We start from the raw sequence: 288358 nt of genomic DNA on the forward strand, positions 1-288358 counted from the left end.
TGCCAGATTTCAAATCCTTGCTTCCAAATAGAGGGGTACCACCAGAGGCCACTGAAACATCTTCAGAGTGGGGAGGGACCAGTCAGAGGCAAAGAATACTTTTTCTGAGCTTTGTCTTTATTTTAAATGAAAACTTTTACACTCCCTTGAGACTGATAACTAGTGGGGAGTGGGGATCAGTGAGAACCCTGAGTTAAGTCTAAGGACTACAAGAAATCCTTAATAGAACATGAAATTAGTACTAGGAAAAAAGGAGGCTGTGAAGATTCTCTGTCTCAGCTAGCAACAGTTTACAGCTGGCCTGAACCATCTTGTGCTCGTGAGGTTATTTTTCACCTAAGCCTTATTAAAATTCTGACTGTGGGGTGCACACAGGCCAGTGAAAGATGTCCCAGGCAGCTCTGCAGCCTAGTACTTCAGGCATGGGAAATTCCATCCCCCAGATGTTAGAATCTGGCACAAGGTTAGGGAAGGGCTGAGGTCTTACAATGAAGAATGAGCACAATAATAACAGATCATGCTAAAATCATGCCCTTTCCTGTGGTCACAAGGGAGTCTTTGTGGGTGTGAGCCAAACCCACTGGCAGGGTCAGTGTGTGAACACCTCCCTAATGACCACCCCAGAGAGTGGAGCCACAGGAATGGCTGCACCCAAGCAAACACTTAACAAGCTCCCCTCCATCCCTATCCCTGACCCTTTCATCAGGGGACCCATGACACAAAGCAAAATACCTGGATTTCAGGGTCATCTCTGTGCCCTGGTGTCCTTGTGGTGCTGGTGTGAGAGTGAATCAAAGGGACAGTTCTGCCCTGTGTCACCAAGCACTGGGCATGAAAGGTGTGGGAGAGTTTCCTTTGTTGACTCCCTACCCAGAGCTCTGCATTGAATTCTTTTTTTCTCCTAATGCCAAAAAAGAGATTTTGTTAATCTAAGAGAAATTGCTCAACGATGTTGTGGCAACATGTTCTGTTAGAAAAAACAGAAATAGGTGTCATGCAGTGCCCACAGCAAAGGGTTTAGTCTAATGAGACAGCAAGACCCCAACACATCTGGAAAGAGATCTTTCATCACTGGCTAGTGAACAAAACCACACTTTAATGATTTTTCTGGTTATCTGCACAGAAAAATCCAAACACATTTAGCTTAGAGGTAAAGATAGAGGTAAAATAATAATTACTGTTACTTGAAAATTTTGGGGAGTTTGAATGTATCTCCATTGGTTACTCTGGTTTAATCACTTTCAGTTAAAAGATTATATTGCTTCTGCATTTCTGAGGCAAATAGTTTTATTTGTCTTAAAACTCTGGATGCTTGGATTTATGCATTAATTTGAATTATAGAACTAAACTGGCAGTTTTATCTTTTCTGTGGTGGTGTAAGCTAGTAGTAAAAGCAAGCAGTTAAAAAAAAAAACAAAAACAAAACAGTACCTCCCCACTGTACTGCTTTACATATTGTGTCAGTAAAACATCTGTAGTTACATGCAACTGCGTTTATGGATGTGAGTTCTCCAAATCAGATTCTGGAGGCACAGTTCACTGGGTTCAATGGCATCTCACCAGGACTGTGCTCAGTGTACTCACAAGGGTGATGAAGAAGGTCCTTTTATTTATCCCTTGTTTTATGCAGTCTGTAAATTATTTATGTGAAGGCATTAAAAAATCTGGCACTTTGACCATTTTTTATTATAAAAAATTGATGTTGAGAGAAGAGAATCACGGAAGAGGATCCAAGAAAAACAGTTGGATCTTTTCTTTAGCTTCAGGGGCAAAATATTGAAACAATTTTCTTTTGCCCTTGTGACTAAGTCCCAGTTTCTCTAATGTGTGCATATTTAATTTGAGTGAGTTTTTGCAGATTAAGTAATGCACTTGGAAAAAAGATCCTAATTTTGGTATATGGGCTGCCTAGTACTATTGGTGCATAAATAATTACAAAGAAAACTTCCCCTAAAGCCAGTTTTTCAGTCCTCAAAAATACTGCAGCCCCAAGATAAAATATTCTGTAGAGACAAAAAAATGGAGGGTTGGATATAAGATTAGTTAAACCTGGTAAAATCCAGTTTTCCTGTGTCTTTGGAAGAAGTTAAAAGCCATTTATAAAATAAGCCCACCTATCCATATGTTCTATTTACTTCCCACTATATTACTTTGGAGTATTCTATGAGGTGGATGCTTTCAAAGGCATCCTGCAGAACTGCAGAAGACTGGTGACTGACTGCAAGTGCAAGTGAAGTTAGAGTTGGGGGTTTCTTAAACACTGGTGGATGGTAAATCTTGTCTAGTAACTAATTAAATTTGATTCTCTGTCTGGATGTCATACTGTGAAATGGGATTTAATCCTTCACTGTCTCTTTAGTGAAACTGGAATTGAATTTGTCTTTCTTACAGATGCTGCATCCACAGTGAATGTTTTTTACAGGTACTGCAATAGTTTCTGTTGAGAATGATCTTCATCGGATACAATGGTACTTCACTTCCATCTAATACTTTCCTAGCTGAGCAATTGCAGGGTTTTAGTGGTCCATAACACATCTCCCAACAGGAGACTGACAATCCAAGCCCTGGATCTTCTATCCTTAGCACATAGCTGTCGACCCTGTGAGGCAAGTTTGGGCACAAGGGGCAGGATTCACACATTTTTTGGGCATGAGGAGGATCCAAATGAGTAGATGTCATGGGTTGACACTGGCCAGCTGCCAGGCACCCACCAAAGCAACTCACTCTGCTCTGCAGCTGGACAGAGGAGGGAAAATATAATGAAGGGTTCATGAGTTGAGGTAAGGGCTGGGAGAGATCACTCATCAAATACTACCAAGGGCAAAACAGGCTCAACTTAGAGATATGAAGAGAATTTATTGTTAACAAAATCAGAGTGGGAGAATGAGAAGTAAAGTAAAAACACCTTCTCCCCACCCCTCCTTCCTTTCAGCTCCACCTCCTACTCCAGCAGTGTAGGGAGACAGGGAATGGGGGCTGTGATCTGTTCATCTCCTGTGGCTTCTCCCTCTGCTCAGGGAGAGGAGTCATTCCCCTGCTGCGCCCTGGGGTCCCTCCCATGGCAGACAGCTCTCCATGAACTTCTCCAGCATGAATCCATCTCATGGACACCAATCCGCCTCAAACTGCTGTGGTGTGGGTCACTCTTCCACGGGGTGCAGCCCTCCAAGGACAGGCTCCTCCAGCATGGGAGCAGGGTCCTTTTCTCCACAGGTCTCCCACAGGGTCACAGCCTCCTCTCAGGCATCCTCCTGCTCTGGTGTGGGGCTCCCCCACGGGCTGCAGGTGGATCTCTGCATCCCCTTGGATCCCCATGGGCTGCAGGGGCACAGCTGCTTCACCATGGGCTGCAGGGGAATCTCTGCTCAGCACTCAGAGCCCCTCCTGCCCCTCCTTCTTCACTGACCTTGGTGTCTGCAGAGTTGCTACTCTCACATGTTCTCACCCTGCTCTTCTCTGGCCAAAAATTGCAACTGTTCCACAGCTTTTGTTTTGATTTCTTAAATACGTTATCACAGAGATGTTACCACCATCTCTAATTGGCCCAGCCTTGGCCAGCAGCCCATCCATCTTTGGACTCACCAGGGATTGGCTCTGCCAGACAGAGTGGAAGCTTCCAGCAGCTTCTCACAGCCATTTCTGTGGCCTTCCTGCTACCAGGAAAGACAGGCTAATGCAAACCCAATACAGATTACTCACCGAGTGCAGGAGGATAGTGCAAGAGGCATGAACCCATAGAAAATGAGAAAATGAGATGGGGAAGGTGGGGCTGAGAGGCATAAGACAGCCTAGGTTAGGTTTCTGCTTTGGAAACAAGGCAGGGAGAAGATTTACTTCAGGTAAGGCAGATTAAATATCCTTTTAAGGCAGATGAAATATTCTTATAAACATCTGGGAGAAGTCTCATGATCACTGGCCTTTTTTCTCATGGGGGCCTTCAGCTTTCCAGTTGTCAGCTAGAAATACACTCCAGCAGAGAGGAAAGAGTCCAGGAGGTTCCTGGAGTGTGTGGAAGTTTGCCTGACACAGCTGGTGAGTGAGCTGCCCTGGGGAGGTGCCCTGGTGGATCTGTTGTTTGTGCACAGAGGACTCGTGGGGGATGTGATGGTCGGAGGGTGTCTCAGGCAAAGCCATCATGAAACAATACAAGTTTTTGACTCTTGGAGACATAAGGAGGTGGGTCAGCAGAACTGCCACCTTCGACTTTGAGAGGACAGCTGGTCACAACTGGTATTCCCTAGGGCTCAGCTATGGAGCCAGTCCTGTTCAGCAGAATTTGCTGATGACATCAAGCTGGGTGGGAGTGTTGATTTGCTGGAGGGCAGAAAGGCTCTGCAGAGAGATGTGGACTGGCTGGATTGATGGGCTGAGGCCAGTTGTATGAGGTTCAGTAAGGGGAACTGCCAGGTTCTTCACCTGGGTCACAACAACCCAAAGCAACACTCCAGACTTGGAGAAAAATGGATGGAAAGCTGTGTGGTGTAACAGGGTCAGTCTGGGGGTGTTGGTCAACAGCGGCTGAAAATGAACCAGCATGCATCCAGGGGGCCAAGAAGGCCAAAGGCACCTGGCCTGTGTCAGCAATAGTGTGGCAGCAGGACCAGGGCAGGGATTGTCCCCCTGTGCTCGGCACTGGTGAGGCCACACCTCAAATCCTGTGTCCAGTTTTGGGCCCCTCACTACAGGAAGGGCATTGAGGGGTTGGAGTGAGTCCAGAGGAGGGCAGTGGACACTGTTTAGTGGTGAACTTAGCAGTACTGGGTTAAAGATTGCACTTAGTGATCCTGTCTTTTCCAAATTAAACAATTCTATGACTCTGATTCTGAAATCCCTGCTGCCATACCACTTCTTTCTTCCCAAATTTTTGAACAGATAGTGTGGCAGGCTCACCCGAGCAGGTCCATCAGGTTGGTGAAAGATATGTACTGGACTGAACCATGAGAGAAAAATGCTTAGAGGAGGCCAAACACTTGAGGACAACTCTTAAGGCCCTTTGGATCATTATTGTTACTGAACTTAGGAAAAGCATCTTTCTCCTTGCTTCCCCCCAACAGGGCTTGTGTGTGCTGAGGTGCTGAGGTGGAGACAATGGAGGAAACATCAAGGTTTGAATGAATAGGGCTCTGTTCTCAGTGCTGCTGGTTGCTGACAAGCCTGGCCCTGACCTGATGAATTACAATGACCTCTAGAATTACAAGGGTCGGGGGAGTATCCAGACTTGTGCTTTCCTACAGAAACTACGTAACAAGCACAAATTCTTAAAGGTGTTATTGCACAGACAAGTAGCAATGCACACAAACACAAAATCAAATAAAACAAATAAACTCCTCTGCCCTGTGAAGCACAGAGTGCCCTCCTCCTCCCTCTTTCCATGACAGACACGTGTCCCTGGAGCTGGGGTATGGTTTACCAGCCCTCTGGCCTTCACAGCGTTCTCGGCACTTGTTGTACGCTCCCTGCATGCACATCCATATGCTCATCCTCTGTTTTTATTGCTGAAGGTTATCGAGGGCAAATGAAGGCCTCCAATGCCACTTTCTATGGCCAATTTAGAGCTCACAGATAATCTCCTGTGAGGTCACCCACCTCTTCTAAATGTCATGCACGCATGTGATCTGAAGGCCTTCACAGTCTGTCCTCATGCCTGAATGACATCCCAGTGACTCAGCCACTAACACCTCTGAATGAGGCCAACCCCTTAATTCCCTGCTATGGCTGTTTCTCCAATAAAATGTTACTGAGCATCCTCACACTAAGAGCAAACAGGTGGGGCAGTGTGAGGGGTAAGAGCTCTGCAGAGACTAGGAAAATGACACTGGACGGCACCACATACTTGAGAAAATTCATTTGACTTCAAATTCATATAGTCATGACTCAAATGGGGCATGTGGGCTCTTCCCTTGCCTTTGAGAGGAGAGGAACGTGCTCTGCCTATGCCACACATCCATCCAGGCAGCTGAAATCAGTTGTCCTGACCTAAACCCAAAGGCCAGGTCAGCTGCAGGGGTAGGTGAAGCTCTGCTGCTGTGCACCATGGATTTTCACCACCCTCCACCTGGAAAAGAGCCCCAGCAGATCAGGAGTTCTGGAGGAGCCTGATTCAGAAGGACATGAGGTGGGACCACAGCCTCCAAAACCCCTCCCTGCTGGGGTGGAGGCAGGCCAGGAAGGCTCCTCTCCTTCCCTCCTGTTCCCTTCAGCAAGACCCAGGCTCTGCTGGCTCTGCTAGCCTCTCCTGGGATTGCACCCATCTAACCTGCTTGGCTGAGGCTCCCTGCCCTGCTGTCCTTCAGGGAGCTCCTCACACCTGTGGGGGAAAAGCCCAGTGCCCAGGATTTCTAGTCCTTTCCCACAAAGCTGGGGCTATCTCATCCTTCTGTGAGCTTCTTTAGTGTGGCTGTGATTCCCTCTGTGAGGTCATTCTGTCCTGCTGGAGCAGAGGTGAACCAGCACATGGGGAAGTGATTTTGCATTGCAGGATTTCAGGAAACACAATGTATGTCAATGTGGAGACACAATTCCTCCAGAATTTGTCTCATTGTATCCCAGCAGTCCCACTGGTGTTGCACTGTCTGGCAAACCTTTACCAAGAGCAGCTGCCAGTTCTTCAAGGGGGTCTCTGTGCTGCACCTCTTTCAACTTGGAATGGTACAGCACGAATCAGAAGCACATGGATGTTGTAAGTCTTGCTTGTTAGTTTTTTTGGCTTAGTTATATTTTGCACACCTTGTTCCTTCTCAAGAAAAGAGAGAAGAAAGTGACATCCAGAAATGCAAATTACTAATATCCAGAACAAGAAATATTTCTTCTCGACCAATCTAAAAAGGAAAATTACCTGTTTTATTCATCTTTATGACATGTAGGAGAAATAACAAGAAAAAACTAGCTCTCAAACATCAGTGATGGTGGAGTTCATTTCCACACTACTGCATTCAGTTGTCAAAAATACATTTTTATGGATCTATCTCAGCAGAAGTTCTCAAGTCATGGCATGTCTGGGAAGCAGCTTTATAAGGAGCAGGGATGTTGGGCACTGGCCTTCCAATGGCTCTCCCTGTGAAGAGAGGCAGTGCTTTCAGGCAGACACTTTGCATGCCCTTTGTCCTGAACATTTTCAGCTTACTGACTTGCTTAGTAAATTTTGCAAACAGCACTTATGATGTCTCCCAAGCATCACACACCAGCATGCATCCCAGGCTTTCTCCTATTTAAAGCTTTTGTTTTTCAGTAAAGCACCTCTATTTAGAAAATCACTTGTGTGAATCACCAAAGCCTGAGGACTTTGTGACTGAACACTTATTAGAAGCAGAAGATCCTTAAGTGCAGCCCTCAGAGGGGTTCAAAATGCCATCTAATCCATCTCCTTGCCTTCAGGCAGATTTGTAAGGAATATGTTTTTTACAGCACACGTTAGAGATGATGCCATGCACGATGGCAACCTCACAGCCTCCCTAGGCAACTTGTCCTAGCCCTTTGTTATCTTTACTTTTAGAAATTCTTACCTGATTTAAAGCTGTTATTCTTGGCCTGCATATATATATATATATATATATATTATATATATATATCAGTGATATTGCATGTTATGCCTCTGCAGGAAACATACAACACTCAGTAGATCAATCAAATTGGAAAATGATGACAACCATATCAATTTCCCTCTCTCCCTCTCAGAGGTGAGAAAGCAAACCCTGTATTTCCCAAGACATGACTGAACTACATGCAAGGGGGGACCTTGGTCTCTTGTGATTTTTCTAGGTCAGGTGACAAAAATAATGAGTCTTAAAGGAAAGGGAGCTGGTTCTTGCTGAACCCAAGCAAGAAGGCTCTCACTCAGAAGAGCTAGTGCTTGCCAGTCCTGGGAAGCTCCCCCTTCTCTAATGCCACTAGAGAACAGACCAAAACCAAAACAAAGAAAAAAAGAAAGAGGATAGATGACTAAAATTTAAAAGTCAAACCCCAAACCACTTCACCATGCAGAAGGAGTAGCTCAGAACACATTTTTTTATCTTCACAAGCAAGGAGCCCAAATGAGTGTGCAGTGATTGGTGTAATTAGAAATTTTGCTGAAAAGAGTCAAGGCACAAAGTTGGATCATACCTTCCCCAGTGATTCTCCTGGTTGGAATTTTTGGTCATGATGAAATGAAAGGTAGGTATAAGAAATACTGATAGAGATAATTTCATGTCTGAATAGTCTTAGGAAGTTGAGACCAGTAGCTGAGTTGAAGCTTTGCTGGAGCTACAGCTTCCCCTTACAGCTATAGTTGTGTAGGGGATGTAGAAGGACTAAAGTTGTTTTAGAAAACTGGAACCCCTTTTTATTCCTAATACAAATTTTCAACACTAATAACAATCACAAGAAAATCCTTTTCTCTTCCCTCCATCCACATTTTTTAAATGAGGAAGTAATTCTAATTTCCTGGCATACCATTAGCACCCAACACATCAAACCCACCCAAAAGGATAAACAGAATGAAAATGTCTATTTTCATCACTGAACACATAAGCTTTTAAAAATAACATGCTGAGGTGGGCCAAGGGGAGAAGAACTTTACCCCCCATCCCTGCACATTCATCCCATAGTGATACCTGCTTTTATGGCAGTGCAGGCTGCCACAGGAAGCCAAGGTTAAATAGTTGAAGGTTGAATAGCCTGGCTCCCCTTGGAGATAGCATTTGTGACCTTTGGAAGACTGTCCAAACCAGAAGCTGGTAAATATTTGTTTCTAAGAGAAACCCAAACAATTAAGAGCAAAAGGATTTATTGACTGCAGTGCCTTACAGTAGTGGCCTCATGGGAGGGCAGCTTCCAGCACCTTCTGATTGTTTCAGTGCCCCTTGCACTGTCCTGAGCAAACCCAACAGTTTGGTGTCACCTTGATAACAGAATCACAGCATTCTAGTAAGTAGAAAGGACACTGTCATGAGGAGCAGTGCCCATTAGGATTGTTTAGCTGCCTGATGGGACCTTGGCTTCTAACTGCTCTTTGTGCCTTTGAAAGTGACCTGAATACTTTTGTTTCTGATACTTAGCTATGCCTATTTATCCTCTTGTTTGTCTTTTCAGTTGAGAATATCAGTACATGGGAAACCACAAATAGCCTATAGGAACTGAGGTTCTCTGCAATGCTTTTTTTTTTGTGGACTTATGGCAATGTGTTGCAATTCCAGAAGCTGTAGAAATGCAGTATTTTCTCCAATAACTCTTTTCTGAAAACAAGAGGAAGAACAGGAGAATGCCTGATCTGACTAGCATGGGGAAAAAAAGCGACCTTTTTTATTAATTATTTTTATTAATCATTTAATTAAACATTCCCAGAAGTTGAAGCAGTAGGAAACAATACTGCTTCTGGAGTAACCCAGGTGAGATCAGTGGGGACACCCACATAACACTGGTGCCTGAGGACTCTGCTCCCTAAAGCATCAGTGAAGGCTGCAGAAAGGGAACAGCCTAGCAGAGATTATTGCTGCCCTTCCCCACCCTTGCTCACTCCATACAAGCCACTGACAATCTCTACACTGTGAGAGTTAACCCATAAAAATAAAGTGCTTTGGTAGAAACTCACCAGACTCTCTTCTCTAGGAGATAAGGGGCTCAGTTGTAAAGGGTCTGATCTTTAAAATGATCTTTATTCTAACAGGACCATTGGGAGTTGATTATACCCTGCATATCAGGTGAGGAAGACAGCATATAAGGTTGAAAAATTAAGCTGAGACAGCCTGCCAAGCTTCTGTGTGCTAAGAAAGTTATGTTTCTGCTTGTTCCAGAGTTGATGGCAAAATTTCTATTGGCTTTGAAGGAACCAAAACCAATCTCTATTTCCATATAACTCTGGAAACTTTGGACTGAAAAACACTTATTCAACCACAAGGTTCATTTGAAGAAAATTGCAAAATATAGCTCCCTGCAGAAGATCTGTTAGACTCTAAGAGCAATTTTATATCATCAAAGGCAAATAACCTGCTTGGGGAAAAAGAGACATATGACTTGTATGGTGACTGCTTCCATATTCTGTTTATTCTTTCAACTTACAGCCTCTAAACCACGGGCAGGAGTAGCAGAAATATCAGGGTGTGCAATTTGTTTGCACAGACTGTTTATTTTACATGTACAGCTGGTGTGTGTCAAAAGTGAGTGGATATGGCTATTTCAAGGTATGTCCTGAATTTGAGTGTTTTCTTCTCAGAAAGTGCAATCTTCAAACCCTGGAAATTATGTTGTGGTGCTGCTGTTGGGAAGTATGGGAGAATTTATAATCCATTTTTTTAGAAGTTTTGACTTTGCTGCTGTAATGAAGTGCTATACCAGCAGTGCACAGTATCTGCCTGTATAATGATGGGCTGAAAGTCTGCATCCAGTCTAATTTGTGAAGATAATATTTTGACTTTTCTTTTGGTGCTTTTTGTTTTTGTTTCATTTTGTTTTCGTTTTGTTTTTCTGTCAGGGCTGTAGGCATATTCATATGTTACTATGAGCTAAATGAAGGTGCAGGCAGAGAGATTATCTACTGCTCTACATATATAAACCTAATCACCTTTTGAAATCAGTTTTCTTCTGACCACATTTGTCATTTTCATGGTGCAAATTTGGGAAATTTTCTTTGTGGTAACCTGCTTGTTGGACCATGGTTCAGCAAAGAGGAAGACTGGCAGAGGATGAAGGTAGGGAAGCCAGAGTTACAGCCTTTCAATATGGTCAAGCTGGCCTAAATCACTGCATTGCTGTCCTTGAATGACCTCCAGAAAATACTAATTATGTCAGTACTTGTAATTTAAAAACAATTGAGGCATATACATTTATTTTTATTCTCTTCCTCCTTTCAATGCTATGATATGGAATGGACACGATTGTGTGGTAGTTCCATTTAACCACATTTCTCACTGAACCTCAGCTCTCATTAGCATCCTCCCCTTGGACGTGGCTCTGTTGGGATCAGAGGAGGTTCCTTGACACCACTGCTGCTTTCTTAAATGAAGGAGGAAGGTGCAACTGTACTGGATTTTTGTGTGTGAGGACTAAGAATTTTCTGGCATCCCACTGAACTGTGTTCCCACCCTCACCCCCAAGGCCACTCTCTCTTTACTACAGGAGGGGTTTTGCCAGCCCACCCAGCCCACACCTCTGGCTGACCCGCATTCCTGGGGCGGGTGTGTGCCTGCCCGGGGCACTGCTGCAGTCCTGATTTACAGTGCCGGGCATTCTGCTGAGATTCTGCCCAGAGATACCCCCGTGGTTCTGCTGAGAGATGCCCCCTGCCCTGAAGAGATGGGCCACCTGGATGTCCAGTGGGCAGGGGAGTCTTTGCAGTATTGGGAAGGTGTGTTGCTCTCAGACATTTCAAAGCTTCTGTTTCCCCCCACAGAGTTTCAGGTCCATCTGTCCTCTTCACCTGCTTTTTCTTCACTTGTCTATGGTTTCCTTTCTTGGGTGTAACAGAGGAACTAACTAACACAGAGCAATGATTTTCCCACTTCAGGCAAAATGCAAAGGTCCCCTGGAAACTCTGCTGTTGTACCAGGGAGATGCTGCTGCACTGGTGCACGCTGCTGGGGCTCAGGGCAGGAGTGGTCATTCCTTTCAAGAGTCACTTATGTCAATCCTTATCCTAGACAGATGAGACCAAAATAAACTTGCTGAATATAGAACAGCCTTTCAAGCTGTTTTGGGCATACTGTGTGTTTATTCTGTGCAGGCAAGACATACTATGTGGGGGGTTTTTTTGCACTTCCATGGTGGAGTCAGTATTTGCATTGTTCCTGTTGTAAGAACTCCAAATTAAAATTAATAAAAGTGAGCTCATAGTACATTAGTTCTTGGAGAGGGCCTTGGAGATGGGGGTTTTGGCTCACTGCTGTCCACAGTTGATGTGCATGCCCAGCTGGCATCCTGATCATACCAGGGAAAGAGGGGAGATGACTGAAATCCTGCATGGTCTGCAGGGACTCTGGCCTGGGGAAGAAAATTTGGCATACACAATTTCTGTAAGTACCCTTGGAATTTCTTTCAGGACTGGAATTTAGAGATGATGTCTGGTGTGGAGGGAGTTGTCTCTCTCCCTTTTTGGTGAGCAGGGCCACCAGTACCTTATGGCACTATGGATTGGCTCTGAGATCAGCCTGACAGGTGAGCAGAGAGGCTTGCTAGTCACACATCAGTCAGTAACTCATGAAGATCAGGGGGTAAATGACACACATTCCATCAATGCCTTTGTCACACTCCAGTATGGCTTTATTCAGTCAGGAGTCATTGAGAAAAAAAAGTTCCCCAGACACCTGGGGGTTTATCATCCATCCTTCATCCTTTGGCATGTGCAATTAATTCTAGCTGCACTTCACCCATGGGTGCTCTCCCACTCTCAAACCTGAGAGCTCGTGAATAAATGAAAAAGGATCAGCAAGTGCAGGTGCAATCCTTTCAGTCCCAAGGAGAAGCCTTACATTCCAGGAGGTATGTATAAGACTGACAGGACATGGAGGGACCAAGTCCAGCTCTCTGAGTGATGTGGTGGTGCTGCTGACAGTGATCACAGCAGTGCTGACAATACTGTACAGACTCTAGGAACACTTTCAGTGATCAGCTGACATCAGGATCTCATTGTGCCATGCAGTAAGAGCAGCTGATTGCACTGTAACTTTTACTTAGCTCACCAACAGTCCATGTCTTGGAGAACATTTGCATGAATGTGAATTAGGAAATCAAAGAGGATGGTAGAGCTGAATCCTAACAGCTTATGTGAAAAGCACCTTGGTTTCAGACACATGCAGCTTTTCTTCAACACTGCAGCTTTACTTCATCTCTGTGGTGTCCCAATAGAGGGAAATGTCAGTTTTCTCCTCTGTGATCTCAGAGCACTGGTTGTGTGCTCTTAGATGTGCCTTACATCTCTATCCCTATAAAAATTCATCCTCCTTCTAATTACAAATAAATGCATTCAAAGATGATTGAACTGTGGGAGGCCAGTCCCCATGTCCTTATGCTTTCCTCAGACCTGAGGTGTGTTTCCCAGTTGTAGGGGTTTGTGCTGGATGCATCTATCACCATGGAATCAGGCCAGGGTGGGCTGGGCAGTGTGCAGGGAGCTGCTGGCTCTGTCCAGCCAGGGCAAAGGGAGAGCCCAGCTCTCCTGCCAGGAGTGCTCACACAGCCCGAGCTGCAGCTGTTGTCATTGCATGTACCCAAGCAGATAGGGGTTGGGAACACAGTTCAACCAGCCCCAAGGTCTTTGGGGGGCAGAAATGCCACATGGGGGTCAGAAATGTTCCTTTTATAGCAGGGGGGCTTCCATACGTGCAGAAGGGACCCACAGGCAGAGCAGCTTCAGCTAGGGCTGTGCATACCCATGCTGTGCAAGGTCAGCAGCCAGAGGTGTCTGTGAGCACCCTTGAGCTGGATGCAGAGGGAAGATGCCCCTGGGCAGGGGTTGCAGATCCCTCTCTGCCCCAACAACAGCCCAGGCAGCACTGCTTGCCCAGGGGTGAAAGCCAGGGCTCAATGCAGAGCATCTCTGGTGCCACCTGGCCATGACAGGAGCAGATGAACCCCAAGCAGCCCTCCACCCTCAGCTGTGAGATGCTGTGAGAGCTATTAGTGCATCTGCTCCGAAATGGGCTCATTAAAATACACATTCTCCTTCATTATCCTGTGTCTGCAGTGCCTGACTCATCCCACTGCAGTTGCTCTGGAATGGGAACCCAAGTTTAAAATTTTCCAACTTTTTTTTTATTCACCAGGGAAGCTCATGTCTAACCCACTGAGATGGCAGTGGAAACTGGAACAGCTTCTGTCTTCATGGGAGGCAAACAAAACCTGAAAAAATAGGGAGAGAAAATAAATGAGGCACTGTCTGATTGAAAGTCTGGTATTTTATGATGCCTTTCACAATTTGACACAGGATGCTTTCTTGCACAGGTGTAGCTATGCTGGAGTGACCCAGCTGGGACATGGCCACTCCCAGCCCAGGTGTGCCAGTGGTATTTCCTCCTTTCCTCCTCTTGTTCCAGAGCACAGAGCAGTGCCACACAGCCATGGCTCAGCAGCCATGGTCCTGCAGCAAGCTCTGCTGGGATCCCTGATTCCTGACCCTACCAAACCTCTCTTCTCCCCACGTGCAGGCAGAGCCTTGCACTCAAAGCTCTTGCTGTCCCCAGACACAGACCCCTCTGGGGTGGCACAGGCATGGATACAGGGTGCTGAGGGCTTGCAGAACTTCCCTGCCAGGCTGGGGGAGGCACTGCCCTGTGCTGCTCCCCAGCTCACAGGGACAGTGTCCTGTGGGCACCTCTGGGACAGTGCTCAAAGCCACAGCAGCCCCAGCCTCCCCCTGCCCCAGTGCAAACCTCACAGCTAAGCCCACCTCATGCAAGCTGGGAACCTTCTCTTTTGCTTTTATACCAGACATGATCTCACCAGACATTGCTTTTAGCTGCAAGAAAATTCCTCCCTCTTACTGTTTTGCTCTTAAGAACTGCTTTCCTGGGCTAAACATCCTTTGCTTTAAATAGATGTGCTGACCCAAATACTACTGTGAATGATTATTCAAGGATGAAGAACAGACTGTAGTCCAAAGATTTTTACAAGACAACTTAAATCAATATGATCTTTCTGATTAGCACTTCTAGGAAACCTGTATGGCTATACTCATTACTTGGCTCATTTTGCTGTTATTTATCAAGCATCTGAGATATTTACTCTGTTGTCCTCTGGACTGCATTGATTTCTTTTGGAACAAAATGTAGCCTGGTAATCCTCTCCTGTGGAATTTTATAACAAATATTTTACAGCAAGCCACTTGTTAGTAATGAGCCTCGTATCACTTGTACAACTCCTTTTATAATCTTTACCCTTAAAAAATAATTGGCAACATTTAGAATAATAATTCAATAGTTTATTAACCAATGGCCTACTTGCAATATTAAACTGAACATGGCATTGCAACTTGGGCCATTTTTCAATTTTGTATAGCAAAAAACCTCTGCATGTGTGGAAGCCAGCATTTTTCACAGCACACATCTGAATATTTTTTTATTTCAGGCTGCCTACTGTAATAGAGCAATCACTTCAACAGAAAATATGCTGAAAGCCTGAAATCTAAATCTAATTTAGTGTCTAAATGATGCACATGATTAAAAATGTATTATCTATTCCCAACAAATCAGCATCATTGAAACACTAATATTTCCCTAATTTTAAGCACCATCTAGTGAGTCAAACATTAAATCTGATCTTCCAAATTATGCCCAAGGAAAATAAGATCCTGGTTTCACTGCATCCCACTTAGTGCTAGGTCTGGTGCTGAGATTTGTAAGTCAGCTGTTTAGTCACCATCTGTTCTCTCACTAATGGACATTAAATATTCTTCCAAAGGTGCTGCAGACTTGAGCTTCTGCATGAAGATAATTTGTTTGTTGACAAAGGAGGGTCTTGGCTGAGCAGGCTCCCTAGTTAGACAAGGCTAACTGCCTGGAAGTGAAGCAGGGAAAAACCTCATTTTGATAATGATATTTTTTTTTTTTATCACTCCAGAGCAAGGGACTGGAAAGGATGTGGTTTTATTTCAATTATAAGCCAAAGAAAAAAAAATCTCCAGGCAAATAAACAGCTTTATAAGGATCATGATTGTTACTACTTCCATTAGCTGGCTTGCCATGAAGATGAAGTAGGTCTGAGAGAGAATAGCACAGCAAGTCTGCATACAATTATGGGACCTGCTTACCTGGCACTGGTGCTAAATCAGCTCCAGCTGCTGACCTGTATAAACAGCCACCCATGGATGGAATTCATTTGGAAAGGAAGTGATGCACACCTGGTTGGGTTAACATGGAGTCACTCTGGGCACAGGCAGGGATGTTCAGACTGAGCCTTGTTTGGCCTCTGCAATTACAGAGCTTGTGGCTGGAGCTGTGCTGGTACTTTACACATTCCAGCCAAAGTGCTGCAAGACCAGGCAGTGCCCTGCTGGGGGTGAGGAAAAGGCACTTGCCTTGGACTGGAGTGCATCACCTGGGAGGCAGGAGTGTCATATGGGGCTCAGAAATATTCCTTGGCTGCTGCTGGCAGTACCCTCAGTTGGCCAAGCCATACATTTAACCTATTTCTGGTCAAATCTGGATCCAGGGGAGGTGGATTGATTTATGTGTCCTCAGTCCCCAGGCACTCCATGGTACCAGCACATGTGGCACTTCAGCAGTGCCCTGGGGCTGGTGGCCCTGGCCCCACAGCAGAGCAGCCCTGCTCTGTGCCCAGGATCCCTCTGGTGCTGCATGCCAGGCACCCAGCCAGCCATGCTCACCCCTGCTGGGCTACATCTGCCCGGGAGGGAGGCTGACAGCCTGGCCTGGGCCACAGAGGCCTCTCTGCTGTTCTGTTTCTGGGTTCTCCCCATTTCGGCCTGTGCATCACTTCTGGCTGTGTCAGAGCAGTTATGGCAGCACAGGCTAAGGGCTGGTGGAGGACAAGGACTGCTGCCTCTCACCTCAGGCTCCCAGGGAAATTGTGATGTGCAGTGCCCACCTGCTATTTCAAAACAGGGGAGGTTTATCTGCACCTCATGTTAGAGAAATCTGATACCTGCTGGGGTTTAACTGGGGAAAGCAGCATCTCTAGGAGTGGGAGCATTTAAGGCCTGGTCCCTCATCACCGACTCATGACTGCTGAGGGGTGACAGAGGTACCTGGCCTTTGTTCTCTACTTCTAAAACAGGAGGAGTATCAAAACTGAAGCTTAGAATCACCTGCACAGCCTCACTAACACCTGAAATACCTTAGAGTTGTCCCAACTTGGACATTGGCAAAACTGCTGGGAAAAAGAAGCAAACATCCCTTTTCTCCCTCATCCCTACTGCCCATACATGTTGTGTTGCTAGCAAAGGGCAAGGTCTTTTAGCAAGATCCTGATTTGTGGCCTATAATGTCATGATGGGAAGTGGATTCAAGTAGGAAATCAATTTTCAGAGCTATACAGCAACAACAAAAAAAAAAAGATTTTGGAGTTCTTCCCCACAAACAGAGCAGAGCATGTATATGTATCAGTCTGTTTAGCAAGACAGTTTAAGCTCACTGGAACAGTCACACAGCATGCACAGTCCATATCAGGATCCAGTCAGCTCCAAACACTGCCCAGCTACAGGGGTAAGCCAGAATTTAATGACATCACAAAATAAACATTAAAAAAATACAGTAAAAAGGTTTTACCTTGGGCTTAAGCAAAAAGTGAAATTTTCCAGTCCTGTGGGATCCTTCACTGCTTCCAAGTCTGCTGGCTCACAGTGCAGCAAAATGATCAGGCATTTATCAACCCTGGCAAGGTCTGCAAGTCCTGAGGGTGTTTGATTTGGAAAGAAAGGTGTCTGGAGGAAATTCCTTAACATCTTCACCCAGAGTTACGCAGGGAAAAAAAAGAAGAAATAAAAGCAAGCTTTAAGAGGTCAGAATGTGTAGCCTGCCCAGAGCTGCTATTCCTGGTAGAAATTAGACCCTGAAGTGCCCAGGTGAAAATCAGGGATAATCCCTGTATAAGTGCTTCTAATTGGGACAAACTGAGAGTGAGAAAGTTGAGCAAGACAGCACTGGCCCACCCCTGGGGGCTCCGGGTCTGTTCCCAGCTGGTAACTGAGAGCACAATTATGCAAATCCTCCTCCATAAACAGAATTGGGTTTATTATGGCCGAACTGGGGGAATCTATTTTTGTAACCACTCTGTGTGAATGTGTTACCCTTGTGATTTTCAGCCAGGTCATTCCAAGTCAGCTGCTTTGGCCGTGGCTGTCGCTGGAAGCTCCTTTGGCCCCATTTCTCACCCGCCCGGGGTGGCTCCCAGGCGAGGGGGACGAGGGGATGAGCCTGTGGCTATTCTGGTAGCTGTGAGCCACGGAGGTGTCACGTGAAGCAAAGAGCCAGAAATGCATGTCAAATCCAACCAGTGACTAATCACGGTATTTTGGTTGTCTTAGTGGCTGCCGGGGAAAGATTTATGGGCTCAGAAAATGTTCCCGTAATAATCCCTGGGTGCTGATTTGATCTTCAGCCGAGGCTTCCCAGGGCCGTGCGGAAAGGGGAGGAAAGGGGACGGAAAGGGGACGGAAAGGGGACGGAAAGGGGGCTGCTGTCCCGGGCTGGTGACGTCTAAACCGATCGGAGTTCAAAATACAAACAAGAGGAGCAAAGTCGGCGCTCTCTTCTCATCTGTGTGTGCTCAGAGCCACGCGCTGGCAGCCAGAGAGGATCCCTGGGATCTGCCCGTGGAGCAGGAAGGGTTGGGGGTGACAGCTGAGCAGACATGGAGGGCCATTGATTGGGACCGTCATCGAGCTCCCTCATCTGTCACCTGATGGCCAGCCAAGCAAGTGCTGGGCACAACTGCGGACCCTTCATCCTTGTGCAGCTTGTGGAGGCAAGAAAAGTAAGCATCCTACAGCTGATACACATTCAGCTATTTTCTCTATAAAGGAATGGATTGAATTCACTACAAATCTACTAACTGTCCCCCTATTCCAGGCAAGAGACTGACTTGGTTTTTCTTGGGTTGGATTGGGCTTTTCTCTAACAGCTGGAGGTCTGCTGGCATTCAAGCAATGGCTGTTGAGTGAGGCAGCTGTCTCAATATCTAATTGCATTTTAGCTCTAATAGCTCAAGGGAAAAGCATTGCATTGTCTGCCATGAGCTACTTCCTGTCCTACTGCAAAGCACACTGCACCGCTGTGCTCGCCCAATACCAGAGCCTGAGATCAGAGGGCTTTCTCTGTGACATTTTGCTGAAAGTGAAAGAAAATGAGTTTCCTGCACACAAGTCCTTGTTGGCATGCTCTAGCGACTACTTCCGAGCCATGTTCAAAAGTTATACCCAAGAGTCTAAAGCCAGTGTCATTCACCTACAAGTTGTCTCACCCACTGGGCTCCAGCACATCCTGGATTTCATTTACACATCCTTGCTGCCCCTTTCCTTTGAAAGCCTGGAGGATACCTTGGAAGCTGCAAGCTACTTGCAAGTGACTGATGCTATCGGCCTGTGCAATCAGTACTTAGTTAAAAATCTTGCCTTGGAAAACTGCTGCTACTCTGCCAACGTGGCCAGGAAGTTCTACCTGCCAGATGCCCTAGCAGCTGCAGAAAAATACATTATCCAAAATGTCTGGAAGCTGCTGGACTTGGATTTGTCAGGACTTCTCGAGCTGAACTTCAGGTCTTTGCTAGCAGTGATTCAATCACCAGATCTCCCCATGGTGGAAGAATGCCGCCTGTTGAATCTTGTCCTGCTGTGGTTGAAGCAGAATAAATCCAGGCTGGATCATGCAAGCAGCCTTTTAGAGCACATAAGATATGGTCTCATCCCAGTGGAAGAGCTGAGAAAAACCTACACGCAGTCAGAAGTGTTGCTCTCAGCAGGTATTAAGTGCATGATCATAAAAGCAATAAATTATCACACATCTGTATACAAACAGCCTGTCCTGCAGGATAAGTCCACCACACTGAGGAACCAGAAAACTCGGATCATTCTACTGGGGGGAAGCACAGCAAGTGAGGGGCTCGTCAGCGATGTGGTGGCCTTTGATGTTTACAACCACAAATGGAGAACCCTCACACAGCTGCAGGACAGGGTGCAGAACCACAGCGTGTGCGTGGTGGGGAACTTCCTCTATGTCCTGGGTGGGGAAATACAAACTGGTACCCTGGGTGATGCTAAAATTGGAAAGACCTTATTGGTTACAAACAAGGTCCATCGGTACGATCCAAGATTTAACACATGGACCCAAATCACGGGCATGCTGGAAAAGAGATGCCAGTTTTCCTGCTGTGTCCTAGGCAAGAATATCTTTGCCATTGGTGGAAGGGGTGAGGACGGATCGCTGCATTCATCTGTGGAAGTCTATGACATCAGCAGGGATAGATGGACCAAGGCCAGGGAATTGCCATGCAGGATACATGGTCATGCCAGTGCTGTTTGCAAGGACACCATATACATCTCTGGGGGCAAGTACTCGGCCCCAGCCAGCACCAGCAATGACGTTTATTCTCTGAGCTCACTTGAAGGGCAGTGGGTGAAATGTGCCCCAATGAGCATTGCTCGGTTTGGGCATCAGATGGCAACAATCAGGGGATCCATATTCACCTTTCTGGGATTATATGAACCTTTCTCTGAAATAGAAAGGTATGACCCGGATCAAAACCAATGGACTCGGTTGAAACCCCTGGTCTACGATCGATTCTCCTACGGCCTGGCTGTGGTAGAGGAAACAGCTCTTCTCATTGGGGGAAAGAAGTGGCAAAACTCCCTGGAGGTCTCCACACAAGACGTGGTTGGCTATGACATCGACAACGATGGCTGGGAAGAGATCTGCAAGGCCCCTCTGCCCTGGTGTGGGCTGCAGTGTGCCGTGCTCCAGCTCTCCGAGGTGGCCGAGGAGCAGGACAGTGACAGCCACCAGAAGAAGCTGCCCAGCTGCTGAGCTCCCATGCTGAGGAATGGCCATCCCAGGAGATGAGCGAGCAGGGCGGTCCAGGAGAAGAAAACTGCAGTGGCTCTGAATGTGAGAGTGGAAGTTTTGCTTGGATAAGCCAAATGCTTGGTGGAAACAGGCAAGAAAATCTGGCGCCAGCACAGGAAACACATCTAGGATTTATAAAGAAGCTGGAAGCTGATCTCACTGAGCAAGGATGTAGCAAGTAGCTTGCTTAGAGGTGATGAGTGAGAATTGTAATCCTTGACTTTTGGATAATACCTAGATAGCAATTAATAGGTGTTGCAAGTGGGATTTTTCAAACATTAAAAAAATATAATCCGTCTTTTCTGTTTTCTTAATCAAAGGTAATTTTCCCAGCTGGTAAGTGCTATTGGGTTTTTATGCTATGGCTAAGCAAAAAGAAAGAGAGCTGTATAAAGACTAGAAAATTGATGCCTACAAGGATTAGTAGCAAGTATTGCCAAGGAAAAGGTATTATTTGATATACTACTTACTAGGCAAGAATGCCTTAGCTAACCAGCATGAAATTACTGGACAGAGGCATGGACTTTTCACTGCGTAGACTCAGCTACAGCTGAAAGTTAAAAGCTGTTTGTTTGATAGAAGCCATTTCTCTCTCAGTGGCCTTTGTTGTAGAACACCTTCCAGATGTTTATTTTGTGTTATTTTAAAGATGCACACTACTGCTGATGTACATTTCTTTTGTGTCCAAGCCCTGTGTTAGCTCAGATGGCCAGAGTGGGTATCCTTATCCTTAGCCTCCAAGAAGCTTCTTACAGGAGTAACAGGATGTCACTGATGCCTTGGCATTTACCTTGGTGCCGTACACTGTTTTATCTCACCTGCTCATAAGGGTAAAATGCTTCCTTGCTGTTGAACTGCTGCATTACAGAACCCTGCAGTCAAAAAAGGTTTACTTTCATCAAAGAGTACAAAGGGGAGGGAGGTAACTGAAGGTTTTCACAAGTCTTTACTCAGTGTCTGTCTCTTAACAAATCAGCTATAGTGTCACTCCCTTTTGGCCACACTGGCAGTGTTTGAAGTCACACTGGGGCATTTTAAGATACACGGATATGTGAAATGCAGACAAAATGGTCAGATGCCACAGAATCAATCTGGTATGGAGTAAAGTGAATCTTGAGCCATAAATGTTCATTTAAAAGCTAAATTTATTGTACTTCATTTTACAGTGTTCCCTTTCTAGGCTGAGAGTTAATACAATAAAAATATATATATAGAAGAACATTTAATAGTCTTAAAAGAAGGCAGCACAATGGAGAGGACACATGTTCTTTGTCACCAGACTAGCTTAAAAAACTGTAATGTTTAATTTTCACCTTTAAAGCAATCAAGCTAACTTTACTAATGTAAAGTGCAGGCAGAATGGCTGTTGCATAGCAACAGATCTAAGTCTTCTGAACTGCCTTGGTTTTGACAAGGAATCAACTACACAATGTGCATATACATCCATCAGATATAAAGAGTTTTTCATATGAATATATTTACTTTTGGTCCAGTAAAACAATAGCAAGAGAATCTAAATGCTTGGAACAATAGCACAATCCATTTCAAGTCAAGCATTTTTTAAGAGAAATTTACAAAAACCTCACAAATTTAATATACAAGTCAGTACCCATGCAGTAAATAAATGTCCAGTTTATACAAACAATATTCTTCTAATAGTACAAATCTTACACTGGATCCAGAATTCTATACAAATGTTAATACATGATTTGTCATCCAGACAACTTGAATATAGGATTACTGAAAATGGGCTACAGAAAGGCCACTCTTCTGTACAGTTGTGCAAAATCTGCAGAACATTTGCAATCCAAACGCAATAACAAGGTAGAAAATGAGGGGTAGAAAGAGGAAAAGAAAGAAAAAGGGGAGCAAGAGAGAAAAAGGGGAGAGAGAGAAAAGGAGAGAAAGAGAGAAGGAGAGAAAGAAAAAGAAAGAAAGAAAAGAAAAGAAAGAAAGAAAGAAAGAAAGAAAGAAAGAAAGAAAGAAAGAAAGAAAGAAAGAAAGAAAGAAAGAAAGAAAGAAAGAAAGAAAGAAAGAAAGAAAATCTGTCCATTCTTTCCTTCATCCCTTCATGGATATAACTGCCAGGAGATATCAGAGTTCATAAAGTTTAAAGTACATTCACTGAGCTGTACAGGCAATAGTCTCAAGTTGGTTAAGAGTACAACTCATTAAAGTATAAAGGAGGCTTTTCCTTTCCACTTGAGCATTATTAAATCATGAGTCCTAACTTACGCAGCAAAATACCGAAGAGCAGCAGAAATATTTTGTCATGCTCTTAACATTTTTCAAAACCAAGTTCATAAAAAGTAAACATATGATTTAAGAGTTCCCTCCCACTTTTATTTCAGGCATGTGCCTAACTCTGAGGAGCTATTTCCCCTCAAATTCACTGGGTTGTCTTCAGCAGATAACAAATCTCATGGAAGTTTAAAACATTTTAATTGGCTTGTGAACTCAGCAGAACCCAGAGACATCCCTTCCCCTTCAAAGCAAACCAGAGGCTTTTTTACTCCTTGGTTATTTTTCAGGTTCCATGCTCACTCAATTCTGCTCTCATCACATATTATCCCTGCATACAATACAGCCAAATTTCACAGCTCAGAAAACACATAGGAAACTACTTGAAAAATAAAAATCCTATTCACTCCTTTTCTATTGTGGGAATCTTCAAAGCATCTCAGATTTGAAGCATTTCATTGGAAACCTTTTCCACTGCTGCTGTTCTGGGCTAAAGAAATGCTGCTACCAATGATGTTGAAAGTCTGTATTTTCTCTTTTGCAAAATCTGCACATTATACTGATACTTTCAGTGCAAAAGCTTCACCAATCACAGTACCATGACTTTTTTTTTTTTTGTAAATTAACCTAATGTGATTAAGAGACAACACACAATTTGGTCTTAATTATAATACAAACCAGCATCCCTTTGCACTGGTGGTAAACCTAAGCAATAGGCTTTAATAAAAGCACAAGGAAATGAGACCTAACCTTTTGACACTTAAACTCACATTAGTAATTTTTTTGTCCGCTGATTTTCACCCTTTTATGTGTTTGACAAAACTGAAACACAACAGCTGCATTACACCTTTTCCCTGTTATTTAAGAAAACTCCTAGAGTTTCTCATGAAATATAAAAATTGGTTTTCTCCCACCACCAAAACAGTACCTGCACTCCAAAAATGCAATGCAATACTGGAATTATATAATATAAAATATCATTGTAAAACTGACCTTTGATAACAAAAGCTTTATAGCATGTGGAACTTCCTGCATGAAGGCCACAGTCTTCCAAAAATGCTTTTAAATCCTTTTCTTCAATAGCTAAAGATCATGTTTTTTTAATTCACAGAAGATAAACACAAGCAGAGCATTGGTAGCATATAAAATATACAAATCCTCATTAAAGAAGTGGTATTGTTGACCATTGAAGGTTTCACACAGCTGAGTAACATTAAAATATAATTTACTAGAGCTCTCACATATTGATATAAAAACTACTTTATGCACTTGAGTAAAGGGCTGGGGTGTAGCAAATGGACAAAAAGAGAGCCTTTCATACATGTGTTTCTATGTAAGAGTGAGTGTGTGCTAAGGAGCCTATAAGTGCTTCAACCTCAGATGAGCTATTAACAGAGTCCCTCCGGGGGCTGCTTTCATAGATGTTCATGAAGAGATCAAGGTACATTTGTTTCCATTCTTGAAAGTCTCTAGACGTCAAGGCTGGATTATCCAGAACTTTATCTATAATGGCTACTTCTCCTTCCCTGGCCTGTGAGAGAAAAGGAACAAGCAAAGAGTTAATGCAAGTGACTGACAAAATCAATCATGTGGGTGCAAGCAGAGGATGGAGGGTACAACTCGAGCCTCAGTGCCCCTGAAAGCACAGGGACTATCTGATCTCTGAGCACTCACACACAGGAGCCTTTCTACAGGGTGTCCCACATTCCCCCGTGGGACTTGGGCTTCCCTTGCCTTGTCCAGAACCCTCAGTACAAGTTCCTCTTCCCCCACCTGCCCCCGTGTTCAGCCCCAGACAAAGCAGCCCCCCCTGTTTGCTGTTAGCTGCTTGCATTTCTCAGGACGGGTTTCACACAGCAAAGTGCCATCTGTTTGCTCTTGATCAGATCAGAAATTCTGTGTGGGTGTGTGGGATGCAGACACAGGCACAGCACAGCTACATCTCCTTACAGGCTTGTCTTGGGGCACCTGAGCTCTGCACTGCAAAGGTTTGTGCAAGGAGTCCCAGGGAATGAGAGCTCATCTTCACTACAGATCTACTGCATGCCACGGGCTGCTGGCTGCAACCTCTTCTACCACTGATGTGGCAGAGACAAGGCAGAAAAGGGGAAAATAAAACATTGTTGCTGGTGCCTCATGATGCCCCATGGAGGCAGGGGAAGTGACTGTACCTTAAACCCTCTCTGGTGACTGTTCATGGAGCTGAGTGTCACAGTAAGCCTCAGATGTACCCACAGCCACTCACAGTTGTTGCAAGTGGAGGAAGCTGGATACCACAGCCAGAATCCTTGGAAACACAGCTAACACACACCTGTGGTTCCCAGCACTGCTCCTCAGCACAGGAATGGCAGGGCCACCAGCAATCCTCCCTCCAACCTCCCTGCAAGATGGGTTTCACACTCCTCATGGCTAACTCACATCTTCCACATCCATACTATGAGTATGATAAATCCTTCTGGGCAGCATGGCAAGGGGAAATATCAAGCTGTGTATGATGGGACAGGTCAGAAGGGTCAGAGACAACTTCCATAAGCAGTGCTTTCATTGCTGTGCAAACAACAGCAAATTAACACTACCTGCTAGAATACTCATTTCCAGAAAGAGAGGGCAAGCTGAGAGCAAGCTGTGGAAAAGAAACCATGGGAACTCCTGATCACCAGCTTGAGCTGCCATAACTTATTTCTCACAGATTGTGGCTGGTCCCATACCTCTGCACTACCAGCCAGGCAGCCCATACTCAATGACAGGAGAATGATTTTGTGTTATCACAGGACAGAGAGCACAGGAGTCTTTCATTAATGACTTAGGACATCAGGAGCCAGAAGCAGTTTGGAGGACTGTCTCTGGATATTATTATGTAGGATAAAATTCAAGGACATCAGTGCCAACAGGCCAGTGCAATTGGCTGCATTCAGGAAGGAAAAATCAAAGTTACTGATAGAAAGAAAGAATAACTGATTGGGTAATAGCAGCAGCTACTGCTTGATACAATTGCCAAGAGTATGGCAGAGTTGGAGCTCTGGGATGTAATGCAGCCAGTCACAAGTTACCATGATGTCACTGCAAACCAAGCATGTGTCACTACACTGCTGCTCTGTGCAGAAAACAACAATTACCTGTCTTTGCTCCTTGCTGCCATTGCATTTCCCATTATTGGTCTCATGTACGTAAGAATGATTTACACCAATCACAGTCCAAACAAGAGTGCTGACAGGCTTAGAAAATATGGCTCATGGACAGAGAATGAAAACATTGGGTTTGCTTGGTCCAAAGGAAAGAACTTCCAGAGAAGCACAAACACAGGCACCGCTGGACCAAGAGGCTGTGCTGTGTTTCGGACTTCCCTGAAGGGAAGCAGTTTCATTTGCAGGAAGCCACTGGTATAAAGTATCTCAGGTATCAAAAACCACTAACAAAGAGACAATTCAGCACGGCAGCAGGCTGCTGATGCTGAACCACAGCTGTGGTGTGGGACCCCACCGTGGGACAAACCCACAGCCACGGCATGAACCTCCTGCCACCCCGACGTGTGTGAGAGCACTGAGATTTTGTTTCAGTTTCTCATGCTTGTAGAAGTCATGGACAGCTGTGAATGTTGCCCTGTTTTGCCAGCCTTCAATTCTGCAAAGACTTGCATACCAAGATAATAATGCAAGTTGCCTTCAAGGAGATGATACAGTACAGAAAGTTAAGCACATGTAGGATTTCTTTTCAGGATGGGAGCCCCACAGCATGAAAATAATATTGTCTAAATGCTTCTCTAGGTGATAGAAAACTAAATTAATTAATGTTTATAAAGCCCTCTTTGATGAAAGCTGTTACAAAATGCACTGTACAATTATCTGGTGGCTTAAAATGTGGTAATTTAATATAGTTAACAGGGTCCCTGAGGAAATCCAGCATATTGTTTGCTGAAATTTCTATCAGGGCATAACTGAAACTGCTGTAACAAACAAAGGAAGCTGACAAGGAGGCTAAAAGAGCTGTAGTACATTTAAAATTACCAGATAAATTTTCAAATCTATCATTATCACTACTTATTTAATCAATCTTACTGATTAAATACAATGATCCTATCAGTTTACACAGAAAGCAAGCACACAATTTCCTCCTGGACAAGCCCATCAATTAGAAAACAGACAAGTGTTGCAAGAGATACTGTTCCCTTCTAAAGGCTGGCTTTGTCTAACTTTAGACTTTGGCAATTACAAAGTGAATGTGTTTTGGTAAATCAAAATGTTCAGGGACAAAAAAGGGATTAAGGTTTCCTCCAATAATTTGGTGTGTCAACTTCTGTTAAACTAGCTAGAGGAGGAGCAGCTGACTGAAATTAAATGCAAGAAAATAAAGAAATTAAAACTGATCCCCTCACTTTGACTGCTCTCCCAGGCACATTTTTCCTCTTCTTTTCAAGCAGTGCTTCCCCATGTCTCCCTTGTTTGCACACTGGGCTCAGCCTGGACTCCAGCTGCACACAATAATCTCTGATTACAATGCAGCCCAATCCAACCCTGGGGCAGGATTTTTCCTCCCTGCTTTATCTCACCTTTAAAGTGCTTTTCAGAATTCGCAGCTGGTGCAGTTTTTCATTGACTACTGGATCGCTACATCTCTTTATAAAAGATTTCTTATACTCCAGCTTAGTGGAAATCCGGTGCTCTCCTAAAGGAGACAGGCTGGCCTGCTCCAAGGCTCTGTACAAATCTTGCAAGGAGTCTGCTGTTTTTTCCTCTATAGTTTCAACTGTAATGAGACAAAGGGGAAAACAAAAAAAGGAGGAAAAAATAGAGAAAGCAACAATGTATCATTAATGTGATTACATGAAGACCTATCAAAAACCTTTGCCAAATGTTTAACAGGTTTAACTAGACCATAAAGAGAATATTTTACACCTCCTAAGATCCAGAAAAGAGCACTGCCACTGCTCCTTCTTGCTATTGCCTTCACAAGAAAGGGAGAAAAACTTTCAAGAATGTAAAAACTTGATATGCAGAGAAAGAGGGAAAAAAGAGAAATATAGTGCAAGTTGCAGTAATGTTAGAGTGACTTACTACCAGAAATTAGATTTCTGGTACTGCAGTTACTTAGTTCTGGTGACTTCCTTGTTACAAGCAGAGGAAGCCCCTGCTAAGAATCCCATCAGGGATCACATCTCAGACTGGAGTGCTGATAACAGCACTCAAGAATATGTGATGGTGGCCCTGGAAAGACATGTCCTAAGAAAGCCCACTTATTTTTGTCTCTTATGTTTGATACTCAGTGGTGTTGTTCAATAGTCAGTAATGCTGCCACTTATGCTGATCTGTTACTTTACTATTACCTCGTGGTTCAGCAGCAAACTAGAGACTAAATATAAGAGCACAACCATGACCTAGCAGCAAGGCAAACCAAAACAGAACTGTTTGCATTATAGTTTGGTTTAAAAAACCCCCAATATTTATTATGTACTATAACAAAATACAGAAATATGAGAAGTATTTATTTATTACAGGTTTAAAATATTTGTTCTAATTAGTACTGAAAGCATTTAAAAAGAAAACAAAAAAGAAAAGAAAGGTTTTGTTCCTTTAAAAACAAAACCAAGCAAAAGCTGGGCATGAAGTGTTTCTCTGGTATGAGCATTTGAAATGCTTCATTTAGAAAACATCAAACCACTTCAACCTTTCACACAGTGTTTCCCCCAGAGGAAACTCTTTGGTGACTCTGTACAAGCTTTGCAAGCAGCAGTGCAGCCAGGATTAGCAGGGTGGGGATCAGGACTAGCCAGGGCAGCCCTTGGGACAGTGTTGGCTGTGTCCCTTAGCTCTGTCCCTGCTGCCCCTTGCACACTGACACAGGTTCATGCAGCACCCAGGCACTGCCTGGGGCCTCCTGGCTGCTCCCAGAGCCCCAGGATCTCCCCAGGTACCCCAGGCTCTCACAGTGGTGGGTGCCTGTGGCCTCAAGAGGCTTTCCTAGAAGCTCTTGCAGGAAGGCTCTTGGTGCCAAGCATAAGCTTCACCCTGTGACTGACCCTGCTCCAAGACAGGGATTCCCAGAGGCTGGAAGTTTACCACATCCAGAAGCACCCTTCAGTAAAGAACCCCAGTGTCCTCAGGGGATTAGAGGGTTTGTTATCAGTCACCAGAGAGAAGCAGTTTGTGTTTAGAAGTGACATTTTTAGTCCATCAAGAGCTACCTGAGACCACAACCCATTTGAGCCCATACTATGCAGGAGGGCAACAACTCTCCTCAGGCTCAGGCAAGAACTCCAGAAACCCAAATCTCCTCACCCCATCACAAGAAGTGTTTGCATTTGTACAGATCTTTATACAATCCAAGAATTTTGCAATCAGCAACTAATCTTGCTTCATCTCTCATCAGTTTGGTCTTTTAGAGGGCAAATGTTTTTAAAGCACACATTTTAATTTTTTTTTTTTTAAGAGATACAGAAGTGAAGAAGGGTTGGAGACTTTTTATCAATGGAACTATTTTGAGTGTGCACAGAGCTCCCTAAATCATCCCAGACTGTGCTACCCTGCTTGGTGAGCTGGGTTCATCACTGTCAATGGTGGCCAGAACTGAAATTAGACAGAAATGAGATGCTTTTCTCTTTCTTGTAATTTTCTTTCTTATTAAAACTAATTAAACTATATAAAACTTATTAAAACTAGATCCAATGGGCTAAAGGGCAAAACATTCAGTAGCTGAATAATTATAAAGTGGTTAAAATCTTTTGTGGTCTTGATTTTTATGCTTTCTTAAGAAGTCTATGCAGCAATGAGGTCAGAAGTTTGAGATCTTTCTCTATCAGTTCCTATTGCTGAATGCTGATGTTTACCAGTCTGACAGCTGTGGAAAGGGAGTGATTTGCTAAAGGGCAAAGGGAAAACTCCCTCCTGGTCTGACACAGGAGGATTTGACACCTGTTTCTCTCTCTCTCTCCTCATCTCTTGCTATGCAAAGCAAAAGAGATCTTTCCTCAGGTGTCTCTTCCCCAGCAGCACTGCCAAGGCTGTACCCTGAGGGGATTAGGACAGCATTTTGATTCCACACCATCTAAATTCACTTTGCTAGAGTGATCTAGAGCCTGGATTGGCAACCAGCCACCACACCAGGCTTGCCATCAAAAACCCATGGCTTCCTAAAACACAGCAACTCCCCACCACCAAGGCACAATACAGCATTTGAGTTCAGCCCTAAGGTTCAGTACTGAATGCAAGAGCCTTTAATGAACCTGGATGGTAACATAAACACCCTGTGGTTATAAACCCTGTGCCAGGGAGGCTTGTCCTGCCCTCCCTCCCCACACTGCCTGCCTGGCATCTGCATGGCTGGTGCTCCTCAGGGCTCATCCCCTGGGACAGGCTCCATGTGGGCTCAGAGGGAGCATGGACACAGGATTTCTGCCTTCCCCTGAATGGGAACAGCTCTGAGACTGCTCAGGGAGGGCACAGGACTGTGGGGGCAGGACACAGGCTGGGCTGGGCAGCAGAACTCTGGCAGGAGGTCTCTGGAAGGCATCAGAGCATCACCTCCACAGGCTGGGGCTGCCTCCCCCACACTCTGTCACTGACTTGGTGATGTCACTGCGAGCAGCACGTCAAAAAGGGGACAGGATTTCCTAAAGAGGAAAGAGGAGGGGAGAAAAACAAGTCCCTTAAATGCCTTGCTGCTGCTGAGGCTGTGAGAGCTCTAAAGAGGGCAAGATGCCTTGTTCACCCATGGTGGGGGAGAGGGCAGTGGGTGGCATGAAAACACATCCCAAGCCCTTAATATTTTCCAGAGAAATGCTGAAGGTGGTGCTGCTGCTCTCAATGGCTCTCAGTAGGCGGGAATGAGATTACACACACAGCTCCCCTCCCTCAGCCTTCTGCTAGAGCCTTTGATTGATTTCCTGTAGGTGTTGGTGAAACCCTTGGCACCACAAAGCATCTGAGGTATTCTGTTAGATATAGAGCTGAGCTTAAAACATATTTTCTTTTTTAAAATTGGTGGATTTGCATGCAAGTCATGCTTTTACAGCATGGCTGTCTTGTTAAGGAAGAATAAGACCTCTGGTAATGTTTTGTTTAAGTAGAAAATGTGGTCTAATAGGATTTGCAGGTGACCTCAGACCAGCAGCCAACACAACAGTTGTTTTTCACACTCATTCAGCTGCTGAGTAGGGGGTTGCATCTTTCCTGTTTCTCTGAGTGCACTGCCAGGTCACAGTTTCCACATACTGCTGAAAAGCAGGGTGTCTTCTCTGAAGCTGTAATTTTGTCCCTGCCCCACAGAAGCCTGAACAACTCTGTAACTCAGGAGCAGAAATAAAGAAGCAAAACTGCAGCACATGGGATCTAAATCTGGTAAGAACCCTGTCTTCCAAATGCAAGAATATACAGGTACTGAATTTTGTAACAAAGAAGCTCCTGCTGTCTTCAAGTGAATGCAAAGCTATTTGCTTCAGTTCTGGAGACAATGAATACATTTGTCTAGTAAACATCGTGTTTACCATTATTTTTCAGTATTATGCTTTCTACAGGAAAAGTTTCTGAAGTTTTTGTACTTTGCCCTCAGTCCTTAGAATGCAGTAAATATTTGTAACTACTTTTACATTTTCTCAGGAGAGAGAGATGAAGATTATAGCTGAGTAGGTAAAACTCCAGCAGGTGTTTGGCTTCTTGGCATTCAGGAAAGAACTGGTGGGATTTCTCATACTGTATTGCCACTTGCTGTTGAAAAGAGCATGCACCAAGCTCTGTGATGTACTAAAGTGTAATCACCTCCTGGCTCTGTTTGGCAATTCATCTTTCCATTATTTCCCTCTTATAAACCAAGATCATAAGGTACTTCTGTGAAAAGTGAGCAGAGAGAAAGTTACCATTGGTATTTACATGGATCAAGAGATGATTGGTCTGTGTAAACTGATGATTCAGGAAGATGGTACTGAATTAGAACCCTGCAGAAGGTCACTGCAGCCCAGCTGGCTAACACACTGCTCTCTGGACACAGAGAATCTCTAGGCACACATTTCTCATAAATCTGCTCTAAATATATGGAATTATCTCCAGCAGTTTTCAGTGGAGGTCCTTGCATTTCTGTGATTCACTTTTCTGCTAAAGCTCAAGCTGCCAAAATCTTGCATGGTTTTTGTCTTTCAGTGAGGTACCAGAGGAGCCCATGATTTCACGTGGGGCTGAGTGAACAGAAGTGCCTATGTAAGGACAGTTAATAAATTTTGTCACCTACCCTGCCAACAAGGTCATGTTTTTCAAGGATCAAAGCTCTTCATTGGGGCCCCTCTGGTCTTTGCCAGTGCCTCCAGACACCACCCAGGCACAACCCAATTGCCTTTAGACTTCTCATCCTGACTGGTGGACCCCACTGCCATCCTGATGGAATTCTCCATTTCCCACTCTCCTCTTTTCTGTTTGCTGCCTTTTCTGCTCAGTGACGCACTTTCCTTGGCTGTGCAACTCCTCTCACACACGCCCACTCCTCTCCTTGCAGTCAGCCCTGCATTTGAGCACAAGTGCCATCCTCTGCAAATCCCCAGAAAGCCAAGCTGCTGTGAAGTCTGTGACAGGGAGAGAACAAGGCACGGTCAGACTGAAATCTCCAGGCTCCACTGAAATTTAAACTCCCATTTTCACTCCTTTTGGTGAGCTCACTCCCTCTGGCAGAGGAACCAGCTAGCCTCAGCTTTCTCAGGATACTAAGGAGGCAATTTTGTTAGAATACATCACTAACTACATTATTAAACAGCTGCCATGTTACTTTCTCCCTCCAAATCCCAAAGATTTGATTCCAATTTGAGAGCTACACCTTTTTCTTTACCTTTTGTGCAGGGGAGGCATTTACCTCAAGTGTCCCAGAGACTCTCTGCGAGTGACAGTAAATGCAGCAAATACTGCCCCAAAACAGGAAGCATCCCAGGCCTCTGGGAAATGGTCTCAAGTTAGATAAAACAGCCTTGGGTGCACAAACCTCTGGGTGTTTCTTTTTTTTCCTTTTTTTTTCCTTTGGCTTCTTGACCCTGATGTGTCTGTGTTGGGAACAGACACCCTGGTCTGCCACAAGCTAACTAATAACTGATACAATCCCATCAGCAAGAAAGCACTTGTAATCCTCCTGTGCCACAGCAGCTTCTCTGCCATGTCTAACAACAGGAACCATCAAACCTGCCTGGGCCTGCAATGGTTTCCCTGACAGGCAGGCAGAGCAGCACACAGAGCCCTGCAGAGCCCTTGGGAAGGGGCAGCTCCTGCAGCAGCTCTGCAGCCCCAGCTGTGCCAACAGGCAGACAAGGGCTGTGGCCACAGCGTGCAACAGCCTGGCTGGGCTTGTAAACCCCAGGAACACTTAGCCAAGAGACTGAAGGGATCTCCCTAGGTACTAGATACAAGGTGGAAAAGAAGAAGGATGAAAGCAGAGTGGATGTGGATTTTAGCAGTGTTGCAGCAGAGGGGAGAAATGAAATCTTCCAAAGAAGCAGTTGGTTCCTCAGTGCAAAGCCTAAATCCATCCTTGCTGCTGGTCAGGTTAATCATTAAGAATCCATGAGTGAGACATACCCAAGAGTGAGACATGCCCAAGAGTGAGACATACCCAAATGCTTCTAATACAAAGATTCAGTAATTAATAATTTTTAGCACTATTCAGATGGCTGGCTGGCAGACTAAGCTATGTATTTCCTCCCCCCCACCTACAAGCTCCAAGGAACAGAGTGGTGAAATCAATGTAAGGCTTAAAGGACATGGTGTCTACACAGCTGTGGCTGTGCATGATGTCACTCCTGCACAGGTATGGGGGGAGCCACAATGACAGGCAAAGTCAGCTCCTGCTAGGAAAATGTTACAGGTCACATCCCTAATTACTGAGAAAAGGAAGAAGCAACACAGTTTTTAAGCCTGGCATGGTACAGCAGGCAGGAGGTGCAACAAAATGCAGATCTGCATGGAAACAGCAGCTAATCACCTGCTCTAGGTAAAATAGAGCAATTTCCCTGTTAAAGTACAAAGATACCTATGATCTGTCCTATGCTACTTTAAAATCAAGGCCTGACTGGATACGTGATTACACCTGTAAATACACACACACACATATATTTTTATATATATATGTCTATACACACACACACATGAGCATATTAATGTTTTCTACAACTGAAGAAAAGTTTAAGCAAGCTGAGTTAAAGCTAAATTAAAAACAAAACAGGTTCTTCTTGAGCAGTACCCAGTCTTTGCAACCCTTCTCTCTGGTATTGCTTCCCCTTCCCTGCCTTCTTCTGATTCATGTAATCCTCTGTCCTTTCTGCCCCTGTGTTTGTAAAAATGCAGGATTTTTCCAGAAGTCTTGAATCAAGGAAGGGAGGAGCATTGTTTAAAAACAAGCTTTGATCCATGTGTTTGGTGAAATTTTAGTAGCTGGAGGATCATTAAATTTTATATCTATTGTATTTATTATTTTGTATTTATTCAATACAGGTATTAAATCTGGATTTTATACCATCATTTCCTCTAAAGTGGAAGTATTTTTGGTTACAGGGATAGTTGTACACTGTTTCTATTCTCTCCTGTTACATAAACCTAGGCAGGCAATAGAAGACACTCCCTAGGGAGGGTGCTCACTGAAAGCACCAACACAACAGAGTCCTGCACTTGCTGGAGTTTTACACCCTATGGTACCAGTCTGCTTCTCCTCTCACATGCATGAGCATAAATTGGGTTTCTTGAAATACAGCGAGCTGTGCAAGCAAGTGGAAAACTCATCTCCCAAATGACAGATATCTGAAGGTATTTCAGGCATTTTCCACTACAGCCAAGTTCAATACCAGAATCAGGCAGGTACCACCTTTCAAAAGATCCAGCTCTAGCCTCTGTCAGGCCTGACAGATGCCTAGCCTCTGCTGTGGCACCAAAGGTCTAATTCTTATTGTGAACTACTAATGGCACTAGCAGTTTTCCTTTTGGGTCCGTAGATCCCTGAGAATCTCTTTTCCACTGGAGTCACCTTTCTGGGGACATCTGAAGGACAAGGCATGGCCCCCCAGGCCTCCTGTGCCCTGCTGGCTGCAGTGTGAGCTGGTTCACATGTGCAACCTCCACCTTCATAGGACACTTGGGCTGCTCTTGCTCTGAGTCCCACACCCACCACAGCCACATCTCTTCAGCCTTCCACACAACTGGAATTGCTTACTAAACACAGCTGGCATGAAACTGAGCATAAGGAAAAACCCCTGTTGTCTCTCCCTGCAGATCTGCATTGTGGAGCTGACAGTGACATTCAGCCATTTCTGACGTGCACTGAGCAGTGAAGTACAGGTGCCAGCTAAGGGGTCACTGTGTTAGTGAGAAGGGGACACAGAGAGGGAATAATAAACTTTTTCTGCTCATGCTGCCTCTTGACAGCTCCTGCACACCTCAAATGAGCATCTGTAGCTCCCTCTTTGCTCACAGTCCTGCTGTTTCATGAAGTTATATTGGTGGGCATAAGAATGAAGTCACTCCAAAGCTTCCCAAAGTAATGGAATTCTCATCAGTGGCAGAACTTTTCTGCAGTAGGGTTATAGCTGCCTCCTTTCTTGGTTTTGGATATGGTACTCATTAAGCTGCCTATGAAGTTTGGATATGGTACTTTACTCATTAAGCTGCCTATGAAGGCACCAGTTTAACCTTAATCTGCTGATTTCAGTGACTCTCTGGGAGAATTTTGCACAATGAAATAGGATATCCTGACATTTTTCTGTGCCACACACTGATATAAGTGCTGTTTAATTTTACCACAAGCTATCAATGCTGAAGTGCAATAAACGCACCAATCCCACTTCGATGGCACACTTCCCCTTGGGCCCTGCAGCTCAAAAACAATAGAAAATTTGTATTTATGAGGAAAGCCAGGAGCTGGAGCAAACTGGGCAAAATTGCTAGACATTGAGGATTCTGTAGCTTTGGAACAGGATGAGGAGTTCCCTACAAATAATAATTCACAAGGAATATATAGAAGCAATTACTCCTTGAGGAAAATACTGGTATTACAAACCTAACCTAAGGTTGCAGCACTCAAAGTTGTGAAAGGTTAAGTGACAAACGATACGGACCCAGCAACATTACTCACCAGTCAGAATCAAGCCACAGTCACGCTCGTACAACAGCAGTGCCTGGCAAGGCTTATGGCATTGATACCTGAAAGCAAGCCTGAACAGATGGGGGACACGTTCCTGGTGAGCAACACCCACCCTGAACATGAACTCTGCTTCAGGCTACACCCCAAGTTGCTTCTTTGTATGGAAATGTAGCACCGAGATGGGAGTTTTCCAAAATGCATCACTAAGGAACTGCAATTCTACCTTCAACATGGGAGAAACATTAGTGTGGGCAGGGGCCAGGCTAATTGAATGTCTGCCTCAGTTACCTCTGTAACCCACTGTGGTCTGCTGGGGAAGCACCTCCTGAGGCATTTCTGAAAGGGACCTGAAATACTCGCCAAAATGTTATCCCAGAAGATGTCATATTTATTCAAATATTCAGATTTATTAATGGATTTATAACTGCACATTATGATAGCTGCACTGATTAGATTCCAACCTAATTAAGCTGCACCCTGAGTTACATCTTAATTATGCAGGGCACAACACTGCCAAATATCAGGCACCCCCCATCAGCTGCTGAATGCCCATCACACCCCCATGGTCTGTAAGCACCACACAGAGTTCAAGGTACCTTTCAGGACAAAAGCTATTGCTGTGACGAGAGAGATGCAGTAATTCCATGTGGCTCTTCTACACACCACTCATGTCACCAGATGTCAAAATGAACTTCTGAACATGCATGAACCTCAGCATAAAGTGCTCTCAAAACTGGCATGAGAGTGGTCACAGCAGAAAGGTCCATTTCCCACCCATTGGGCAGAATGTGTTTGCCACAAAAGGAACAAGAGAAAGGAACTGAACGTTAGCCCTGACAGACGATGGTTATGCAAAAGCAAGACAGAAAATTTGCTGGCTTATTTCCTTTATTAAGCCCAAAATAACACCTTTAAAAAATCCTGACTTCATGAATAAATCAAATGCCTTCATTAAAGAAACATTTACTGCCATTTTCTATACTTTATTTTAAGGCATACAGAAAAATATTTAACAAATGTGTATGCAATTAAATGCCAGGGACTGCTAATTACAGCCCTTCTGAATGCCTCTGCAAAACAAAGATACTCAATACAATATGTTAGAAAGGGTGGGGAAAAGAAAGAGAGGAAGCTGAAGACAATCTAATAGGCATTAGTGCAGATATATGCTGGCCTTTGGCTACAAGCAGCAAATAAGCCATCAGTGTTACCCCAAATTGCAGCCAAAGGACATTTTAGAGTCACATCCTTGCTTCCGCTTCTCTAATTCATTTCCAAAACATTTCACCTCTAACTAATTATGGAATTTAATGACAGAATGTAAAGGACTGGCTGAGGTTGCAGGCCATTCCAACAAGATTTTAATCACATATCCTTCAGGTTGCAGAATCTTTATGTACTTAGCAGTGATTTATCATTCCTGGCAGAGGCAGGTACTTCAAAGGCAACCTTATATAAAAAATAAATTCTGCCTTTGCCAAGCATTGGAAAGAGCACTAAATTAAATTTTAAAATCAATTCCTACAGACAAACTTAGAGAGTTTGTCTATCTGGCCAACAGGCAAAAATTTATGACAGTACAGTTTTGTAATCAATAATAGCAATACAGTGCATGTTTCTGATTAGAAAAAATTAAAGATGCCAAAACAACATTGCTAAATATTTAGGCTGTTTTGTGACAGTCCCATTGAGCAGAAATATAAAACATGCATTTTGATGAATTTCCAACTAATTGTCATACTATACTTTTTATTTTTCAAAAAAAGAATATTAAAACTATTATAAGCTTTGTCACCTGCTGTAAGGCAGAATGATGTCATTTTATTCACTGCACATTTCCTGTTTGTGAGGCAAAAAAGCATAATTTACTTCTTTATAAAAGGGAAATATATATATAACTATATATATATATCATTTTATTGGTATTAACATAATGCAATACCATACATTGAGCAAACAGAAAGAAAACATTTCAAAATACATTTTTTAAAAGTATCTCCCCGTAAGATAGTATGAAATATCAAGTAATTAGCATTAACATTATTACAATACACCCTTAGCCAAATATATCAAGGAAAATCCACATTCTAATCACAGAGATAGAGGCAAACATCAACCCATAGGGGACTCAGAACATAATGATAAATACAATATCTGAATCTACTTTGAGTGACATCCAGACAAATACTGGCCCCAAAACAGCCCTCCGGAGTCTGGGTGTTACACAGAGAATACTTTGTGCCTGCTTGGCCAGGCAGCATCACTCACATGTTTTAGTCCTAGAAGATAAAGAGGAACCAAAGATTTAACTGCAGAGTCTAATAAATCTCAGCGTGAGGTATCTTCTCCGTCACCGTCCGAACGAGTGCCAGTGTACCCTCTGGGAATTCAGTACAAACCACTGGATAAATGGAAGTCTCTGAAAGGTCTGTACATACCTCCACTTGACAGAATACACTTAGTTTAGCATGACACAGTAAGGAAACTTCCTTCACTAATGTGAAGCACGCTTAAATGACACGACTCTGTCTGGTTGGCCTGAATGGGTTCACTGGAGTTCAGTACAAGCAATGGGAAATTACAGTTACCATGGCTGAATCCCTCTTTAATTCCTCGAGGTGTGCAGAACAAAACTGAGTGACATCAAAGCCCTTCCCCTGCCAAGACCCTCTTCCCCTTCCGTTCTCCCGTGCGGGGGGCAGTATTTTCTGCAAATGTGCTCCATGTAGACTGGATCTGACTTTGTGCCTAGTCCCACTGTGGAAAGGGTGCATTCTTCAAAAGACTGGCCATGCCCTTTGACACCTTCCTGGAGGCCTCATATTCAGGCATGTGGTTGTCTATGCTTTAACAGGTCTGTTCTCTGTTATAAACATCAAAGTTATTCAAGAAGAACTGACTTTCTGAACGGAGGCCATTAGGTTGCTTGCAAGAGGCTGAAGTTGAGTCTCCGTCGTGCCAATTCTCTAATGATAAGTTTATCAACCTTTGAGTCCAATCGGTTCAGTGCCAAGAGATGTGGTTCCCATTTGACATGGAGAGGTGCTATCAACTCTCGCAGTGTATTAGCCTAATATGATAAAGCAGTGATACAATATGTTGAAAGATCGGTGATGCGCCATTATTTCCATATCATATTAGTAAATTAGAAATACTATCATGCAAACAAGAGCAAATAGCAAATCTGGCATACAGTAGCAGCACTACAGAGCCTTTCTAATCTGCATGCAGCGATGCTCGTGAGGACAGAGACATGGCACTGTTCTGCTATTATGCCTCACTCCATTAAAATATCCATCCCTGATGCAAAAGAGGTATTTAGGGCAGAAAGTTATATATTCTCTTTTTGTAGATATGTTTTTTTAAAAAGAACAGAACAAAGACCAATTAAAAAAACCCCGAACAACCCACAAATAAAACAAGAGAACAATACACATCCTAACCAACTTAGTTGGTTTTTCTCCATGTTGAAGACACATTAGCTCATTTGGAAGCACTGGGAATGGGTCACATGAATGAGGAGAATGGAAGCAAAGAATGTGCCCCAAATCCACCAAACGTGCTACAAACACAGAAAAATATCCTGGTGGCAACTTATGCGAGAACTAGAAAAAGAGGTGGCACAACACAATCTGGCTCCTTTCGTTCTCCTAGCTGACAGTCCAGCGTTGTGCAATGTTGGGTGAAGGATAAGATACAGAGCTAGGAGATCGTGTGATTTTGCAACCACACTGACATTACACACTTCCATAAGCTAGGGCTTGAGAACTCGAGAATCTTTGTGGACCTGTGTTAGCAAAGAAAAGAGAAAGAGAGAGGTGGAATAAACAGCATACAGCTAAATTGTTTACTTAGAGTTTCTGTGTGGATATGCAGTCTCTGCACAGGCAGTTTCAAAAGCCTGGCTGCTCTCAGTGCATTCCCTGTTCTATTGCTTACTACACTAAATTCTAATAAAAAATGAAACTCCATGGATCTTAACATCCATTGTCATTTTGAATCCCAGATATGCAAAGCTGGGGGATGTTTTGTTAAAAAAAAAACACTTTGGGAAAGAGTTCAACTGTGCATAATGTAAAGATGTACAAACTCATTCCAATTAACTGGTGGGATTTGTTTAACCCCTGTTAAAGAGATTATATTTTTTCCAAAAGACAGGATGGAAAGGAAGGAAAACATCAAGCACTGCCATTTTTATTCTTGAGCATATCACAAAAGGTCTGGAAAGCAGACAAGAAGTATTTTCTCAGGGACAGAAAACACAAGGTAGAAAGAATCCCAGATGGAAACATTGGTGACATTTACTCCACACATGGCAGCAATTGGAAAATGAGTTTCAGAGAGGCAGAGGGTGAGCAATGCTACACAGAACTCAAACCCAGTTCAGCCTCTTCTCTATTACTGAGATTTCCTGGGACTCTGTGCGTCAACAAGGAGAGGAGGAAGAAGAAGTGTGAGGAAAACAGTTTATATAACTAAATTCTAAGTATAGCAGTCAAGAGAAACTTTTACATAACCTATTGTTTAAAATAAAAACCCCATTAGATTCCACAACCAAAATGAAAAAAACCCCAACCCAACCCCCAAAACCAAACCCCAACCCCCTGACAAACAAAAGGCGAAACCAGCACATTTCAGGACTCATGGGGTTGAGGAAAGGGAGACTTTGTAGAGCACAAGAGGGAATGTTTTTCAGATTTCATCCTGTTCTATTCTATGAACAGTTGTAGCATTGAAAATAAGAATCTTGGATTTATTTGGAAAAAGGCACTAAGTGAAAGAGGATACTGCTGCCTCATAGGTATCACTTCTGCAGCTTCAGGAGATGCTGTCATCTTATGGCTGTTGTTCATACAACTTAATCACTAAGAATTCAGAAAGTTTGTTTCAAAGGTCAGGCTTTGGCAAAAGAAACTGCCCTTTTTGTGAGACAAGGTGGCTGTGTAATAAAGGAGGGTTACTGAAGTTAAGGCAAGGGCATTATGTAGCAGATGTCCATACCAGCTCTTGCTCATGCCCAGCTGAGCCTGGCTGGGACACATCCTCTATCTGTGGAAGAACTGTGCTACCTTCAACACATGGTGGGACAGGACTTGTGTTATGTACATAAAATTCAACTAAATTTTGCACTAGAAAATTATTTTTGAAAAAACCCTGCTAGTAAGACACACTTTTGTAAAGACTATTCCGTAATATTGCTAAGGTTTTATTATTAATAAACTATATAAATTTTCAAACACTGGTAATTTTTCTCTATTACTGAAAAATCCCAGTTTGGATTAGTCACTGTGCATGAACAGCCTTTCATTAACCTCTTAAGGTAAGTGGTAGCACATACTTTCCTGTTTATCTTAATGTGAATATAATTCTTAGGCACTAGGGGGCTTTTCTAAATAGATTTTCAATATCACTTATGGATAGTAACTAAGCATTTAGAAAATCTGCTTTTTAGTAGTAAAAATTATTTTTCCTTATCCTTACAAACCCCACTTTTTTTTTCTGTATTGGTAACATTAGCAAAATTATTTATGTAAAAAATCTCCAGCATGTGGTTTTGTTTCTAGATAAGGGTTTTAAAATTTGTTTTAAAGGAGAACAAATACAAATAACAAAGAACGAGTAACGTGCTTTTGGACAGATACTTATTGACACTACAACTTATGAAACTCATGAGACTTGCAAACATTTTGAAAAATAAACCAATTGCCATTCACATACAAAAATGAATGTGACCCTGTGAATACAGCAAAGTGAACTTACTGCATTTATCAACCAAATTACGTCTGCATTATGAGTTTTATGGCAAATGACTTTCCCAGAGTGGTTACAGACACAAAACTGTCTGCTGTAAATCTCTGCCCATTTATTCAGCTTTAGGTCATGAAGGATGTGAGGAATTTTATATCTGAGCAAACCTGCAGCAGTAAGGAGGTACTTTATCCATCTAAAGTGGTGAGACAGAACGCACCTGGGCTGGGATCACCCCACCAAGCAGGAGCAAGGGGATGCTCTGCATGCCTTTCCAGGCCAAGTGTCAAAAGCCAATAAAAATGGCTCTCACACAAGAAGTCCTATGCAAGGAAAGGGGCACAGAAAGTGATACAACTCTTTCTCTTTGAGACTGATCTATAAATAAATGTTTAAGGAACACCAGTAGTCACTAATGAGAAAGTATAAAGTTAGGGTTTTTACTTTGATGTGTTTTTTTATAACAAAAAGCGTAAGATTTTACCACTGCCACTTGAGAGTACACTTTTTTATCAATCTTCACATTATATATTTTGCCTAAACAGACTACAAGATACCTGGTTATTAAATGGTATTTTTATGACAACTTCTCTTTTCAAAGATAGGTTAGGTTGAAGAATAGCAGGTTAATTAACTTACTTTTTAAATTCATACTGAAGTTTTAGAAAATTTCAGACTTCCCATCTATGGTGACCATCAGTAAACCTGTAGCTGCCTTTTGAAGATCTACCTTTTCCTTAGTTTTTATCCTATTTTGTGTACCTATTTCTACATCTGTCTACATATTCAGGAGAGAAGAACTTTGACTGGAAGCCATTATGCATTTTCCCCTAAAGATAAATCCTTTGCATGAGTGATCAGGCTCCCATCAAGAATGAATGTAAAGAACAGCAGGGAAGAGAAAACCTCTCCACGTGCCACAAACTGTGACCTGGTTGCCTCTGCTGGATGTGCACCAGCAGACACATCTTCCTCCTTACTAGGGAAATGGCTCAAGGCCCTTTGACAGAGTCCTGGGGAAGAACCCTGGCAGATCTGCAAACTGCCTGCTGCTCACTGGTGGGAAGCTCCCACCACCTCCAGGTGTCAGACAGATGCCATGCAGAGATGAAAAGGAGCTGCTAGAGCCTGGCAGTGAGACTGCCTGAGGAAGGAGGGATTTGGTGACACACCTGGTGCAGATCCCCAACCCTGTACTCCAAAGCAGTGCCTGCCCACATCATCCTATGGGAATCCAGTTAGGTATGGAAGCAATAGAAGGAGTCACTCAGCACTCTGCAGTAAAGAGCACTAAATCAAACAATTCTAATACAGGAATATGCTATCTGCAAAAAGCAAGTTTCAGCTTTTCCAACACCACAATATATGCTTTAGTGTGCCCCATGTCCTCACTGAGGAACACCAAGAGCACAAATGCTCCATGGGAAAGCACCACAGTGAGGGACAGGCACAGGGTGTGAGCCCACATACAACAGCCCTCCAGTGCCTGCTCCTCTGCAGGTGCTGCACTGGGTCCCATGAGAACAAGGCAGTGGAAATTACAGGGCTCTGATCAGCAGGCATTTTTCCTCCCACTTAGCAAAGTATCTCTAAATTGCAAATGTAACCCAGCTCTCCTATGCACTTCAGGTACTACAGCTACTGCTAAATAACCCTCTGTCTCTCCAGTACTAAAGAACTAAATAAACTAAAATGTAGCACATTAAATTGCCAAATCACTAACTCTTACTATATTATTATAGTGTATTATATTATATTATTTCTAATTCTGCCCCTATTTTGTCCCTCCATATTAGATATATCTCATGGTTATTCCTATGCTGTTCAGATATCTCTCTAATATCTGCAAAACTCTCTCCTTCAGCTCATTACCAGGGTCTTACTGGAGTGACAGTGCACAGCTTCAAGATTGAGCAGTCTGAGTGTCATGTCAGAAAATAAGGTTATTTTTCCAGAGCAGTTCATTTTGTAACCATTGCAAAGCAATACAAAGAGCTGCTCCCAGGAAAGGAAGCCCTCTAATTTGGGACATAACCAGTGAGACACAGCTGAATAACCATTTTCAGGAAAAAAAAAGAAAGACCAGCTGGCTGAACTTCTCAATGTTTTATATAGATTTAGAAGGTATAGGATGTAATCACAACCTTAGCATCCCACTGGGAAGTTTATGAATTCTGATAATGATATTAAAATTTCTGTATATTGGCACTCTAATTGCTGGATTACACAGAGACTTAAGTTACATAAGCTTATGGGACAAGCCTCACTTAGGAGAAGTCTATATTTCATCCCAAAGACAAGCACATAAGGCATATATCTAATGGTGAAATTCCTTTCAATACAATTCTTAGTACTATTGTAAGCTAAAATCAGCCAGGCTATGACTGCAATGGCATATAAAACTCAATTTAATCTACCAAACCTCCTGCATTGTTTATTCTGGGAACTACTTGAAAAGCCATGTCCTTGTTTCCTGATAATAAAGCAGGAACTGCAGTTCCAGTCTATCACCCCATGGAAGAGTTAATGTACAACACAAAAAATGGGAGCTCTGTTTCCCAACTAGTGCTTTGGGCATCAACCCTGAAAAAAAAAAAAAAGTGCTAATTTTTTGCATTGTTATCAATGATTTTTTTTTTTATAAGGAGTATTTAAGCAGAATTGGTCTTATTATTGTGACAAATTATTTTGTGTATTACTTTATTAACTACTTTTTCAAGAAGTGTATTTCTGGAATTTTTTTTACATTAACTTACTCAGGGCTTTGAAAACAGACAGAAACATACTGAATTAATTATAGCATAACAAATTTAAATTTATTTTTAACTTCAACCAGTAGAAGCCCCTTTGGTTCAGAGAAGACGTTAACAGATAACAATTACGTTATCAAGTTACATGATTGCTTTTTCTGGTGGTGCTTTCCATACTGATAACAAAATCCTTGGTGTGACTAAATAACTCCCAGCCAGACTGTCATGTTCCCACTGCCAGGCTACACCCAAGGCAGGGCATGGAGATGCTGCCCATGCCACAGCTGCTGACAGCTCAAGCACCTTGCCATGCTGGCTGGGACCCCTTCTCTGACTGGTCAATGAAAGAGGCACAGAGCACCTGAACACTGTAAGCTACTGACAGCATGCCGTGTGGTAAAGGTAAAACAGACTGAGAAAAAAGCCTTATCTTCTTTGTGCCACATTCAGCTGAGGTCTTGCAGCAGCTTTTGCCAAAACCTCCAATGGGAATGGTGTCAAAACCTACTCTGAGAAAGCTGGGGGAGCAGATTATCATTATTGTTATACCAACATTGATCAGGTTGAGATACTGTAATTTAATTTGGAGCTCACTGGAGGGGCACACACACAAAACATGGACTCTACTATTACTGTCCTGGCAAGGCCAACAAGTGAATTGTTGGCACCACTCCTGGCTGGTTGTGCTGTGTTTAACAAAGGTGCTCCCTTCTCCTCTCCTCATGTTCTAGCACGTGTTTCCTCTGTCAATCCAACCTGCCTTGACTGTTCCCAGGCAAGAATTATCATTCTGCTCCAACTCTATTTTTGACTCAGTCAGGTGTCTTTCAGGTTTGAGGAGGACCATATTTAGTAACAAAAATGCTATCAGACCTGAAGCCCTCCCTCCTATCAACAACCTGAAATATACTGCATAAAATTAGCATATAAAGAAACTGCTTTTAGAAGTCTTGCTTTTAATTACTTTAGTTCCCATAAAATAAGACAGGAATCACCTTTCTTTTTCTAAACCAATGACTGAGCTGCTTTCTTGGCTATCTATGGTGTCTTGAAAGCCCATCAGACCAACACAGAAATGGCCTCCTTGTTTGCCTGGGGGAAATTCCTTACCTATTTGAAAGTATAAAATGAAGAATTACTGATTAAATGTTTCACACTTGCTGGATGCTGAAGGCTTGTACTTTCATCTGGTAAATTTAAATTATTTTTTATGAGAATAATTTTCTCTATATAGAAAGCTTGCACTGAAAGGTTTTATGCAAGGTACTCTTCTGATAAGCCAAACATTGCTATGTTATTTGTTAAGAATCACTTGCATATTTTTAATGTGTAAGAGCTGTTTTCAGAGGGGATACAAATTTTTCATGAAAAGTGTATCTTAAACCTTTCATATTCCAAACAATCCTATCACTAGTGTAATAAAAGAACATCAGGGTTGCACAGGGATTTTATACACTAAGGACTCCTGTTATAGGAGTCAAGTGCTGAAAACATCAGAATCTCCTGACTGTATTTTAACTTTAAAGATAGCAATAAATAGCAAATTTTAAATTATTTGAAATCCCTGAACATGCTAGACTGGATGAGGTATAGCATGGATAGTACCTCCTGAGGCCTGCTAAGACAATATTTCAGTATGTCCTTTAGGAGGGGAAAAACCAGCAAACTGATCAAGGGAGTATTTTGTCATATCACCTAATGTGTTCAAGCTCCTGGTTAAATACTCTTTCTGAAAACCACAAGGCTGCCATTCATGAAAATGGATGGCAAAAGGGATTTGTCAGACTGGCCAGGAACCCAGACAAAGCTGAAGGATGCCACGCCAGGGTTTCATGGCCATGATGCCCAGCCATGAAGGAGTCCCTAGCCCTCCTTCCCAGCCTTTTCTGAAATACAGAAAGGCTGTATTTCACCCACCAGAGACCCTCTTGGTGAGAGGACATGGTGCACCCAGTGGTTTTCAAAGAAAGATCCTGATAAAGTTCTTGGTGAACTGGTGATAACCAGTAAGAAGGTACGTCTACACTCCCATCAATTCCTACTCTTCCACCAATTCCTCCACCAACTCAGGAGGTTTTACCCTCAATGACCTCTGACAGAGGTATAAAGACACAGGTATGAAAATTGCTTCTCTTTGGCCTCTTCCTTCCTAATTCATCCCCAAGCATCTCCAAAACTGCCCATCACACACTGCTTGGTGAGGTGTAGCTGCCATACTTCTGTATGATGGCACTGTTCCACAGAAAAGATTAATCCTGCACTGAACATATACAGCACCAATATATGACTCAGGCTCCAGTTCACCTGACTCCTTCCCAGTATGGAAGGGCAGAGCCTGGGGGAGACCTGCTGTCCCCCTGGAGGGATGGAGCAGTGCACAGGGCCCACCAGGTACCAATCTCCCCATTCCTAAGGTACATCAAGCTCCTCTACTGGCAAAAACACCAGAGCTGTGTTGGAGATGGGCACTTCTCAGAGCCTTCTGAGTTGTCAGAAGTGGTGTTCTTTTTCAGGAGAATGAAAACAGGATCTCTGCAGCTTTCAACTGAAAATGAGAGTGCCATCATCTCAGAATGTGCCCAATTACTTGCTAGCTTCTGATACCTCATCCAGGTCTTTTGATCACAACAAGGGAAAAATACTTGTAGTTTACTCAAAGTTAACAATATCCAGGGAAAGAGAAGTCTTATTAAAGTGAGGGCAGCTGTTCCCCAAAGGGCTGCCCCAGCTCTGGGAGCAGCTGGGCACAGGGGAATGGCTGGTGTGAGATGGTGGCTGATCAGGCTGAGGCAAGGAAGAGGAGTTGAAGAAAGGCAGGGGCTGGGTGGGAGGGAGCATCCACTACAGTGACACCACTGACAGCTGACCCTGGCAGTGCTGTAGCAATCATCTGGGAGGTGGGGACACATTTCAAATATAACCAGTTTTACAAGAAACCTCTTGATCTGGGTAATGATGTGTAGGGCCCAGCCTGCTCTCCTGGCAGCCTCCAGCAGTGCCAGTGCCCAGAGCTGCTGTGTGCTCAGCCCCTGGTCCTGCCAACAGCAGCAGAAAGGGCATCAAGAGACTCGAGGAGAAAATCCCTTACTGTCACCACAACTGGTGATTGCTGTATGCAAGGGAATCCAAACACACCAGAACACCCTGAGATGCTGGGGAAGGGTTACCTTTAAAAACAGCCACCTTTTGAGAATGGCAGGTAAGAGTGCCCTTCCCTCAGGGGATGGTAAGCCAAAGGATGCTTGTAAGGAGGCATTTCTGTTGTCCAGACCAGTCATATGCATGGGCAAGGGTCCCCTGGACAAGCTGTACCAAGACCCAGAGCTGTTTGCAGGGATGTATTCCCAGCAATTTGCAACACACTCTGGCTTTGGTTTGCTTAAGTGCTTTTCACCAAAATATCACAACTAAACAAAGAAAATATTATCATCTCTACAGCCTGAAAAACACTGACTATCATGTAGCTGAGCTCTGTTCTTACCCCATAACAGCAACTTCCCTCCTATGCACTTCTCAAGCTGCTCAGCTATTGTCCTCTGCTATTCTCTTCAGAAGCTACATTGTCTTTTTTACTTTCTTCTCCTCTGCAGTCTTGTACATGAATAAGCACCACACATCTTTTTTCATGCATTACCAACATCAAAACCAAACCTTTTTCTTTTTTCCCTATCAGGCAGAAACATCTTATACCAAACAGCTTCCTTTAGTTCTCTTCTTGGATTGCACTTGTTAAAAATTTCAAATCAGCTTCTACAAAACCAGAGAAGTAGGGAGGTTTGGCTTCTACCTACATATAAATACAGGAAGTAGTGTAGATAAAGCAGAAACAACAACAACAAAAAAAAGAGACTAATTTGTGACACCTCACCTCAAAAAGCAGTACTGAAAAAGGCAGAGAAGGGCTGACAGGATTATTGTTGTGCAAAAGGATTTTCCTGCAAGGAATGCATGGTCTAGGGCTAATCAAGACTCCTCTCCTATAAACAAGGGGGATGGAACAGAAGCCTGTTATCTAAGGACATAAAGGCAGAAAAAAGGCTGGTAATTACCTCTTCAAGTAACAGAAACATCTGAAAGGTTGTGTGCTAGGTTTAAAACTAACTAGAAGAGATGCTTGTCTCTCTAGCCTGGAGTTAAAATGTGCAACTCCTTATTGCCACATAACAGAGCTCAAAGTACACCTGATTTCAAAATCAATAAAACTATTGTGTGGAAGAATGATCTATCAAGGGTTACAAGAAAGATATCTTTAACTCTCCCTAGAAATATGTTTTTAGGCATGGTTCAAGGCATGGGGAGCTCACCTCTCTTTGGTACAAGCACTTGTTCTTGCAGGTGATTTTTTAAAATTCAAATAACTCAGAGTCTGATATCTGATATAGAACTAGACAAACCAATGTTTCAGACAATTTTTGCTAAGCTCACATCTGCTGTGCAGAATGGATGTGTTAGATTGCAAGAATAAACAGTAAAAATAAAAGGCTCAGTGAATTTTTAATTTTGTAGGGATTTTTTTTTCAGAATAATGTAGACATCCCTCTTAAAGAACTTATGTATCTAGTGTCAGTAAATGCAATAATTTTCCACTGTAACGTCAGGACTTGCCATCAGTGCATCGGGCAACTCCAAGGAGTTACAGAGTAACCAAAAAAGTTCAGTGTATATTGTATGACAGATCTATTCAAAACCTCCATGGAAAAATAAGAATATTTAGGTTTCCTATGAAAAAGAGAAGATAGGAGCAGGCAAGAATTGCTCTGTTCTGGTTCTGTATCTGGTAACATAACAGCTGGTGATGAAAAATGTTGGTGACCCACAATTTACACACTTCTTTGTGAACTATAAAATACAGCAAGAGCGCACTCAGCTCAAGCTGAAGATGTTTAAAACAAGCCCTTAGAAGGTGTGTGCAGAAACCTTGGGGGGATTTCAGAACTGGAAATCCACAGTTAGAAGTCTAAGTGCAGAGAACAACCTCCCCTGCTCAACCTGGAACTGACACAACCATTGGCCTTGGAAGGAGCTAGAGATGTTAGTAAAACCCAGGAGGACCAGAGATGAAGATTTGGCTGTATACTTTTGGTCAACACTGCTAAAGATAAGCAACATCAGACTAGAGAAATGCAAAACATACAAGGACAAAATAAAGAAACAGCGTCATGAATTTGTCTTTTAAAAAATTTACTCTATTTCCATACAGCACAACTGAGAAAGTCATCTGAAGAAAAAGTCTCAGCTAGAATTTTCAGAAGACAAGAGCTAAGGGGCCAAAAATAATTGTTGTCCCACCTAATTATGGACATTAATATTACAGGGTTTTCAACTTAATAATGAGGTTATGCCAGAGGTTTTTTTATTTATTCAACTAAATAATGAGGTTATGTCCCCTTGGAAGACAACTTGCACTGAGAAGTATTTCAATGCATTGGCATTATCAATGCACAGAACATGGCCCCAGCATAAAATCCATCCAGGTGGCTCACCTTGGCTCAAAATTCTAAGCTGCATAAATCTTTAAAAAAAAGGCTAAAGAAGCATAGGTGCATTTACAGTAGGTTATGCTGTAAGAAAAGTGTGACACTGTAGAAACAAAATACTTTTAAAACAGTTTTTTTTAACTAGGAAAAGATTTATAATACCATCATCCTCATTTGGGGCACAGAGAATTAGAGGCTGATGGGATTTTCATTTCAAAAACCAATCACAACTTAATTAAACTCATTACATAGCTTACCTCACCATTACAGATTTAAGCCCTGTTTCTAGTCTACTTTTTGCTTCCATCTCACCCCACTCAATTCTGCAACCTCCTCCCCAGCTACACCCTGATGTTTCCAATTCCGAAGTACTACAGATCAGACTGCACAAACTGTTTCTTTTCTTTTTCAAGAAAAGGGGTAAATTAAGCCTCCACCACCTTGGGGGTGTGTGCTTTCCTTTGTTCTTTGGGTTACTCTCAGCAACCTCCTACTCCCCATCATTTCAAGGAGCAGTGGTACTGAAAAATGCACACAGCCTTCTGACAGCCTTTGCAGCAAAGCCAAATCCATGTAGGATATAAAATCTCACTCCTCCATGTCTGTTTTCCTCCAAGTAGAAACTACAGGTGCCATGGGTACTGGCTGCTCATGGCCATCCACCATGCCCTCATCCTTCCACATTAAACCTCCACTAAATTTCAAGAATAATGAAATCCATAAAGATCCAAGTTCTAGTCTCAAAACTGAAGAATCTAATTTTTACTTCAAGAGACTTTTATACTTTCCTATAAATCCCATAGTCTTATTTAGCCACAACATACACAAACTTAGGAAAATTGTATTTTGGGATGGGATAGGCCAAGAAGAAGGTGGCTGACATAGTTCTGAGTTGCATCAACTGTAAAAGCCTTTTCCAAACTGTGAGTACTCAAGGCAATAATTTTTTAACTTTAAGAAAACACTCACACTTCCTTCCACCTTCTAACAATAGTTCAGAAATAATTGTACCAAAACTTTCAGCCAAGAGTAAACAAGTATTAAACAAATATTCCTAGGAAAGCTAACACACATCTTTTTTTTCTCTTATTTTACTAATGAAGACATTTTACAGATATTTTACAAATTGTGCAAGGCTTTCATAAAATGAATTTTCTCAACTTCTTACAGTTTGCATAGATACAAGGATAACCTGTTTATGCTTAAGATTCATGATAGCCACTATAAGATATCCTTATCTGCTGGCAGAATTTGTGAACTCAAGGTTAAAACACAAAGTGAGCAGAGAACTTGGAAACTATTGATTTATTAATCCATAATGCAGTAGTGTCTAAAGTGCATTTGTGTTTGTTGGGTCTTTTTTATTAATTTTATTTTTATTCCACAGTCTCACAATTTCATAAATCCTGTTAAATTTTCAGTGTCTTGGTATAAAAAAATTTTTGTATGGTTAAATTAGTCTAGTCCATTAATAAGTATTTCTAGCCCCTAAAATAATCACATGAAACTGTTAAGGATACATTAAGAAACAGGACATTAAATACCTACATCATACAGTGACAATGGAGAAGGTAAGCAGAACAATGTAAAAAAATTAGTAATTCAGTCTTGGATAGTTTTACTTTGAAGTATAAAATTTAAATGGAATTTTCCCCAGGCTCTTTACACAGTCAGAAGTAAATAACTAAAACGTCTCTCTTCTGTCTTCTAAAGAAACAGAAACCAGCAACTCCAGTTGTCTTTAAAGCCATTACAATAAAGTTAGAAATATAAATGTTTTGCTGTAAAATTATGTACATATACTTAGCTTAATGAAAAAAACAAGAAGAAAATGTCTTAAGAATAATTTTTCTTTTTTAACTAGAAGTTTAAAATAAATGGCAGGACATATTCTAGCAGGGAGGAAAGAACAAGAACTCTCAGAATAATCAGTTTCAAGCCTTTTATAGATTTAGTATGATTTTTAGATTGGCTTTCAAGTGTGCACATTAGTACGGCAAAAAAATCTCACTTTAATGGCAAGTGTAGAAGCTATTGAAATACTGTTATGTGAATTCTAAACCAGATTTTACTACTTTTACTACAGGAAAACACTTTCTAATTGTGTCTCATAGTCACCATCTCTCAAGTACTCCTTGAAGACCACTTTGCACATGTAGGAAGCCCCTCTAGCAGGGGATTCTGGCATTGCCAAGCCCCTGGGTACCACGGCAGGAGCTGTTCCTGGAGCCTCCCCAAGCCATCCCTCCTCACTCAAAATCTGGAACTAAAAGCACAAGGATCCCCAGCTGAGTTTCCCTACTCTCATTAGCAGTGCTGGGTAAAGAGATGAGAGTAAACTTCCTGCCCTTGCCACTGCCTGATCTCTGTCCATTCCTGAATTTAAAACCAGGAGAAATCTTCTAAGTGAGGTTCCCTTAATTTTGCTTCCTCCTTGAGGCTTGTAAATCATCTCATGATTAAACGAACGTTTCAAAAACTGGTTGAAAGATGGTTTAAACTGAAGTTTTTTGGCAGCCTCTCTCCCCTTTCTCTGATGGTGATAACAACTCAAATACTTTTAAAGAAATCAGTGGTGATATTTTATATTCCAAAAGCCTGAAGTTTATCCCTCTGGAATCCAGAAGAGAAGAGATAATGAGCTGGTATTACTTTGTGCCAGCAGTACTCAAAAAGTGAAGCCAGAAAGCAAAAAATCTTGCTTAAAATGCAGTAATTTTCTTCATGTAAATACAGTAAGATCCTGCACAGCACTTTTTTCATGTTTTGTTCATAAAATCATGGTATCTAACAGCACCACACTGGTACAAGGACGCTGGACTGTTAACTATCCAACAGATTTCAAAATTTGCAAATTTGAGGCACAAAAGGAGACAAAAAATATTTTTTGAACTTCTTGTTTTTGAACTACATGTTTTAAAAATAAAGGTAGGAACCTATTTTAATAGTAATGAATAAAAACTGCAAAATTTCCTGATTACAGGGCTTTTTTTTTTTGTTTGTTTGTTAATACTGTGTTATCACATTTGTTTCAAAAGAACTGGAAATATTGAATTAATTCTTAATTCTTAACAGAAGATCTTACAAATTGAACACACATGGCTACCATAAACTCTGAGCATTAAACACTTTTGAGGGATGGATGGAATCCCAAGTACAAGAAGGAGCCTTCTGCTCCCCACTCATCACCAGGTAATTTCTTCCTTGGATATTTAGATGCAGAAGGTCAGTGACACAGGGAACCATATTTTCCTTCTAGAAGTTCAGCTCTCAGAAGTAAACAATATTAGCCACCTAATACCTAAACCTTCCCTATCCAAGGTGTCCTCTGGTAGCAAAGTCAAGCCCAGATGGAGGAGACACCAGAGGTTCACTGTTAAAGGGAGGAGCTGCCCTATGTGGGGTTCCCCCGAGGCTGCTCTGCATCCAGAAACTGCCCCAGATGGCACCAACAGCCTGAACAGTGCAAGAGAATAAACTTATTAAAATCCACAGGCACCAAAGTGTGAGGAAACATCTCCTAGACTGCTGGAGGACAGTCTCAGAGCTGGTATGATCTGGAGGGATGAAATCCTTTGCCAAGTTTTATATAACAATATGGTAAATGCTGTGCTAACAGACACAGAGCCTGGCAAACACCAGGTTTTGTTTTTGGGTTTTTTTTTTTTTTGTTTTGCTTTGTTTTTGTTTTTTTTTTACCTAGTCAGACTATTAGTTTTACAAAATGTCATATCTATTTGTTGGTTGGTTTTAGCCCAATTAATTTGACATTTTATTCAGCTGAGGCTTTTATTAACATGAGCTAGTTAATGTGGATAGGTAAGAGGCCCAGAAAAAAATCACAACAACTACAATTAGAAAAACAAGCATTAAGCAGAAAACCATCTGGGACACTGTACAGCCCCAAGTGAAATATGAAGTACAGTATGGTTGCCAAACAGATGCTTATCACAGTACAGAGCATAAAACAGCCAGGGCAGAGCAAGCTCCCTGGTCTCAGCCAGATGTGCTGCACCCAGCTTGGACACTGCCATGGCAGAAGGGATGGGAGTCAGCCTGGAAAACCCAGGGAAGCTCAGCAAGAGCAGTCAGAGGCCTAGCAAACACTAACTATGGGAAAAGCCAAACTAACCTTCACAACAACCTTTCAGCTTGGAAGAAGAGCTGCTGTAATGGAGCAGTCTGTTTTCTGTGCCATAAGGGAATGGAAATGCTGGGCTTAAATTGCAGAGGGAACAACTCAATACCCATTAGCAGGAAAAAATAAAATTATTCCTTCCCAAAACAGCAAAGAGGAAAAGCACTGTCTGGAGGGAATGAAGAATGCCCACCACCAGGGGTGTTTAAGATTTGGAAGGTATGGCAGCTCCAGCTCTAGATGGCAGAGCTACAATGGATAATCTTCCAAATAATTTCCAGCTCCCTGGCTCTGAGACACCCACATCACACTTACAGCTTCACCAGGGTCTATGCAGGGACCAAGATTTAAACCTGTATACACTGCCCTCCTGCACTGGAAAGGTTTGGGAAACCAGTAAGGAGATTAAGAGGCCAAAAAATAAGCATCTAGTGCCATTTTAGCTGTCCAGGGGTATCCAAGAAGTTGCATAGGGCTGGCAGGTTAGAGACAAGATCTGTGACCCTCTGGACCAGCAGCTAGTGACTGCAAGGAAAGGCAGCCAGGAGGCCAAGCTAGCATGATAGGACAATTCACAAAAAATCACAATTCACAAAAAATCGTCCTACAACATTGATTGCATAGACCTCCATGAAAATATTCATCTTAAATCCAAAAATTCTGAGGACTTCTTTTTAAAAAATAGCTTAAAATCAACTGCTTCATAACAAATGTGGCTTTTCTAGAGTCCTCTGTCCAACAAAAAAAATGTTGGCAGGATGCTGACTGTTTGCACTGAAGTCTTTAATAGCCTATCCCGCTTCCCATGATGAACATTAATTAAACAACAATGCATCTTTACATGGTGACCCTCCAGATATTCAGCATGGTAGTAGTTTAATAAAACCATGTCCCTCTCATGTCCTTCCAAGCACTACTGACTCAAGTTCATCCTTGTTTCAATGATTGCCTTGAAAGAACATGAGAGGCACACACAACAGATGGTACCACCTGGAGATGCAATGAATACATTCTGGTAAGATTTTAGTACTCCTCTGTTCCCCCTAGTCCCCCTATGCCATCATCTTCTGACTTAATTGCCATTTATTATAGAAAGGGTTTCATCTTTTTTTAGCTTTGAAAATTTAAAACTATATATTTCAAAAGAACATTCTTATGTAAATGATAGGTAGCTAACTTTTTTATTGTAGATTTCTGTTTCCTTTGCATTTAGAAACCTTCAGATTAGGCCAAATCCCTCCTGTATCTCAAAGAGGAACTATGCCAGTTCTGCAAAAATCCCAGTGAGAAATGGCTTTGTCATGGAAAAATTGCAATTAAATTGCAGTAGTCAAATCTAAGAATGTCTTTATAACAATTTTCAGTAGGTTTCAGTGAGAAGTTTCATATAAATGATTTTAAAAATGCATGCTTTTCATGCTTGAAACCAAAAGGAATGTAAGTTTAAATCTTAGGACAGGAAAACCCTCTTTTCACTGGAAAATTATGGGTTAATGAAAAAATAAAGTTGGATTTTCCTTTTCATCCACAAAATAATTTCAAAAAAATCTAAGTATCTTCACTTAGAAAATTTGACTATAGCTTCAGAATTGAAAGATTGGAAGCACATTAACAATTGAGGGAGTGGAAGCAGCAAGCACAAAAAAGGCATTTTTAATATTGCTACCAAAACTTTTCAGGGCAACAAACTGATGAAACAGCAGTGGGGTAAACAGAGAGCCCTAGAGGACTTGGACTGTCCTCCCTCTGCTGCTTGTGAAGTGTTTTACCATTTATGAGTTTTACCTTTCCCAAGGAGAGCATCTCTGCAGCCAGACCCAGACAGGGCAGCAGCAGAGACAGAGATTGCTGACACCATGAAGTGGAAAAATTAAAGTAAAACAGACTGGTTACACAACATCTGGCAAGAGAATGAATGCAGAAGATAAAAAAGGCCCACCAGAAATATATTCTTTCATGTACAGATTCCTTGTTTCACCACCCAACCCAAAGGGGTCTCTGGTAGGGAGCAGCATAGCTCCATTGACAGTCTCTAACTTAGTAACTTAGAATTGAGGAAACCTAGCAAGAAAGCAATTTGGAAGAATGGCCATGTAAAAAATTCTCTTGTGAACTTCTTTTGCATATAAAAAGACAATTTAATCCATATATTCCAGGCAAAAGCAGATGACCTTTATTGACAATGACACCCAAAGCTATTAAAACCAAAAGAAAAGTAGGAATTCATCTCTCCTTTGTATTTTTAGCAGCATGGGCAGCAGAAATCAAATAAAATTTTAAATGTGGCAACAAAATATTTGTGGGCAAAATGCATCTATATGTATAAACACTAACAAGCATAACATTAAAACTATTATTATTTTTGTTGACAGCCCATATTGCTTTCTGAACTGCTACTCAGTAAATGATTCAATACTTGGCTTTCAAACACTGCAGGCAATTTTTTCCCCTTGAACTGAAATTTAAAATCAGAATATAGAGGTTTTGTATCCCATCATTTTTGTTTAGAATACAAACTCACTTCTGCAGTGGAGTTGCTTTTGCATATGAGAATTAAAAAAGCATTATTTTTTAAATTTTAAATTTTAATTAAAGAACATGCTCAGAAATTAACATATCTACTCCAAGTTGTTTATCTAGGGTAGTCATATTTTTGAACATAATTAGGCAGCACTTTAAGGTAAGCTCAATCTCAGTTAACAGCAGAAACAGTGCCTTGGAGGCAATGGGACAAGTAGACAAGGCATAAAACACTGATGGTCCTCAGCCCACAGGAGTGCAAATGCCCAGTCAGGTGCCACAGGAAGGTTCAAATGGGAATTAGGAATGAAAAATTAGATCACAAAAACAAAGCTCAGAAAAAGCAGACATTTCATTAACCTACCCCAGTGTCTGAGCATGCATGGGCTGTGTTGCCCAGGAGGATGTCAGGCAAAAAAACCCCCAACCTCCAGCTTGGCAAATGCTCTTGGTTGTACAGGACTGATAGAGGATACAGTAAGTTAGAGTAACACCCTCAGTGTCCCAGAAGGTGCTGCACTTTGTGCTATTCACCAGTTTCATATGGAATACTGCTAATATGAAACATTGCCTCAATTTCTCATAGCTCTGTTTATTTAAGACCCTCCTGGGCATTAATTCCAGAGGGGAAGATACAGTACTTTAATGCTTCCTCCCTTGCCTCTCAGTGAGGATAAAATTAGGTGGTCAGACAACAGGACACCACTAATGATGTCCTCTCTAAAATGGAAAGAGGCTGTCAGAAAAGCAAACTGCCCTATTAAATTCAGCCACACATCCTCATCAACTCCAGTGTGTGCAATCCAGGCTTCATGTGTTATTCATCTTGACTCCCACATTTCACTGTTGCCCAAAACCTGCCAAAGTGAAGACACTCTACCTAAAATGCAGAGAAGCAAAGCCTAGAAGTGTACACAGGGCACCATTTCATAACACAGTGTTTCATTAGCAAACATTGATCCTTCTGAGACATACCATTTGCACCATGCATTACAGCCTCCTCATTACAAAGAGGGAAGCCTCCCTAGACCTGTATTTTAGAATTTGAAATACCTGACCTTATTCAGAGTATATTTTTCACTGGCAATAACTCATTCTTGAAAGGAAATGCTGCCTAGGATGTCCCATGGATACACCTTCTTGGGCACAGTGCATGATACTTGCTGCCACTCATGGGAGTCCTTAGCTCCTCTGTCCTATTTTGTGAAAGCACTGCCACCTTGAATTTAATTTCTGCAACTGGGAAGTTGCAACATGGGAGAAATTGTTCTCAGTTTCCCTTATTCTCTGGCTGGTTTGTAGTTTTTTACTAGGAAAAAAAAAGAAGAAAACTCTCAGGCTTGGTACCTCAGCACAGTCATTTGGTACCTCTTTCAGTGAGCAGCCCTCCCTGACATAAAGGAGAGCTTTCCTGAAACCCTTCACAGGGACTGGACATCTCTCAGAGCTGCAAAATGGCAACATTAGCTCCTGCTCTGGCCTTTGACAGTGTTTTCAGAAGTTCAGGGTCAAAAGGCAGAGTTCAGAGACTGGAGCATGAGGCTATTGTGTTCCTCTGGGGCAGCATTCACAAGACTGTGCGGGACCAAGCATGGGATGCCAGGAGATGTTGCAAACCTGCACAAGAGCTTATGGTGATGAAGCAAAATGCCAGGGATCATCTGTGAGTTTGCCCAGCCTTCAGAAACACTGTGAAATCTTTCAAAAGTGACAGAAGTCACAGGAGGGAGATTGTAGCATCTTGTAAACACTCTGGAGGGTGAAACCAGTGCAGCAGCAAACAAGAAGCTCTCAGCCATTAATTGCCCCAGAAGGGCAGCCAGTAATTTGTCAGAATTTATGTAAGACTTTGTTACAGTTGCCCATGCTATACAGAAGGTATTATCTGAAATTACGATGATGGGGTAGCAGCAAAAAAGTCCTTAAACACATGTCAGGAAAAACAATAGCATTAAGAGTGCAGAAAAAGGACTGAAAACTTGCAGCACAAAGAGGCAAGAAACAACACAGAAGGAAATGGGGAAATTTAACACTGCAAAGACAATCTAAGTGATTTCTTCCTGCTGCAAATCCCTTTTCAGACTCAAACACAGGCATCAGTGCTTTTCTGTCCATGTTCCCTGAATAAATTTGTACGGAGCCAGCACAGTGGAAAACTCCCTTGCACACTGCTGCAGGTCCCAGGTGTGAGTTCCCTGCGAAGTGTGCCAGTATTACCCCAGCCAGTCCTGCAGCACCTGGAGGCAGCAGCAGAGCCCCTGTCCCAGCACTCTCTGGGCAGATGACAGCACCTGAGACTCCCCCAGACACGGCTGTTCTCCAAAGACTTTTTCAGGGAGTATGCAAAAAAGGTGCAGATTTTTCTGCACCTAAGTTGACTTAGTTGGCTTGCAGGATCAACAGCTAGCTACACCCTGCAGAGAGCTAGTTATGTACTTCTTTTAGATGTGAAACCCTAGCAATGCACAAACCAGAAAAGTCTTTGAATATGAAGGAACCACCACCAAAGATAATTTAAAAAAATATAGAAAAAACTGAAACAAGCTTTCCTGGGACAAAACCTGGACGTAGTCTCTCTAGAAGTGTTCTTTGCATTAAGCAGCAGAATCTGTCAAAACACAGAGTGTAGACAGAGGTGGAGCCAGAGGGGAAGAGGATGACAGTGTCATGATACACTGCTGTCTCCTTCTGTTACCTGCCACTAGCAGAAAACACACCTGAAAAGGCCCAACTTTTCCTTCACAACTGAATCACAGACATGCAAACACTGTGCCACAACCTCCAACCTGATCTCTGTGTTCAGGCTGCCTCTGAACAGCACAGCAAGGGGAATGCTTGGTGCTGCAGGTCTGAACGTGGTTTGCCACTTACATAATCAGGAACAAACACATGGAAAAGCCCAAATATCCCACAAGAGAATCCTCTTTGATTACAAAGAACATCTAAATGATTTACACAAAAGTCATTTGGGAAATAAAACAATCCATTAAGGATTAGCAGTGCAATGTTAATGTGATGTAACAGGACAAAAATAAGCACCTGAACACACAACAAAGTTAGGTCCTGACAGATAAACACAGGAAAGGACAACCCATATTTTCAATTTGCCATATATATCTACGCATTATAGAAGAGTTGATACACAGAACTATTTGCAGGGTCAGTAAAGTCTTGAAGCATCTATTTAAGACATTAAGTGGCGACTGTCTGAGAGAAGGTCTTTAATTGTTGCAAATCAGTGTAACTTTAGTACAAAATCAACAGAAATATGTTAAATTATAGCAGCTAGGGACAGCATCTGAAAAAAGTGTGGAGCTCCTAGTTTGTGGTGCAGTTATTTGAAAACAATTCTGCAAGAGAAGTTGGAAGAAACAGGACTGCATTTTACTATTTAATACAAATTCAAGTGGTTCTAAAAGTGAGAATGTAACAACAGAAAGCTGAGAAAACAAACTTTTGGCAATGACATCTGACAACAGCAAAGGAGCTGCATTCTTGTCTAGCACAAAAAGCAATAGGAATGATTAAGCTTTAAAACACACACAAGTACACACAAGAACACACATCATCATCCAAGAGCCCAGAACTCTGTCAGGATCACAAACGTGTAAGGCAAATAAATATATTTAAAAGATTCTGATACCACATGAGGGAACATTCAACGTGAGGTCAAAACATTTCTGAAAGAGAGAGGAATTCCTTTCTCCAGCCAGTTGCAATGTTTCATTTTCCCAGAGCAATGGAAGTGAAGGAGGCAGTGAGGTAGCACACACAAGGTAGTGACTTAGCAGATGTAAGCAAACCTCTCAACTCAGAAACTGGATTTTGCACTTAGGAACACCACTTGCAGGAAATCCTCCTGCCTTTTACTGCTAAGGGCACTGGAAAAAGTCAGCGTTGCAAACAGAACACTGCAGTCATAGCAACAAGCAATTCAACACTTAAACTTTTCAACAGACAAGACAGTATTTTACTTCTGGTTTTATAATTTCAAGGTCAACAGCTCATCATGAGCACTTTACCTGTCTAGCTGGTCATCAGTGTCTCAGATATAATCTCCTGTTAAAGCCTCAACCAATGAAACCTCCTCAATCAAATAAAAAATATAACCACGTGTATACAGGGAGACCACTTCAAAAATTACACCTTTGTTCTCCTTTTCTGGAAATTAGTGTAGAAGGATGGAGAAAAGCCCCAGTCCATTAAATCAAGCACTAGCCTTTTACTAGTAATTAGCATGTTATAAAATTCTACAACCAGGTACACAAAGGCATTGAAATTGAGATTTAAAACACCTAAAAAAGCCCTTAGACCTTGCAATGGTATCTGTAAGTAGTGCACAAACAGCACAGCAAAGCCAGTGGAAAGTCTCCTTGACCCTTTCCATTTTCAGTAAGGACTTTAAAAATTTTTTCTTATGTTTCTATCAGTAAAATCCCATTTGAAAACCAAATCTGAAGGCCAAAAATAGGACAAAATGTGCTGAATGGTTGATGAAATTTAACCCTGTTAATTAGACAGTTTCATTTCACAGTCAGTAAAAATCTAATACTACTCTAATAAATGTATCAGTTTTTTGCAAAGTGTCATGCATGAACACAATTGAAATAGTGCCTTTTTCAACTTTTAATGGCATCAAATTTAATATCTGCAAAAGAAACCATTGTTTTCTCAAAGCAGCAGAAGAAAGTAAAGAATTGGAGATGTTTAGAAGGTAATGCGTAAAGCATAAGGACCATGGAAAACTTTTGATCTCTCCCAAGTACACCAAATAACATCCACGTGAATTTTAATGCTCAACAAAGGTGGTAACTTTAATGAATCAACTTAGGTAGATAGTTAATCATACAAAACCTTCATTACCCTTTCCTCTCTCTTAACCATTTTTGTACTTCTTTACTGCAGTGAAAAAGTTGAATTGAAGGAACAGTTAGCAGAGACCCTTGGAGAGCTTCAAGGACTATCCTGCCTTCTTTTCCTCTTCAGATAACTTAATTGCAGTGCAACCCCACAAATCATGAGTGCAGGCTTCAACAACTGACCCTACACGCTGGGTGGGGACTCAACGTTGCTAGCAGCACATGCTGAGAAGCTCCACAAATGACAGTGAAGGACAGAGCATGAAACAGACACAAAAATGTGTTTACATGTTCAGGAGGGGCAGGGACCTGCTCTAATCCCTGGTTATTTGGATTATGTTTGATAAATAGCACTAATATCTATGGAGTTTATGTGCCAGGTGACTGACAGTTACTCAGCATTATGATTTTTTTTTAAGCCTCGCTGGTCACAGTTGTTCTCTACTTTTTTTTTGTTTGAAATGCTTTTTTAATTTCTTTCCTTATAAATTGCAATGAGAGGAACTGGGAAAAATACCTTCTCTTTTTAAACTTCTTACAGATTTTGGGATGTCTTGTGACCTGCCTGCCTGGATACTGCACAATCACAGCCTGACTCTGCACTCCCGGATTTACCAAGAGGTTTTTACAGCTCAGATGGGGTTGGCTGGAAATCTTACCAAGTATATCCCTTAAACACATGTGTGTCATTGGAGGAGGATACTGTGCAAGTGTAAACATGAAGAAAAGCATGGAAGCAAAATCCATTTAAGCTAAGGATTACTAGAAGAAGGTGACTGGTGACCAGCCTACAGGGAAATGTCTGGTGTTTGAGAGGTCATGCAGCACTCTGGTTATTAGGCCTCATACATAAGGCAGACCAAAGAGGTGTGCAACAAGAGGGACCTGGTAAAACATGGGGGATGTTGAAAGACTGTTGGGGATATTTGATAGGGAAAAGGAAATACAACCTCTACATTACACAAACAGGACACTTGAAAAGCCACAGAAATATCCCATACTTACTTTTATCTTCCTGGTTTTCTTCTGCTGCTTTGCCTTCCTCCTCCTCCTCCACCTCCTTCTGCTGTGCTTCTTCGTGCTGGTCGGCAGCACCGACCGAGAGGCTCTGGCAGCAGTGGTTGAAGCCGCTATCCCGAGGCAGGGTGAAGCTCCGGGGCTTTCCCCCGTTCCCGTTCAGTGCTTGCATCCGCTCACCCTCCACCAGGGGGAAGGGGCCGTAGTGATCTTGCAGGTGGCACTTCTGGGTGGGCAAGGTGGACTGCCGCCGGTGCTCGGGGGACACCACGGCCACCTCGGAGAACACCGAGTCCTCCAGGGGCAGCGTCTGCAGGTAGTGCAGTCCCGAGCTGGTGAGCGGCGTCTCGATGAGGTCCTGCCAGGAGCGCCGCTGGCTCGCCGTCTTGCGCACCGGGGACTCGGTGGCGCTGCCGGCCACCTCCGGGCGGAACTCCTCGTGCGACGACTGCGACTGGGACGTCTCCGTGGACGACAGGCGGCTGTGCTTGGGCTCCACGTAGGGGCTTGTGCAGCTCATCTGCAACATCAGCAAGGAGCAGCCTTCAGATCAATGCACTCCGAGAGCTGCTGCTAATAATAACCTGCTACTTCTCATTCTCAGCCATGGCACCCAGTTCATTAATAAGTCACAAATGTACCTAATTAATCTGTCCTGATCCTAATTTTAATGCATATCCGTGTCTGTATGTCACGCCTGTAGGTCAAATACTAATAGTTATTCATAGTAAGTATCTTTACTATGTCACTTAATCCATAAAATAAGCCATGAAAATTTGCAGAAAACTGCAAATTATGGCACTATGGAAGGCATAGAAGAGATGTACCTGATTAATTCAAAACCTTAAAAATGCTATCCAAATGCCTGTTATCCTATTTTGCCTTTCTTTGGAATCATGCTTGCAGTACTTCAGTACTGTCATTCAAAGGTCTATAATTTTGTAAGATAAAACTACTGCCTTCAAATTAAACATCATGAATGCTCTTTCCCCTGTATTTCCCCACTGTTCATTCCAAAAACCATATCCAAATAAGGTGCATTAGTTAACACTAAGTATGCAGAGATGAAAGTTAGAATTTTCAGTGGAGACTAAGTTAGAAGTCTATAATATAGTTTTATGTCAACAACTGCTTCAAGAAAAAAGAAATCCCCCTTTTTTTTAATTTAAATTTCTCTATAAGAGAAACCTACTTTTTCACAATAAGAGAACACCTGGTATTGCTGTTTGCAATACAAGACAGAACATTTTTATGCTGGCATTTCTCTGGAAATTCAAGTGTAATTTGTTACTGTAATGCTTCACAGCACGACTGCTGGAGCCTTAGAGAAGAGTCTGTGTTGTTTCTGAGGTAATAACATTTTCTCAGAAAGTTGATAAGAGGGTGGTGAGGGATTGCATGGATGAGTAGCTGTCCATCATGAATGAACAAGAAGAAAGACTTCTGTAACTTAATCTATTTAGTACAGCAAGTGGGATTATAAATCCCCGTTCTCTACAAACCAGTGGAAACAGCAACGATGGCCATTGAAGTCTGCAATGTGTGTTGCTTAACCAACGCCTTCAGTCAAGCATTGACTAAAAAAGCCTCATGGTCGAGCTCCATCCTGGGGGCATGACTGTGCTCCTGGGCAGCAGGGCAGGCCGAGGTGGCCCTTTGGGCACACATTCCAGGGACAGCTGCAGGTGACTCACCGAGGGTGGCCGTGGGTAGGTGTCGTACGGGGGCGGGGGGCTGTCCTGCTTCGGCGTCGATGGAGTGTCAGCCTCCTCCTTGTCACTCTCGCTCCAGTAATCTGCAAGTCACACAGGAATCAGGTCAAAAACTGCCAGCACATTTTGATGCTTTTTCACAAAAGCAACATGAAATTCCTCCTTTGGTATTGTTGGCAGTGAAATATCAGAATGCTGATGCTGTCAAGTGTTAGCTTCTGCAACTTGGAATTGTCTTAATCTAAAGAGGGAAAATTCTAAACATTATGGGGTATAATAAACCTAATGTCCCATTACAGAGCTGTTGGACAACAATGTGAAAATGAGCCACAAATTTAACTCTTGTGCACACCTTATAAATGCAACAGGCATACAGAATACTCTTAATACATGTATCAGACTTTCAAATATTTATACAGACACAAGAATAATTACAATTGGACACTTATTGGCTGAAAAATACTGAAATATTTTTTGAGCAGAAATTATTAAAAACATAGCTTTGCTAAAGTCTTGTTGACTGCAAATAACATCAACAAATGTATTTAACCAACTGGAAAATCAAACAGGTAGGAGTTATTGCACCCATGAATAATCAGTGCTATTTTTCTACCCATTTTCTCCATTATATTCTACCAGTTAGACAAGTTTTTCAATTCAATTTCTAATAACAAACAGTGGTATTTAAGGCAAGACAGAATAACTTTATGTCATATATCTGCTTCATAAAACAGCTGCTGCCCTGTTGTCCATGCAAGAACATAAAGGTGATACAGTAAGGAAAAATATGACAATGACATTTAAGAAGAGAATTCAAAAAGAAGGATGAGAAAGCATAAAGGACATAGATTTAGTGGGTTAAGTTTAAAGCTTAATTAAAATATTTCATTTTTTCAGGAAATCAAGTCTTGGACAAGCTTATTTCAAAGGGGAAGAATATACTACATGGGAATTTATTATGTTACAAATATTTTTTTGAAGTAGAACAGCATCTAACTAAAAGGACACTGAATCTTAATATTTCCTGCAAAAAAACCCTAGTTAACTGCTGACTCAGTTCAAGACAGACAACTCTTAACATTTTTGCACATTGTAAGACTTATGCAAACATTTTGGTTGTCACTTTGTTTCTGACTGTATCACCTTCCAGTATTTGGGTAAATCATTGTATGACAGGACACTATAGCTCAGACTGCTCACAGATTAACCACAGGCAATTTTCACTTCACCTCAAGTGTTCAACAAAGTGCATCATTACTACCCTCTCTTTGATAGATAAGGAGAAAAAGACTGATTGCTGCTTCACAAATGATCTAAACTAAAAATCCGAGCTGGCACCACATGTAATTTTGTCTTTAATGATTTTTTCTTATGATTACTGTATTGTATGATCAGTGATCTACCATATTTAATCTTATTCAAGACTTAAAGCATAAACTTACCTTTAAATGACATCACCTTGAACAGGAGTCTCTATAGCTTTTTATTTTTTTAGATTTCAGTATTGGTGGGGACAGCCTTATTTATCTATTCAATTTTTCCACACAATAGCAATTCTGTTTTTACTCCAAGCCTTTTCATTTGCTTCCTGCAAGCTTACAGCTGAGACATTCTCTTTAAACAGTATAATAGATAAGTTGCATAAATAAAGCTTTTATGACTACAAAATAAAAAAAAAATCCTAACAGTTATGTCTCTAGACATCTGCAAATAATTATTTTCTGGTGAATGAAAGACTAAATCAGTGAAAACTCTTTTTCTAAATAAATCCTACTTTTAAGAAAACTTGTTTCCAGCAACTTAAAACAGCTGAAAATATTGGCAGGTAGGCATGTTTGTTCCTATTGCAGCAAAGCATAATGGTGTGCTGTGTGGTGAGAGACCTGTCAGAACTGCATTGCTCTGTGACATTTCTGCAGACTTGGAGCTCAACTGTTTATTCTGAAAGCAAAATTTAGCAGTCTCAGTGCAGGTTCCAATTTTGGCTAAAAATACGAAGGTGTTCTTGCTGTCAAATCCACATACAAGAGAACAACTGCAGGATGACGCTTTTGCACACCTTATCTCAGACAGGGAATTCTGTTGGCAGCCTATAGCTTGTCTTGAAAATTTCTGCAGTAACAGGGGTCAATTTTCAGATAAAATGTACGAAAATGGCCTCCCACCAATTTTTATAAATGCTCTGCTTTTGGCAACTGACTCATTAGAGTCCATCTAAAACATGTATGATGCTATGAAACAGTTGCTGTATCTCTCTCTGTAGATTTGTCCAATTCAGTGATGGACAAGCTCTATGCATCAGGCATATCTGGAAAGTTTTCTCAATGACTAACAGACTGAATATATTATATATAAACCAACACTGATCTGCCATTTCCTGAATAAATATACTCTATTTATATAAACTAGGGATTTTTTCCCTCTGATTTATGTGACTGGAAAGCATATAACTTTTCCAACCAAGGAAGTCCCTTGATGTATTGCTAACATGCATTGTATTTCATATGAAAAGTTGAAGGCATTTTTATAAAACTGTTCTGTACAGAATGTAACATTTTATTCAGCAGTACACCCACAATTCGATGATTCGTGCATCTCTGAAGCTCTTGAAATATATTTATGAACTTTACATTCAGAACCATTCAACTCTTAATTGAGACAGATTTGACAACTCCTGTTGAATTGTTTCAGAGGTATTATAAAGCTTTGCTGCAAAGGGCTGAACGGCGCAGAAAGAAAAGAGCTTTTGTCAAATCAAATATGCAGATGACAATTGGTACAGTCACTGAATATAGAAAATTCCAGCTTCACAGTTTCTATAATTGCAAAAATGCTTGAAGTGATAGAGAGGTTTTACTTTGCTAACTTTGCTAATTAGGGGCACTATTGAGGCTGTGTAACAGCCCTTGTGCTGGGAGCCAAGGAAAATCACCAGAGGCATTAGAACAGTGTAGGGCAGCGAGGGGACAATGTGATACTGCCTCCCACACGAAACACAACTAAGCCACACAAAGAGGGTACAGTTCTACCTACCTGCCTGCAACAAATCAACATGAGTGAATAGTGTTAGAGTGGTAATAAAGAACTCTGTCAGTGCCTAGGATATAATTTGCATAGTCAGTGGGGATTCACTGATTATCTTCAATAGGGAGACATTTTAATAATAAGCTACATGAGGCCTGAATGCACATCATCTCATGTCTATCTGGATCATCTGCTATTTTATTACTCAGTGATTTCTTAGTAGCAAAAATATTTCTCCACGTCCATCTGGATTTTGAAAGGTGTATCATGTGTAATTGTGCACTTGGACAGCATTAGCATAACATACACCTTTTCACTTACTGTCCCACATGGCATTGTAATTCTAGTGCCAACCTGCTGTCAATAGAAATTGTAATTTGGCTTTGAATGCCAAAACAGAGGATTTCCTCAAAGACTCTGAGATTCAGAGTTTGTTCACAGCCTCTTCAAGCAGTGACAACAGATGGTACACAGGCTCTTTCTAACAGGTTACTGTAGTGCTGCTTAGGAAATATGGTTCCCAAACTGATTTCCAGGTCTGGTAAGGCACTGAGAACATGACTGAAGAACAGTGAGCATGGTGCTGCTACCCTGGGCTGTGGGAATACAGGGCCTGGTGGCAAAAATGACATGAGTTTTTTGGCTCAAAATCCAAAATCTTTCTGATGAAGGCTTAAGAACCACAGAATTAAAAACTGAGGTTTTGACTGAGTGGGAAGCAGGCAGACAGACATCTGGATAAACTCTGGATCATCACTACCACTGCAATTTTCTGGTGCTTGCTGCTGGGTACATATGTTAAAAAGAGCATGAATTCAAAAGCTATCTGCTTGCCAAAGCAGATACTTAGATAGGAACCCTTCTGTGGATCCATGTCACTGGCAATTCTAAGAAACAGCCTCCACAACACAATTGGACTGACTCTTTCTTTTTTCTGTCTGCAATTACAATTTCTACTGCAACAGTTCAAAGAAAGTCAACACATTATTTTATATATGCTGGTTTTTTGACCCAATAAATATTAGGCATAAAAAATAAACATGTAAAATGTTGTAAGCCAACAACTCCAAGTGAAATACCAACAGGGCTGTAGCAACACACTGCAATACAGTAAAACCAGTAGGAATCACAAAATTTAAGTGGCCTTAAAATTAAAGTGCTCAGAGTAAATCCAATTATCTCAACAGGCTTTAGAAAAATGGTTTTGTTCCCAAGACCAATTTCATGCACTCCTGCCCTCTGTGAATTCAAACACAAATGCAATGTTTCAAATACTTTTTTTAGCCTCCAGATTCTTAAGTTTCTTCTGATAAGGGAGACAGATTCCTTGGTACCATATAGTGGAGCTTACTGGCAGTATATCTGCTCTTTTAGCTATCTTTTGCAGCCTTCTCAGAAATAATCTCAGAAGTGTCTGCAGATCAGAGGCTGAAGGAATTAGTCAGAACTCCTGTCAGAGAAGGAATTCTCTAAAGCAATAACAGCAATACCCATATGTGATTTGCTTTCGGATGACGAGAATGAGGCTTGATACACAGCAGGGAAAAGAGAACAGATGAACTTGTGATAAGAGCTGACAGAAGAAAACAAAATAACAACATATTACCTTGCTCTTGTTTGATCCTCTCTCTTTCTGCATAGCCAGCAGCAAGCATGTTAATTCTGTTGAGCCATCTGAAATAATATTAAAAAAAACAGTGATACCCATCCAGCCTATTAATTTTTGCATGCATTTCTAGCAAAAACAAACCAAGAAGCATCTGAAGGAGATTAAGGACAATGTTATTTTTCATATCAGACAGCTGTTCTCTTTGATACTTTTACTCAGGGAGTCTCCAAAGATCTATGATTTTGCTGTTGAACAAACTGTTTTCACAGCAAGGATTTTATTTCAAATGGAAAACCATGTATGATGTCAAACATCTGTAAAATAAAGGATTTAGAGATAACCAAAGAGTTGTTAAGTCTGCGGCTCACAGATATGCCATCACACAAATACTCCTGCTGTTCTGATTTCTTAAGAACAAATACCACTTTTCAGAGATTTAAGCAATATTTTAAGGCCTGAATTGGCAACTTAGCAGAGGAACAGAGCAGAAAATTGCAGTAAAAAGAAAAGGGTCACTCCCAAACAGACATTGTGGTTTAATCATGCCATTATGTTTTAGAGCTTACCCACAGTGCCATGCACAAAGAGAAGGAGGCATATTAGAATTCACTTTTGTGTTTGTGTCAGAGAAATGCAGGGAGAAAGATAGTTGCTTCAATGCAATTCACATCTAAGGCTTTAATCCCAATTTAGCCTTGAAAAAGTGCTTCCATAAATTGCACAAATTAAAAAAAAACAACCCCAAACAAAACTATACAAAAAACCCCAGCACCCAAACACACAAAAAAACAACCAAAAAACCCAATCAAAAAGCAAATGAGCTATTGCTGCTCTCTTCTAGTAGGGCTGTCATTGCCAAGCATACACTGAACTGTCTGTAGCAGGGCAGTTTCAACCTGTGCTCTTCCCCCATGGGGCTCTCAGTGTATTCATCAGCCAAATGCTTACACTGAATCAGGTCCTTCATCAACGAGGCTTTAAACCACCATGGCAATCTCCTGTGTTGTCCAGTCCATGGTAAACCTGGAATTACTTGCTCCAGTCATCCCATAGTCAGAATTTGACAGGCCTGGTTTGCCAACCTACTGGCTTGCAATTTAACTGCTAGGGTATACAGAAAGACAACTCCAGTCAGGTTTGGGTTTTCTTCAGGAAAGGGAAACCCCCATGTCAGAAACCTGTGCCTGATGGGTTTTGTTTGCATACTGCATGCACAGAAACAGGATGTTTGTCTCAGCAGAGGACATACCTTTGTAATGTCTCCTGCATGCCTGCCTTCGAGACATTGCAGTGCAGAGCAAGCATCAAATCATTAAATACAATTGCTTTCCTAGAAATTAACTCCTATCATCATGGAGTCAGAGAACTAGAGAATGCTTCAGGCTGGAAGGATCTTAATCTTCTAGTTACAAACCCCCCTGGCATGGGGGAAGGGACACTTTGCAGTGACTGCCACTGTGTTTGGTCAAACAGTGACCACATTTTTGATCTGTAAACCATATTAATAATGCATAAATCATTGTACATTGGGAAGAAAGCTAGGGATTTGCTCCTAAAGTGATTGCAGAATATTTCATGTTACCACACAATCAAAATTTCTGCCAGAAGTAGAGGGCAGCTGAAGAGGACACTTAGAATTTGAGTTGTAATTGTTAGGAAGTGCCATACAGTTGTAAAAACAAGCAGCACGCAGGAAGAGAAATCCAACAAACCTCATCTCAGACAATGATGTTACACCTTCAAAGCCAAAAGAAAAGCCATATTTTAGGCTCACATTTTTGATATGTGAAGACCTCCTTTGGGGAATAAAGCTCAGCTGCCAGCTGAGCCAGCTCTGACAGCTCAAATCAGAGGCACAGAGTCAGGGACCTCACCCAAAGCACTCCAGCCCCGTGCTGCAGAGGGAACACAAAGGCTGAGACTGTGCCCTAAGGATTAAGCAGCATAAGATGACAAGCATGTGCTCTGTCAAATGGCATGGCAGACAGTGGGGATGGTGCTTTGCTTGCCTCTCACCTCTTCAGAATTTCACATTCCCAGTTCAACCCCTGGTTTATCACCCTCACCTGTACTGCCAGCAGGGAACAGCCACCTATCATCCCCACTGGGTAGGGGTGCTGACCACAAAGCATTAGACAATAGAGCTATAAAGGTTCTCCTGTCCTTCATTCAGTCTTAAACATGAGATAGCATTTCCTGGTAAGTTTGCTTATTATTGAGGTAACCAATTAAATTAATGAACACTCAACTGTCAGTCAATTGATGCTGCTTACAGAGATGACAGATGACTGTTTGCAGAAAAGCATTATTTCCTGAAAAATAAAATCTAATGAGAGCCCAGGAAATGTGTAGCATTCTCTCACTCTTGAGAGAGACACTAGACTGACTTCACCTTTAATGAATTTCTGCAGGTCATGATCTGTGTTGAGGCGTGCACTATGACCTGCAGTGGCTGTGGGGTGAACCAGAAGGTGGTTGTAACCCCTGATGTGGTTGTACACTGTGAACAACTACAGCTTTTGAGCAGTTTGCCAGTCTGGAAACTATAGGAATGGTATTGACTTCTTCTGCATAGTTTCTGATATGTGGCTGCTAAAGGTTCCTCAGATAGGGTTAGGGAATTAGTATTATTTTAATAAAGCATGGCCAGGGTTCTGGTTTGTTCAAGTCAGACTTGTATGAGAAATCCAACACACTGGACTTGTATCAAAGAGGAAACACACTGATCTCCTGTAGAATGGAAGAGGAATAATGCATGCCTGGGTTACAATGCACTGGGGACAAAAGTTCCAATCGTACAGCTACACAAATGTTTCTTTATATGCATATTAATAGGCCATGGGAGGATTTCTATCTTTCTTCCCTTCAGTGTGTGTGTCCTGGTAGGCACTGTAACCTTTGGAGGGCAAGAGGCCAAGAACATATTGCTTCTTTACAGCAAATGCAGCTTCAATTTTCTTGTGAGAATTCTAAGGTCTGTTTTCTAGGTATGACAATAAATACAGTGTCACTGGTAACTGCAGCAGTCATTCAGGTTTCCTTTTTTTTTTCTTTATAAGAACAGAACATTCATTTCTTGTCAGTATTTAATTAAAACAGTTTTATGACACATAGAACTGGATTAAAACCCCCTGACTCTCCGCAGACCTGCAATTTCTGTAAGGAAGGATGCATAGTACTCTCCCTCTCACAGACTAGTAAGAAACAATTCTCTATCTTATCTCACATTCAGGTAGATGCAATACTTTTAGTCAAAGCAGGGTGCTGTATGGGAATTTGGATACCTTAGAGTATCTATGAATACCTGAATGCAGTTTAACCAGAGTGAAGAGAATAACAATGAATTTCCAAGCAACATGTTTCCATGACTATACATTTACACTAGAAAAAAGTACTATGCATCTATAAAGGATATTCTGTCCTCTTCTCACAGAGGAAAAAGCATGCTAACAGGTAAAAAGAACATTTTGCTGGTGTGACCATATGGACTAAAGGGACTTCAGATGCCACAGCAACAAAATTCAGTGATTATAGCTCTCCAGACTCCTTACCGGCACCATGGTGTGGCACAGTCATAAAAGTAGTAAGAAAATTGGAATAGTGACAGAAATACCTGAGATTAAAATACTCATTTTATGTGAGTAGATACACACAAACAAAAACTTCATAGCTTTTAGGCAAACATTTTTTTAATATAAACAACTGAATCATTTTATACAAGAGATGAAGGAATTGAACCATTTTGAACTTTCAGTAATTCTATATATTAGCAGTTTTCTACTGTCATTTCTTCTGCTTCAAGTATAAACAAAACTGAAATGACTGCCTGATACACAACTAGAATTTATGTCAGAAATTTGACAAAAAAAGAACATAAAATGATCAAAAGAGAACTAATTTAACTTCATAATTTCATTCCGTATTTTACTTCATCTAGGCTTCAAAATACTTTTAGACAGGAAGCATTTTATTATCCCTGCATTTGAAAGACTATTTTTCAGTAAATTTTTTTCCATCTATTGAGTTAACTGAATATTTGTGAAAGTGAAATAATTTTTCTAAAACATTAAACAAAGTGAAAAAATAAAAATCTTTGGTGAGACTCTAATGGCAACTCAAACGTAAGAATTTCAAGTAATTCCACAGACCTTGACCGAGTTTGAATTTACATGTTTATAACCCAGATCGAAACTTTGTCAAGCTCATTCTAAAGGAATTAATATGCACTAGTTTCAAAATATGGTAAAAAGACTATTTGTGGTGAGAAAATAAAAATATTTTAATTCCTGGGTTTTACACTGTGCAATATATTTTTAAAATACTGCTGCACATTTGCTGCTGTTTTCTGATTACTGAAAAAATATATAAATTTCTATCCTCAAAAAGAAGGTGCCTTGTCATACTGAGTGAGGACCTGCTGACAGAAATGATTCAGCTACTGCTGTGGTTCAGCATATGTTGAATACAGACCAAGCCATTATTCTGTTTGCTGCACAACAAACTGCTTTTTGAGTGACTGGCTGGACAGAATTATCAAGGAAATGCAAGCTTAAAATTTCCCAAACCAATAAAAAGGTTTTACGTTTCCTAACTGTGAAGAGACTTTTGAAGTGAGCCTCAGTCATGCACAAACTTCTGAAAAAATGTTGACAGATATTTCTAAAGGAAAGCAGGCACAGGGTAGTATCAGCATGCCTTTCCACCCAAATATTATCAGCAATGAACTGGCAGTATCCTGAAGGTGCTCTGCCAGGTAGTTGAATCTAGTACACACAGAAGAGTGTGTACTAGATGATGATTATAGATGTGTACTAGAACCATGATTATAGAACTTGCTAAGTTTTACTGATTCAGTTTTATCTCCTTTTTCCTCTGTTTTGAAAACAGCTCTGGTCAGTGAGGATATCAACAGACAGTATCTAAGATAGAACAATTCTCAGGTTGCAATAATAGATTTTTGTTTGTGTTGTCTGTCATTTGATGAAAATGGCATATTATTTTGAACTAATTTCAGTTGATATTGTGAAAATAAATGAAATAAACCCCCTAATATTTGAATAAACATGGGATTCATGTTCTAATTTACCATTCAAATGAATTAAGACGAATTGTGTTTATTTTGTGCTGAAGTCTCAATCATTTTTCTGAAAAATTGCACAAGTGGCCAAGAACAGATACAATACAATTTAGGAGTCAAAGAACTAAAGACTTAAGTCATTGTTCTTTTTGAAATGCTGAAATTTTCCCTATCAAATCCAAAACAACCAAAGTTTCACTTCAAAATTCATCAAAGTAGAGAGAATCTGCAAAATTCATTGTAACTTCCACTCCTTTTTCAAGACTGGCATAAAAAACCAGCAACTGCTTTAAATCTTTCTCCAACTTCTTACTCCCTTCAGGACAAGAAACAGAAGGACTCCCAGAGGAAGCCTCATGTGTTTGGGAGTATGAAAGGAAGCAAAGTTGGAGATACCTCACCTTTGCAGGTGCCACACAACCAAAACCAGAAACCTGGAATTCTGAAATTGTGTTTGGATGTTGTTTCACACACTGTATTTATTTCTTTTTAGAAACATAGAAGCATGTTTCTAAAGATTTCAAACCTTTGTGTCAAAAAAGAGGTAATATTTTTGAATCAAATAATTAACATATGAAGCCAGTCAGAAACAACGTTTCCCTGCACCTATTTTCTCAGCAATTAAACTTATGTTTTTATACTAACAAGTAATTTATTATACCTGTGTTATTAGTAGCTTCAAGAAAATTCACATTTAAGGAGTGGGTCCTTGAACTTTGCTAGATTTCCTTACCTGTTCATATCATCTAGATGTTCAGCAGCAAAATAAAAACTTTTGATCTTAGGATGGCAGGCTTTGAATGCACTGTAGAGGAAAAACACAATTAAAGAAATGTAATGGCACAACTCTTTTTTTTTTTTTTTTCTGAAATGTAAGATCACATGGTCACCAAGGAATGAGATGAGTTCATATTTCTGCATGCCCCCAAACAGTATATGAACATACAACTTTTAGGATTGTGCCAGGTTTCACCAAGTGAAGTGCTCTTCAACTACCCTTCTAAATAATCCTTGATTCATATGTGCATAAATAATTGTTCAACCATCACCTGCAGTGTACTGTTAAGGATCATCAGTTAAGGACAGAATTTTATGTTTTGGGTAATTTTGCTGATATACATATAGCTGTCAATTTTTTCTGAACAGAAAACTGACTGAACAATTAATTCAATACAACAGTAAAATTCTCAGTCCTTGTGATTTCTCACATCCCAATGACTTTGACATTACCTTTAGCTCTAATGACTGCATTTCAAGCAGGAAATTGTGATGTGCTGATTGACTTCTGAAAAGCTGCCATAAATCAACAGTGTCTTCATGAGGTCATCCTAAGCAATGGGCAATTACATCTCATCTTTCCTTTCCACCAAAGTAATCAACATGACTGGGCTGAGAGAATTACTGCATTTCATACATAATATGAAATAAATTACTAGAAAGAGTCTTTTAACTATGTTGGATAAAGATTTATGGTGAAGTACATGAAGACCCAGCAAATGCATTTGAAATAATGAATAATTTATAGTAGAGAAGAATCATTTTGAGAACAATCTGAAGGTGTCTCTTAACAACAAAAAATGTAACAGTCCTAAAGAAAATAAGGAAAACTGCAAGCCTGATACATGATGAGCATCATCACCATTTTTCTGAGACATAATGGATATTATATATATACACATACACACATATATATATAATGTAATATAATAATTCTCACTCTCTAATCAATTGAGTCTCAGAAAACTGGTAATGACATTCTTTATGCTTATCATGCTTGCAATTTTCAGTATACATGTATGTGTGCACACAGATGCACACATATCTGTGTTTTAGAAATCAGGCAAATGAAATTGGTAACAGGAAAGTTACTGCTAGAGAAGGTAACATAACATTGAGACTAAACAGATTCCTCTAACACATGACAGCAAACAGTGTTATGCAAGTCAAAGCAGATGTACAGTGACATCTGCTCAGTTTAGAAAGACATCATCAAGTCACTGAGACCTAAAACTGGACTTCTTAAAACTGTTACAGCATCTGTCATCTGGATTCTTAGAGGGTTTTTCCCTTTATGTGCCACCCAAGCAAAGAATCTTAATAGCCACATTTTATGTGCTGCTATTCAACAGACATTAAATCAAGTAAAACCAAACCAAAACAATTTTAGCAGGGTGCAATTCTGAAAAATGAGTTGACTTTATGCTGCTGCACCAACAAAAAAGAAACAATGAAGGACTTTAGCCACGTGGCCCAAGGACACAGGACAACAGACTTAAGCTAATGTATCTTTTTTTTTTTCTTCACAGCTTTTATCTTCTGCCCTTTGAGACCACCTTGAAGTGTAGAGCTCATCCTAAAGAGAGATATAGATCATCTGATACGAGGTTGGCGCTTTCTGTAGAACTGCAGGTAGTACAAACCATACCATTTTGCATTTGAAAATTATGTTTTGGATGAATTTCAGCAATTCCAGTCTTGTTTAAAAATGTACAAATTATTAGAAGGCAAGGCAAAAAAATTTTGAACAATAATGACTCTAAAAATATCCCTGTGGGAGCATGCACCTGTCACATTGCTACACATGCTTGAACTTATCTAAATAATAAATGGATTTGTGCAATAGCACAAATCTGGACAGCAGCATAAACAGGTGAGAAGAAATTTTCTTTGAGACCTTTAGGTCCTATAAGAAAAATACAACAAATCACTGTCATCCTCTTTTTTTTACTCTGCCCCAGGACTGAAATAATGTCTCAGCAAACTTTGAGATGATGCTATTGGATTTGGAGTTACATTAAATATTGATGCCTGGCCATGAACTTGGGGATTTTCTTATTTGGATGGTCTCTGTATTATGCTTAAAGCTGTTTCTTGAGTATAAAGAACACAAAGACTCTCCAACCCTCAACAAATAAATAAAAAAAAAAATAGCAACCCCAAACAGAAAGGGAAAAAAGGAAAGTAGAACTAGGAAAATACAGGGACAGAAGTGGCCAAGCAGCCTTCTTGCTCATAATTAATTTTGGTCTAGTCAAGCACTGTGGTTCACAATGAAGTGAAAAAATAACCTTCTTTGGGCAAGATGGCACTCCAAACAGAAAAAAATAATTTGCTTTTTTCATATGAGTTTATTATGTGATACAACCTCCTGACAATTGCAACAAATTCCATTATCGCCCTGTTTTAAAGGAAAACCTTGTCTTTTGTTTGCACTTCATTTATTGTATAATTGCATTATTTTTAAGCATGCTTACTATTTCTTGCGGCATTCACTGGCTCTGTCAATTTTAAATTCAGGTAGACTGATGAATCCTTCTGCTTTTTCATCCTGCAAAGATAGTTCCAGATATTACTGTAGCTAAAGTAAAATGAAAAAAGAAACCCAGCCTGTTGAAAACTTGCAAATATTTTCACTTGCCTGCTTTTTCCAAAAGGAATACTAATGTCTGCTCTGCTCTGGCAAACCTCCCACAGAAGTCACTGGGAGTTCTGCTGAAGTACCAAGACAGACCCCTTCATGAAAAATACCATTTTAAATACCCAGTTTTGTGAACAATTTCACAGCTGAACCAGCATTTGAAAATATACAAAATGACCAAATGTATTCAGTCAATTAGTTACTGTAATTAGTTAATTTTTGGAGAAAATGGACTAATTAGTAAGGAGAAATGCAGCCTAGTGGAAGAAACAGAGAAAAAAACCAATTTCAATGGGTGCTGTTTATCATTTTTATGTATCACAGCTAAGAGGCATCATATCTCTTCAGCTACTTTTATCTCTCTACAACATTCAGCATATATCTGACCTTCCTCTCCTCTCCACTGAAGATTTTACAGAGTTTATTTTATCAGCTATGCAATCTCCCTTGACTTTTCACAGTTTGAAAGCATTATTTATATTAAGCTACTCTTACATCAATAATACAGACTTGGTTATTTAATTGCTCATAACTTTGCATGCAAAATTAACACAGAATCATAGAAATGAAGCTGGAAAGCACACAAATGTATGTGAAGAAATATACATCATTTCCTAAGAGTTTAAATAGTTATTTACACCACATATACAGTCCATATGATTATATGCCTTCCTAAATATAAGTAAGAGGCAGAAATCAGCATATAAAACTGGAGCTGGAGTCATTAGGTGGAAGGTACAGGATTGTAACTGGTTCTGCACTAGCAGGTATTTTAAAATCAAAAAGACACTGTTTAGAATAATCTTGCTATTTCTTTTTTGAATGATTGCCTAGAGAAACAGAGATTTGGCAAGAGCAGTGTTTGCTTGTCTGTCCACCTGTCACTGATGCAACCCCTACCAGCCTTTGACTCTACTGATGATGACAGACACTGTGCTGAGGGAGCTGAGGGCTCAAAAATAACCAAAACTCAGAAAACCTCAGGGAAACTTGGGATGGGGTGGGAGATGGAGGTGCTGAGAACACTGCACTCCACATGGGAAGGATGGCACAGCTCAGAGCTGCTCCTTGGACCCAGTGCTGACCACTCACTGCACTTGTAGCCATCAATTACTGCCCTGATGAAAACCTTGTAGTAGCCAGTGGAGAGGAGGGAGTTAGGGTTACTGATCTGAAGCTGGGATCAAGGCACAAATGGACTGAGTCTGAGAAAACAGGCTTTGGAACAGCTTGCTCTCTCTTTACTCAGAGAGAAGTTGGGGATTACCTTGAAAAAGTTATGTACAAATGCTTGCTGTGATTAAAAGAACAAGTCCAGGACAGAGTGCATACAGATGTTAACAATGGCTTTATCTCAGCATATTTACTAATGAGTCTAATAGGATTAAAAATCAAGGTATCATAACACTGGCAAAAAGCTTTGCAGCTAAAGCTGATATAATAAATGTGTACCAATGCAGAAAATGTTGCATAATCAAAGCTGTACACAATTCAGCTGGGATGCTCCTGTGCTTTTAAGTTCAGCATTTATGAGCACTGAAATCATATCAAAAGCTACAAAGAAGAAACAACAGGAGAACAGAACTGAGAAAACAGAACTATCTTCCTTAATTGCCTAGCCGAGAAACAAGGAACACCAGGCAGCACAACATTAAAGTTTACACTTCCATGACTAAGCTTGAATGACAGGATTAAGTAATTACCTTTTTGCTTTCAAGGGTTTGAGGATAAATTTATTCTAAACTCGTGTCATGAGGACACAGAAAACTGTGTTATTTCTCCATGTAGTAAGAGGTGTATTGGAAGGAACAGCTATCTCAAAACCTTCATGGTAATTTTGTTAGACAGTTAATATTAATTTCAGTATGATTATTTGGGTGAATAAAGTTATTAACATATATAAGCACTGAAAGCATTGTTTTCACACTAAATCCTGACTACAGCACTATACAAAGTATTCATTGAGACCATGAGTATAGGTGTTTACCTCTTCATTGATATACCAATATAGAGATGTGTCCTTCAGGACAAACCAGTACTTTTTCCATTTTTGGGAGAAATAACTCTTGGCATCTTTCTTTTTCCAAAGCCAGCCTTCACAGTCCCCTCGACCAAGATCTTTACATGAGATCCGTCTTTTGCTTTTACCAGGAATAGGAGCTGAAAATGACAATAAGGTGATGTGAAAGCATTTGATTTGTCCACTAAATCAACAAGACACCTATGCAGAAAGCACTATATATCTGTTTAAGAAAATGATTAAAAATTTCAACCTTGAATTGCCATGAAAAATTATTACAAGCATTCCATTTTGACCACAAAGCTTATGCACACCACCATAATTTAAAGGCCAAAGCAAACCAAAACAAACCATGTTCAGCATCTCAGAGCTCATATCCTATGGATAAGACAAAAAAAAAAAAAAAGAAAAAAAAGCAACACAGAAAGAGAAGACAGAAGACACTATAGAGAAAAGAAAGGCAAGATATTTAAAAATAGGAAAAATGCTTATTTGTAATTTTCAACATATTTCACATTAGAATAAAGCACACAACATATAAATTCATGTACTTCCCACTTGGTTACCAAATACAACTATTTAAGTACTTCACAGGTGTTCACAAACCTCTCTTTGCAGCTCTTTTTGAAACTCAACAGTTCCTAAGGCCTTTGTACTTCAAAATCAAAGGAGGAAAATTTACTATGATATAAATTACCTGAGAGCGTAGGTAATGAGCAAGTGCTGCAGTGAGGCATTACCTGAACACAGCTGGAAAAACCAACCCTGGCCCCAAAGAGGCTAGAGTCTAAGTATTCAAAAAAAAAAAAGATAAAAGCAGATACATGAAGGTAGAGGAACATTAGGTAACTATGAGACATCAGAAATGGACTAATACATTCTCAACATGATCAACTGAACTGAACATTTTATTGCAGCTAACAAGTTAGAGTTCCTCAGATACTGCAATACCATACAATTAATCTTGGCAAATCCCTTCCTACCCATATATGAAAACAAATTTATTTTTTACCTTTGTTCTTCTTTTTACTTTTCTGCTGTAGAGAAGACTGCTGAAATGTCTACAAGAAAATCAAAATGGAAGAAGTGAAAATGCAATGTTTATATTCAACCACAGACTTACAATAAAAGAAATGTTACATTAAGTCATATCAGGTAACACCAACCAAGAGACTTCTAGGCCTAAGAAAAAAGGTGATTTTAGTTCACCTGTTCATAAGGTTGTAAAGCAAAAGCACACTGTCAAACATCTCAAAGCAGATCTCCAGTTAGGTTGCCAAACCAACTGTAGTTTCTGCCCCAAATGGTTCCTCTCCTCTTGTTCTGTTAATAAAGAAGGAATATCTCTCTTTGTTTAGTACAGTAATGAAACTACACAGCCCATGTATTTCTAATGTATACACTAAATAAAGTATTCTTGACATCTATATGTAAATATACAAAATAACACACTGCCTAATGCAGGTGTGGAAGTATTCATGCAATGGTCATTAGACCATCAGACAATTTCCTCAGAACCAGGGCTAGTATTCTGAAAGACATCAGTAAATTCTGCTTAATCACAACTGGGGAAAAGCCTCCCATATAAAAAGTCTGAACTAGAACTTTATTTTTTCCACCAGGTTTTTAAGTGGAAGTATTTCCCTCCAGCTGATCCACTCGCACAAACTAACTCACTCCCTTGACAATGAGACAGGATGGAAATTGCTCCTTTATTTAAGATCTTAGCTTATTAGTAAGATCAATAGGTATTAACACATTTTATAACCATTTCTGTTTAAATACTTTGACTCAGATAAACACAATCCCCAGTGAACTAAAAAAATAATAAATCTGTAATGAATCAGCAAAACTTTAAAGATGTGATTTGACTTGTTTTGAACTTCAGTTTTCTAGAAAGGCAGACAAATGTTATCAGTGTTAAAACTAAGAAAAGGTTACCATTAGAGTGTCTGCTTATTAAAACTTTCTATTTCAGCTTGCCAGGAATCAATACAGAAATCAATACTTCTGTGCCACTTGGTAAAAATAAATCTAAGCAAAAGCACTGAGAGTTCTGCAATTCCAAATCCTGTTCCTGGTAGTAAGACAAACCCTCTCCCCTAGTTTACGAGACTAGGTTCAATTCAAAGAGCAGCTTTGGTTTTGCACCTGGCACTCAGTGCTGTGGCTTAATTGATGTGATATTGTTTGGTCAAATGTTTGTGATATTGGAGTTCTTTTCCAATCCTAATGACTCTATTCTAATAATGTCTCTCCTCCCTGCTTCCCACACCCCTGAGCTCACATGCAGCAGACTCAGCTTCAAAGGGATCTCTTGCCTCACAGCTGAGAGATTTTCATGCAGCAAAAACTAACATGCCCATGGGGAATAATTACTAGCAAGACAATAATTAAGTGTAATTAAAAAATTTAACTGACTTGCTAGATGTGCTGATCCCTCAGAGACCATATCTGACAGAACCTACTCCCCTATATTGCTACCTCTGTGGGTCAAAGTAGGCCTCCACTGGGAATTAAAAAGAGGATCCCACTTGTTCTCATTTCCTGGCTCTTGTCCTTTTTCTTCTGCTACTGGTACCAATTCAATCAGCACCAGCTCTCAACAAACCAAGACAGCAAAACCCATCCCACTTACATCACACAAAGTATTTCAACCTGCAAAGGACCAGAAGAGATCTTAATGACCCAGGAATAACAGAGTGGCTGAGCAGAAGTGTGTAAGTAACTCCCTCTGAAAATCTTACTTAATTCAAAGTGGATGAAAAAATTCACACACATCCAAATCCAAAACTTTAGCACTTCTCAGTTCACAACTCAGACAATTTCATTCTGCTGTTTGACTTTTCTGTACTATTATTTTCACAATGTCAAAACAGAAAAGGAAAATCTCTGCTCCATTTTCTCACAAGTAATTCTGAGAGCAGGTGAGAACATATGAAAAGCCTTCTCTTTAGATGTTTTGTCTGTAAATTGAACCTGCAAACCTCAGTTCACACCTCTTAACTTCTGAGTCAGTTTTTGGGAAGAAAGGGTAATGAAGGGGTATCAGTTTTTGACAGGAAGAAAGCATGTAATTTACATGTCTAACCATTTTTCCATACATTATGTTATATTGCAAAATAGAAAGGTTTTATTAAATTCAGCTATTATTCTAAATTAGCTCATTGAATTAAATCATAATTAAGGGCAAATTCTACAACTGAAAGAAGTTCCTGGGAACTATTTCAACTGCAGTGATTTTAACTAACACTATATTATTTTACATAGACTTCAGACTTCAAGTTAGTTGACCCTTTGCAAAAAACAGCACCATCTTTTTTCTTAATTCAGAAAATGTATACGTAATATAAAATATATAATTGGAGAACAACAACAACAGCAAAAAAGTGAGGCTGAAATATAAAAATGCTTCTTCTTTTGGTGCTTTTTTTGGAACTCATTGAATGCAATCTACAGCCTCTTACCAGTTGTAAGACAATGCTTAGTGCTGTTTTCCCAGTGGTGTCAGGAGGTCATGTCCTTCCTCCTGAGCAGAGCAAGGCTTGCTTTGAGGCCAACACTGGATCCTGTTCTGGGTCATCTCTAGCCTAGATAAACTATCTCCAAAGAGGTACATTCCACAGCTTCTTTAGCAACCTGTTCTAATGCTGGCCACCACAATGTTTCCCCTTTTACAGTTTAATTCTGTGATGTGGCAAATACAGAAATAATGTAACTACTACTTCTAAATTCCATGAACCCTAAACACATGGATTTACACCAAGAAATTCAGCTGTACTAATGCAAACTTGCTGTAAGACACAGTTTAATCACTCGACCACAAAGCCAGATTCAATGTATGTTGACTGCATTTTGATTCTGATACACCTTGAGCTTTGATTAACTGCTTTCATAAACATTTTGTCCCAGTTTCCAAGAATCCATCTCTTCTACTAATTCTGAGAGCAAGCATGAAATGAAATAGAAAGCAGCATTCCATATTGAAGAAAGTCATTATTAACTCAAAATAATGAGTAAAATGGAAACAAGAGGGACACTGAAAAGATTAAATAGACGAGTACCTTAAGACAAGTGGAAATTGGCACTCCTGAAGAAAATTTGAAACTCTTTAATAATATTCTGAATTATATGCTTTCAAGTCATCCAAAACACAACTAGAAAAACTTTCCATTACCCAAAAGCAAGGTGTCCCTTGATGTTTAACATTCATCAAAACCCCTTTGAATACACTGAGACTCACTGACTTTTTTAGACACCATGATTTTCTCTCCTGTCATATATGATCTTTGAGCTTGTTCTATTTAATAAAGCCCTTGGACAAGTGCATCTCTAAGGAGAATATCAAAGAAATATTTAATGTATATATAAGCCTGTCTTTCCTATTAGCAGCCTCAAAGGACATGTATTTTAAGAGGAATAAAATATCATTTATTAAAGGGTTTTTTCTTTTCTGGTGTAGTGTTTTGGTTTATGTGGGGTTTTGGGGTGAGGAGTTTTGGTTGTTTTTTTGTCTGTTTGGTTTTTCTTACCAATGTTCTAGCATGCCTCTAGCCCTACCTTTCTGAGATCTTAGCTGAAAATTCCAAGAGCCAATGGAGATTTAATTCCGCAGGGAGGATCCATAACAGTCCCACTCTTCCTGCAACTGTTCATTACCAGACTTGCTGTGTGGGTTGTATTTACTCTAACAGACTTCAAAATGATTGACAGAGTTCCAAAAGGCCAGCAGACTGCACACCTGTAAAGAGCAACCTGCCCCAGGGCAAAGCCTTTCTGGATTACAGCACAGCAATGCAGCTACACTGGAAAAAACTTGCAGGTGGAGGCTCATACCAACCAAAGAGATCACCACTGGCCTGTAACTGTAGTTGTTTTTTAGCAAGAAAATAATCCCATACAGGTGCTCTAATCAATACTCTCTGCATGCACACAATAACATATCAGCATCTTGGTACGTGTAACACATTTTCAAGAAATGAGACTATCGTGTTTCTGTCTCATTCTCAGAGTTATTCAGGTTTCTCTTCTGGGAGAAAGTATTTATTATTGGTTAGTCCTGTGACTGCTCTGTATTTGCTCAGAAGGGAAACAAGATGGAAAGCTAGTCATTAATATTCAGAAGCCTGAAAATGTAACTTATTTAGTAGTAATTTCATAGCTCTCTATTTGGAAAAATGTATTTAAATGAAAGTGTGAAATTATTTAAGTTTCAATGAATTTATTTGCTTCATGCCAAATAGAAAACTTAATAAAATGGTCTTTCAGTACTAATATTAAATTGGAATGAAACTGCTATCAGAAGAGGAGACTGTTTGATATAACTGTTATGATGAAAGTTAGAAAACTTATATTCCAGTTGATAGCTCAAATAAAAGCAGAAAACAGACTGGTTATCAAAATGATAAATTTGAGAAGATTAGTTATTTTGATAAACTTCAAGAGTCTGAGGAAGATGTCTGAAGATTTGAGGTTTAGCTGCTCCTTAGACTTCTCTAACACCTAACATAAATTACAAAGGTGTGACCAACAGAACATTACATCCCTGTCCAAAAAATAAATATGTTATAATAGTTATATGAACTTCTTCATGGTTATAGAATGTGTAGGTCTACCAAAAAAAGAGCACAACTGATGATTCTCTGAATAGAGACTGACCATAGCAACTAGTACTATATTGGACAGCACCTACAATTCTCATTCAAGGGCTTTTTTGTTTCTCCACTATTCTTCTGAGATTTTTAACTCACTCATTTAAAAAAAGCTGGAAGAGAGAACCAGGTTATGGAAAAAATAATATCCAGTCCTTCTACCCAAATCTGGGCTCAGTCTGATTGAAAGGGAAAATAGCACATATCTATAGCTTTATTTAGAGCTCGGGTCAAATCCAATTTTTCTCAAGCTGCAAGTTTAGACACCAAGTAACGGTTTACAGGCAGGCACTTCCCCTCTGTCACTGTAAGATAGTTTTCTCTAGTTTCAGCAGGATAGTTTGCAACACATCTGATTACTGGAACTTTCTGCTACAGATGGAAAAGCCAGTATCTGGGAAAAAAATGAAAGCTGGTTCTGCCAATCATATCATTGATCTCTCACTTTGAGAGATCGTTCTCAATGCTTTGAGAACATTGGCAATGTTCTATTTTCACTGTTTTGATATACCATATACACATTTCTCTGCATTTGGTGTGTTGTGATCCAAAATTTCAGAGCTAAAAGACGACTGAAAAGGGGGAAAATGCAAACTTATTTAGATACAACACCACACTTTATATCAGTATTAACACCTCATGCTTAAGGGTACTCACAACCCAGGATTTTGCCAAAATCTTTTCTGTTTACCACCTTGTTTAGTTTCCATTAAGAGCCTATAGTACACAGTACTAATTATTTTAATGGATATTTGTGGAAAATAAAGTTTTCAAGGGCTGTTACAAAGATATGATGAGGGAAGACCTCTGTCAGATTAGAAAGTTTGAAACCTCCTGCCAATCAGCAGCAGATATTCCTTCTTGCATTTTGTTAATGACCACAAAAAGAAAGAAACAGCATATATGTGCCTCAAGAGTTTTTACTGCATAAAAAACATAGGCTGATATCTTGAAGCTGCCAACTTTTTATGTGCCTCTGAGGTGAGCAATGGCTATATGAGCTGTGCAGGATGGTCTCCTTATCACATAATCTACAAGGGTTGATAACATCAAAGATGTCTATTCTTTTCATACAACTGCTCCTATGTCTGCTTATCCAAGACAAATAGGCTAGCTAAGGGCAGAGCTATGATTGCCTGAAATGTGATAGCAAGCACAGCTTTTCTTATTCATTCTCCCATTTCCAAATGTTTCCTTATCATTTTGGGGGGGGCAGGGGGTGCTCTGTGGCAAATACTACAGTAGCTGGATACAACTCAGCAGTTGCAGAAGATAGTGCAAGTATTTTGTCAGAAGTTGTTAGCATAATGAATGCAAAAATAAAAGGATTTTTTAAATCTTCAGGCTATTTGGAAAAATAATATACAGTAGTGCTGCTTTCCACCACTAGGGAAAGACTCTCCTTCTTAGCCATTAAGCCACAGGACTCTTTAACTGAAATACCAAAGCAGTAAAACTCCTGGACAACATAAACTTTAAATGAGAGTTCTCATATTCCCCCAGTCTTTCTGACTGACATAACAAGGACTGCAGCAGTGTCACAGCTGCCTGAAGCAAATGAGAATAAACAGTTAAACTGGACAAGTGCTGCTCATTAGCATAATTTATTCTGTGATCATTCTTCTGCTCTACATCTACTTTGAAACATGCAATTTTGGTACCTCCCACACTACTTTTTATTGACAGTAAGAAATCTAGGAGGGAAAGGGAGGATTCAAAAACTCTATTTATCCTTTAATGGCAAAAGTCCAAGATGCATCAGTTGCTCCATCACTGTGTGTTTCAAGTGCATCCATTTAAGAAGGAAAACAGAAACTAAAATATTACCTGTCACAGAACAGTATTTAACCCTTTATTTGGATTTCTACTCCCATCAGTTCCCTGTTTAACCTCTTACTGAAGAGAATGGACCAGTCAGAAAAACCACAAAACAACTGAGGCAAGAAATCAGCCCTGGAAATCATTTTATCCAGCCTTGTTGCTCAAAGCAGACTCCAGCAGAGAAGGCTGTTCAGGGCTGTGGCCAGTTGTGTTTTTAGTATCTCCAAGATGAAGACTCCACAAACTCCATGGGCAACCTGCTACAGTTAAACCATCTTCACAGTAAAAGTATCTTTTTCTTATGTTTATATGGAATTTCCTGTATTTTAATTTTTATCTACTGCCTTTGGTACTTTCATGGTGCATCTGAGACAAATCACCCCAAAGACCCCATGGATACTTGTGCCTTGCTGCTACGCCCCTCCAGTAGATACCAAACTTTGCAATTTCCTCCAGGAAAAATCTTGGTGTGCTTAGAAAATTTCTGTGTTATTCACAGGGAAGGCAGGTTTTCCTTGTATGCTTATCTAAACATTAAAACAGCAAGACGATCCAAACAGATTTAAGAAACTTATTCTTGATCTATTGTTGGATTTGAGACGTGGTTTGTGGCACAACTTGGACTTTTTCAGAAGAAAAAAAACTGCTGTAAAACAGAAGTCACCCCTGGGGCATTAACAACATCTTCCACCAAGCCCACGGTCTTTGCAGAGGAAAAATCATTAGCCTAGAATAAAAGTCTCATGCCCCTTACAACACCTTGGTGCTTGCTTATGGTGACAAGCACATACACCTCCTTCTGCAGGAGGAGGGAGCAACACTTCTGATTGTACCCCTCAGCATGATCTCTTTCATGCTCTGTCTGACTGTGTGACAGAAAAAGTGCAGAGGATGTAGGTGGTCTGAGAAAACAGATTTCTGCTTTAAGGAAGATACACTATTGCAAGTTATTCTCTGTTAGCACTTGGACACAATATCCTTTGGGGAAAGAAACAGAAAACTCCTTCAAAAGAGGGGAAGTTTTCAGGGGGAAAAGAAGGAAAGAATTTCTGTACATCAGGAATTACATATTCTGTTAAAATTCATACCAAACACTCCCATTGCCCTTATGTTAAGGCAGAAAAAGAACAGTTCATTGCAGGATAAAGGTCTCATTACTTGCTGGAATTCAGTAAGGTTTCCTCTAAACATAAGATGAAGCAGAACTTTGCAGAAGGTGGGGAAAGATAACATTAGGTCTTCTTAATTCTGAGCTGGCCATGGTGATTTTATGGGTACAAACCAGCTGACAAGAAGTTTTACACATCACTCTAAAGCCAGAATTCTGTTGTGTTCGAAATGCTATCTACTTGGGTTTATCTGAAAGCAAAGGGATATACTTGAGAAGTGGACAAAAAGCAGTTATTGCTTTATGAAAAATACCAGGCTGCTTTTTCCTGCACAGCACAGTAGCAGAGATGGATTGGCTGACTCAGGGATCAGGCGCTAAGCAACAAGCACTTCTCTCCAGTAAAACAGAAACACCCAATAAAACAGCTTCAGTTCAGGAGCTGCAGTGCTGCAAAGAGCCATTTTCCTCCCAAGTGGAACCATACAATCTCCCATATTGTGTGTTAGCAGCGGGCTCAAGGGGCCACCACTGTGTAAGTGGGGCAAAGGAATGGGGCAGAGACTCCTGTGGAGTCAAAACCACTACTTGGAAAAAATCCCTTCTTCAGAAACAATGGAGCTCTTTGTCAAAGCATTTTGATGCTTTGACATAAAATGGCACTTTGAAACAGGCACATGTGCTCCATTAATTCAAACAACATTTCCACCACTCAGTACAAGTTTTTTAGAATGTCAAATTTCTTGACACATGCCAGCCAGTGTCCTTGGTTAAATGCTTTCAGAGTCCTGTTATCTCCCTTTCCCTTGGGCAGAAAGGAAAACAGAGAAGAGCCAGTAGAGAAGTCAGGCCCTGGATCAAAGTTCTCCTGGATGTGACAATCCCCAGCATATTGCAGTGGTAACTCATGCTGAGTCCCCTCTGTGCAATACCTGACATAAACTTCTCTGCTACAATGTACCACACTTCATCTCTTCTTTATCAAAGGGGAATAACTGAGGGACTAAATCACTTATTCTACATTTATAAGAAATAAAACTGTGCTACTGTGATTGTTAGCTTACTCATGTTCGAACAATGCTAATACCTACAAAAGCAATGGTTCTCTATCAGGTAACAGAAGCAGGATAAAATCAGGAATGATTCTATGAAATAGGTAACAGAAAAAAATACAGAATGGGGATATGAAAGGAAATTAGGAAATGCTCTGAGATGAGAGATTTATTAATATATGGATCTACACCTCTAGATCATATAAAATTACACTTTCAGACCATTATATTCTATGCAGTAAGGAATAAATCTAGACTGGCAGAGCTGGACTGATGACCTTTACAGTAACTCTCTCATTTTTAAAGATTTCCCCAGCTTTGCCATGGAAAGAAATTATGACAGGCCATTTTTTTCCCCTCATGGTCACAATGCAAAAGAAGGTAATAGAGAAAGTTTAAACAAAAATTTCCCACAGAAGACTCCCACTGTGCTTCATGATGGCCCATAAACAAATCTTACCTCATCTCTAGAGGATTTTGCTTTGCTGCAATAAGTTACTCTGGATTTTAGTAATGATCAGAGAGTATATAGAATTAGATGTAAAATCTCCCATATTCAATACCTTCAAATTTCATTTGGGCAACCACTTCCCCAATACGAGCAAATTAATGGTATTACCCATTTCTTTCAAAGAGAAACAATGCAGATGTGAAAATATTCTCTAATCTGTGACAGGAATAATATACCTCAAGAACAATGCAGATATTATTCCATATAATTAAAAGAACTTAGCACTCCCTCCCAAGGAGACTAAGTATTACTGTTTCACAAAATATATGCTTAAACAGAACTCAAATATAAAAGCCGCATATGCACATCTACTCTCTTCAGTCTTGAGTTCAAAGGACTGAGAGTCTGGAACTGGGAAAACAGATGTGAGATTACCAAGGCACATCCCCGAGATGATTTTAGCTAAGGAGCAATGAAAGAACAGAAACTATCCCTTAAATCTGAGCAAGCTGCTATCCCTCTCAGCTATTGCCAAAACACCTGTTTTGCTGTTCATCTCCAACTTTCCTGCCATGGGGCAGACAAGCAGTGCTGCAGGTTGGCCAAGAGTTCATTCAGTCTCCATCTCAGGAGGTGTTTAACATCCAGCTGGGCAAAACCCTGAGAAGCCTCATCTGACCTCAGAGCTTGCCCTGCTTTGAGCCAAAGACCAAGCACAGAACCCCTTGAGGTTGCTCCCAGACTGAATTATCCTATTATCCTATGCAGTTTATGCTGGTTTCTGAGGCATCTGGGTTTTGTTTTTCTGTAGCAAATTCATTAGATGCCTTGCTCTTGCTGGCATCTTTCCTCCCTTCTGTCCAACATTTTACTTGGAATTATGACAACTGGCTACCCATTCACCCAGTTTATCACCTTTTACTGGTCCCATCATTAGTAACAGCAATTCATACCCTATTTCAATGTGGAATTTAGTACAGATCTGAATAGGATTAAGTGAAAGAGATTAACTGTAATAGCAGAGGACTAGACCCAGAGGCCTCTCTATTCCTCTCTGTTGATTGCACTAGACTAAAAATAATATAAGGCCAACTTCCATTAGCAAGGAATTTACATGCTGTTTCTCTCTTGCTTTTTCTCTCAGAAATGTAGATTTATTTTGAACCAAATTTTTACTAAACTCTGATGGAATAGCAAAAATTACCTTTGACCACAGCAATTTTATGCCTATGGCAGTCATTTTCCAACCGTCACAAGAAAGGCATAGTTTTCTTATTGATTAACTGTTTTACTGTATTGTTTGTTTTATATGCTATACAGGTAATTTATGACCTAGATGAAGTTTCTACACAGATTTTAACAACATGAACACTATTTTTATCACTTATTTTGTGTCTGTTACATTTGTGAAGTGCTGCATTCAAATAAAAGGATACATACAGTATTGTTTAGATGGTTTCTTTTGTGGTCTAGAAGATGGCCAAGTCCTGGAACCACTATTCCAACTTTTAGAATGTGAGTGAGACATGCTGCTCTCCTGTCTGAATCAAACATACAAACCCACAAGTATCCAACAGAAAGAAACCCCACATGTGTAGGCATTCAAAGCTGCCCATGGCCAATGTGGCTGGAGGACATTATGGTGTTTCAGACTCATAAAGGCAATAGGTAAAATTTCCTATTATGTTTCTTTTCCTTATCCTACCTTTCCCTTAACTTTTTCAGCATTGTTCTTTCTAAATGTCTCTCAGAGCAAAGGGCTGTCTATACCTGAACCATAGACTAGGCAGATGAGAAATGGATAGAAGCTCATGATGTGTTCATAGCACAACTGCATTTTCTTCTCTGCCTTGCATTATATGAAACATTTTACTAATAATTTTGCCTCTGAATAGACTTTGAGGCTTTTAAAATAACTCCAAATCAGATTATTCTATAACTTCATAAGCCTCCTCAGCTCATTTTCTACTGCAATGCAGCGAGTTCCTTCCATTTCCACATATGTGGACCTAGCTACCATCACAGCCTTATTTCCTCTTTACATGCTCACTGATGGAAAAGGGAGCAAGGAGCTGAAGTCCTAGAACAAGGCAAACAACCCCCTAAGGCTACAAAAACTCAGCTGAGATGTGACCAGTATAACCTAGAGAAGAAAGATGTAAATGTCTTAAATGCTCCAGTCACCTGCAGAGAGGGACATCCAGGTGCTTAGCTCTTACCAGCCAAGCTCTGCTGGAGCTTCATGAACATCGAGTACTTGAGGAGAAACCCAGGCACCACAGCAGCTCAGAGTCTTGGACTTTGCCACTGAGACACCCAGGAGTCTCCTCCCAGTCCAGTCTGAGACAGCTGTCTTTGAACACTCTAGACATCAGGAGAAATTACAGTTTGTTCACTTGTGACATTTTAACAGCCTATGTGCTACTTTAAGTAAAGACTTGCATTTTTCTGCCTTTAGAGTAGAAGCACAGTAGAGTGTGCACAATTATATTTCAGCTGTAAAGGGCTAATTTGCAACAAAGTAGTGAAGAAATAATTTTTAAAATAATTTCTTACTGTGGTAATTAGACACTGAAATTTTTCAAGACTATTTCTAAAACTGTTCATTATGTTTCTTTCATTTCTGGACATTACTTGAAATCCAGTGGACTTTCTTAGCTGGGAATATAAAATGCCAATGGTTTTTAACTGGAACACAACTATAATTTTTTTACATTACATAATGCTTATATTTTCAAAAGAGAGTTTAAGATTTCCTTTGCAGATAATTAAAGCACATAAGTCTGTAATCTATCTGCAAGTTTCAGTATTATTTTAATACATATATTTAAATGGAGATGAAAGACCACAGCAAAGAAGTAACACTAATTCAAATATTAACAAAATTTATGGAGATTCTATTGGAAAATATTTTTTACTATGTACTTAGGTTAAATTGAACTTTGATACCAACTGCTATATTTTTATTCTATAACAACTACATGTCTAACTATAGACTACTGTGAAAACAGGGAGGAGAAAAAGAAAAAGGGAGGCTTGTTATTTAAATACTGCCATAGTTGGACTCCAGACATTTTTAAGAAGAAAATTTTTAAGAAAAAACCAACTCCATCTGTTGTAATGGTACAATGACATTCAAAATTTCAGACACCTACTTAAAATCTGTGCAACTGATTTTTAATTTGTTCTCTACAAATTTTTAGTTTATTTACAAATATCCATAACAAAAAAATTAACTGAACAGAAATTCTTTAAATACCGTGATGTTTACAATTGTAGGAAACTGCTAGTTTTTCAGTGGGGTAGTTTTGTTAGGGCTGCTTTTTTACTAAATCATTCTGCACTACTTAATGTTTTTTAGATAGCATTTTTATAAAGAAGATTCTTTTGCAATAGGTTGATGGGTAGCTTGCACATAAGTTTATTAGGAAACTATATGCACATGTTCTGCACTTTTTAAAATGCTAGTTATTGGGTACTGTGATTAAAGGTTTTATAAACACATGCATATTTTATTCAAGAATTTTCATCAAAAACAATGTAGTTTAAGTATTTTCCCTTTTTACTTCCTTTCAGCCTTTCTGCAGAAAGGAACAGAAGTAAGGGAAAATCAACCACTTCAGTTAGATCTGAAGTTTTCAAAATCATGAGATTTTGGCAAATTCTTCTCTGTATTGATAACACCTAGACACATACATTTTGAATTCAACTTTTAGAAAGCATTTTCCTGTATTTTTTCTGGAGGTGTTTGTAGGAGGCAAGAAACACCTGGAAATACACATGATTTAAGTAGAAGTTGTTTTGGCTAAAAGTTACTGTCTCCTTTCCAATTCATATTATTAGCTAAAAATTGACTTTCGCAATAGGTCCATAAAGAAATCTTCTTCACTTGAAGTATTCTCAACAAGATCACTGTTGCAGCCAGCTGACCCAGGCTGATGCTGCCCCACAGCTCTGCTGAGAAAACCCAAGGAGCTGACCTGGCACAGCCACCTGGGGAGTTCTGGAGGGAGGAACAGCTCAAAATGAGCCCTGCTCACACCCTTGGTCCTTGCTGCCTCACTGGCAGAGTAGGAAGGAGAGAGCCTGGCTCTCCATGGGTGCTCACTGCAGCAAGAATTGCTGTTAATTATGTGATTAAGAGTTATCAGGCTGCATTTTAACCACAGGGATGGTTATATTATGCTAAAGAGGAAAAAAAAAAAAGAAGTTTACCAAAGTTGGACCAACTTAATGCAATTTGCAGCACAACTCCAGCTGATAGCTTTTATTTCACTTCTCCCTTATTAAAAGTAGAACTGGAACATTAAAGTGCATGTGTACATATCTGCACATGTAAAGTTAGCAAAATACCAAAGGTACAAAACCTTGATTTATCTGCTCAACCCATTACTGAGTGACCTGTTTCAGATACATGAACTTCCAAGTGGCCAGTTTTGCTACTAAACTTACCTTCTTTTCAAATGCAAATAAAATAACTAAGAAAACTCCACTATTAATTAAACAAATTTAAATAGTCTGGTTATTACAGCATAGTGAGAAACTATTATTTTTCTGTCAATTTTCCCACAACTAGCGAGTCACTATGTATTGGTAAGAACACATGAACAACTGAGCATACACTGGAAAATGCAGAGATAATGGGATGCAGGAAGGGAGAAGAAACAAGGTCAATAATATAAGTTTATCTGTGTAGGTTACAGCCTATTGTATACAGCAGGGAGTTATGCAAGAAAAAAGCAATCTCACTTACTATCACAAACAATAGCCTGTAAGCTTTTCTTCACATTGCAATGCTGCTTCTAGGCTAAGGGAAAGTTGTATTGATCCAGTTAGCAGCAAATTATTGTTAACCTGACACTGAACTTCTTTGACCTATGACTCTATCTCCCTCCTAAATAACAACATTATTTTCCTTCAACAAAAACAAAGCACAACACACCAAGAAAATTCCTTTACAGAAAACATAATGAACCTGAGAAACTACAATAATATATCAGAGTTTTCATCTCTTGTGCCCCAAAAGTTCAAGACAAAATGTGCTGTTCTCTACCTACAGAAATAGATCACATTGAACACCTGCTTGCACATCAGATTAGCAACAGCTCAAACAGTTTGCCTCAGCTTAATAAAAACATTAACACTCTGTGTTGGTTTCTTTTACAATACTGAGGAAGAAAAATAGAATGCAAGAACAACAACTTGTCTAGAAATCAACAAAACACCAAAAACAATTTCTAGGATGGGAAAAAAAAACAAAGCAGTGCAGAAAATATATATATGAGGATTCAGAAACACCAGAAGAGGATACAAGAGATGTTTAGTTCACAGACACAACACAAATTAGTTTTTGTTTTGCTATGGTATCAGCTATGACATTGGTTATGTTCAGTGGACACAAGCAAACCCTGTTCACTTTTCAAGGCTGCAACTGAAATGTACCCTTGACCAGGCAGTTTTGATTGCATTGACAGGTCAGTAATACAATAAAAACTTTTGAAACCAGTAATTTTATGCAAGTTTAGTATCCTGGCAGTCAGAAAAATGCTAGGCTGTCACAATCTTGTGATCACTTTAGAATACAACAATTTGAATCTGCTGGCATTTTACAGAATAGCTTTTAGCAAATAACAACCAGGCATTTCTACATTACCATGGTAATTTTTTAAACACCATCCACTTTATTTACAGCACAAAAAATAATACCATTTCTGCTGTGGTAATTTAATTCAGCAGTGTATTTTTTTGATCAAAGATTTTTCTTTTCTATAGAGCTATACATAAAAGCAGCAGAAGGAGCTGAAGTCAGCATAATTGTAAAAGCTGCTTTTCTGCAGGAAAGCTTTACAGTAAAAAGGTAATCAACCTGCTCACGTCAATGGCTGCAAAATTCAAAAGGAAAGAGGCCTGGAATTGTCAAAGAATTCATCATTAACCAGTGGGATGCATTTTGGTACAAAATTATTTAACATTTGTATCAATGGAGTCAAAAGAATGAAAACATCATTGAATAAAGGTAACACAGAATCAAAGACCAGAGAATGACACAAAATCTTACTGCTGAGTGAGCAGCATGGCTTTTGCTCCAGGGAATTCAGTAAAAGGGAAAATAGAAAAAAAAGAAGAAGAAATGAAACATGCATGCTTTCTATTTCACAGAATACACATATTAAAAATATAATTTCAGAACAAGGAGACCCCGCACCAGACCCCAGATTCCTGGAGCTTCAATACTCCTCTGTTATGGACTTGAGAATCATGGGGGCCCAGTTAGAGAGTCCAGAGTCCTTACTCTCACATATTTCATACTTAGGGCTGCTTCAGAGACATGGATTATTCAGCAAGCATATCCAGGAAGTTACATGTTTCAACATGACCAACCATATACAATTTACTGTATTTAAGAACAAAGAATGCAAGATAAAAGCTTTTAGATTGGGAATATCCATCTTGTCTATAAGTGATTTGAAATAATAACATTACAGAAAAAATAAAACTAAAACGAAGTAACAAACATACTCTCATTCCAAGGCTATGGATAAAATCAGTAATCAGTGCTGTGAGCATTTAAATAGAGAAGTACTGAACAGCAATGGTTATGTAACCTTTCCAAGCAGCTTCTGGAAATTTATGTGCTGTGCTGGCATACATACTTTAGGAAGGATGCTTAAGAAAGATAGTTTAGGATTAGAGATGAAGATTTGAAAGAATTTTGAGAATGAGGAAAGGATGTGAAAACAATTTTTGAAGAAAAACCTAAGAAGCTCATTATAACTCTTGCAAGCAAGAGGAGTCTACAAAATTATTTGATTATAACCTGTAAAATCCTATACTGAGAGATAAATTTGGTAACAAAAGATGTTTAAATACAGAGAATAATGGATAATGGTACATTTAAAACTATGGGTAAATACAGAGAATAATGGATAATGGTACATTTAAAACTATGGGTGGACATAGAAGCCAGGTAAACACAAGCTAACAGATGAATACTCTTAAAAACAAGAGCAATGAGGGATTTGAGCAACTTAATAAGCCTGGTGGAGTGTTCTTTAGCACTGGGACCTTATGCAAACAATTGAGGCACTAAAGGTTCAAATTTAACTAAAGCCACGTGGTAGAGGCTGCTCTTTACTTTAAGAAAATCTATTGGCTTGTGGTATACACAGCACAGAGTCATAGTATTCTCTCTTCCCCTGATATTCTAGCATGATGAAAACATTGACTTCTGAAAAAACCCAGACCAAACAAAAAAACCCCCTCCATCTCTTTCACTACTATCAGGGTAGCTCTTTTACACTCAATTCATGTGTATCCAGAGGCTTCCATTTACAAATAACCTGAAATCTTTGGGAAAAACTAGGTAGCTGCTGATTGTAAAAAGAAAATTGCAATAGGACAGCCACTCTTTTAGTGATCTTTAGGATGCAATTTGAACATAAAGTATGTTTTCATTGTCTGATTCGGTATCTACAGCTTAATAAAATTTTACTGCAAACAGATAGGAGTTCCTTGTGTGTTATCTGTACTTCCCCCATTCTTTGTGTGCTCACTGCACTGTTTATTTAAGATGGAAGAAAAGTTCTGCCCAATTTATTACAAAACCTTTGACTCTGCTATGTGGCAAAAGAAATATGCACCAGAATACTTGGGTGTCATTACCACTAAATAGAAACTCTGGAACTGCATGATAGCAGCCAGCTTCCAGAGGCAGCATCAACAATATTCAGCTGCAGAGCACTGTAAATGCTTTGTGAAGGGCTCCTTTCCATTTCCCATTTCTTGGACAAATCAATAGTCCAAGATTCCTTTTTTTGTTTGCTTCGAGCATTTTGCTCCATAACCAAATCAATAGTCTAAGATTCCTTTTTCTGTTTACTTCAAGCATTTTCCTCCATAACCAGTTAAAAGATCAATACTGATTTGTATTCCAAAGAATGGATAACCTTTATTTATTTTTATAAAGGAATAAGCTCCAACTAAACTTTCAAACAGATGCTGAAGATTTAATGGCATTACAGAGAGAGATGGCAATGGCAATGAGGCACAAGAAGGATTAGCTGATACTGGTGGAATTTGGGGTGGTAACATTTCAAGTATTTTGTGGATGGATATCCAAAGTAAATGAAAAATGCTTGTTGTCAATTCTATGCTTGCTGTTGCTCATTAACTTCCAAACCAGAGCTTTGAGAATCCACCAGTTCCTGTGTACATCATTTATTTTTGTACAGAATTTGGAAACTAGACTTACTATGTTATAGAGGGAACCAAAGGAAAAAAAAAAGATGGTACCTTAAAATAAAAGATTTTGTTACTGCATAGTGTCAGGAATTTAACATATACTGAGAAACAAATGTCACTGAGATATGAGTATTCTCTCGATACATGGAAAGAGCTATGGGGTGAATGTCTTATCACATCTAAAATATGTTGTGATCTTCTAACTCCATTTTTTGGACACACTTAAAAATGAGCAAGTTACTGCAATTTTCCTTTTGCATCCTACCCAGCAGAACTGCTACCTTCACATTTATACCTGCATTCCTGAGGGCTGTATGTTAAAAACAGTTACATGCATTAGAGCTCCTCTTACCTCAAAGGAAAACAAAAACCTCCCACAAGTTTTCCTGCCATTATCAGGCCTTCCAAGTACCTGTAGTAAAGGGGTTGTCTGACAACACTTAGCATATTGCAGTGATGGGGATGCTGGGAAGAAGGTATCTAGCCAGTCAGGAAACTGCTGCTGCTTCCTTTTCCATCAGCAGCAGGTCAGTCAAGGCAGAGATACCACACTGCATTTCAAAAGTGCCATTTTCTAATACAGGAAATAAAATAATGCTGTCCATCCTTCATCTTAACAGCAAAATCAAGAATTCTAAAATATTTCTTTGAGACTTAGTTATTGTCTGAAGAACATAAATCAGTGCAACAGCAGCAGTCCAGAGAAGGTTTAAAGATTAAACCAAGAAGATTAAACCAAGACTGTCTCTTACCACAAGAACAGAGCAATGACTTTTGTTAATGTTATTTTTACTCACATGGTACAGAGCAGTTTCTGGTCCAGGTGTGCCCATGACTTCTTGCCTCAATGACTCCATTTGTAAACTAGGCAACAGCGAGTAATGACTTGGACTACTACTCTTGTCTCCCTTCTTTTTGGACTTCTTCCCAGTATCCTTTTTGCTATTCCTTTGAAACATGTAATCTTCTTGACCTATTTTCTCATTGCTCATATAGCGAAGCAATGAATTTTCTGTTGAAAGGAAAGTAATGCAAAACATCATTGTGAACTTTTACATGCATGTAAATCCTGCTTCCAGAACATGCAATATTCTTGCTAAGATCTACTGCCAATTTTAACTCTTTGGGACTATTTAATTAACACAACCCATATGCTTATTTGGTTCAGATATAATAAGAAAGCAAACTTCTGGTAGGGAAAATTCACGACTCCTAAAGTTTTCCGGTATGTTTTAAATAAAGGGAACAAAATATAAAAGAAGATGCACGCCAATAAATTTTGTCTTGGAGTTTTAAAAAAATGAGCAATGACGGACCTATGATAATTTTTGGAGTTTTGCTACTTTTTAAATCAGGAGTCATAATTAATACAGAAGTCAGTGGCACCACACATTTTACAGTAATTTGCTCTGAATGTTCATTGGGGATCATTCACCATATCATACATACTTTCCCTGAATACTCTTCCAGCATGTACCAATTTGTAGCTGACCAGAAGCAATGTCTGTCAATTTAGGAAACCTCATCCAATTTCTTTTTCACAAAATTGTCCGTCTTTCCCTGCACTAATGTGAACTTCTAGTACCCACAACCTCCTATGGCAAGATGTTTTCCAGCTTGAACATGAACTGCACCAGCTCATTTTCTTTTTATCCAGCATCTGACAGAGATATTTGAGCTCTTTGCTCTTGTTTCAGATTAAACACTGACAAAGCTATTTCCTTACTTCACTCCACACAAGCTTTCATAAACCTTTATTATGTCCTGCTCCCAAACTGATAATGGCTAGCCTGTGTAACTGGCCCCAGTTCAGAAGTCAATTCAGGCATCTGATTAATTTTTGTTGTCTCCTAAACTTTCTTGAATTCAATTGTATTTGTCTTAAGAGATTAAGAGACTGGAATTGCACATACATAGCATGACAACTGACACGGCAGCATAAGAATGCTACTAAATTTGGTCTTGTATTCTTTTCCTAATAATTCCTAAGTGCTTCCTTTTTTGATCCCTAGTGAATATTTAGTTAATATTTTTACAGAAATAGCTATCATTGCTGTAACATCTTGTTCCTGGCTGATAAGAGCAATCTCACAGGTCATAATTTTGTACATGGAGTTATGTATCCAAGCCTCCCAACCCAGAAGAACTTATCCTCTTGATTTTCAGGTAAATCCCATTCTGCTCTAGAATGTTTTCCAGCCAACTTCCTCAATCCTAAAATACTCTGCAAAAAATTAAGCATATATAAAAAAGAAAATACCAAAACAGGTTCACAAACATATATAGCTAAGCAAGCAGCAAAATGATGTTGAAAATATATAGCTTAAAGCAAGATAAAACCTTGCCTTGTATAAGATGTGTGTTCAGATTACTTACCTCTCCTAGTATCTCTTTTTATTTTATTGGGGTCTTCATAATCTCCCACCCAGTTATATTCTACTGGCATAGAAATAGGCCTCAGCTTCCCTGGAAACAGAGGAAAAAATTGAGATCATGCACCATAAGGCAGCATTAAACCAACATTCTTTAGAAGAAAGAACAAATTATGTGCTAAGCTGCAATTCTACAGGGTTGCTTACGAAAGAGGATCCAGCGTTGCATCTGAACAAGAGGTTAAGACAGGAGTTCTGTTCTCTTTAACAGAAAAGAAGAGCTAAGTATTTAATGGATTTTTTTTTAAGTTTAGAAAATAAATCCAGTGCCCTACAAAGTCATCAGTGGAATGACGTCTGATACTGAAAACACATTCAAATTACTTCAGCTTTCACTAAGCAGTATCTATTTCTTATTCTGGAAGCCCCTGGCACACACATGGGAGAACTGTTTTAAAGCACATGGGAATTGTTGGTAACAGAAACTTGTGCATATCACTGAAGTACCTTCACAAATAGCATATTTGCTGGTGGGCTTACAAGATCCATCAGTGACTGAGAAAGGAAATAGAAAACCTCTACATGTCATGTCTTTTGTACCATTTCATCCACAGAAAGCAAAGTACATTATTATTGCTAAATTCACTTTGACTTCAGACAGTAATAAAAAGAATAGCTGAAGATTATTCTGTCTTTTAAATTTTGACTGGAAGCTGCTGAATTGATTTTCAAAAATGCTGTAAACTATGATTTCTGTTTAGGGATTTCACATATATAGCTGGAAATCAGTAAAGTAAGTGTGCTAAGGAACTTAGTGGGGCCACTTAGAATGATCTTAGAATGGTCTGAATTCTTTAGCAAGTTAAACGGTGTATTGAAACAAAGTGTATGTAAATAATATATTGAAACAAAACAGAGAAGCATAACACATGGCATATTATGTGACAGACTGAAAACAAAATGTTTTCAGTCAAGATCAGCCCTTGCTCTTTTAAAATCAATCTACCAGTCACAAATCCAAAAAGCAAGTAAACAGTTTGAATTTAAAAATAGCAAAGCTTAAAGTAAAAATTTCAAAAGTCCTGTAAATTATTTTAGTAGAAAATTCCTACATTAAAGTTTTAGTCCACATTTTGAGGTTAAATTCATGATACACTGAAAAAAAGATACATGTTTATAATGAAAACAAATATTCCCTGCTGAAGTACTGTGTCCATGGAAAACACACCAACACCATTCAGCCAGCATAATGATAAAAGTTTTTATCATCTTAAAAAAAAATATTGACAAAAAAAGTTGTACATTCTCTTCAGACCACAGGATCAGGTCACAAATACTTCACTACTCAGGAAAATTATCATTTTCTCTTATCATTAATTTTACTATTTAGGGACACATATTTAAGTCTGATTGAAGCTGGTGAGATTTAGTGCACAGAGTAATTTCCTGAGCGGGGATGCATTTGGCTCATGTTTACTTGATCAGAAACAGCTCTCAACAGTTTCTTTTTCTAGAAATAAAACCTTCTTTTCTTTGTGAGGCGAAACACATCGTATCTTATTAATATTAACAGAACACTTAATAAAATAGAAAAGCTACAAAGTTGATTGTTTAAATCTGACTGTTATCAAAAGTAACAACAAATTTTCTGCAAAACCTTCAACTGCTCAAAGTACCTGCTTTTGTATCTGGCATTAAAACTACAATGATCAAATTTGTTTCTTTCCTTAAACTCAAGTTTCATTTGTTTGTTTCCTCTCCTAACAACCGTGGTTTTACACCCCTATGGATTCCCGAATCTCTTTTCCATTGAAAGGACACTTAGGAAAATTTTCATCTTGCATGTGAACAGAAGCTTTCCAAGGCCAATTAGCAGCAACTATGGAAGACCTCAAAGCCAGTAAGAGCAAGAAAGAGAACTTTCTTTGTTAACATTGTCAAAAAATGTCAAAAGATTCCAGTAAAGAAATTACAAATGGCCTTATTAACCTCTCATGAAGGAGAACTGAGAAAATTTTTGTAAAAAAGTTGACACATCACAAAATTATGGTAAGTACATGTTGAAAATAATTATTTCTCTAGGCCTGGGAACTCTCTCTGACCTTCTTTAATGGGTGACCATAAACCAGAAAAGTCTTATTGTCATTTTCCAGATTTCTGTGAAACCCTAAGGCCATGCCTACCCACAAACCTCATGCTAACAAATGCATGTGGGAAACTTTAGAATTTAATGCTGAAATGGTAATATTTTTAGAAAATACACTTAAATGAAAATGGACTTGACAATTCATTAAAAATGGACTTGAATTCATTAAAAAAGTGAGATCAAAAGTGAAAGACTGTAAAACAAATGTGTTAAATAATGACTGATTTTCAGTGGAGTCTTTGATCCATGTCTTTATGACCCTTTCTGCTAACAGAAAAAAAAAGGCAGAAAAAGCTATCCTGTAACAAAATAATAGATTCAGCAGTCCTTGAAGAAGAAATGTGTTCTTCCCTCTCAACCACCAGTATTAAAATTTAATGTCTGGAACAGTGAGTACATCTCTGTTAATGAAACTGACTGCAGCCACCAATTGTAATATTTGAAATACTGGAGTAATAAAATTGATATATCCATTTTCAAAACTTAGCAGTTATTTTGCACAGAATGGTCATGGTTAGAAAACACTTGAAAACACTTTGAAATCAAAAGGATACTGAAGATTTTTCAGCAGGATGGTGTACTTGTGTAGAAAGAGTGCATTTTGTGAAAATGCAACCTTTCATGTTGTGCAAGCATATAGCTCCAGGTCCTGAGGATACTTTACACTGCTCAAGTTCAATTTATATCAAGGTTCCCAGGTGATTCTGGGGCTTGCCTGCATGATGTACTAAATCTATGCTTCCTCATAATTTACATCTATTTTCTTCACAAAGGGATATGATGACAGGATTGTTACAATAACTAACATACAGCTTGTGCTCACTTTTAAAGCTGAAGTAACACAGTGGGTAGGTTGAAAAAATGTTCAAGTGTGTGCTCAGCTAATACTATAGCAGTCAAAATAACTTTTTTAAACATGAGATATCCTATTCATTTTCTTCCACAGCCTACCAACTCTATGTCTGTACAATTTTATACTTGGCAACAGAAAACCAGAAAACCAGTCCAAAGCTAAACGAGTTACCACACTAGGTAGAGTTCCAACAGTTTCAAGGGTAAAATAAGCTGGAGTACATGGGTTTGAGCATGAGAACTCTCACCAGAAATTGTTCCTGAATTCTCATCCTAAATAAGCCAAAATACAAGATGTGGATGCAGCACAAATACACATGTGTGCTCACATGCAAAATTCCTTTTTTATCAACCTATGATCTCAAATAATGAGGAACTGCTATATGTAAAAAGCCATCACTTGCAATATAGGAAGTTACAGGAGGTTAATACAATATTACCAAAAAAAGACTACTGTCATCAGTCATACTTCAATTCTGGTACTAAAGAATTATAGTTTTGGAGAGCAGTGCAGCATGAAAGCAGCAAGTCACCTCTTGGTAAATCTGAAGGGGTTTGATTGTTGTTATACCTAAGAAAAATTTTCCAAAGCTGAATTCCAAACTTATTCAAATCTTGCCCTTCCAATGAGAGAAAATCCATTCTGAATTTTTAGTTAAAAAATATGAGCTTCTGGTATATGTTTTTTCAATAAAATCATACTGAAACATAGTCAGGAAAACTAAGCTGATAGCAAAAATATATATACAGAAATCCCATCAATTTTAAACTGGACTTACCTATCATAGTAAATATTTTTCTTTCCTAAAACAGAATAAGCTCTTTGGCTGAAATTAGACTAAAGTAGTATTTAATTCTCAGCAAAATCAATGGCCACCAGAAGTATTTTCATGGTTAAAAACAAAAGCAGATGCATGAAAATCCTAAAATCAACAAATGGTGATTATCTTTATGAGATCAATGCTGTACCATATGTTGGTGTGCTCTCTCTCCTTCCAGGACCACTTGTTCTTCCTTTCTCATACTCATAGCAGTACAAAACTGCATCTTCCTCAACCACGTTGAAGCGTTTCCGATATTCTTGGTCCAGAAATGAGTTTGGAGATTCAGATCCTGTATGAACCGGTTTGCCCACTATATGTCTGCCAACATCGTCACAGGGGAGATTTCCCTTTTCATCCCTTCAGTTAAAAAGAAAAGTTTTTAATATATTGAGATAAGACACTGATTTTTTTATACTGTGAATATTGCAATAAACATGGGCCTATGCCAATATTTTATATGCTGAAACAGATGAAATCCACCCCACATCAGGAGCACACAGCATATATGCATTTATATGCCAGCTACCTCACACTTTTCTGCTTGTTCAGTTCTTTACTGATTTATCCATCTCATGGATTTCTCTTGAAAATTATTATAGAAATAAAATTGATGCGCAATTACTCTTTTAATTTTTCTTGTTTTTTTCTGGAATCTACCTAGCACTTTGTGATTTAGGGCAGAGGAGAAATGTTGGCCTTACATTTCTGGCCTTACATTGGATACTTTTAAGACATGTCTATGTAGCAAGCATCAGTCTGGTTCCTCACACTTTATCCCAGATCAAGATGAACCAGGCACAGAGGATGTACAGACACCTGACATAGTTTTGCACAGTCATTTCAGGTCTAGAAGTTGTATAGGCACATCCATGCAGTTTCACATACAGTGTGCAGCACCTGCTTATCAGCTGCTACCCCAGGACAGCGCTCACTTTGCACTTTGTGTCAGATGCCCCCAATCTTTTTGCTTTCCTCACCCCTGCCCCACTCTTTGAAAATGGAAACTAGTCAAAGGCATCAAACAAGAGAGCAAGCAGTGCTGGGTTAGGAGTCCTTTCTTACACTAGATTAACCAGGACTTATCTAGTAAATGTGCTGCTACAACTGCCTGGAGATGGCTGCAAAAGACCTGATCAGACAGCCATTTCTGTGCAGCACAATAAAGGTGGTCAAGAGAGAAGTAAGTATTCAAGAGGTAATCAAGAGACAAGCTGGGCCATATGCTCTTGTTGGAGTCCTTCAGCCCCTGTGAACTTCAATGTGAGTTCCAAGCTGGCCAGCATGCTGACCCCTACTTCACCTGGCACCTTGAGACTCCATCTGACGACCAAGCAAAGCCTCCTGATGGCACCCAGGCATCCATGAAGTATGAGAACAGGCCATCCTGCCTCAGTGTGACAGTGCAGCATCACAAACCCCCACTGATCACTACACTCACTTTGGCCAAGCTGCTTTCCCAGAGCAGGCATGGTGTTGGCTTAGGGAAGGAGGCTGGTGCAGCCCCAACAGGGCTGTGGGCTCTCCTCCAGTCAAAAAGAGCCTTTCTGTGCTGACAGAGCTGGGCACCCCAGCAGGTAACAGGATGGACACTGACATAAACCAGCCAGATGCTAATAGATGCTGCAACCACCATCAGGGGCTGGCCCAAGGAAGGCAGTGCAGCCTGACCTAGAGGGATCTTTACTGTAAGCATGGAGTTAATACAGAGCCATCAGGCAAACACCCTTTGCCACAGCCCTCTAGAGGTGAGGGCTCCAGTTCCCATCCCCAAAGGTGCTTGATAAATATGAGCAGGCACTAACACACAACCAGCACTCCTAAGCAACCAGCACATGGCAAGTGTTGGTCCCTTTTTCTCATGCCATCCATGAGAGGATATGTCAGCAGCTGTACTGTCTGTGGGTACCATCACCAAGCCTTTGGGTTTTACAATTTACATCAAAATATCAAGTTTTTTCCTCTATTCCAGTAACAAAAGGAGGCTTGATTGTTTGCTTTTCTTCCTTTGGAATGGCAAGAACAAACTGAGAAACAGATGTTGAGCAGTTTGATAATACCCAAAATACACATGATTTAATATAGTTAATCATGGGCAAAAAACCTAATGAAATGTCCAAACAAATTATTCCAAAACACTGCACCCTATGAGACAGGTGAAATCAAGAATAGTCCATTTGGATTAAGCTGATGAAAAAATTCAAATGTACCAAGCCTAATCTCTCTACAAGATTACAGCTTGTACTAATACGTATTATAAGATTTAATCTGAATTGGTCCAAACTACTGCATTATCATCATGATTTAAGAGATGTTATTAAAAATAATCAAAATTCATTTAGAAGTTCTCAATTTCTACAGCAGAACTTTAAAACTGAAGAGTAGTGAATGTTTAGCAAAAAAAATTTAAAAATGAGGATGCACTTCTTATCAAATAAAAATATTGTGATGGTAAACATAATCAGTTTCAAGAGCACTAGGTTTTTACCATGACTACTGCATTCAAAGAGAAACACGCCTAACACTACTCTTTGGTTGAGTTTTTATTCCCCCCAGCTTTTTTATATTAATGGATTAGAATTAAATACTTGGTTCTTTTCTGAAAATTTTCTGAAAACCATGTCCTTAAAATATTTATGTGAGGATAACAAAGAATTGTTATCAGGGAGGTAAAATATGTATTCAACTACTGTGCACAATTCAAGTGTCATGACTAAGAATGTTCTCATTTAATTAAAAAAAAAAGTTATAGCAAACTAGAAAATGTGTTAGTTCATCTGGTTATACATGTCACATTTGAAATATTTTTTTTTTCTCTGTGAAACAGAAACCAAGCCAGGTACAGATGAGGCAAGGATAAGGAAGGAACATGGGACACAGCTTAAGGCTTCACAAAAGGCTTCTGACATCCTCCTGAAGTCAAAATCACACTTGTGCCCTGCAAGGTTTTCCATATATCTGATGAGTAAGAATTTATCATAGAATCTCAACTTCTCCTCCCCAGTAGGCAATTTAACTTGCCATATACCTCACTCTTGGACAAAGCCCTGGAAGTCCTGTCAGTATCAGGTCATACATCTCATTAACTGGCTAGAGGAGTTGCTGGTAAGAAAGTGTAAGAAAAACTCAGCTACAAGACACTCAGGTGCAAGAAAGAAGATGCTGCCCTTATAACCTTTCCAAGAAAGGTAACTAAAAGAAAAGCAAGAATTAATTTAAAAATACATTAACTGGACATATGATAACCTATGCCTAAGATTATGGAAGCTTTAAGAATTCTGATTCCTCTTAAATACAATCCTAAAACTCTGGGCAGCTACTTTTTGCAGTATTTGTAGGCCATAATTCTCTCAGAGTTTCAGGAATTCAGGAATCTGTGTACATTATGGATTTATGCTGAATCATTTGTGGCTGTGTAAAGGTAGGCTAATGAATCTGCAAGGAGGATCTGCTGCTCTTTTGGCTCAGCAAGTCCAGAGACCTGGGAGAGATGAAAATGCCTGTTCCAGGTGGCAGGTCAGAGTATCAGCTGTACTGACAGGGAACAGCAAGGTCACTGCACAGTCTGGCTGAGTGGCCACGCTAAAACACAAACCTGAAATTTCTCAAATATTGGAGAAAGAAAACGCTATGGCAGGACTGAACAATGCTGTTGCTGGAGTTGAAAAGTTTCTTTCATTTAACTGACTCCCTTGCTGCATTATGATTATTGGGCAAGGGGTTACAGATTCAGGGTTACAGGTAACTTTTGCTCTTCTGAATGAGAATGAGACTGTTGCAGCCAATTGATGACCCCATATATGAGAAAATAGAGTACTGGACCTTCTTTTCTGAAGGCTACTTTTTGCAGACAAGATACTGATTCAACATATTCTGTGTCTTAATAACCAGTCTACCTGCAAAATACAGTATTAATACAGTATTAGCTACAGGGAAGACTAATAAATAGGTATGAACAGAATGGTCAGTTACTTCACAAACATTTTTTTACCAAATTGTACTGTAAAATGGTCTTTTTTACCTTGGAACATAAGGTTCTGTTGGAGGAGGAGGTATGTAGAGATCCTGAAGGGCAGAGCTGTCTCTTTTTGTAGGTGTGCTGATAGTGCTGGATGGAGTAGCAACACTGCTTGTAGGGCTTCTAGGAATAAGAGGCTGGTTCAAAAGAGAGAGAGAAATAATCAGGATTATCCTTATATATTACACATTTTTATTTGTAAAAGCCAAAACCAGATATAGTTCAGAAAGCTAAAGAAATAGCAGTTCTAACATTCTGTGTGATTCTCAACTGACTAAAAACCCACTCATGCTAAGAGGACAGATCTACAATGGACATGTATTGTGCTTATAAAATTCACTCCTCTGATTGCATCTTTTTCCCTTTTGCACAGAAAGTTTATTACCAATGCCCATAAAATCATTGATCACATGAGCTACTGGTGAAGCCTTAACGAGTAAATAACAAACAGAATCCAGTTAATTCCTTAAATAAACTAACATTGTAAAGAAAAAGTCTAGTGTTTACAGCAAAAGGTGCATAAGTAGGCATTAAATTGAATGTCAAGTCCTTCCATCTGCTCTACAGCTTAAGAATTAACTGTAAAAGCTTCAGCTTATGCCTGCAGATGCTGTTAAATCAGGTGCTGCATCCTCAGAGCACACACGTTATGAGAGAATCTGGAGATTATTATTATTATTATTATTATTATTCATTCCCCTGGGTACACTCCTCACAAAATAACACTTACTCACAGGTAAATAAACTGTACCCTCCTTGCAAAATAATAATGAATTCTAGCTATCATTCCAGTCCAGATAGGATCCTTCTCTTAATCACATTTTTTCACAAGATTTTCTAAGTCTCTACACAGATGCAGAAAAATCAAATGAGACAAAAACTTTATTTTAGTCTACTTAATAACACATCTGTCTATAAACAAAAGCCTTGTGTGGCTTGGTTTTTGTAATAGCTAAACTCAGGCAGAAGAAAAAGGAAGAGCAGAACAGCAAGTACAAGAGTATCTTCATACACCCGAAAAAGAATCCAATATTAAAACATACTGAGCTCTGCTTTGAAAGAGTTTTTTCTCCTCCATCTTTTTGGAAGTTTACTCCTTGAAGAAAGAAGTGCTAGGATTGAAGAGAGTTCACTATACCTAAAATTTCTGACCTTAGTAACTACTTAAAGACACAAACATTTCACATTCTATTGATGGCAGAGAAGCTCTAAATGTGGACTGAATGAGGGCATAGAAAGATCCTTCTCCCAGCACTGTTACCAATACATTATAACAGAGCAAAAGGGTGCTCCTGTGCAGAATAATAAATTCTCATTTTCTAGATATTAATCTTGACACTGTAGTAGAAAACCCAAAAAGTTTAAAGCAGGATCATTGCCAGAATGTTGGCCTTTCATCAGCTGGTGATAAGAGATACAAATCTATGCCTATCAAGCCAAGGCCCCACCACTGTGCCACTTTTTTACAATCTGTATGCAGGAACAACAAATATCACTTAGGAAACCTCATCCTTTAGCCAGTTTACTGCCTTGTTTTGGAACAGGGCTGTGTTAGGTGCTATGTAGCCCTAACAAAATAAAATATATGCTTAAAATTTGCTTGTTAAAACTTTGCAAGTCCACCTTTAGAGCAACAGCTATAAACTGACACAAGCTTTCTGGGTTTGAATGTTCAAAATTTGTCTCCTATAAACAGTGATACTGCTTAACTCTTCTGTTGCTCATTAGAGTTAATGTGAGTATCCTACAGCCAGGCCAAAGAAAGACTGCCAGTACTTACAGGAAGAAAGGGAGAAAGACACACACAAAAACCAGACAGGTAAAAGACTTTACAACCACTAAAAACAAGACAAATCTACAAAAATAAGAATAAAATTGGTGGCAAGAACAGGTCAAAAACCCCAAAACAAGCCAAAACATCCTAAACATCCAAACATCCTCCCTCTCTCTTTCAGAGAAACAAAAATCTTATCCTTTACATTTTCATCTGTGACACTGTAGCCATTGATGTTTTTGAACCACTAATACAACAGTGTTTGCTACCTTTCTGATACCCTGCACTTCTGTAACAAGAACGCTTCGTGGCTTGCTGAGTGGCCTGCTGAATTATTTTTCATTGTAAGCCAAGAGGATTTTGTGACCTAGATCCTGTTTACACTTGTTAAGCCCAAGCTGTTTGCTCATGGCTCATACCAGCAGAAGCACTGAGAGGAAGACAAACTGTGCAGATGGGTTTGCTCTTCTCCATTTAGAGGAAGAAGTCAAAGCCTTTACTTTACCTGTGTGAAAAGGGAGGTAAGAGGAGAGGGGGACTTGGAGACCAGAATTGTGGCAGTCAACATGAGCTTATGGTTTATCTTACATAGGGAAAATAATGGTCAAGCATGAAAGCGTTCTGGACTTACAGGAGTGATGTGCCTCTGGTGATCCTGACAAGCTGCTGTAGGGCTGGAGGACACAGGGAAAGAATTTCCCTTGTGTTACAGCCTAGAAAACCTGTCTGCAACTACATAAATTCTAAATATATTGCCCTAACTTCTGGAAAAATAAAAAAAAAAAGCGCACAAGTCTGAGGAATCTGTTTGGTATAACACACAGCCCTGACATACAAGTCAGTTTGTCCTCCAGGCAAATTGCTGGTTGATCCTGGAAATCAGCTTGGGTTTAGACATCTTTAACAAATGTGTATTTTGGTTTATCTTTTAGCACAGGAAGGTGGTTGAAACAGTGAGTGCAATAGGAAGAAATGGTATTCAGTCTAACCCAGAAAGCCACGAGCTATCCAACTTACTGAAGGCCAGTGGTTCCCTGTCAGAAGTGAAGACACAGTATAACTGTGGACACTGAATGACTGTGGTACCTCACAGGACAGCAAAGGAAATTCACTGTTCAGGGCACCTAGAGCTTCCAAGGGGACAGAAATCATAATCCAATCCAATCCACGTGGAGGTAAAATCCTGTAGGATTGTCCCAAAACATACTAGGAAGTCTCACTTATTTTCCATATTGCTTTTGCATTGCCAAACTCAACTCTCTGCTGATTTCCAAAGAAACAAAACTTGTCCAACTAGAAAAAAAGGGAAATCCTAATTTAAAAATAGGTGACCTCTTTAAAAAAAAAATCCCAGTATTTATCATGACTACATCAGCAAATCAGTAGGTTAGTAAGAATTTTTACATGGTAAAAACATTTAAATGGTCTCTCCTGGTAGTAGCTCAACACACTGAGAGCCTTGCTGTAACTATCACCTTGTGCTGTAGAAGTTCAGCTTTCATTTTTATGTACAGAATGAAAAAGTCTTCAGACCCCTCTGGTTGAAAAGAAAGCCTTCAGAACATGGCCTAGATGTATGGTACATCTACATTTTGCATAGAAATTTAGAGACCTCAACTGTTCAAATCAATCTGGTCACATGCAAGCAACCAGCTCGTGCAGCTCTCTGCTTCGAGGGCAGCCACCCAGAGGGCCACATGCAGGGACCTTGGACACAAAACCACTCCAAGGCAACTTCAGTCAAGTATTTCTCAACTGGATGCCTTGGAGATCAGTGGCATGAATGATTTAATTCTCTTCCAAGGAGCAGAGATTCTCAGGCTGCAGTTCCTTCTGGCAGGCTGGCCAGGGCAAGTGGGATTGCTGAAACAGCAATAAAACTAAAACATTTTCAGGTCTAAAGAGTTGAATACTTTGCCCATGGGAAAAGCCTGACAGAGAAAGTTTGGAAGTTAAATATTAAAACTGGAACAACCTAGAAAACATCCCACACATGACCCTGCATCAATCTTAATCCACAATGACAGACACAAAATCTATAATTCAATATATTTTGGAGTACTATTTCTCAAACATTTTGAATGCACCACCCTCCCTCAGGTTCATTAGTCTTTACAGAGCCTTTCTTAAACTGTTGCTTGGCTGCAGAATCGGAAAGCAACCATCTTTACTCACAGCAGCAGGGAAAAAGGAAATCCCTGGCAGCACTGACTGGCAGCAAACAAGTCCCCTCCCTTCAGTAGCTGTTCTGTCCCTGCTTGGCTCTGCCCTGTGGTCCCCACCTCCCTCTTGATAACAGGAGCCATTGCTGCTTTTTGCACTCCCAGTTCTGAAGAAACTGAGAGGGTGTCCCAGTGAGTCAGCATATTCTTTGATTTTTCCATCTAAGCAATGAATGTAATCAATATTTAATATATACTATCTAAAATTATTTTAAATGTTTTTTAAAACTCTTTGAACATTTCATTAACACCCTTGGAAGCTGCAATATAAGTCTGAGAAACATTGCTCCAAAAAAAGACATACAATTTTTCAAAATATAAGCACAGCTAATACAAAATTTTAAGTATCTTTATACAGTATTTGCATCAATAAGCAGATTTTACTACCAATATGTTTTTCATATTGAATCAAAATTACAACAATATATTGAACAAAATGTTTCCAATAAAATAAACTTTTTATAATAACAATCATGACATGAAATAATGAGATACTGTAACTAATTCAGACAGAGTTCATTTTAACAGTGCTACAAAGAATGCCCAGTTCCCATGCAGTTAGAAGACAACTAAGTAATTTAAAAGCAAACAAGTGAGTGTTTTATTCAAATTTAATAATTAAAAAGGGTAGGATCATTAGTTCTAGTCAAAAATGATGAAAACAGTATAGCATTGTGTCTAGATGAATGAAGGAGGCAATATAATCAAATAAGAAAATATACTGAATAAAAATAATAAAAGCATCATTTTCTTTCAAACAAAGGACTTCTTATTGTTGCCTTTGCTTCTTAGGAAAATGAAAAGCTCAATGTGTAACAGTGGAAATATGATGCACATCTAATCCAAAACAAACTCTGTTAGAAAAACTACAGATACTGTAGTGCTGGTGCTTTTAAAACAGTACAATTTAATCAAATACAAAACAGTACAGCAAACTATAAAGATACACAAAAGGTGACATTTCAAAAGGCTGGGTGAAGGAGGGCTCGGAAGGTTTTCTTCCAAGTCAACAGCAGATGTGGCTGGCAGCTGGACCTGCCCCATCCTCAGTGCCATGAGGAAGAGCCATGTCCCTGACACCAGCAGGTGCATTCCAAATTAACCGAAGCGTGGCACAGGTTGCTCTAGCACTCCTTTTCTGTATTGAAAAAGAACTGGATGAACACTTTTCCGCACTGTAATAAAGTCCATTTTCTTCTGAGTAATTAAAAAAGCAGAAGACAAAGGAGGGCTTTGCAGCTAGGTTCTTGCTAGTGTGCTGCCAGTGACTTACACAAAATTTCATATGCTCTGAGAATCTTCTCTATTGAGCTTTCCACCTTTATTTCAACAGCACTTGAAGGAGCCTTCCTTTGAAACCTCCCCAGAACAACACAAAGTGGAAAGGAGAAATAAAATAGACAATCTAGAGTAGAGGAAATTTATTTCAGTTAGGTTTTGAACCAGACAAAAATTTAGAGAGTTCAAAGATAAAACCACCTCTATGTCAAACAAGGAAAATAAAAAAAAAAAGGGTTAAAGTTAATTGGTTTGTTCACCATATTTAGTAGCAGTCAGAAATACAAGTACTGCAAACCTGCAATATTGTTCTAGGTTCTCACACAATGGATCAGCCTATCAAAAAAAGTAACTGAAAGGCAAATTTAGTAAGGTTTGTCTTGCAGGCATAACAGCTTAATATTTATGGTACAATACCATATTAATAAATACTTTCAATTTTGCGAAAGGCAACCACTAAATTCCCCAAGGCTACAGCTGTCTAATTCAACTGTTGAAAAAGCAGTAACAAAAAACACAGGCTGAGAAATCCCTTGACTTCACAAATTTGGACATGATTCTAAAATGCATCATGGGAGAACCTTGATTATCAGTAAGAGGTTGGATACTGATGGATATTAAAACAGACAATCAACTCACTGAAAACACAAAAAAATAAACCTCAATCAACCAAACAGCACTTTCTTTAATCAGGACACAAGGGGGGGAAAAAAAGGAGTTTTTTTATTTCTCTACTGATTGACCTTAGAGCTGGAATTAGTGTGCTTGTAAATACAAACTCATTATGTAATGGTGCATGGTATAGCCAAAGGCTAATTGTATTATTTTACTGCACATCAAACTATTCAGTTTCAGGATGGCTACACCAGATGCATAATTCTTCCTCTTCTTCCTTTCTCTCCCCTAACCTTTCATATTTATTCTAAGGATAAGAATATTTATAAAAAGAATAAATATAAGTGTTTCTGCTAAAAAGAAAAAAAACAACCTCACCAAGAATTAAGAATTAATCAATAATTATGTAGCCTGAATTTAACTCCTAGTTCATGGCAAGACTGCAATGCAAAGGCAGAGCTGTTCAAAGTAAACAGCTGAAAATTCTAAGAAGCATTTATGCCAATTAAAAAACAGTTAACATCTGAATGATCTAGAGGCATTTTCCACACTTGGATTCTGTGAATGTCTGGTTGGCATATGGCTAACCCAGATCGCTAACAGGGGGCAGAAAGCTCTTAAACATTTCATTATCAGTTTATAGTTTAATTCCTAGGACACCCTGTCACCCACACACAAACCAGCTCGATGCACTGGTGGTACCTGCACACTGCCTGAGCTGGGACACTCATTGAGCACTTTCCCAGCTCACAGGGATATTTATTATCTCTCCATTAAGTCTAGTTTGTCATACAGCTGCAAATGGCAGACTTCATGTTCTTAAACACAACTGCAGACTGAACAAGCTGAATGTCACTTACCAATAATGCCTCCATATTATTCACTTTAAGCTAAAATTAAGTTCTCGGAGGTTTTCAATTTAAACATCACAATGTAAATTTTAATGTAAATGAGTCTTCTAATTTAATACACTGAAGTATTTATCTTCTACACCTATGGCATCAGCTGTTAAACATATTGATTGGTGGGATAAATACAAAAAACACAAGTCTGATTTTGTATCATCCTCCTTACATTAGGGCACACTTCCACCTTCCCACCTCATTCATCACAATATGATTAGGCTGTGACACTTTTCCTGTGTTCACTATATTTGCAGAAACAGAAAGACCACAGCAGTTTTTTTGCTGATCCTATTTCCCATTTTGTCAGAATTTCACTCTATAATCTATATCTCACTCTATAATCTTTTGAATATTTTACACTTCAACAGAATTATTACTAAGCCACAATTTCCTTAGCTTGTATCTGCTGAATAATACATACAGTTCAATTAACTTAACTCTGGGATGACAGCACATTTGTAACATTCTCAAACATTTCAAGACATCCTGATATGGGAACACAAGTTAGCATAACCTCCCCTGCTTGCAAAGTTGATGTTAAGCAATGCTTTCCCTTGTGTTTTTCTGGTATTTGGTATCACTTTCCTTCCACTCCTCTCACATTACATTCCAAGCTTTATTAAAGAAAAGCCCCTTTATGTGAATCAGGAACATACGAAATTTCAGAACAACCACAGCATCAAATTGCAATTGTTACACCTAAGAGTTTTTCTGAAGATTTTTTTTTTCAGACAATTAGTTAAATAAATATAATTTCTTCATATTTTAACAGCTATAAAATGACACTGCAGTTGGACTTCTTTTGATGCTTGTTATTGATAAAATATACAGTACTGATTTCACATTTAGGCTACACTTAAACTTCAACATCAGCTGACTTTAACATCTGTTCAACTCTGATCTGAATAAATCCACAACAGAAATTTCCACATTATGCATCTTCTGAAGTTTGCACTTCACCCTGGGGCGTTGTCCACACTCTGCCTACTTAAGGAAACTGTTGTTTCTCACACTAAAATTATAAATTAAAACAGACACACATATGCCCACTGCACACATAAGTGCTGAATGAGGTTCCTGGTGTCATGTTTGATAAAATCAGAGTAATATCATCATGATACCAGAATTATATCTGCAATGTTTAACAGTATCTCTATTTGTGCTCATATTAGCCTTGAAAATATTCATATTTTTCATGCTAACAGCAAGAACTGACCCTCCCACCCCAATACTCCCATTGCCCCCCATTCCCCAAATCTGTAAGATTACAGAAAATCACTATCTAGGGTCAATGTCATCCAGTGAAGATAATCCACATTCAAAGCAGCTATCCAGATTCCCTTTATCATCAAATGCAGAGAAAGAGGCATGTGCAGGGGCAAATTCACTGTATCCTAAAGGCAGATCAGTCAAAAACAGGCCAAGATGAATGGATCAGTAATTACTAATGCATGTCTGCTGGCCAAAGGGAGTTTAGAAGAGAAACCTGAATGACATGTAGATAGTTACATAGTCAATCTAAAGTTAGATCAGTTGAATAAGACCCAAGTACCTATCAGAAACTTTTGATGTGGAGTCTGCAGTGTAATTATTCTTGTAATAAAGTGAAGCAAAATGGAGTATTTAGGAGCCTGGCCCAATTTACCTGAAAAAATACCAAACTCACCCATGCTCAGCATTTAGACTGAAAGCATCTGACCCCATTTAAAGCAATGATGTGTATTTTAAATTTGTATTTATATTCTCACTAAAGGTATGGAAAAAGCCTTCAAGTATAGACATTCACACATTCATTTCATGCATCCAGATTTGCAATTTTATCTCCAGATGCTAATTTCTGGTTGAAAGTTTTTGTCACATGTGCATTCAGCTGTTTATATCTGAAAGGCCAAAACACCTCAATCATTTAAAATCTTAGTTTCAAAGACTCTAATGCATTTCACCATTATATAAATATTTATACACACACACACATATATATACACACACACATATGAAAGAAGTTCTTTATGGCATTAGTTTTTAATGTATCTCCTCATATTTCAAATGGCATAGGACCACAGATAATGGCAGTGGCATTTCTAGATCTCATTTTCCTTTTGTCCAAACTTTGCAGAAGTCTTTTCTCTTTCATATGTACTTAATTTTTAATTAGAACTTTTAGCGTGGTAATAAAAATGTCCCAAAGAATGCACTCTTTATGCAAACAAAATAAATTTCTAAAGAGTATTGTGTTTGAACTGAATGGAAAAATGGATTATTTGTTGGTTCCATCAGTTAGTTACATGCCTTCATCAGTCTGAACATAACTTTTATTTCCTAGAGTAATCCATCACAGTGACATTTTATCCTAGAGTTAAACATGAAAGCTTTAATGAAATTCTTCCACAGCTTTCAGCACGTTGCAGGTTTACTAAAATTATGTGCCCAGCCAGACATCCTGTGCTATGGCTCCTTATGTGCAAGCCTTCAGTCTCAAAAACAACTTTGACACAAATACAGCTTTGTTTACATGAGGAAATTTTGATTGTCAAGTGGTTTATTGAATACAATCACCTTATAAATTTTCCTGTAACTCCATCAGTGAGAATTCAAACATTTTTAATCCCTCATTTTTGAGGTTATACAGTACTGAGATCTTCACAAGAAATCAAACTAAAATTTATCATTTGTGAAGTATGTTTGTCTCTCCTTAGCTAGAAAAAATTATCTGAGGCTACTTTTCTGCCTTGTAGAACACTGGGATGGTTACTTTTTAACTTTGAAAAGTTCCAACAGGTTTAATTTCAATTAAGCCTATGAGAACAAATCACATAGAAATAATTTCAGAAACAATTTTTCAAAGTATACAAGAGTAAATCTATATGCTGCTGAGGATGAAGCACAATAAAGCATCATTGAGATAATCTGTAGTTAAAATGATGGTGTATGACTTATGATTAAGCTTCATTACCTGCAGAGCAAGGGGCTTCCATCTCATATTTTTCAGTAAAGCTGGTGCTGAGGTAAGCATGCTCTGAGGTCGCTTTTTCAAAGTTAAGATAACACCACTCGGATCCTCTCGTAGTGCATTCACCAAATTTTTCAACTGCCACCCCACCTGGTAACCAGTAAAATCATTACAATAAAATTGAGGTACATTATTCAATATGTAATGTTCCCTTTTTAAATAAGATTAGTAAATAACATAAAGGAGTGTATATATACCATAAAGGAGATTAAGTCTAGAAATGTCTAAACTTAATTACTGCATAAAAATCACATAAACTGAAATAATTACTATAATGCATTAAGATGTATATGCATCATTTCAGGTTTTAGAATTAATAACTTATTTCACTGCAAATGCACAATTAAATCTCAAGGTGTTTTCAAACTCAAATGTGAGCTCTGGTACACAGACTTTAGAGACTAGAAAGTTAAAAAGCCCTGGCTTTTGCATTGACAGTTCATTTCAAAACTGAACATTTTGTACTTTGTGGTTACTATTCAAAGGTCACTAACCACATATAGTCATACACTACTACTCCTAGCAGCTTATGCAGGCACAAACCAGTTCAGGAAAACCTACTCTTCACACTGCTATAAAAATGAAGCCAGAATCACAAGGCCTTTTTTAAAACAGTGCTTCTTTCATGATGATTTCAGAAACAAATACAGTAAACCAATGACAGAAATGTAGTCCAGTCACTACGTATTAGCCCAAAATAAAATTTTCCTAATTTAATTGCAGCATTTTGAAATATTTTAAAATTAAAACGTTGATTAAAATGGAAAGCAATAAGTTTCTATTTATAAATCCAAGGAGTCTGAATAATTTATACTGCATTTTTGGAAAACGTACTTTAAATACTAAAACATTTTAATTTATGACAATGGTTTTAAGTCTGAATATGGCCTGATTACAAGGTACCCATTGCAAAATGCTTTAGGATAGTAAAAGCACGCTTTTTGAATTTTGGCACCTAGACTGGCAATACATACAATCATACATCCCTTCAAAATCTTGGCCTGTAGACCCACAAAGTGATTATTTCTGTAAATTCGACAGCTTTTCTACCTCTTTTTTCTCTGTCCCCCACCCCTGCCATGCTAAACAAACAAGTACATCTCCCTAATTTGTAAATGATCACAGTTATGGCTATTTTCCTTCTTTCACAATTTGTAAAAGAACACTGTCAAGAAGAAAATTATCCAGCTGAGAAGAGGAAAAACAAAGATCTAGAACTTTGAAGTGATAAGGTTATTTTACATTTGAATAATACATTTGAAAAATCCAATTAGCAGTGTGAACAACGAGCACAGATGCTCCTTATCACTGGTATAGTGCTCCATGACACAAACATATATTACCTATGCTTAAGCAAAATAATCACATGTAGGTTGTTGCTACTTATTTTGTGCCTTATTTCATATTACACCAAGTAATACCTCACTTATTTTAAGAACTGCTTCTCCCAAACAAGCCACTTGAGCCAGCAGTGATTTTACCAACAGTCCTGAATCAGAGACATAGCTCAAATCCCATCACCCTTTCTTCAGCTCCTGTGAACCTACCTGTCCTGTTTCCACCACAGCAAAGCCCAATATATCCAGGATGCACTTCTACAGTAAGATTATTGTATGCAAAGAAAAAGGGTATTGATAACATGCATCTTCATAGATTATTTTTCAGCTTTCACAGAAAACTTGTAAGCATGCTGAAATCTTTATTTTTACTCCCATGTACTAGGCATATGGCTATTATACTTCAAACAAAATGAAACATTAAATTAACCAATTGCATCTCAATTCCCACATTCCACTGAAGTTTTGTCTTTCAACAACATTTAAACAAAATATCTTTGAGCCCAAGCTTTGTGTGTAAGGACATAGCAATCTTATAAAAAAAACCCCTTACTATTTACAATACTGTTTTCTTATTTTAGAGACTCCCACCACTGCTTAGAAGCAATATATTCCCTACAGTTACATCATGTCACTGTGGGCATATGTGAGCTTTCATTTGCTAACCAAAAGAAGGAATCATTGGCCTGCAGTTCATGTAAGCTATCTCTGTACCTAAGGTACTGCACACTGTAATTCTCTAATGCAACAACTGAAGAGGGATTAGAGGAGCAGAATCCTTCTGCTGAACAAAGCAGCACAGGGAGCCTTGAGGAGAACGTGACTTGACCTCAGTTATGGAGTCAGGATGTAAAGTTCTTCCCAACTAAATTGGTAGGACACTGCATGTGAAAACTGTACTTTAAAGCCATCTGTTTCTCATTGAAAGAGCCAGAGGAATATAAATAAAACTGGGGCTTTTTGGCCATCCTAGCATTTTAAAAATTATTTTAAATGCACTTCCATACTTTGCAGAGATAAACTACCTCGTTTGTTTGAAATATGCATTACATTGCAATAAATGGGAGATTATCTAGTCTCTTCACAGGAGTTTGGGGGATTAAAGAAAAAATAGCTTCAAAGCACTAAATCTGATGTATGTAATTTAGAAGCTCATGAATAAAAACAATTTAACTTAGTTTTTCACAGTGAAATTCTGAGTTTACTATAAATTTCAAATGAAGTTCATCCTCTGCTTTTATCTAGTTCCCTGACAAAAGTTTTCTGGCTGTTCAGACAGGCTTCTTATAATTTGAACAGAAAGAACTAAATTGGCCTAAGAGGAACAATTCACGTAAAAGGTAGTCAACAATCAATTGAAGGAAATCAATGCCCTCATAGGAGGCCTGGTTTTCAGTTCCAGCATAGTTCAGATCCTCTCAAAATTCATTCTGAGACGGACAAAACAATTTTTTTGAGGAGGTCAGGCTGCAAAGCAGAAAAAGCACGGACTACATCTGGAACTGAAAACTTTTTCAGAATGCCACTTCAGTTACACGTAAGCTAGCCTTTAACTACAATTTGGTTTTATTCTCTCTAACATCTCCTTTCTCATTACCACAGTTAAAAATTTGCAACTTCTAATCATCAAATTTTTTGGGCAGAATTTTCTAAGTTCCTATCATATCCTTGCCCACTGTACTGCAAAAAGGACAGTAACAAGAAAGTTTCAACACTGGTTTGAAAATTCAATATATATGTAAGAGGACTGTATTAGCAGACAACTGTTCTTATACTAAAATAACCTGAGCAATTTATTTTGAAAATAGTGCACTATGCTGACCAGGTGGCCCATTTTTTATGGGGCAAGGAAGATACTGTTGCTTGTTTTAACATAAAATTACATTGTTAAACTAGTGCCACCTGGCAGCAGCAGCCAGGAGAGGTGTCTGATGGCAGCCTAAGCCCAGTATTGCGTTTCGCTGCCCAGGCCTGAATCCCTGTGCAGCTCATCGCCACCAGGACAGCCACTGGTGCCCTGAGGGTCTTGGTGAGATGGTTTTGCCAACATTACAGCAGCTCTGCTGGAGGAGTCTGCCAGGGCAGGGAGGGACACAAGGGGTGACCCACACCTATGGACTGGTGGCCCAAGGCCAGATCCACAGTGTTTCTGGGGTGACACAGGCAGGTGCACCACACTCCCAAAGCAGAGGGAACCCAGCAGAAAGACACAGCCTGCACACAGGGTGCCTACAGCACCAGCATCAGGCCACCTCCACATTTCTCATTCATTCCACCATTCATGCCCAGGGACTGTGGCCAGGCTGGGAAGCCTCACCAGGGTGCTCCAGAGTCACTCAGGACACCCAGGTTCCTTCAGCAGGGCAAGAGTGGCACATGGGAGGGACAGCCCTGACACATCCTCCTCCTGTCCTTGCCAAGCACCCACTAACCCAAACCACAGGAAGCTTTAGCAAAGGGTGCTGTTAGAAGTCCCCATCCACCACCTGGAAAAAAACATGCTTGTGAGCAAGCTGAGATACATTTAAAAGATCTCTATGCTTCTTTGGCTTTCAGCAAGTCCATCTGGATGACACTATTACAATAGCCTGAAATTAAACTTTTATTTTGAATTCCCACTCTAAGTTGTCAAGAATTTTACTTTTAAATAATTAAAAGCTGTTCTTAAATAGGTTTTCCCCCCAAATTAACCTATTACCCCCTTATGACAAGCTTAGAAGATTGGCAATAATCTTGCTTTTTCTGAAAGTAACCACAACCATTCATTGAATCTTTTTGTCACTCAGCTGCACTCATGACAGTATTCCCATAGTCCTGTGCTCATTCATGAGTACTGCTGTAGGTTATGATCCAGAAAGGAGATCTGTAAAGTATTTGAGCAGGCAGCTCAAATACAATTGGATGGCCCTGCACTAACTATTTTTAGGATGCTATGAAATAACCTACAGTCTGAAAAATCTATGACTTGTATCCCCAGAGAACAGCTACATCATTTAAAAGCAGTGTGCAAACCCAATACACAGTGCAACTACAGCATTGAGAGGGTGGGATAACAGACAAATGATAAAGAGAACAGAGTTCTTATTTTTACAGGCATAATTCTATTCTAAGGGTGACCCATGAAAGTTACTGAAAGCTTCCTGCATCCATGAAAACAAAACCGTTTTTTTTTTTTCCATTACTTTAATTATTTCCTGACTTGCAGATTTTTAAAAGGTAAAAGTAGTAATATCTTTATGCTTTTGAAGGAAAAATAATACCTTGCTGCTAAATATAATCTGCTAAGCCATTTCCTATTTTCTAACTATGGGAATATGCAAAATCCACCCTGGTGTCTAATTTTAAAAAGTTGGTGGACTGGGAAGATAAACAAAATTATTTTTCTTTCAATGTTCCCTGTAATCAGTTGCATGCACCCAGAGTACTTTGACTGATCAACATTTCAGGCTTCAACTTTTCAGCTAAAAAACCTGAACAATTTCTAGGAGCAAAAATGCATTCACCTTAAAAAATAGGGGTTTTTAAGACTTCCATATCAAACACTATCTTGCATTTAATGAAAAAAAAAAATAGTGCATAAGAAAAAAATCCCCAACACTGCACTTCAAATAACAAATATCAAACATAGCACATTGTTAAGCAACTCAGAATCTGACAAGAAATTCAACAGCGTCATGCTGTTAAATTAGCAAACTGATTTCCATGAACACTGGCCAGGAACAAGCTCAGTCAGCTACTAGCCCCATGAAACAAATGTAAGTAGCAAGTATCTTCTTCCCTTTCCTTTGCTGCAGATGCCTGAAAAGGTGAAAAATTAATGGAAAGCCATAGGTCTTCTGTCTCCAGAAAATATAACTAGTGAGGAAACCACAAAAGGTTGTTTACAGCATGGACCACCACAGTGGTGAAAGCTGTGTCTGTATGCAGTAGGGGAGGCAATGTCAGGAGAGCAGGAGATGTCTTTTCAGGGATTTATCCAGGTTCTTAAGCTAGCATGATAATAGCATCCCACTTGCATAATGGTTTTCTCCTAAAGAGGAGAGGTTAATAATACTGTGATTGCATAGGCTGTAATCCTAATTAAAGAGTATCTTGGCTACATTATTTAAATCAATGCAATTCTAATTCGATGTTAAAAGTCAGTTCTGTGCATCCTTAAAATGTCACTGATCATACTGCACTGTATCATTGCCCAAAGTCACAACAATACAGTTTGTATGTAAAGTACATTGAAAAAAATCACATCTCTTACTTGAATAATTCCTGATATTTCACTAAATCTTCTGCTTACGACCACCAAACCATGAAATAAGTGATTTTTAAATTCATTTTTGGCTATGTACACTAAAGATCACAATTAAGAGACTTTCCCAAGAATAAACTAAGTTAGGATCCAAATTGAGAGTTGAGTGCAGAAATCACCACCTCTCATTAAGCTGCCCTAAACACATGTCCTTGTCAGAACACACATCTGACTCAGAGCTTAACTTCCACAAGTACAGCAAAGTACCACCATAATTCAAACAACTTGAAAATATTAGTAACATGACTACAGAGCACCTCAGTATAGGAGGCAACCATCTGTATTATCCATGAGGGAACTAAAATGTGATTTATCCAGAAACAGAGAATCAGTTTTGTACTGAAGCTTGGACACTGTTAATAGCAATGCTTACCTTTCATTTTGTACTGATACAATCAACCTTCAGCTCAGAGCTACCCCATTGCTTTTGAGTCATTGCTAGTACAACATCCTAGAACAAATAAATGAGCATATTTGTTGGAAGAGCAGACTCCAACTTTATGGGTTTGGTTATATATTTTACAGACATAAAGGTCAGTTACTAGGTACAATTTCTAAGGAAGAAGGGTCTCATTTCCCCATTTTAGGGTATGGCTCTAAAAAATGGGGTTGGTTCCAGCTCAGATTTGGTGCACCTCTGAAATTCAAAGCATTTTCCTTCACTTGGGTACCTGCAGTGACTGGCTGTCTGCAGTGTGGCAATTATAAGGCATCTGTCTCTTCGACCAGGAGCACAGATAATCAGAAAAGACAGCTACTGGCAATTTGGAAGGTTTTTACTCAAATCTCCATCTAGTTTCAGAACATGGATCTCTGCACTTTCTATCCTCAGAAGGACTAAACTCAGTCAAATACTTTCAAATACTACAAAGGTGTTTCAAGCACCAAGATGTGCATAACTTCCATGGGGGCAAAGCACTGTGCTGATGGGACAATGGAAACACAAACCCCAATCATACAACAGGCAAGAAACCATTAGCTCCTTGCACTGGCATATGGGCAATGAGGGCTCTGGTCCCAATTCCCACACACCACTTCTTTTATGTAATATAAATGCAATACAAACTAACACACACTGCAGAGAACAGGGTCTGGGAGCCCTGTTGTGATGAGCAGGCCCTACCCATTTCTTCAGCAAGGACACAGAAATTAAACTCTTATGAACAAAGGTGCTGCCACCAGAGTCCCTGCTTGGCCTCATTTCCAAGGGCTTCCAGGGAATATATGGAGAGCCCAGGTGCCTATTCATTTCAGCAGGGCTTCTGCCAAAGGACAGTATCTCCCCAGCCTACAAAGAGGCATTTCAGCATCCTTGGGTGGCCTCTGGTGAATGCTAAGAACTCTCAAGTGCTATCTAAACAGGCACAAAGAGCTGGTGGCAGGAGCTGGAGGCTGAGGCAGAATTTAGGCAGACTGGGTCACACCCTGCTTTCTCACAGATTAAGCTGCAGTATGGATGTGGATGGCTTCCCTCCTCCTCAGGGGAGAGGAAGAGCCAAGTTCTCCACATTTCATGTGGCATAAGTAATGTGCTCTTCAGAAGTGACCCTGCAGTATTAACCCCCAGCCACGTTTGCCATACAGGAACTCATTTTTGTGGCCCTGTGCTTCATCTCACCGTGGGAATTTGACTTGTGTCTGTGCATTGCACAGTCTCATCCCCAAATGCTTGTCCTGGAATTACAACAAACATATGGAAACATACATGCATACACATATGCATATTTCTTTCAGATTAGATTTACATTATCAAAACTTATTATTTTAGAATGATTCCAGTGAGTCAGTAATTCCAACAGTCTTTGACCTCCTGCAGATTTCCAGTGTATAAATTACTTGAGATCCCCAGCTAAAGTGCTGTTGCCCTTGAAGCAGATGTTTCTTGAGACTGAATTCATACAGTGAAAATAAATTAAGCCATTACATAGAAATTGTCAAAAAAACCCAGAATTAAGGACACTAATCACCAAGCAAACTGAAAAAAAAATCCAAATTGAAAATAAGCCTGTAAGCAAACTTATGCAGCATCACTTAGCTAAAGGGAGGACAGGGATATGGAGTTAAAAGAATTTGTCTTAAAAACGCAGGAATTATGTAGTCGTGATAGAGCTTTTCTTTTTTTTTTCATTTTACTTCCATTAAAATAATCGACCATAGACTATGTACTCTGTTCAAGCCACTGAGTTGTTTGAATCCAGTACTAAGTTCTTTTAAATAAAAATTTACGTGCTCACAGTACATTTACTCAAATCATAGAATTTCCCTTGCTTTATTTTTTCCTCCCATGGGAGCATGGATTTGCTTTTCTTACTGTTTTGATCTATTTTTACAACAACTATCACTGTCTTACACTTCCTCACCTCACAGTTAGCTCCTAATTTCATCAGAATAAGACAACAGATTATGCAACAGAACATCAGGCTTGCACCTGAAGATCAGCTGTGTCATGTACACAGCTGTTACCTGCACAAAGCACAGAAGTATTCAAAATTATTCCATCTTAACTCATATATGGACCAGGCTGTGCACGACTGTAATGTCAGTTGTGTTAATATGCACAACATTGAAGACATCTCTCCTTAAGCTTTCATCATCTTTTCTACAGAGTAGTTCAATTTTCAGCAAACTCAGTTAAAAGGAAATTATTAGCAGCAGAATAACACCTGCCTTCCTTTCCAAATACACACACCTGAACATACACTAACAGTAAGCCTTTTTAACCTCCTCTTATGAGACAAAAAGAGGTACATAATCTATATTCTGTTCTACAGGCATCAAAAATGTTAACAATAGAAAACTCTAATTCTACTTAATATCTGCTACCTGGCAAAAAAATACTCTAAGTATATATTCTGAAATAATCATTTCAACTGCAGAATTTACAGTATTCTTACTATAGACAACATACTGTTAAAATTTTAACTGCCTGCAAATACAAATTGTACCAAGATTTGTAGCCAGCAGCAACTACTGAGAATATGAAAATAATTTTTATCAGCAATATATGCAAAACATTTTGGCAGTATATTGTCTTTCAATATTTATGTTGAAAATATTAATACCATTTAGAACACCACATAAAGGGGTTTTTTTTTCCTATGGAAATGCTTCCATGTGGGGAAAAAAAAAAACAACAAAACAGAAAAAACTCTCTAAAATAAAACCATTAAAATACATCATCTTCCAGTGTGTTCTGTGCAGAAAGATGAATTTATCAATTAGGTCACAAAAATACTCCACAGAACACTGCAGCAGTTTTTAGCAAACACATCCTCAGGAGTATAGTCCTAAGTATAGCTTGTATAAAAATACTAGACTCCGATATGGACTCAGAAACGTGGCTATTGTCAGTGGTGACACTATGAACGCCCACCAGTGACAGTGACACTCACAGAAAAAGTCAATTGGTGTCTGCAGAGGATTTTTTACCACAATTACACTGCTTTTAAAAGATATTTTGGTGCCCAAAAGTCAGCCCAGGTGTGTATTCCTAAACAACAGCTGTACAGAGCAATTTATGTCCTCAACTACTAAAGAATTTTTCCCCCAAAGAAAAATAATTTAAGAACTCAGTTATGAATTTTGTCTGCTGAATGTTGTCCCTGTATGTTCATATAATCACACAAGTAAAGTACCAGGGCTCAATAGCAGTAGAGTTGTCCATTCTGGGGTACAGCCAGGACAGAATAAAAGAAATCTGGTTTTGACTGAGCTGTAGGACAGCAAATGGCATTTGGTGAGCAAGACCACAATCAGCTGGCAGGGAATACCTCTAGAAATACAGTGTATGGGTACTGAAGCCATGTCCCAGTCCTATGTGATGAAGAGCATCTCTTGTTGCACCAACTTCTTCTTGAGAGAACTTCCTGAAAGGACTTGAACAGCTACATCAACCTTCCAGTGCTTGACTGTTCACAGCTCCATCAGTTCCACACCAATCCCACAGATGAGGTTTACCATGCCCAGCACATATTCTAGAGCACCAAACTGCAGCAGAGGGTCAGGACCAGGTGCTCTGGAGCACACAACCAAGAGCACACTGGATGTGAGATGTCAGTGCCCAGGCTACAGGAACAATTGTGCCAAAAAGTATGGACCCCTTATCCTGGCAAACTACAAAGAGTTTAGAACAGAGCGCTACAGAACTAGGTTACTTCCATAAAGACTTCCATGAACATTTCTGGATAGCCCTATAAAGGTTATAAATGTAAATTCAACCTTTAAGACTAAATATTTTTGTTAACATTTACCAAACTTCTATAAACAGAGAAAGTCCAAGAATTCAGAAAGTATTAAAAGCATGATTTGGGAGCTGTTCCTCTATCTCCTCCTCCATAAAACCCCATGCCTGACAGCAACAGAAGGATATTCAACAAAAAGCTTATTTCCCTCAACTTTCATGAACTTGCTGCATTTTTTTTTGTTCAAGTCAAGTCTCACAAGAAAATAAAAGTACTGTTTTAAATAAAGATGTTGCGAATGGAAGTTATATAAGGTGTCAAATACCTTATGTTAAAAGCTGGAATGACCTGGCTGTCCCCTCCCTTGTACAGTTGATGCCTTAAGTTTTAGCTTTTGTATTTTCCAGATTCTGTACTGCATTAGTACATAACTCTGAACTTCATATAAAGTGTCAGCAGGTTCTCTTCACAGTTTAGTTAAGCAAAACAATCCTTTTCCAGCCTGAGAACCAAGGACACCATTGCAGCTTCAGGCCCAAAAAGTTTAAACAGCACTGAATTGAGGAGAGCAGTCTGAGAGAACAGGATTTCATAAACTGAAGCTGTAATTGGACAATTAACTCCAGTATGTAAATGGACCAAAACTTACAAAAGTATAAAAACTCCTGACCCATCATCCATCTTGGGTGGAGCCTTGGCCAGGCTCTTGTACTGCCCAAGGTGTGTACTTTGAAGGCCTTTTAATAAATACCTTCTTAAGTTATTCCTTGAACACTGTCTAGCCTCTGTTCCAGGTAGCTTCTCAGGGCATCACTGTTCCAACCCACTTCCCCACTAAGGCTCTTTAGAAATACAGACTCATTAAAAGCCAAGCTAACAAGGCCATAAATGAAATACCTGTGTTAACAAAAGCCTAGCTGGATCCGAAACAGTGAAGAAAAAACAAACAAATATTTGCAACACAATTTTTCTACTTAGAGGTGTTTTGTTTGGTTGTCCCCCCAGAATAATAAGCCATCTACTGCAAACTCCATTTTGGGTGCATACACTCTAGAGATTCACTTGGACCCCAAGTTCAGAATTTTTTATGAGCTGGAATTTACCATCTTCCAAAAAATCCTAAGACATTCCGTAGAAGTTGAACTTTCCTCACTAATTGTACAGTAAAACTTAAAAATCTGTTCTTTCATTTTCCTAAACAAAGACTTAATTTAGGATGAGTATCTTGAAAGGCATCATATCCTTAAATGCATATCCTTCCAACAAAGCAAGGTATGATCTTGTAAATGTATCTGTCATGCTTCAGAGTAATTTTAGCAAAATCTCCTCTAAGTTTTTGTACTGTAAATATCAAAAGAGTTCCTGTAAGTATATTATGTGGACTTGGTTTGGCACACTGGAGTTTCCACAGTAAGCAATCTGCTGTTTAAAAGCTAAGTGTTATCTACTACAAGTTGCCAAGATACCAATTCCAACTTATAGGTGCCAAGTACACTAAACCTACCAGCTTCTACATGCAACAGATTGATAATTGACCATAGTCACCTGATTTTTCCCCATCATCAATATTTACATAACTTCTGATGAGTTTTAGCCAACACACACAAATTTTGGGAATCCACAACTCTATCACATCATATCAAATGTGTATTCAATCCATAAGTCATATCATAATGGTATTCAAATTATATGCAATATGCCAAATATGCCTCCAAAATAAAAAAAAACTATTACACAAGAACAGACTGTTAATTAAAAATCCTATACCATCCTGAGTCTGTACATCCCCGTTCTCTGCTTGCAGTATTTTTTCTACTGCTTTATCACTGATAACAGCAACCAGAAAGAATACTGTGGAGAGTACTAATTCATTTAAGCAGTAATACAGCACTTTTAGTTGCCTAAAGAAAGGACTATCCTGAGCCAAAATAAGCTCTTGAATTATATATGGGCAGAAACATGAGTATTGCAATGAATCAATTTGCAGTGCAAATTCTGAAATATCCAAATGAGGAAGGTGTTTTTCCTTGTTTGTTTACATTGGAAGTATTTTAGACATGCAGGCTTTTAGACAAGATTAAGGATGGAATTTGCAGGGAAGTTTAGAAGACATTGTCTAAATCCTTTGAATCTTAATAGAAGAGTCACAGAATCACAGAATCTTTTGGGTTGGAACGGACCTTAAAGATTACCTAGTGTCAAACCTCCTGCCATGGGCACAGACATCCCCACAAAACCCAGTCCAATCTGGCCTTGAACATTTCCAGGGATGGGGCATCTACAGCTTCTCTGGGTAACTTTTTCCAGTCCTTTACAAGCCTCTCAGCAAAGAATTTCTTCCTAACACCTAATATTTACTTGTCCTCCTTTAGTTTAAAGCTATTCCTCTTGGCCTATTAATAAAGGCCCCTGGTAAAAAGTTCCTCTCCAGATCTCTTGCAGCCCCTTCAGTTACTGGAAGGTGCTACACAATCTCCCCAAAGCCTTTTCTCCTCTAGGCTGACAACCCCAACTCTTTCAGCCTGTTCTCATAGGAGAGGTGTCCCAGCCCTGGGATCATCTTCCTGATGTCCTCTAGACTTGATCTAACGGGTCCATGACTTTCTCATACTGGAGGGAGTTATAACCCTTAGTTACAGAGCTACTAAAGAACAGATCTGTCCTGTAAAGCAAAACTGACACAGAAGATCCACATAGCTATTTAACCTCAAGAAACCACTATTTACAGGACAATTTTCTGAACATTAACTTTTCACTGACTTTAGGCCTGATAATTTTTTTTTTAATTTAGAAGATTCCAATAGTCCAAACATCCTGCCAGCAACAAGTGGAATAATCCTGTTATGCATGTTTTATATTGAATAGCAAACAATCAAAATAATCACTTAAAATTCTTTGATTTCACTGCCAAATGAAATACTACAAAGATTAAGCATCACTACAAGCAGAGGATGTCAACAGATAACTTAAAACGATTTGACACCCAGTATTAGGACATGCATAATGATAAATCAGTATAAATCACTTAACCATTCTCCTACTTTGTCATGCTGCATACTTGAAAGCCAGTGGACTTTCTGAAAAAGCAGCCTTTTCATAGTTATTACAATATGACCCTTGTAAAAAGTATTATCTAACAAGTTGGAATTTTAAACCAATTGTATGGAACTTCTCTTCCTCATATTTGTATTTACTCTCTGAAATATAAAGTACAAAAGACAGAAATTAATTTCAATTTGACAGATAAATACACTGAAATAACTGAAGAAAATTTTTTAAAAAGGGGGTTTTAACTCTAAAAGACATTAAAGATAATTTTTTTTTTCATTTTGAGTCCTCATTTACAAGACATGAGCTTAATAACAGCTACATGTGAATAACACTCCCTTATAGCTTTAGAATTAGATATTTTAAAAAATCAGATATTTAAACAATTTAATCAGTTATTTCTATGGTCAGTACTAGTGATATAAGTATTATGAGTTACATATGATATGTACATATGATATATAAGTTACAGCGAGCAAGTTGTCCTGTATCTGCTGCTGGTGAGTAGTACATCAAGTGTGAAAAAAATCAATGAATAGGAAAAACAAAATGTAGTATCTTCAGAATTATTTATCTCCTGAGCAAGAGTCAGTGTAAGGAATAATACCTCTTCCCAGAAAAATAGATTTCTAGAACTGGACAGTAAATTCCTCATGACAGGGGCTGGAGTACAAAAGGATTTTCTTAGATTCTTATCAAATTCTGCAGAATCTAAAGAAAAAAAATACTTGGGCTTTATAAAATTGAAGAGTGAATGCAGTGTACTTTTGCAAAGGTAACATGGGAGGTACTATCAGATTTCTAAGAAAATCCTAGTTGACTTTCACTGTGGAAAATTAACATTAGAACACAAGAAAATTATTTGTATACATTGTGTACAATATCAATGATGACAACTATTTCAATTATATTGTTGATACAACAAAGAAAAGCAAAGTAAATGTGTGGTTTAGTCTATTACTATATATATTCACCATTTAAACTAAGTTTGTCTCAGCTCTCTATGGTCCCTTCTACCTAAAAATAAAATTATTTCTCTCTGTGCCTCTGAAAATACTTCACTTACGCAAAAGCCAAGACACTCAAATCCTACATTAAATATTCCATCCATGTAGGTAAGAAAGCTTATTTTAGGATAGTCAAAACATTACTGGTAGTGTTAGGGTTAAGAATCTGATCTTTCCATCAAATAAATGCAGTGTAGATGTGCTAAGAAAACTAGAATAAATACCTAGCCAACTGGAAAATTTCAAGTTAACTAGGCAACTTTACAGCACCATCAGAAATTTTTGGGAAAAATAGCTAGCTAGTACTAAATGTTTAATGATGTGCTTCTTCAGATGTGTATACATTTTAATAGCCAAAATAGTAATGCTCTAAAATGTTTTTCAAATTAAATTGATGTCATAAGCTCCCTTAGTGCAGAACACCAGAGAAATTAGTCATCAACTGTACATGAAAAGTAATCATAGGATACGATACTTAGAAAGAAGCTGTATGGCCAAAACAGTATTAGAATTCACCCTGACCTGCTTGGATTTATCAAATTACATTGCATAGCTCCAAAGATAGCTTCTCATCTCTTAAGGTCCACATATGTACAGTTTATTTGATTTCAAACTTAACTGGAAGGTATAGTGAAATATTACCCTAATCTGTGCAGAGGAGCTGACATGATGTACAATGGCCTAAAGCTGGAAGTGGAGCCCCATGTGGAATGACAAAACACAACTTTTAACAAATGGCTGCTGCACTAATACCATATATTGACTTTCACTACTCTCAAGAAACTTCATACTGTGGGAAAAGAATAGCTGCTTTCTACATTGTAACTCCATCTTTTCTCTTAGAAAGCCTCACCTCAGAAAAGGTAAATTAATTTTAACAGTTCACTAATCCTAAATAAAATCACCAGGCACTAACAAGTATCTGTTCCCACAAAGGGCAATTTGAATAGTATTAGTTTTCTTGACTATCATATCTGAAAGGTTTGTTTAATTTTAAATTCCAAGTTTAAAACTTCTCTTTACATTAGGTCAACCACCCTATGTACCCCCATGGGAATTTCACATGCTTGTCTTCTTAAAAACCACATTCTACACTTTCCAGTGTGTTTGAAAAGTAGTAAGTTTTCCAGCCTCCAGGAAGCATTCTTGATGTGAAACCCATATGGGCACAGTATTTCCAACTCCTTGCATCCCTTCAACCCAAAATTTCCATTACACTTAAAACAACTTGTGCATGGGCAAGCAGAAAACAGCCTAACAGATCTCCCAAGCCATAGATATTTAGCCTAACTTGGTATCTCCTGTAATGCTCAGATGATCAGGGTTTAGCTAAAGACTTAAGAACTATGTGGTTTCAAAAGAGAAAAGGAAAATTTAGATGTTAGAAGAAATAATGATTTATAAAAAGACATTTTTCTACACAATTCTTCTCTCCACATGCTATGTGCCCCAACACCTCTAACTCCAATTGACACAGAACATAGTTATACATACCACAGTTTGGTGGTTAACTTGAATCACTTCATCCCCAGCATGGATTTTCTTGCACCGATCTGCAGGTGACTGAATTTAAAATAAAAGAGATGATCAAGAATACAGGTCTTACCAGTCATCATCTCTCTTTCAGCAGTATGATTGCTAAGCTATGTAAATCAGGTTAGATTGATGGACATTCTACTGTGAAATAAAGAATTAAAGAAATATTTAAAAAAATCAGTTTGTTCTTGTGGGAAAAAATTGATATGCACTATTCTACACAATAAAATCACATGTTAAGAAAGGTATGAATATATACAGTAACTGAGTCCTAAGGATTTCTTCTGAATTTTATCCTTCCAAAAGGATGCTTTAATCTTCCGGACATATCTTAACCCTCAAAACTCAATCTCTGTCTGACTTTTGAACCTAACAAGACTAGCTGACAATGCTTCATAAATTTCATAAAATTGTCTTTTTATTCTACAACATTTCAATATGTTGCAGAGAGCTGTAGTAAATTACTGTTCTGCAAAGAGTGCACAAGATGAGAAGATTGGGTTAGGCACAATCAAGGAAGAGCAAGTAAGTTAATGGTAACTGTGGTTTTGGAACACTGTCAGGGTGAAAGAAATGTAACCATCATCAGAATCCTACAGTGATCACACTTTCAAAAAAGCAAAGTTGTTTTGTACTTTGCTTTTGCCTCAAAAAAATTCTCAGTGAGAACAGCAACAAAAAACCAAATAAAAATAAAAACTGCCTCTTTCATTAAAATGAAAGCCCCACAAACATTCCCTTCTCTCTTTACAGTAGACCAATTGTTTTCTGAGGGGAATAGTTTTAAGTTCAAAGGAAAATAAATTCCTTCAGTTTTTCAGAGTCACACTTTAATTTTTCTCACAATACTGTGGCTGCCAGAAGGCACTTAATCGACTCCACAGTAGAAGGTGAGACTGACAGTTTGAAAAAAGAACCCAAAGGAAATATGTTGCTCAGGAGCAGATTTCAAAAAAAACTTGCTATTAATTTTATTTTCAGGGGTGAAATTAATTTAATATTCAGGTGAGATAAGAGGTCATCTAAAGAAAATGCTCCACACCTGAAATGTGGACTTTTTGTAATAACCTATGTAATACATCCCCATTCAAAACATATGTCCCACAGCTAAACCATGACTTTCTAGTTCACTTGCACACAATTGATGGCTTATGTTAAGGACAGTGTACAAATGAAAGATATCCAAGAGACATGAAAGCCTGCAAGAAGGGCCACTCATGACTCATTCCTAGCAGACATTGCACAGAACATCCTAAATCAAACTGGGCTGGTAATATCATTTTACTTTATATAAAGAACACCAGCCTTGATATTTTGGCACTATTTAAGCAATAAAGGTATTGGCTGAGTGACCTGGGGAAAAATTTAACACTGGTGATTATGTCCTAATAATCTGTCTTCTGTCTGCCATTTCACTACTCACACTCATTCATTCATACCTCTAAAATCTTTATAATCCTCCTATGTAATACAGCTATTTTAGCTCAGATGTAGTTACACCTAAGACTTTTAAAATGCAAATACAAGTGAATTCTGTGTCATTACCCTTGACCTCTTCAGGACTTAATTATGACACATCCTTTGCTTTACAGTGTCTTCAGCATTTCAGCTTGAATCTTGAAAAAACAGGTCAAGTTTGCCAAGACATTAAAACATGGTCTGAGAATCTTCAAACTGGAAAAGTCTATGTTAAAAAATGCCTCATTGCAATTATGCCTCAAATACAAAGTGAGGTAAAAAAAAAAAACAAACTTAGAAAGATATGTCAAGGCTGTGGTCTTATGAAGGGCTTGTAACTCCTGTTCCTTATTGCTTTTTCCTCTCCAGTAAAAAAGAGACATTGCTTGTAAAACAGTATCTTTTATCATGGCTATTTAAGGAAAACAGAGGAGAATCAATAAGGTCTTTCTTTTTTAGATGTATATGTTGATCATTAAGCACAGAATTCACTCATGAAGTCCTACTAGGAGGAACAAAGTGTGCCACACCACAACTGCATCCTCATTAGCTGGTAAATCAGTTCAACAGGGAGTTGAAGAGATGGAAGCACCTGTCACTGAGGCTCACGCATCAGTAACTAAAAGCTATCCAGAATCTGCTTAGATTTATGCTTTAGAATAGATTTAGTTTTGCCCTTTAGGCTAAATGTCTTTTTCCTATTCCCCTGGTATACCCACAATGTCTGAAAGTCCAGTTTAGAGGCCCTGGAGCACAACTGCTGCATGCCCACAGTGGAGATTTTGGTAGTATTTCTTCTGAAAATCTCTCTTCCCTGTGATCTAAGGGCACAGTGCAAAGCAAACCAGACCACATAAGTACTGACACTGGGAGCTCCCGCTTCAAAGCCACATTCCTGCTGGAGATGCACTGAATGCTATTACTTTACAAAAATGCTCTTTTTTACTGGAAAACCAAAGGACAAAATGGTCTTATTTGAAGGACACATTCAGTTTGTGAATTGAAAGAATCTCTCCAATATGGTCTAGATGGGCTACTCAATAAGGAACCTAAAATCTTTCATTGGACCAAAACACCCTTTAGATTGTTATTTCCAAACAAAAGACAGAAGACAGGAGCTGGAAAGATAAGCTTGTTCTAAGGCTACAGGGCCACCAGAGAGAAGCCCTTACAGGGCAGTGACCTGTAAGGAACACTGCTCTCTCTCAGTCCAAGCTTCAGAGCTCAGTTGCTTTGATCTGCAGGGCTAATGGGTTAGAGAAGATGAGTTTTAATGCCAAACAGTAAGATCCAAACTCTAATGCACTTTGCAGCTGGACATCAAGCACCTCAAAGACCAGACAGAAAAAGCAGAACTGTCATTACAAAACTACTCTTACATTATTGTGGAGAGCACTACCATGATATTGTGTTTAATACAGACACGTGTTCTTCTCCAGGATCATTCAGACAATTGGAAGAGAAGACTTGGAAATTAAAAGGACAAATTTTTGTTGAAATGCAAGAGAATTCGGATTCAAACTGTACTGCAAGGAGTAAATGTGTTGAGGCCAGCAGGTCAGATCACATGTGCACCATTGTGATCTTATTCTGGACATGCTGCTTAGGTATTTCTCCTCCCATCTACCAAAATCAAAACTCTGTGTGCTTTTGTGTGTGTGTGTGCATGTGCGTTAAAGAAAGCAGCTAGAAACTCTGTTCTTAAAAGCAGGAGACACCATTCTTTCTCTAAAGCACTGCTCATTTTCACAACTGCTTTAACACACAGCAGCTTTTTCCCTTGATAACAGTGCAGTGTCTTGGTCTGTGAGCACCTCCAGGGTGTCACAGTGAGTGAAAGAGTCAGTAACAAGAGCAGAAGAGTCATCATGACTGAAGCTTCCTGACATAGCTTTAAATTATATTCATGAATCACAGAAGATAAGGGTTTTGAGGGAATGCATTAGGATTTTATTTTTATCTTTGCCCCTGGGAAATTAAATCCATTAGCAAGTTATGGAAAGAAATTGTTCCTTCTTTAATTTGAGAGATTCAACTGTAAAAATCGTTCTTTATTTCATATATTTTCTAGATTAAGTTCAACTGTAGTTCTGTTTGGTTTGTTTAGTTTTGCTAATTTCACTAATCATGTCTATAGCTGTAGGCCTGACTCTCTAGAATTTTTATTTTCCTTGAAATTCCTTACTTTTTTTTTTAATTCCAAGACAGATCACATTCACACAAATTCTACATCAAGTATTATCTATTGGTTATGACCCATGGATATTCTGCCCACAGCAGAAAACAGAAAGGAAAAAGGCTATCAGACTGCAGCTCCTATGAAAGGATGAAAATAATATTCCTATTTTATTGAGATGTTAACAGAACCTCACTGCAGATCAGATGCAGCAGCTGTAAATGTCATGTAGGTATTTTGCACATCCCACAGGATGACACAGTAGCATGATAAAACAAACATTTCTGACAGCTTCATTTTAAGAAAATGCCATCAAAATCTTTCAAAGGAATTGACTAAACCACGATGGAACAGTTCAGTGTTGTTTAGTGATTGTTCCAGATTAATTGAAGACCAGGGGTAGAAGCCTTTTCCTCCAAAATTATAATTTTTCTCAACTCCTAACAGACAGCCAGTTCCCTAAATATAGTGTACAAGGGAAGGAGGTTGTATTTCAAAGGCTTTTGAAAAGTAGTCTGTTATGTTTTACTTGCTCTTTAATGCCTTCACTGAGAATTAGTACATGGGTAATAAGTGCTCCTTTCCATAGGCATTACTCAGAAGTTCATGCAGAAATACATGGTTATTTGTCAATCTGAAGGGATGTCCATTTCCATGCACTCATTTCTTAAAAAAATGAAGCTTGATAGATGGAAAATATAAAAGCTGTTTGTCTAATACTGCAGCAAACTTCAGCATAACAGTCTAAATATAATATAGACATTTATCTTTTATTCACAGAGCAAACTCCAAGACAGCTGCTTCCTGTCTGGATCAACTAGAGCATTTTAGGTGTCTTGCAAGAACACATCAAGACTGGTTCTCTTGGTCCTTAACTGGGAACAACTCTTTCAATTCTGAGGTAAACAAGCACAAGCATCTCTGCTGTCCAACATGCCATTGGTTCTTAACAGCCAACCAGCACAAGTTTGCAAGCAAAATGTAGTTTATGGCAAAGGGAAAGCATTAACCACAGGAAAGGTCAGAAAGGCTTCCAGGTCTGAACATACAGTATTAACAATACTTACATTTTCTGTTGTTCCAGTAATTACATGAAGACCATCATATGTTGACTTAATGTACATACCCTAAGAAAAAGACATTATGGGAAAGAATTTTTAAAGTGTTTCACAAACCATCACCATCCAAACAAAACTTGCATATCTCTTAAAGAATCGCTCTTTTCTTTTTGTTTTCTTTAAGACATGTGGACTTTACTGCATGCCATGAGGAATTTGTCTCTGCACAAGAAAGTGCTTTTTTATACACTTCAAGAACAGCCCAAATCATTTTGGCCCTAATTAGCAATAGAAAACTAAAATGTTTATCATAGTTATGTCCATAAATACTTCCCAGTATTTTTAAACACACTTCTTCAGCTACAAATAGAACAATGGCTTCCCAAAAGCCCCAGAATTACAAATTGCCTTAGTATGATCAATATGTCTATTTTGCTTTGAAAACTACATTGAGTTTTAAAACATCTGGAATCTTCAGTAGGCAACACTGCAAACACAACTTTCAAACCAGTGCTTGGAATTGTGCCTGTAAAGTGGCTGTAAGACCTTCTCAATAGCCTCACTCATCCCAAAGAACTCTTCAGCTATAAAACTCAATGATGGAAAATTCAACATCAACTTCCTTAGCTACCCCACTTCTTTCAAAAAAATATAAAAAAGGAGGGATAGCTTGTCAACAGACAGAAGTTCCGGCATGGATAGTCCAAGACAGTGTCTCAAATATGCCTTTCCACCAAGCCTCAATTCAAGCATTTTAACAACATCTACTATGACACTGAGAGAAGGAAAAAGGACAGAAAATTGGCACATTCTGAGCATTCAATAATTTCTGAGGAATTTCCTTTCCCTCAACCACTTTACAGAAAGCAGGTAAACATCCTCTCCATAACCTACTCTTTCTCTTTTTAATCAGAGTGCCACAGAGAAGTCTGTCCCTAGCTGAGGAGCCCAGAGCACTCCCTGGTGAGCAGGGATGGTAAAGAGGCAAAGAAGACAAATCAAGTTGGACTAACCTACATTGGGACCAGAACTGGCACACATTTTGGTAGCAGATGTGAGGAAGTACACCCAAATTAACAAAGCGGATAATATCCCCAGTAAAACAAGCCAGGGACTTCCTGAGTTTCTCTGGATAGGGGCTCAAAAGTGAACTCCTATTTTGTTCTGCACAATTACATAGTGTTAGTCACATCAAACCCAGTTATCATGTTCAGCTGCCACAGCTAGAAGGTAAAATAATCCAGAACCTACTAATTAATACATGGTCAGAAACCCCCTGACATCCTTCAACTTCCAGCACCTCTATGAACCTTCAGCAATTTGTCCATTGATTGGCTCCATCACACAGCTTTGCTTAACTCAAATATAGAATGGCTTTTTCATACATTTATCCTCACAACACCCCTGTGAGGTAGGGAAACACTAATAATACACACACATCTTAACACTCATACACAGATATCTTACAGGAAGCATAATGAGCCACACAAGAGGCTGAAATATGTTGGTATCTGTTCCTTGGTACACACACCTACCCTCAAACCACCACTAATGGGGACCTCAATCCCTCTCAGGATCCCCATCCAAGTCACTGGGCCACACACCCTGCAACATGGCAAGAGCTAAAACCACAGTGACCATGGTGCCAGGAACTTTGAGTCAGGTCCCCAAACACAGCAATTTCTGAAGAAAGCCACATTTTTATTTTTATGCACAGTGAGTTACTGCTTTCAACCTTAAACATCAGGGTGAAAGCCAAAGGATAAGTCTCACACTTCATGGTTACACAGTGTTTAGTTTTGTGCAAAGCATTGTTCCAAAGGATAGTAAATTCATCCAAGTGTCCTACCATTCCAGAGAACAATTTACATCCAATCTAGTCTTTTTAATAAATTTTAAAGACTTTGAAAATGCAAAAGAGGAGAAAGAACTTTGGCAAAATGTTCTTTAAAGACTAGGATCAAGATTTTGCACACATTAAAAAATAGAGGGAAGAAGGAAGCTGAAAAATATCCACCCTAGATTGTATTTATTCCACAAGTGCAAAATTAATAAATGTTATATTTGTACCATGTCACATTAATTTTACAAGAGCCAACATAATTCTTGATATAAGGCAGCTTTTAAATGAGGAGAGGTAACCTTTTGCAACATAAAAATAAGCCCCTTTCACCCATGTTTCTTCACTCCTTGTTTTAAGTGAACAATATATGGGAAATGGTACAGAGAAGAAAAAAGAACATTTCTGGCTTACAATTGTTTGATCTGGAATGGAAATAAGAATACCACAGACATCTGCAGGTTTTCTTTTCTCTGCCGCCTTGTGGCTGCACAATATCAACAGTACTTTTAGAAATCGAGAATACAGGGGAGATCAGTGTGTGCTCTGTCCATTTGCACTGAAATAAATTGGTGGATACAGTCTTAGATAATCAAAGATAAGTCCCTAAGAATTTACAAGAATCAGTTACACCAGATAAAAGAAAAGATAACTCCTTTTATTAAAATAACCATATGATAACCAATCTAGTAATCAGGAATAAATGTATGCCTAGATTAAAAAATGAGTAACTCATGCCTAATTACATGAGAGATTGTCCTGATCAGTTATGGGTAGAACTCTAATTTCAAACCAATCATTACACTTTATCTTGGTGATTAAGGGTTAGAAAAGAGACCTTTTGTGCTTTTTTTTCTTTTTTTCCCCCCCTTTCTTTCCTTTGGTTTATATTTTTTCAATAATGAAAACAGAATGTGATATATTTATAACATATTTCTCAATAGTTACGCAATGCTGGATGGAAAAAGAAAGAAGATATTAATTTCATTTTATCACACATGTAACTGAATTTTTTACTTTGACTCCACTTTCATGGAGCCCTCCAAAGTTGCACGTGCCTCTTTAACCCCAAACAACTCTCAGAACACTGTTAATAACTCTTTCCCAGCTCTTCCAGTATTTCAAACTAAAAAATTCAGGAGAAATATCAGAAATAGTAGTGCACTGGAATCCTGGAAAGAGAGTAGGCAGTACACTTAAATCAGCTGCCACACCCTGCTGTATCAATGACTTGTATTTTATGAGCAATTTTTACATTACAGCTTTCTTTTGTGTTTGCTTCAGCAGGCAAAAAAGGAACCCCATATTCTGAACCCTGATTTGTGTTTCTGAACCCTTGAGATCACATCACAGTCACTTACCTGGGATTAAAATGATTGTATGAACAGGAAACAACTGAAAGTCAAGATTAGCCTTTGCTACAGATCTCTGATATTCTGTTCTATGTTAAAAATAAAAATAAAGTTGGAAGTGTTACAGAAAAACTGCCCAAGAAAAACCTGGTTTTCTGCTTTTTGTCTAAATAGATTCACTGTTTTCAGTCAAGCAGCAACATTTTTAAGTCTGTTTCATGGTAAAACATACTACCTAAGCTAGTCAGTTTGGTCTCTTTGTATATCAATAATGTAAAAACATACAAAACTAAATTCTGCTTACTGATAAAGATGAAACAACTTGCAAGTCCATAAAGAAAAAAATAGAAAAAAAGAAAGGATTACACATGGGAGCATGTTGGTGATTGCAAAGTTGACCACATTAATCCATTTTAAGGCTTTTTAAGTAAGTTCCTATCACGAACTCTTCACCCTTACTGCACAGCCACTGCAGGCTATATCTCTTCCCCCAGCAGCACTCACTGGAGAACATGAAATCAGCCAGTCACAAGACATAAGGCTAGAGGGGAAAAAAAAATGAAAAAAACCCCTCAAAACAACAAAACCAATACCAAACCCCACCCATAACATTGCTTTACCCAGTACACAAAAGGTTCTCTACATCACACCCTAACAGCATTTTCTGCTTGCCAGGATTAGTTGCTTGAAAGGTTATTTAGTCAGAGATGTTAGCTAGTTTTAGTATCTATGAGACATGGTAACACATTTACTTGATCCTTCTTCATTCAGGTATTAGTCTGAAAATTTACATTTACCTCTGACAAATACTTACGTTTCCACACGAAAAGACCAAACGCAGTGAAGGAACTATTTGTGCTGATTAAAATATCCTGATCATGCCAATCTTCTTTAAGTTGTAAAAGCTTCAAGCATTTTCTTAACTCCATCATATATTTACCATGAGTTTAGGGAAACAGCATTGTTTTCCAATTGTTTCAACACCAACAGCATTGTTTACAATGCTTTTAACTTCCTTCTCATGTCCTTTGCTTTTTCTCTCCCAGATTTACTTTAGCTTCTTAGCTATTGAATTTGAGATGGTAGATGTTCTGTTTATGATAGGTGACAAAAAAATCTTCCCAGTTAGCAGTCATCCTTGCCTTTTTTCGTCTGCCTGAAGTCCTTCTGTTTTTATACAACATTTTATTTGGTGATTGGTAAAGCCAGCAGAGAACTGTAATGTGGATCAAAAATCTGGAAACAAAGTTGACAATAAACCATTTTTCCAGCTCCATCACTGCACAAATCCGGGAAGAAGGTCCAAAAATGATTGAGCTTCACATTTATCCCAGCATTTCTGATGTGCAAAGAATATTCACAACTCCAAGCTCCACCACCAGTTCTTAAACTGACACCCTCAGCACTCAGTGGGGCAGGCATTAGTTTACAAAGCAAACAGAAGCCCAAGAACCCAAAAGCACATAAATCACCAGGAAGCAGATGACACAGGTGATCTGTTGGCCAGACTGGCGTGGCTCCGAAGGGAAGGGGACGATTTTCACTCTCCCGGTGCGATTCCACATCCTTGGTGCCTGCTCTGGAGAGCTTACAATCTACAGGAGAGGCACAAGGCCCAGGCAACACAATAGTGGCACACAGGCAAGGGTGAGGGGAAAAAAACATGACTCTGTCAAAATGGCATTGTATCCTTCTAAAGCTTGTATACTGCATGGTTGCTATTTTCCTTTCTTAAAAAAATACATATAATTATTTTTCTATGACAATGACATCAAGACCCTGCTAAATTGGTTCACAAATACATAAAAAGAAAAAACCCTGCCTTGAAGAACTTCCAGTTTAAACAGACAAGACAGACAAAGGGTGTAAAACAGAGGCACAGAGTGGGAAAGAGATTCTCTCATCAGCTACCCAGCAGGAACAGACCCATGAAACACACTCTTAGTTACAAAAATACCATTCAACATTTCTTGGTCCCTGGGAGTTCATACCAACCTACACGAAGACTTAAATGAAGGGGGAAAAAAGAAAAAAAAAACAGCCACAAGACAAAGGAAAAAAAATCAAGTTCAGATAAAAATGGACAGCACTCATAAAAGGGTGACCAAGAGAAAGAGGAAGATTTTCTCATTACAATAGAAGAAAGTGTTTCAAAAGGCTGACTGCAGTGGTTCAAAAGGTTGACTACAAGGGAAAGGGAGGGAAAGAGAGGGAGCAGAGAATCCATGAGAAGCTAAAATCCTGAAGGACAAGTTTAAAATGGATTGAGAGATAAAAAAGAAAGCCAGAAGTGGAAGGGAAAACAAACTGCAGACTAAAACAAAGAATGGGGCCATATTTACTCATCCAAGCTTTTGGGGTTTTTCTCATATTTTAATTGCAATTTTCCAAAAGAATGGAAAATTAATTTAGTGTACAATTGCTCAAAATAACTTGGCATACCAACTTTGCCCAGAAAAACAAATGAACCCAAAACCCAGCAACAACCAACCACCCAAAAACCAAAATATTCTCCAAAACTGCAGCAACCAGACAACTTCAAAAACCTGCTGCAAAGAGTATGGCAGTCCTCCTTCAAGACTATTCAAGAATATAGAACAAGAATAAGCTTGGGCAGAAGTTGCAAAAGCTATTTCTCTAAACAAAAAAAAAATTAACTGTATTCTGAACATCATCTTTTCTACCTCCAAAAATTATGGGAACAGATATTATTAATGATGTAAAGTCATACATCTGGAATTGTTACCAGTGTTGGTTTTTTCCATGCAGCGGGTGTTGGATACTTGAGTAAACAAGAGATCAATGGTCAGCTCTTGAACAAAAAACACAGGATGGCTGCATTAAGAGCCTTCACAAGCACCTGATTAAGAATGCAGAATTCTTGCAGTAAAATTCAATGAGTTACTTATCAGCAGTGCTATGAAGCCCTGGAATAACTTATAAAATAGCTTTGTATCCCCGAGATACTATGAAGCATTTTCCAGAATCTGACAGGTTTTGTGCATAAGCCCACGCAAACTTCTTGGTTGAGTTGATCTCAGTAATTTAAGTCCCTTCTGACTTCAAGATCCTAGAACAATCTGAACCATTTTTCAGAAGCTGGTATAAATGGCAAGAATTTCTTACTCATTTCTCCCTGCTCACTAAACTCCGCATACTTCAGTCAGCTTTACAAAATCCCTTCCTGTTGGCCCAGCTGAGAAACCAAACTAGCAAAAGGAATCAAACTGTTTTCAAACTTAAAAATAGAAAAGGCTAAAATGTCCTATTTATTTTCATATATACAACTTATTTTAAAACCATCACTTTCTCATCCTGGATGATGGGTTTGATTAACTGCGTACTTCTTACCAGCCCTTCACTTGGCTTGATGTTTGTAAGCTGGATCACCTCGAGATGGGCAGACTGGGAAACCAGTGGATCAGAAGAGAGTGAGATAATGTGATCACAGACTCCAGAGAGAGTTTTACACTAGGAAAGAAAAAAGAAAAAGTCACAATAAGCAGACCACTGCTAACTATTTGAATGTCAATATACAGTTGAAATCACCATGTTTCTCAAGTTCATACAAGGCAGAGGGGGAAAGGCCTCAGGCAGCAACACAATATGAAATACATAATCTGTGATGACCCTGAACTAACAGCACCAGACCAGGGAAGAACAGGAGGCCAATGCTTTTGTATCTGAGCAGAGACAAAGAGGGGCTCCCACACACTCTCAGGGATAGATGCCCTGCTCAGGCACACAGGGAATGTGTAGTGAGCCCCAGCTCCCACCCTACCCACATCTTTTGCAAAGACAGTAAGTGTCTCAAAGCCCACTGATTTCCATTGAATGTGCAGCTGTTCAGCACAGATGAAAATCAGGCTCTTGATGATGACAGGTAACTCCCATTAACTCCAAAGTTCTATACTAATAAAACATGCTAATTGTCCTTGGACTGTGTTTCCCATGTTCTACAGCTGCCAAACATGATTTACTGTTGCAGACATGAAGATTACAATAAAGCACCACTTCACAATGGGATAACTCTTAAATCAGTTATAGTTGGCAGCATCTGCAGCAAGAGAGAAAAAAAATTCTACAAAGGCTGAAACTGTGAAATTGGTACTGTTTTATCTCCTGATCTCTCACTCCCTGAACAACCTCTTCTAAGAAGCAGGAAAGCTGTGAGGCTTTCCTATCATTCTCTGTAAGAAAGTGATTTTTGAGAGTTTCAATGTTTTCTAGGAAGTCCCATTTCACCAACTTTAAATGATTTCCCTATTCAGATTTCCAATCCATCTTTTGTCAGCAAATTCAGGGATTAGGAGATTCTTCTGGTCCCAAAACTGTGGGCATCTCCAAAAGCAATTAAAAAACAGCTTAACTCCTCTGAAATTCCAAAGATGAAAGCTAACCAGTCTTCTCAAATGACTGAAACACAACTGCACACAACAGTTGTTCCAATCAATCTTCCAAGATCCCAAAGTACAGTTCTTACAGTAAAAACATCTGCAACAATGCTATGGAAACATGATGTAAAACCGGATATAACCTCCTGCCAAATCACCATTTTAATTTCAAATTGTAAAAAAACTACAAATAAACTACAAATACCTTATGTAAAAAGGAAAATTTTAAAAAAGTGACTAAATCAAACAAACAAAACATCAAAAAAAACCCCCAAAAAACCAACCAAACAAAACAAAAGAAAAAAAAAAAAAAAAAACAAACCAAACCCCACCAAAAAAAAAATCAAACAAAAAACACCAAAAAACCCCCAACCAATGATAGTGACATCTTAATCCTATTACAGACCAGTACATTCTCCTCTTTAAAGTATTTAAAAACAGGTGAAAGTTTAGGCTTATGTAAAAATTGCTTATTTATTGAGCGATAATGTTTCAGGATGAATAAGTGAATCAGAATCAAATGGAAAATGTAACAAAATTTATAATACCAACATGACCTTCTTCCAGAAAAAATACTACCTTCAACCACAGTCACATACACCACCCTTCTACTTTTTCATGATGGAGAATCATTACTGAACAGAAAACATCAATAAATATATAAAATGAGGTTAAGAATGGTTTGTGCCTTACCTGAACTACAAAAAAGTGAAAAAGAGAACTTTATTGAAATTTGGGCTTCTTTAATGGCTTTTGGACACATGAAAATTGCTTTGAGCAGACATTTTTAAAAGGTAAAATTATAATAAATTATATAATAAAAATGAAAGCTTAGATTTGTGTTAATTTGTGTTTTTAAATACAGTGTTGGCATGTTATTTCTACTTCCATCTTGGAACTGCACTGACAATTATTGAAAAATTGCTTAAAAAATTACAGAGCACTCAGCTATTTCTGCAAAGTAAAGAGACTCACATCATAAATTATTCTCTGCAGATGAAAATGGAGTTTTTCATATCTGTTTAGACTTGTATTCATCCACCTATTCTTCCTAATAATCTCCTCCAAACCCATTAAATGTATGGAGTTATTAGCAATTTCAGAAAAGCTTCTATTTGTAGTGAATTAATTTTTTTTCTCCAATTTTCAACTGTTGCATTGCAGAGAGATGCCAAAATACACAGAAAAGGAGTGTTCCTACCACCTAACACAAGGTAAGGCATTTCACAGATGTGGCTCCTTATTAAAGAACACGTTCCCAGCTGCTTTGACAGATGATGGGGAAAGGAGAGGAGTTGGGCGAGTCCAGGATGTGGCATGGAGCAGAAGCCTAAGCTGAGATGCATTAAATAGTCCTGTGGAACAGCTGCACCTCTGCCCCCCATGAGAGGGGTTCAGGCAGTCTACACAGCAATGCCTATGGGGATCAGCATTCCAGTACAGTTAATTGGTTGCAATCATAAAAAAAGATGGTGTGAATATTCCTCAAGAGGAGCTCTGGGAATATTAGGTGCCAAAATCACCGAGCTGCTAGGATAAAAAAATCTGCCATATGCTTCAATGCATTTCTAAAAGACTATTGCCTTTTGGGTCTCACAGCTTCCTTATATATTCCCACTGCGTTCAACATTAATTAATTATGGGGATAATGCAGCACATTATCCCTATAAACTACTATACATTTAAACATTTTCATTAAATATTCCTTGGTTAAAGAGCTGAACTATAAGCAGGATCAGGTATCTATTTGGCGTATGTTTCAGTCTCAAGCTGCTCCGAGTGAAATACAGGTTGGATATTAGGAAAAGGTTTTTTACAGAAAGAGTGATAAAGTACTGGAATGGTCTGCCTGGGGAGGTGGTGGAAGTGTTAAAGAAAAGAAAGACTGGATATGGCACTCAGTGCCATGGTTTGGTTGAGGTGTTAGGGCACGGGTTGGACTTGATGATCTTTCAGGTCTCTCCCAACCTAGTCATTCTGTGATTCTGTAAAGAAAAATTTTCGTTAACTCTGAACTTGTCCAGAGAGAGCCAGGACAGCAAGCAGCACACACCTACACTGCAGATATTCTCTGCCCACTGCAAAGGCAGGGTATGTAGGCCCTCACTGGAAACATGTCCAAAGGCTGACACAGGCAAAATTATGCATGTTTTTCCTTGCCTTTACTCTCAGGAATCTCTCATTCACAGTTTGTGTTGATAGCATGCTAATCAATCAGCGTACAAACAAAACAGTCTGTTCGCCATGAAGGTGCTTCCTCCCCATTAGGCATCCATATGGAAAAAGACCTTGGACCCATTCAGTGGATCAGGTCCTTCCAAGGCAAAGATGTTGCCACATGGCAAAGCACTCAAACGCTGCACTTCTTCCACTCATTTTGTTCCTAACGATTTTTGAGCACATTATTTCTCAGCAGAATTATTCAGGACAATCTGTATCATAGACATGTATTTTAGTTCCACTAAAATCAAATGGTAGTCACCTTTTCTCTCAAATTGTCATACCTTTGGAGGCTTTGTAAGACTACACCTCTGATTATGAAAACACTGTTAACAAGATCAGGATCCTTTATCCTTTGCAAGTGTTGACTGCCTGCTGCAATGCAGTATTAGTTACAGTAAGACACACAGGAAGCTGTGAATCCAATTGCTCCCACAAAAATCAGCAGACATTAAAAATCCCCAGCCTTTTTCAAGCTGCACTTAGCTCCCAGTGTGCAAGGTATCTGCACATAGAGAAAGGATTTGTCCAGACCAAAAAAAAAAAAAGCAGGTTACAAAAGATTAACTGAGAGAAACCAACAGATAATTACATTTTCTCCTGTTGTCACATGGTCCCTGTTCTCACTATGAGCCTTAAAGCAAGGATTTCAGTTCTCTTTTGCAGTAACTCATCAGTGCACTTCAGTAATAAATTCTCCTCTCTATTCAAGTGACACACCTATAATTGCAGATTGAAGCTACACCACAGTCTTTATGTGCAAAGCTAAATGACTCAAAAGAGAACAAAAAATATCACCACATAGCACCTCGTTGTTTGGTAGGAATTCAAAGGGAAACATTATTTTTCCCTCAGTAGGCAACTTCTTTATGCCTCAGAGCATGAAGAATGACAGATAATACTTAGTTTCTACCTGTATTTTTGGACTGTAAGGTACCAATTTCTAACAGCTTTTCCACAATTGCTCCTTCTTTCAGCCAGGGGGATGGGGAGCTAAAGGTGACTGAATTAGATTTGCATCTGCTTTGATTCTCTGTGGCTATTTCAGTTTGTGCAGGGAAAATGTCTGTGTTCTGCATCAGATGATGAACCTATGGACACAGCCTCAGTGGCCTCTCCTCAACCTGTCTATCCATTGTCTGCTCAGCTCAGGCAGCTCCAGGGTCACCAAGCATTTCTGGTCAAGCAAACAGACTCAGGTTTGTCCCTGTCCTTCCTTTTACCCAGGCTAGTGGCCAAGTTTAAATTCTATCTTGCCAAGTATTTGCAATACTGAAACATCCTGGCATAAACATGCTCCCAGGACTGAGGAGAAGAAGAGCACCAGCCTCCCTCATCAGCACCCCACCTATGGCATTAGAGTGAGGAACAGGATACCAGGAAGACATATGGACTTTCAAGACTAACAGTAAGAAAAAAATGTCTGGGTAACGTTAAGCTTAGTCTGCTAGTTTAGCTAGTAGCAGCTGTCCAAGATGAATGAAGTCTAATTAATTAACTTAAGCCAAACCAAATCATTATTAACCAATTCATTTTAGTCCAAAACAATTGCTATATTGTACAGAACACATCAGTAACTCCAGCAGTCTTAAAACCAAGTGGGCCTGAACATGCACTGATGCATACATAAAGTTTAAATAGTAAACTACATCTGCTTTTGGCTGCAAAAAGAGAAGTTTCTATTAAACTGAAGCTTGTTCAGTTCAATTTACAAGGTATAGGCTCTTGAAAGGCAGAAAGTGGTTACATTTTCTTTTTTTAAGACTATAAAATGATACCTTTGACAATGTATTTTTAGTCCATTATACTTCTATAACAAATATTCAAATATAGTGGGCAGGAGCAAATTATCATCACTGTGGTTTCAATAAGGCTCTTGGAAAAAGAGAACATTCTGATCCATTGCTTGTTTCTCTTTTTTAAATCTTTAAATTTGCATAGCTCATTTGCTTTTGAAAAAACTTCTGAGTATTAGCTTCCCTCTGCAGATCGCTTTCTACAGTTTTTCAACTCAAAAAAATCGCATTTTCTGTTTGCAGGACATGCAGCCTAATTTTTAAAAAGGGAAATTCCTTAAGAAAAGTGTCTTTTTTTCTTATGGAATTAAACTAACAAAGTTAAAAGAAAAATTATTAAAAATTTTCAGTTAAAACTTACTGTTAATCTGACTGAAGCCGGGCCTCTACTTTCTATAATTAGTTCTTCTAGCTTTGCTCTTCTTTTAATACTCTACTGCTTCACGTGGATTAATCTGAACTGGGTATTTCCACCAAATACAGCCTTGAACAGCTGGATGGAATCAATGAATTATTTTTCAAGTATTTTAAAACTCCAGTCAGAATTTTGCAAGGATCAACATATAATTCCCCAAATAAGCAGATATAAACTGATAGCCTTTTAAGTTGAGCAATTTCCTAAATACTTTATCATCTCAAGTTAAATCAATATAAAGATTCTAAATATGAACTAGCAAGAGCATAGTAATTTTCAATTTTGAAGCCAGCTCCACAACTATGGCTTATCCTTCCCTATTTAGACCCTATGTAATACTAAACCTGTTCTTCTTTAAGATACTAAAAAAATTAATATTTTTACTGCCATCTACTTCTGTTAGTATTATTTTCTAGTGCTATTTCATTTCTGTTTATATCAAGAAATTATGACTAGTATTATTTAACTATTTATTACATTGCTTACTTAGAGGAAGCTACCCTTGAAAAAACATACTGAGAAACGAGGCAGCAGAAATCCAAAGCATTTCTCCTTATTCATGAACATTTCAGAAATTTAATGAGCAGAACCCAACACATTATTTCTGTGGGTTTTATGCTTCTTATTCCACAGAAACCACGTATTTCTGAGAAGGAAGTCACAGAAAAAAACCCCAAAAGTTTAAGAAATGTAGGTGTCCTTAAATAACTTTTTCAACACTAGGACAAAGCATTACAGAAGAGACATTTTTTTCCCTAGACACACTTTGAAACTCCATTTAGAAGAAATAAACAAGTTCAAGTAGGTAATTGCATCTTACAACTTCATAATTATTCAATCAGACCTTTTTCATTCAAATACATTTTATATGTTTACTTGAATAACATAGATTCATTTCCTGCCTAACCTAATACCATAAGTGATAATCAAAATACTTTTTAAAAGCATTTGAAACTCATATTGCTTGGAGCAAACAAAAATATTTCTTCCCTGAATATAAGCTGAAGCTATAGAGTTCTGTGTCTCCAAAACACCATTTCTTAAAAAGCAAGTCCTGAAAAGCTAACATATGAATACTTTAAGTGACACTGAAACATGCTGTCTGTGGACAAGACAATTCTGCCACCTCCACATGTCACACACTGTCACCTCTGAAGGAAAGAGGGCATTCATGTGCTTTTAAAAAAAAATTAGTGCTGTTAGAATACGAGCACATTAACTGTTTTTTGGCCTCCCTAATTAAAGCAAACTAGTCAGTCATTTATTTGAGATTCTTGCCTACTTCACCATGCTTTGGAGGAAGCTGTTATCATCTTATTGCAGGGGTGCCATTGTCTCCTTATCACAGAAGTTCCACACCCTCTCGGTGTTTCTCGTGGGCAGCTCCTCAGAGCACTCAAAGCAGCCACTGACTCCAGTTCCTTCTCAGCCAGCCACCCCACTCTTTTATAGCTCTCTTCTTCTCATTGGTTACAGCTGTGGCCTGTTAAAGTCAGGCCTGTTCCTAATCTTTCACAATTGGCCCAGCTGCAACTCCTTAGGGGTGAGATTACTTTCTATACTACCTTTATGTTCTTATATTCTATCCCCCTAGAGGAAGTCATGAATACTCAGTGATGGGTTAACTTTGGAGGTTTCCTTGTGTGTAATTCAATAGCTAAGGATGCTCTCACATCTCTGCTGTGCCCATACATTCTCTTGTTCCCCAGTTTGGCACAGGCTCACTACAAGGGAAACAGGGCAGCATCCCCACAGGACATCTGTGCTTACAAAGCTCCAGCCCTTGATCCACAGCATGAGTCAAAAAAAAAAACAAAAAAACAAAAAAACCAAAAAAAACAAAAAAACCACAAAAAAAAAAAAAAACCACAAAAAAAAAAAAAAAACAAAAAAAAAAAAAAAAAACAAACCCCTTTTCATTCCATGGACAATGGAGATGTTCAACGCAGAACACAAAAATCTACTACTCTGATCAACAGTCTGCTCCTAAGGTGGTAAATATCTTGGTGTCCTAACAAGTAAGAGTACACAACTGTCTTTTAAGTCTTTTTTTTTTTTTCATTTCTGTAGCTCTAGATCAATTTTACTTATGTAAGAAGACTCTCTTAAAATTTGGCTTCAATCTTAAGTAAGAATACCAATGTTGTTGCAATAAGGATTTCCTTATGCTAATTGCATGAAATGCTAATTGATCGTTAGCAATATCCTTTCACTTTTTGAAAAAACTTGTTTCCTTGTGTCATGAAGAGAAAGTGGTACATGAAATTACATGGGATGAGCCCACAGCTTTGAATTTAACTTCTTGTCTAAGTCAGCTCAGCAAACACAGCTCTATGCTTGTATCTGATCATTCAAAGGCAGCTGGATGGGATGCTGGTCAAACATCACGTCAGATGGGAAATGGACTCTGAAAATGGACTTGGAATGGTGTGGTCTTGGAATTTAAGAAAAGAGAATTTACTTTCTCTCCTACAATATCTGTGCACATGTCCTCTCTATCTTTCCTATTTCTCCCAGTATTTCTAACTCAAGGATCCTTCAGTGCCTTTCTCACAATTTACTGCTGTTCTTTTTGTATCAGAGAAACCCATTTTCACTGTTGGATTGCTCCCTTCAGATTGTCTAATGGGCTAAACCCCTGACACCTTTTTCTATCTTCCAAGGAAAAGGCTTAGAGGGAATTGTGACTGCTTTCAATTCCAATTCTTCCATCAACCTTTTCACCTGCACATGTAAAAAACTACCTTCAAACTGAAAATATGATGAGGATCTTCTATGTGCCTACTATGATTTCAAATGCCATAATTTATTTATTTAGTCACAGATTTACCTCTTTTACCAATTGCTTTTGGTCAGCCTTTCCCCCATCAAATCCCACTGATCAGCTGATATGCACCATGGTCAGAAATGCTCCAAGTTACATGTAATCCATACAGTTGTGTTTAATCCTTACAGGGTCATTTTTAACCCACGGCTTCACTAAGGCATTCAAGGCTCTGTTTGTGCTCATATTTCCTTTCAAGCTTGAGCAGTGATCACAGAAGGTACCTTTATACCTATGTCCATCTGTGACCACAATGAAGCTACTGCAGACTAAAGAAATAAACCTACAAGAGTCTGAATGATGTAAATTAACTTTTGAAACCTGTCTCAATTTTGTGTACTCATGTATCCTGAATTAACCCCTCTCAGTTTCTTCAAAACTGTCTGTTAATGACTGTATAAAGTGATGTTTCTTCAGTCCTGAATTCTGGCACTTCCTTTACAATCCTTTCTGCCAATTTGTAAAAGGTATATAGCGTATATAGAAGATTTCAGAATTCTCAGCTCTTACAGCAGACAGCAAGCATGCTTTGAAAACCAAGCTATTTATATAAATTTCAAACTCATAGCACTTCAATTTCTGCCAAGATTATGTAATAAAAGATTTTATTACTTAAATACTTGCAGAGGTTGACCTAGTGTAGATGATGATATCAGCCTCACTAAATTTGCTAATTCTTTATGTCTCACACCTGAAAAAATGTCAGTGAAACTTAAAAATACAAGGAGACTTTTTATTCACATCATTGTGATACCAAAGCATCAAAAGCTTACAGGATTCAGCCTGCCAAGCATTTCATACAGGTACACTATGAATAAAATAAATAACAGAAAAGTAAGTATTTCAACTGGGAAGATCACTTAAAAAAATTCAGTATTTTCTGGCTTAAGCTCTGAGAATAAGAACAGTAAGATATCAAAACCTACCTGAATGAGAAATAAATTAAACTAATTCATTACTCACCCTTAAAGAGATTATCTTCACTTCTGACTTTTAGAAACAAGCTGAGGGTTAATACTCACTAAAGCTCATTCACAACTTGAAACACAATTTAATACCCAAAATTTGGGTGCAGCTCTCAGACAAGGTTTACTCAAGCTTTTCACACTCTATACACCAGCCTTTTAAACTCATCATGTTTTCTGATGCCCTGATAACTTTTATCTGCTTTATTTACCGTAAATAGCACTAAAGATTCTCGGAAGAGACTATTGTATTTATGCTCAGAATTCAAAAGGAAACATTGCATTAATTTTCCTATAATTAGGCTATCTCCTGGCTCCTATGAGGAATAAAGCTGTTTAAATTAAGCTATATCACTAACACAAACATAAATTATTTCATAGAAGCATAGCAACCATCTCTCTCTCAAAAAACTGCCTTTTTAAAACATCACTCTTCTAATCATGGCTTACAAATAACAGATGGGCCTGAGCCAGACAAAAACAAACTGTTTCAAAGCTCCTGAACTGCTCACAAGTAGTTCCATAAATTCACTCAGTCATGCTCAGTCTAGTTAGTTATCAAACTGGCACTGCATACAAAAAGTACAAAACACATAGCTCTAAAATTCTATGTGGTCTATACAAACTTGGTTATGAGAAATCCAAATGGTACTTACCACATGAAGAATTTTGTTCTCTGTTTCATATACTGTGCAATCCTGAAAAAGGAAAGCAGAAAAAGCAGGTTAAATTGGTCCAATCATTTTCCCTTCCTTTACTTACCCTTAAAGGAACTGAACCAAATTGAAAAGTCTTTAAGATTAAACAAAATATTTCAAAGACTTAGAATTCAAAGAAAGTGTGAAGTTACCACTTAAAGGAAACGAGATACTGGTAAATGCTTATATCTGTTCACTAGCTCTAGCTGTTTCCTTCCTTGAGACAGACAACACTGTCCCTACTTTACATGCTTTTGGCATGTACCAGTTAGTCACATGTCTACCACCCAAGTGCCTTGCAGCAGCCATCCCTGAGCATGGACAAGAATGACCTCCTTCAATGGTCCCACTGGAAAACAGAGATATCACCCAAGTGCATTCCACCAGCCATCCCTGAGCGTGGACAATAATGACCTGCTTCTAATGGTCCCACTGGAAAACAGAGATACCAGCAACAGTCCTAAGTGACTGAGATGAACAATTCTAGCTGAGCTGCACTGACATTTTTGCACACTGCTGAAGAAGGGAAGGAGAGCCTTGGTGGAGGGGGAAGAGGAGTTGATTGTTTATAACGCACCCTGACAAGAGGGAAGAGAAACACCTAACCCAAAGCTCACCCATTAAACCTGAGGCACACCCAGCCTGCTGGGACCGTGGGTACATTCTCATTAGCTCTTGCAGCACGTGAGGCAGCTTCCATAAGCAACACCAACAGATGGGGCTGGGACTGCAAAGGTTTTTCTGACAGGCCAGAATCTCAGTGGATATAAGGAAATAGAATTCCCAAGGCAGAGAGCACACAGAATACAATCAATATTGGTAAAAGAACCACTCTTGAGTTCATTCAGGTGCTGTGACTTTGTGGTAATTTGTGCAAGCTCTGTTTGGAACAGATGCTTTATATCCTATCTAACAAACCACATGAAAGATGTGGTTGGATATGAAGGATAGGACTTTCAAGTCACACATGAAAGATGTGACTTCATGTTTAAAGTCTCATTTTAAAATCAGTTTATCCTGCTAGAAAACCAACTTTTTTATATGCAACTGTTTCAAAAAAAAAAAATTAATTCTTTGAACACTTCCAGTGTTACTCAGGCAAGAAAAGCCAATGTGTCCTTAAGCTTCATATAAAGTCATGTATGCAGAAGTAGCAGGTTGATTGGGAAGCATTTTCCCAATAACAGCTGCTGGCATTCAGGAAACATTTGCCAGTAAGTTTAGCCGGAAAGAAAATCTAACACATTTAATTATATGCAGACATCAATGAAGTATTTGCAATCTTAGTAGCAAAACACACATTTCATTGTTTTATGTGGGAGGGCATGTAACATTTTCAATCTGGATACATCTATTTTCTGCATGGTTACTTATGAATCATTTTGTAAAAATAGCAGGAAGAGATTGCAACATTTATATTAAAGAAAAAAGTGCTTTTCAGCAGACATAATTTCATTGGTAATAAGGAGAGTTTACTATAAGTTTAAACACAGTTTAAAGAGGATACTGTTTGAGAAGTCTCACTATAAGGGAAGAAAAATTTAATTTCAAATGCCATAGGGGTTTATTACAAACAAGAAAGCAGTGAATAACAGACAAATATTGCTAAATCCTTGAACTGAAAACTCCCCCACAATCATGAAGGAAGCTAAAGAAATATGCTTTCTTCTGGCAAACCAAGACTATATATAAGAAAATTAAAATACTTCTGAATCCACAAAAGATAGTAAAACAAGTGAAAACTTCTCAGGCATCCAGTCTATGAATAGATTCACCCTAAATCTTCCCTCCTCAACACACCATTCCCTACAAGTCCAGGGTTTGAGTAAAAGAATTGCTAAATAAGTTCATCACATAGCAACAGCAGATTGTTGATACTACATCTTCGCAGGCAAGAGAAAAGTTCAAGAAACCATAAAAGACAGAAAAACTGGAGGACAGCAGATGTAATGCTTAGGTAAAAAAAAAAATCCAAAATACATTTTTTCTATACATGAATGACACCCAACTAAACATAATTCAAGCATGAGCTCTGGGAAATGTGCAGGAATGGCAAGAACCATGATGGCAATCCAGAGCAGCCCTGAAGTCTAGGATTCAAAGAAACTTAGGAAAAGGTCACCAAGCTGATCCCTGAGGCTTGTTTCCACTTCCTGCAGCCATCCCTAGAGAGAAGGGCTGAGACTGCTTCTGAACAACCCCAGCAGCAAAAGCCACATGCCACCTTCTGTCACAGGGAACATTTATTTCCCCTTTGCTGCCTTGTGCTTTGTCTTTAAGCAAGAGCTGAAGAGAACTTTGCCCACCCTCCACAAACACCCCTTGGGTTTACTGCTTTTTACTGGGGGCTTCTACCATTTACAGTTATTGCTTTTTTATACCCATTTCATCTCACCTAAAAGAGCTTAAAGCACTTGAGAACTATAAAAAGTCTCTAACTATGCAATTAGAAATAAATTTTTATTCTTAGTAGCAATACCACCCACAGCTGGAGAATGTCTTTTTCTTCCATACAAGCCCATATCTTACTCCTTAAAGGTTTTCTTTAATATATGTTTAACTAGAGTACCAAAATATTGCAATTAAGGTAAGAAACAGATCATATGCAAGTTTAACATCAACTTCTTTCCTACTTTAGAAAAGCAAGAACACACACAAAATTCTGCAACCAAGCTTTACTCCTACACAAGCTAAAAATTTGCTATTCACTTAGTTAAACCAATACTGCGATTATCCCTGAACTGAAAGGCACAGTTAAAGCAAAGAGGAGATGTATTACTTCTACTTGTTTATTCTCTGAACTTTGCATATATATTCACTGCCATACTGTAAGTATACCTAGGCTATGTGATCTTCTAGCCAACAAAACTAAACTTCAGAAAATAACCTTACAGAGTTTCAGCTAATTGTGGATTATTTTCTAAAACATTAATGACACACATTGTTAATAAAGCAAAAAAAGAAGTTGTGCTAATTTACATTTCCTTAAGATATAGTCAAATACTGGCATTAGCAGTTTAAGGGAGAAAAATGGCAGAGCATCATCCACAAGAAAAAGGGAAATATGATGGAACAACTTTATGACTAATATCAGATCTTCATGGTCACTCTTTCCAGCTCTGCCTCGTGCACAAAAACGGCAAAATGGAACTTTCTCATACAGCTGGAACTATCCTAAAAAAAGAGAAACAAGAGCTCCAATATGGAAGGGAAGAAAAAAAAGCAAGAAGGGAGGAAGATAAGAGCAGCAAGAACAAACCACACAAATCAAGGAGCAGGTTCTTCTCCATCTTCAATCCCAGTACAATTTGAAAACCTAATTTTAAGACTAGCAAGACCTACACCGCACTGTAACTGAGAGGAATTGCTTATTTCTTCCAGAAGTTCTGACCTTCACAACCTTCACATGGTCTCTACAAAAAAAAATTTTAAATTATATCTGCACAGATCCTACCATAATGTCATAAGGAATAATTGCTGAGGATGTTTATATTAAACCCACTGAATCAGACAGCACTGACTGGTGACAACACTGCAAAATGTACACATTTTACCCATCCCACCCCAGACACTGCTGGAACAAATCAGATGTGAGACAACATATATAAAATACAAATACCTGTGGACTTTTTTCTTTCAAAAGCAGTGTTTATGATGCTTTATTTTTCCTTTTTTTTCCTTCTATCCTCAGTATTAGCACCTTCTTTTTAAACATTTGTTTTAGTATCTCACTGAAGTGGGGAATAGGATCAGCTAATTACACTAATACTTTTCTTACTCTTTGTTTTCTAGTCACACACATTGATTAAGTCTTAACTCAAAATGTGAAGAACTGAGATAAAGACAACCTGCCAACTTACCCTACTGCTCCCATGTCCCAGAGATAAAAAATATTCATGCAGCTCTCCAGTACTATAACTGTGGGATAAATATTCTGCAGAAAATATTTGTATTTTTGCATCTATATGATTTGGTTTACAAGTTCAAGTTGGCAACCTGTCAAATTACCTATTGCAATTACCTGTCAAACACTTCTCTCAGGATACTTGCAGGCTATAATCTTAAAACTTTCCATCATTATTACCACTACTACAACTATTATTATTATTCATGGTTTTGCCATGTATTCCAGGCAGCTGATGCACTGCACTCTTCTTGGCAGTCTTAAGTTCCTGTCAACTCCATAACTTTACTTCAGAATAAAATTATGCTAGTTCAGAAAAAGAAATATATACACAGAAATAGTTAATGGATTTTTAAAAAGGAGAAATGCAGAAATATATGCATTAAATCTTTCACCAACATTTCAGCATTTCTAGTAAACCTTACATCAGAGTACCCAGAGATGGAGTGGGCTCCTTTCATTATATTTGCTTGTTCAGCAGAATGCCTTAGTTGCTCATGTACATGTAGTCATCCTAATTTATTTTCTCCTATAAGGCAAGGCAAATTCCTAGGCAAAACTGATATAGAACCAGACTACGTGATTTTCAGGAACAAAATGTCAAAATTTTCAGGTAACATATTAATCCAAAAATGTCCTTTTTAAATGCATATGATAGTAGCATTGCCTAAAAAGGCAGGCTGTGGGATCGATTCAACTGGAGCAACTTGTGAAGAGCAAGAGCTTGCCATGAAATCATCAATTCTCTGGGTAGCTTTTATGATGCTTGTGGTGGACCTTCTTCACTTATTTCTTCATTTCTTTTTCCCTACGGTCCAACTGAATTTACAGGAAGCTAATTATGATTAACAAAGTGATTAAGCTTTTTAATATATGTTTATGTTTATGCATGTGAATATTGCACTGTTTTTTCCAGTATGTGGCGGATGAAAACATAGGTAATTGCATTAGGAACACCATTTAAAAGTAGTAGTAAAATTACTGGGAAAATGCATGAGAAATCCCATTCATCTTCCATGTCTAGTTTCAAGAGGGCTAGATTTTACATACTGCTTAAAAACATGTGTCATGGTTTAACATGTTTTAACATGTTTAACATGGTTTAAAGTCTGAATATCCATTGGCCAAAAACACAGCATCCCAAAAAACACATTTCCTGTCAAACCACCACAACATGTCAAATAGAATTGTTGTCACCATTGTTTTTCAAGTTATGCAAAATACTCTAAGCTATGCAGCTCCAGTTTTCTATTTGTAACAAAAATAATGAATTACATGATTGCTTAAAAGGGGGTTCAGACTCTCATAAATCGCCAAACCTTTGCCACAAAACCCTCTTGAGCAATGCAGCCATTGGCTGGAATTAAATCAAAGAATCCTTTACATCCCTTGCTTCTCAAATTGATTAACACTGTAACTGAATACTTTAATAGCAGTGTAAGTCAAATGGATGATCTGTTGGTCTTGCTACTTAGCAACAATAAAAAATAATTAACTTGAGAATGCCCAGATCATAACTTCCAGCGCCTTCAGTCTCAGTAGTGCAAAATAAGTTGTTCTGGCTCCAAGGTGCCTGTTCGAGTGTCACTGGGTCTAGGGAATTCATGCCATTGGCTCTAGAATGGCTCATTTGGTTTGAATTCTGCCCAATTCAGCAAAAGCAAGAGAGCCACAAGACTGAGTTTTGCTGAAGTCATCGCTGAAGATCTTCACAAAAGTTCTCAACAATAATGATGACAAAGTCTAAAGCTTGGCCAACACATGAAGGTGGCAGAAGTTTTATAACCTTTAGTGTACTTTCATTCATTATTATCCTTATCGCTATTCTCAGACAAAGACACCGGTATATAGTTTCCAAACAGGTAAAAGGGTAAGACAGGTTGAGTTAATTTAGCCTTTTACTAATTAGAAAATACATTGGAAATATGTCTAATTCAGCTGATGGCAGGAATAAACAATGACAGTTTTGAAACAATAGACTTGAATGATATCCTGTAATGGTTTGGGCTGGAAGGGACCTAAAGATCATCTAGTTCCTATACCACTGCCATGAGCAGGGATGCCCCTCACTAGACCAGGTTGCTCAGGGCCCCATTCAGCTTGGCCTTGAACACTGCCAGGGGTGGAGCATCCACAACTCCTCTGGACAACCTGTTCCAGTGCCTCACCACCCTCACACTGAAGAATTTCTTCCCAATATCTAATCTAAAACTGGCCTCTTTCAGTTTAAAGCCATTCCCCCTTGTCCTGTCACTACACACCCCTGTGAAAAGTCCCTCTCCAGCTCTTTTGTAGCCCCCTTTAGGCACTGGAAGGCTGCTTATAAGGTGTTCCTGGAGCATTCTCTTTTCCAGGTTCAACAACTCACTTGGCCTGTATTCGTAGCAGAGGGACTCCAGCCCTCTGATCATCTTTGTGATGTCCTCTGGAGTCGTTCCAACAGATCCACATCCTTCTTACATGGGGGCCTCAGAGCTGGATGCAGCACTGCAGGTGGAATCTCACCAGAATGCAGCAGAGTGGGGGAATCACCTCCCTCAATCCTCAATCTGCTTTTGAAGAAGCCCAGACTATGGCTGCCTATGACAAAATGCTGTGTTCTGTAGAGCATGATGATTAGAAAACTGATGGATATTATGGAATCCTTCTTAGACTGTGATTTACAGGCATGTCTGGGTAATTACTGGAATAATAGAAAACAAACTGACAGATATACAGCTCTGTTCAACCCTCTCCTCCAACCCCCCTTCAAAAGTACAAGGAACAAAAAACCTTAAATGCCCCAAAAGCTACAGAAGCTAGTAAGCAGGTAACATTCTCCTCTGGCAACATGCTAAGAAATAAGAGCATGACGCAGTCAGCCATTTCCTGATGTGCTTTATCACATCTTATATTTTGAGGTCTGGCAGGCTGTTGATACAAAAGGTAGGGACTTTGGACACTGAAAATTACAAATATTTGGAACAGAGAGAGGGGGAAAGGAAATACTTTTCTTCTGTCTCTTACCTAAATAAAATGCAATAGCAAGCTCCTCCAAGCTATACAGCACTCAATGCTTGCACAGGTAACCCTTGGCTGCTGCCACATGAAATGAATTTTTAAAATTACACAGACACTGTTAAAATTTGTGCTGTATTTCTATGTAACCATCCCAAAATATGCTATTTCCATGACTTTCTTTCCACTGGGCTGCTCAAAAAGTCTCCCATTATGGCTGCTTCAACTGCAACAGTCCCAGGGAGCTCTATCCTCAACTCTCCCCTTTTCTGCAACCTCTTCCCTATTGCTCAGCAGCCTCCTAAAATCATGCTGCTTTAATTATCATCTCTGTGTGGATGAGTCACAGATCTCTCAGCCCTTCTGTTCACATTCACAGTTCAGAATCTCCTTCTGGATATTTGCCACCAGCCCTTACACAGGATGCTGATGAGCTGCAATCACGTTTCTTCCCAAACACTCCCTGTTCCCCCTTTCTTTCCCTATCTCTGTCAATAGCTCCACCACCTTATGTCCCACAAGCTCACAACCTGGGTGCCATTTTCAACTCCTCTTTGCTTCCCACACAAATCCTGTCGATTTTATTCCCACTGCCGTTCAGAAATATTTGCTTTCTTTCTCATTTATGCTACAGTTATTCAATTCCTGCAGTTTCTTGCCACTGGGTCTATAACATCCTCATTCTATTATAATGAATTCCCTTCCCCTCCACACTTGAGCCAGTAAACTCATTTGAACCTGCAGGACCCACTCTGTCCTTGCCCACTGGAAATGTGCATAAGAACTGAGAGAGGTGGGAGAAAGCAGAGTGGTGAGCAGGCATCACAGTAAGAGGAGAAGGAAAAAATCTCTATTGGTAAAATACAATGCAAGCTAATAAATAAATGCTATAAAAAAAGGACATTTCTTATGCAACCTACACACATGCTTCCTGAAGTCTAGAGCCTTTCCCTGAAAATGCAATAAACCTGCAGAACTCTAAGTTCATAACCCCTGTGTACAAACTAATAGCAATTACTCAGCTTACTGAGTACAAAGAATTGCTTTAATTTTATTTAAACAATCTGTGTGGAGTGGCACCTATCACCATAGTAACAGAATACTTCATGTAGAAATTTAATACAACTTACATAAATCACCCACAGGCCAAGCAACTATTGGGAAAAATTGCTTGCTGGATTAAGAGAGATGCAATAGGTACACTAAGCTCTTTTATTCTATCTTTCAGAAGTAATTTTCCATTTCCAATTATTTCTCCTTTCTGTAAAAGACATCATGTTGCTTTCCTTAGGGATATGGTCACATATTAATTCTTACTTTGCATGGAGGGAGTTACACCTCTTCCTTTTTTCTAAAATGAGCCAGCACACCATTCAGTCAGAAACCACAGCCAGCATTTCAGCACCAACTAAAATCACTGATACTTGCTCATATATCCTTCAGAATCCAAGTGCTTACATAGTCTAAGTCAAATTTCAGCTGTTCAGATGATTTCTCTACTTGGTGACATTCTCATAGGCAAAAAAAATCCACTGAAATTATCAACAGATGAGAGATAGGAACTGAGGAAAAAATCGTACATCCAAAGGAAAAAAACCAAACTCAAAACACTTCCCACACCTCTAAATAAGCCTCATGCATCCAAACTGTTTTATTACTGGCATGCAAAATAGAGCTTGCAGCACGATGTATTGTGCAGTTCTTAAGTTTTCAATGTCACTTCCATGACAATTTAGAGGCAAATAACTTCTTAATTTTTCAGTTCTGCTTTTCCTCTAGTAGTGTCATGGTAAATAATCCTGGTTTGAAAATACAACTGCAGCAAAATATTGCATGTTTTATATTTTTATAGGTGGTTATTTTGCCAATAGAAAAAATTAAATTGTTTGAACGGAAAAAAAGTACTGATATTCAGGTAGATGGCATTCCAGGCTTAGCTACAACTTCAATGTTTCATATTGGATCATCTCAAATGTATGTATATGTAATGGATTTAAGCAAACAAACACATACATAGTCCTGAAATAAAGAAAGACACTACACTCATTTATGCTTAAGGCTCTTACTGGTTCCTTGGCAACACATGGTTTCTGTAACTCACCGTACTGAACTGGAATTTGCTTCACTGTACCTGGTAACAGAGACTGCTCTGCCCCTGGGAAAGGAGATCAGTGTCTGAAGTAATAGAAATGCAGAGTCTCACGCTTCACATCTACTGATATGACCAACACACACATCCTCATTAATCATGGAAGTTACCATGTATAAAGAATTACACAGTAAGAGTGGCATATCCTGTGTGCCTCACACAGATGGAGACTGTGATGCCACTCAGTGTGCACAGACACAGTGCCCACATCAGCCTTGTAAAGAAAGCTTTTGTTTAAAGGAAACATGAGATACAAAACCACATTTTCTCTCCTATCTACACTTTATCTCAGTTTTCACCAACTTTCTGCATGTGGTTCCATGACTGGGTTCCATAGTCCCTGACTCCTTCACTGTCACCTTGAGTCACTCCATCTCCATTTCTTAGAAAAATTCAACAGCTACATTGGTTTACTAACATATGCCCTGTCAAAAAGTCTTCTGCTTTGTGTTTCACTTTTCCCCCATGTTCACATACTGTCTATCATTAATCTGGAAGAAAAGCAAGAAAAAAATAAAAAAAGCCTAAAAATAACAAAACAAGCCAATAACAATTTTTGCTTTCTGGTCACTAAGGTTTTTACCTACTAAGCAACCTTGAGTATTTCGGTGGTTTTTGGTTTTGTTTTTTGTTTTTCCTTCCATCCCCTAGGAAAAGAAATTACTTTCTCTGAGAATGGAAAAGAAAACAAATTCACTTTTACAGGGTGGCAGCTTCACAAGCTGCTTTGAATATGTCACATCACAGACATATACAGGAGTACACAACTTTAGGAAGAAAATCCCATACCTCTTTACAGCACCTATCTCAATGACAGCTAATGAGTCACCATATTTGTTCTAGTAGAGGTTCATCCCAATAGACTATTATTGAATTTTTATTCTTTCAGTTATTCCATGCCTAATTCCATTTCAAAAAGTACTTCAAAATTTACATCAAAAGAGAATATATATACAAGTAAGCCATTTCAAGGGAAAAAAAACCTGTATAATCAAATAGCAGAAACAAACTACCAGAATCAGAAAAAGGCATCAATGCTAAGTACCTCAGGCACTTTTTACATTACATTAAATTACATCTGAAATTTTCCATAAAAGTATGCATTAAAAGAAATAAGCTACTTTACTATGAAAAAGAGAAAAACATTGCTAAAGAGCATACATGAGCATACATTTAAACTACTTTGATATAGCTTCTTGTAAACAAACAACAGTTTCATGCTTCCCACAATCCTTTAGTTTCTATTTTTGACTATATATACATTATAAGCATTACACATTAACTTTCAAAAGTGAAGAGAATAACTGCACAGATCAGTATGTATCCTGAAACACCACTACTGAGAGCTGCTTTGAAACCTATAGAAGAGAAAATCTTGCATAAGACCAGCACTTGAAGGATACAAGGTAAGTGAATTCCTGTCAGCATTACTGACAATGAGTTCTAATACTCTCATATTTTGATTTCATATAGATAGGCAGATATTGCCTGTGAATTGTTTTCAAGGGGAGATATTTATTTAACTTTCCCCCACATCTATCTAGCTAGCTATTTGTACACTTACTCGTTACTTAAACACTTATCAAATATGGGGCCTTTTGTATAAACAGTGTGCTATGCATATAAATAAAAAACTTCAAGAATGTGGCCTCCTCATCATGCAGTATTTTTATCTAAAAAAGGTGGGAAGGAAATTATTATTACCACAGCAGGCTAACAAAGTTTTTTCTGCAAACATTTGGTAATAAAGTTGGGGTGGAATGAATAATGCTAAAAATGTAAATAAAAAACTTTAAAATTTAATATGCAAATTTAATATGTCTCCAGAAAACACATGTTGCTTTGAAAATCTCTACAATCTGGAGGCCCAAAGCAGGGCCTGAAGTTTTAATGATGATCCAATCACAGCTTCACACCACTAAACTATTAAAACCATTTTATTAGCTAAAGGTACCTGAGATAATTAGCAATTTGGTATGACCTGAAATTTTAAAATTTTAAGCTATATTTAGTGAGTCCTTAAAGTCCTTAATAATTAGGACTTAAAAACAAAAGTGAGGAATTGTGATGGAAAAGATGAGAGATAATTTTTAAGACTGGTACTCAGGACATTAATTATTCTTCTTCATTCATGATTTTGATACTGTCCTTGGCAAATGAATAGAACCACTTTATATCACTGCATTTCAATTCTGAGTCAGTGCAGGGGAGCTAGGAAGGTAAATTTCCATTTTATCCTTTTAACTGGAAAACAAGCCTCTACTGACATTTCTCAGTGAAACTTAACATTTGAAACATTTCTCTTTTGAGTTTACAGCCGTGTGATTACAAAACCCACAATGACATAAAAAATAGTGCATTTCCCAAGAAATAATTTGTGATCCTTTTCAACATCTTTTATCTGAGACACAGCCATGGCTAAAAGCCCAACAGAAATATCCCCTGGGATGGGAAGTGCATCCATTGGGCAAGGAATATATGGATACTTTCTCTTTTATATCTCAAATGCCTTTAAATGGGAAAAAAGTTCCAAACCTCTCAGCAAAGCAGTGCACAGAGCACTTCTGTGTGCTCTACAGCACAGCTTTTAGCTCAAAATCACAGGTGCCCATAAAGTCCAGACAGTGCATTTGTGTTAGATTATCTTGGTCTCTCTTTGCTATCTTCCATCCTGGCTGCCACCTCCTAAATTGCATCACTCAGGTTCTCACCCTGTGTCATCCAAAACCTGAGGTGACCTCCAGAAGTTGGAGTGACAGCTGATGTCAGAAGCGTGCTCTGTGCAGCAATGCAAGGCAGATCCATCCAGTCAGCCAAGTGACTGCTCTCCAGCTCTGCCCTGGTTACACAGCATTGCTTCCACCACAGCTCTTCAAAGAGGTCTTTAGGCAGAGAATTAAATGCACCAAAGCTTTTCTAAAGGAGTATTTACAGACCTACAGCTATGCTTCTACTGCAGCATACTCCTGAGTAAATCCCACAAGACACTAAAGCTGCAAGATAAACATCAGTGGTATGAAAACGAAATAAACACCGCAAATCATTGTGAAAGCTGATTAAGGAAAGCAAAAAAGATGTGATGAGGGCTACTAATGATCACTATAAAAGAGCAGCAAAAGAAATAGTGTGTTAAGCAGCAAAGTTTTCTTTAGCGTCTGGTAACTTACAAAGTCAATATAAAATTAGACTTTTCAGATATTCCCAAGATTTCCAGGGCTTCAATTTTAAAGAAGAAAGCTTCTTTAGTAAAACCTTAATGAATTCCTGAGGAATAAGAGCATTGAGAATAAAAATAAAAGGAGTCCACAGATTGCCTAAGAAAGCAAGAAATCTTCTGTTCCCTAAAGTTAAAAGAGTAGCTACTGCTACCTTTCTAAACTACAATGATCACACTCAAAAGGACCAACCAGTTCTTGGCACCTTCTGAAGATGAATAACCCAACTATGTAAGTCAACAGCAAGACTCCCATGAACACCATCAAGAACAGGCTCTCATGTTCTTCCTGATACACATTTGTGACTGGAGTAATTCTGTCAACACAAATCTAAATTCATGAATGAACCAAATGTAAACAAAGTGCAAGCCAAAGCAATCTCTCACACACACAAACATAGCCCTTTAACATCTATCCTGTACCATCAAGAAAGGCCTTTTTTATGAATACCAAGTACAGATAATGCTGAGCCTTCAATACCTACTGAGAGACAGATATGTGTAGGAGAGAGAAGGCAAGGAAATGGTAGCAAAAAAAAAAATAACAGTCTCATGGATTTGCTTTTTAAATTCTTTTTTTTTTCCCTCCAGTTTTTCTGCAAGGAAGGAGTTTCTTATAAAAATGAACAAGAATGCAAGCCCTGAATTAGAGAAGCCATCAGCAAGGTGGACAGTATTACAAGTCAAAATCTGCAGGAAGAAGCTGTGAAACAATATCCTAAAATCCTAAGGGGGAGGAAAAAATACCTCAGCCAAAACAAAGCAGCTGCATAGAAGCAGATGATTAGTGCAGGCTACAGTGATAACTTGCAGTGGCCTGATAGTTAAAACAAAGCATGTCTTCCCACATTTTATACCAAAATCTGTCTCTAACTCCAGCTTTTTCAATTATTTATAAGTTAAAACATAGACACTCATTAGGTTTTCTTAGACTTTATCCTTATAAGAGTGATGCAATACTGTCATTTTAATTCATTATCCACTTAGCTTTGATAATGAGGGAGACACACAATATTATTTAATTCTATGAAGAAACACAGTATTACAATTGCCTTCAAAATGTGCAAAATAATTCAAGCAAGCCACTTTAAGTTTAGTGCTTTTTATTCTTCATCTTGACTACAGAATTGGTTTATTGGTTTTGGTTAATAAATCTAAACATTGACTATAAATTAATCAACACCAAAAGTTCCTAATGGAACCTAGCTACTGAAGTTCTGTTTTGAAATTTTACAGAAGTCTTAAAAAAGTTCAAAGTTATTAAAAATGTACAGACTGTATACCTTTTATAAACCTTTAAGCATTATAAGAAACTGTTCTCTGCTGTTAAAAAGAAAAACTGCAACATTGCCTTCTGTAGATTTTTTATAAAAAAACCCCTAAGCTAGTAAGGTACTATAAAATACTTTGCATATAAAAGAAAACAAGATTCTGAGACAGAAAAACCACATGATATTGAAAGATTTAATTTACAGCCAAAAGAAAGCACAATGAAGAATCTCAGTGTGTTCAGTGAGCATATTAAAAAACAGCAGCTAGGACATTTTGAAATGCACCACTGGAATGCATTTAAGTTGAGCACAAAACACATGTTTGAGACCACTAATGGAATTTTTCATTACCGTTCTTCTGAATACAGCCCAACTGAATTTCAGTACATGCTTAAATTTAGGCACATAAATGCTTCTTTTGACTTCAGAAGGAGTCAATTCTGCTTTCTGATTGCAGAATTATGCCATTTTTGGAGAAGGTAAAAATGCTGTTCTCCAAAGGTATTAAACAGTAACATTTATTCTCATTCACACTGAAAAATATATCTAGAGAAATAACAACCTACACCATGGTGAATTAGCAGTATGATGGATAGGGATGAATTTTTCAGAAGAATTGATAATGACCTAATTCCTGGGAAATACTGCTGTGGTTGCTACATTACCCACTTTCTCGTTAATAGGGGACACATGAAAATTGATCAGATGCCTCCTTCCCTCATCTAAAAACTATCTAAAGACAGTGATGCACAGTGGAAAATGACCAGTCTGGACAGCTGAGTCAGAAGTTTAGTTTTTCTTAGTTTGGTGTGATGCTTGTAAAAACCAGAAAGTCTCCTCAGGGCTCCTATTACCTAGCCCACTCTCTCTCTCCCTTTTTCTCCACTCTAATTTCTCAAGTGCAAACCATCCCTCAGACTTCTGCCTGGCAGCAGAGACTTCACAGTTCAGCAGAACAACAGACAGCAGAACAAGAGACAGACCTAACCCACAGACAGAAGGGCAGGGAAGGTTCCCAGGTTTGCACTCCCCAGTGAAGCCCATTAACTAACTTACTTCTCAGTAACTACTTCTGGATTTCTTGAAGGTAGGATGTACAAAAATATAATCAAAACATTCTAACCATCCCATGGCAGCATGCTTCAACAGGTGTCTAAATGATACAAACTTTAGGAAAGAAAGGATTACTAAAGTTCAATATATATATAGATCATTTGAACCAGACAGGTAATTAAAATTTGAAGACAAATAAATAATATAAAAAATATAATTAAAGATGCAAATTATCAAGTAGTTACCTCATTTTATAGTGATTATATTATACTAGAGAACTCAAGATAAATATTACTGCTGAGATATGCAGAGCCATGTACACAGAACAACACAAACTAGTACTATAAAACCAGAAAATAGAATTTTTCAAAAACATTTACTAAATACTAGTATTCCCTTATTTTGGTTGGACAATGATATAGCCTGTGTTAAACAAAATTGTGGGAAAGAAGGTAATAGCCATTTACAGTTCAGAAGAAAATAAACTGCTAAGCAGACTGTCTCATACCTGTTGTACTATTGTTGTTAGTTCCAGACAGAGTTGTATGACATTATTTCTTGTTACTGAGTAATCTGTGACAGCAGCAAAAGGTGATCTAAAAATAAAAAAAAAAGAAATAAGTTGAATAGCACTAGCAGATATCCACTTGCAGTTTTAAGTTCCTCTTTCAGAAATTCCATTTAGAAAAGCATTATTTCTAACAGTTTACTTCTGGACTACCTTCACTCCCCCAGAAGAAGCCCAGCTGGCCTTCTGCATTGGTTTGGGAATACCCTTATAAAGACAGTCAGAGGCACTACTTCCTCCTGTGATAGGAATGGTGTCCAGATGTGAATGAGATCAGAGAAGCTTTTGGCTGATTCACTGGGATTCTTGGCATTTGATCTAATATCTGGGGGAAGTAGTAGAGTGACTTGGAATAGGTAGAATCTAGAGGGGGAAACAGCATTTAAAGCCAGAGATGCATCGAAGAATGCTGAGAAGTGGCTACAAAGCCTAAACTGGAAGCACAACCTGACATTCTCACACACTGTGCTACAGTCAGAACTTCTTAGTGAAATGAACAGTGTAATCCAATATTGACAGACCTTACCTACATGTGTCCCAGCCTTTAAAAACTTTATATTAGGATGTTTAAAATGCTTGCCTACCTGGAAGCTTGCTTGCCTTCTAGAGGCACTGCTAAAATGTATTTGGTTATCTAATTTGTGTTCTACAAGCCTCACAAACTGTAAGCTCATATACGTGACCTATATTCTTTATTCAAGAAGTAGCCAAACACTAGGCAGGACTGTTATTTTCTCTAAGAGGAGTCAAGAGCTTGACTTTATTAGGACTTTATGGGCATTATTAGCATCACAAAGATAGCATTTGTCTCTACCTGCTTCAAACATTTAAAACACACAAAAAAACAGGTGGTAGTGAGGTTGTCTTTATATCAGGATGGTTCACTAATCCCTTCCCCAACTGGCTTCTTTCATCACTTTGCATACAGTTGAATATACCTTGAAGAGTTTTACAGCACTGCTTGGTATTCTGCCTTCCTTATTTAAGCCTGAAGACATTTCCAGTACAAAGAACTTTGCTATAAGCAAGTCCCAGTGATAGCTGTAAATACTCTGTTTCTACTGGCACTAACAGGTTTCTAAATTACAGTAATTCTAAACACAGAATTACTGAAATTTTAGTGTGGGCAGATTTGGAATTGTCCATTAATAACCCCATGTGAACTCCACTATCTCTGATGGTTTCTTCTCATGCTCTCTTTCTTCTCTAGGGCTCTCAATCCAGCCCTGATGGTTCATAAGACAGAATTAACTCTGAGGTGCTTAATTAAGTCTACCAGCTTTAATTTTATATAATACATCACACAATGACATCCACTTTCTGCCTTTATTTTCTAGAGAGGAAACCAGTACATTCTTTTAAAATGAAAGTACAGACACTGGAAGCTAAGGTAAATTCCAAAAGGTGCCTTATGAAAGTCACTGGATATAGAACATACACTCACAATTCAGAGGCCAAGTCTTCTGCAGCATATGACAACCATACAGTAGGTACACACTAGAGCAGGCCAACCCACAGGCACACCCAGAGATTATTACTGAAGTTTAGGAGATATATGAGCATATTAAAGGATGAAAGGTAACAAGGTAACTGAACTGCTTGGTTATGAACCATAACTGAGTTCAAGAAGTATTTGGACAATGCTTTCAGGCACTTGGTGTCATTGTTGGTGTGTCCTGTGCAGAGTCAGGAGATGGACTCAATGATCATGATGGTCCATTCTAACTCCGGGGATTCTGTGATAATTGTGTTTGAAGAAGTACACTAGTCAAGATGTATAAAACCACTGATTTTTCCTTCCATAATTGTAACTATTGAGGTTCTGAAATCTACCTGAAACCTTGATTTAAAAAGGTCATGTTCATTAAGGAACTTGCTTTTATTGAAGATGAATGGAATCAAACTAGCAAATGGTATTATTTTACTTTAAGTATGGGTGTTAATACAATTTGATCCTGAAATTACACAACTGGAATCTATTTGACATTTCACAGCCTCCAGCATTTCTCTAAACAAAATCACACAGTAGGCTTTGGCTTCTAATACCACATCATACTCCCTCATACTTTTGTAATTTAGTTTGGTTTCATGGTTCATGAGAAAAGTACGAGTATTTTTTACCATCATTACTCTCAGTGAAAATCATTAAAAATGCCCCAAATAAACTTTGTTGACTTTAAAGAGCGGGCAAAGGGACTGAGACATTACTCATTTTAGTTAGATTTAAGTTATCCCAGTGAAGACTTACTGGCAACAGCATGTCAAGCAGGCAGCAAGGGTGTCAGCAGGAGGAAGAAGACTACTACAAATCAACAACTAAGATGTAAGATTTTGAGAAGTGCTTCACAACTTAAAAAGATAAGGAGGCAGGTTCATGGTTTAAATAAACTCTGCTTCTGCAGAAAACCAAAGGGATCCTCCAACTGCCTCCTCTGGAAGTCTCTGTAGCTTTTAAACCAACTCCCTTGCATCAATTTCTGCAGATGCCTCTCAGGGGTATTGCTGGAAACTGGACCAGTAAAACTGCAACTCCCTTTTCTCCCCATCTCCAGTTCAGACCCCATCCCTGGAGGCCATGTGCATGCACAATTACACAGCCACTTCTATATAAGCAGCTAGATAAATGGTAAGGGCCTCTCTAAATGTTTGCCTCCAAAGGAAATGTATTTTGGGATTCCATCCCAAGCCTCAAATTCAGTAGACAAAGTCCTGCAAGATTCAGTGTAACAACATGCCAGCAGTTTCAATCAAAATAGCAACAGAAACTTCACTGTAGGATCCCCAACTGGATTTCACATGAGACACAGTGTAAAATACCAATCTGACAAAAAAATCTCTTCATTGATAATACACCCATTGCTTATAATTTTAATACAGCTCAATATTAATGAATGTGAATAGATGAATCAACTTGTATAAATGCAAATAAAGCCTACATATACTATAACTTCAGGTGGCTGCTAAAACCCTTTCTTCCTTAAGACCTGCACCAGGTATAAGAAATTCCCTGTTTAATTAGACAACTTCTCTCTACTTTAAAAAAAAAAAAATCCTTGGCTTGGCAGAGCCATTTCTATCACCTTGCAATTTCTATGCTTTTCTTTCAAAGCCACATTTTTCACAGACCCTAGGACCTTCAGGTTTGAGGAACATCATACAACTCCAGTGAAGAAAATTCCCTGAGAAAAACTTGCAATTTTCAACACCTGTACTGTCCAATTTGGTGCTTTTAAATTTAAACAGGAACTAAAGAAGTGCCTTGGTCTGGGGTCACGTGTTGTCCCACTTCCTGCTGCAACACTGATCTCAGTGTCTCACCTCTCACAGTCATTTCCAAGATATTTCCAATACACATTGCCCTCTTTGGGGAAGACTTTTTACTGTTTCTCACGTAATTCGTTTGTTCTTCCTTCAGAATTGTGATTTCCTTGCAACACCCACATGGAAACACCTTTGTAGCCCCACAGCACATCTACCACATGCCCTTTCCACTCATTTCCTCTTCCAAACCTCTGCTGGTTTCCCATTTTCATTATTTGTCTAACCTTCTACACCTGATATCTTAAGGAAAATAAATTTACACAATCACATGAATGCTTTTGCAAACACATACAGGGTAGTTTTTGCCTTTAGTCTCGCATTTTCTCTATCCTTCTCCTTTCCACCACTTGAAGCCATTAGTCATTTTCAAACCACATTCACAAATGAGTGGGTAATAGGTTTCAAGCATAATTACATTAATAGACATTTTGTGATCATGAATACAGCTGGAAAAGTGGGAACCACGATATTTTTCCACTATGCAAACCCACATTGTGAACCTTTACCTTATGAGACACGAGGGCAAGATGAAGAGCTTTGAAACACCTCATCCACAGGGAAAAAACACTGGTGCTTATTTTTTTTTTTTTTAAATACTAAAGTCAATCAACTTCAATGCCCTCATCTATATAGGATGTAAAGTTTTCCTAAGACAAGGCATGAAAAGGCTACTGGTTCTTTTCACTTTTTTAAACCAGTGTCTGACATAAATAATCTAACACCTCTGAAATGTGACTTTGTTTATACACATGTAATGTAGGCTGCAACACACATGTATGTGTGTACACTTTTATGAATTGAGACCTAATTAGCATTTTTAACAGCATCAGCATCTTTCAGAATGAAAAAATAAGTTCTATTATTAAACATTCATTCATGAAACCACCCTGAAGGACTCTTAGAAAAACCGGTCACATTAACATAGCACAGCTAATTCCATCACAGAATTAAAAAATAATACAATTCAACAGCTATTAATAGTTACAACTATTGATTCCACATGAAAAAAATCCTTCAAAAACAATTAAAATTTTGCAAAGGAGATGCATACCCTCACTATTTCTACATTATCAACTATTTTTTCCTCATACGCTTTAGCCTCCTCATCAGTCTTCTTCATATAACATTAAGGGGAAATAATACATAGAAATAACAATTTCACTTTAAAAAGTTGCAATTTGGACAAATTCAGAATGCTGTTAGTAAAAGCATAACCCAAATCAAAAATTCATCCTATTTCACCATTAGTTGTAGTACTGAGATATTTTATAACAATAAACACTGTGAGCAGTTTAAAACCAGTATCATGCTTATTTTAGCATCCTAACAAGGGAAAACATCCTCAGAGCCTTTTGATTAAACATAATAGTCCAAAATCTTTCAAAGAGAGAGGCAACCAAAGCTGCAATATAACGCAGTCTTTAAAGGCAACATACTGAGGTCAAATAAAAATCTGAATGCACAATACTGTTGTATATACACTGCCTAAGCCATCTAAGGTTCATAGTTCTAGGCTTTCATGAAACAAACATTTTATTTGTATTTCTAATGGAACTGCTTTATGTAGATGCAGGGAAGAATGTAGTAAAATTCACACTGGACAAAGGAATTCTTTAAGTGAGTGCTCTATTAAACATCTACAGCTGTTCCAGGAGCACAATACAGTTAAGTACCATAGCATTCTGAGGCAGCACTTATTGACAGGTTTGGTATACCACTCAAACCAGCAAAAAGGGAAATGCATAAAGGAAATAAGATTCAAAGGTTTAAGGCTGAAACCCAGCTGATAAATAGTGCAATACCAGTGTGGTGAGTAAAGAAATGCTAACGTCTTTTATTTCTTTTTGCTTGGGTTTCATTTGTTTACTCCCACTACCTCGTCTATAAAGCAGATTTACCCTGTCAGGACAAGTAATAACCAAGCACAGCTAGCAGGACTGTATGAAGTCTCTAATAAAGGAGACTCCAAGCCAGTAACATTTTCTTTGTAAGAAAGAAGTTATGGGCTTTCAAACAACACGCCTCTTTACTAAAACTACAAAACGGTCATGCCATAAACATCACCAGGGCTCATTCACCAAAAACAATGAGGCAAAGAAACGCAGCTGAATACATTCTACCTACAATGGAAGGAAATGTATGCACTGAGTATGTCACCATGGTGAAAAGAAGGACATCCATTTTGGTGTGGAGAGTGTTCTCCTACTACAATGCACACTTAAAGGGTGTGCTAAACCTGAACACCCAGATTTGCTCTGTCATAAACCAAGACCATTTACATCATTGCAGGCTGCACTTCTCTGATGCATCAAAGCATCACCAAAAAATTCCATGGTGTAAGCCTTGGAGATCCTGCTGATGCTGTCAGCCACTGAAGCATTCAAATGTCCTTAACTTCAGGAACAGATTTTGTTCTTATTTAATAGGATTTCTGAATGGATACGACTGCTTCACAGAATTGCAGCAATTCATGCCCGTACCAAAATAATTTGCCCACCTGAGGTTTAGAAGTTATAGGATTACACCCCAGTATTCTGTGAACGACCCTAAAAGCAGACCTAGATTTGCCAAAAAGGCCTTTTACTGTGAAAGTTTACATATTTTTTTATTTCTATCAGCAATTTTACCATATATTTTATATAATCAACAATTTCTAGCTACCGTTAGGTTTTTTGTTCACCTTCTTTTTCCATTTTATTCATGTACCATGTGTCCAGACAGCAGTGGTAAGTTAATCAGACTGATGCATATTTGTCAGCCTGCTAGCTTTTCTCTGGCCACAGCACTGAAAGTCTTGAATACAAAAATCTATCTCCACAAAATCTCTTTGTTTCTCCTACTTAGACTGCAGTGTAATCTGCAGCAGCAGTTCAAGTTTTTTATTCCCAAAAAGGGGATAGTGCTAGTATGAAAAACAAGAGCTACAGAAGAGTTGCTGTGAAAGACATATTGAATCTCTGCCCACACAGATGGCTGAGTCAAACAGTACACTAAAAAAATCCAGTGGTGCTTGACAAATCCTAATTCACAACCATTGAAACCTGTGACACAACAACACATGCAAAATGTTGTAGTAGTTATCTCATGGGAAGTTGACTGTATTTTCTTAAATTCTTAAAAGAAAAGAAAACCTACCACATTATCTTACTGTCTCTTTAATGAGGACTCATGTAGCCCTAAAAACAACCAATCCTTCCTCACTACTATTCTCTAAGTCTGCATTTATACTTCATACAGGTATTAGTCCTATTCTTAAGATCCAAAATGTTCTCCTGATGCTGCATAAGATATATGGTATAAGGAGTCCTTGCTCCAGATAACATAGTCCAAACACTAGACTAGACAGGAAGAAGCCCAGAAGCACAACTAAGAACTCTATTCTTGCTTCGTGCAATCTGCAGGAAATACAGATTTCCAGGGATTTTGGTTGGCAAAGACAAGTGAATGTGGTGAAGGTGAATGAAGAGAACATATCAAACCAGAAACAACGTGAAGATGGCATCACCAGAAGTGTGTGCTGGCAGAGCAAGGAGAGAAATGGGAAGAGACAGAGCTCATGAAGCTGCCTCAAATGTGACCTCAGTCCAGGTTTGCTAAAGATCATTCCTCTTCCACAAAGAACAATACAGCTCTTCCCAGTCAAGACTGCAGTAATGAGGTGTACCTGTTAAATCCAGCTGTCCCATGAAAGAAAAACATTTGATGTCCAGTGGAAGAGGAACAATGAGGTGCTTAAAGGATTTGTAAAAGCATTCTGCTCCCAAGGCTGTCTTCACTTTGCAGCAGCTTCTGACTCATTAGGAGACAAATTGAAGGCTCAGAGTTGTGCCAGCTTCTGAAGAAGATACAATTTTCTGTCTGCCTGTCAGGTGGTCTTCTAAGATCTGGGAGAAAATCTATTGGACGAATCTGAGCACTCAGAAATTCAGGACTCATCGTGATTTCAGTACTGCAACTGAAAGGTATCAGCAAATCAGTAGAAAAGAAATGAGCTGGGAGTACAGTACAAGACCTGGCTGTGTCCTAACCAGAGAGAAAGCTACTTATAAGCATTGGTAAATGCTCTAAACTTGGGGCTCAGAAGAATTTTCTGAGATGCCTATGGTATCATTGCTTTCCAGTTTATGCTTGCCTCTAGACAACTGGGAAGTTTTCACTGGAGTCATTGAAGATGCAAGTAACATAGCAAAATCCTAACAGAATTTTGTTAAAGATGGAAAAAAGTAACTTCAGCTCTCAAAATCCTTGAGGCATTCATGTTGCTTTTGGATCATGAAAGCCATGGATGGATAATGTATACATAATACAGAAATTGCAGAGACAGTGAATACCAACACAGTCACATACAAAGCAACATAGCAACATTTTATAAAGTGTTTTTCAGGTGGATTGTAAATGTGTGGTCTAAGAATGAAGCCTTAACCAGGATTAACAGAAATAAATATGCCTAATTTCAATTCCAATTAAATGTGCAGATACTATTGGACATACTAGTGCATAGAAAAAAAATATTTTCATGAGGTTAGAACTAGCTTTATGCCAAAAAATTGAACACATGCATAGTGCAAATCCACAATAGTGAATTTTAATGAGAAATCCTAATTTAATTACACATTTTTAAATATTCCTCACCAGGATGGAGTGAATCAGCCCTATAGAAGGCAGAAGAATTTCCAGGAATCTGACACATCAGAGAAGAAGGAAGATAAAGAAAGGTGACATATATTACTATTCCAAAGAATACAACTTTCATGAATTACAGGAGTAAAGACTGAACAGAACTCCAGCAATTTACCTGGAAGTCTAGAAGACCTGATTGACTGTAATTCCTGAGAAGTATCACAGGAGATGTTTCAATGCCAAGTTGCTTTGATCAGGTAAGGAGTTTTTTTGCTATAGCCTGAAGTGTGGGTTTCCATCTGTCTAAATTACATTCAGAGTCACGTAGAAATGCATCACCCTTTCACAAAAGACTCATGGGTTTTCAAGGCACTGATCTTGTCAGGAAATTTGCTTGAAAGAATTTTAAGATAAGGGAGAAGGTATAAAACAAAAGGTTTTAAAGCTATGAAGTCTCCTGAAAGAGGATACATTTTGTGGGCTGAGAAAGTAACAGGAAGTTAAAATTAGATTCAAACGTATCAGTGCGATGACAGTTTCCTTACAGCATGTTACAGGAGAGTTATTCCATGCTCCTCAAAATCCTCAGACAACTTTTTTTGAAAATTTTAACATTTTAATCTCTTTTAACATTTCCAGTTCATAAATGAAACTAAACCAAAACACTTTTAAAGCCTGGCAATAAAAGCTACTCTAATTTTCAGTAAAACTCAATTTCTTACATACATCTGGAAGTAGGACAGCTCCAGGCAAAGACCTGGAACAAAGAGTGTCCTTGGATTGGCCCTGCACAGTAGCACTGCAACACTACAGTGAAAGTAACTCAGCTAATCACAACTCTTACACTCCTTTAAATAATTGTGCCGGGCCTAACAAAGTCCTTAAAGATCTTAAGTGTCCCACAGAAACATCACAAACAGAGCACTCACTACAGCAACAAGTGAAGCACAACCTGTATGGCTCTGTCACCACTCCCTATGTATAAAACCCCATCACTGCATGTCTATGCAAGTTGGAGCTGCTGCTAGCTGCTCTTCCCAGACATCACCTCAAAATCCACTGCACAGGGACAGCCTAGAAGGGCAATGGGGTGGACAACCCTAACAGCCACTTCATTCATCCTAATGGTTTGCTCTCCCCTCTCAGAACCTAAGATGGAACTGGTACTAGAAAACAACCAAAAAACTAAGATTTGGGGTCTAGATTTGATAGTGACAGGTGTGCAGAATAAAATTAAATCCATGTTCCTAACTTTTACTAATCAATTTTTAAAATCTTTCTATCTCCCCCTAGTGGCCCCAATACTTTCTTAGAAGGTAAACAAGAAGCAGAATCATATTGATCTCCAGATGTTCCCACTTCCTGAGAAAAATGTGGTTATTGGCCTACCTTCATCCTTCACCCCTTTGGGGTCTTCACAAATGAAGAAGAACAAACTTTACCAAAATACCCAGACGCTCATAAATCAGAAAGTTCTTAAAATGTTTTAGAAAACATTTCTTAGAAGCAGGTGTTTAGATCTTCAAAAGAACTTTCCTGGAAATCTGAAGCTTTCTTTGGACACTCAAGACAGCATTGCTGAAAGCATGATATCACCATAATTTCCCTCATTTTTGACTTCTTGGAATTCTTGGGTCTGATCAGCTGTCATTTCATTTCAGCTAAATGCAAAAAGTACATGCAGTGCACAGTACTACAGTGACACACCAGTCCTCAGAAATAGATGTCTTCTAGCATCAATAACTACCTTCTTCCTGAACTTCCATTATTAAATTTATATTTAGTTGCAAAAAACCCATTGCTCTTCAATGTGCTAAATGCATGTACATATATACCAAATTCACTTTTGAATAACGGACTATTAAAAAAAAACAACTCAAAACCCCATCAAACAAACAACCAAAACCCAAAACGAACTTTGAGTTCTTACTAACCAACAGTCTTTAATCATGACCACAGTTTCAATGAGAAACCAAACAAGATTATTTCTCAATAGAAATCTGTGGCAAAAACTGACTCATCTATGCAAAAGAACATGTTTTTCTACTGCTCTTTCTGTTTCAAAACCCAGTATGATATGTTGCTTTCTGCCAATAACAATTTTGCAGGGAGAAAAAGTAAAGCCTATAGATATTCCAAGCACTAACAGGTTAGAACAGAGCTAAAAATATACTCCCAAATTTTCAAGTCTCAATACTAAACTCTTTCCATGAGATTGCACTAATTCTCTACACACTGATGTTAAATACCTAAAGAAAAATTTAGGAGCCAACTTTAGGTACTCTGGGTTTCAAACTTGGGGAAGGGCTATAGAGGGAGTAGAGAAGAAGAAGCAATGGTAGCTGCAATCTCCTGAACAAAACAAAGAGCTTACAGCCCGGCTTAAGAAGTGGAAAAGATTCAGGCCTCACCTAAGCCATTTATATGGAAATCTTTTATGGGAGAGAAGTTGGTTTTCCTCAGAAAAATGAAACAAAAAACACACAGCAGTAAAACAAAATAATTCTGTTGGATTAAAAAAGTTACACAAAGATCATACTCTGAACAAAACTTCAGCTGCTAGAAACAAAATAAGATACACCTTTAAATCAAGATAAGCATTTTATTTTCTCTGATGAAAATCCACTGTGATGCATTATATAAAGACTTACACATAGACTACTTTTAAACACTTTAGGAATTTCAACTATCATTTTAAATACCTGCATATTATTCTTGTTATAATTAGAAAAAGTCACTACAAATGTAGCAAAAGCACTTCAGTCCTGGTCCCACATATGACCTAGGTAACAGAGGTTAAAGTGTAGAGCACTACCACTAGAAAATCAGAAGTATTTTAATGCTATTTAAAAAAACCTAAAACATAACATGCATGTTTGTACACACACACTCTGGAATTATATGTTGACATCCATAAAATGAAAAGTATGATCAGTTTTGTGAACTTGATAGTATCAAAGCAATTGATCTGATTTATGCAGGTTAAATTGCTGCTTTGTATTAGTAAAAAATACATATAAAACCTAATGATGTCGTCCTCTCGCTTACATACATTGAGTATATGCGTGTAGGGTGACAGTGCATATGAAGCTACTGTATTGAAAAGCTAATCTGAATTGCATGCCGACCTAAAAAAAAAAAGAATTGGTGCAAATATCCCCTCAGAACATATGAATGAATTGTAATTCTGCTTCCATTCAGTTTCTATGTTACATTTTGTAAAGAAGTTGGAGCTTGTTCATGTACGTGATCTGGTTACCTGTGAGACATTTGGGAGATTTTACCTGTCCAACCAAGCCAGAAGACTTTTTGCTGCTCCAATCAGATCCACTACTGATGTCAGAAAATCATTCGGCAATTTGCGACTGGTCCTTCCATCATAGTGACCACTCCTCCTCCTTCCAGTAATGAAGTTCTGCAAATTTTTGGCAGATGCATTCAGTTTGTGAGAAAGGGTTTTTAGATTTTCTGTTTCCAAACCATAGTTCTGCATTGGAAAAAAAAAAAAAAAGCAAAGCAAAGAAAAGAAAATTAGCTTTACAGATGAACAGAAGAACCAAGAACAGCAAAACTGATCTTCTACTTCATTCCTAGTAATTAAGGCAGAAATACACCCACTCAGTAGTTTTTAAATGTATAGAATGTTCTGTTTCTGGAGTGCATAAAAAGAGAACAAAAGAAGAGCAAAATTATGAGTGATCCTTTAACTTGTTCTAAGTGTACTGAGAAAAACATCTCAAAGAAAAAACCTAGTCTGGAAAACTGTTTTTCAAAGCAGTGCATCACTGTCAGTAGAGCACCAGAATCACAGAATGGTGTGGGTTGGAAGGGACCTTCAAGACCATCTTGTTCTAACACCCCTGCCACGTGCACAGACACCTTTCACTAGAGCAGAGCCCCATCCAACCTGGCCTTGATCAGAGAGTTCTCTCTGTAGACCTGATGATAAGAGATTGGTACCCCATGTCCATATTCAGAACTCCTCAGACACACCTGGCACCAGGCCTTGCAACTTGCAGAAGTATGCAGCATGGACATGCTGTGGCACTAAATTGGTTTTGTTGGCCTCAGAGATCTAAGTAAGTTAATTAGCATACTGAAATTATTTTTTAGCAGTTAAGGACCACCACAATCACATACCAGAGAACACAGTGCTGCCCTGCACGACCTCTATCTTCTATTACTCACTCATTTAAAGTCAAGTTTAAAACTTTGTTTCCATTTAAGAGTCACTCGCTTAAATTACATTCCTTAGCTGTGCTGATGAGATATAAATAATTATGCAGAAATATTAACAAAAAGTAGTAACAAACAATATTAACAAACAGTAGCTGGAAATCCTTCAAAAGTACAAGTGTTACCAAAACAGCCCTCAAGAATGCCCTGATTTAACGTTCAATTACAATATAATAAAGTACCATCAGCGATTTGTCATTTCTATAAAAGATTTGTTTTCCTCACATACACAAAGAGTGATAGAGTTATTACAAAAACGACTTATTTGCCTTTGCAAAGGAATTAGCAGTTGCACAGACTTGAGTTTAGTGCTCCTCTAAGAGAATTATGGAATTTTGAAGGTTCTCACTTTAGCCACATCACAGGCTGATAGCATGGGGTGTTGAGAACTCGCTCAGTTGACAATGAAATGGGCTACTCATTACAGAACATGGACCATTTTCTACCACAAACTATGAAGTAGAATGCACAAAGCCCCTCAGAAGCACACAGAAAAATCTACTTCCTAATGACACTCCATGACAGCCCCAGCTCTCCTCCCATGCCCCTGGTTTGCTTCTCATGCTGATCTGTCCACAAGGAGAGAAGGGAGAAGAGATACACTCATCAATGCTAATTTGAGATTGCTGAAGCTTATTCGCCTTAGTCTTTTTCTATTGGAATTGAGGGGGCACGATGTGAGGTGGTGATTATTTACAGCAGTTGTCTTGCTCCCAATCCAAACCATCTACTAAATGAATTTAATCCCCTTTTGCTACACAGGGACTGCAGGAACACTATATTGAAGCCATTCCCAGTGAGCCCCCAGCCCTTCCACAACATCCACTCCCATACCAAGGGGGCTCATGATGGAAAGGAGACACTACAGCACACAGCTCATCTGCCACCTCCCAGCCAGCTCTGTGTGCCTGTAAACTGAGCACACTTTGTGAGGCAGCTGCTCAACCAACAACCATCCTTCTGCAGCAGAAAATGCACTTTGGAACTCGGCTGAAGGGGCCACTGACCACATACTAAGGTTGCATTTCATAAGCTGGAACTTTTGTGAACATCCCTATCTTGGGCAAGGAAGGCTTTGCAGGCATGTTTCTCAACTACACAGATGCTGTCCCCTGCCACTACAATCAATCCCAAATTGTATATTTGGGCAGTAACTTTTCCACCATGTACATATTTAAGAGCAATTATAAAACAGATAGCATTAGGTTATAAATAAAAAATTACAAGATGAAAACAATTAATTTGGATTGAAAAGAAAAATGTACATTATTATGCAGCTAAATGGCTCATAACTAATAACTTATTAAATCAGTCCAAAATAAGAAGATAAACATCAGATAAAAATATATCTGTTTTTTCCTGCAGCTTTCTGTGGTTGGTCTGCTGAGGAAGCACAATTAAGGAGTGAGGGGGAGTAGGCTGGAAAAAGATAACAGGTTTGTTCTTACTTCATTCTGCTTCTTGAGCATCTAGCTCATCTTGGCAAAATTAATGGGGGAAGAAATAAATGAAAGATATTCTGGATGAATGATACATCACCAAAAATGTCTTAAAGACCAGCCACAAGCAAGCCCCAACAACATGGCACTCATGCCCCCACACGTGGGGGTACAACCACAGGCTGCAGGCCAGCCATGGGCCTTCTCACAGGGCTGCCTTCTTTCTGACACACTGAAACGCTGAATTTCTTAATTCAGCAGGCTGTTCCCAAGGAGCTGAGTCTGATAATCCAAAAATAAAACTAAGGAGGGTGAGGAGGGGGTGTGTGGGGAGGGTGCCAAACAAGGCCAGGCACCTTCTTGTCACCCCAGCCGTGCCCCACACAGGGCCCACAGCCAGGGGAGACCACACTGAGGCCGAGGCAGGATCCCAAAGGTCTTCAACAACCCCAGATTATTTCAGCTCCCCCTCTTTTGCCATCTCCTCTTTGTCACCTTGTCTGTCCCTCACCTGCGTGGACAGGCAGGTGCTGGTTCCCAGCCTGTGCAGGCCGCCATGCCCACCCCAGAGGGAGCCCTGGCAGGCAGCGTACAGACCTGTAGTACCAGCAGAAAGTAAAGCACCAGAATGAAAGAAAACCTGCAATATTGAACACTGCAGACCAAGCAAAACACTCAGGGTTTTTTGTACAACAAGCAAATAGGCTGCATTTATGTATACACTTCTTTAGAAAATCAGCTACAAAACCTTAGTGGCTCCCTCTTAATATTTAAGTGATGGCCACCTACAGTCACATTCTTTTTCACAGGCTGTTTTTCACCATCAGATATGACGGAAGGAAGAGGCAGCGTTAAGAGATTCAAAGCCTGTTTTAACACATATTCATCAAATGTGTGTGTGTGTGTATGTTAACATAAAACACTGTGCCTAGGCCACATGTGAATTCTGTCTTACATGAGGATTGCACTGACTTTGGTAAAGCCTCCACCTGTAATATCATACAGATAAAGCCAGAGATGGAAAATACAGAGATAAATTTCAGGGAAAATATATTTTGGGGCAGCTGTATTTATTGAAACCTTTAAGTAGAAGGATCCTAAAGCAGCAGCCAAGCTAACAAAATCCTCACTTTGTTTATCACTAATATTTCTGGCCCATGTTAAAAGCAACCAGAGCTGTGTGTTCTAATACTAGGAAAAAGCATGCTTAAATAAAAAGTGCCAAGCTGAATCATACTTTATATTCAATAGTACACTATTAACAACATGGTTTTGTTAGAAAAGCACTGTGTTTATTTTCAAGCACTGTAAGAAGATAATTGCAGGCAAAGGAGACAGTTCTTTGTTTTCCCCTAGTCTACATTTAGCCAGCACTAACACGAGTTGTGCTTTCATTAGCCAAAATATATTCACAGTCACTGAAAGAGCCACAAAGAAATCTCTGCATGCCTGTAGAGATTACGAGAAGTGACACAAGCCTAGGCATCCACTCCCCCAATGGGAGGCCACAGAGTGTCTTCAGATACCCCACCCCAACAGAAAAAGCTCTAATGGAGTCCCTTCCGGCAATCATAAAACAAGAACTTGATGAAGCTGAACTACACAGAGTAATAGCTTGTCAGCAGGTGTTTGAACTAAAGGTGGTGGGAGCTATTAATAGACATCTTACCTGCTAATTACTTTTCTGTGCCTTAACATGACAGGGTGAGTGAGGAATTGTAGCTCTTTTTTGCACATGCTGACAAGCAGCAGCTCTAATCACCATTGAGGAGTTTTGCTGGGTATTTTTGTTAGAAGAGCCAGCCTGGTCCCTCTGCAAGCCCATCCTTGCACCAGCACTCATAGGAAGAGAGTTCACAAACCAAATGTGAAAATAAAGCAATATTTTCTTTAAATAGTTTGATCAATGTTCAGTAGTTATGCTCCCTGCTTCCCTCAATCAAAAAAAAAAAAAAAAAGTTAAAATTTAGACCTCATCTCTTTCCTGTGTTAAATTCACTTGATTCTTGATGGTAGGAAATACATCTGACACTTTTAGCACAGCTGAAAAGTAAAGTGTTCCAAACTCGAACAGCGCTAACTAATCTCTGCTGGCTTAGACAGACTGTCTAGAGGATGCCAGGACTTTAGTTTTGGGTATTTTTATACTGCCCATTCCAAGTGCAAGGCTACTAAATAAGCCAAGCTCAGATCTAAACCCAGTACAATGTGCAACACAGACATAACCCCAGTCCCATTAACAAATCCAGAAATCCCTTAGAACAGCTGTCTCGATCACAACTTTTATGCAACCATGAATATCTCTACGTCTCCAAGCACAAATGCTGTATCAAGTTCAGTGACACTGTTTGACTCTTACAAACACTCCAAGACAGGGAAATGAACATATGGCCTCTCTGCCTACCTTTCTAAATCACCGTGTCTTTTCTTCAGCCCAGAAGACTGAAAACCTTGTGAAACAAAAGGCATGAAAGAATACTGCTGAAAACCATGTGAAGCAAAAGGCATGCAGAGACCAGTGTTCAGTTCTGCTGAAGAGACACAAGATGGGAACTGAAGATGCTACTGTAATACTGGTGCTTGTGGGCAAGAACAAAATAAAAGCAGTATCTTCACCAGACAATGGAGCAGATAGCAGTGCTTACATTGATTAATTTCTGCTGCTCCTCTGCAGAAGGCAACCACGACTGTATAAACTGAAGAAGGTGAAGGTTTATTCTAATTTGATAACTATTTTTTGTAACACACACAAACAATATAATTTAAAGCAGAAAGAAAATGGCAACAATTTGAAAAGACAAATTTTATAGTCTAGATAGCTGTAGTGAGCAATCAATTACATGTAAAGAAGTGCAACTTCTCAACTGCATCTGATATATCTCAGTAATAAGGATAACTATCACAAGAATGAAATAGTAAGTTTTCTCTCCAATGCAATAAAAAGTCATTTTTCACTTATTCACAGGAGTTTTAGGCAAGAATAGCATATGGCTGCTAAGAAATGGACTTAAAATCACCTCAGGTGAGTTTAATTCTTCTCCTCACTATCTTTCAATGCTTTCACCTTCCACACTTAACTCTTGAGTATCCTTTCTGTTTGTATTATTTATTTGCTTTCAAACAAACAACCTGGAAACAGTAAAGTTCATAGGGTCCTCATTTCTTGAAAAACCTGAGGAAGATTTTAAATGAATAATCAAAACAGCATCACACAGATATCACAGCACATGCAGTCATTTCACAACCACACCTGAAAATTAGTGCTGGGCAAAAATTCACCAAGAAAAGTTCCACCCTTCGCCTCTGAAGGGTGATTTTAAAAATGAACTGATTTTAAAAATGAACAAAATGGATCTGAAACTCATTCTCCAAAACATTTGGCTGAACACATCCCACAAAGTATGAGGCACATAGCTTACCAGCCTAAAGCTGCTAGCAACTGATATCACAGCTTGTCATATGGAAGGTGCCTTATGTAACTTTATACCTCATCAGATCTGCCTACAACATATATTTCTAACGGCCCTTCCTCCAGCGTCTCGAAATGTTAACACGAAGGTTATCTCTCCTTCAAATAGCACTGGCATATGGGGTAATTTAGAAGTGCACAACATATGATCCTAACACATCTGTTTCTTAAACACAGAATAAGTAGATAAGGACAGAAACCCAGATAGCTCAAATGACACTTATAATTTACTGCAATTATTAAACACACACTGATTAAAAGGCAAACTGTTTCAAAGAGTATAAATATTTGTCCTAAATGTTTATAGTCAGAAAAACACTCAGGTGCGTGATACTTCTAGCCTTGCAGAACCCAGGAAAGATGACTATGAAGTCATCATCATTATCTCCTTGAAAAATGCCCTTCTTTTTCTACACCACAATCAAGGAACATGTCAAAAAGCCAAGCCAAGGCCATGCTTTGTAGCACTAATAGAGCAATTATATAAACTATTCTTCTCTTATTCAATCAACAGCCTCTGAAAGACCAAATGCTCATTACTTCTTTGGTTTTTTTTTTACTTTCTCATGTAATTTAGTCCCTAGACTGCCAAATGCTCTTATTTCTCCATAATTTGAACTACCAGTTCCATATCCAGTTACACGTATTTCCAAAAGTCTTAAACAGCTAATCAGCAGTTCAAAACAATTGTTTGAAAAAGGAAATAAGTATTGTTATGAACACACTACCTTTTAAAAACATTTTACATTGTAACAGCTCTTTTTATCCAGTCTGCTTTTAACTGGGGGTTTACAACTTTATGAATGTCCCTCCCAACCCACTATGACTCTATGAACCAGGGTATGTATTTCATACTTGCCCAAACCTCCAGGCAGTCCAAAGGGGAAAAAAAAATAAAAACAAAAAAAGAAAAGAAAAATACCTACAACAACAAAATCCACAATTAAAAAGTATCTAGAAGGATGTTCACCGTTTGCATGCAGATGTATTTACTGCCTTTGGCACAAGATGGGGTTTACTGCAGTTCTGTGTAAAAGATTTGCTAACACATTTTCAATGTGATCTATATGAGCTATCAGAAAATCTTTAGCTCTTAGCTTTATTGATCTGGTGATGGACTTCAGGATTTCCTGCACTGCAGTTACATTAGCTCAGGCTGAGGACAGGGAGCTATATGATATACGATATATAAGCAGAACTTTAACTTGCAATGGGCAATAGTGGAAATGGTAAGTAATTTTTCTGCTATGAGTATTCAGAATACTAACACTAAATTCCACCTTCAGTACATATAAATCTCCATTCTGAAATGAAGCCTACTTCATTTAGCACCAGAATGATTAAGTCTAATATTCACTGTTACTGACAAAACAGTTTTAAGATCTGACTAGTGATAAGTGCAAAAAAAGTATTTCTGTGTGAGAAATGGCAGGAAGATGAAATTAAGATAAAAGGCATAATTCTTAAGAGGAATCAAATTATTCATGGGTAAAGTAGGTCTATTTTTTACATTCATTTGCATATCAATGTTTTGTGTTAGTGGTAAATGATAAGTAATTTCATGCTGTTAGTGCACACCAATGTTTTCTCTGCCAAATAATAATGCTATTTCATCTGCTGCAATCTTCTAGCCTTACAGATTGAAATATAGTGTGCAATAAGAGATCTTCCTGTACAGCCACAGCAGATTTAACTAACTAGCATGAAACTAGTACTGAAACTAGTATGCTCTATAAAGCAAAATCTGTTTTATTTTTTAACCAAACTTTATTCCACACAAATTAAGAATTAACTCCCTGAAGAATTATTTTGCGAATTCACAGGGACTTCATAAAGTTCTTTGTTAATGAAAAACTTCAAAGCATCCAAAAATTATTTTTGAAGCTTTTCAAATATTCTTATAACAACACATCTACTTTAGGATCTCTGTTTAAAAATATTTGAAAAATCAAATTAAACTAATTTAATCTTCATGCAAACACAATGAACATGATATTTAGGAAAGCAAAAAAAAAATCTCCATCTGGCATCTCATTCATCAAGGCATTGTGGTAAACTAGATCATTTTCTTAAAGATGGAAGAAGTCATGTTTGGCTGTGAAGTCTTCAGTTTTTGTGTTTTCCAGGCAGTGTGTAGTGTTTTTTGGGAAAAAACAGTCATACCCAGTTTCGTAAATGAAACTCCCATCTCCTGACAAACAGATGATAGAAAAAGAATTATGTAATTTCTTTGCTTTTTTCAGGCCAGTTACATATACCAGGAGCTACAAGATCCCCCAATGCATTCTAAACTTGATGACTGGTACAGTGATCTGACAGCATTATCTAAGGAATTTGTTCTTTATTATCACTTCTCTTCTCCCAATGCATCATCTCCTTTTCTTCTCAATTTATTTTCTACTGATATTGTTCATTCACATTCAGTTTTTAAAGCAACCACCAAAGAAACAAGGCTCATCACATTTTGTGATGATGAAGTCTGCTACACTGTTGATTGTTTAATGATTAAATGAAAAGCAGTGTTAGGCTAGCTTCACCCTCACACACATACTGAAAGGATCATGTTGAGGCTAAGATCTTAATGGCAACTGTTAGAAGAGTGTGAGCAACTGTGTATTTTATTACCTGTGAATAGTGGAAAAACATGGCACTCAACTCAGTAGTTTTTCCTGTATCTCTAGAGCTGGACATGTAGTTCCTCAGTCTATCATTTTCCACCAGTTTTGAGACATCAATTTTTTGGGGTGATTTTGTTAATATGAATAAAGATGCCCATCCACATCAAGTAAAAATCTACCTGCTGACACCGCCAGTCTGATTGCATGTCCCAATTTAAACAGAAAGACAAGAATAGGAGATTTGTCTTGCTAGAAATTAAGTAATGCTGCCAGCATATATCCATCATGGTGGCTTCTCAAGCTTTCTCACCTTGAACAACATGTGACAAACTCTTAGCAGCAACAAAATACCATCACAGAGATCACTACTTATTTCTTCTAAGCACAGAGAACATTTCCTTTATTGTGCCCTTTCTGACATATGGATTTTGTAAAACAGAAAGCTGCACCAAGGCATGATAATCTATTGAACATGCTCCCACCTTCCCAGTCTGAAGGAGAGAGGGAAGGCCTTTGTTAGACTGCCTGCCCAGTCCCAGAGCACGTTCAGCTCCAGCGAAGGTATGCAGGATGTACACCCCCACCATTACCAGCAAGCATGACCTATAACAGCACTAGCAGCTGGGCAAAAACTTTATTCCTCCTTCCCCGAAACACCACAGGAAAAGAAAACCTGTGAATATCACCCCCTGAATGCTTGTTCTGCTGTCAAGAGCACAGTATGGCAGGCTGGCAGCCAAGAGAGACTCTACTAAAGATGGATAGCACAGGCCACCATTTGTCCTCTGATCAGCTCACAAACACTGGAGGATCCATTTGTTGCAAGTGCTGATGACAGGAGGCAAATAATGTGAGAGACCACAGCCAGCCACCCACCCACCTTCTGTCAGAAACCCATACAGAACATCCTTTAAATAGGATGTGTTATCAATCATAACTGGCTCCCAACTCTTACTGTGGCAGTTTGTGTGTTTAGCACAGTCCAACAGCCCCCACTGGCGTGTCCCCTGCACTCTCCATACCAGCCAGATATGCTTGTTCAGGCTCTCCACCTTCCCCTGGTAAGAAAATGCAGCTCTGTGAATTATAGGCATGCAACACAAGCAGCTGGTTTGCTGTTTGCCCTATCCACAGCTGCCAGGGAACTGCAAGCAGAAGTTTACCCCCAAAAAATATTGGGAAGGGGTGGCAGGAATAAAGCACATCAGCAGTCACCATTGCAGAAACTTTCCTAAGTGACAGCAACTCTGCGTTGGAAAACTCTCTCCTGCAGAGTGGAACAAAAATGAACAATGGGAGAGGTTCTGTCCCCTCAGTTGTTCTCAATGCCAAAAACTGTTTAGGTGGTCACTCACTAACCCAGAGAGAAAGGGGGAAGAAGTAGAAGTAACAATCCTTTAATTTTTTAATATTTACTTTTAAATCAATCTGGGGTTAAGCTTGCAAGGCATAATTAACTTTACTATTGATAGCCCATCATACCATCCATATTCTCCAGCATCCAAAGAGATGTTAACTCATTTGGATCATGTATTTGCAACTCATGCTAAGTTCTACCATGAAATCTCTGTCAAACTCCTATCAAACAAACAAAGAAAAAAATCAGATAATTTAAAAAAAAATGCATAGCAACTATCTGAATTAGCAGTTATCCTCTATTGGTGAGCTGAATGTTCTTCTAAACAATACAGCTAAAATTAAAGTCAAATCAGAAGAAAAGACAAGCCCTCTCCAGGATAGACACGCACAGATGCAATAAGAAAAGAAAAGCCTGTAAGTATAGGACCAGTCCAGCCAAATGGATTGCCTCTGAATTAAATTTTCTAAGAGGTTTATCTGATTGGTAAACAATAAATTCAAATTAAGTCCACTAAAATCAATATAACAATAACATTTTGTATCCCTGAGGAGCCATCGGGAGCCAATTGTGAGACTGCAAAAACCTCATCTTAAATTAGAAGCTGTGATCTGAGCTCATGCCACTATGTCTTAGCAATTTTCTCCAAGACAAACTCAGAAAAGCAGACAATACTGTATGTGCAACAAGAACCAGGAACAGAGAGTCTTTTTGCATGCATTTAAGATGCAGTATTAGCCTTTCCTAGAAATTCCTTATTTTATATTCAACTTAGTTCCATATACTTTTGCCTAAGATAAAGGAGCTACAAAGACAAGTTGTGTTTGTTTGTCTGAAGATTATATCTGTAATTACATACCAAAGAAAAAAGAAATTTCATCTAATAAACAAGGGGTTTTTTCCCCTAACAGTAATTTATTTTTCAAAGAGCCACAATCTGTTTCCCTGTGTGACTGGGAAAAACAGTCATTGGTGCTCCCCCTAACTTAGACTTTATCTTTCTCAGTTAACTGAAGTATTTACTTTCTTGTTTTCTTTTGCACTCTCCGATAAGAAAAGTACTTTGTGAATAACTCTTTATGTCCACTTCTATATCAGTAGCATTTTTTTAAGATTGCAACTTCCTTATTTAAAAAACAAATTGATGAGTTAACTTATTGCACTGACTCACACTGCAATACTACTAGAAACTGTATTCTACAGAAGATAACCAGTGTTTAAAACCAAATGTTTTCCTGTATGAAAAAGCTTTCTCCTTTTTTTAACTTTTTTTGGGTATGTTTTATTTTTTTTCACTCTTTCCTTTTCATTACACTTCACAATACCCCAAAAATGTAACAACAGGGTATTCAGAAAAGCTGCTGCATATGGAGAACCAACAAACCCTTCTGAAGAGCCTTTCAGCCTACCGTCTTTGATTGCCTCTCCCAGGATTCAGCTTTCTTAAAAGCTCCTTCTGAGGCTTGAAGAATAGCATGTACTAAAAACCCACAAAACAGCACCTTAGGCAGTGAAGTACATCTTAACGGAGCTATTCACAATCCTTTCTACAATGGAGAATGCTGTGTGCCCAATCTACCACTAATCTTTACAGACACACACTAGAAGTTCATAAGGAGGGTGAAGTCAGCACCACACCCCTCACTGAGCAGATAATCCTAGTTATGCACGACACGACCTGACTGAAAAGACCATTACCAAAATCCTTCCCTATGCCCCATCAAAAATTTATATACTATTTATACATAAGATAATTACTTCAGTATTTAATCCTTTCAACTGTGAAATACAAGCAGCTCTGTTTCATCAGGCTCAAAAAATCATCTAAAACATAATTTGCATGAAAGGACCAGTGAAGAATGACATGGTTAAATATCAGAACATTTTGTTTGTAAAGGGCAACCAACACTCAATTACTCCGTTCACATATATAACTATTTTGCATTCCAAACCAAACAGAGTCTAGTTTCTCTGTGATTTCAGATAAACTTTTATTCTATAAAGACAGACATGCAAGCCCTAAATCTCTGATATGAGTTTATTTAACAAACATCACTCTATCAATAGGTTTTTCCCTTTATCCTGCCCCTGGTTTAAAATGCTAAACTGTTCACACATTACAAATCAGGAGTTTTTTGAGCTGCTTAGATAAGTCTTTAGGATTAACAGTTTGAGTACAGGAAGTGTGAATATGTGAACACTGTTCACCCCTCCCCATTTGCCCCAAGACGTTTACCAGTGCACAGAGCAAGTCTACTGCTTCCAAGATAAGCTCCTGATGGCCAATTCGTGTGACTCCAAGATCTTCCAGTTCCTGATGAGTAATTCGTAATAGCTGGTCACCACTAATCTTCTCTCTCTCAAAGTTCTTTATATATTGCTGCAGGCAATCATCAAGACCTGCAGCAAAAGGACAGAAGGAGAGAAGACAAAAGTTAGCAACATTTTGTACCCTAGTAGGAAATAAAACTGGCCAAAAATCGAGGCAGAAGAGGATTCTTGCCCTATCTTTAAGAGAAGTATTTTAACATTAAAAAAAACTTTATGTTACCCAAGAACCTTAAGATCTGAAGAGTACAGCAGCTATGGGTTATATACCTGTGGACAATACCAACTGCTCCTGAACCCTGAACAAAGCCCTGAAGTCTTGTAGTTTACTGTGCTATGAATGTCAATCCAGCAGCCCCTCATAACAGGTATGCTAGGCATGCCTCCATCACATCTGGAAGGGGAGAGGAGAAAAGGGAACAATGGAACACACAGTCAAACACAAAGTGGCAGTGCCACACCAAAGTGCCTCTCCCTCTCCAAGGTCCCTCATGTATTGCTGAGTCACCTGAAAGTTCACAGATCATGCCAGCCTCGAAAACAAGCTGCAAAGAGCTCTAGAGAACAAGAAAGGCAGTAGCAGTGCAAATGCAAAAACTGGGCCCCAACTCAGCAGCAGACCCAGCTCAATGTACCACAAAAAGACCTGCAAGGAATGACAGTACACAACTGAGCATGAAAAACCACTCAAATCAAGACCTAGCCGCACTTTTCAGAACAGAGTAATCAGGGAGCAGAAACAGGCCCATTGTGCCAAAAAACATGGCTGAAAGTCACGCACCACATTTGCTCAGGACATGGCAGCATTGTACAGGTCCTGCTTTGGGGGGCATCCATATTCTGCCTTTTCAGTTTGATTATGAGTCAATCGCATGCAGCTGGCCACACATTCATCTGGAGCAAAGAGCTCTGCAGATTGTGAGAGAATCCATCATGAATCTCTGGCCCATCAATCTTTCCCATTAGAGCCAGGCAGTATGGGGAAGCTCTGCAGCATGTGCACTCATGTACCAAGGGGATAAGTAAGACTCTCAGGTATTTGGTGGTCCATTTAACATTCCTGTCTGAACATTTCCAATGGATCAACATGACTGCTAAAAGCAACAGAACTTGACAAAGCTCTAAATGCATTAATTTCTTGAGAGATACAACCTTTCTGAAAAATGTCTTCAAACAATCCCTAATAGTGAAAAGACATCTGCTCATTAGACTGGAAGAAATCAAGAACGTTCTTACTTGCTAATCAAAATGTCTGAAAAATCTGAAGATACATGGAAGATAAAAGATTGATCTGACTGCTGAGCCCCAGTTATATTCTAAGAGCCCCGGTATACAACATAAAGCTTCTGTGAAACCAGTTCTGTTGCATTTTTGGTTCTCATTCGTGCCTTTCAGGGTGTAGCCACACCTCAGAAGAGACTCACATGAGGAACATGTTGGTACTGCAGGCAGGGATGCCCCAGTAGCAGGCCAGCCTCTGGTTCCTGGCTCAGCCCGTGGGCAGGAGTCACTCACACTCTCTCCATGCTACACCAACACAACATTCATAGGACTTTAACCTCTAGAATTCACACACTGAAACTAAACCACGCACTGCAAAAGAAGTGCTCCAGTCTCAAGATACAGGACAAAGTCCCCAGTTCCAGCAGACTTCAACCATGTCCTTCCAGAGCCTGCTGCCTGATTTTCTGCCTCCAAAACATAGCTACTTCAAGGTCTAGGTTAATCAAGCACTTGAAGCTATTGCCTTCATTTCACTGCCCTTTCCAATCAAAAAGTTGTTCAAGCCATTCTATAGGAAAGAAATCTTAAGAGGGCAGGAGAGGCTCCCTCCATAGGCAGCTGCTAAGATCAGCTAGCTGGTCAGAGCATGGTGCTAAAGCTGGGGAGGGGGGGGGGGTGTTGATCCTTGTACAGACCATTCTCTCAAGAGCTGGACTCAATAATCCTTGTGGGTCCCTTCCAACCCAGAATATTCTGTGATTCTGTGACAGGGTGAAAATTGAGCTGTCAGGAAAGACGACCAGCCTGGCCGAACAGAGAGCTTTGACTGGAACTCAGGGAAAAAAAGAGAGTTTATAACTTTTGCAGAAGGGGCAGGAAACTCAGGAGGACTACAGGGATATCATGAGGCTATACAGGGAGAAAATCAGAAATACCAAAGCCCAACTAGAACTTAATTGGGCCAGTGCCATAAAAGAAAAAATAAGTGTTTCTGTAAATACATTAACAACCAAAGGACAGCCACAAAGAATCTTCCACTTTACTAGACGTGGGGGAAACACAGTAGGGAAGAATGAAGAAAAGACTAAGGTACTTTTTCTTCTCTGCCTCAGCCTTGAGTAACAAGACCAGTTGTTCTCCAGGGGCCCAGCCCCCTGAGCTAGAAGACAGGGATGGGGAGCAGAATGAAGCCTCCATAACCCAAGAGAAAATGGTCAGTGACCTATTACTTAAACACAAAGAAGTCGGTGGGGTTGGATGGGATCCACCCAAAGGTACTGAAGGAGCTAGTGCAAGTGTTCACTGAGCCACTTTACACCAAATACCAGCAGTCCTGGCTAACTGGAGAGGTTCCAGCTGACGGCAGGTCAGCAAATGTGATGTCCAACTCCAGGAAGTGCTGGAAGGAGGATCTGGGCAACCATAATTCTTTCAGTCTGAACTCATGCCAGGAAAGGTCATGGAGCAGCTCTTCCTGAGTGCCATCACACAGCACATACAGGACAACTGGGAGATCAGGCCCAACCAGCATGGATTTAGAAAAGACATGTTCTGTTTGACCAATCTGAGCTCCTTCTGTGACAGGGTGACCCCCCTAGTAAATGAGGAAAAAGCTGTGGTATTTGCCTATATAGACTTCAGAAGAGTCTCTGACATCATCTCCCACAGCATTTTCCTGGAAAAACTGGCAATTCATGGCTTGGATGGGTGTACTCTTGGCTGGGTATAAAACTGGCTGGATGACTGGGCTCTGGGAGTGGTGGTGAATGGACTTAATCCAGCTGGTGGCTGGTCAAAAGTGATGCTCCTCAGGGTTCTCTGTTGAGGCCAGTCCATTTTAAAATACTGATGATCTGGATGAGGGACTCAGTGTACTTCTGCTCTTCCTGAACTTAAAACCTACATAGACTGCTGAATGAGAATAACATTAAATAATTAACGTCATCAGGTATCAAAAAATGAATTACCAGTTAAGGCACTAGCAACACAAATCCAGAATAAGACATGACAGATGCACTTAATAAACAGTTACTGACAGAAAATTCTACGTAAAGGCATTACTCTTCCTCCTCCTGCTACCTAAGTATTTTTGTCATTCAGATGTAATCTAGATGGATGCATGTAGTGCCTACAGGGTGAGAAAAAAGTTTAAGAGAACAAAAATATTACTGACAATTGTTTGACTCACCAATTTCATAAAAATTACAGCCAGGAAACAACAAAATAATTTAACCATATACTGGATGACGTTTTCAGAAAAGCTTGCGACAAATACGGCTCCTTATTCCCTAAACATCCTTTTAAAGTAATTTATTTCTGTCATTTTATTTCTAAATTAAAGAACAACTCTTCTTTTTGTAAACAAAACTGTGCACAGATGATGATGATGATGACAATGATGATGATGATAATAATAATACAAAAAGGCCAGCATTCCTCTCCCACACCTTTTGCCCCCAAAGCCACAACACATCCAGACAGCCACTGCTGCCTTCAAATCAACAGGAGGGGAGCTGCAGGGAATGAACATTCCCAGCTGATGATACCATTAACTTGGGACAGGACAAGATGTACCAAAAAACACCAGGTGCTTGGAGAGGAAGCTAAATGAAAATAATATCTAAAGAGTACTGTCTTCTCCTAATTTTCTGCAAGTCCAAACTCCACCCAACCTCAATGTAGCCAGCAATTTTTCTAGCTGTCAAGGGCTGCTCTGCTTCTTCCCCTCTGTCATATGAGAGGATGTCACCCAACCCTCATACCACAGCAATTCCAGCAAATAATTCTGTTTGATGCACTGCTCCCTGTTCCCGGCCATGGGTGAGATTAAGATTGCAGTGCATCCAGCACTCCTGGATATTTCAAGAAGTGGCCTCAGTCCAAAAGCCAGGTTCATGATTATGTTCTGGATGTGTAAGGCCCCAGAGTATATAAAAATCAGATTTTGTGGTGTCAGTACACAAGTAATAGTCTTATATTCAACAACTCTGTTCCTCACCCAAAATAACTGCAAGTTTTTTTTTGAGTATATGTAAAGGCACAGGGGTTTTAGTAGAAAGAGAGGTAAAGCACGACAGTCATCCTCTTAAACTGTATGATGATAGTCCTCTTCCTTTTAAACCTACTCTTTAAAGGAAACTATACACTATAACCTTTTCTTCCTTGAAAGATCCCTGGTCTTGAGGGGGTCTAGCAATAACACAGTCCTCCAATGATTTTAACTACCCTGCACCACAAGCTTTTCACCTGAGCTTATCAACCATGGAGTCTGAATGCTGTCCAGGACCCATAATCACTCAGTACCTGGCCCATTCGATTCATGCCTACAAGTTCAATGAAGATGTTAAAACACTGCCCATCTTTGTTAGCTGGTGTATACCTGACGTGTGGTGTGCACAGATGGACCATTCTAGGCATTGTCAGAAAAGGAACCACTCTACATTTAATCTCAAGCAAGCTCTACCTCTCTTGTGGGATTAAATACAGAAATACCAGAAACTGTACAGAAGACTCAATGTTTTAAATACAAAAAAAAAAAAAAAAAACTTATCTGGAAAAGTTTCTCTTGCAAGTGGAACATACTGGAGCTGGTTTTTTTTTCCCCAACTCTGTCATTGAGCTCTACCTTGCATGGGCTTATTCAGAGTTCATCAAACTATTAACAATTTTTAACAGTTCACAGATGCAAATCAGACAGATTTCTATGTAATTAATTCCTTTTATTACAAGAGCATTATAGAAAGTGATCAAGAAAGGTTTAATTTTATTTTCTTATTCATATGATTTTCTGGAATAAGACTGCAAGATCCAGTACAACCCTCCAGAGAAATCCTCCATGGTTACAGTCTCCTAACTAATAACTTCATGATCATTCTGAGGAATTGTCTTATTTTGATGTGTGTAACAGGTCATCTTTTGAAAAAAGCTAACCAACAAACTGCCCTGTAATTCAGTGCCACAGCACATTATGCACATCTCTGGTAACTGAAACTCAAAAGAGCCTCTCCATGAAATATATTTGAGGTTCTGATCTCAGTCTGCTCCTCCTCTGCAAGCAGTCCAGTGTTTTCTCCTGCCTCTAAGAGACTAAAAAATATTAAAATAGTCTCTTTCTATGGCTGAATAAAATCAGCTGCTCAGATATAGTTCTAAAAACAGAGGCAACTAGGTAGAATATTCTTCCCCAAACTGGCAGTAAAATAATTTTTTCTTCAAGATTGGGAAACTACAGTGAAAATAACAGACCTTCTGTCCTTATCAGCCACCTTTTCACTTTGAGTTAAGGAAAAGATCATGAACATTACAGGTTTAATTATCATACATGAAACATTGACAAGGGAGTACATTTTTCTACTCTCCTGGTATATCAGAGGGAGGACACAAACTGACAATCTCCCTGAGCAAGTCCTTGTGCTTTAAACACAGCACTTACTGAAAAGCAGTAACATACAAATAATACGTGAAATAATTTTGCATGGGAAGGAATGGCACACAGCTTTACTAAAAAAAAACCCAAACAAACCAGAAACAAAATGAAATGTCTAGGGCTTTTCTTTTTTCTTTAAATATAAGGCAAACAAATTTATCTTTCAATCTGAACAGAAGGAGTACCTGAACTCCAACAGCTTTTATACCTTAACAAATACAAATTCAAGCAATGGACTGCAACACAGAATTTACCAAGCTGTGAAAAAGAAAATTAAGCTAGAATTTAATATAAACTGGGTGTACATATATGCAGCACTATCCCAATGCCTTTTCATATTGCAAACCATTATTTGCAATGCTTTTACCTAAATTAGTATGATAGAAGTGACCTCTCAAAAGTTACAGTTGTTTTATCCCTGCTCACCATTAAATTTAAGCCAAGTATTCTTAAGGACTGTCAATCTTTGAGACTGCACATCCGTCTACATATGTTTCAAACTTCAATATTCAGCCAAGTTCCTGGTAAGTTAAAAAATTTTCTATGACATATGCATTTGCACCTAGGCTTTACTAAACCAGGGCTGAAAGGCTATTAGTCTATTCACTTTATTTGTACAAAAGTAGAAGCTTTAGTTATGCCAAAGAGCAAGGCAACCAAGCAGAAAACTACTCTGTCTTCCCCTTGCACCAAGAGAGCTGTTCCTGGGCACAGACACTGCTGGCAGGCCACAGCAAGCAATTATCCCCACTCACATTTTCTCCCCAAAACCAAAAGATGAGAGGCAAGACCAGGAAATGCCAGTTTTCCCCACAATCTGTACATGGGAGATGGGCATTTGGAAACTCTCCGTGCCCCTCAGTCCTAATGTCAGCACAGAAAGCAGGGGCAAGCCAAGCCAGCCGCCTCCCACCTGAGAGGCAAAGATAATTTTCCTCTGCCCACGGAAGGGATGCTCACTGCTTCAGGGTCTTCAGCACCTCCTGGGCTTCATATGTGACAAGCAGATGTCACAGTTATTAGTGCCAGAAGACAGTGCAAAGAACAGAACGTTTTAAGTGCCGTGGATGGCAAATGCCTACTGTGAACACGATAGCTGCAAAAAAGTAATGCCCCATCCCAGAGGAGCACTGAGGAAGGATGTTCCATGAACCACCAGAAGCAGCTTTCAGTACAGACTGAAAAACCATTATGATGCATTTGAAACTGGAAAAAAAAAAACCCAGCACATTAATTGCAGGCAGATTAAGGAATGGGTACTGAATTAATGAAAAACAGAATTGCCAAATGCCTGGATTACAGCAGTACTTGCAAAAGAGCTGGACAATCAGTTTGTGCACTGTTTATCTGTAATTTCAGGTGAAAGCCCTCTAACTGCAGAATATATCTGTTCTTCACTCTGTAAAATTATTCTGTTTCTCATCCCCTTCTCTCCCTATGACACAGCAGAGTAAAATAAAATTCCAAAAGCATTAAAGAGAAACATTAAAAATTACCAAGAAGATCCAAATAATTATTCCTTCAAGCATAACGTATATTCATAGAATATAGTATAAGATTACATGTTTTCTATGTGCAGTTTAGTTTAAATGTATTTTTACAAAGAATTTTCAAATGTTCAGTCAAAACAGTAGCTGAAAGGTACTGCTAACTAAAAACTACTATTTTAGATAATGAAAGAGAAACACAATTAAAAAACCCACTTTATATCCACTGGGTATATACTACTATGTCTAGAAAAGCATGTTAAATTTGTAAAATGAAGAATGCAAAAGAGAGATGTGAACATGAAAAGCAGCAACATAATTAAAATTCAGCCTCTCTTGACTTGTTCTTAAGGTCCTTGTCAGGAGAAAGACCTGTGGTTGGTAAATGGAAAGCTACATGCAAACAAGGAGATGGCATTACACTGGGCAAAAACCTGGGAGTCAAAGAGTGTCTGTGACAACAATGGATCAAAGCAGAAGCCTGAGATGAAAGATGTACTATCTCAAGTCACTATGAATTCTGCAATTAGAAATTAAATCCTGCTCAAGGAATCCAGCTGTGAAGGATCCGCTATTTCTATGCCTACAGGTGCGTTCTCTTTTTGGAATTGCCCTCATATAAGACCTGGATATATTAATTGTATGACCATGTTTGCAATATATGGCAATTTTGTTCATCAGAAAGTTAGAGAAATATCAAGACTTTGTGGATCGCACATGGTTCATCAAAAGCTCTACTATACAAAGAACTTCACACTGATCAATTTAAAAGTGTTCTATTGAAAAAAGAAAACAAAAAGAGACAAGAGAAACCAAAAATGTACATGTAGAACTAATTATAAGCATGACTTAAAGACACACAAGACCAAACTGGGTGATGTGTACAACAGGGCTTATTTTAATAAAATCAGTTTAGACTACTTATAATCAGAGCTTATTATGGCAAGCTGGACTCGTTAATTACAAGAATAATATCCACAGCATTCTGTTTAGCTGTCCATAAATGTAATCATTTGTATTTCTCTGGGTACATTTTGCTTCCATTATGCCTATCTGTATAGCTAAGCCAAATCTTTACACAACCACACACTAGTTTTGCAAAGTCTTTTAAACCTTAAAACATGGATAACACTGCAACAACCAGTGTCGAGCTTCATTTCTATGAAATTCAAGGATTAGTATCCCTGATTATCAATATTGTTCTCAATGTAAGGGGTTATAATTATTGTTATATTTAGGACTTTTATTAATGGATTACAATGAACACATTGTTCAACTACAGCTGTGGCCTTTACACATGAGAATTGCTGAAGTGTGCTGAAAAGTTTGTGTAGCTGATAATGGCAGCAGAAATCTCTGACAGTGGAAAGGAGAGGAGCCAAACAACCCACAGCATCATTAAATATCAGGAATCCCTCAAATGAAGCAAAATGAAAGGAACACATTCACTTACTCTTGATAATCACAACACTCAACTGCAGGGGCCGAGGAGGCAGTCCCATTGGGGCTGGGATGAGAAAGTGTGCATTCACTTTTATAGTAAAATGTATAAAATGACAGCTTTTTAAGTTCAGGGTTAGAAGTTCAGCCCAATAGGAGAAGCATTTCAGAAATATCTGATCCAAAACCAGGAGTTCTCCAAAAAGTTATCCAAGCATTAAGATTATAAGACTATAAAGACTGAATGAAATACTCTCCTAAAATTTCAAAGAGGAAATTACATTATTTTTTCTTAGTTAAGTCTATGCCCTTATGATTTTTGGAGCAGAACTGACAACAGGTATGTACCATCAAAGCTTTGCAAAATCAAGAGGCAAAAGTGACATTGGCACTTTACACGTAATAATATATTGTTATGATCCAGGCTTATGATTTTTAAGAATCCAGTCAGTCTAGCCTTATTCAGGGTCCCACAATGCTAGAGACTGAACAAAGTAACATACAAGGAGACATGGCCCTGACCCAAGAAGCTCAATATACTTCTCTTTTCCCAAGAAATTCACGCTGGCTAGCTAATAAAGGCAAATCCCTCAACAGCTACTTTCATTTCTACTCTGTTTCACACTGCAGTTTTCATATTCTCACAATCATTTTCCCCCTTTTTCACATGTACTCTAGTGTGCAGAGTACCTCAGGAAAGGGAAATCTCCTTGGATACAATCAATAACTTCTTCCTCAAAGTACCATGTTTCTGCTCCAATTATCACAAATAAACTAGAATACACTGCACCTATCTTAGCATATAGGGATTTTTCAACCACCACTATAAAATTAGGGATCTAAATACCATTAACTAACACCTATTAGATTTCTGTTTCATTAAATGTTAAAATTTCAAATGTTACTATTTTTCTTCTCTAAAATGATTCCTTGTACAACAGCTGTCTGCATCACTACCACTGTAGGGATTTGATGCTTCCTACAAATTTGCTATTACACATCCAACTATAAGGAGTACCTTTATTACTAATTGGATCCTCATACAGTACAAAGCAATATATGAATGAGCACAATAAAAAATTTCTCTCAGCAGTGTCCTTCTGACTTCAGAATTTCTGGGGGCTAGAACAAAGCAACTTCTTAAGATTAAAACACAGCTTATGCCCAAACACACAATATTCTGGTACCAGCACACAAAGAGGCTAAACCACTGGTTTACACAGGAAAAACAACTGTCCATCTAATAACAGCACGTGTTTTTGTTACTTCTCCAACACATCTTTCTGGCAAGCAATGAGCACTGATGGCATTAAAATAGGCTGAAGGGAGTACCACCAGGCTCAAGCACACCACCAACATAGCAGTGCAAGAGCAGGAAAGCACCAAAGCAAACCAGCCCTCCATCTGTCCCAGCCCTGGGCTACAACTGCACATCTCTGAGCACAACTGCACTCGTGCAGCACCTGCCCCCAAACAATTTTGCGCCAAGTAGCAAAGACAAACTATCAAATTATCCAATACTGTAAGCATTGAAATGTAACCACCATATTCCCTGAGGATGGCAGGCTTTGTCTAAATAGGTGTGGTATTGGCTTCTTCAACAGTTTAGAAGGGGCTAAGTCTGAAACACACCCTCAGGACTTAAGATATGAAAGCCTTAATTTTCCATAGCTTTTCACTGTCTCCCATGATTATTTGCAGCTGTGCCTCACACCATACAACTATAGAAAGTGCAAAGCCATTAAATGTGCAAGCGTGCACCAGGCAGGACAGGAGAGAAAGTTTCTTCAAACTCTGAGTGAACTCCCTCCCATTCCTTTTTTCTTCTCACAACGCCCATGCATTTCCCAGGCTCAAAACTCTTTAGAATGAGTTCGCACAACTCAGCACAGTGTGAGACTTGGGATGGTTTTAGAGTTGTGGGCAGAAAAAGCTGAGCATCCCCCTGCACATGACAAAGAAACATCTGTAACTTAAAACAACTGGTCAAATACTTCGATATGTGTAGGAGTGTCTTGAACAAGAAAGGGAAAGCTATAATTCTAATATTCATCACTTCATATACAATGTCTCAGTAACCATCCCACACCTCTGGAAAATAAAAATGAATCATATATTAAAGAGAATAAACAACAATAATATGTTAGACAGTCAAAAGATGTTTCTGTAAGCCAAGCACACCCCTGACATTAGCCAAGTAAGTAAATAAGTACTGGTTGTTCTTTCAAATGCTTTCCCATGTTTGCATTTTTACAGCGTGCTCTGGAGCAGCCACCTGAAACACACTGTTGTTGTACACGAAGGGGCCTCCTCTTCCTCCTCCCTCACATGGGCTAATGTATGCTATTATGCAAAATAGTCAGATAACCCCTCCACAGTCTTTATTAGAGTTTTTCACCATGAAAACCAGCTTTGCTGCCAATAATTCATTATACCAGAAGGCATCCTTTTGGCACAAGCTGGAACACTGTGTCCCCGAAGAAATAATACAACAGTTGTTAAAGCTTTCCTCTACCTCTGTACTTTACAGTCTCCCACCCACTGGAGAAATCTGCTAATGGTTTAAATAAGGCTTCAAGATTTATTTGGTCATGTCTTCACAGAGGGTCTGTGGTTTTGATACAGCCCAGCAGCATGGTTAAAAGCAAACCAATTTCTTTTGCAACGGGAGCAATTCCATAGTTTTGCTACACTTACATTGAACCTCTCTCTAGAACAACAGGGGACAAGATGCTAAGTTTGGTTGGGAGTGCTTATACAATTACTTCGTCCATGCTTCAAATTACTCTTCCTCCCCTTATATTTGATTTTCCTTCTATGATCAGCAAAATTATCCAGCGTTCATTGGCTCTATCTGCCTCCTCTCAGGAAGGATTTCAGAATTAAGAGAGAACCCTAATGACATCAACCATATCTGGACAGAATATGTTCAAATTACTTTAAAAACCAGCCCTGTAAGTACAGCTTTATTACATATGCACAGATATGTTAAGAAGTAAAAACATTTTAGTTTTAAGCTTCTAGGCTAACACAATCTGCCTCAAACTATATCCAAAGCAGAGAGCTTTACATAAGAGAATAGGCAAGGATAACTTTACATGTGTGCTCTTCCCCACTCTTCCTCTCGCTCATTAGAAGTGAAGAATACATTCCATCATGTAAAATCTACAACATGGACTGCAAGCTTGTAAAGTGGAAATGCAAACCACAAAACTGGATCATGGCAAAATATATCAGTTGGGTTTTGTTTTTATTTAGCAATATACTTTCCAAAATAATATTGTCAGTTTTGCTGAGGTTGTAAATACATAAAAATAAAAGAAGATCTGTTGAAGTGACAAGTAAACTACACTTTAGTTAGTTTCTCATTTTACATAATCACTTGCTTGTACCATTTATCCATATGAGCAAAAAGCTGTAACTAGGAATTAGACCCTTCAAAGACTGAATTAATCTACAGTGACATATTAGTCTCTTTCAAGTCCTGTCAATGTTACATTCCCAGGAAAGTGAAATGAACATTCACATGGAAAGTAACATGTGCACACACAAAAATAATAACAATTTATTTTTAACTATTAACTGCATAGCACTAAATTAATGGTATGAATCCCTAAACTTCCTTCCCAAAGACAGGATTAGGTAATTCAATAAATAATAGTGTTACACACTAAATACATTTGTGCAAAATGCTGTCATTTAGTGCTATTAACATTTTATAATGCAGATATATACACAAACATTTACTAAACCCATCCAGAGGCCTAATGCTGGGAAATCCTAACTTGAAATTCCCACACTTTCCACTCTTTCAGGCAACACTGACAACTGTCTGTGGGGAGGTGGAAGATGCACACCACACTCACCCTCCCAAGCAATTCATGCAGAAAGAGGTCAGGAACATCACAGAAAACATGCTGCCACTGAGAGCTCTACTGGTACAGAGCCCTCCAGAAGGCAGTACAAGGTACAGTGATGCTCTCCTGCATTTCCCTTGGCTGCACTGACAAACAGTCCTGCCCCAAGGCACGTGGAAGGCATGGGAAACAAACAATGTTGAGCTTCAACTGCAGCTCTAGTCTATTGTGGCCTCAGCTTATTAGATAAAAGGAGAAAAAAAAAAGAAAGTAAAACAAAACAAAAACAAAACAGGTGAAATTTTACCACTGACATAATTCTGAGGTTGCCTTTTCTTTCTGTGATCTTCATCCTTTATTCTGCAATAACCCTGGCTGGTAGAACTAAATGCTTGTATTAGTCAGCATGGGATAAAGTGCACTGATTATGGATATTCCTGCCCATTTCCACAAGTCATCAGCAGGAGGTTTATGCTAAGTGCTGTTTAGCATTTCCTGTGCTAGCTGGATTTAGCCAACTGTAGTACACTTCCTGGTGTTGCTCCATTATCTCCTACCTATTTAAGCATTATTTGTATTGAAAAGTGATAAGAGAACAGTATAAAAATCCTATGTATTTTGTTAGCACTTCATCCATACCTAATCAAAAGCCAGGAAAATAAGAAATCAAAGAAAGACAAAAACAAAAATAAGGTGAAGAAAACCCCTGAATTTTTGCTCTGCTGAATTTAATAGGACTTTTTATATGTATTGATTTTTCTACTGTATAAGACTTCCCTTATTCCATATTTAACCTTTAAAACATACCTGAAACAGAAGGTTGGACAGATATAATTTCAAGTACTTGTAAAACACGAATGAGTCAATAATTACTATTTTGATATTATTTCTGGCTGACTTTGCATGTCTTCCTACTTGTTGCTAACAACTGACAGAAGTGACTGTCCCTGTTACCTGCCACAAACTCCTCTGGGTTCACTGAAAAATAACATTCTGAGTGAGACTTAGAGTGCTTTTTTGTTTATTTTTTTAAAGAGAAAAAATGTCTAAGTATGAAACACATAATTTGTGTTTCTCTAAGGTATGAAAGACAAAATTTCACCACCATTTCCAATCCCAGCCATGTATCTAACAGCTGTATTCTGATCTTGCATTGCATCAAGTGCATGTTAGTGTTTGAGTTTTACTTCATCCCCCTTTAAGAAACAGTAATACCTTAAAAGTTTCAGTTCCTTTAGAATGTCTTTCCTAACTTGAACTATTTCAGAAATAACAGGGCTTTTAATAATAAAGCATGCATGAAGTTAAGCTCTGGTAGAGAGGAAATGACAATTCTAATGCCTAAGATAAGGTGCAATTCTCCTCATGACAGGCTCTGCTCTGATGAAGTTCCCTTCAGAGGTGGTTCTCTGCATAACAGCCAGTTTCAGAACTGTAATAGGTAGAGAAGTAGAAAATCGAAAGAATATCTGACACTTGATAATAATAGCTTACTATCAAAATTTCAACAAGTTATTGGTAGAGTTTAGAAAAGAGAAATATAGGACATGCAGATTTTTGGGACAGTACCTTTTAACAAGCAAATGAACCCCAACTGTTAGGGTGAAAATTATGGGCAGAAGGACACTCTGGAGACTTTTGACTGGAGTGGTTTTGCAACGCACTGCTCCATCACCTCAGGCAGCCCTTCCTGCAGCCAATTAATAGGATCCATCCCTGAAGACCACTGCCTTCTAACCAGTTGTCATCTTATCAGCTGAAACTGCAGCATTTTCAGCTGCAGTCCACTGCCACGAGAAAAAGTACTATGGTGTCGCCGACATCTTTCATGAAAAATCCTTTCTTTGGATTTTTCCTTGTGAGAAGCTGCAGTTTCAGCAACCAAAAGTAAACAATGGTTATCTGCTGCTGTGGAATGCAACAGGTGGACTCGTGATTGGTCTCCGGTGGATGTTTGGATTTACTGACCACTCATGGCAGAGCTGGCTCTTGCTCTCTGTCTGAGACACAGATCTTTGTTATTCATTCTTTTCTATTCTTAGCTTAGCTAGCTTCTGAAGAAACCTTTTCCTTTCTATTTCTTTTTAGTATAGTCTTAATGTAACATGTATCATAAAATAATGAATCAAGCCTTCTGATCATGGAGTCAACATTCTCATCTCTTCTTCATCCTGAAAACCCTTGTGACCATGGTGACTCTATGGTTTCTGCACAGCAATAAGAAATTCCTGCTCAGGCAACACCTGAGCACCTGTGACACAATGCTCAATAAATAAAAAACTGTAACACTCCTTTAACTATCTTGCCCCGATATTGTGCTCATAAGACTATGTGCCCAACTTGTGGTTACCATCAGATAAGAAAATCTTAACCACACACAAAATTTCTGCAAGAACCCTAAGCGCCACCTTCAGCAGAGGGGTACAGAGATCCTCTTCAGATTCCTGCTTGGAGAACCCATCTTGCCACCAAGCTAGAGATTGCATAAAGACCAGGTAAGCTCCACCTACATCAGCATCACTCTCATTTATTCCTTTCCCAGCACCATCACCAGGAAAAATTCTTCTCAGCACATCTCTTACTCTCCCAGGTCAACCCACACCCTGTCCTCTCTTCTTTAGCTCCACCCTGTAATCTTTCCATCTAAACAGGAATGGAAAAAACATTTTATCCAAGCATCCGATTTTCATCCTTCTTTCTCCCTGCACAGCTCCAAGGTCAGCATCTCCTGCAGCATGCAGCTTTCCTAAGCAGCAGGAGCTGTACAGCAGACTGACAAGAGGCTCAAGATTTAACTGCTGCATGAGAACTGCTGCTGACATTAGCAAAGCCATCCAGAAGGGCATTACTAGTTTCACCTCATTGATGTCACTTGGAAAATCCATCACTAGAAACAGAGGTATCAAAGACATCTTCTAAATTCCAAGCTGGCAATGTTCTGGTGCGCTAGAACCAGAGAGAAAATTGTGTTTGTTCTACATAAAAATTCAAACTGTGAGCAGCCTGTAGGGATCCTCCCTCCTTGACAGCAGAACTACATCTCCACCATTTGCAGACAGAATTATGTAAGTCAGTCTTTGGCAGGCAGAGCACTGCTTTGACCTCCAAGCATTCAACAGGAGATGCTGTTAATGAAATAATTTTAACCCACATCGTTGAGGTAGGGAGTGATTTGCTAACATGTGTCTCACAAAGTCTGAGCACCACATTACTGCTGGGACCATCTTCTCTGATACCACTTGACACTTCAGTCATATGTTAAGCTCTAAGCATCTGTTTCATAATAAACTGTTATATGCTTGCCAAGAACTGAAGCACTGTGTTTTTGGATGAGTACTACTAAGTTGCAAGCCATAATTTAATACTCATCTGACATTGATGGTGACCCAACATTTAATGGAGCTTAATGCTCTTCTGATGCCACTGATTAAATTATTGCTCAGTAGTCCAGTTTCATAATCTACAATTTGCAAGGAAGCAAGACAGATATACAGGCACTGTCTCCTCTCACATCAGTGAATCAGTTTACTGGCAGGGAAAGGTTCCCTAATTGAAGTTAAAGGTAAGTATACTATAGTGCATCACTCATCAGTCAGTGCAGAATTTTGTTCAGATGCTTTAAGCCAATTATATTATTATGAAAAAGCAAAGCATGAAGTCTTCCCAAGCACAAGGGGAAAATATGGGTAAAAGCCTTGACCCAGCATGTGCAATGACTTCATAACGTCCTGAGCACTGTCCAGGAAACTCATTCCTCTGGCCAACAGGCATTTCTATTCATTTTCTCCCCCCTAGGTTGTTTAACAGTTTGGTCACCGCTTAGGCACAGCTGTGCAAACAATCTTTCAGTGTTTGGCCTGATGCTATTGAATTCCATCCCAAAACGTCTCCCTTCTTTCTGTGCACAGGATGAGGAAGGCTAGTTTGGACACAGAGGATTAGAGGCTTTCACAGCCCAACTTAAATCATTAGATCCTAAAGTTCCTGAGTTTTGAAAGAATTTTACCAAGTAAATTAGCAAGCTTAAATGTGTATCTAAGACAGCTGGCAGCAATTGTACTTTCTAAATCCTCTCCAAGTCTATTCCCATCTTGAGGGAAAAAAAAAACCACTCTGTGAATGCCTAAAAACTTTAAAACAATTAAAAGCAATTAAACAAAACCAATGAGAAAGCAATGTTTTCAAAATGCCTTGGAGGAGAACAACTAGAAAACTAGAAAAAGTTTATGAGGGTACAGGCATAAAAAACCACAAATGCTTTTTTTAGTTTCCCAGAAAGTAAACCTTTCATCCGAGATAAAACAGAGGTCCTTGCCAGTACAAAAGTAGTTTTACAGGACTATTCATTACTACATTATTTTCACGGCTACTGGCAACCCAGAAACATACCACCCTCAATAAAGTAACTAAGGAACAACTACATGCAAACTGAATGGTAGATGCTAGCACAAATGCAGTATTAAAGCTGCAGAAATAAAAATGTCAAAATGAGAAAATCCCCAGAGTAAGCTTTTTAAGGTATACATACCACAGCTACACTGCAGTTCTCAAATATGGGCCTCATTTCTGAGAGCATCCATGATTTTAACTTTGAGACAGTGAATACTCCTACTGAAACTAACACAGATCACACTAACATTTCATGTAAGTGTGACCTTGCACATCTTCTTAGGTGATGAAGCTTTAGTCCTAGCAGAAAGTTGTGGAGCTACTCATGTCCTAATAATTTAATTTATATTACTGAAGGAATACATATATATCAGACTAACTATGTCCTGCACAGTCTCTCTCAGAAAATAATGTCATTACCTTAGAATATTGTGAAAATCTCAAAGGCATCAGCATTTGGAAATATTTTTAAAAAGCCCTCCAACTAAACATACTTTACTAGATAGTGTTAAATTACAGACTATATTCCAAAATTAATTCAGATACAGTTTTATACAAACATAAGGCCTATTGACATGTTCCTTCATTTTAGCTTTAATACTTTAATACATTTTAGCAAAATAATTGAATTCTAACTTTGTATGAATTTGGTCTTCAAGAATTTTCCATGTTATAGATTGGAAAAACAGAATGTGTTAGAATAGATATTAAAATAGAATACATATAAAATGTATTACCAAAAAAATCTGCAAGTGTTTTGAACATTAACATCCGATAATCAAACTTTAAGGATTTCATCTCATCTCTTCAGAGAATCTCAAATCCTACCACACTGTCTACAGGAAAAAGCTCTCCAGCCTAAAGCTACACTGAAATCTCAAGAATCAGGGTCCCAGATGTCTTCTTGTGAGGTACTTGTAATATCTTATGGTTCCTGACACCTTCAGATGCTTTGTCAAGGATAAATGCATTTTTAGGATTCTACAAGCTGTGCATTATATACAGTCCTTCTTCCCTTTTGTAAAGAAATATTTTCTGTATTGTCAAGCCCACAAAAGTATTTTTATTTCTACTAATAACTGACCTTTTCCTGTTTGCATCTTACTCTCCAATTTCACCATCCCCACTTCTTACCAAGGTTGCACTTCAGCCAGACCTGCAAAGAGGTCGTTTTTCCTATCTCTGTATGAGGGAAGCCAAGCTCCAGAGAGAAGGAGATGACTTTCTTCTGTAAACCCAGTCCTCATGATTCAGCATCCTCTAAATGCCAGCAGAAAAATATACCCCATTGGCATGCAGGAAAAACATACATAACAAGGGGTTATTTTGCATGGTTAGGTTTCACAGAAAACTTTACCATTCAGCATTTATAGGAAAAAAAAATGTCTATTTTTCCTGCATCTGAGCTCTTCCCAAGACCTTTGACTGCAGCAGTGATCACCTGCAGTCCACTCACTCTTTCTCCATGGCTGGCTGAGGCAAAGAGAAAAAGGATGTCTCAGCCCAGTTCCAACTCTTCAGTGCAAGCAGGAACATAAGACTCATGTCCCTCTCATCCCCAAATTCCCTGTACAAACGCACTGCTCTCCCTGCCCTGTCCATGCCTTGCACTGTGGATACCTTGAGCCCCTCACTGCATCCATTCCATCTGGGGAAGACTTCAGTGTGACCATGCCCTGTCTCTGCCCAAACTCCCCGATCTCTGCTCAGAGCTCCCCATGCTGAACAGCCACCCACCCCCCTCAGAACCAGGGGGAGAGCTGCAGGAAGCCACAGCCCCATCTTCTCACTTTCACTCAGCTTTGCAGCTGCCTCCTCCCAGCGCCCTTGCCATGGGATGCCACAGGATGCCATCGGATGCCACACATCACTAGGTACAGAGCTGGCTGCATGCTCCTAAAAAGCACAGCTGGCAGAAGTCACCACAGTCATCACATCCATGGTGAAGATGTCTCCTGACGTGGTTTGGGAAAGATCTGGGCTGTTTAGAAGAGTAGAGGGAAGGACAGGGGTTGATTAGCAAAGTTTCACTGGTATTTTCCACAGCATTCCCTTCAGAGTTTGCTGGAACATACCATTAAAAATGGGTGCTTGTTTTCATCTTTCACATATTCTGTACTTCTAGAGCACAAGTAGTTATATGAAAATTATTTTGATTAAGTGCTGATTCTGTGAAAAGAAACAGATCTCAATTTAAGAAATAGGTCCTATAATTACAGACCCCTGAAAGAACTAGCTGTTTTATTTTACTGAAACCTTTTAAATATCAAGCTGAAAACATTATAAAAGACTGTGCTTCAGTATTTAAAGGATTTCTGAGGCTTATAAATTTTCCTTTAATCTATAATTAAGAGAGCTCCTTCTTAAACTTTTTCAGAAGTCTATTCCAAATAGCTTTTTTAAGAGCTAACTAGTATTAGGGAAGAGAAGAGCAATTCAATGAATGTGTCACTGCTACAGAAAACTGCTGTATCATGCTTATATTTCATTAAATAGCAGACTTTGGAAGATGAGAAATCAGCAGTTTCAATCGTGACTAAAAGTTCCACCTTTGCACCATACACTAGAAATGCCCAAACATATAGAGGCAGTAAAAGGGGATCTTCTCAGCTTCAAAATTACATGTAGAATTATTATGCTACTATTTCAAGAGTTAAAAAACATTATTTAAGGGAGAAGAAAACGTAGTTTCCTTAGGGCAGAAATCTCAATGACTGAAATTGCTGCATCCCAAGTAAAATTGCTAAAGTACAATTTTTTCACTTAATTACAATTTTTTTAAAAGCATTCTGCTAGTGAGAAAAGACATGGTGATGAAACATTTCATGTCCTTTAATAGCTAATCTGAACTGCTAATGAGTGCTCAGAACATAACAGTCAATTGTTACAGAGCTTCTTACTACACAGTGGAGCAATGAATAAACCTGACTCCTTTGCTTGGCTCGAGTCAGAATCAGAACATCCCAGACCTGCTGGCTTAAGCATGGTGACACAGAGTGACTCCCTTTAGGACTGTCTCCCACCTGTCTTACCAGGTGCCTTGGCTCACACCCACCTGCTGGGAAGGCTCTCACTTCCCCCTGCTCCGCACAGCCCAAGGGCAGTCACCAATTTCAGAACCTAACTCAAATGAAATCACAATATTACCACTACCACTCTCCCCCTGCCTTCTACACATCAACCAACCCGAAAGAATTCTCTTTGTTAACTCTGAGACTTTCTTGCTCCCTTTCCTTGGATGCAGGCCCATCTCACATGCCTGGCAGCCTCCCCCTGCTGTGCACATCAATAACCCAGGAACCATGCAGGGAGGCTCAGGGCTGTGGCAAGAGATGCCCCCTGGCCAGCACCAGGGCCACATCCAGCAGTGACCCTGCCACCCTCACCTTCTCCCACATCAGCAGCTCAGTGTCCACACCAATAATGCCAAAGACAGACCTAGAAGGACTTTCTTTTAGTCCCTCTTCCAAGAGTATGAAAGCATCTCCACCTGCCCTTCCCTGTAATCCACCTGTGGTCTATGGTAAATGCCATAAGCATTTGTCATAATATTTTACCATTAGGAAACAAAACAAGAATATTGGTGTATCCTTTATACATGACATGTTGCAGAGGTAACTTTTTGTTTTCTGTAATTTCTATGTCACGATGCTTTTCCTACCAGTGTTGGTATCTTAGCATCATAATTTCTTTTATGCAAACTCAGAAACAGAAATAGTTTAGTCTCAAACTCTAAAATAATGTAATTTCAAATTTTCCTTGAGAAAGTCCATAAACACCCATTAAAATGTTCCTTTAAAAAACATCTCAAATACTGGTGCAAATAACAGCTAGAGCTTACCAGAATGTCAGCATTTACTATCATTACTAATAGTGAGTACTCTTGAGGACCTCAACTGATATTTTGAGCTTCTTTTAACACATGAACATACTGTACAGACTCACCAAATTATCTGGTACACTGACTTCTCTTCGGAGCACTTCTAAAAATCCTTGCAGTCCTCTTACAGTCACAATTGGTGACTTACTGGGCAGTGTGTACAGAAGTCCCACCTGCCCTTGGAATAAACAGGATGCAGGGTCGGCATATAGCCACTGCAACACCATGTACCAGTATTTTATCACAGCTCTGGTATTTCTCATAAAGCTTCAAGGAACTTCTGAACTAGGTTTTGGTGTATCTGCTTATTTTCCATCTACCCAAATTTGTCCTCCAGTGTCTCACTTATCAGTGTAACAGTAATACGTGCTGTGCAAGATCAAACCAAAGTTATGCCAGGCAGGAATTTTATACTGAAGGCTTTTCTTTTGCTTAAACTAATCAGATAACAAATATAACACAAAAAGTTTCAGTACCTTTTTTTCTGTCTGTTCATATATTGCCTTTCTCTTTTTACATGTGACAAACTAAGTTATACAGGGCCTACATCTTACAGAGTCCAAGACAAGAGGCACCCATTCAGTTGGTGCCTCTTGTCAGGCCTCTTCCAACATAGTAGGTTATGAATTACAAACATCTCATCTCTCTCTCATCTCTGACATTCAGTCAGAATAATGGTGAACCAGACAGCAAAATGTGATGGCTTCTACTGCTCAGGCAGAAGTATGAGCAATTACCACTGGGTGACCAAATCTCTTCCTCCAAATAGCCCACACAATTAGCCCACACATTATTTACTTCACCTTGTCTGGCACCATTCAGGCTGCAACATCCTCTTCACTGAGGGATGAAGAGAGGTGCTTACTTAAGCCCACCCCATCCCTTACTTTTGGGAAGGTGGGGATGGTTGGTCTTAATTTTTAAGAGTCCTGTACTTACAGAAAGAATCCAACCTCATGTGTGAAATTTTAAGCCACTAATAATGACTTTTTTACTTTTCAGTGTGCTAAGAATCTGCATCATCATGACCACCAAAAACCTTTTCAAGGGACTGCTTGACAGCAGGGACAAAAGTAATGAGGTTGTTAATCCTCAATCCACCCCACAGCTTTTGGCAAAAGACAGGAGGAAAAGCATGGTTTGTTTAGGAGGTGGCTCAGTCTTCCCAGGTGGGTGAAGCTCCTCAGACCTCCACTCTCAAATCAGGAGTGACAGGCAGCACAGCAGTCTCCCAGTCCCACCTGTGCAAGCTCAGATTGGTGTGGAAGAAATGAGAGCTCTGCAATGAGGATACCACAGGACAAACATACAATGCCTCAAGTAATTTGAAAGACATCAGCCACCACTGAGTGCCTAAGAGTGAACAGACAATCCTGCCTCTTCACTAAAAAAGAGCATTTTTCATTTTTAAAAGGTTAATAGAAAAGGATTATGGCATCGTAACCATTTATTTATTTAAAACACATTCCCAAGCTTCATGTATCACACTAAAGGTCACTCAGCTTAGTCTCCACATAAGGCAGAGGCACTCAAACAGGCAGAACAAACTGAAAATGTTTTCTGTGTTAATGATTAACAAAACTTTTTTATTTGCCAGTATTTAAAACACCTTATTATTTCTAAGTTATATAAGTCTGAGCCAGCAGCATCCTACAAAACTAATATCAACAAGAAATTAATCTGCCAAAGTGCAAACAATTTCTGCCTAACAAAGAGGATACATGGCAAGTAATATAACAGTGGTTTTAATTAGCTGGGCATATAAAGCTGTTACAAGACAAATTTCTTTCATTAAAAAAAGCAGACAGTCAGTTAGAAATGCTTCAGTGCACCAAAACTGAGGATGACATAAGACAATAAACTTTCTCCCTCCCTATAACACGGAGGCACCAGAGCAGTATCCCCAAGTAGCAGGTGATGAGCAGCCCCTTCTCCTGCTACTGCAATACTAGTAACTTCCCAGAAATGTCAGCAATAAAGGGGATCCAGCAGCACAGAGAAAAAAACCTCAGCAGTAAAAATGACCATTTTCTATAATTTTTCAGACACTTGGGCTAATAGTTTCATGCAAAATTAACTGTAGGATATTCTAAGTCCCTCCGGGATTGAGTACCAGTGTTTTGTGCGTTGGCAAAAATGGTAGCATGGTACCTACAGCATATTGGGTATACACTATTTTATAATTAAAAAAAAAAAAAAAGTGACTAAGAATATGTGTGTATACATAATAGACCCTTTTTTGTCCACTCCACTTAAGGGACTCTGCTTTCTACATCATGCAATTGCATTCCAACATAAGGTCCCCATCTTCCCCTCTGCTTTGGGCTGAGGTGCAACCCAAAGAAGGGCTGTGCCAGCTGCTCCTTTTCCCAAAAGCACCAGGGGCAACATCAAAAACATCAGTGGAAAGCCCACTGCACAAATTATTAGCAGAAGACTTAGTCTGCCCAGGCCCAAGGAGAGAGACTCAGGCAGTTGAAGACAGAAATTAGATGCCTGATTTTCAGATCACAGGGCATGATTGCAGGCAGTTTTGTCTGATCAAATTAGGATGCAGACAGGCACATCCTTGCCTCCAGATCCTGTTGTTGCCAATGCCACCCTGGGCACACCAGCCAGGATGCTCAAGGCATTTAAGAGCACAGGGAACCTTAAGCTCCCAGCTCTTGCACCCACGATTATTACAAGATTCTGAGTAAAATGAAGAACAAAATATAGACAGTCCTGGAAGCAAAGCTGAGAATCCAAGACACATCCTTGCAGCTAAATGGAGATTCACTGGACAGCAGTTTCTTATTTCCTAAAGTGGTTTTGTGAACAGAGATTACAAGATATTGCATGAATGCTGGATTGTTCCCCTTCAATTCAAAACAATCCATTGTTCTGGGATGGGAAACTGGTTTCTAAAAAGACAAATATCCCTTCTTGCTTGTTTCATTAAACTGGTAAAAGAAAATTTAATTCAAATTAAGAAAACTCATATTCAAACGGCTCCACTGGAGAAAAACAATTGATATTTATGTGCTGTTGCCACTTTGCACTCATTACAGGGGCTAATGTTTTGCAAGACACATCTTTTAAACCTTCCTAAGCTTATTATTTACTATCTCCTGACAAGCATGACTTCATTTCATGAGCTGGCACACATCCCATTGTGAGAATCTAATCTTTAATAACATATCCTAATTAAATATGCACATTTCATGCAGAAACCAATAGCTAAAATTCGGAACAAAACAAAAAACATTCATTTGACTAAACAAAGGAATTGGATTAGAGTGCACAGAGCAAACTCAAATATTAAGTCACATATGTCACAGCAAAAAGTCATTAAGGGAAGGGGGGGGAAAAAGGGTAAAAAAATCCCCAAAAAACCAATCAGGCAGACAATTCTTTATACCTGACCGTATCCGACCTCTCCAAATTCCCAGCTAGCTTACTCCCCATCTGTCATATGATAATAACTTTGAAAGAAGCACATTTAAGAACTTATCAAAAGTTCAAGCCAATTGTTCTTAGTCTTTGATTCCACTTAAGAAGGGTGTGCTCTTCAACAGAAACTACAAGGATTTATTCTTCTCAACAATCATGGCATAATTTCACCATTAAACTATTTATTATTTTGAGTGGTTCCACGGGGACAAAAAAAATCCTAAAATAGTGAGCATCGAACAAAAACAAGACAAAATAAGAGCAAACAAACAAAAATTTTAAAAAATATTTCTTGAGATTTAAACACCAAAATCACATCACCAAAACTCTCCTTCTATGCCCATTTTTGAATTATTGTAAACTGGAAGCCACTTTCCTTCTAGTGAGTACAGGCCTAACATTTGACATTACTGAGATACTTTGAACTCAAAAACTTTGAGTTACAAGTTTGTGATCTGCTATAACACTTTCAAAGACTCTATCAAAAGAAAATTAGATACATTTGTCATTTTATAAAAAAATTTACCATTAATTGAGACTACATCCCAACACACATCAATCTTTGCCTTCAGAGGTCTCACTGTAATTTTTGAAGTTTGATTCAGTAAGATTTATCAAAACAGTATTTTGCAGGAAACTCCTCATAGTATTTGAGAGCATGAAACAACAGGGGAAAGGCTTAGGGTTTACAATTTTAATTCTTAGGATTTACAATTTTAATTCTTAGGATAAATACAAGTCAATTACCTACACCACACTGCTGAACACAGTTAGAAAATCAAATTAAATGACAATATTACAGGTTCTAGGTCTTATTTCATTCTGCCTGACTTTGTACATGCACAAATGAAGAGTTATAAGATGTTAATTTTCCCTTTGAATCTAAAATGTCACCATTCCCACCACAGAAAAACAACCTTTTTGGGGTCAGCTGAAAAACAAATGTTTTGTAAAAAAGGTCTTATAATTTTATTTTTTTTTTTTTTTAGTAACAGAGTGGGCAGCGAGGTTTGTATTCAGCTTTATCTTCTCTTGAAAACAAACTTTAATTAATTTTTGGGTTTTTGAAGGGACCTGTCACATATTGAAGTTCTATTTTCAGTTATTCTATTAAACGGAGCACTCATTCCTCTAAAGAGGAATTTGCTCAGATCTCCAGAGGTGAAAAACATTCAGGACATGCTGTTGTGCAGACTCAAGCCTCTGTCCCCCAGTCACAGCAGCTGGATACCCAGGCAGCAAGAACAACATCACTGCACCCAACTTTGAAAGGCAACCGTGTGGGGAATACCCATGAAACTCCTGGTAACTCAGGCAGGCATTAATTGCCCAGTCTGTTCAGGTTTATTCATTCATAGCTCATTAGCATTAGTTACCTCCAGTTCGTAATTGGATAGTTCAGCACAGCTCACAGTGAGCTCAACAACAATAGATAAGATGCAAGAGAGAAACTAGATGATGCCCAAATAAGTAACAGGAAAGGGTTTTACTGTCCAAGACAGATCAACCAAAATACTGGTGTGCTCCTTGTAAACTAACTTTGTAGAACTTTAGTAACTGAAAAGAAACTGCCTTTAGACCTCTGCAGCAGATTTAATCTTTTGCTCATCCAGCAAATACTACCCCGTACATGGGATTTCCACAGAAAAGTAATTTTTGTTTTGCTGTTTCTCAAGACCTTGGACTGGTAAACGGTCAAGACCATTTTCAGATATTGACATTTCCATAAGGGAAATGGGGGCCAAGAAAATGGTGCCAGACTGCTTTCAATAGTGCCCAGCAATAGGACAAGAAGCAATGCCCATAAACTAAAATACAGGAAGTTTCATCTTAACATGAGGAAAAACTTCTTTACATTGAGGGTGGCAGAGCACTGGAACAGGCTGCCCAGGGAAGTTGTGGAGTTTCCCTCTCTGGAGGCATCCAAAACCCATCTGGACACATTCCCATGTCACCTGCTCCAGGTGACCCTTCCTTGGCAGGGGGGTTGGACAGGATTATCTCCAGAGCTCCCTGCCAACCCCAACAGTTCTGTGATTCTGTGAGATGGCTACCACCTCTTCATTGCCACTACTCTTCAGCTGTCTTCTTCAAGCCAAGGTACATCAGGAATGCCAACACCAAATTATGAAAAAAGCCCCACAAGAACAACAAAAAACACATCCAAAAAAAATCCTATCAAACCAACAAGAAAACATGGTAATCATAGGAAAGACAGAAACTTCATGATTATATATACATTATACTTTCTATACTTGCAAACAGTAGCTTCACCATAATTCATTAAACATCCAAATGCTCTCTCAGTAATGAAGTTTGCTAAAGCACTCATAATTAATACAGTACTTTGAAGGCTATGAACTATCCAGTTCTTTTAAAAAATGAGTTTACTTGCTCTCAAGGAGTCCTGTCATAGACCTGTCTTATTTTTCTAATGATAATCTGTCCTATGTCCCTCAAAAGTTCAGATTGACACTTATATGGAATTTTATGTGCAATGATTACACTTCCAGACTGAAACTCTGTCAAATCCACATGCAGAGCATGACAAATTATTCACACTACACTGTGCTCTTGGACTCAGTTATCAGAACTCCTGAAACAGGCTTTTGACCCCAGACTGCATTAAACAGATCCAGGCAGTTTAAAACATACAATGAAATAATGACTGAAGCAACAAAAACTACATCTGCTTTTGAAGTCCAGTATCCAACAGTGAACTTACAGACTGCTGGTGTTTTCAAGAGGACTCGTGGGGCACAATACTCAACACTACATCAAAAAATATTAAAAGGAATTTAAGAAACATTAAGCCTCCACATTCCAGGTTTAACTATCATATACTTTTATTTGAAAAAATTTGAAGACCACAACATTTGAAATAATTAACACCTCTAGAAAAGCAGTAAGGACCACTTTGTCATCCTGCACTTACAGAAAATTTTGGAAACAAGGAGAAGTGGACTACCAAAATAAAAACAGACTAATATATTTGGTTTGGGTTCTTTTCATATTAGCTCTAATAAAATAAAGTCTACCAAAAGCAGCCATTCTTGATCTCTGAAGAGAAACGGAGACAAAAGGCACATGGTTCTATCCATAATGATAAAGCAACAATAAACAAGACAGCCAGAGGTCAGTCAGTGCTGAACACTCAAGAAGGTACTTCTTGGATATCTCACAAAAAAGTCTCCAGTCACACTTCACTCAAACTAAGCAAGAAGAAAATTGTTACTTTTTTGGTATTTAAAAAGTGCACACCAAGGTGGACAAGTGCAGGCTCACAACTGGTCAGTGTACACAACCAAGGATGCTTTTTTCAGAGAGTAATTTCTACTTTGTGTTCAACTGATCCCTCCACCAATATTTCTTCAAACACAAAAATCTGAAGCAAAACAAGGACAAGAACACCACTGCACCTTGCGAATCAAACTATCAACTACACAAAAGTAACCAACAGAACTACAAAGCAGTTAAAGAAGTAAGGCAGGCACATGTCAGTAATGGATATCAATGAGGGGAATCCAGTTACAAAGATTTTAATTATTAATGTGGAATTTAATTAGCGTGCTGCAGCTACCTCTCCCACTATAATGAAGCAAGCCTTCAGCAACCACACCTGGTCAAGATTTCAGGTTGGCATCTCACTAAAATGACTAAGTTCTCTTGTCATTCCCATGAAGGGTTTCAGTGTTGACTCAGAGGGAAGAATGCCACCTAGCGAATTACTCAGACAACACTGGCACATCTCACCTATATTTACCTGGCCTCAATACACAGAGGAAGGACTTCTTCACCTTCTTATTGATGTGAAGATTACCAGGAGAGAAAGGAGATAAAGAGGGAGGAGAAAACAGGGGAAAAAATACATATTTAAAAATAGGTCATTTATAGCTGTAGCTACTGGCAACTGGTGTATCTGGCCAAACTAAAAATAAATTCTACATTTTAACAAAACCAGTAATGCTATCAACTTCTTTACAGCTGACAATCATTGCCTGTGGGAGGAAGAGCCCTTTAGAGGTGAGCCTGCCAGCTGCTCAGCTCTATACATGGGTATGCTCATCTTTCCAAACACAAGAGGCCAGGAGAGGTCCCAGCATTACCCACGCTCGTGGACAACCTCAGCTGCTACCCCAACACTCCTCCAGACTATTCTGGCCAGCTCACACAGGAACGTATCATTCCACCAGGGCTAGTAGACCCCATGGCACAGGCACAGCCCCATCAGCAATATCTGAAGCTCTGTGAAAATGGCTTGTGCAGCTCTGCTGGACACCCTCTGACCATCCACACCAGTAAAACCCTAGCAGAGGAGCCACCAAAACATTCACAAAGCACAACTCAACATCACCAAATATAGACCCTTAAACTGATGGATGCTTGAGACTGATGCGAGTCCTAAAGCATTTATTTTAAAAGCTACTTGAACGTTCAATTTAAAGGTTCAAATAATTCTCATCAGCATTTCTCCCTCTTCTTCACACAACAGAAAAAGGTATCAATACAAAAGAACAGCACTTTGTAACTGACTATATTAAAATAATACACTTAAGCTGAATATAGTTTAATTAAGGCTTACTCTGGTGCACTCCAATATTAATTAATAGTTTACTTGGAAATTCCCACCATATGGCACTGCAGCAGATGTTAATCATGTAAAGCCAAACACTTTGAAATTACTGTTCTAACCACTTCATCTGAGCTACCAAGTGCCCTAAATTTCTACTTAAAGGATAAGCTGGAAATGCCAAACATCCTACAAGATGACATCCAAGCTATTTTCTTCAAGATAATATTATCTGGCAGATAAGTATTACAAAACGGGGTAGATTTTTAAGCCTCCAGTACTATAAAATAACTGGCTATAGACAGTGCTGGATTCCCTTTGCATAAGAAAAATGCTTGCATTGAAAACCTCAAGGAAAAATTTATTTTGTCTCCCAGATATCTGCTAAACCCCATACACAGGGAGGGCAAAAATGTGCATACGAGAGGACATGCATTAAGCATTCCAGATCTTGGCTGCCCCAGACCCATGGATCTGTGTCTTCCAGCCCTTCATCCCTCAAGAGCAAGAAAGGAACATCATGAGGGGCAGCAGATGCTTGCTCTTGGACAGTCAGCTATTTTAAATTGAAGAGGAACTGCCCTGCCAGGCCTGTCTCATAACAGGAAATTGACAATGCTCTGAGCAGATTCATGTGGATTTCTTATAACACGAGCCTAATATTGGGCCCCCAAAATTTTTCTTCTGAAAAATTCGGCTTTTAGAGATTAATTTCATCACTCACTTCATCTTTTAGAGAAAGTAAATGCATTTGAAAAGCTGGAAGAAATCAATGAAGAAAATCTGACCTTTCAGAATTTCCCAACACAGTGTTTCCAGACAGGATTTTTTAACAAGGTATTTGGGAACTTATTCTTCAGCATTTGTCTTGGTAACTATTCAGCTTCTAAACTGAAGGTTTAAAGTATTCATTAAGAAAATAATTTAAGCAGTAAATGTGAAAGCAGTTTTGCTTTATTTGGATCTAAAAACCTAAAGTTGTTATCCTGATGAAAGTAAGCCCTTGCTACAGGTGATCCACCATGCAGTTATGATTTAATGAGGATATTGTAACTTCTTGGAAAAAAAAAGCAGTTAAACAGAATGGAAGCCTTGAAGAATTAGTTCTTTCTCCTGATTGCACACCTTTGAATACAAGCTTATACAGGGAGAAATTTGTCAGCAAACAGTTTCTCCTTATTCCTCTGGAAAATGGTAACAAATATTACTATTTGACTCTGGGAAATACAGTACAATCACAAGCTACAGCAACTTAACTGAGATTAAATGGTTATCTACACTTCTGCAGATCAGACAGAAAGGCTAGACCATTTGTCAATTTGGGGTTTAGAAGATAAAACCGCCTGGGTTATTATTGTTAAAGTGCTTAAAGACAACTACTTGCAAAGATTCTAAAAATACATCTGTAAATATATTTCAATCTCTCATCTGAAAAGTGATCTGGTTTATATTGCTGCCTTGCAAAATTCTTGACATCCATTAACCAGAAAAGGCATTTGTAAATTGCTTGGTTTAATACTGCATTGTGCAAATAAATTTGAAAAAGATCAAAATACAGAGCTGTACCGAACTGTTGCAAAAAACCACTTGAGAAAACATATTGTGAGGCCATATTTAAACTAACAGATGTTCAGAAATAGAACAATATGTTCAAACAAAATAAAGGTGTAAATGGGCAGTGCTAAAAGAGCTTCACAACTAAGCACATCAATTTTAGTAGCGACTAAAATGACCTCATCTAGGAAAGCTCCCTCCTAAAAAGATCATAAATTTAGAAATTAATTCTGATGTTATGCTTAAAATTTGGCTGCATGAATTATTTGCAGAGTGGCTGCTTATGTAACATCGCCTTTGCTATGGCAACACCCGGCTGTTAGGCTTTGACACATCCCAGTTGCAATTGCAGTTTCATTTTCTGCTGATAAACAATGGCAGGAGAGGTTTTCTAATCACAAACAAAGATGCTCTAAAACATTTCATCGGGATTGATGTGGCAGCCATTGATACTGCTAAAACTCCTCATGTCAGAAGGGCAAAGCAAAAAGTGAGAGATCCATAGGAAAAATAAACAAACTAAGAGAGAGAGAGATCTTCCAGCACTGCTTTCAATCCAGTTTTAAAGCTGGAGTCCTTTAAACTAAAGTTTGGAATAGTGCAGTTTGACTCTTGACTACCTGTCTTTGTATAAACTCCCCTCTCTAAAAAGTCCCCCCACTTTGTCCGACTAAAATTCTTGTTACTTTCTTACAGAGTAACTACCCATAAATTAAAGAGGTTGTGTGCTCATCAAAATTAAACTCCAGGTATGCCATTATTTCATATTTTTCTACAGCTTTTTTTGCTAGGCATTACAATAAAAGCCATAAATTCATTTAATAGCATCACTTCAAAGCTAATGGAGTACTACATGTACCCTCTGATACTGTAAAATTTTAGTTTGCTTCACATTGGAGAAAGAAAATAGTGTTTTAATGCTGACAAATTGTAAAATGCCTGATCTATTCCACATATGGCACTTAGCAATGACTATTAAGTTGATGACTATTCTGACGCTCATCAGTCACCTACACACACTTGACAAGGAATTGAAGTTTCAGAATCCAAGTGTTTTTCATACTCTCATCCAGCTTTTTTTTTTTTTCCCTGAGACAACTCAGCCTTCTTGTCCATATTATTTCCAATAGTCACAATTTTTAAGGGCCCTGACAAAATCAATGTGAAGGGAAGTAGCATAAGAAAGAAGCTTTAACTTCACAGACCACTAGAAGAAAAACTAGATGGACAAAATTGAAAGCCCTAAATAAGGCACATACATTTGTGGAAGCACACCTCCTCTTTACCATAAAGTAGGTGCTCCCATGCCTTTGTAACACTGTAGTCCATCCTATCGTCCAGAAAAAGCTCCCTCCATGTCAGCCTTTAGAGAAAGCCATGGCCAAGAATGAGGTTGGTCTGACAGTGACCCTGAATGCAGGATTCACCCTTACTTTTTTTAAGGCCTAAATTGATTTGTTAGATCCCAGTGCTGTGAGAGAATTTGTGACCTCACTGATGAGCTTCCCTGTTGCTAACTGATGGTTCAGGAACTGCAGCAGAACCCAGGTGCTGCCAAAATACTCCTAGGGCTCTGCATGTGCACGAACAGGAGTAGGAGGATCCCCATGGCAATACTTTTTTTAAATCATCATTAAGTATTAGAGTATTTAGTGTCAGAGTATTCCCACAAACTGTTGCATTTTCTTGATGAATAACCTATAATTCCCACGACACCAAGTGGAACACAGTTGTTGGCAGCCTGTGATGACTCTGCAAACACACGTGCCACTGAAAATGGACATGAACTTCAGCACACAAACAGCAGACAGAAACATTTCCCAAACCCATGCAATATTCAATCAAACAGATGGGGAACTTTTGCACTCTGCTTTCACTTTGCTAGCACGTTCATTTCTGCTTCTCTCCCCCTGGTCCTTCTAAATATTTGCATCCTTCTAAACCCTAAAAGAATCATTACCTCAGTGGCATTTTGCTCAGACTTCACAGAGGTTAAAAACCCCTACTCTTTAGCATTAGAAGCCTTTAAAGCAACCACATGCCTCAGATGTCAGCTTCTTGGTTATTACTACCATTACAACACTTTAAGCTGTACAAGTTTCATATAAGCCCCATGAGCTATCATTCAGAAAGCAAAAAATAAATATTAAAGCTTTGTTAGATAAAGTAATATCATTTTTTTTTCAGGTGGACTGCCTTTTGGAACAGATTCTGCCATTGAGAGATTGGTACTGAATTAAAATTCGAATACTGTTAAAAGCAGCAAGTCCTTATCAAAATATAGCAATCACCAATAACCTCAGACCAAAGAAGTTAGATTCGAAGACTCAGTTAAAAACATCCTAATGTATGGTAAGTAACAGAGTATCTTTAAGTGTTCTCAGAGCCACAGAAATCTAAAATACATCTGGCATGTTCCCCTCCTGAGTGAGTGAAAGCCATGACGTTTGATGACACTTGCCTTGTAACATGTCAATGGCCTGAGACCTGGCAGTGGAATCCACACGTGTCCTCCAGAGGGGAGGCAGAGGAGGTGGCTGACACACTTTCATCTCACTGATCCATACAGGACCTTTAAAATTAGTACTAAATATAGGAAAAGCACAATAATACATTGTTTGAATCAATTTAAATACTCATTTTATCCTCCTTGTACAATATGCCATCCTGTGGGAGAGATGAGCTAATCCATCTACGCTTTTTCCAGCTCTATGACAGCTACTCTTCTGGGTTCACTTTAAACCCTGGAAAACTCATATGCTGACTTAGGCTCTCCTCACTTTGTCCCTTTCACTTAAAATTTTAACTAGTACTTTGGTCCACAACTTCTTGTTCTACACATTTTCATAGTCAAAATCTAGGTAGTTACTTATTTGTATAACCAGTTCCAGGTACAACTCTGTAACTCAGCAGCACTGGCATTAGGCCATTACAGGGATCCACAGACAATGTGTCTGTCAAGGAATTAAAAATTGACAAGATACACGAGAAACTGCATTTATTCCATGAATACCCAGTCCTGAGTCTGTTTCCTATATAAACATCCAGCCTAGGGATTGGCACTTTCATCTAACCCCTTTGAGTTGAAATACTTTCCCCATGTTCATTTCTCACATCTTATAATTTCAGGCCCAATGCTTTATCACTACTCTGAGCAAAATGCCACTGAGGTAATGATTCTTTTGCCTAAATAAGGAATTCCAGATGAGGCCTTTTACTGCAAATGTTCAGGTCATACCAACAAGACCATCACAAAAATACTGAGAACAATAAAATCTAAAGTGTTTCATTTCCCCTTCCTTTCAGATAACTGTAAACAATGTTGAACAGTAGGATTTTCCTTTTTCAGGAAAGATTTCGCTTTGAATATCAAAATCTATTTAGAAGAATTTTCTTTACAGAGCTGCTCTGAGCAGGCATTTGACATAGCAGGGCACTTACTTCAAGGAAGAGGTTAAAACCAAGTTCAACATTTATAATTCTGTAAAATAACGCCCAGTAAGTCAGCAAAATATTCTCACATCTTGAAGTTTAATGTAATTTATGCAAGCCAGACTTGACTGCCACTAATGCAAAGACCACTACTGCACTCCTTCCAAACTTCTCATGACAGACAATTGCTGGTTTACTCATCCAACTTGTCTTGGGTACCTCTTAAAACACAAAAAAAGCTATTTTGGAGACTTTCAGAAATAGAATTTGCTGGAAACAAAGCACTTAAAGCATTAGAAGAATATTTTTTCATATGGATTTCAATACCAATGTTTGCAACACAAAAAATTATGAGTAAGGAACACAAAGTTGTTGCAGCAAAGACCGCTTGCCCTTATCCACTACCACCCTTCCTACAAACTCAGCAAGGTGTGACCCATCAGGCAGGAGCAAACCTGCCCCCAGCTACTGGTCATACTCGTTTCCAGGCTCAGCTTTTGAAACTGGAGTGGCTCCCTAGGTGCTTTTTCTCCAGGCGTGCTAATCACAGGCAGGTGCTTTCAGCTCCCTGCACCACCTAAGTGAAAGTTCCCGTGCTACACAGAATACAAAATGAAGAAATGGAAGCATGAAGCAACATATATGCATTCACTCCGTAAAAATGAAAGTCCTCCAGAGAAACAATGAAACATTCAGGCCAGAAAAAAGAGGTTAAACACTAAAGAGCAGGCTTTGTAGTCCAGAAAGACGGCACAACAGTATTAACTGCCTTTTTTTTTTTTGGTAAAGTTTACATGATTATTTCTAAAAGATCTGCATCTCAGAGTGTTAGTCACAGGCTTCTAACTACAAACCCTTATCCAGCAGCACAATTTCTAATGCTACCATTTAGCCTGTTCTTTTCAAACGACTGATTTTATAACAATGTAATTCAGAAGAATACCTGTCATTTATGAGAAGTAGTTGATGTATTACATTGTTTAGGTGTTTTAAAAATGCATTATCTGCAAATTCATTGTTTTTATACATTTCCCAAATCATGGTGAAGGTATCTCAGACGCTGATTAGAAAAAAAGTCCTACACAATCTTTTCATTTTGAAGTAAAAACGTTGGAAGCTAAATTGCTGTAAAAAACACTTTGACGTTGAAAATGGTTTGCTCTTAATACTGATCATCTGTAGCTTCTTCAAGTTTTTTATTAATATTTATTAATTTCTCAGGATACAAAGTATTACATCATTCTTTTCAATTATTATTCTATAGAGTGAGAATGCTTCCGAAAGTGCAAAACTATATATGTTACTAAATCCAATTATAACTCACCAACTATAAATGCCAGGATTGAATAACTGAAAACACATGCTATATGCCTGAAATTTTAAGGATGATGAAACTGTCACATTGGTAGCACACAGCATGTTATAAAGAACTCCCACAATGTAGCAGTTGTTCAAAACTTGTACCCATCCGGTCATTCTATCTTTATAAAAAGATATATAACACTAGATGGTGATTTATTCAAAACACAGCTGCAGCCTAACTTAAAGGTAATACGAAAAAAAAGAAAAACCCACACACAAAAACTACACAACAAAATACCTTTTCACATTACAGCATTAAAGCCATGTCAGAATGGCATACACAGAGAATAAAAGAAAAGCGTTTCCAAAAGGTCCAAATTTTATTCCCATCATAGTTTATTTGAGGGAAGGACAGGTGAGGGAGCGGGAGAAGCGGAGCAGCGGAACAAGCACACTCAGCGCAGAGCCCAGACTGTTCGCGCTCCCTTCAATCACGGATCTTGAAGTGCAGCCCCCGGGGCAGGGGACGGGGCCGCCCGACGCGCGGAGCCCCCGGCCCGGCCGGAGGAGGCCCCCGCGGGCACGGCGGCTTCCCGGCAGCGGGGGCAGCCCCGGCACCTCCGGGGGCGCGGACCGACCCCGGCCCCGCCGCCCGCGGAGCCCCCCGGCGCCTCCTCGCAGGGGAGGTCGCAGCCGAGTCTCCCCCGGCCATCTCCAGCACCGGCGGTGCCGCACGTTCGGCTGAACTTTCATTTCCGAGGCGTTTCGCGCCGCACCCGCCGCGGGCAGCCGGACACGCTCCCGCGTCCCTCGGCGGCTGGGGAGCGGCTCCATCGCCCGGGATCGCCACACCGCGGTCGCCGCCCGGGAGCACCCCGGGCACCCCCGGGCTCAGCCTCGCCCCCGGCCCCGGCCCCCTCCCCAGCTCTGTGGACAGCCGCGCACCGCCAGCCGCCGTCCCCGCTCTGAGCCCGGGGCAGGGGGGCAGCGCGGCCCCCGGCCCCAGCGACGCGGCCCCGACGGCCTCCCGCCTCCCTGCCCAACCCAGGCAAAGCGTGGGGGCAGCCGGCGCTGCCAGGAGGCGGGATCCCGGCGCGGGGGAAGCCGCGGAGCTCCCCGCACCTGCGGGGCGGGGTGGGGGGTGATGGGAGAGGGCACCGCGCGGCCCCGGCGCCGCTCCTCACCTTTCATCCAGTCGACGACCTGGCTCGGCGACCACTTACTGACGGGCTCCATGATGAGGGCCATGGGCGGCTCGGGGGCGCAGGGCTCGGGTGGCCGCCGCTCTCCGGGCGAGAGGCGAGGCTGTGCGGGGCGGAGGGACCGCGTTGCCCGGAATCCCGCCGGCGGGAGGAGAGAGCGGCTATATCCCCGCTTGCCTTCGCTCCGCTCGCTCGCTCGCCGCCTCTGTGCCTCTCTGGGGATTTCAGTTCATGTTGCCGGCTCGGCGGGGAGGGGGAGGAGGAGGAGGAAGGGGGAGAAGGGGGCGGCACGCTCCGACGCCTCCCGCCCCCGCGAACCCGCGGGCAGCGGCGGCGGCTCCCGGCCCCGCCGAGAGGTCGGTCCTTAGCGGCGGCGAGCGGGGCGCTGGCGCGGCTCTGCCCGCTCTCGTGCCCAGCGGCTCCCGCGGCTCTCCGCGGCCGCGGCTGCCGCGCCGGTGTCTTTTTCTCCTGGCGGAAATGACGAGGCGGCTCCTGCCACCCGAAAATATCTCCAAGTGAAATGGGAAGCGACACCCGACGGCCGCCCGGGGCGGGGGGAGGGGAGGGAGCCGGGATGACTCGCAAGGTGCCGCCGCCGGCGGGAGGGGGGTCTGGGGCGGCGGCAGCGCCGAGCACCTGCTCCCGACGGGCCGGGCAGCGGGGGAGCGCAGCCAGCGGCACCGAGCTGGCGCTTGGAGTGTGGGTTTGTTGGATTTTATTTTCCCTGAATTAAGCATCGCTGCGTGGGCGGGAAAAGTAATTTTTTTTTTTTTTTTTTTTTTTTTTTTTTTTTTTTTTTTTTTTTTTTTTTTTTTGAGAGAGCGAAGCCCGGCTGTAAAACGGCAGTGATGGACGGTGTCGCCGGGCGCCCCGAGGGAGCCGTGCCAGCAGCACCGGTGCGGTGGCGGCATTTGGCCGCGGTGTGCGGGCAGCGGGGGCAGCCCCGGCAGGGGAGGGAGAGGAGGGGACAGGAGCTGCACCTTGTGGTTTGCCCGCCTCACGCCGAGGGTGCGGTAATGGGGCAATAGGGAGCGAAGTCAGCCCGCAGAATGGGGCTCGGACCCCTACGACCACTGCACGGAGAGAGCGCCGCGGGTGCTCCTCTGCCCTCCCTGTCCTGCGGGTTGCACCGCGAACGTACGGAGGCTGCAGGTGTGAAAATCCATCATCCCTGCAGCGGGTCATCATTGTTGGAGCTGTTCATTTTCTCCTCATTCTATCTCCCCAGGCTGCATCATCCTGGAAGTTACCCCAAAAAAGGCAATTCCCATGGGCCCTGTGGCACAGTGTTTTGGTAGGAGCCCCTCCCTAGTGCACAACGATTCCTCCTAGGATGGCTGTGGCACCCTTTTCCAGCACCCTTCATAGGAGCCTCTGCTCTGAGTAGGTGGCATCCCCTCTGGAGCTCCAGGCAGAGGATAGTGCTAAAGGTTATTTTCCTGCTGGTAAGTTGGCCAATACACGACTTTGCCTGCATTTGCAATCACCCTGCTTCTCCTGCCAAGGCTGAAGCAATGACCACCGAGATGTTCCCTCTGACAGTGTTGGCTGCTGAGTACCAGCTGCTGATACTGACATTTATTATCTGTATGTGAGGAAAAAAGAGGATTCCCTCAGCCCTGAAATGGAATAGCAAACGAATCAATTCCTTTGTGTTGTATAGCCAGTGCCAGGAGCTTTCCCACTTCGTTATGTGAGGCTGAAGTAGTAGTGATGAGGGGCAGTAAAGCAGCCATAGGGTTGGGAACGCCTCTCCCTGGAGACCCAGGAAGGGTTTCCCCACCAGTGTTAGGTAGACTTGGCTCTCACTTTAAAGGTTGTACTTATTTATCTTTGAGAAGAATCTTTTTACTGAAAACTGGGGCTTGCACACTGTAATTTTCCTCGAATTTAGCTCTAGACTCGTGTCTCCTGTGTCACATTCCTGCCAGCACGATGACGAAGCCGTCTGCTTCTGAAGAGGTTGTGTTACTTAAAGCCACAGAAACAATAAACTCACTTGCAAACTAAGGCTGACTTTTTTCCTTGTGAAAGGTTTGAAAGGTATGCAGGATCCTTATATACTGAGTTATTGTTGTTGAAAGAGAATGTCATAATTTTAATTAGAAACCAGTAGTTTGAAAGGTTTAAAAGCCTAAATATGCAAGATCAGACTGAAGCCAGGCATGTAATTTATGACGTCATTGTGTAGTTCTCATTGGGCTGAAATGTTCTTTGTAGGAGAGGACAGGGGAAGTAGGTTCTCAGTACATACAAATGTATGTAGTCCTATAGTACATAATTATGCATGCCCTGGGTTTCCTATACTTTCCACTGTAATTTGTAGCTGCAGCAAGTTTTTCACTAAAGCATCTGTGACCCAAGACTGCCCCCATGGTCAGTGTCTATTACTTTTAAAACCTCTTTATGGAGGTTTTATCAAATTATGGGGTGGTAACAGGGAGTTCACTCTTCCACTTCAGTAAACAGATGAAGTGCTGAGCATGGATTCTAATTACCTTTGTTGTTCTTCTCACAGAGTATAACCATGTCATAAATACTGGGGTAAATCCCACTGTTTTACTTAGATCTTGTTTCAGTTTCACTGAAGATTGTTGGCTTGGCTATGGTAGGGAGGACTTGGCTCAGGAGTAATGATAAAATTATCCATCCATGTTATTTAACTTGGTGACCTATTACAGCAATGAATTCTATAGTCAGGACATGTGCTACATAAAAGTATTTTTTTTTAATTTGCTCTAAATTTATTTCTGCCTGATTTTATTATTGTTCTCTCTTTCTAGGGTAAGAAGGAGAGCTGAATGACTTTTTCTGCTGACCTTCTAAAACTAAAGTGTTTCAGCCAAAATGCCTTAACCAATGTCTTTTAGATGTTTTCATCTTTCAGTTTAGTGGCCTTCATCTTGCTATCACACTTGTATGAGTCAGGCCTTTTACGTAAAGCACATGGGATAGTCTCCTGCAGAGATACTGAACTACAGAATTATGTCTTAACTCATATTTTAGAATTACTTTGAGCCATATAGTGCATAAAAATTAATATGTTTAAAAATATGTCTAAATATACATGTTCCTGTTAAGAAAGCATTTATTAGGTAGTAAATGTTAAAGAAGGTACACAATAAAACTCAATATTGCAAAAAAAAAAAAAAAGAACAGGAATAAGTTTAAAATTGAACTGTCAGTCTGAACTCAGAAATATAAAACTACATATAGGCTTAGATATCTACTCTCTGAGCAGCCACAGATACTGATGGACAGCTTCAGCAGCTAAGTTTGAGCACACATGCCTCGTGGATCAGCACCTCAGACTGCAAGCTCACAGAAGATACTGCTTTTCTGGCATGGTACATTATCAAAAAAACAACCTCCCTAGAGCTCCGCTGGCAAACATAGCTACTACAGCAATACAGATTTGAAAATAATACCAGTAAATAGTTCAAGTCTGTCCAATAATGTACATTTTGTTCATATTTAATCAATAGGACAACTGAAGTAGAGCACTGTTCATCTTGAATAATGGTGGCAGCTAGATCCAGGTTTTAACAATAGCACAATGAATAGTCATTTGTTATATGTATATAAAGCCAGACTCTACAGTGGGTATCAGTGGTGAGTTCTCAGTGGATATCAGTAGTGATGAGTTCTGAGGTGCCTCAGAAACTTCATGGACTTTTTGCTAGAGTGTCTAGAAAACATGCAAGATGCTCAGAAATGAAATTTTGCCCTGAAGTTAGAGAAACAAATTAAGCTCTCAAAAGATGTTGTTTCTGGTGCTGGATATTAAAGCTGTTTCTTAGGTGGGTAATGAAAACAAGTGGAGACAAATTAACAGTAACTAAAGCTCAGGTCTAATAAAAGCACTTGGAGTGAAATTAAAAAAAGCAAAAGAAAGCAAAGTGGAAAAGAAGCTAATAGTTTCTCCACATTAATAAAGTTTGTGTTTTGATAGCAAATAAATTCCCGATTTTTACAAATGAGGCTTTATTTTATAAGAATCAAGCTTTTCCACTGGTACTAGCTCATGCTACAAATACCTGGTGTGGATGCCATATCTGCATTTTAGAGAATATTTTATTCCACAGCTTGCAGCAAGGTGTAAAGCAAGTTGCTCTTCTCCTTAAGGGGAGGGCTGCTGCCTATCCTCTGTTCCCCAGAGCCTTTTTCCCTTCAGAGTGGTGCCTGAACTGGTGCCTCAGCAGGGTGAGGATTGCTGCCCCTGCCAGGACTGGCATCTTCCAAGGTTTAGGGGGAGGGAAATAACAAATAGCCTTGGTTGCAGGGGCCATGGGCAAGCAAAGGAGGGAGAGAAAGGTTCATGATCAGAGGCACAGTAAGGTAGTAAGCCTCTGAGAAGGGTAGATGTTGATAAGAGAGAAAGTTTAGAGGAGCAAAGGGGCTTAGATGCACTTTAAGACCCAAGCTGAATTAGAGTGGGGTGTAAATCTGAGCAGCTGTCCCTGGCAGGGGAGCATGGGGATGGGGATGGGAAGGAGACCCATTCCAGCTGAGCAAAGCAGGTGGCTCTCTTGCCTCTGCCTCGGGGCCTGCATGACCCACTGCTCTCAGGTAGGTGGCCACTGCTTGCTCTGTGGCCATGGGCAGCCTCTACCTGTACAGCAAAGGTGACAAAAAGACAATGAGTCTCCAATGATTTGGGACCTACCTTGGGATCTCCCTCATTTCTTACCACTCATCTTCTTCAACCTGCTTGAAAGCACAAGTTTTTTAAGCTGTTTCCAATGCAAATATCCTGGCCTTGAAGTATATTCCTTACATCCCTGGTAGTTTAATTTGACATAAATGGTGGGGGGGGGGGGGGGGGATGTTGTTGGGCAATTGATACTATTTTGTATAATCAGAAATAGAAATCATAATCCCCCAAAGATGTTTAATAATTTAAAGTATTCAGAACTCAATTAAGGCTATTAAGAGATTAAAAATTAGATTAAAGGTGGCTAAAGGGTAAAAATTCAAGGACTTCAAACACCTTTTGTAATACAAAGGCTCTTAAAAAATGAAAAGGCTGAGAATTTCCCCAGGAAATTCTTATAATTTTAATTAGGTTTCTTCATTTAAAATAAAAAAAGAAACCACACAATCTGAGTCCCACTTCCTCTCTCAATCAGTGGACTCAATTAATTGCCTGCTGAGACCTCTTCCTTTCCCAGGTTTGGGGGCATCTCCAAAGTTTAATAGGTTTTGACTACCAGGAGGGACCACCCCAACCATCTGACATGTTCTCCTGTATTGATTCCTGCCAAAGAAATTCTCCCAACCTTACCTATGGTGGTGGGAATTATCTTTCCTCTGATCATGTTTTCTCTGGCCCAAACTGTATCCATTTCTCATTTCCTTCCATGTGGAGTCAAGTTGCTGATTCCTTTTGTCACTGAAAAGAAGAGGAATCTCTGGAACTGTGGAAGGCTCTTGTCTTTCTGCAGCTCATGGTTTCTCCCAGCTGGTGCTGCTTCACAACAAAGATGGGAAAGAGCGATGCTGACATGAGGAAGGTGCAAGCCAGCGGCAGAGGGGCAACAGGTAGGTCCCTGCAGATGCAGAGGGTTTTTCAGGAGCACTGAGTTGGAGCTGTGTGGGCAGCTGCCATCTCAAAGAACAGCTTTCTGTTCCTTTGTGAAAATAAATACACATAGGTTGTGCTACATGGGCCTTCTCATTTTCTGTTTTTCAGGCACGAGCTCATGGACCCTGTTTGTTCATCATCTTGGCTAAGGCTCCGCCTCTACTACTGCCACACAAATGCCCTGCCCCAAACAATGAGAAACCCAAGGGAAGTGTGCTTCTGTGCTAAAATCATACAGAAAAAGATTATAAAATAAAACAGCAACTAATTATTAACATCAGGTTCCTACTCAGGTCCCCACATTATTAGCATCACAAATGTAAAATGGCTGCCAACAAGATTCAGCTTGGAAACCTCATTAGAAGGAAATGTCAGAGTTTATTCCTGGTGATAAATGCTATTTTATTGCCGTTGGAATGGTTGGCTGGTTTGGCTAAATGCAATGGGTGGGTCCCCTTGAGGAATATATTTCTACTGATGAATTCATACTGAAGAATAATAAATATCTGATAATTTTCTAAGCAATCCTGAAAATATTTAATGTTGCCAAAGAATGCAGTCATCTAAATTGCACACTGGAGTACAGAAGAAAAAGAATAATGATATGGTAATACAAAAAGGGCAAAATCATAATGAGGAGGGACATTTGTCAGTATACTCAGAAAAGCACAATCTGTCTCCCTGGTAATTTGGTGAAGTACAGAAAGTATTACATGCCATATTACAAGTATTACATTTTATTTCTGACTTCAAGAATCGTTACCATATGTTCAAAGTCAGACATGACCTCTTAAATATAGCATGTTCTTTGTTCGTGCTGTGCGGGCTTCATCTTGCTTGGAGAGCATTTATTCTGAAAAAATTAAAGAGAATATAAATCTTCCAGTGCCAGAAGACTTCATATCAGCCAGCTTTTGTGGATGAACTGGACAGCAATAATTTGGCTCCTACTGACAAGGGAAACTTGACAGGTCTGCTTTATTTCTCATACCTTACAACTTTCTCTAAAAACTATTTCTATGGAAATTGTCCTGAATTTCAAGAAGCATTTGTTGCTTTCAAATGCATTTTACAGGAAAAGGAAAAACCCATATATTTTCAAATATTTCTGGTGTGCAGCAGCTTATTGTTACAATTAAATATGCTCTGATTTGCCTTGATAAAGCTATGATTAAAAGTTATTTGAGATTTAATGCATGCAACTTCATGTTTACAGATAAATTTATGACCTAAGATCCTCTACTATGAGTTGTCCTTCACAGACTCCAAATTCTTCCTGGAGGTCTGTTTGGACTGTACATAGACCTAAAGGTTCATCCATATGGTGTCACATTGAAATCAATGGGAATTTTGGGAGTCTAATGGCCAAATCAAGAGAATGCCTGCAGATGGATTTTCACCAGAGTACATGTTAGACCTATATACCACACAGCATTCATATATCACATCATTACTATGGTTTGGGCTTTTTTATACCATCATCTTCTTATGGTTCTTTTCTGTTTACAGCCAGACCTGGTTAAAGCATAAGAAACAATGATAAGGAAAAGGACTATTGTTATTATCAAAGGGAAGGACAAGGAATATTTCTGCAAACTTTTCTAGTATTAAATAACTGTAATAATGAAGGAAATGTATCAGTATGGAAAGGAATGAGGGGTCAAGATGAAAAGGTGGCATTATGAAAGGAGTGACAGGAAAGCAATATGATACACAGGAAGCAATACACTACAGGAAGCAATACCATAATCAGAAGAAGATATTACAAGAAACTGGGAAAACCAAGAAGCATAAGAAGAAATGAAAATATATATTAGTATGGATCAATCAGTAGGTACAGGTAGAATTAAGGCTAGGCAGGGTTAGAAAGAGTGAGAAAGAGTGAACTCAGAAGATATGGCAGAGTATTAAAAATGGGAGGAAATAAATGAGAAAATGTGAATATCGTCAATGCTAAGAACTCCAAAACATGGACAGATTTTAGAAAAAAAGCTCTTTTTAAAAGGCAGGTAGATTGGACAGGGTATATTTGAAATACCTAAAGTGACTCAATAGGAATTCAGCCAAGGATAAGTAGTTAAAACTAATTATTCAAAGAAAGCAAGCTCCTCCCAAAACAGGCCCAAGTGCTCAACAAAGACTTTTTGTTGTTATTTTTCTTGTTCCTTGTTGTACTAGAGCTAATGAATTGAGCTCTGCTGGATTAATAGTGCCTGGCTCATTCTCAAGCACGGGTCTCAGCCACCACAGAGTGGCCTATGTCCATAGCATTAAATAGCCTTTACCTGCAATACCAAGTGGCTGCATGTAATCAGCATTTTTTGAATGGTTCCTGGCCATGTCAACACCCTAACAGAGCTTGGGACTTGGCTGTGCTGGGCAACATTTGAGCATTCAAATGTTGCCTGGAAGTATTCCACGATCTAGATAGATTTTCTCCTAGGGAATTAAAGATGGAACCTTCATTCATACCACAGGCTCTGGCATTGCTTTCCATGTCTCGGTTCATGGTCTGCTCTACTATGTCTTGAAAGCAGCTTCCAGTAGGAGAAGCCTGGGCTGGACAGTCTCCATCTGGTCTCCCAATCCCTGTACTTTGGCAACCAAAGATCAAGGATCCCCTGGAGGTGTCATAAATCCCAAAGGAGAACCCTGGGGTGCTCTGGAGGTGACTGGGAAGGTAATCTAAGCTCTGTCTCAAAAGAGTTTAGAATCAACTGGAAGTATCACAACAGCTTCCTTTCCCTACCCCTCCATACCTGTGCTTGAAAAAGCAGTAGGATGAGGATAAATAGTCAACAGCACACCACAAATGAAAGCATTTAGTCTCATTTCTTAGTCCCTCTACCTTCAGAGCCTCAAAGTCCCAACAGAAAGTTGGCCATCCTCCAACCCAGACAGTCTGATGTTAATCATGGTGCTGCCCCAGTCCTGAGGTCTCCAGAAGCTTTTGTTTCTGTAATTGTCCAAGGATGAGCAGTGGGAAGTCAGGACATAGGAGTCACAGATTGAAAACTTTGGCAGAGCTCTCAACTGCAGTTTTAATAATTGCTCAGAGAAAATGCACACCATGATCTCATTTCAGATTCCTTTAACCACCCCAATTTAAAAAAAACTCCATTATATCCCAGTGACACCCAGGTATCACACCTATCTAATCTCATCTTCCAAGGCATTTCCATTGTGCTCCTCTCCGTAGTATTCTGAGCATTCCAGAGAATTAAATGAGCCTACCATATAACTTAATTAATATAAATTTTTGGTTCTCTTCTTGCTTAACCTGGGAAGGAAGAAAAGGCACACAATTCATGCAGCTTTATTACTATTATTAAAGTTATTAAAGTGGGAAAGCAATGGCAGGACTCCTGCATTTTAGCCAGAGAGCATAGATAACTGTGAGTCTTCCAGTCTCTCAAAGGAGTCAATCCCAGAGAACACTGGTAAAACATCCTCTTGTGATGTTGAACAACATGGAGAACACTGCACTAGCATATCCAGATTTGTTCAATTAGTCTTTCAGCAGCAGATACATAGCAGAGGTGCATATTAACATTTGCATTGCTGCAACATATATGGTTTCATACCCAAAATTAAGCTGCATCCAATTTAAAACCTGCCCTGCATCTGTGCACAGGGTTTGTATCCGAGTTTGCATAGTGCATTGTGCTGATGTGAATTCCTACTGTGAAAATGTGGCCATATGGCTTTTTAGAAATAAGTCATCTTGCAAATAATCTGGAATGAGTCTGTTGGGACTGATGAAGGTCAGGTCAGAGTCTGCAGACATCATAATGATTTATTTGCCCACTTTCATTCTCATTGCAGGTCAGCTGCTGTCTCTTGAACCAGCCTGAATTTTACATTTTCCACTCCAGAGCTGAGGTTGTTTCTCAGCTGACTGGATTACATCTGTCCACTCTGGAAGTCAACAATGTTCAGAACCACGTCAGCATATGGCAGCCATGGACTGGGTCTCCTACCATTACCAGATGAAAAATACTGTTTTATCAGTCTTGACTAATGGAAAACCAATAGAAATAGAAAAGCCAGAAAGGCCCATGGTGATTCCACAGCTAAAAACCCTCCCTGAAGCCCTTACGTGAAGTCAACATTTTGGTTTCAGTCTACCTCCATGGCCACCTGACCAGATCTGGTCATTTGGCATGGGTGACATGCTATGCCAACTGGTGACACGGGGAGGGACAAAAGCTTTTGCAGTCCTTGCTTGCCCACTAAACCCTCTTGGTTTATATCTGCAGGTACTTGAGACAGCCTGCAGCTGTAGTAGGGTAGCAGTCACACTCAGGTGTCAAACAGAAGAGAAAAGCTGTTTGTATAATTTCATAAGGCAAGGTCTATAGAGAAGAAGTGCAACTGCATCTCCAGCCTTCAGAGATAATTTTAGGATGGCTCAAATGGCCATTATGGCCTAAATGACCATGATGTGTCTTTGTTTTCATGAGAGACTTTTGGCAGCCAGCATCAGTTATTTGCCAAGCAAGAACGTGCACAACCAAAAGTGTGTTCTTTGTTCATAGTTCATATTAAAAGGAAAGGTATTCCCTGCTGGCAATGCTAGCAATGAATCTAACATGAACTCAGTGTGGTGTATTTGAAAAATTACCAAGTGCCCATTTTTTCCTTTCAGTCCAGGAGAGACAAAGTAACGGCCCAACAGGGGAAAATGTTGAGCAGGTTTTACATCTGACACTTCCTCCTGCACTCTACAGAAAATTGCCATCACCATCTTCAGTAATTACAGATTAAATTCTCTAGAAATGTATAAAGCAACATGAATGTATCCAAATTTACATGGCACCTGTCTTGTTGTTAGTGCATAGTCATGGAGAAAGTCAATGGGTTACACAGTGATCATTTGCTGAAGAAGGAAATGAGTCAGTATGGGAAAGATAAAACCTTGCTGGTTAATATGCATTTATTTGAAGGATATAAAAGTCTTAGGAATTAATTTTATTTGGGGCACTTTATGTGGGCTTGCAGACTGTACTGTAAATGCAATTACTATGCAAATGCACTCAGTAACCATGGAAGAAATTTAGGGTATAGCTGGTGGCACCACTCTTGGTTTGAGATCACAGAAACTATTTTGACCAACTGATCCAGTGTTACCATGAGAAGCTAGAAGTGATGTTGCCTTTTAATTTGGGAACAGATTTTCAAACAACATGCAATAAAATGTATTTTCTGGATCTATTTTTTCAGCACAGTTGCATGCATAATTTCAAGACATTAGATATGATTAACTAATTCTGATCCCTGTAAGCATTATCCCATTATCCCAGACCTGTGCTAACCACTTTGACAGTTCTCTTTTGTTCATCCTACATTATACACATACTTTTGTGGTGAAGAACCGAGGAGAAAATTGATTTGAACTGGTGGAGAGTGGTGCTGAGTGCCTCCCCACTACAGTATGTGATACAGCTGCCAATTCAAAAGAGTGGGCAAGTTTCCTCTGCATCAGCCTCCTGTCTTTCTTGTTTTCTGAGAGGTCCTTTTCTGCTGCACTGTTAATCTCTGACCAGCAATGCAGGCTGGCTTCCAAAGCCTTTTGTATTACTGCTCATTCTAGTGGGTCCAATTTTCCTCTGAGTTAAACCCAATTAACTTCAGAATAACTCCATTAACTTCAAAGCACCAAGCAAGTGAGTGTTGAGTGTATGGAAGAGAATTCAATGTATTGACTTAGGTAGGGTAGCGCTGCTTTGCCCTGAACACCCTGGCACATAAGGAGGGAGCAGGAACCTTGTTGTTCATCATTGCCTGTTAATATTGAGTATCTGGAGGTTTGTTTTAGTCTCACCTTTGTGACAAGCTTGTCAAAGAGAAGAGCAATGGGTTTTTTCATGTTTTCGAAAGTTGTATCATATTTCAATTTTGTTATTTTTTCATCATGGCATTTCTGCCCACAAAAAGATATATAGTTCTAGGATAAATTGTTCTGCTCTGTCAGTCATATTAGCTCTTTCTAAAGTAACAACTGCAACAGAAAAACATATCAAAACCTGTGGAAATACAGTCATGTAACCACAAGATTTTATATTATTCTCTTCTTTTATTTTCAGAAAAAATAAAAGAAAAAGAACACTTAGGGTGAGAAAACACTAGAGTCTTTTGAAAGTTAGTTCTCCACTTATATTAATCCAGCCTGTGCACTGCTCACACTTTGAATAAAGCTTAAAAATATCTCAAGTTATCCTTTAGATATGAAAAGTCAAGTGTGTTATAATTTGCAGTCAAGTGACTACTTAGAGGAGCTCAAAGCATCAGAGAAAACTATGTCAGATTTAAAAACAGGATTGTGTACTTTTGCAGTCAATGTAAGTCACTCATACACAAGAGTTAAAAATTGCATAAAATTAGCATTTTTCAATCATATATTCAATAGGAAATGGTACCAAAGGGAAGTTAATCTTTTAACATGCTACGTTGGGGAAGGATTGACCAGTAGATTAATATTCCTGTACTCCAGAAGCATTTTTTCACAACTACATATCCAAATTTATGCACCTAATCTTTTGATGTGACATTTGAATGCAAACAGCATGTAGTTTATGTTTCTGCCACAGAATAGAGTAGGCAGACTCATTTAATTGTTTCCAGTCTATATTGCTTCATGATATTCATACAGGAAATTCCATTTATTTACATTAACTTTCAAGAAGTGCATGGATGTCTTGAGCAAGCTGAGGTTTTCTTTTCCTGCATGCACTCATGTGTGCATACTTGGGATTGGCCTTTTAAGCTTTTCCACTCTATTTGTCCTGGTGCTTGACAAAGCCACTTGTTGCTGCTTTCATATTTATATGGCATCTCTCACTCAGGGGTCTCAAGCAGTATGAGTATTAAAACAAGGAAATGTGTAATATTTCCATCTGAAATATTTATATTCCTCTTCTTGTGGAGGTCAAAAATTTGGCACAGAAAGGCTAAGCAACCTATAGGGCTTGCACAGCTGGCAATCTAAGAGCCCTGGCTCAGCCCCATAGCCTCAAGGCTCTTTTCCTCTTTTGGACATTTCCAAAATAAAGCCCACAACTCCCAAAAGACTGTCACACAGCACCCTGAGATTTTTATCTCACAAGGTTTGGTACAGCAAGAAATCAACAAAATGCTGGTGTCCACAGGAGGATGCCCTGACAGAGTGGTGGACAGAGAGGGAGGAGGAGAGGCTGCTGCCCCTGGCATGCCCAATATATCAGTTACAATATGCAGCAAGGATACATTAATTAGCTAGTAAGTGTGCCTTTCAAATAATATTAGGTTTTTAAGTTTTTCAGATCATCAGAAGTGTAAAAAAATCTAAAAATACCAGAGTAAGATAGGCAACACTTCTGAACTCTCTTTTTTTAAATATTTAGTATCAGCTAAATATTTTTAACTTGATGCTTTGTCTCAGCTGCCTCCTCTTTTTTACATATTTTCCTTTTCTCATAGACTCTTGGTTATAGAGTGTTCTAAAAGTGTGTGCATGTTTTCTTGCATAAGTTTCCTATATACTTGCTTCTCCTTAGAAGTTGAATTTGAGGTCAACCACAAAATTTTGGCATAGTTTAAGAAGTTTCATATGGTCATATTAAATAATCTATACTTACTAGGAGATGCAAAGTTTAGTATTAAAATTTAGGGTATCATTTAGCAAAAGATAAATCACTTTGGGATTTTATTGACATAATTCTTGTATTCTATAATTCTTGATGTAAGTCTAATATTCTACATTTTTCTTGATATAGTTCTAGAATTTCCAAAAAAAACCCAGATTTTCTCATCCAAGACCTATTTTCATAGGGAACCTAGAGTCCAGTTACAGAGTTATGAAGAGGTATATAGCAACAGTATCCATGAAGCTTAGACATTTTTCATTCAAAGGAGGTAGGTTTGGACTTTTCTCATCTAGATTACACAGAAAATGTAAAACTTCCTTTAAAAACAATGAAAATAAGGATCTGTCTATTAACCAGAGTCACAGAGAGTTATTGATTTTATCATTCATTTCTAAAGTATTTTCTAAGCTGTTGCTCATAGACACACTGAAATCATTGCTGTACAACTGGGCTGCTCACATCCAAAACAGACTGACATCATTGGTGGTGACACTGAATATTGGCTCTACCCCTGCTGTTCACATCTTCTCCAACCACATACTCTGACACTGGGGCACCAGCTTCACAGCCCACCCCTCCCACTGCCTTCATCTCTCAAGCCCACTTGTCTGCAGATAGTCAGCAGTGCTGCTGCCCAGGGTCAGCCAGGGCAGGAGGCAGTGATGGTCTGAGCCGAGGCACCGGCTGGTGCTGGATGCCTGCATAAACAGCTGCTGGTTATGGCCTGTGAACAGGCTGTTTCTGGGCAATTCAAATTAGCATCCATACAGGAAGAGGGAGGTGCCTTGGCTGTGGCCTTGGAAGTGGTTTGTGTGATGCCAGGGGCACTCCTGCTACAGGTGGGGAGCCACATCTGATGTCAGTCTCTACCAAAATAGATCAAGACAGCCTTCATGCTCCAGAGAATAAGACCTGCAATGATTGAATTATTTAGTGGTGATGCGCATCTTCTGAATATTCTTGCCCTATTTAGGAGCACACTAATGAAATAGTTGTGAGAAGTCATCCTGTACATCAAACACATGCCAGACAGTTTGGGCAAAACTCTGGTACCTCAGCCATGAATTAGCTTGTATTATTGTTGATCTGGTTTTCTTTATTAGTTTTTTTCTTTTTACTACTTCTCATAATTTTAAATGGTAAAAAATACAATGAAATGCTAAACATTAAAGTTAAATCAGCAACAGTACATCGAGAAGTACTGGAATGGTGACGGACATTTTGCAGGTAAAGTGCAAAAGAACAACTTGTAGCTTGTCTACCTGAGGAATTTGGTAGAAGGTGAGGACCAGAAAGCAGCATTCTTACTAAGGCTTGACAGCAACTTTATTCTGCCATAGTCTTCTTGGATGTGCATTGCCATTCTGGCATCTTTTTCATAGAAGAGAAAGAAGTGGGTCCAGTGCCCCTGGGACAAATTCAGAAAAAGTGCATAGAAAGGGGGCAGATTTCTTCAAAGATTTCCAATTAGTTCTCTTTCTGCCTCCCTTTGAGAGTTTAACTGCTTTGAACACTTGCAAACGTGGGCAAAAGCACACACTGGAAGGGCCCCACATGACTGAAGTGCAGCTGGTGTGGAGCACGTTGCTATGCCTGCTTAAACACTTTGTATGGAAGTAGGAACAATAACTTGTTTTAACAGCAAGTTTGGGTGGGGAGACTTGGGAAAGTTATGGATAATCAAGTGGTGAAGTTAACAGGCATAAGTTCAAGCACGTTAAACTCCTGGGACATGTGTTTTCACTCAGAATAAAGAGGCTGGAGTTTGCAGCAATTTAAACAGAATTAAGCTACAAAAAATGAAAGCAATTTTATTCCTCTGTAAGAGTACCCATATGGCGTTTATCAACCTGCAGGTTAGGCAAACTTACATTCCACATTTATTTGATTAACTTTCCTGCATGCCTTCATAATAGGCTTGGTCTACAATTTTTGTTAGTTCAGGAAGCCTAAACTATGCTATTTTACAAATACCATTCCTTGTTTGTGAGCTAATATGGAACCCATTTCTAACTGAAATTGCTGTAATTGTTGCTTAATAAATACACAAGATTAAACACTTCTACCTTGAAAGTAAACAAAAAAAAGACATACTATACTAGGACTTGCTCTCCAGTAGAAATTAGCTTTTGTTTGTTGGTGAATAAGTAACTTCTTCTTTTTTCCACTGAAGAGTAATGGCTCCATTAGGTACATCTATCCTCTCAAATAACAATTCCCCACTTCATTTCCAAGTTCTGTCCTCTAATCCTCCACATTAGTCCAGTCCCAGTCTAATTTGGCATGAACCTTCTAGATTTCCCCAAAACAAGACGTGTGCACACTTCTGAGAATGCTTGGATCCAGAGCACCCTCCAGGACAGCATTGGATCCAAGGGACAGATTTGGCTGCCTCTGCCTCAGACAGCATCTGCCAGCAAGCCGTGTGAGGTGTTGGTAGGGGTAGGTCCAACACATTATACACAGTTATATTATATACGGTTTATATTTTCTTTGGACTAAATCTAACATCAGGAATGCATAAAATGTGCTCCTATATGCCTAATGCCATGCTCTCTATACCTCTCTCTCTGTGTCTTTTTAAAACTAGAGATTGATTTCTGGTTTAATTTCTTCTGATTGAAGGTATATCTGCAGTCATCTTTCTGTCACAGTTGAAGTGAGTTTATCAATTGTCCCAATTTACTGTGCTTTGCCTCATATGGAAGTTGGATCCTTGACCAAAAAAAAAAAAAAAAAAGAAAAGGATTCTTCTACATCAGATACACCAGAAGACTCCAGTGGCACAACAAATACCCTCCAGCTGCAGGTGAATTTACAGCCCAGGGACCAGACCAGAGATGCTTTGAGCTAATAAAACTCAGAAATGCCTGTGTACACTTCCAGAAACTTTGGACTTGGTACTAGATCCTGTACTTTTTGAAATCCTTGGCTCCCCACTACTGTCAAGTCATTCTGTAGTCATGACTGGATACCAAGAGAAGCTGTGTGGCCCAAGGTGCACATGGCACTTGGATTTACAGTGTCTCAGATTGGTCACACTGAAGTCCAAGGGCTACCCCTGATTACATTGGTTGGAAGGGCAGCAGCAGCAAGGAAAGAAACAAAATGCACTTCTGGGAAAGGCAAATGCAGCATTAAAAATGCAATCTATGTGTTTGTCTGTGTTTATATGGGTATGTGTGAGAGCTGTCTAGTGGAAGGCGTCTCTGCCTGTGGCAGGGGGTTGGAACGAGATGATCCTCAAGGTCTCTTCCAACCCAACCATTCCATGATTCTGTGATGTATCCATGTGCATGTGCCTGCTGGGATCACCTGCTCCACCGGGGAGCCTCAGCAGCCTGGCCCCTGTCAGTCTGCTGCCTGCCCCTGCGCACAAACACAGCCTGGAGGTTTTCCCTCCATCTCCCCCTGCATCAGCCTTTCCTCTGGAGGGAGGATGGGAGCCGTAGCCTCCTCCAAGGCCGATGCAGTTGGTGTGGAGTGGGTAGGCTGTCAAAGGGGCTGCATCCTTCCCCTCAGGAGCAAATGTGTCATCCCTGAGATTTTCCATCTGGCAGGGAAGCAGTAGTCCTGAGGTCACTCCAGAGCTCAGCTCCCCTTTCCCAAATTACTTCATAAAATGAACTTCCCAATCAGAGATTATGTTTTCCCACCATGTTAAGCTTAGTGTTGCATTTAAAGATATTTTTGTGGCATTTAGCTTAGTGATGGATATCATCCTGTGTCTGATGCAAGCGACTTCATAGTAAATTTGTCAAAAATTAATGTTTTGCTAATAAAATGTTATTAGAACAACTGTTTGCGAAGGTTTGAGTGCTTACTTTAATGCAGTTAATTGGGGGGGGGGGGTGTTAGAGTGTGAAAGCATTCATATGTTCATTTAAAAACAAAAGGGCAATTAAAATAGTAATTAAAATAATGTTTTAAAATTCTAAGTGATCATAGGGATCTGTTTTCGTGGAATGGCTGAGATGCTTGAGTGTTTTTTATATATTGTGTGAAATGGTTCTAACATAATATATTCCTTATTTAGAATTTATTTTCTTATAATTATCCCTGAAAAATGTTTTAAAAATTTGAAAAATTTCACCAAAAATTGGAAATTTGTGATGAAAAAATAATTCAGACCATAAATCCTCTGTGAAAAAAAATAATTTCTGAGATCATTATCTGACTTCAGTCTATAAAATTTAAAACTTAATAGATACAAAATACAAAATGTTCCAACTGACAACAATCATCACTCTTGAGTCACACATAGCAGTTGATATTGTTTTATGGCCCTCCAGTCAGGTACAGGCAAGAACTGATGAACATTGTGTACCTCCACTACAGTCTCTGGGAGGGATGCATCTTGCTTAACCTTAAGTAAGCAAACTTTAGACATCTCAGTCTGAGCTGGTCACCCTCAAAGCCCAATTAAGAGAAGCAGGCATTTCTAGAGGATGATTTGTCTTAAAGATCTTACAGGAAGAGGAATTGCCTTCTGGAAATAACTTTGCCTCTCAACCAACTATAAACTGATCCAATAGTGAATAATTCAGACCCAGACATTTAATTTCTTAGAAAATCTAAATTTGAGTAAATGCAGCCCATACTCTATGCGCACAAACCCAGAGGCTAATGTGATAAAGGAATAAAAGCAATGTGGGGCATGTGTGTGCTTGAGCAGGAGTCAGGAGAGCACTGCATGAAGCCATGTTCTGACATGAGGCCATCTCAAACCACTGCTTATCCCAGGGACAACAGGAGAACTTTCCTTGTGTGTGTGAAGTGTACCCAGGTTGAAGAGGTCATCCATACTCCCTTTAGTCTTGGTTTTCAGACTTGCATCTTTACATGATGTACTTTGACTGAAATAGGCCAGCAACCCTCCTGATGCATTTCATTTGGGAGCTAAAATATTATGTTTATGGTCAACATTATAAGGTGTCCTAATATACGTGTACTCAAATATACACATATTAACATGAAACCTTATTAAAAGTTACTCAACCTGAAGGAAATTAGTAAGATGTATATATATGGTACACATCAATACCTAATTGATTTTTTTCTGTTGTGGTAAATCTCTTCCAGGCATTCCAGTTAGTCATAACGCTAATAATGTTGAATTTTCTTAATAACAGGTGCATTTAATGATATGTCTCTTGTTGGCTTTTTTTTCCCTTGTTTTTTTTTTTGGTGGTTTTTGTTTTGTTTTTGTTGTTTGTTGTTTGTGGGGTTATTTTTTTTCTTGTTTTTGTGGGTTGGGGATTTTGTTTTTTTGGGATAAGTTTAATTTCGTTGGGTTTTGTTTCTTTTATATTTATATTTATAACAAGCATCAGCTGATCTGATGCACCCACTTATGTCTCTGAACCATAGCTGGATAATCCCACAGACAGCAGGTCCAGATTACTGTGTGTTACCATAATATTTTCATGGGATGTGTCCATGCTTTCACTTCAGCTGTGCACAAGGCAAGGTAGTGATGTCCTAACAGTGGGCTCAAGCTCGGCTGTGGTCTATTCTGATCTCCTTCCTCCTGGACTTCTTTGGGTGAAGAGTTTGCTTTTGGGTGAAATTCCTTGGGGTGAAACCTCAAGTACAAATGCGTGAGTGGCAAAATTCCCACTGATTCAGATGGAGCACAATTTTACCCTCAGAGTAACTCTTACTGCAGTGCCAGACCTCAGGTTTTCAAGGAAGCCATGTGCCCCAGAAACAGAGCCTGAAATGAGGACTCTGCTTTTCCCACAACCAAAGAACTAAACCAGCTTATGCCACCTGAAAATCGACCTCATGATATGCTTTCATTTTGGCAAATGCCAATGAATCTTCAGTTGATGCTGTGTTGAGTCAAAAGTTTTGAGATTGTTTAGTCTGTCATATTAAACCCCTGAGGAAGAGATTCTGTTTCAGTACAAGTAATATTCTTATGACTTGGATCTAGTGAAGCTACTTATTATGCTCAATATCTTGTTTTATGGGCAAAGCAGAAGCAGCTTACATATAAAGGAAGAAATTTATTGTTAGTATAATTGAAACCTTAGGAGTCTAATCCAAAAGTCATTACTACTCCATGTACAACTATTACAGAAAGAAAAGACTGTGTCTATGCAGAAAGGGTTACAACTGAAGTAGTAATAATAATACAGCTAGAACTGTGACTCTGTAGTTTCTACCCCTTCTCCTGGTGAAATGCTCCCTCTTCCCCAGCCCTTTCAGGCCTGTGGGTGGCTGGTTTTGCTCAGGTATTGAGTTGGCAGGATTATGGATTATTGTTGTAGTTCTTCACCAGGAGGATTTTGGTGTTCATGTTGATAGCTTCTTTTTTCTCACTCTAGGATCTATTTGGGTGCATTTTTGCATGTCAGCTAACATGCATTTACATCTTTGCTCTTTCTAAAATGGTCTTATCTTTACCTCAGATCCGAATTTGCTAAGGACAGAGCAGAGCCATATACATATGCTAGGTGCTGTTTCTTTGTTCTACTTGCTGCCCTAGAATCAGTTTTGTCCAGCCTCAGGTCTGCATTTCTTTATCTGACACTGCCGAGTCATTTGTAGCTCTGGGGTCTCCAGAGCCAAACCCGTGCCCCATCTCCTGTCACCCAGTGCTGTACTCCCCTACACCACATATGGGATCTACCATCCCAGAACCACTGCTGCCTTACCAAGGTGAAATTTCTCCTTCTGAACCACTCCTGTGCAGTCCCAAAACCTCAGCGGTACCATACAGCAATGAGCAAAACAAACCAAAATAGCCACAGGCACTTGGTCAGAAGGAAAACTGCAATTACAGCTAAAGCAAATTAAAGTGAAGCTGAGGGCAGCTCGGACAGAGCAAGTTGGACAGGCTTCAGTGCTGAGGCTTGGCAAAACCAACACAAACCTCGTGGGCAGACACTGGCCACAGCAATGCTGTGCTGCAGGTCTCTGTGGGCACACAGCTTGAGTCCTGCTGTGGAAGCAGGTTGCTAACTCCCCATACTGAATGAAGTGCATGGAAACAAAATCTATGGAGGAAATCAATTCCCAGCACATCTTGGGAAGTAAAGGTTTTAGCACTACAGAGGCAAGGAGAAAGTTCTTCAAGGTCCTCATAAGTCTCAAGAGGGTGCGATGTTTGTATCAAATTAATGGAAAGGTGTTAAGGATATTTGTTGGAAGGATTTAATTTATTTAAAAATAGGAGTTAAGACTGAAATATCTTCTCTAATATCTGTTTACTAATCTTTGAAAGTTCTCATGCAGAAAGCTTCTTCAAAGTACCTTTCTGCCTTATGCACCACAGATATATATGTTTCTATATTCTAAATACTGTAAATACAGGTGGTGTTACAAAGACAAATTCTGGTTTTGTGTGCCTTTTCTTTTCTCAGGCTTCTTTTGCTTGCATCTTCACACTTCTCCCTGAAGAATAACTTTGGTTATTTATGCTGCTCTGTTCACCAAGAATAAAGCTTTATTTTTACACTGATCTAAACCTGACTGAGCTCATAAAATACTTCACACTGACTTGTGTTTGTGGTGGAGGCAGTTCTTCATGCTTTTTAATGTATGTCTAACAGAGGCCTTTTATATTATTAAAAATATTATTTAAGGAGTGGGGGCAGAGTCCATTTCTTTCTCTGCTGAGGATGCTCACCTGGAGCACTCAGAGTTCACTGGGTTAGTGGGGGCTGGCTCTATTAATTGGTGTTTGGGTTTGAGCCTTTTGCTTCCTCTGAAGCTGAGGCAGGAGAAGAGGAAGGGCTTTCCAGCATAAATCTTCCAGCACTCACTTGGGGACGTGACCCTGCTCGAGGCCAGACTAAAACCCAACCCCAAATCACTTTGGGTTTTGGGCTTTGGGTTCTGACCAGAAGCACAGGGTGGCATGGAGGTGCCCTCAGGCAGGAGCCATGGGCTTGATGAACCTGAAGGGGTTTGAGGCTCGCAGCCCTCGCCGTGGAGCTGCTCCGCAGGGACAGACACAGGGACACCATCCCCTACAGACACAGGGACACCATCCCCTACAGACACAGGGACACCATCCCCTACAGACACAGGGACACCATCCCCTGCCTCAGCCAGGGGCTGCTCAGGGTGTTAGTGTTCAGGAACACATAACCACGGAATGATTATATTATAGGTGCTTGATTATGATTATATTATAGGTGCTTTTATTGAGAGCTCTGGGTGTCAGGGGTACAGACCCAAATCTGACTCCAACATGGGTTTGGGATGAACATTTTTAAATTCTATCCTTATATAACTTACATATTAATTATTAAACTTGCATTGTTCTATTGTATGCATTGATTTCATCCAAGCATGGGTTTCTCGTGACCCCCCCTCAAACTCTTAACATAGTTTTTCATGATTCTTTAAAAAATAATTATATCTAAACACATCTAACAATTATATCATTTATCATATACTGACTTCACAGGTACAGTTTCACATGATCTAGCAAATACAAGGTCTGACATTTCCCAGGGCCTACTAAGCCTAACTTTCTTTCTAGCTCCCCAAATTTTGTGATTTTAAAATCTTTTACTATCAAGGGAACAGCCCAGGGGTGGGAACAGCCCAGGGTGGGAACCCTCCATGGGCAGTGGCTGCCCAGGAGCTGCAGGACCACAGCACTGCTCCCAAGTGTTTAACTTGAGCCTTCATCTCATCCTGGAGCCTCCTGAGGGTGCAGCCATGAAGGGTGGCAATTCAGTGAGGGTTATGTATGTGTGAGAGCTAAAATTGTTTAAGGTGTAAGCTGAAAGGTCTGACCTCTTCAATAAGTATATTTCAAAAAGATTACATTACCAGCGTTCTGTGGGGAAGTACCACTTCTAAAAAGAATCAGGAGGATATTTTTATAATGCTTGACATGTTTATGTCGAAATAATGGCAAATCCTTATGTTCCATTATTCTCCCCACCTCACCACACCAGATGAAAATGGGAGTGAAAAGTAGGACTCCTTGAATAAATAAAAACAACATTTTAAATCTTCAAATATTTTCTTATTCTATCACTAACAATATACTGAAAACCAAAAATAGCAGCCAACTTCTCTTCTGGTGAGAAGTTAACTTTTTTTCCAGTGAGAAGTAAGGAAAAGTCTTCCTCTCCTCCACTTTTAATTTTGATCTTTTCACTTACTCCAGTGACAAAGAGGACAAGAAGTGTGAGAAAAAGAAAAAAAAAAGAAAGATATTTGTTTACTGAAACACTGACTTTTTGCATTTTTGTTAATTTTGAAATTTTGCTTAAATATTCTATATAGTATTTAAAATATTTTATTTCTTTGAACTCTCAAAAGAGTATAACTTCTTAGTATAACTTCTGCAAAACAAACTGCTTAAAGTTTTTGTATTGAAGTGTTCATGCCATAAAATTTACTTTTCTGAAAATGGCCAAATTTTAGAGTACCCACATTTCCCAATATTTCCAGATGAAACAGTGCACATTGTTGCCACTTTTTGAATACTGACCTTTTTGAAAACTATCCTAAACTAAACACCAGCAAATTTGAATGTATTTTTGAATGTCATATTGACTAAACATGAGAGGAAGCATTTCAATAAGAGAATGACTATCTGAGTCTATCTCATGAGGGCAAAGCAGATAACACATTTTTTGTAGAAAGCAGAAAAACACCCTTTTAGCAATTAAATAATGTTACTGTAGTGTGATGGCATTCACAGGGGTCTTAGGATGAGGGAAGAGACGAGGATCTGACTCCACGTCTCAGAAGGCTTGATCCATTATTTCATGATATACATTACACCAAAACTATACTAAAAGAGTAGAAGAAAGGATCTCATCAGAAGGCTAGCTAAGAATAGAAATAGCAAAGAATGATACCAAAGGTTTGTGGCTCGGCTCTCTGTCTGAGCCAGCTGGGCTGTGATTGGCCATTAATTACAAACCTTCAACATGGGCCAACTACAGATCCACCTGTTGCATTCCACAGCAGCAGATAACCATTGTTTACATTTTGTTCCTGAGGCCTCTCAGCTTCTCAGGAGGAAAAATCCTAAGGAAAGGATTTTTCATAAAAGATATCTGCGACACTGTAAGAACAGCCTTAAATTTTAAAATGTGGGAAACATTTTCTTAGGTTGACATCACAAGAGTAAACTCATGTACATACTAAGCCTCATTAAGTTTAGATGTTTGTCATATCTCCCACAGCTTTATTTTGTCTTTACCTGTCTCCCTTCCATCCCTGGCCCCTTCCCATCAGATTTCAGACTCTCACAGATACTTTCTGGGAACATTCAGTTGCTGCTGGTTGCTACAAGGCACACTGCCACCTTGCCTATCCATGGAATGGTGAGGTTTATCCACATGGACAAAACATAAACTGATCTATGCATAGCAGATCTGGGAAGTTTGTGGTTAGCAGTGTTGTTTGTGTGCTTGTGGAAGGGAAACATACTCAAAGTAATAGAGTCTGAGCTTTTTTCTTTAATGTTCTTTTGCTTCTTGCGCTGCCTAATTTTCCACATGCATTATTTACTTTACTTTGGTGTATTTTGAGAGAAATCAGCTCTCATAAAACTTTTAGATTAGCATTTTTAACCTGTTGTGTTGAGCATTATTCTTCTTGGTTTCTTAAAAATAATTGTCATTATTCATGTTAATACTGACAAACCACGTAGGCTTTGTTTGCCCTTTTCATCTTTTACAGGTTAACTGAATGATTAAGGAGGTCACTGAAGTGAGTATTGGATAAAAGGAAGGCCAAAAAGCCACATCAGAGCCACTCAGGTCACTTGGTTTAATGATTAACAAAGAATATATTCTGAAAAAATATTTTATTCAACAAAGTAATTTGATTCTCATGCAAATGTGTAATTACAGAAATGACCCAGATTGTTTATCCCAGAGAACATCTGTTCTAGTTTTCTGGAGGTGTTCAGTTTGGCATCTTGCTATCAAAAGTAATTTGTAGCTGGTATATTGGCCTGAACAGTCTGATAAATAGGCTGGGCACTCTAAGTGAAGTATTTTAATACTTTATTAAAAAGTTTCTACCACATGTGCCTTGCATATTCCACCTTAAATATTCATACAGCTAGATTTTTGAAAGAGACTAAGGAATTAATTTATATTTTTAATTAATTATCCCTTCTATTATGTATATTTCAACTCCATGCACAATATCATCATATATAAATATAATAATGGAGCTCCATTAATAAATATATATTTACCCTATGGCCAAACTGGATTGCTCCTTCTGCACTTTGAGTATTTTTCCTCTGTTTTAGACTTCCTGTCATCAAGCTCCCTCTTACTGATTATTTCGCTTTGGATTTTATTTATTCAGTCACTTGGATTAGGAAAACCTGGGAAACTGGAGAAAGATGTTAATAATATTTTGACATATTATTGGTACTTCTCCCTCAAACAAGGTAACTTTCTACTCTCTGTGGGCTATAGAAAACAATAAAAAAAAAACTGTTTACCAAAGATGCTGGCACTTGACACAGTCTTTGCCTTAAAAACACTGAAATATGATTGACTCTTGCTAAAATAAGATCACTTTTATTTATCCTACATTAAACAGCATGACCTTTTCAGTACCACTTTATATACCACAGATTTGCTAAAAAAGACTCCATGGTAATGAACCATTCCACTCATGGCAATGAAATCTCCAAAGACAGTATCTGTCCCTCCCCAGATGCCCCTGAAGAGCCAGATTTACCTTGTGGCTGGCAAATCTTGGGATAATGTAATCCAGGGTTTCCATTTCCTTAGCCTGGTGTGGTCCCTTCTGCAGAGCCCCCACATGCAGTTTGCTTTAATGCATTTCCTGGGAGAAGACAGAGGAAACAGAAATCCCAGAAGCAAACCACAGGTTGCTGCTTTGGGTGCAGCACACCCAGGAGTCCCTCAATTATGCACCTCCCAAAGGGACAAAAGACATTTAGGGCAGTCTCACCCAGGATGGGCTCTCCTAAATGGGTGATGGTGCAATCCCAATTGCCTGGGTCTTCTCCCCATCTCCTGCAGACACAGGGGCTGCTGCACACCTGTGGCTACAGTCCTACAAATGTAACATCAGATCCTAGGAGGGATTTGGGCCCAGAGGAAGGCAATGCTGAAACACCTGTTTTCACTAGAAGCTGGATTTCACCCCAAGCTTCTATCTTTCCAAAGATGGAATGCTATTCCATGAACTTGTATTAAACTGTCCTGTCATGAAGTGAGTCCAATTCTGTGATGTCCAATTTTCATCAGTTAAATGTACAAAGAACTTCAGGATTATTTGTGGTGAAAGGTTATGAATTTATGCTACAGTTCAGTACATGCCTGTCTAGATAGTTTTACCCTTTCCAAATCAATTCTCAATTCACACATCACAGAGGGGTTTCATTGCCAGGGTTTTCATGCAACACACCTGTGTTCTTCCCTCATTGCTCCTATTTAGACTTGCATTTAATTTCCAAATTGCAGCTGCACTTTCTGTCAGCTTCAAATAACAATTTTCTATAATTCCTCTCTGATTTAATTTGGACAATTTAATTTTGGTTAACCTGCCATTTTCAGAACTTGAAAGACGTGAATGTGCAACACCTGGAACAAGGCCTGTGTGGAAGCACAGGACAGGGAATGGTAGCAGCTCTCCTGCAATGGGAATGGGCAGAAGTTATGGCCCCAGTCTGGAAAAACACACATCCACTTGTTGTTCAGCATAAGAAATATTCACATATAGGACTTTGAGCACACATACCTGTACTGCTGGACTGCTGCCTCTGTTTCTTAAAATGGACTGTTTACTTTACATTCTGATACTTGTCCATCATGTAATACACTGACACTTCATCCTAGAGTATATTTTTTTATGTAACCCAAGATGCCATTCAGAACTTAAAGAATCAGAGAAAGGTTTGTGCTGGAAGGGACCTTAAAGAGCATCCAGTTCCAGCTGCCCAGCCATGGGCAGGGACACCTTCCATGAGACCATGTTGCCCAAAGCCACATCCACCTGGTGGTGAACACTTCCAGGGAGAGGGCATCCACAACTATCTTCAGAGTCAATAATTTTTTCCTCATATGTAATTTACACATCTTTCAGTAAGACATTCCCCCTTGTCTTATCCCTACATTTCCTTGTGAAAAGTCCCTCTCCAGCTTTCCTGTAAACCATTAGGTACTGGAAAGTGCTGTAGACTTTGCTGTAGACTTGTTTGGAGAGGAAAAGGCTCCAGGATGAACAACTCCAAGCCTTGCAGCCTTCCTTCACAGGAGAGGTGCTCCAGCTCTCTGATCATCTTTGTGGCTTTCTCCAGACTTGTTCCAGCAGGTCCATGTCCTTCTGATTTTGGGAGCCCTGGAGATGTACTCTACTATGGGGTGGAGTCTCAGAAGAGTAGAGGGGCAGAATCCCCCCCTTGCCGTGCTGCTCATGCTGCTTTTTGATGCAGCCCAAGACATATTTGGCTTTCTGGGCTGAAAGTGCCCTCAATCCCACTGTCCATGTCACTGACAAAGATGTTAAACAAGTTCCAATATCTGGAACTCATAACTGGTCTCCACTTGGATGTTGAACCATTGATCACAACACTCTGAGTGTGACCATCCAGCCAGTTCCTTAAGCACTGAATGGACAATCTGTCATATCCATGTCTCTCCAGATTAGAAACAAGGAAGTCATGCTGGGCAGTGTCAAGTGTTGTGCACAAATCCAGGTAAATTATGGCAGCTGCTCTTCCCTCATCCACCATCTCTGTAGCTCCATCCTGAAAGGCCATCAAATTTGTCAGGCACAGTTTGCCCTTAGTGAAGCCATGTTGGCTTTCACCAAGCACCTCCTCATTTTTTGTGTGCCTTAGCACAACTGCCAGGAGGATCAGCTTTGTGAACTTACCAGGCACAAAGGTAAGACTGACTAGCCTGTAGTTACCTAGGTCTTCCTTTCTCCTCTTTTTAAAATGGAGGTTATATTTCTCCTTTTCCAATCAGTGGGAGTTTCACTGAACTGCCATGATTTCTCCAATATGATGGAAAGTGCCTTAGCAGCTTCATACACCAGCTTTCTACCCACAGATGTGTCTCATCACATCCACTGGACTTGTGCATCTTCAGCTTCCTGTGATGGTCTCAAACTTGATCTCCTCTTATGGTGGGCAGTTTTTCATTCTCCCAGTCCCTGATTTTGCTTTCTGTGGCTTGGGTGGTGTGACTGGAGAGCTTACTGGTGAGGAATGAGGCAAAGAAGTCATTGAGCACCTCAGCCTTCTCCACATCCCAGGTAACCAGGTCTCCTGTTTCCTTCCAGAGAGGGCCCACATTCCCTAGTCTTCTTTCATCACTGATGTACCTATAGAATCTTCTCTTCTTGCCCTTGACATCCCTGGTCAGATTTAATTCTATCAGGGCTTTAGCTTTCCTAGCCTGATCCCTGGCAGCTTGGAGAATTTCTCTGTATCCCTCCCATGCTACCTGTCCTTGCTTCCACCCTCTGTAGGCTTCATTTCTGTGTTTGAGTTTGTCCAGGTGTTCCTTGTTCATCCACACAGGCCTTCTGGCATTTTTGCCTGTGTTCCCCTGTTGGGATGCATTGCTCCTGAGCTTGGAAGAGGTGATCTTTGAACATTAGCCAGCTTCCTAGGGCTCCTCTTCCCCTCAGGGCTGGTACTTCACCAAGCAGATCCCTGAAGAGGCCAAAATCTGCTCCCCTGAAGTCCAGGGCACTGAGCTGGCTGTGCACCCTCCTCACTGCCCTAAGGCTCTCCAACTCCACCATTCCCTGGTCACTGAGCCCAGGCTTCCCCTGAGCCTCACGTTCCTCACCAGCCCCTCACTGTGAGAGCAAGGTCCAGCAGAGCACAGCACCTCTCCTCAGTGACCTCTGTCACCTGGAGAAGGAATTTATCATCAGTGCATTCCAGGAACCTCCTGGATTGCCTGTGCCCTGCTGTGCTGTGCTTCCAACAGACAGGATTTGTGAATGTGAGGCTGCTTCTACCTGTCTGTTGCTGCAATTTGCTTTCCTGTCAATGAAAGCTATGAAGAAAGAATTCATTCTCTCAAATATCACACAGAGATTGTTTTCTGTTTCTCAAAAATTCATAGGTATAGTGTCTCATAAACAGAAAATAATACCAGATTTCTTTAAAGAAAAAGGAATAGTGTTTTTAAGTTTAATGTCCTAGAAGTTTTTAGATGTGACCATGTATTATTTTTGTATTATTTGTGTAGTTGTATTATTTTGTATTGTACATGTATTATTTTTACAAAGAAAAAAAGATTGAGACTAGTTAGAAACAACAGTTTGATAATCTGTATCCTTATCTCAGGAAATGTGGAAAACAAACACCTTAATAAACATTTTTATTCTTTGCTAAAGCAGCAAGGAAATCTTTGCAGCCTATGGCTTTTGCTGGTACATGCTGGTACAGAACATTCTATTCACCCACTCTTTAAAGAAAAATAAAGCTCTGTGTGAAATAGTGGAAAATAATTTTCCTGAAAAACATGCAGGCATTTCTTTGAAGTATAAAGGGAGAGCTGTGATGACCAGATGGAATTACATTTCCTTGATCAAATAGTTAACAGAAGAATCCAAAGGAGAGTATTCAAAAACAGTGGGAAGAAGATTAGTGGTGATTTGCAAAAGATTAACAGGACACATTTTTAGTAGTCCATTTTCTAATCTGGACAAAGGGAGCGTGTTTGAATTTTCAGATATGCATGTGCAAATGTGTGTGTCGCAGCCTGCTCAGGGAGTCTCTGGAGGAGGTATAATCTCTTGTTAGGATGTCCTTTTTGAAACATTAAATGTGGAAAACAGAGAAAAGCACAATTGAAGTGTTACAGTCAGTAACACGCCTCTTTAGTGTCCCAGTCATCAAAACTGCACTGTGCATGCATTTGTTATTTATTTATTCAGACAAAAATAGTATATCCTCATGATTCTCTGTAAATAAAATGAGTCTGATTTAGTTCATTGCAGAATATGGTATGCATCTAATGGGGCATGTTATCTGTGTAATGTCTTCAATGTACCAGGAAAACAAAGGACATGAACAAAACTACAAACATCACCAATTCCACACAGGTAGATTTATATCTCTCAGCAGCTCTAAGTTACAAAAAGATCCATTCATGTAATTACATGGCATATAGAAAATTAGGCTGCCAGGCTATGCCAACATTTCTACAGTACCTAACACTGTCTAATACTGTCTAATGATAACACTTTTCCAATACAAAATGTAATCTTTCAGTTCCTTTCTCTTGCAATCTTACTGTATTTCAACCAAGGATCCAAAAGCTGTGGGCTATATATAGGCTCTGGCTTCATATGTGAATTAAGTTCATAAGAGCTTGGCTGGATTTGAAGAAATTTAGTAATTTTCTTTAGCAACAGACCTTTCTATGGTTGCTTGCAGGTTTTTTTAGTACTTCTGAGGGCACAGAATGTGGATGGATGGCCTCTTAGGCTTCTCCTGTAGTCAGCGAGTAAAGAAACAGTTCTTTGGGAAATTACTCATTTTCTGCTTGAGACAGATGAAATAAATTGCCCTCTGAATGTCTCTCCTTCTTTATTGACTGCAGAGAGACAAGTTTGTGCTTGGTTCCTGGCTGAGACAGCCAGCCAGTGTTGGATGAGGTGGGTCCCATCTCCCAGGGAAGTCTTTAAGGTGCTCTGCAGCCAGAAGGTGCCAGGGCATCACCAGGTGAATTCTTTCCACAGCCTTGTGGCTGGCCCTGATGCCCTGTCCTCTGCAACCAGAGACAGAGGGGTTCCAGGTGTTTAGCCCTTGGAGCAACAGCTCATGTGTTTATGTAACAGAGGCACTGATCAAATGCTATATAACTCTGAGTAATTAAGAACTACAGTAATAATTTAGGAATTGCTAAAAATGTAGCATTGGATTTCTAGCTAGCTCTGATCAGCACGAATTTCAAGACATTTTAAGTAGTCAGGTATTTGAAATGCCATGCATTAATGGTAAGTGCAATTAGGCTGAGTTCTCTGGCCCAGTTTCAGTGTAAGTAATTGCTTTCACCTAACCAAGTTTCCCTAGCAGGGTGTCGAGTTTTCTGCCGTGTGCCTCACCTTGCTGCAATGCACAGCTGACAGCACTAAGTTGCCCCTGGACCTTTGTGCTATCCAGACCAGGCTCCCTTGCCCCCCAGGCCACAAGCACAGCCAAACCAGCCTGGCTGGGGTACCTGGAGAGATCAGAGCAAGGACAGAGTACAAAGGTCTGATGTAGTCTCAGGAAGGATTTCCCCTATTAAAGTCTCTTTGCAATAATGCATTTTTTTATGGTTCTGTTCGTTTATCCCAAGCACAAATACAAGCTGGGCAGCTTGGAAAAAGAGATGGGCTTTAGAGGAAATGTTACATGGAGTAAGCTTTACCTACATGTTCATATGCTTTCACAGAAGTGCCCTGTATACCCTTCATCCATGGGTCTCAGATGCCTGCCTGGATTGTCTTACTCAGCTCTGATATGTACAGGCATTAGAAAATGGTCCTGAGAGCATTTCTGTGTTTTAAATACCTTGAGTACCTGGGCCGCTGTGTTTATCTGAACAGCACTGTATTAAATGAAGCTATTCTGGAATCTCATCAATATTTCATATAGATTGTGGTGCACAGCATTTGCATTCCTCTATTTATGTATCCTTTTTGTGATGTTGACCTTCTTTCTTTAACTTTCTCTATTGTCTTATTAAGATCCTTCCTAGTCAATGGTAAAAATCAGTTTATAGGGTTAGGGACTCTGTGTGCTCCAAATTTGAAATTTATCTCCTTGCACAGCACATGTCATTTATAATCTGAAATAGATCTACAGTCTATTAATGAGTACATTGTGGATATGTGGATGCTTGTTTTGGTGTTCTTCAGCTTTAGAGTAGAATGACATATGGTCACTGTGAAAGCAAGGAGCCCAACATCTTGGTAAGAAACTTCTCTAAAAGTGGTCAGATGAAATAGCTTAATCCAAAATCCATGTGTGCAAAAATCCATGCTTTGTGCTCAGTTCCATCTCCATTTCCAAGCTGGAGATCAAAAGGGAGCAGTGAGACAGAAGATTTGCCCTGCAGAAGGTGGGGCAGGAGGAAGTCCCCAGTGCCTGCATGTTGCCACAGGCTGATGCAAAGCCAGTGTGTGCAGCCCTCATGACCTGACTTGTGTTCTCAAAGCAGGGAAAGGAAAAATTGCTCCTACTGAGGGGCCTCAGAAGGATAACAAGCACAGGCAGGACTGTATGGATATATGTGTTCTCTGTAGTAAATTGGTTTCTAACCAACCAAACCATAATCAGACACTTGAATAATTCAGTGTCCAACAGACATAGATATGTGAAGGAGTAAGTGGATGCCAGATGCAAAACATGGTGGAAAAATCATCCTTTGGCTTCAAAGAGGCTCGTGCAGGAGACTGCAAAAGGATCTAACTCCTACAGAGAGACTATGGTGTATAATCTTAGAATCTGGCATTTTGATTTGAAGTGTAGTCAAATAGCACTGGAGAAATGTCGACTCTGTTTTGACACAAGTACTGGTTTAGCTGCTATTTCCTTCTGAGGTGAGCTGTGGGTGTTGGGCATCTTTGAGTGTTGGTCATTGACTCTCTATTAGACTTGCTGGGTTTTTACATCTGTGACTAGAAGAAATTCTAGTCACACATACTGAAGCTTCTATTCTCAGATATTTTGCTCTTAACCCAAGATAGAAAATAACATTAGTTGAAGATAAAAATAGTTGAAAATAAAGTCAACTGAAGGCATACACTTGCTAAAACCCAAGCATATTCCTATAGCATGAGGTGGTAAAATCCAGTTGCTTTGATTTCCCAAATTTCTTGAGAAAAGCACTCAAGTTCTTGCTGAGAAGTTGGTGATAATTCCCATATACCATAAAGGACTAGAAATGGATACTTTTATAATATTTTTCATAATTTAAAATTGAAATAGAGTTGTTCAACACAGAAAAATAATAGACTGCTGCCATTTGAAAGCAAAAAATAACTGATAGCATAAATATAATTTCTATCACCAAAATTCTTGCTTACAGTTTAGTGAGGTACCACATCCCTTAGTAGAAATCCTGTAAAAGTTATTTGTCTGAATTAGTACACAATATTATTTGCAGCTGAAGACTACTGGATGCTGGACTGTTCTTACCTTCTTTTCCTCTGGCTGCATGGGCTGGATAAGGACTCTTCTTGGGGAAGCTCTGTTGTGAGAGACACAGTAGGGCAGGGAGTTTCTCATTTTTGCTATGCTTTCACAGAAGTCTGGACATTTTTCACAGAATAAATCTTCATACATCACACATTTGGGAGAAAAATGTGGTTGGGACACAACCTTTCACTACTGCTGTCTGTGATGTCTTCTTCTATGGTGGGGATGACCCTTGTCCTCACTGAAGCACTACTGCTCCCTTTTTGTTGGCTGATGACAATTGTTCCCTACTCCTAAAGAATGTTTTAAAACAAGAACCTTTCCAAGAAAATATCAGTCCATGCAAGCTCATTGATGAGTTATTGTTAAATATTAACATAAGAGAAAAAAAATGAGGAGGAAAAATCCCTGATTCAGTTTTATCCTGTGCCACACAGACTCTGTCTGATATTGCTCCTATCACCCCTGTAAGGCTCAGAGAAAAACATTTGAGCTATACCCTCTGGTACAGATCCTTTGAGGCAAAAAAGCCAGTGAAAAAATGCCATATTCAAAGTCCTAAAAATATTCATGGTATCCTGTCTCCTCATCAAAAACGACAGGAACCCCTTAGGAAATGACAACATGCAGTAGCACTTAGAGATGATGGGGAGGATATAGATGTGTGTGTGTGTGAGTATGTATAGTCTTTAAAAATCTGGTGATTATATAAATACAGAGACTTAGGGGCATAGAGATATAGGTATAGAAATATAGAGATGTAGAGAGATCATCCAATGCCACTAAATCTATGAAAATGAAACAAAAAGAGCATTTGGCTCTGAAGCTGAGCCCAGACAAGCTTCAGGTGATGCTGGTCAGAAAGAGGTGTCTTTGTAGACCAAAGGTCTTTTACAAGATTCTGCCAAGGACATCAAGCCCTCATTAGGACAGCAGGTGCAATCCCATGGGTTCCTGTCTGGTTCTGCTCAGTGAATGGGTGATGAGGTAGAGCAACTTTAAAGTAAAGTGCCTTTTTGAATCTCATGGTAGCCTTGACAAGCATGTGGCCATGGCATTTGTCTACTCCATGCTGACACCGAGTAATTCCTGAAGCCAAAGCTGCCCCAGAGGCTGCTTCAAGCTAGGGCCTGGCTGGACACTCTCCTGTGGCTGCTCCCCAGCCTGGCTCCAGTCCTGGCCAACACCCAGACAGGTGCCTTGGCTTCAGTTTTCAAATCAGTTAATGAATGTATCAATCCCCAGCTGCGCCAAAATTTGTGATGACAGCTCTGACCCTGGGGGATGGCAGAGGTGGCAGGACAAGAGTGGCCATGTGGGAAAGGCCCCAGCCTTGTGGAAGAACATTTACCAGTGGAGCAGCACCTGGGAGCTGAGCCTGTTAGGAACCTGTCATCCAAGGGAAAGACTCTGCTCCAGGTGTGGTGCTAATTAACAAAAGTCCCATTTTGTCCTCATATCATTTCACTTCTCTCAGAATGAAACAGAACAAAATCACCAGAGTAGCTCTCTCAGGCAGAGATTTGATTTTATAACACTCATGAGACTACCCAAAGTCCACCAGGGAATTTGCTATTGATTCTGCATGGACAACTTTCATATTTTATAGCAGTGACAGAAGAAAGCTCTAAGAGAGGAGAAATTCATGGCTGCCTTTAAAGGACAGTAAAGTGAAAAGGCCCAGTTTACAGAGAGTTGAGTAAACATAAGCTGAATAGGACCAGATTTCCTTGGACCTGCCAGAAGCACAGTTTGTTTTCAACAGCCACAGTCCTGAGTGTTAGCAGCAGCTTCTTGGGGGACAACCCTCTACACACACAGATCCACTCCACACTCCTCCTATGTGTATTAGGGATATTATAGGGGATATTAGGGAACACCAGATCATGCTACCTGCAGCATTTCATGAAATTCATTCAGAAAACCTGTTGAGAAACCCACACTCTTTCCTAGGAAATTTTCAGGATGGAAATAGAAGACAATCCTAAAGGAGCAACTCAGGGTGGTGGCCAGCCTGTCTGCTGTCTCCACCACTGACATCTGGAACGATCCCAGAGCCAAGAGATAAATATTCAGTGTTTTTTCCCTTCACTCCACATTTCTTGTTCTGCTTTTACCAGGCTGATTGTTTCATAGTTGACCCATCTGACATTTCTGCTAAATCAGACAGCTGTCCTTGGAAGGACAAGAGAAAGAAAAACACACAGAAGTGTGAGGCTGAAGCTGTGATACAGAATTTAGTGGACCAAGAATTGCCAAAATAAACCCTGCACTCAGCAAAAGCCTTATCCCATAGTACTGCCAGTCACATATTTCAAGACCTGATTTCTCTGCATCAGGACAGGTATTTTAGCATTTCCCTTCAAAAGTGGATTCTCAGCCTCAAATTAATTTAGAGTGGAATGATCCCACTGTAGATTAATCAGGATGCCTTGAGAATTCAGGCAGTATAGACACAATAGATAAAATAAAAAGGTTTCTTCACCAAATTCTGACATGGCAAGCCAGAGCCCCAGCAACCTTCCCTTGATGGCAAACCCCAGGGAACCAGAGACAGCTAATAGAAGAGCAGTGTTAAGTCTGACATCTCACTGAGGACTGAAATTAGTGGTAAATTCAGGGCTAAGTCAGGGCAACCTCGACTTGCCAGTGCTTTTGCAGGGATCTGCAGTACTGTTCTTGCCAGGAGCTCTGGGTTTGTCTGTATCACAGCCACTTTGGGCTGTTTTCACACTGTGACCAGGGAAGGAACAGGGACCTCTCAGCTGCCAGCAAGGTGGCCATGGCTCAGGTGCTGGTGCTCTCATGGGCATAAGAACCAAGGCTGTCAGGCAATGCCATATTGCATGAGGTAAATAAGCTTCTTCTGCTCAATAACCACCTGCCAAGACCACAAAATACCTTGTCTTGGGTGTCATTTGTTTCCTAACCAAGTCCAGGGAGATGGGATAAAATGCTGTCTTGCTCCCACTAGTGCCACAATCCCACATTTTCACCCATTTGGATTCATCTGCCCTCATGCCAATAGATTTTTGGTTTCCATTAGTTTTGACTGGAAATAACAAAGCCCTGCCTGTACAGATGGCTTCATTTGTATAACACTGAGAATTTGGGGATTAAAGCACTCCCAATTCAGACATGACAAAAAGTAAGCTAAAGATACTGACTACAACAAGGTGTTAAATGGAAAAATGTCCCTTCAGTCCCTGTGTGAGCCCAACCCTTCCCATATCCTTTAGCCTGGGCCTGTGCTCCACTCAGCTCTCCTGGGGAGCTGATGAATGATTCAGGAGCCACTGAGCTGTCCTGCCATGCACCACCAGGACAATTGTCTCTGCTCATCTAAGCTGCTGACAGAGTTGGCAGCCCGTACTAAATCCCCTAGAAGAGCACTTGAAGGTGGTCTGACAGAGAAATGTGGATACTTATGTCTCTCTTAATGGTGTTCTTAGAGAAAATACAACTCTTCTTATGCAGCAGAAGACATCAAAACATTTAAAATCTACATATTTTTGAAAGAATACACAGAATCCCACCTATCAGCTGGAGGGGTCTGAAAAAAGTATTTTTTTCTTTGTGTTGTTCACAATAAGTGATAACATTTCCTGTATTGTTATGTCTTCTTAGTAAATAAATGGTGGGTTCAGTTGCTTGCTAGATTTAATTCATCCTACCTGTCATGTTGCTGCAGCTTTTTGCTGGTGGTTACTCCTGTGGTAGTACCTGCAGCATTACCTGATTTGTGCATCCAAGGTTAATGTTCCCATTGCAGCTCAATTTGTATTGCTGAGGTTTATTCAAGGAACATGATTCCCATGTCTTGATAGAGGAAATTAATGGTAAAAATGATAAAAAAATTGTCAAACTACAGTTCTGAATATTAAGAATCAAAAGCAAGAGATGCATAAGAAGCAATGCTGTGGTAATTTCAATGAGCAGTGCTACTTCCCAAAGTGCAGAGCTCACATAACAGCAAAAGGATTTGTGTGGGTGCATTCTAGCTCCATAGTGTGCCCAAGGTACAGCAATAATTTTATTATCTAAGTATCCTGGACTGACTAGCATGGCTTTTTAAAACATACTTCAAAGAGGGAGGGTTTCATTAACCCTTCAGAAGATATGAAATGTAGATTCATAAAAGTCTATTTAAAACATAAGGAACAAGTATGACTCATTGGAAACTTGTTTTATGTTTCTGAATGAAATACACAGCCAATGGTTCTGTTATTTACAGATGGTGTCACAATATAATTTTCTCATTTTCATGAAAGAAGAAACAGCATGATTTTTCCTCTTTTATTTTTTCTTCAGCAATACTGGATGTTGTCACAGGAAGGATGAGTTACATCATTAGGCTTTCTGTGGTAATTAATTCACTGAGTTTTAGTGTTGCTCTACACAGTGAAGACAGGCATGGTTGCACCAAATAGGCAAAATAAAAACATAAAGTAAATCCTAAATTCTACTTTGGTGTGAATATAAATGTATTGAGTGTATGTGTTAAATTCTACAGCTCAACTCATTGCTGTCTCCCTGTTTCTGGGTTTTTGCATCTATTACATAACAGACCAAAGATATTGTTTCTCATCCTCTCCCTTGCACATGGAACCATGGTAAGCATCACATAAATGCCTGCATTTCACAATGGTGACATAACTTGTCCTTATACTCCCCATATGGATGTCAGAAAACACCATGCACATAAATGACTACCATGTTTCCATAGAAACTAATGTACTTGAGGCAGAAAAATGAAATGAGATTTATAAAATTCATTTTAAAAAGCACAAAAGTTAAAAAAACAAAACCAGAGATCAAATCGTCTTATGTTTTTTTTTTTTCAAAATGCTGAGATGGTGTTCAATCCAGTTGTTTATAAATTATCTTTTAGAAATCATTATTAATGACACTGTCCTGGACTGTTAAGCTAAACTGTTAGCTTAAATATTTTGCTTTGTTATCTCTGCCTCCAGTAATGTAATCCTGACAGTGTTTTGTTTCCTGGCATCTTTGCAGATGAGCACAGAGCAGAGGTGCCTGTGAGATTCCCGTGTGCCCCACGTGTCCTTTGAGGGCCTGACATATTTTCTTCCAGAGGGCTAAACTTCACGCTTCAGCTTATGGGTGACTGGTTGCTAAACAGAAAAGCAGAATCAGCTGTGGTGGAGGCACTGCTACAGCCTTTCCTTCATGAACTTTATGGGAAAAATCTGAGAGGCAGAGCAGGCACCACTTCTCCACTCTCCCAGAGCTCTCAGTGCCTGGAGCTGCAACAACTGAACCGAACAGGGACATTTTCTAACTGAGCTCTGGGACCCTGGGGCTGGGATGGCAGCAACCCTGCAGCCACATGGCTCCTGGCACTGACAGTATATCCCATCTATTCCCATGCTCACCAGCCCCTGTTTCAGCATGGGCTCACACTGGGTCAGAAATATCCCAGTGACAGAAGAGCAGCGTCCCCCTTTCCAGCACCAGGCTGCAGCTCCTTGGTAACTACAGCCTGAGCACTGCTGCTGGGGCTGGTGCTGCCTCCTCTGAGTTTGTAAGACCTACAGAAGTAGATAGGTGGCTCTGAATGGGTTAATGTGGTAGAAGGAGAAATAATTTGTGGCATTTTTCTGTGTTCATTTTCTTTGAGGGACAGGAAACAGTTCTGTTTCACCTGGCATGTCATCAAAACAGGTTCTCCCGCTTTGCTTCGAGTCCAATACAGACATAAGACAGATGTTGCTATACATTTTTCAGTAATTTTCCTATCCAATTCTCTTGGTGTTCACTCTATGACTCCTGCATAATTCAGGTTGCTTACAGTGGTTTGATGTTCTCTTTGAATTTCTTCTTGTTTGCTTGCCCTCGCCTTTGCCAGTGACTAACATCACAATACTTTGCCACCACTCTGGGGACTGCTACACCCACGCATCAGCAGCCCATTCATTCCCAGGGCTTCTCTGCAGTCCCAGCCCTGGCAAGAAGCCCTAAATCCTCTGGGTTTTCAGTGAGGCATGCTGGAATCTCCAAAGAGCAGCATTCCAAACAAAACCTAAAGGAAGGTCTCAGTGTACTGTTATCAGTAAGGCTGTTTTTTTCCAGACATGACACATTAAGGATGAGGGGTTTGCATCATTTAATAAGTGATACCACAGCTCAGAAGTGTGTGTCTGAGCTGGTTTTGGAAGGAAAAGTAACTAACTGCATAGTTGTGAGATGACAAAGTGTCTAAGAGGCTGGGCTAGTGGTCAATAGAAACTTTCCTGAATTAATCATCTCTTTAAACTCTCTCAGGTTCACCACAAGCAAAAACAGCTTTACCTGTCAGCTGTTTACAAGTGCAGCTCACTTTCTAACACAAAAATCACAGCTGTCACCCTCTCTTGGTGGGCTCAGCAGTGAGATGCTTGACAGAGCAGAATTATTGCCTTGTTTTGTCAGTGGTCACTCTAGTTGAGGACTGAAACACACATGAATTCACAGCAAAAAGCCAACAGCCAGTTCCATGAGAGCTGGGTCCATCCATATAGGATGTAGGCTTCCTATATGAAAGTGTGTAATCTCAGAAGCTCTGGTGTCTCCAGTGTCTTCTGAGCCCTGTTTTAGGTGCCAGGATTCCCAGCACCCCAGTGCAAGCCCTCTGGATGCACTGACCCTGGCCTGCCCCATGAAGGCAGCTGAGGTGCCTCAGAGGGATTCCTGCTTTCAGGCTAAGGGCAGCATTGCAGTGCCAGCCCTGATGTATCCCATCCCTCCCCTGAAGCCAATCTAAGGCACAAATAACAATTCAAAAATTTCATCCTCCAAGTCAAACTGCACGTTGATACAAATCATTTGTTGTCTTAACTTTACATCCTTAATCTCTAACCATGCTAGAAAGGACTCAAATAAGAGTTTCTGTCTCCTTTATTAGCTGCTTTTGACAGGTGTCCTCTTGTAGATATACAAAAAGGCTTCAGAATGCACTGGGTGTTGATTCACAGAATCATAGAATTGTTGAGTTTGGAAGGGACTTTAAAGATCATCTACTTAGGGATTAGAATTATGCAATCTCTGAGACCCCTTTCAACCTAAACCATTCTGTGATTCTGTCTTTCTGTAACCTACACTAAAAGCTGTCCTCACATTCACTGCTGCAAAATCCCCATAGGCAAATGAACGTACACATATTAGAAACAAACAAAAAACAGAGGAGAAGGGGCAGGATTAACAGCTAGGACAGAACACAGATCTTCCAAGAAGAGCATCTGTGCTCAATGAATGTCAGACCTGTCAGCTGAGCTGACAAGATAAAATGCTTGCCCTGCATTTAATTAAATTTCACAGCTCCTAATAAACACATAAATGCATACAAAGGTGTGTTTCAGTAGCAGAACTTACCATTTTATTACAATGTACTATTACTGCAGCAGGAGAGCAGCTTATATTATCCTTAAACAGCATCCAACTGGAAAACAGGCAGATTGGGCATTACCTGCTGGCAAACAGACTAATCCTGCCATTTTATTTGCAGTGTTAGAAGCCCTCGACAATATTCTGTTGTACTGCTGAGCTTTTGGAAATTACAAATTTCATGCATTTTTCTGCTGGTTTAGAGAATGATTCTGATGGCTCTGTTCATGCTGAGTAGCAGCACAGAGCTGCACATGGTCTCAGCAAGGATAATATGCCAGCTTCAGCCTCATCTCGTGACAAGACACAGTGTTGCCTGCAGAGGGTAATGAACCTGCTTTCATAAACAACAGTAGTTGTCTGCTGGTGATTCATACTGTAAAACCTGCTTTGCTGTTGCTGAGGCCTTAATCCCAGTTCCTTGCTAGTGTACAGTCATATTATAATTATGTCTCCCCACTGCATTCAACAAACTTGTTAGCAGCTGTCTACGTCCTTCAGTTGGGATGAGCTCCCTTTATGTGATTTCCCTGTAAGCATCCCTTTTTCTCTGCTCTCTTGGCTGCCTTACTCATGTCCATCTGCTAACATGGCAGGATGCTGATTCCAGATCCTTGTTCCAGCAGAGGTCCTGGGAGAAGCATGGGTCATGCAAGTAGCCTGTTAACACTGTCTCATAAGTGGAAAGGTCTTCCCCTGTGTCATCTCCAAGGAATTTTCAACCTGTCCCTCTTTATGCTTTGCTCATACTGCAAAACCATTGTGCTGTTCCTACAACAGACAGTGTTGTCTGCACCAGATGGGTTTTGTTGCTCAGCTGGAAAAGGTCTGAGGTGATTCACATCTAAACAGCCTGGAGATCCCACATCAGGGGCCTAAGGATGTAGGAGATCAAGTGTTTCCTCTGCCCAATATATACAAAGCCCTTGCTTCCATATTCCTGTGCTTGCTGAAAAGTCAGAAGAGTAGCTTTGAAGTGGTTCCTGTTTTGCAAACTTATGTCCAAGTCAATACACCATTAATTTGTCTTTATTTCCAAGGAATCAAGCTGAAAGTGAATTACATTTGGCAGATTTTTCCAGGAAGCTGACTTTTTCTGAGTAAAGAGTAGGCAGTTCATAACCAGAATAATACACTTATTAGCAGAAAAGAAGGTAAAAATAAATGAGATCAAAAGATTTCTGGTGACTAATATCTTGTTACTCATTGGACCATAAAAATCACTTGAGCTGGACAAGAGCTTGCATTCCTTCTATGTAAATATCATGCTGGGGAAGGTTGGTAATACTTTTTGACCAAACTAAACAGCAGAATCAGAAGTGCCTGTTTACTCTAAGAAAGCAAACACCTTCAGTTGTACAACCTGCCTTGAAACTATCAATATGTTACAGTGCTTGCTGTCATGAAAGCAAAGAAAAACATTCACACATTTGAAGCTTCATTAAAGTGGTTCTTCAAAGTACAAAGCATAGGCTAAAAAAGAAAGGTTTGTGCACAGGGAGGTCATAATATACTAGTGCATTCAGTTAAATGTGCAAGATCTAGAAAATGAAACCACTATTTTTCACCAAAAAGGGAATATTTCAATAGAAGAAAAGCTACAATTCAGTTGCCAAAAGTCCAACAGTCCATGCTGAAAGTCTTTGACACAGCCTGCAATAAATGGGGCTGTTTGCTACATGAACAGCTAATTGGGGTGTTTGAAGATGTTACAAGGAAGCAAAAACAAAAAAATCCACATAGGAAAGAAACCAGAGCCTTGCAGTCTGTGTTTCTTTGGTAGAGCTCACATGCATGGCTGCATAGAAATTCCCTCTCATTTTAGTTCAGAATGTGAAGAACTATCTGAAATCCCTCCCCACTTCCCTATGCCATGCAGGAGAGGTGTGTTCAGAGCCCCTGAAGTTGATCAACACAGTGCAGAGTGGCACAGAACAACCAGCTCAGTGGTTAAGATTTATTCCTTGTGAGCAGAGCTAGGCTGGCAGTGCTCTGCTGCTTCTGGAGCTTGTTCAGTTGGTATTAGCAGGTGTTACCTCTGTTAGCCGTGGCACAGCTGTGGCTCGAGAGGGAGCACACCTGGAGCACTGCATGCAGCTCTGGAGCCCTCAGCACAGGAAGGACAGGGACCTGGTGGGGCAGCTCCAGAGGGACACAGAGGTGCTCAGGGGGCTGGAGCACCTCTCCTGTGAGAGTTGTGCTTGTTCATCCTGGAAAAGGGAAGGCTCTGGGGAGACTTTCTAGCAGCCTCCAGTACTTGACAGAGCTTATAAGAAAGATGGGGATAGAGTTTTTAGCCAGGCCTGTTGTGATAGGACAAGGGGTATGTGGTTTTAAAGTAAAAGAGGACAGATTCAACCTAGATATTAGGGAGAAATTTTTGCTATAAGGATGGGCAGGTACTGGAACACATTGCACAGAGAGGATGGGGTACCCTATCACTGGAGGTGTTCAAAGCCACATTAGATGGGGCTTTGGGGAACCCGATCTAATTTAAGATGTTCCTGCTCGTTACAGGGAGCTTGAGCTAGATGACTTTTAAAGGTCCCTTCCAACCCAAACTATTCCATGATTTTATTAAATAAATCAATCCCAATGAAAACCCCCAAACACTGCTATCTCTATTATGACACTTTCTCATCACTGCTGAGTCTCAGAGTAGCCATGTTCAGGAAAGTATATTGAAAAGAAAGCAGAATCAGTGCCCTGCCAAAGGAGAGGAGAAAATGCAGTGAAATGTGTTGTCATCATATTTCAAAAGCCCCATACCTTCTCAGTGATTTCTCATGGGCAGCTCCTCACAGCACTGACTCCTTCTTCCTTACAGTACAACCAACAAACTCTAACTCACTTCTCACGCAGCTAACCCACTCTTTTATAGCACTCTTCTTATTGGACACAGCTGTGGCCTGTTAAGGGCAGGCCTGTTCCTAATCTTTGGTGATTAGTACAGCTGCAACTCCTCAGGTGTGAGACTACCTTCTGCACTATCTTTATTTTCCTACATTCTATCCCTCCACAGAAATGGAGCTGAAAAGAGAAGAGGTGGGTATAGATGAGGGTTAGTGGGAAGAGGGGAACTGTTTAAAAAGAGGGGAACTGTCAGTTTAAATGTGCCTGGGAATGCCTGGAATCTTGATTGCTGGTGAATAAATCTCAACAGAGCTGACAGCTGCAGGGAAGCTTGGAGTTGGTCTAAGGTATGAAATGAGACATAAAAAAGGAGAGTTTTTCAAATTGTTATCTCTATGCTGCTGTCTTATCACCAGTTCTGACACAAATATCATCAAGGAAAGATTTATAGTGTGCACCCATTTTAGTTATTTTTATAATTGGATGCTAAATATATATAGAGCTTATCTTTCAGATATTTGAAGTCCTTCCAAATCAGGTGGTAGCTCTTTGGAACTTAAAGTTTCAGTAGCCTGCCCAAACATGCATCCCTCCCTTCTTAATGCTGGACTTCAAATACTTCAGCCTTGGTCCACAGCTGAACTGGTCCTGAGAAAACTGCAGGTGTTCACTTCGTTTCCTGGGGGTAGGTTATTAGGTTCTTCACATTCAGTTTTCAGATGAAGATCAAAGGTGTATCCACATCATGAAACTTATTAGCATCTGTTACAGACAGAAGATTGGTTTGGCCTGGCCCAGATTGCAATCAGCCATGAAATCACCTGCCCTCACTGTCCAGATCAGCATCCTATTGGACTGGGTGGAGCCCTGAACCGTGCTGAGCATTCTGTCACTCAGGAATCCAAATGCCTGTCCCCAGGAAGCCAGAGCCCATCCACATCAGGGGGTGCTGCCCTGCATGGGGAGAAATAATGTCATGGCAAACTGTGAAATGCACAGACTGAAGCAAGCCTTGTGGTTAATAGAAGAAGACAGCAAAAGAGAAGTAGAAAAGATAAAGAGCAAGGCCTTGTTAGCGAGACTAATAAACGAGATCACACTGTGTTGTCCTGGGGGAGAAGCAAGGGGAATGGCACAGAGAGCCAGTACAGATGAGACAGTGGATCTGAGAGGAAATAAAGAGCCATGCCACTGGTGAGCATCTGAAAAGGTCAGCAGAAAGGCTTGGCCTTGCTGTGCCTTTGAAAGAACTTGAGTTTAAAGGCTCAGTCCAAAAAGGTGCCTATTCTGGAGCCAACCTTTCATGGCACTCTTCCCTGGGTCTTCCCCCTTGCAATAAACTGCAGAGGGCTTTTTACTAACTCAGCTTTGTTTGACCAGCAAGGGAGAGCTGGAGCTCAGCAGTGCCTTTTGTCCTGCAATGCCTGTGTAGGTACACCTGCTCCAAGGGGAGGTTTTAGAAATTCAGCAGATAATGAACAGCCCCATACAATCACCCAATCAGCACTAAGGTGAGCAAGGATTCCAGGGCTGAGGGGTTGCTGCTGCAAGCAGATGTTTCACCTGCTTCTTGGATCAGATGGTCATATTTTCTCCATAGGAAAATCATGACTGCTTTGACAAAATGTGGATTAAGAGAGGAGATGGAAAATAATCACCTTTCTCCCATTATCTGTGATATTTCTTCCATCTTTTTCCCCATTAGCTTACTGAATCATTTCAAATATGTTCTTATTCCTTTGCCCCTGGCCCTTCATTTTCTATCTCCAAATCATCTTTCAGGAATTTAAAAGCTTTCCCTCCTCCTCTCTTATTTTATCGTCAATTAGATTTTTTTTCTCTGAGAAATCTGAGTCCTAGAGACCCAGCAGGAGTCATCTGGCACAGCTTTATTGGTGGGAATGGAGCTCTGCCGATTTCTTCCAGACAAGGAACTGGCTCAAAGGTTTTAGAAGTGCTTGCCTAGCTGATGCTGCCCCTTTACAGGGCTCATACTGTGCAAACTGATGTCTTCAGATGCTGGTTTATACAGGAGGTACTGACAAACCAAAGAGGCAAGGCAAGAGGGTGATAAAGCTGTAGGTGTCTGCATGCAGGTTTCTGGTCGAGTAGAAACAGGAGATAGAACTTTGTAGATCTCACCCTACTGATTTTTAATCTGCCCCAAAATGCCCTCTGGTGCCTTAGAGGGGTCTGCTTTCTGCCTTCAGCTGCAAGCTGGGGTTCAATCCCCCTCATTGCTGTGCAGCGGTGAAAACTCTTGACCCACATATTAATCATCAGAACCAATGCATGAAGTCATTGTCAGAAACAAGTTATCTACAAGGAGCAATGCAAATTTATGGAATAAATTCTGCCTATTTTTCTGTTTGCTCTTTGTGCTCCACTATCTCCTTGCAGTCCTCTAGAAGATGGGAGTTTTCTCAAATGTATTAATTTTGGAGATTTCTTTCCTTGGAGATCAGCTAAAGAAATATCTTTGGGAATATGCACAATTTGTTATTCATAAGTCACGCTCTGTTGCTTAGTCATATCCCTGCTCCTCTGTTCCCGGATGGAAGCGTTATGTAACATCTGTGCTCCACATAAGGGCAGTAGAGGGACAGGCTCCTCATGTACAGGTACATCTATGCATATATAGGTATGTTTCTGTGTCTATTACCAAATACTTATAGACATCAACCAGCCTAAATCATATAATTTCTGCTTTTAGCAGTACATTGTGTCCAGAACCATGTCCAGTTCAGGCCCCTCAGTTTGGGAAGGACGTAGAGAGCTTGAGCGCATCCAGAGGAGGCAACGAGGCTGCAGAGGGGCTTGGAACACAAACCCTGTGAGGAATGACTGAGGGAGCTGGGGCTGTTTAGCCTGGAGAAAAGGAGACTCAGGGGTGACCTTATCACTCTCTACAGCTCCCTGAAAGGTGGCTGCAGTCAGGTGGGGTTGGTCTCTTTCTCCAGACAGCACTGACAGAACCAGAGGACACAGTCTCAAGCTGCACCCAGGGAAATATAGGTTGGGTTTAGGAAAAGGTTTTTTACAGCAAGGATGATAATGTATTGGAATGGCCTGCCCGGGGAGGTGGTAGAGTCACCATCCCTGGATGTGTTTAAAAACAGACTGGCTGTGGCACTCAGTGCCAGGGTTTAGTTGAGGTGTTAGGGCTGGGTTGGACCTGATGATCTTGAAGGTCTCTTCCAACCTAGTCATTCTGTGATTCTCAGATCTGTGGGGAAACTATTGCAGACCGAAAGGTCTGGAAATATGAGCCTGCACAAGGCAGTCCAAACCACTATGGAATTTTTATTCTGTTGGCAGAGTAAGGAAACATAATGGATCCGTTGAGTCCAGTGTTGAGAATCAGTATGTGGTACAAGAAACAACAAACTTCTGCCTTGAAAGAGCTTTGTGGCCTCCTGTTCAATCCACAGCTCCAGCCAGGGCAACCCAAGGACTTCTTCCACCCATATCAGCAGGCTGGAGTCAAATGAGACTCAAAGTGTATCTAGAAGATAGACACTGAAATTTTAAGGGAGCCATGGCAGCTACTTGGACAGAACAGATAGAGAGCCAGAAAATACACAATACCTGGCCACAGCTCACAGGACAAATTGTGGAATTGCTTTACTTTTTGAAATAAAATAATCATTACTGCCCACATGTCCTTATATATCAGCCATGTCCAGGGCCTGCTGCTTATCCAGGCCACATTGCTTACTCAGATAATTAAGTCAGAACATAGTTGATTAATAAGGCAGAATTCTTTTACTTTCCTGTGGCTGAGTGCATACACCCTGGTAAGAACACCAGTTTCCCATGCACAAGGGACAAAATAGATACAAATGAAAAAAGAAACTAAGAATAGAAATAAATAAGCTAGAAAATAAGGCTTCTGTCTTGTAAATCTGATCCAATGACTTTTCCTACACCTGCCTATATACGTGCAATAACACAGTGCCCCCTACACCTCAGCACATATTTATTTCAGAATTAACTGTGTACAAGTGACACCAAAGCAACACCAGAATTTGCCAGAACACCTGGTTTCCCCCACAAAGGTTTCAAATCCAAAAGCTGAGATCTGACAGGTTTTTCATGGTGTGATTGCAGACATGTAAATTGGAGGCAGCCAATTTCATTTTGCTCATAAGCTTTAAGAAATGTAAATCTGGGTCTCTGAAATATTCTAATTACTTCTCCCCTGATGGATCTTTGTGGCTTGAATAACACTAAAATTGCATGACACTCCACCCCCAGAAAATACATAATTCATATCTGCAATCCAGCATCTGTATAAGCCCTGTTCAACTTCAGGGAGAGCATTAATTTCAGAATGAGGGAATCCCTTGTTTCTTTATCGGGGTAAAAATGTAAATTTCCCAAAATGTAAATTTACATCAACTGCAATTTCCATGTTATTCATCCACAAGGAAGCAAAGACTGTGCTGGTGGTGTGTGCTGCACCAAGCTGGTGGTTCATGCATCAAAATATGTTCTGCTTGATCAGTGTCATGTTGGCACCTCAGACTGACTGCGTCACCTTCGCTGTCACCAAAACTGACACGGTGGCACTGAGACAGGTGACTGCAGCAGGGAGGCAGCTCATTAGGCATTTGCTGGGTGGGTGATTTGGGCACCAGTGGGGGTGGAGAGCAGAGATGGCATTTTACAGTGGTTAAGTAAGGAGACATTCCCCTTGGCATATTTTGATCAGTACAAATGAAAAGCTCTCTCTCAATTGCTTTGGTTTCATAAACAGTCAGCTCCCAGGTTAGAAGCAGAGATAATTCTGGGGCCTGCAACACAGACTGCATTTTCTGGCAGACAAAAATCTGGAGTTTTCCATAAATGCACAAAAGGAACTGGGGAATTAGGCAGAATGCTCTAATAATGGGTGTGAAGTGTGCATGAGATGCAGACGTGATAAAAGTATATTTGTTCATATCACCTCGGTGCAGCACCCTCACTTCAACTTTGTATTTATTGTATTCCTTTGAAATGTAGCTGCTTTGTAAGTATAATTAAGAGCGTGTGCCCTGCACTTTGCAAACATGGGGATGCTGCCATGGCAACAGCAGGGGAACACAGGGAAGCAGCTCTCTCTGATGGATGTAATTACATAGCAAGCATGTATAATGCCTTTAAATACAGTTTACTTTTGCATGGAGGAGGCATAGAATGGATATTATAAATTCTGTGTGTGTATTCCAGAAATGCTCTTTGCATGTGTTGCAAGTTCACTTTTTGCAGACTGCGCAGGTCAGGAGGGAGCCACCCCTGCATGCACGGAGGCTGGGAGTGAGGGATCAGGGCTCACAGTGAGGTTGTCCTCTGCTTGGTTTATTTCTGTGATAGTTCAGGGCTGTATTTCAAAGCCAGGTTTTGTAAATACAGTTGATTTTACTGCTTTAGGGTTAGAAGATTCAAGTTCTTATGCGTGTGTCCAACTTTATTGAAGTTTGGAGCCCTTCTCGGGTTAAAAGAGAATTTTCAGGTAAGTCAAATTCCCCGTTGTGTCAAGCCTCAGGAAAACTGGTGTGCACAGGCAGCTCCACTGAGTAACTAATTGCCATGAGCATTAATCCCGGCCCTGCATTCCTCAAACATTAACCCTCTATGCCCTCTTCTTTCCAGGGAATCATTTTCCACATGGAAGGAACAAAGGGCTGAAACCTGAGCTCCCAGGGATGCAGCTCGGTAAGGCAGGTGGTGACCAGCCACCTGCATCCCTGTGTTTAAATGCTTGTTCAGTACCATTTCAGACAGCTCAGCCAGAAGCCTTCAGTAAGGGAATGGAAAGGGAGTTTTATGGGAAAGGAAAGCATAATTTTTCCTTCCAGGGCATTCCTTGGAAGAGAAAATATATGTGACAAGGCAGGGATTATAGGAAGCTAAGCAATATAGACCCAACACGAGAGGATAAATGGAAGGAATCTTTAGGTCCAAGGATCCTTTCATGAGGCCAAGAGGCAGGAAAACTTGGCACAGCTCTTGCCAGTTGTCAGACTATCTCACAAGAGATATGAGCCCCTTTTGGAGCCTGAGACCATCAGGGTAAAGCCTCTGGCACTTGTATATACTGTGAGATTTTTGGAAACTGAACAGCAGCTTACAAGTCATAAGGCAGTATTTTCACAGATAAAAAGAGAGAAACTCTCTAGAAATGGAAATCTTGGGATTCACAGAACAGTCTTCTGAGGAATGAGAAATTACATCAGGTAGAGGTGCAGTAGCCAGGACGGGGCTCCCCCATGGGCTGTGTGATGTATCACAAAAGAGCTGTGCATTTGCAATAACACAGTTTTCTCTGGTAGCACCAAGACATTGAAAATCACTCTTTTTGGTTACCACATGTTTTTGGTTTAAATGTTATCATGTAAAAGCCTGTCAATACAAGCTATTTTTTAGTACATTATTAGACTACTAAAACTAAAGAGCCAGATCCTTTGCAGGCATGGTTTGAAAGAAATCAATGTATTTGTGGTGACTTCCACCAGCTGAAGACTTGAGGCCCAAAGCACATAGGGAAATGCTGGAAAAATCACTTTTATCATCTCCCTCACATTTTCCTGTCTCAGAGCTCTTAGCACAGAAATTCCTATGTCCTGTTCTCCTTTTAAATTGTGATGAAATTCTCTTACACTAATTTTTTCTTACTTTGTGTCACACTGGACAAAGAAAGAATAAAAGTAAAAAAGAGTCCACTTACAGTCCAGTTATTTCAATGAAATGAGAAATAGAAAATTAAATATTAAAAATGCTTCTGAAGCTTTAAGTTGTAATTTAAAAAAAAATATAAACATTTTAAGTGAAACTTGTTTGCTTAACAGGCTTGCCTCTTATTAATGCTTTCATTTACCTGCACTTTTTTATATTTGTTCATTATTGACATTCTTAAATGGACAGTTCAGTGCAGACTCCCATTCAGAACTCTTCTGCATTTACAAATCTGTCAGCAAAACCCAAGAAAAAAACAGGAATCTGTGTGCTGCATTTACAAATCTGTCAGCAAAACCCAAGAAAAAACCAGGAAGCTTTCAGTGAAAGCTCATCAGTGTTCTTGATTGCTAAATACAGGAGCATCTAATGTCTGGAAACAGGAGGACTTTCCTCAAACCTGGAGAGAAGACTGACTTGTGAGGTTGCATCCCTCACAATGACTCAGAGCCAGACTCCTGACTAAGAGAATTTCATTGTTCATTCCACAGAATATTTCTAAATTGCAAATTAGTAAAAGCACTATTCTGTACTCTCAGGCTAACATATGAATGTGCATTTTTTATTGCATTCTCATTATTTCCTTTTCCTTTATAAGCCAGGAAATGAAAGATTAAAGAATTCAGTGTGAGGGGAGCTGAAACTATTGCTACAATCAATTCTAGCCATATGTTCATTTTTATGTATTTAACCCCCATTTTCCCCTTTCCATTCTCCCTCTTCCATTCTGTATTATCATCTGCTCCATCTATGTTTACAGCCTGAAACTGCACAAACACACCCTCTGGAGCACAGAATATCTTTTGCTAACTTGTTTTTCACTGGAAGGTTTAGAGCAATGGAAGACTAAAATCTTACTGCAGTCTCTAGTTATTACAATAATATAATTATGAAGAACACCTGAATCCATTTTATCAAGAATTGCCATCACCGTCATTCACTTGTAAATCCCATTTTAACTTAGAGATAACATTATGTCTTTTTCTTTCTTTTCTTTTCTTTTCTTTTCTTTTCTTTTCTTTTCTTTTCTTTTCTTTTCTTTTCTTTTCTTTTCTTTTCTTTTCTTTTCTTTTCCTTTTCTCTTTTTCTCTTCTCTTTTCTTCTCTTTTCTTTTCAGTGGCCATTTACAAGGTTTATATTTCAGTTTTCTCATTTTTAGCACTTGCATGCACATGAACAATAATCCAGTGGATGTCTCCCCCTTTTGCTGCTCCTGGTAAAGGAGTTCTCCAGTTATTAATCCAGTGCATCACAGGAACTATAGAGATTTCCATTTTGATTCTCATAGTAACTGGATAGTGAAACAAGTGTAAGGCAAGCACAAGACATTAGATTTTGAAACAAGTTTTAAAGTGATACTTTCTCACCTTTAAAAGCCCTAAAGGAATGAGTATGCAACAAATACCTACCATTTACCTGGCAGTTCAGGGCAGGGAATTGGGATCAGGGCCACATGACAGTATGTATTTTGCTTTGAAGGCTATGCACACAGTTACACTTCTTCATGGCTCACTGGGGAAAGCATTTGACCTGCAAACTCCAAGTCAATGAAAATTTAAAAAAACTTACTGTTTTTGCTCTTTGGATATCATCTTTAATCAGGTTTGTTTGCATATGGAGTTAAAAGCTGAGCTGAAAACTACACAGTAAAATTATAAATTCTCTCTCCAAGGGTTGTTTTTATGATTCAATCTGCAGCTCTGAAAATGAAAAGTTCAACTTATGATAAACCTCTCAGGGCTTGAATTTAAAGACCCCCACATAATGAAACAAGACCAAAATAGACACCATGTTTTGGTGATTGGCTCCCACACATTGGAGCTGGTTAAAAAAAGCAGGTTTGACTTGCAAACAAGTTTTCTCTACTAGCCAAAAAACCAGGGGTAGATCATGTTTAAATTGCTGGGCTTCAGTGCCAGAGTGCTCTCTCCACACACAGTCCCTATGGGCAGTGTCACTCCCAGGGGACACCAGTGTGGGAGGGGCAGGCTGGGCTGCACAAACACCTTTACACCTTTCAGCTTGGCAGAAAATCAGGATAAAATCGGGATAAAATCAGCACACACACCAAAACCCACAAGTATGAAAAGAGACTGAGAGAATTTTTAGCATAGGAGGGGATCTTGCCCATGAAAAGGAAACTTGGGGTCATGAGATGCTCTTGGCTGAAAAGCAGCATCCTACAGATTGTTCATGCTTTCTGAGCATCTGCAAAATTCTGAGGCTGATGCATTGAAACCAACAGCAACCTCACCCCTGATTTCAGGGGGGAAAGTTGAACTTCAGACTTTCACCCTCTTTTCTTACTACTTTTTTGAATATTTCCCCCCACGAAATCTAAAATTTCAAGGATGTGTTGTACACATAAAATATCAGTATAATTCAATCTACTGGATCAGTGGATGTTATTACACAAATAGGATAAGAAACTTCAATTTATTTAACATATCAATAAATATATATTAATTTTGCCATGGGTACTTTCAGTGCAAAGGAACACATGCTCCCATTCTGAGATTTCTTTGCTGGTCCTTTATCCTCTATTTTCCAATTGTTCGTGTGCTAGAAATTACTTTGCCTGTGCTTTGTTGACACAGACTTACCAGACAAAAGCCCAATATTTCAGGGTACAAGGAGAGCTTTCCAGCACGCTCCACTGGGCAGAATAAACATCAGCCCTTCTTGAAACCCATCTGCATCCTGTGTCCAACAGCTTCAGCATATTCTTAACCAGAAAATAGCAATCAGGAGGAGGCCAACTCTCCTCCATGAAGCAAATGAACTGTTGATTAAAGAGGTTGATGTTGGTGAGTATGCTGCTGCTAGAACTGTCTGATTTATTAATCTGAAACAAATGACCTCATGAACATGTCACTGAAAAGGTGTGTTCATGTGAAGACTTAGATTTGCATGAATTTATTTTACATGTGGAATTGATTAGCCAAAGTGAATTAGTTTGAGGCTTCTTGTTTGCATCTGTTCACTTTAAATATTTATTTATTTTCTAATAAAGAGAAGGAAATCCTTTCATCAGTATTTTTATAAACAACAAGGTATCTTTTCTTTTTCATACATTTCCTGTCCATAATTTTGAATTTTATGTCAGTGGCACAGATGAGGCTGGGGAAGGATGGGTCCCAGGAGACTATTTTTCTTGTGAACTTTCTCAGCTTTCCCTTGGCCCAGCCCCTGATGCTTGACAGTGCTCTGTAGTTAAGGATGGGGAATCAGGGTAATGTTAAATTGAAGAATGTCATGTCATGTGGAGCCACCTGAGCTAACACCATGGGAATATTTAGGGTTCAGGCTAACACCCCCCTACAGAGGCAGAAGGGCATATTCTGTGGACAAAGCCTGGAGGCACAGCTAGATATAAACATATTTAGGAGAAATCTAGGTATTTGCTAAAAAGAAGACCTAACAAGATACATCTTTTTCCTTGGCATCATCAAAGCAGGGTAAAGGAACAATTACATTGGTAAACTAGTTTGTGCTGGGGTAGAGGTAATTTTCTTCACAGTAGCTGGTAAGGGACTGTGGTTTTGATTTGTGATGGAAAGAGTGTAATAACACCCAAATATTTTAGCTATTGCTAAGCAGTGCTTGCACAGCCTCAAGGCCTTTCCTGCTTCTCACCCCACCCCACAGTGAGCAGGCTGGGGGTGCACAAGGTGTTGGGAGGGGCACAGTCAGGGCAGCTCACCCCAACTGACCACAGGGGTATCTCACACCTTAAATGCCATGTTCAGCACGTGGGCTGGGAGAAGAAGGAAGAGGGACATTGGGAGTTATGGCACTTCACAAGCAGCTGTCACACAGGGTGGAGGCCATTTCTTGGGAATGGCTGAACACCTGCCTTCTGATGGCAAGTGCTGCATGGCTTTCCTGTTTCAGTTTGCTGGTGTGAGCAGCTTTTGTTTTACCCATTATACAAAAGCTCTATCTCAGCCCATGAGTTTTCTCAGTTCTACCCTCTGGATTCTCTCCCTGTCTCACTGGAAAGGGCAAATGAGTGACTGTGAGTTAACTCCAGTGGCTTAGATGCCAGCTGGGGTAAAACCACAAGAATTTTTAAACCTATTTGTACTGTAGCTTCCAAGGAGCAGGGTGTTTTGGAAGTACTGTCAGGTAAATGTGAGGCCTGGCTGTTCAAAGCAAGGACAGGGTTGTACAATGGGCACGGACAGATTTGGTCGTCAGGATACTGTCTCTCTGTGCTCCACCCTTTGTGTTCAGCTTCACTTCTGTAAAACACAAAAAGCACCAGGTCACTTATGGTAAAGTTCTGCATCTCATTGGAGCTATGTGCACTTGTGGGGTTTTGTGGGTTTTTTTCACTTTTCCTCTTAATGCTCCCATTCTGTTTGGAATGACAAAGATAGTTGTTGGAGTGGATTTGTCTAACTTCCTTTCAAATCAGTGTTTAGTCTCAGAAATGTCTTTTGTTGGCAAGTCACAGAAAGATACATAGCACAGGAGATTTAGTTAATCTGATTTAGCATGAAGTGCTTGCCAAATTTGCAAGCCATTGGACCTCTTGTTAGACAGTGGGTTCCAAGCCCTTGCTTTACTTTTGGGGGGCTTAGACTCTTAACAGGATAGGGAGTTTGTCTTCTGCATTCTGCCTGTTGCCTACCATGGAAAAAAAATGGAAGGAGCTTAATCTCTGTTTATTCAGAAACATCCAAAGCTAAAATTAATTTAGGAAATGGATTTCAGGGATGATATGGATGACAGTTCCCAGAACTTAACTCTGATGTCACCAAACACATGCTAATGAGGTCAGCCTACTTCCTTTGTTCAAAAAATATAAACAGAAAATCAATAAAATAGTCTTCCTATTTTTTCACTAGAGAAAAAAAGAAGTTAAATTAGGGGGAGCAGTGTGAAGAAAGGGGATTCCCTGTCTTGACTTGACACTTATTTATTAATTTTGTTGAGTGATAGATGTGAGACAAATAGAAGAAGGGAGCTGCATACCAAAATAAATAAAAGGTATTAGAGTAACATATTTATGCATGTGCACTAAGCTTTGACCCTTTGTTCTGACAGTCAGCATTTAGCAAAACCCCCAGTGCGTATTTAAGTGGAAATATAAAATAAGTGGTTTTATAACAAAATCTTTGAGGTTGGCATCTTTTATAATAGGTAGAAACTGGAGATATCTGACTGATATCTGATATCTGCATGCAGATTTCCCCAGTTATAACTTCTACTGCACTTCCCCTAACTTAATGAGAAATTATTAATCACTTTTGTACAGAGCCCTTATTAGGTTCTTCTGCATGGATGTGTAAGAAAGCTGGAGCCTGGCATGTGAGAACCTTTTAATGCATAACTGAGATGCTTTTATTCAGCAAAGAGTGTTGCAGCTTACTGCACTGCTTAAACTGAAAGTGTTTATCTCATGAATTATTTGTTTCACAGAGGCAGTTAAAGGATTACATGACCAAGTCATGCTTGTGGGACAGGAATGGAGCAGAGACTTAAAGGAAGGTTGTTCATGTCTTCAAGAGCTGTTACAATAAAATCAGAGGATAGGGATCATGTCCATATCAAAAGATAGGGCCCAGAAAGAGGGAGAAATAGGATTCCAGCAATTTGACATGTGTCAGTCTCCCTAAGGGCTCCTCAGCACCTGATCCAGAGGAGCACCACACCATCCCACCATCCCTGGCCCTTTGTCTGGAATTCTGTGTGCCAAGATTAAACCTTTCCCACAAAACACCCTCATGGTGACACCTGCCTGCTGATGAGAGGACTGGAGAAACCCCTGGTACACAAAAGCAGCTGCTCAAAACCTGTAATTCCTTTTTACAGACATGCAGTCCTTAGTCATCTAGTCTACAATTGTTTGAACAGTTTTCTCTAAAAGTTCCAATGAATAATTACTGGATATGGAAAAGCCATCTGGTCACAGCATAGATTTCATTAGAGCACAAAAGTGGGCTTAGCAGTGATTACACACTTTACTTTTAATTTCAGTATCCAAGTGTGTCTCATGCTTCTTAAATTGATTTTTTCAACTACTTATGCTGTTTCGTATATTTAACTTTGTAGCTACTTTGGTCATTTGCTCTGTCAAACTTCATTCTCCTGTTTTTGCCCACTCTGTTTCAGCATAGAGGGATTTCTCATCATCTTTGGAAGAATCTCAGCTCCAGGTACCCTTATGGGACTCTGTGTCAGTGGAAATTTTCCAGGAAGGTATAGAAGAGCTGGGCCTTCAAATTTTGTGCTGATCTGTTTTGACTGTATTTGCTTGTTATTAGGATCATATGATGTGATTGACTTTAAGGGACACTGCACCAAGCATCTTTTGGGAGAACTATTTTGTCTGTTCTCCCAAAAAAGAGAGTTCTCTTTTTTGGGAGAACAGACAACTCTCTTTTAACCATCTGTGTTTCTCTCTAGACAAAAATTTTTAATGAGTTAACTTATTTTTCTGTCACAGTAACACCCAAAAGAAATTTAATCTTTCTATTCTTCTGGTTGCTTTCTAACTTACATGGGAGGAGAAAGAGAACATCTATCTCTCCCTTCTCTTAATGTCAAGAGGGCTTTTGAGAAAAGGAAATAGAAAAAGAAAAAAAATCAAAGAACAAATAAAAACATGGACTCAGGAATGGAGAAACATTGGAGAAAAACTCAGTAGAAGAGGAAAATGTGAATTGCTGTATTGATATGGCTGTAAAATATGCAGTCCTAGAAACTAAAAAATCTTCTCATGTGCAAAGGTTGATAAAATGAAAATAAATTATCCTTGCACCAAAACATTTCTTTCAATCTTTTTATTTCCTTGCTCTTGCCTTTGATGCTTTCTGTATTTTAATAGTAATTTGCCTAGGTTTTGATTTATTTCCTGGGTTCAATTCAAATCCTGTTGGGCACGCTTAAAGAATATCACCATTCTGCAGCCAGTTGTATCTGATCCAGAGCCTTAAATGGTTATTCATGCTTTTGTTACCTCAAGATTACACTATTCAAACTCCTTGCTGGTTGGTTTCCCTGATAATACCTTCTATGAACTCCTGCTGTTACAAAATGTGTTTGCTGAAGTGATCCACTGACTGCAGTCAGTGCAGTAACTATTAACTGCTTCATTAATTAAATTTAAATTATTCCATGAATCTGCAGAAAGCATGAATAGCCTCAGCATACCATGTGCCTAAAAATTTGATTTTGTCACTACAGGTACAGACTAGGTTTTGCCTGCTTCAGCAATACTTTCATTTAAGAATTGTCTCTGTCATCTTCAGTGGACACTGTGGGCCAAGGTCAGTAACAAGAGGTGCAGCAGAGCTGGCCTATAACCAGGTAAATCTGTTACATCTCACACAGGTAGCTTTCATGAATTATATAGAGCATTAATTTTAATAGTGTTTCATACTCACTCCAGCTGTTGTAAGCCCACAGGTGGTCTTAAACTACTTGCTACAGAACAGCAGAATGAATTCTTCTTTTCGGCATTCAGTGTAGGTTTCATTAATGCTTTTACTAGCACAAAATGGAATAAACCAGCATGAATTTTAACACAGATGGTTTTTTAATTTAATAACAACAAACATAAGAATCTGTAGAGAAAAAACCCTTGAATTCAAAGAGCTTCTAGCTTTTCATCTGTGTGCGTGTGTGTGCTTACGAGAAACAGGGAGGCAGGGGAAGAAAAAAGTGCAAGGGAGGCAAGTGCTGAACCATAGACTCAAAACTTAAACGTCATCAAGGCCTAAGCCAGTTAGAAATGCAAGTCTACATTCTGACCTGATCAAATACCTAGTTGAATTGGCTGTTGTAGATATGATTATTAATTTAAAAAAATAAATCCACTTTTATTTAACACCCTGTGTAATGGTTGCAGGACATTCTGACACTGCCTCACTTCTGACTGTTGACCCTGCACCACACCACAGCATCCCTGCTCCCCCTGTCCCCAGGGCCATGAAGCAGCTGACAGTGTTTACTCGTACTGCTTAGGCAGCTCCACCTTTCAGGGGCAGAAATCTGCCCTCTATCACTGCATGAGGAGCTGGAAGCTGCCCCTTGATTTGTTACCCAAGCATGAAGAGCTGCATGAGTAACTGGTTTTTAAGGTATAAGAAACAAAAGGAGCATAAAACTTTCAGACAGGTCTTTTGCACATTGCCTGTAGTGCTATGCTCTCCCAGACTACCCTACAATCAGAGAGAGCCTCTCAATACAGAAAGAATAGGGGGAAAGCATCCCTTGCAGAAAAAACTAGCAATGCCACCTTTTATGCTAATTAAGTGTTTTAAAATTGTGTACCCAGCTGTGTTGCATTGAATTGTGCAAGTGGGGGTAAAATAAAACCCATTTTCAACTTTTACTTCTTCAGCATCTGTTTGTATGGCATTGCCAGGGTATAAATGCTTTCACATGATGTGCTTTCTGCACATGTATGAAATATTAAAGGGGGCTGAATCATTTCATTGGAACCACACAGAGTCCACTACTCTTTCCACAGTGGACGCTTCAGAGCAGAAGTCTGAATGAGTAACAGAGATTTATAATGTGCCCCAGAGGTCAAAACACTCCAGCTTTGGCAGAACAATGAAGGGATCAAATTCCAATGGAAAGTGGCCTCCCCTGAGCTCTCCTGGCCTCTGGTGACCCTGGCCATACAATGCAAGGGATTATTCACAAAAATACCTCAGTCATTCTCAAGGGGTTTTTGTGGTTTACAGAGAAAAAAGCCCAGACCCCAACCATGTGGGAGTACACTTGTTAAATCAACACTTCTATTTTCACTCAGAACCAGGTGGATAGCAAAACAATCTCTATTCTTCACATTACTGGGGCCACTTAAAAAAAAAATAAAAATAAAAAAATTAAAGAAAAATAAATATGAGACCAAACAGACAGCTGGACTTTCTGTGAAGTGTGCATTTAAATGACAGAGATGACTCTAAGGAGAAGTGCTGAATTAGGATGTCATAAATGACTGTGCTGAGAAAATACTGCTGGAGATGGGATATGGCTCTGGTGAAAGCAACTTCCAGCACTGTCAGTACCAAGTGGGACTTGTGACAGGTGGAAGGTCTGGAGACCCAAAACCAGACCCAGACCGGGCAACTTTTTGGACAAAAATATTCATTATTCCACTTCCTCTCGATGCTTTACTTTTGTCATGACTGAAATGTACCTCAGCACATGTGACTTGCCATGTACTGTCCTCCAGCCAAGGCCTAATGTTACAATAAATAAAACAGAAAAAATAATTTTACCAGAAATTACAGGAAATTTTCACTTGAGATCTGACCTTAACTAGGGAAAGAGGTAACAGAAAGATTATCTCTGTGAATCAGTAAAATAGGGTACTAGTACCAGCAACTTTATTATAGTTTGGATCAAACTTCTTTTTTCTCTTTCTTTAAGAAAGGCCTTAAATTACTCTGGCAAAGACTAATGGCTGAGTGACCTTATCCACTCCAGCTGGGACAATAAAATCTCATTTTGTATTCAGCAAAGTCGAAAGGCTGCTGGAAAAGAATATTAGTGTTTCATACTGACTCGTTCCCATCATCTGTAAGGGTTGTGTTCAGTTATCCAAGCTAACAGAAGCCAGCTAAAGTTCAAATTGTTTTGCTAGTAATCCAGTGCTAAAGGTGGAAAGATTAATTTAGTCATAAAAAAGGCAACTGATGCAGTCCAAATCCTGGGCTGAATGTAAACACAAGAAGTGACCTCAATAGGCAAAAAATTAGTGTGTGGTAAGCAAGGTTTTATCAGCAAACAAAGTCAGGAGACAAGAATCTTGTCCAAATACTGATCCTGTGATTTGTCAGAAAAAAAAAAAATAAATAAAGTGCTAACTAAACCTTAATGTTTAGTAACATCTGATCCTCTAGAAGTATGTGCACCATTTGAACAGCAGCATCATGACCATCCATGCGGATTTGATATTTAATCCTTGGTGAGCTCCATCACATTTGTGTAAATTAACAGAGAGATTACATTCTAAAGGTACTGGCAGTTAAGCTGATTAATTTTGTCTTGCTCAGAAACCAGAGCAGGATGCCTTATTTTGTGTGTAGTAAATCAGCAGAGAGGACTCTGTCATCAACACATCCTGAATTCCTAAAAAAACAGCCATGCTCAAGCCAATGTCTTCTGCAAATGCAGCCTTCCTCCTTAGCCATCAACCAGAAAGGATAGTGTTGAAAAATTGGTAATGAGGTGC

The 288358-nt window shown here is 39.6% G+C and overlaps 2 protein-coding genes and 1 long non-coding RNA gene across 8 annotated transcripts; 1 reads left to right on the top strand and 2 right to left on the bottom strand.

Annotated features, from left to right (window-relative positions):
* Window positions 1–12308: 12308 nt before the first annotated feature.
* LOC139591917 (uncharacterized) lies at window positions 12309–17831 on the bottom strand. Its single transcript, XR_011679796.1, has 3 exons — window positions 17714–17831; window positions 17193–17368; window positions 12309–13809 (listed from the first exon to the last, which is right to left on the bottom strand). It is a non-coding gene; the product is annotated as an uncharacterized lncRNA (long non-coding RNA).
* Window positions 17832–17975: 144 nt separating this feature from the next.
* On the top strand, window positions 17976–21002 carry KLHL34 (kelch like family member 34). Its single transcript, XM_071431142.1, has one exon. The coding sequence runs from the start codon at window positions 18657–18659 to the stop codon at window positions 20442–20444; it is 1788 nt and encodes a 595-aa protein (XP_071287243.1). The 5' UTR covers window positions 17976–18656; the 3' UTR covers window positions 20445–21002.
* A 608-nt stretch (window positions 21003–21610) lies between these two features.
* CNKSR2 (connector enhancer of kinase suppressor of Ras 2) lies at window positions 21611–229353 on the bottom strand. 6 transcript variants are annotated; one of them, XM_071430402.1, is made up of 22 exons: window positions 228849–229353; window positions 192580–192743; window positions 180509–180711; window positions 169224–169311; window positions 154086–154127; window positions 144167–144286; window positions 137633–137692; window positions 132890–132958; window positions 117463–117609; window positions 107719–107852; window positions 103846–104057; window positions 99883–99972; window positions 98304–98518; window positions 80195–80243; window positions 79150–79322; window positions 76999–77072; window positions 74478–74549; window positions 68665–68732; window positions 64017–64117; window positions 62311–62842; window positions 27271–27467; window positions 21611–24255 (listed from the first exon to the last, which is right to left on the bottom strand). In XM_071430402.1, exons 1-22 carry the CDS (start codon window positions 228910–228912, stop codon window positions 24040–24042), a joined length of 3090 nt encoding a protein of 1029 aa, XP_071286503.1. In that variant the 5' UTR covers window positions 228913–229353; the 3' UTR covers window positions 21611–24039. The 6 variants fall into 6 exon arrangements, with proteins under 6 accessions (XP_071286503.1, XP_071286504.1, XP_071286506.1 ...); XM_071430403.1 differs by lacking the exon at window positions 132890–132958; XM_071430405.1 differs by lacking the exon at window positions 117463–117609.
* Window positions 229354–288358: the final 59005 nt, after the last annotated feature.

Source organism: Agelaius tricolor, unplaced genomic scaffold (assembly GCF_023055355.1).
Source record: "Agelaius tricolor isolate 1412-34295 unplaced genomic scaffold, bAgeTri1.0.p SCAF_7, whole genome shotgun sequence".
NCBI classification, from domain to species: Eukaryota; Metazoa; Chordata; class Aves; order Passeriformes; family Icteridae; genus Agelaius; species Agelaius tricolor.

Excerpts from the sequence above, each read along its gene's own strand:
- KLHL34 (XM_071431142.1), top strand. The coding sequence starts at position 18,657 with ATGAGCTACTTCCTGTCCTACTGCAAAGCACACTGCACCGCTGTGCTC.
- CNKSR2 (XM_071430402.1), bottom strand. The coding sequence starts at position 228,912 with ATGGCCCTCATCATGGAGCCCGTCAGTAAGTGGTCGCCGAGCCAGGTC. Across the intron at positions 104,058-107,718 it reads ACAGAACCTTATGTTCCAAG|GGATGAAAAGGGAAATCTCC; the intron begins GTAAAAAAGACC and ends TTTTAACTGAAG. Across the intron at positions 68,733-74,477 it reads CATCTAGATGATATGAACAG|ATGGCTCAACAGAATTAACA; the intron begins GTAAGGAAATCT and ends ATATTATTTCAG.